This window comes from Mastigoproctus giganteus, chromosome 14, assembly GCF_048544385.1.
Source record: "Mastigoproctus giganteus isolate SK-2022 chromosome 14, ASM4854438v1, whole genome shotgun sequence".
In the NCBI taxonomy this organism is placed as follows: Eukaryota; Metazoa; Arthropoda; class Arachnida; order Uropygi; family Thelyphonidae; genus Mastigoproctus; species Mastigoproctus giganteus.
This window is the reverse complement of record NC_143588.1, coordinates 42,459,438-42,747,795: the sequence shown is the minus strand read 5'-3', so window position 1 is coordinate 42,747,795 and position 288,358 is coordinate 42,459,438. Positions and strand designations below refer to the sequence as shown.

General features: G+C 37.9%; 2 protein-coding genes across 2 annotated transcripts; one reads left to right on the top strand and one right to left on the bottom strand.

The window, feature by feature from the left end:
- The first annotated feature begins 97,025 nt into the window (after positions 1-97,025).
- On the top strand, positions 97,026-125,515 carry LOC150075086 (corticotropin-releasing hormone-binding protein-like). The gene is made up of 8 exons (XM_090388789.1): positions 97,026-97,224; positions 104,742-104,811; positions 105,174-105,331; positions 110,813-111,023; positions 112,149-112,330; positions 112,596-112,704; positions 121,923-122,079; positions 124,772-125,515. The coding sequence occupies exons 1-7, from the start codon at positions 97,165-97,167 to the stop codon at positions 122,069-122,071; spliced, it is 939 nt and encodes a 312-aa protein (XP_090244915.1). The 5' UTR covers positions 97,026-97,164; the 3' UTR covers positions 122,072-122,079; positions 124,772-125,515.
- Positions 125,516-126,805: 1,290 nt separating this feature from the next.
- LOC150075085 (uncharacterized) lies at positions 126,806-283,988 on the bottom strand. The gene is made up of 16 exons (XM_090389179.1): positions 283,676-283,988; positions 233,524-233,649; positions 184,041-184,145; positions 177,889-177,993; positions 177,438-177,527; positions 158,464-175,257; positions 156,922-157,062; positions 153,768-153,911; positions 145,442-150,031; positions 144,003-144,130; positions 140,009-140,255; positions 136,960-137,100; positions 134,600-134,675; positions 132,268-132,314; positions 128,774-129,027; positions 126,806-127,850 (listed from the first exon to the last, which is right to left on the bottom strand). The coding sequence occupies exons 1-16, from the start codon at positions 283,767-283,769 to the stop codon at positions 127,638-127,640; spliced, it is 23,295 nt and encodes a 7,764-aa protein (XP_090245305.1). The 5' UTR covers positions 283,770-283,988; the 3' UTR covers positions 126,806-127,637.
- Between the last annotated feature and the right edge of the window lie 4,370 nt (positions 283,989-288,358).

Here is a 288,358-nt window from a genome sequence, read left to right as displayed (position 1 = left end):
TGGAGACAAGGCACCTACGAGGTGATCTGATTGAGGTGTATAAGGCCTTGAATGGGTTCAGCACGCTGAATTCTGATGGGATCCTTCCACTTGTTCTGATTACGAACCTAAGGGGACGTAAATTCAAATTAAGAAGACAGATGTAGAATAGATGTGCGGAAATTTGCCTTTAGCCAGCGGGTGGTTAATTGCTGGAACAAACTTCCATCTGTCGTTGTGGAAGTTGATAGGTTAAATAAATTTAAGGAGGAACTGGACAGGCATTTGGAGGGAATGGTGTGATTTTTTTTTTTAATTTTTATTTTGGCTGATGCTGCATAAGCTCATACACTTGCTTTCTTGCATCACATGCCACTACTACTACTACAACTACGTTAATGCTCAAACATTTAGGGCTGAAAGCCTCGAACTAGAGAAAACTTGCCCGACACACAAGTTAGTGTGCCAACCGGGCTAGCCGGGTGGGTAAAGTGCCTGCCTAGCAACCCAAAGGTCGCGGGTTCGAATCCCGCCTCGGGCTTGGATCAAAGTACTGCAAAAACCTTGGAAGGTGCATTATGGCCTTCAAAAAGTGCACTGCATGAATTCTATACGTAGTAAGTCAACCGAAGTTAATTACGTGGCGTCTTTTCATTTACATCTCATATTGTGAATGCCTTCACAACGAGCTACCTACATGTTATTTTCGAATAAGTAACGCTTCCCCAATAGAGAAGATCATTGTTACTTATTCTAAGTGGATACCACCACTCAAACGGCTCTTTGAGGGCTATTTGGTCCTTCATCGATGGGTGGATAGGTACCCCGTCTTCCTTAGTTTGAGGCGTTCAACCCTAAATTTTTATTGAGTTTTAAACTATTGTTATTATTATCAATTTATTTCTCTGTTGAAGAGACACCCCTGAGACAGCCATTGGCTAGAAGGGTGACTACTACTATACACCGTTTGGCATCTCTCATATTGTGGAGTTAATTTCACAATATGAGAGACTGGAGTGTCAGCAGTTACACACATCGGTGGGTGGGTACGTACCCGCCCACCGATGAAGGGCCAAATAGCTCTGCAACGGCCGTCTCGGTGGTGGAATTCACTGAAAATAAATAAAAATAGTCTTCTCTATTGCGGAAACTTTAATTATTCGAAGTCTAACGCATCGGCAGTTCGTTGTGAAGGCATTCACATTAATATGAGATGTACATAAAACGATGCCATGTAATTAACTTCGGTTGACTTACTACGTACAGACTTGATGTAATGCAATAACTTGTTTGTCAATTATGTTAATTAAATTTCACATCTGTTTTGATATTTAATTTTGGAAACAACTTACTGATACCTTCAAGAACTTATACGTATTAAACAAAAGCAACAGGATAATATCAACTAAGCTTGGTTCTTGTTCACAATTCGAGTGAATGCATATTTCACATTATATTTTTATAATTTGGGACTCTCCGGAGAGGGGGAACATTCAATTCATGAAGTTTGGCTGCAGCACAAAAAAAAAAAAAAAAAAAAGCTGGCGTACCACTGGCTTGCATGACTAAGTTGTTGTTTCATCGGCGATTGCAACCATCTCTTTTTGTACACGTACTGCCTGAATGTCGCAACGATAATCAGCAAAGGATGAGATGACAATAAGTGTTTTCCTTATGCGATGGAAGAATAGAGTGAGGGTGACATCACAGTGATATTGTGTTTCCGATTTTTGAGAAGATCTACCACAAAAATACATTTTTTTTCTCTTATAATCTGTACATACTTGCATGTATATGTCACATGTATTGCATATACCCTTCTAGGCGATCGGCTATCACGTGGGTGATCCCAATCTATGAAAATAAACTGATTTAATAAATAATAAAAAAAGAAATGCGGTTATAATTAAACAATGTAATATTGAAGGCCAGAAGCCGGAAATAGCTAATCATACAGAGCTGAAATTTAAGATAGTTACACACAATGCGAAGCAGAATGAAGCGAAAAAGATTTAAAAAAAAAAATTTCCGCGAAGTCCGACTAGGGAAAATGGCTATTTAAACTGTGCGATGTTGTCTACCTGGAATCGTAGGACGTGGTAGCGTGAACCATGGCTGGTGCAAGCTACGAGACTAAATTTTCACAAACAGGAAGGATCCTGCAAGATCCTGTTGTCATCATATTTCTTTGTCATCTCACTGAAGGAGGACACTGTTATTAAATCAAATTTAACTTCACATACAAAACAGTTTAAGGACTTGTGTGTGACATATCTAACACAGCGTAACACTACTTTGTGAGGCGCATTATAGCCCTAGCAGCTCGTGCGCCATTAAACCCCTATAACACACACTACTTTGTGATAAGTAAAAAAAATCGTTAAGCGCATCATATATTTTAAGCATTTCATTAACTAGAGACAAAAAACGAAATTATACAAAAATTCGCAGAATTTTTTTTAAAAATTCCAAATTTAACAGCGAAGTATCAAATTTTGCATAAAGACGGAGAAAAACTGTCAGCAGGAGAAGTGATCAAAAAGCCGGAGGGGGAAGTCTTCATCGTAAAATCAGAGAGTTAGCAACTACATTTCGTTTTTTCAATCGTTCGCAATTCAATATCTACATTACTGTAGAATACATTTTAAAGTAAATATAGGTAATTAAGAAATAATTAAAAGCACACAATATGAAATAAAAATTAAAACCACGAAATCTATAAATTCTAGTATGAAAAAGTATACGTGGGAAAGAATAATTCGGTTTTAATTACCATGAAATCAAATTATTATGTAATAGTACCGGAGTTTGTCATTCATATTCTTTTATGTACAGAGTACATTTTTCTGTAAAAGTTTATGTTCACACAGATTTGAATGTTGTGCAGGTTGAAAAACCCAGGATAACTCAAGAGAAAAACCACATCCTTCCGCTTGGGATCAGCTAACTACAGCCTGGACTGAAGGAGACTAGAAATTCTTCAGGTCGTTAATGGAAATTAAACCCAGACCTCTTCAGATGAGTGGTCGACAGTGATGTATCGTTCCACGGTGGATATTCGGTTATGGTAAAGCTTATTTTCACGATTTCAAGAAGGTCCCTCTAGAAACATCCCGTTAAGTAATCCATTCGGTATAATACTTAATAAAAATACAGTCTTTTCTATTGGAGAAGCGTCGCTTATTCGAAGTATAACCGAACAGGCAACTTTGTGAAGGTTCTCACAATATGAGGTGTAATGTAATGATGCCAGTATAATAACTTCGGTTAATATACTGCATATAGACATGATGCATTTACAATTACTTGTCTGTAAATTTAGCCACAGTCTGAGGCTTTAGCCCTGAATTTTTATTAAGTATTAAAATACTAAACACCATGTGGCATCTCTCATAGTGTGGAATTATTTTCCCAACTGGGTTGTCAATCGTTATACCATTAATGTACCTACCCACCGATAAACAGCCAAATAGCTCCGAAACGGCCTTTTTGGCGATATCTACGGAGGCTGAGAATAAGTAAAAGTAGTTCTCTATCGGGGAGACGTTAATTATTCGAAGTTTAAATGAGTGAGTGTGAGTAAATTGGATGAGGTTCCTTTCTTTCGGGCTCCTACTATCCTTCTTTCGCTAACTCTTAAGCTTTTCTCCAACTTTTAGGAACCTGTAGGTTAAAGAGCATTACATCCCTACATATACACCCTGAAATAAATAAATTTTCTGTTTATACTCCGGCACGCCAACCAACTCAGTAGAGTTTACAATAAATCGTCAATACATATATTTATCGTATTTAGTAGTCACGGGCTTGAACCCCGATCCACTCAAGGAACGCGTGCTATGCACTCTCCTCCTGACCACTGAGCTACGTCATGGTCGTCTGGGTGATGTTATCCACTGATGATATAATACTGTAATAGTCTTCTCTATTGAGGAAGCGTTACTTATTCGAAGTGAAGGTTTTCACAATACGAGGTGTAATGTAACGATGCCACGATAATAACTTAAGTTAATTTACTGCGTAATGCAATTGCACTACATGATGCATTTGCATGATGCAAATTACAGGATTCATTTTTTTTTTTTTTTTTTTTTTTTTTTTATGAAAACCCCAAACACGAAAGGTATCAAAACCTATAGTACTTAGTACCGTGCATGGATTGAAGGAGAAGTATGGGGGGAGGGGGATGCGGGAAACTTTGCTCTAGAGACTAAACATGAGTTGTTTCACCTTCAAGCCTCCAATAAGCAAAGTGGTGGTATTTCACCGGTTGATGAAAGTCATCTACCACCTGCCTAATATCTCTAACCCATTCGGTAATAAAATGTTAGAATCTATTGAACTTTAGTTCAATTAAAATTTGTGATTAAAGCACGAAGGTAACGTTAACTGAAACGGAAAACAACGTATTAATAGTCTAAAATAGCATTTCATATTAAAATCTAAAAATAACATCCTAACAGGTTAAAAATAAAGCTACTATATATGTATAGTAGTTGGATGCGTTTTATAAAAATTTTGTATTTATTGTATATCTTATAAATAAAATGCGTTTTCAAAAGGATAACCTCTGGTAAATTTATTTACTCTACATCATGCACTTTGTCATTTTATTTATTATAAATATTAAAGCTGAGACTTAACTGATATTAAATAAGAGAGAGCAAGCTTAGAGTGAAATAGAACTTATCTGAATAAGTTATTTTAAAGTAATTTTGAGGAACATTCATTTCAACTTTAAATACAACGAAATTAATGATTGATGACATAGTCTATTACGGTATCAAATTATAATTATCTCTATAAATTAACTCAAAATCAAGAAAAATCCAATTTGGTGGAATTTCGAGTGGAAGGAGTGCGCTTTTCACACAAAATGACTTATAGTACTTTTTCCGTGTTTGACCCTGCTCTATAGGTCTAAAATATACCATACTGCTTTGGATATTTGCTCGAGAAAATTCTCTGCATGCACACTAAGCAAATGCGATAAAATATGTGCAATGATGCACTTTCACACACTGAAATAACTATACGTCTTCATATTCACACACTTGATCATAGCTCTTAGTCACCTGGAACTCTGAGTGACTGCTCTTGCATTCACTGAGATAAAAATAACAATAATAATAATAAAAAAAAGCTTTTTCTGATGGTACTAATAAAGTAGCTATCAACAGATGAATTATGCATATTATGAAATACGCGTGTCAAATGCGTTCTTTTTTGGGAAGGAGGATGGGAGACAGATATGGTTTTTGATGAAACTTTTGTTTCAACTCAAAGCAAAGTTTAGGCATCCACGTACTTTGGTTTCAATTCTGCATTAACTTGGTAGAAGCGGTGGCTGCCTAGAGACTGGGGCAACAAAAAATTAATACTACAATAATATAAACAGCAAGATGAAAGGCAAAATTATCAGAAAATTTCAGTCTGTAATTTATTTATTCATTCTTATACTTATCGAGCACTCTCATTGAAAAATTTTAACAAACGGAAAGCTGTATTGGGCAACAAAAATAAATTTAAATACACATGTGAATATATTTTTACCAAAGGTTTATCCAGAACATGCTACTATAGTACATTGATTCTCCCATTCCGATACCGCAATTAATTACAAATGGGCTCGGACTTATAATCGGCAATGGTCACTTTAACACAGGGCTCCCCAAATTGTGTGTGTGTGTGGGAGGGGTGTGTTGTTTTTATGAAGTAGTTTTTTTTTAACGAAATATGAACAAATCATCCCACTAATCCAAGTACGAAACGTATTTTATTTAAATCTTTGAAATTAAATGTACTGATTTATAAAAGTACGTATATTAATTTCAAGTTTATGTCAAATCTGTTTATTTGCACTTGTTTTGGAAGGTGGGGGAACAGGTCAAATGCAAGAAATGTTTTAAGGGGGCGCAAGGTATAAAAGTTTGCGAACTTTTGCAGCATCTGAAACGCTTTGAGCTTAATTTTAAAAAGTAAACGTATCAACCGAAACTGCGTTCAGGTCCAATTCGAACTGTGCCTAATGATATGAAATACAAAGCATGATGTCACACCGAAAATTCTATTTAAAAATAATTCCAAAAATGCGAGGGTGGAAAGTTCAGCTAGCAAAGTGCTCTTTTGTATATATTGGCCAGATATATACAAAAGAGGTTTTCGGTTATCTTGTTATTAAAAATAAATTTCCCGTTTATACTCCAAGGATATTCACATCGGCTCAAAACAATTTACAAGATAGAGATACAAATTTACAAGATACAAGATATTACATGGACCGGAATGCGCGGTATATGTAACTATATTTTACGATTATCACTTGGCTATGGACGTTCTAATTCATTTATTTTATTCAAATAACATAAATGCATATATAAATAGATTTTATATTTAGAGTATATTCCACAACAACCACACAAGGTCAGAGAATCAGAGGAGTTAAAACTATGGTAATTTTAGACGGAGGGCGTACGGTTTTTCAACCTGCATAACATGCAAATTGGCCTGTGAACAGACTTCTATAGACAAATATACGAAACAAGCTCTAGTGCCATTAAAAATATATAATAAACAAACAGATGTTTCCTAATTACACTTCTCTGCAATTAGGAAATCGCCGGCATTGTGCAGAATGGTAGATGTTTCCACAAACAGATTTATTAAAATATATGAATATGTTTTCAAAATGACATACACAGCAGTTATTATTATCGTAATTTTCTGACAATTTTTTTTCTGGTTGGCTGCATCATTTGTTACAATTGACAAGTAATACAACTGGATATTAGTCACAGATATCCTGGTACACCTCTCCATGCTCACTTCAGTACTTGCATAAGCTTTAGCAAGGCCATGGACAAAATGATATCAGTGAGGATAAAAAAAAAAATACACGCATACAAACAGATGTAATCACTGATATTTTATATTCGCACGTTTACGATGTACTTATAAATTTTTACAGAGATAAGGTAGGTTAACCTGAAACCCAAACGCGGCTACTTGTCTGTGATGTGATCAGATGGAAGACTGTCTTCTTTTCACACTGCGGCCGAGTTAGTCGGTGTTAGGCACGGGTTTTACTACAAAATGGAAGTTTGCCAAATAGAAAAATTGGCGACCCAACAATAGATTACCAATTTACAGACAGAAATACACCGATACCTTATGGCATCAGTTGGATTGGCACAAAAACAACTCATCTCTTAGGCATACCGACAACCGTATCTGACAGTCAAGAGAGAGGATACAAAAGTACACGCATTTGAGTAACCGTGGTTCAATTCCGCATGGCTACTATATACGGTGATGTTCTTGTATTCTCTCTCTCACCATCTGAACTGTGACCTTACGTGGTCATCCCGGAGTATAAACAGAAAATTAGTTTATTTATTTATATGAAATCATCCCCGTGCCAGAGCAGTGCATTTACCGATTATTCCTTGTTTGGAGAGGTGGCTTCAAATAGTAACGAATTAAAGAGAAATCCTTAAAGGTAATTTCAATCGGAGCTGTAATTAGCCGATCTCAGATGAAAGGAATAAGATTTTCATGAATTATTCTGGGTTTTTCAGTATGCACAACATGCAAACTGACTTGATAATACACCTATATTACCTAACGTAATATAGGTGTGTTGTCAAGGCATATCATGTGATTCTCGGGCAGAATCTGGCATGCCTGTGGCCCTTGGATAACGTACGCGGACCCAAATTCACTCGCTGTGAGATTGGTCCAGGATCAGGGGCTATACGCTTCCCCTTCACCCAAACAATCACAACGTAGAGCGTCAGATCTAGATCTGGTAACAGCGACTTAGGACATATCGCGCTATTATGTATTTTCTGTATATTAACCCCAGGGGCTCACATCTGGTGAGTATGGGCTTGGCACACCCAGGGTCCTGAGCTGGATATCATCATTCTTCTCTCTCTCTCTCTCTCAGGGTAACTCACTTTTTTTTTTTTTTTTTTTTTTTTGGCTGGTGTAGCATAAGCCGCAGGCTTCTTTGCACCATATGGCTAATAATAATAATAATAATAAGTGTTCACGGCCGATTTGCATATTGTTCGAACGGAAACCGCACTTCCTCTGAGATCGGCTAACTACAGCCTCGATTGATGAGGACTTTAGAAACTCCTCCAGTCATTGACAGGAATCGAACCCAGACATTTCCAAATAACAAGTGGTAAAATCATTATGATGTCGCGGAGCTCAGTTTCAAGTTGTGCACACTGAAAAAACTAGAATAACTAACGGAGGGGGAAGGAAGTAGGGATTACTTATATCGGCTAACTAGCGCCCTGATTCAAGTGGTCTTGTTAAGACTTCCACCATGCAGATGGGATTTGAACACAGAGCCTTCTCAAAAAAATCCGATGGAGAAAGGCCATTAAACAATTAAGATATCCCAGTCCCCCTACATTTGTTCCAGCATTTGCTAAGCTAACAAACATGAAAAAACTCAAAGAAACAACTAAGAAAAACGCGAATATCATGATAATTACTTTTAAAGATTTTTGAGAATTAAAAAAACATAAGTAGTGAAAGTTCGTTTATTTATCTCTTGTTTCCGGACACTTGAACTTCGTAACACTGTAATAGTTTTCCATTAATTACATTCCTGGTTTAATGCGCATTAGGGATTTTCAAAAACTAAGTTAATTATCTTATTTCCATTAAATAGTTTTTCCTAGATTAACATTTTTTTTTTTTAAATTGCAACGCTGGTTGCCTGTTAAACTTTTACTGCTGTAAGAGAAAAAAACTATCTTCTATGAATTACGAGCCAGAGGAACTCCCTTCTCTACCCTCCTCCTCTCGGTGATAGCTGCTACCACTCTGTTTCGTACAGTTCACACAAAATATAACCCCCCCCTCCTTTTCAACGGTGAATTGGTAAGTGTGACAGAAAAAAATGAGACGAGGCTAATGTGTCTGTAATTAGTCATGGAGCATGAGCACTGATTTGGGCCACATTATATATGATAGAGCGATTCTCCTCCTTTTCCTGTGCGTTTGTAAAAGACGGTCTTGATATGAAAGCTACAAGTGGATGGTGGGCACAGAAAGGAATGCTGTAATATCTACAATTGTTAGCACATTCTTCTTTCGAGGAAAGTACTTTTTTTACGACGCACTAATCTAGAACAGTTGAGAATGATATGGGAAGGCTTTTGTAGGACAAAGGGCAAAAGTAATTTTTCCTTCAAGAAAAGTGATGGCTATCTTTGAAAGATTTGCAATACGAAGAGATTAATGTACAGGTATTTTCCAAGGAGAAGCTTACAAGCGATGCAACTGTTGTGATAAAGCACTAAGCAGCCAATCATAAACAGCAGTGCTACTTTAAAACAGAACTTGTACAGAAGTGCGTCAGTACATACTTTCCTATATGCATATCTACAAAAGATATTGTTGAATTATTATTATTTTTTTTTTTTTCATTACTATATTTAAATTTGAGTGGCTGAGCAGTCAAACGTGAGAGGGCAGCAGAATCTCCGTTTGAGTGGGCAGTGGTTCAAGCCCGCTTGACTGCTAAATGCGGTTAACGACGACTGTACTCATTGTCCAAATAACTAATTGTAAACTCCTCTGACCTAATGGTCATGTTGGATTATAAACAGAACCTTTTTTTGTTTTTAGGGTATATCTGTCAGGATATCAATACTCTACAAGTAAGTTACAAAAATCAAAATTAGCCATTATTGATTCCTGGTGAAATATTTCTGGACGCGCCACCACGTGTCAAGATAATATGTACAATAGAGTGCAGTTACCGCTTGTTACCGATGGCCATGACAAACCCGAGTAACATTCCGGTGTGTTACTGTTCATATAAACTCGGGCTGGGAGGCACTCAAACACCCTGCATTCAGTTGAGATCTGTCACCATACAGTGGCGGATTTAACATTTTTCGAGCTGTAAACGGAAATATATATATACAATGTATATATTTTTTCCAAGTATATTTAGTATAAAAAATTACGATTATGTTCACCATCCGTAAGAAAATCGTGGCAGATCACAGAGCTCATCTGCCACAATTTAACGATCTTCACTGGAGGCTTTGCATCACTTATATTCTTCTGACTGCAAAAAAATGTCTTTATATTAAATTTAAAGTCTGATAAAAATTTCGCCCGACAAAAATTTTATATCAATTTGCTATGTAACAGAACTTGGAGCTTTCCATTTAGATATTACGTTGAATACTGATTAAACTTGTCTTACAGGGTCTACTATGGCTAATCCTCCACAGGATTATCATTACAGCTACTGCTTCGCATTCCCGTTGTTTCTTAATAAAGCACTAATAAAAAAAGTGTTCAGGGTGAAACACACTTTTATTTTTAACCCGTTTTCAAGGTTGCGGAATATTCATATTCAAATGAAAATAAATCGTTCGCTTGATACTTCTACAATCTTTCAGGACATGTTCACGTCATAGCATTGCAGACAAGGCTTTGCTGACTCACTGTATGCTACTCTATGCAGAGAAAAAGAAGTTCCGTTCTCCAGAATAAACACGGTAGCTTTGTAATTATATAAATACCGTTATAAGAACTGGAAAGATTAAACGATTTCTCAATTTAGAAGTAGGCTCACCTACAACTTAAAGCTGTAAACAGGGTCGCCTTACGTTTGAGGAGCCCAAAGCAGCATGCTAACGGGGGGTTCTAGTGGGTAATATAGTTTATCTCAAACCCAAAATATTACTACTCGTATATTACCTTCCAGTGGGAAATATAATTTATGTTAAAACCCAAATTGCAAGTTAGTGCAGGTAAGGTGATCCTTCCGACTACTAACCATCACTTTCGATGAAGGACTATTTTTTTTAACGTTTCTTCCCCAGAAATTTGGTTTAGAATGAGAGAAAACCAAATTTTTAAAAGAAAAGGATCACGGCAGAATACTGAATAAGAATTTTCAAAATAATTACTTTATTAGTTGTAATAATTTAATAAACTGGTAAGTACGTACAAGTTAATGTAATTGCATCATTTACGTAGCCAACTACTTAAGTAGTTACTAATTGGAATCATTCAAGTATATCTCTTCTTCTCCTATGGGGAAGCGTTACTTATTCGAGGTAGTGCAATATCATTGTTACTCATTGTGAAGGTATTCACAATATGAGATATGTGAAGTATAAACATGCGCACAATTGATATTATAAACAAATACAAGTATTGCGAGCAAACAAATACAAGTACTTAATGCAAAATCAGTGATCCGTATGCACTATAATTTCCCTGCAGTCCAATTCGCTGAAAAAGCCAATTTCAATATAATTTTTTTTTTTTTTTTTTTTTTTTGTAGTTGTTGGGGCATAGGCTTCTGTGGCCATAATGCACCTCCACAGGTTTTTGCAGTACTTTGATCCAAGCCCGAGGTGGGATTCGAACCCGCAACCTTTGGGTTGCAAGGCAGACACTTTACCCAATCGGCTAGCCCGGTCCGCAATTTCAATATAAAATAACCAAGTTGTTAGTCTGTATTGAAGTGCTGACCACAAGTAAGTTTGTTTCGAAAAAAAAAACTTCTTTCTCGAGATGCTACACTTACAGGGAATGTCAAAATAATTCTGACAGCATTGTAAGTACTGTATTAGTAAGCAATTCATGGACACTGCATTTTCTTTAAATGGAAGACCTGAGTGTGCCGCAAGCAGGGGCGGTGCTAGATTAACCGCCAGCACTTGGCACCCTAGGCAAATCATGAAGTCAGCGACCCCAAAGCTCCAAGGGGAGTATAGTATAGGCTGAGGTCAGTACTGCACCCCTCTGAGATCTGCGCCCTAAGCGACTGCTTAGTTGGCCTAATGATAGCACCGGCCCTGGCCGTAAGCTATACCTAACTATGAAATATAGTTCATTAGGGGCCTTTCCAGTCGCAAGTTGCATATCTAATTTTTTTTCGACTGTCTTTTGGGATCTATTTACCCCCCCCTTCCCCCAACTATATTCTCTATATGCATTATGGATGCAATGCACAGAATAACAAACGCCACAATGCTCAGTATTTGTTATTCTGTATAACACAGAATGACTGGAAATATTATTCCAACTATGAATAATAGACTACAAATATGAAATGCTCTCACCCTCTCTCTTTCACAGTTTTAGTAGATATCAATCACTAATATCACTGTTTTTCTTTCTGGATGATTTTTGACCATTCAAGATATATATATGACTTCTCAAATTCACATGAAGCATAGGTCTTGTATCATACTGATCGGTTATGGTCTTCCCAAATACATTTCCCCTTATCTGTTTTCATTTTCTCACTCTTCCTCTCTTGTTATTCGTGTAACCTGTCACACGGATTAATTTCGGCCTGAATCATCATGGAGGAAACATGTAATAGGAAACGATAGTTTCAGAAAAGGTATCTGAATAAACTTTAGTAACTACAATATAAAATAAACGGCACCAGCGAATAACATCAAGAATTGAAGCTTAAAAAATTCCACATATCTCTCACTGAAAACGAATTATGCATAGTGTGCAACGGTATCTATTCTACATTATGGACACTGCTTTCATATTCATTCAGTGCGTTTGTGTTTCATCACAGCAACTTCATACGTGTTGCCCTGTGATTATGTGTGTAATTAGACGATTTGGATCTGACAAAATGAAAGATGAACGTCTGATCTCATTCAGTGAGAATGTGCCTTCAATAATCTGAGCAAATAAACGTCCATCAGGATAACAAGAAAGAATTTAGTATCGAAATAAGAATTATTTTAAAAACAACATACTGTTATTGTTTTGACAATATAAAAGCGCCAGCACTAGGCGTCTTTGCCCTTTAGGCTGGCACAAAATATTAAATATCTCGCTAATTATAAAATGCATCTAGTTATATTTTTGTATTGATTGTCTCTCTCCTCACTTCTTTACAAGGTTGGTTAGTAAGATTGATAATTATACAGTGCTAATACGAACGAGTAAACGCTTACCACTTGTTACTCTGTTGAATCCACGAGTGGTCTGCCATTTTTTAAATGCTCCTAAAACACAAAATAATCGAATCAAAACGCACACAGAAAATATATCTAGAATGAAACATAACATAAACTAATCGTGGGATTCTTGCCAATGCTGTAAAATGGAAATTAAAATTTGAAAAAGTCAACCAAGACACCATACACTTTATCTCACCCACCCTTTATGCTGACATAAAGGTTAATACCAATCGTTTCAAACTTTAAGGACAGAAATAAGTCCACTGCAAACGGTGAAGTAAATAGAGTAATTGCACAGAAGGGAAAAAAAACTCAGGAAATATGGGCGGCCTTTATTTATTTATTTTTTCTTAAAATTTTGAATTACTGTTAAACTTTTTAGGTCAACGAGGGGAGACATGCTGTCTTGGTTCACGTTTCCAAGCTTTATTTCCCATTTGGTCAGCCACAACAAGAATATCACATTTATTTTACTCCACATCCTAATAATTTAATAACAGAATATATATTTAATATATTTAATTAAAGGCCATAATTTAATAACAGAAATTAATGAACTAATGCAAATATGATACTTTTGACACCCACTTTAGAAATATTAAGTTAGGCCAAAAAAAGTTTCTCTAGTAGTTCCGGCAAAATATATAAACTAATATAATGAGAAGAAAAAATGTCGAAATAACTTACTGGATACAAGTATTTTATTAACATGACGAATGTTTATGATATGTATATTGCGATAAGGAAATATCTGACTTATGTAGTACCGGCTTTAGGTATTTTCCCACTCGAGTTGGCACACCTAAATTTTGTTTCCACCTCTTTAAGAAACTGTTTTCTAGAGATTTTGCCCTTTTTTTTTTCTGGGAATCCGAGTAGTGAGTACGGTCCAAGTAGGAAGTGCGATCAGGGATTGTCCATGTAAAATTTGTTTCTATATACATAACAATACACGTTTTTTAAAAATATTTTTCCACTTATTTTTATCTATTAATTTAATTTTTTTTTTTTGTTAACTACTTCTCATATTTATTTATTATGGTTACAAAATGAAACCATATATATGGAATATATGTGTCAGAATATATGGTTACCGTATATTCTGACGTATTTTTTGTTATATGCCTCGAAAACTCGTGTATAATTCACCACATAGTCGAGCCCTTTTTTTGCAATCATATTTTGAATTTCATTAGAGTATTACAGCAGTCTACGTAGGAACCATTGATGTTTACTTTTGCATTCAATTATTTCTGCTTTTTCTTTTAAAGTTTTTTTTTTTTTTTATAAATTGTGATAGAGGCATAGTGTTGAGGGTAAGGTGCTATCGGTGGTTTCCCAGAACTGCTCCATCAGTACTCTCGTGAAGATAACAGAACTGTAAATTAAAATTATTACCATATTTAATACCACTCATATACCACGTGAAATTAATAATATAGTTTATTAAGCTATTCGCCTAAACTACCATAACATTGATTAGTGCAATATGGCCTAAGTCGCCCTTACACCAAAAAACAACGACAGCCTAAACCACCATACATTAAGGTGACGTTTCAGGAATCTTACCGTTACCCATCCATGCTGTTGGGGAAAGAGAAAATAGAAAGAGTTCCCCTATATTAATTTCGCGTGGTATACGAGTGGTATTAAATATAGTAATAATCTTAATGGAAAACAAACACGTAAATTAGAACTGTAAATATACAGTTCTAATTTACCTATATTAGATTACCCACCTATATTAAAACTGTAAATGCCAGAAGCGAGTGCGGCCGACCGGGCTAGCTGGGTGGGTAAAGTGCCTGCCTAGCAACCCAAAGGTCGCGGGTTCGAATCCCGCCTCGGGCTTGGATCAAAGTACTGCAAAAACCTTGGGAGGTGCATTATGACCACAGAAGCCGATGCGCCAACAACTACCAAAAAAAAAGAAGTGTGTGTAATGTGTAGTATAATGTGTTGTTCTTCTGGCTACTTGGCTGCAAGTCCCTAGTGGAACCCACGTTATCCGCCACCACCATGGGAAGGTGAGCCAAGCAGTAGGAATAATGATGTCTGGCTGCCCCCGAAGGTCGCCTGAGCTTCTTGAATGGAGACAAAAAAAAAAAAATTGTTGACAAAAGAGCAGAGGGAAATTGAAAAGAAAGGTGGGTCTGAATGAAGGAAGTTAAGGGTGGGGGCCAGGGAAGATGGTCCACCAAACTAGGCGAAGGCCTAAGGCAAAAAGTGTATGGGGATCGGGGCAACCCCAGAGGATTAAAAATAGATTGGGAAAGAGATATTCCCACATGACCGCCGTTGGACTTTCTCTGGCGATGGGATCCCACACGAACAAGGTGTTCAAACCTGAAAAGTTTTATATCAGTTTTTGCAAGCAGGGAAGGAACAGTTTAAAACTCCATATTGGGGAGTCTTCTAAGGTGAGTATAGATTCTCGTTCCATGATGACTAATCAACTGTTGAGTTTCAGTCATTTAAAGATTCTCCCGTTGGGTAGAACATCTGCAGTCAAAGACTGCTTGGGCGAAATCTGTGAAGGCAGCGTAATTAATGTTGCTCTTCGAGAAGAAGCAGATGTTCATTGTGTCCTTGGGAGCACTTATAGTTTGGTGATGTCTTAACCTGTATTCATCATATTTAGGATACTCATAAATGATGTGATCCCAGCTCTCGTCATTTGAAGAATAAAGCGGGTTTTTCTAAATTTCCAGTGGTATGAGTTTTTGTTTAACTCCTTTTCTCCTTCACCTAGCCAAAGTCAGGTGAAGGAGAAAATTTGGAGAATTTTCCTTGTTACTGCTACTTTAGTGGTATTGTCCCATGCAGTCTGCCAGATTCTATCGAGTTCTTCTATAATTATGATCGTATTTCCTATTTAGGAAAAACGATCATCACTGTGTACTTGGCCAACGTTGGCCAAGGCCAGAGTGATGCTAGCAACTTCAGTTGTGATGTTTACCTTGTGATAGTTTATTACGCTACAAAGTAAACTGTAAAGAAACCGTTAGGCATATGCAGAAGTTCATGAAATCAAAACCTTAGTAATTATGATCGCCGTGAACTTCGATTTTTATAATAAAATTGTTATACTCCTATATTAAGTAACACTCGATGGGAAAGTCGCACTGACAGTGTAAAAGTTATACTTTAACAAAAAAAAAAAAAAATATCAGTCGATTCTTGGGGACGCTGGTATTAGGTAAAAATCACTGCGCTTAGAAAATAAGTTAATGAACTTCAAATCTAATTTTATTACTGTACGACACGATATTTTATTTCAAGTAAATATTGAGAGTAAGACAATGCAAAATCCTACGGTAGCTATCACAACTGTAACGTCTCTTTTTAACAGTTGCTCGGAGTATTTGTCTAAGTACAAATAGCATGTTTGAAGCTCTTGTTAATATTACAAAAGAGACTGCAGAATCTCTCAATGCTAACTTTCTTTAAGGAGCCTACACAAAAACGTAGATGAAAATGGTCTGATGAAGGCTAAGCAGAAGGAATATTCAAACTTTTTTTTTTTTTTTGACTATGGACATTCGCGTTTCCCAGCAGTTTGAATAGCTTGAAAATCATAAATTATAGGGATTTTTCTTCTTCAGATTATAATATTGACCATTCAATTAATGGTCAGTATTATAATGAATTCAGTACTGTCCGTTCAATGAATAGTCAGTACTAAATTACATAAGTCGCTTGTTCGACGTGTATCACAAAATAAGGATATAATTTTTTTTCTAATAATTGTCTCTTGAACTCTTCTAATTCTATGTGCTTGTCATGCAGTATACACAGAAAATATACATTCAGTGATCGCTGAATTACAACCGCCCCATCCGTAATAGACTATGCCGCATAGCTTCATATGCTAAAGCAGTGGTAATTTGCATTTAGAAGTCAAAATGATAAAGTAGCAGTTATGGGGCGAAGTAAAGATTTCACGGAGTTTCAAAATAGCACGATGTGGGAATCACCTCCCGCCGACACAACTGTAGAGGATTATTATTATTTATTATTATTTTTTTTTTTGCCTGGTGCAGCATAAGCCTGAGGCTTATACTGCACCAGGCAAAAAAAAAAAAAAAAAAAAAATTCTGAATTATCCTGAGAGAGAGAGAGAGAGAAAGAGAAGGGAATCACCAAGAAAGAGAAGAATGATGATATCCAGCTCAGGACCCTGGGTGTGCCAAGCCCAAACTCACCAGATGTGGGCTCACCACGAACACCCACCTTTGCATAAACCCCTGGGGGTTTATGCAAAGGTGGATGTTCGTGGTGAGCGAAGAGTGCAGCGCGTTGTACCAGCTGAATGGAAAGTCACTGTGAGACAGTTGACTTCGTAATACAATAGGGGGAACGCAAGAACAACGTCCCAAATGACCATGCGCTGCACTGCACTCTCAGACGACCCAAGAGACACCCTCTCACCTAACCGCTGATCATCGTCGACGGCGAATGCTGTGGTGTCAACAAAATGTTGGTTGGACACTGGAGGACTATAAACAAGTGTGCTGATTGGATGAGTCCAAACAACTTGTATTTGGACCTGAAAATAAGACCAGAGGCACCCGCCATTTGGCAGGTGCACACTATCCAGGCAAGTGGCGGTGGTTGCTTAATGTGAGACATGTTTCGCTGGCAAGAAATAGGACCCCTGATGCGTGCATATGGACCAACGTTTCACTGGTGAGTTATAGATGTGTTGTGTCTTACATAGCGTGGCCCTAAACATTAGTTCAACTCTACCGTGATACTCTGTGATGATACAAATCTCCGCAAAATGGCTAGAAATGAGCGTTGTGCTATGTTTGTGCGGTGCATGTGTTGTTTAGTCGTTTCTGGCCACTTAGCTACCGGGAAGCCATGATCATAAGGAGAGCTGCTTCCTAGTGCCCGTGTATGCCACGAGGAGGCTGGTCACAATTATGCACGTGCTGCCCTACCGAAAATATAGGACCAAAGAGATCCCGAAGTCACAGGTAAACAAGAGGCCAAACCTATGAGTAACTGCACTCCCGTACCACTGGCAGCCCACGGCAGAGGCAACAGCAATTCTACCTCACAGGAATGGAACAAGAATTTAAAAAAATAATAAAATAAAAAAAAATAAACAAAAATAAACTAAAAATAAGATTTTTAAAATTTAAATTTAAAATAAAAGATTAAAATTAAAAGTAATAAAATAATTATAATAATGAAATAATAATGACAAATCGAAATAGGAATGAGGACCAAAGCCAAGAAGAAAAGGAAAAATCGGAGTCAGCTCAGGTGTCAGATTCTTTAGGTGGCTGTTCAGATGTAAAGTCCAGAATATTTGTCTCCACACACTAGATATTGTAATCATTAATGTGTTGAGCTGTTTGGAGTTCCATTATTGGACGATGCAATATTAGTAGTAGCAAGGGTGAAAGATCTTGAGAAAAAGGCTGATGGGCAAACTCTTGAAGGATTTGGAATGAGCGTTGATTATCTATAAAAAGTTTTCTCTACCAGGTATAACAGAATACAGACACGGTTGCCAAGAATATATTAGATCACTGCAGATGGGGTAGGGTAGTTGTTGGCGCATCGGCTTCTGTGGCCATAATACACCTCCCAAGGTTTTTGCAGTACTTTGATCCAAGCCCGAGGCAGGATATGAACCCGCGACTTTTGGGTTGCCAGGCAGGCACTTTACCCACCCGGCTACTGCAGATGGGACAATGATATAATATACGTTCCCAGTCTTCTCTGGAGCCACAACAACAACAAAGTTCTGAACATTACAGTCTAAAATCGTACATCTTTACCTTAATAGAGCCATGCGTAATGATTAAATATTTGGTGTACATATTACAGAAGAATCGGTGTGCTGGTTTTGTTATTATTCGAGTGGTGTCAGTAACAAAGGTAACATCTGGAATGAAGTTTTTTGTAATAATTGCTTTTGTAGAGGTATTCCATCGAATATGCCATAACTTTATTAATTCATTCCTGCAGCGATTTTTCTCTTTGCTTGGTGTTGGTATTTATGTCTGTAGTTATACCCATAAATTCAGAAAGAATGTTTTTTCTTATTTTGTAGCTGAGACCTTTAAAAGCTAAATGCTGGTCTAGAGACAAAACCCCAGCTAGGGCTCAAAGCGCCATTGTTGAGATGGTCTGACAAGTTCGCATAATAGCAAGTAACATGAATTTCTGCATTGTATGGAGTTTGGATTAAATAAGCAGTCATAAGTACTAACACAGCATTTTAGCAAATATGTATTACACTTCAGCTCCCTTTCCTGTCTTGAAATTTGTATTAGTATCCCACTGAATCTTTTAACTTTGGCAACAGGATGATTGACATGAGAAGTAAAGCTTAATTTTTCATCAATAATAAATAAATTTTTTTCTGTTTATACTCCGGCACGACAACCAAGTCAGTAGAGTTTACAATATATCGTCAATACAAATATTGATCGTATTTAGTAGTCACGGGCTTGAACCCCGGTCCACTCAAGGAACGCGTGCTCTGCACTCTCGCTCCTGACCACTGGGCTACGTCAGGCCTAAAGGCCAAGATACTTAGTTTCTGTCGCCACTGGAATCTGTGAGCCATTTATTTTAACTTTTGGTGACCTTGCATAATTTAACTCATCATTGTAAACAATCATATTGGTTTTGGTAGGTGAAACTTTTAGTTTATGAGTACAAGTCCATTCATACAGATCATTAAGAACTATTTGTGCCTGATGTTCTAGTGCAGAGCGGGACCCACCAGAGATGGCGATTATGAGGTTGTCCGTGTAGGCTATGGTATGAATATTATCAGAGTGATGCAAGAGCCAACTGTCTAGCACAATGTTCCAAACAAGGGGGAGGGGTCCCAAGACAGACCCTTGTGGGCACCCTCGAGTAATCATTCGGGGCACAGTCTGATGCTTCGAGACCACAAGAACCTTTCCGTTTTGGAAATAACTTCGGACTAAATGGTAAAGCTGGAGAGAACAGTCTGCCTCACTGGTGAGGTCCAGCGGCAGTTCTTAGAAGATCATGTGCCCCATGCCATGTTGCATTTTTTCCCGGAGAGAAACGGGATCTTTCAAGACGATAATGGGCCGTGTTATCGTGTCCGCACTGTGCATGAGTGGTTCGAAGAACACAATGATATCAAGATATTATCCAACTTGATTAGCTTCCAAATTTTCCTGACTTCAATCCAGTTGAACCCCTGTGGAATGTTTTGGAATGGGAAGTGAGGCGTATGGACACGCAACCATTATCTATTCCGACACTGTGGAAAGTCTTGTAGGCAGCATGGCTGCAGATCCCTACTGGCGTCTTCAAACATCTAGTAGTGTCAATGCCTAGACGAATAGCGGCTGTTATCCATGAGATAACGGTGGCGCAACACGGTATAATTCAGTGATCACTGAATGTACATGCTAACAGATTACACATCTTTAACTCATTAAAGATTAATAAATACCGCAAAGCTTTTTCTACGTAACTTAACTACAAATCTGCTGATTCAAATAGATAAGAATATCACCTGTTAACAAGGGAACCTCTTGCATGGTTTGTCAATTAAATTAAAAATTAAGATATCACTTATTAAGAATGCAATAAGTGAGCTTTTTAACAGGTGATGTTCTTAATTGGCCTGATGTTTAAGAACATCACTTAATCTTAATTTATTTACATCCTTTCCATTCATTCATTTAAATCTGGTGTAAGTTATGAAAAAAGAAGCTCAGTTGTATTTATTGATTTGTATTAAATTTGCGAAACTGGAAGCTCTCTCTGTAAGTGTCGACACCGGATCCACTCCTAAAAGGTGTATTTGAAGACTTAAAAGCAATTTAAAAATACGAAAGTCCTTAAATTGCTTAATACAAAAATTTCATCAGGCTTCCTCATTTCCTTATGTACTCTCCCTCCCAGAAAACGAGGAAAGGTATCTTATATACCACAAATGTTCTTAACATATCTGTAGATATAAAGGGAGCCATATAATCCTTCTTATATTGTTCTCTTAATGCTACCGGAATCCTGATCATTAACATAAGGAAATAAATACCAAAAAAAAAAAAAAAAAAAGGATTAAGCGTCTTTCAGGCGTGTGATTCTCCTACATGAGATCTTCCCTATATCATCCTTACTTAATGGGTTGAGTAATAAAGACATTTTATGACCTTTAATTAGTTCTATTCACTGCTAAGAGTGAAGGAGACGGCATTGGAAGGTTAACTGCCATTTTCAAGTTCAATTAGTATTCTTACTACGGCACTAATTTGCTTATAATAATCTAACTAGATCAGCTGTTAGCTAACCTAGCATGTCACACTTGACCTTGAAATGCTATAGTCTGCGTGGCGCTTACAATAGAACTCTTCGAGCCACACAACCTCAGTTGACCTGAAAGAGGAAGTGGTATGGCAGCATCTAGTTACGGTTTCTTCTAGCCCGAGGAGGGGGGGGAGCGTCAATCCTGAGATAATTTCCGGTATACTTGGGTCTTTTTACTTTGACCTCATCATACAGCGTTCCTATTACCTGGAATGAGGTGGAGTTACCTCAAAAACGGTTCAATAGGGGCGCAACTGAAAAAATTATGATACAACTAAGGTGAGTATTTGAAAATTGGGTAACAGACATTTTAAATAGATGCTATGCTACGATCGTAACCTTCCAACGTTTACATCTCTCTTTTAAAGTACGAAACAGTATCTCCACCTGATAAAAAGCGAACCTTCCTGTAGGACAGGCATTAGTGCAGAATACAGCAAAGCAACATACCATGCTTATCAGTGGTTATTTATTTCATTCGACATCTGCATTGAATTTATTTTGCCGTTACACTTTTAGGTATCAATTACTTTATATGACGGAAGGAAAACTATAAATTATATTTTTATATAACTAACTTTATTTATAATTGTAGGAAATCTATACAATAAAATACAGTAACGTCCACCTTTAACAACGGTTCTGGAGATCGATATAAATAGGAATGCCGTTCCTCTTCGTCAAAAATATCGTACCATGTATACGGCTTAACTGCTTTCTGTTCTAGAATTCTGAAGAGCGTGTCGAAAATTTTCACTCTCAGGCCCTTCATATTTCGCTTTTACCGACCAACGATTAATCCTGTATCCGATGATTTCTGCTTTTTGCAAAAATCGCTTCCTTTTAATAACAGCGAAAAAATAAATGTTTTCTGTTTACGGACTTTGCACACCCAGGGTCCTGAGCTGGATATCATCATGCTTCTATTTCTTGGCGATTCCCTTCTACTTTTGACTCTGTCAGGGTAACTCGGGATTTTTTTTTTTTTTTTGGCGCTCTCTCTCTCAGGGTAACTCGGGATTTTTTTTTTTTTTTTTTTTTTGGCTGGTGCAGCATAAGCCACAGGCTTCCTTGCACCATATAGCTAATAATAATAAATCAGTCCCCCACCTCGCGATTCCAATAACACTAGTTTTCACCCCTCTCCTCCAACAGTAGTGGATCTGAGAGTATGTACTTCTGTTACTGTCTCTAAACGTCAGTGCGCTTTTGCATAACTTCATGTTTGGGAAAGGGATAAGTACAGCACATGCATTTTTACAGCTCGTTAAATTGTCTTCTTGACGTGTTACCTCACGTTTCTTACTCATCCAAGAATCCCCCCATCCCTTTGTGACACATTCATGTGTCACAAAGTCTGAATAAAATTGATTAAGGTAAAGATCAAATGTCTTTTAATTTTAAAAGTGCACTTCATACTTTTTAATGCAGAGGCCAGCAATCTTTCCTTCCATGTGAGCTATTTTCAGATAGTGTTAGTCAGATTTTAAGTACAGTATTTTCAAGAAAGGTTCGCTAGCTGAAAATTCTAAACCTCTTTTCCAGTAATTTGAATTTCTTGTCCCTACTTCTGGAATCAATCATAATAATGAAAACTTAGCCTCCATTAGCCTACTGTCCCCGCTCTGAGCCTACTGGCTTCCTCAATTCGGTCCCCTCTAAGGTGACTGATTGCCAAGCTCTACAGCCCACCAGGGGCATATTCAGGAGGGGGCAAAAGGGGCATATGCTCCCCCAAACAAAAATTTGAAATTAAAGAAAAAGAAGGCAGGAGGCATTCTGAAAAAAAAAAAAAAAAAAAAACACTCAGAACTCTGGTCACCATGCCCCCCCCCCCCTTACGATGACACCCGGGTACACCACTGCAGCCCACATATTCAAAGTCTTTTCTGATATAGGTGCCCTCTTTTGCAGATCTCACCAATCTGGCTGCCTGTCTCTAGACTCTTTCAAGAATCTTGATGTCTTTAACTATCATACTTAGACATAATATTACATGTGCAATCTTAAAATCAGGCCCGCAATGAAATATTCTTGTACCTCTGTGTAAAATAAATTTTGGCTTCCCCTTCCCTTTTCTTGAATTTTGTACCCTACTGATTAAACACATTCAAAACTCAGACAAATCAGATAAATACTTAAAGAAGGTGAATACACATTGCATTATAATTATTATTATTGAAAACAGTTATTACTTAAAAATAACCATTTAACACACACACAAATATAAAACATAAAAATAGTGTAAAACAGCAACAACAAATATTTATTAATTATACAAATAAAAGTAAATCAAATTTATAAGGACAACATTATTTTAACTAAATTTATAGAAAGCTCATTTCTCCTACAGGAACTTTGCTAGCAGGGATAAAGAGGTAATTATCACATTGTACAAGGCATTGTTTAGGTCACACCTTGAGTACTGCATACAGGTCTGCAAGCTTCATTTTATAAAGGATATGGATCTGCTGGAACGGGTGCAGAGAAAGGCAACAAGATTGGTGTAGGGAACAAAATGGTAGTCCTACCAAGAAAGGCTTCAGTTCTGAAAATTGCAGTGTCTGGAGACTAGGCACCCGTGAGATGATTTGATTGAGGTGTTTAAGGTTTTGAATGGATTCAGCAAGCTCAATGCTGACAGCATTCTTCCAGGTGACCTCCTCAGAAAAACTGGACAGCTATCAGTTTTACACATCCACAGCTTCTGGTTTTCATTTATCTGTATCTTCCAGCTTTATTTATTTGTATTTTCTGGTTTTGTTTATTCATATTTTCAGGTTTCAATTATCCACAACTTCCAGTTTCACACATTTCCCACTGTAAGGGGATGGATTACAGTAAATAATACTGATCTAAAATATAATGAAACTGAATTTAAACTTTATTCAAAATAATCATGTACAGCTTATAATTTAAATATTTTTTTGTGCAACTTTTACGAATTTTTTCTAGGTTTATAGAGAAAACATCGTTTACATCCAAACAATTGAGAGGTATATTTAAACACGCAGTCTCAAAGCTATTTCGTCAGATTCAACACAGAAAATATTATGTTGAAGATTAAAGAACTGTACCTAAACAGCAACAACAGTTGCAAAATTTACTGAAACAAACTGAACAAATACTGGATGTCTACATGTTCATTATAAAAAAAACAGACCTGACAACCCATCCAGTACATGGATAGCCTATGTGATACACAATTTCTATTTGTTCAATAAAAATTACAAATAGAAATCTGTCCAGGGGGAACTGAGATGTTAGATGCAGACAGAAAGACCAAAGTGAAGAAGTAGGTGTTTCACATATATGAACACATCAAAAAATTTAATTTACTTTTGTTGTGCTGTAAGAATATTTTTATATTTACACACATTTCATTTTTTAACAATATTAATATGCTAAAATGAATAAAAATGCTGGTTGTTCATACCTTCAGTTTTTTTAAAGTTGCTTTCTGTCTCTAAACAGTTTGGCAGGTAATCCTTAAAAACCTTTATAAATAGAAAAAAAAAAAAAAAACAGCACAATGAGAGTACAAATTTACAACAGTTTGAGAATTATAATACTTAGTAATTGAACCAAACAAAAAGGGGAGTGCAGCAAGTGAGGAGCAAGGCTATCATATAGTCAAAATTGCAACTGTGAGGAAGTTGGCACAGACTCAATGGCTAGTTTGGCATGGCTGTTAAAAATCATGAGTGGGCCATTCAACATTCTGGTGATAGTGTGGCAGCAGAATTTATAGAAATTCTGTGAAGCTTAGATGCAAAGCACCTAAGAAGGCATCCCCTCCATGTTAAATTGTAATAACATCATTATAAGAAGAGGTGGGGTGTTATAAAAACAAGCCATGTGCTTGAGCATTAAAATATCAATACGCAATCCTGTATAGCCTTATATTGCATCCACAGATTCATACGTTACTCTTGAAAACCAATAACTCATGAAGAGTAATTTTCAATACCAATTCAGTGTTAATTATGTGGGGTGGAATCCTCTATGATCAGTTTGTTGGTGGACCATTTATTTTTGAGGATGATCTTACTCAATGAGTAAGATCATCCTCAAAAATAGCTTGTTTAGCTTGTTTATTCATTTCTGTGAAATGAATAGACACAACTGTCAGAAGATGTACCTTTGGCTACACAACAGAACTCATCCTGATTGTTCCCATGCAGTAGTTATTTGCCTCAATGAATGGTTCCGTGGGCAATGGATCAATTGCAGCAGTCTACAAAACTGGCCAACTAGATCACCACACCTAAACCCTTTAGATTTTTGCTTGTGGGGGTGGATAAAGATGTAATATACCACATAAAAAAACAATCATATGATGCATTACTTGATCATATAGTGAATGCTGCAACCCACATAAGAGACAGTCATGCAATTCATAAACGAGAGTGAAATGCAGCAAAGTCAAAAGTGGTGTCTTTGAGAATTTAACTAAATGTGCATATGAATCTATAAATGACTTATCACACATGTTTATGTGTCTATTGTTTTTATTTTACACTACTCATAATTTCTTTATTTTTTTCTAAGTTTCAAACAGCCACAGCTGTCCAATTATTCAGAATTAGACCCATGTTTATAAGCACTTTTAAACTCAAAATAGCTCAGAAATCAGCTCCTGAAGTTATGGTATATCTTTGTGAATCACCCTGTATACTGAAACTCATTTACATAAGGCAAAACGTCCATCTAATATTAAAATTGTAATTTACAAAACATTTCATTGCAAAATAGATTCTGAATTTTCATGAATTCTAAAACCAAGAATTTTTGCAGATTACTGCTAATTACCTTATTCCAAAATTAATAAAACTGTTCTGTTTAAAGAAAATATCTGAACAGAATTATTTAGCTTAGATATCACAATTTATATTAGTTTTCCTTTCAAGTCAATGTTATCTGCTATGAGTACTTTTTTTTTTTTTTTTTTTTTTTTTATAATCCGCCTATAATTAATAATCCCGGCGAGGTTATCTCTGCAACTTGTTAACCCCTGGCATGGTGCCGTGAAGAGTATTGTAGGGTCATGGTACCTGCGTGTACAGGTGAACCGTACAATAAAGATCTTATTTATTTATATAATACATGATAAAAACCTGAGTTATGAAGTGTTTTGTGTTTTTCATATTTAATGTTATTTATATATTAATTAATTTATTTGATTTAATATATACCTTGCTGTTAAAGTGCTTTTGAAAATTCAAATTTGATTTATTATTTTTTAATAATTTTTAAATATGGATTACAAAATTTAAAAAAAAAAAAAACATTGTTTACCCTCTGTCTTATCCAAGCTAACCTCTGTTGATGATTATGATTTATGAAAGCTATGCTGTTGTTCTTATATAGATGAACATGGTTAAACTCATGAGAGAGAGAGAACAAAATATTTCTGTAAAATATTTCTTCTTCTTTGGCTCTGAAAGAAGAAGCACATATTGGGGAACATGTATAAGTGAAGATGTTTGTTTGTTTGTTTGTTATTTGGTTTTCAGGAGCATTAGCAACTAAGGCCATACTGCTCCGGGGATATGCGGTGGTCATTCTCTGACCTTTCGGCATCCTCCGTATTTGGTAGTCACAGGCTCGAACCCCGGTCTAATCAAGAAGTATGTGCTACGCACTGCTGCTCCTACCCATCTGACTATAGTGGTGCCATATAAGTGAAGAAAAAAAAAAGTAAACTGAGTAAGTAGATTTTTTTTATGTGCAGTTTTACACAAATTTTATAGTTATAAAAATATTTGATCAAAAATACTTTTATTTGCACATATGCAATTTTCTAGCTTTTCCAACTCTTGAAACCTTCATTTGTAATTTTCAACAATTCTTAACATCTAAAAAAGTTCAAATTTAGGTATGTATGTATTTATTTATTTATTCCTCTATTACAGTTTATTTTCTCTTTAGCTTTAAGTTTTTCCTTAGGTTTATTCAGTTAACTAATGCCAATGCCACCACTAAAGGAATATCAATTCTCTCATTTATAAATCTGTTTCAGATTTTGCATTTTAGTTTCTGTGTTGCTTACATTTAATCTTACCAACTCAACACAGCCTGTCACAATGTAAACAACTGTGAGTCACCCATCACTTAATTCCCCATGTGTTCTTAACAACGAGGTTTCTGAAAAGAAAATTAAAGAAATTCTCTCCTTTTTTTTCTCAGGTATTAGAAAACTGAACATCCTGACCAGTATATCTAGTTGTCGTATATAAATTTCATATTTTGTTATTACATGACCCTGAAATGACTAAGCAGTGTCAAATACTCAGAGCAGGGTTGCTATTGCTTGGGATGCCTGCATAGCCAGCTATTTAGAGATGCTCCTCATCACTGGTACCACTAAAGGAAGCTTCTCTCCCAGGCACACTCAGGCTGGCACCAGCCCTGATCTCACTCTCACACACATACACACACACAGAGAGAGAGAGAGAGAGAGAGAGAGGGGGGGGAGGTGGTGGTGGTGGTGGAAGCTGTAAACACCTCACTAAAGGAAACTTCTTTCCCAGACACATTCAGGCTGGCACCAGCCCTCATCGCACGCATACACAGAGAGAGAGAGAGAGAGAAAAAAGGAGGTGGTGGTGTAAGCTGTAAACACCTCTTCTGATGCTGATATTCAACATTGTCCTGTCATGTCTCTAGGAATTTTTAGTGAATCAGCTATTCAGGCTACCAGTTATGGTATTCTGCATTATACAGCTTTATTTTGCAGTATGTCTGTATAAGTGTGTTCACAAGCCAATCTAAAACACTGAAACCTTACTTTATTCACCTGTGATCAGTTAACTACAGCCACAAAGAGGCCTTTACAAATCCTCCAGTCTCTAATGGGCTCTAAACCCAAGCCTCTGAAAAAAGCAACAAGTGGTAAAAACTATTATATGCAGCCCTTAAACAACAACATGCGCAAAAAGGATAGGTGGAACAGGACCAGGGTATGTCTGCCAGGGGCAAAGGTTGATGACGTTATAGAGCAGATACCATCTTTTAAGGGCACAAAAGGTGATACTGTTGTACACGTTGGCACTAATGATATTAAGAGAAGGAGACCGGCAGAATTACTTAACGAGTACAGGTCAATGTTGAAAAAAGCCATGAGTTAGGGTTGAATTTGAAAGTGTCTGAAATTCTGACCAGACATGATATGAGGGAGTATATGATGAAAGCCTTGTCGATCAATTCGGCCCTGGAGAGATTGTGCAAGGCTCAAGGGGTAGAATTTTTCTCAGCCTGGTATGTGCTTGTTAACAGGAGAGATTGCTTCTACAGGGATGGGATACACTTAAATAGAAAGGGTGCAAGAATATTTGCTGATGCTATCGAGGCAGTGTTAGGTGGGTTGGAGGTCCGTGTATCCCTCCTGCTAGCTTGGAGGGATACACGGACTAACAGAATAACAGTAGCCGCTGGCAGAGGTGAAAGTAATTTTTGCACTGCTTCTATTGGAATGAGAAGCAGCCTGGAAAACAAGGTGCAGGGGATTTCAGAGACTGCTGGGAGTCATTTCGGAACAAGTAAATACATGGGCTATGTTAGAGTAGCTAAGAATAGGAACAGGTGCATGTATACTTCTGTGTACACAAATGCAAGGAGTTTGGTAAATAAATTTGATGAATTTGAGGTGTTGGTCAAAACATCAAAGGCAGATATTGTTGGGATATCAGAGACATGATGTCACATAGATATAAGGAATGCAGAACTGGAATTTGGGGAGTATAATGTGTACAGGAAGGATAGGAGGGGAGGAGGAGGAGGGGTTATGCTATTAGTTAAGAAACACACAAAATCCAAGGAAGTACAGCCAGCCCTGATCTTACATGGCTGGACAATGCAGTGTCGAGTCAGTTTGGTGTGACATACGCACTGGGAAAGCAAAATTGAGAGTAGGAGTGTGTTATAGGCCTAATGACTCCGATAAGTATAATAAACAACTGTACAGAGAAATAGAGATCACCAGTAAATCAGATTGTCTTATAATGGGGGATTTTAATTTCCCAGATATTGACTGTAGTTTGTGGGTTAGTCGCTTACACACTAGCAAGGCTTTTGTGGATTTATTGGATGATTGTTTTCTACAGCAGCATGTTCAGGAGGCAACTAGAGGGAGTAATACTCTTGATCAGATTATCAGTAGTGATTCTTCATGCATTAAGAATCTGCAGATAAAGGAACCACTAGGTGGCAGTGATCACAGTGTGCTGAATTGGGATTTACTCAAAGAGGTAACTACCATCAGGGGTAAAGGGAAGGGTTTTTGCTTTCGTAAAGGTGACTACGGTGGTCTGAGACAGTTTTTAAATTCTATACAGTGGGACCAACTGATGATGTTATCAACAACAAATGCAAAATGGGAGGTATTCAAAGAATGATCTTGGAAGCTACTAGGTTTTTCATACCAACTAAGAAATATTGTTCAAATTTTAGGCCTGAATGGATGTTAGATGAACTAATGAGACATGTGGCAGAGAAGAAAATATGTATGGGATACATATAAATTAACAGGTGACACAGAAGACTATGATAGATATATGCTGGTCTGTAACCAAGTCACAAAGGAGGTTAGGCAGGCAAAGGCAGATTATGAGAAATCTTTGGAAAGGATGTAAAGAAAAACAGCAGAGTTCTTTACTTATGTAAACTCTAGAAGGAAGGGGATGAATCAGATTGGTCCACTTGATATCAATGGTTCAACTGTTGATGACCCTGCTCAGTTAGCTAACAAATTAAATGAGTATTTTGCACCTACATTCACACATGAGGAGTTATTCAGGGAGGGGAATGCCAGAGGTATATTAAACTCTGGCAGTAAGCTAAATGATTTTGTAATAACTGAGAGCAAGGTGGAGGAGAAATTGTTGAAGACAAACATAAGAAAGGCACCTGGGATGGATGGGATCTATCCAATTATATTAAAGGAGACTGTTTGTTTGTTTGTTGTTTGGTTTTTAGGAGCATTAGCAACTAAGGCCATATTGCTCCGGGATATGCAGTGTTCGTTCCCTGACCTTTCCACATCCTCAGTATTTGGTGGTCACGGGCTCGAATCCTGGTCTAATCAAGAAGCATGTGCTATGCACTGCTGCTCCTGCCCACCCTGCTACAGAGGCACCTAATTAAAGGAGGCAGCAAAGGAAGTAAGCAAACCCTTAGCCATTACCAATGGACTGGAGATGTGGAAATGTGACCCCAATTCACAAAGGAGGATCAAAGGGCGACACAAGTAATTACAGACCTGTTAGTTTAACTTCTGTTCCAGGGAAATTAATGGAGGCACTGGTTAAAGAATCACTGCAGGATCATCTAGACAAGACTTCAGTTATAGCTCGGACACAGCATGGGTTTATTAAGAGGAAGTCTTGTCTGACCAATTTGATTGGATACTATGATGTGGTCACAAAAGAACTGGATGCAAAAAATAATTTTCATATCATATATTTGGATCTTAGAAAGGCTTTTGATACTGTTGCACATAGTAGTAGTAGTAGTAGTGGCATGTGATGCAAGAAAGCAAGTGTATGTGCTTATGCAGCATCAGCCAAAATAAAAAAAAAATAAAATAAATAAAAAATCACACATTCCCTCCAAATGCCTGTCCAGTTCCTCCTTAAATTTATTTAACCTATCAACTTCCACAAAGACAGATGGAAGTTTGTTCCAGCAATTAACCACCCGCTGGCTAAAGGCAAATTTCTGCACATCTATTCTACATCTGTCTTTTCTTAATTTGAATTTATGCCCCCTTAGGTTCATAATCTGAACAAGTGGAAGGATCCCATCAGAATTCAGCATGCTCAACCCATTCAAGGCCTTATACACCTCAATCAGATCACTGCGCAGGTGCCTAATCTCCAGCCACTACAATTTGCAGAACTTAAGCCTCTCTTGGTAAGAGGATCCCTCCATTCCCCTCACCAATCTTGTTGCGCTTCTCTGTACATGCTCAAGCAAATCTACATCCTTCCTAAAATGAGGCCTCCAGACCTGTATGCAGTACTCAAGGCGTGGCCTGACCATTGCCTTATACAGATGGACAATCACCTCCTTTTCCCTGCTAGCAAAATTCCTATAAATCATTGACAAAACCCCATGACCTGCCCTGGCAGCCTCTCTGCACTGCTCAGAAAACTTCATATCTGACTGCACAATTACTCCCAGGTCTTTTTCATTTTCTACCACCTTAAGTGTAGTACCATACAGTTGGTACGTTTCTATTGGGTTACTTCTACCCATATGCAGTACTTTGCATTTGTCAAGGTTAAACTTCAGTTGCCACTTCTTAGCCCATCTGCCCAAATTATCTAGATCCTGGAAGACTGGTGCACAAATTGGAGCAGTGTGGCATTGGAGGCAAACTGCTGCTATCAATAAAGGGATGATTGAGTATTACCTAGATTGTAGCAATATGTTAGCATTATGTAGTGTTAATACTAAGGCAAACCAATTAGCCATTATCATAAGTACATGTAAAACTATATTTTCAGAAGACTTATCTAATTAACCATGAGATCAAACGGTTATTTTATTATTAGCCATACGGTGCAAGGATACCTGAAGCTTAGCTGCATCAGCCAAAAAAATTTCTGAGTTACACTGAGAGAGAGAGAGAGAGAGAGAGAGAGAGAGAGAAAACAAGAGTCAGAAGTAGAAGGGAATCACCAAGAAAGAGAAGAATGATGATATCCAGCTCAACACCCTGGGTGTGCCAAGCAGATATACCCCTATAGGCATATAGAAGTAATAATGCACCAAACGGCACTACACCATTAGTTAGAAAAAAACTGATATAAATCTGCCTGGAATGTAATTATATATTTTTATAACCATTTGCCCTCATGCTTAATTAGGCAGTTATCTAGTACATAAATCTATTAAAATATAGTATATATTAGTATATATATATAATATTTATACTAATATAATAATGGAGGCACTGGGTAAAGAAGCATTGCAGGAACATCTAGACAAGACTTCAGTTATAGCTCGGATGGGTTTGTTAAGGGGAAGTCTTGTCTGACCAATTTGATACGATACTATGATGTGGTCACAAAGGAACTGGATGCAAAGAATAATTTTGATATCATATATTTGAATCTTAGAAAGGCTTTTGATATTGTTGCACATGGAAGACTGCTACACAAATTGGAGCAGTGTGGCATTGGAGGAAATTGCTGCTATGGATAAAGGGATGGTTTTTTTTTTTTTTGCTGATGCAGAAAAAGTCCACTTACTTGCATTATTTAGCCTTAGTAATATTAATACCAACAGTTTAATAAAGATTTGTCAAGTAACAAAAATTAAATTAAAACAGGAGAGAGTGAGTAGTGATAGTCCACAATCAGGATTATACTGCAGTTTTATAAGTTTTTTACACAAACACCCAAACTGACAAAAATTGGCCTTGTAACACTGAAAAATATTAAAATTGTAGTCAATGCAGTACTATATTTCAAAGTGACTTGATGACCTTTACTTTACTACTTTTCTCTAATGAGCTGACTGAGTCAAATCAGTTAAATGACTCATTTTGTCCTCAATACCCCTAACCTAGAGATCTGCAACAAGTAGCTCACAAACTGCATATTGCTCAAAGAGTCATCTCAAGTATTTCCTGAAATAGCTTGGTATCTCCCCAAAGGCATTAACTATCTTGTAAACAAGGAAAAAAACATTTTGAACTTTTCAGTAGAGGAGTGGAAAACTGCAAGGGTTTTATTTTAAATAATAGGTCCCCTTTACAGTGAATTTTTATTTTCTAATTACTTATATTTTATAGTGGCTCACCAGATAATTTGTTATATAATTCAAATACATATACAGATATACTGATTTGCCATAAAAATCATATATTACCCGGCTCCCCACATATTCTGAATTTGAAACATGATTCACAGTCAACAAAAGGTTGAGTATCTCTGTCATATCCAATCACAGTACCTGCCATCATTGTACCAGTTTATTTTAAATGCCAGGGCCCACTCCTTTGCATATGTAGAACCACCTGCCTCTCCAATTTTCAGTTATTTAACCTTTCTTGAGTTATACTGTCAATATATATAGGCGCCTCCGTAGCCAGGTGGGAAGGAGCAGCAGTGTTTAGCACACGCTTCTTGATTAGACTGGGGTTCGAGCCTGTCACCACCAAATACGGAGGATGCAGAAAGGTCAGGGAATGCCACCGCATATTCCCGGAGCAATATGGCCTTAGTTGCCAATGCTCCTAAAAACCAAATAATAACAATAACTGTCAATATATTTGATGGAATTGTTAGGTCAATAAAAGCTACTATGTGCTTATCAACAACAAAAATTACATATCAAGCAACAGATAATGTGGTAACAGGATTATCAGTTTCTTGATTACAAAGAATGTGAGATAAATCATTTGCAACACAAAAAACATTTTATACCACATTTTAAATTTAAATAAAAATAAATTAACAATAGAACACTAAATAATAGATAATTTAAATTAAAATTTAAAGGAGTACACCAAGTGTATTCAAATGCTTAAAATAATTAACTTGCAGGTAGCAATCTTTGATTCCTCTTTGGGGAACTATTACCATTCCTTTACAAATAATAGCTACCTGGCTAATTTTCAGGAACAAGGATCAACTAGACAGTGGCACAACCAAAAATTTTATTGTGTGGAGGCTAGTACACTTCACATTGGTAGCTTTTACAAGTGTCAATATGTGACAATACAATTATATAATATAACAAAAATATTCTTGGGGGACTTTAGCTCCTTCCATCATCTTCCTTTTCTTGATTTCAGATTCTGAAGTCAAGAAAGACTTATTTTTATTATTCTTTTCTCCTTTTCTATTTTATTTTTATTATTCTACATTATTATTATTAGCCATATGGTGCAAGAAAGCCTGAGGCTTATGCTGCACCAGCCAAAAAAAATTTCTGATTTACCCTAGGGGGGGGGGGGAGAGAACAAAACAAGAATCAGAAGGCAATCACCAAGAAAAAGAATGATGATATCCAGATCAGTACTCCGGGTGTACCAAGCCATATTCGTCAGTTGTAAGTCCCTGGGGTTAATTTGAGTTATATAGTTTTATTTATTTATTTATTAAAACAAACATTAATTCTCAAGGATTATCCATTTTTTAAATAAATAATACAGTAATAATTCTCCAAAAGATTGCTAAAGAATATCCAAAATATATTCTTCAAGCCCCAATGTAACTACATTAGCTGTATTGCTCTTATTGTTACTATTATATTTGCTAATTCCAAAATTATCACAAATACACAAGAAAACTCAGGAGATATGATTTGGTTTTTAGTAAGTACAGTCTGTTTTAGGTGAATAAGTGTGTACAACAGAAAATTTCCTGAAGAAGCCTATGTTGTGCACGTGGCTCCATCTGGTAGTGTAAAGTAAAATTAATCCTCCATATGCATGAGATTTTATTTTTGCTGTAATTTCAGTAATATCTGATTAACTTTACCATGTAGTTTTTACATATCCTGTTATACAATAAAATTAAGGGGTCGGAAAGAATATTAATGGTATTAATTGTGAAAAGAATACAAATGTGCAAATTTAATTTGCAGGAACAGCAAAAAGCTTGGAAGTCTAATAATAAACAAGGCACAAACTTTTGCAAGTTCAAGAGCAAAATATTATTATTATTATTAGCCATATGATGCAAGGAAGCCCGTGGCTTTTGCTGCACCAGCCAAAAAAAAAAAAAAAAAAAAAAATTCTGTGTTACCCTGAGTGAGAGAGAGAAGAGAGATAGAGATATTATTAGAATGGAATCACCAAAAAAGAGAAGAATGATGATATCCAGCTCAGGACCTTGGGAATACCAAGCCCATACTCACCAGATGTGAGCCCCTAGAGTTATAATCTAGAAGGCTAAAAATAAATATGCAGATAATTGTTTTATACCTTTCATGTAAACTCTAACTTAATATAAATTAGAATTTAAAAAGCCTTTCATATGATCTGCCCTTTCAGCCAGAATGTTTTCCAAAATTATAATAGTAAGCACACTCTACAATAAATCCGAATTATTTTTATTTATTTTGCTAATAACAATACATGATTCTGGTAAATTTTAATACAATTCTAATCGGGTTATATTTAAATCCTACATTAAAACTTTCACATCACCTGCCATTTTGCCAAAAAGTGAAACTAAAGAGTGTCTATGTCACTTATTTTTAGAGGTTTAGACTTTATCATATGGACTTTTTTTTTTTTTCATATTTCAGCTGAAATTTTTGAATTTGATATTAAAATTTTATTAAGTACAATTTTAATATCAAATTATGTTTTGATTTTACAATTCTTCTTCTTCTTAGGATTTATTCCATTATTACAATGGTTCTCCTCAACCTAACATCGAAAAGTCATTCCTTTATTCTTTTTTTTTTCCATTTCCTTCTATCATCCCAATCTCCATCCACCATCGTCTTTTATTCATAGCTGATCTCACACCCTCTGTCCACGTCTGTCTTGGTCTTCCTCTCTTTTCCTTTCTCCATGGAATCCATTCCATGTCTTCTCTGGGCAATCTGTCATCCTCCATTCTCTTCACATGGCCAAACCACTCCAATCTTTTCACCTCTATTTTATCAATGATGGTTTCTTGGACGTTCTTGGAAATATTTATAATTTACGTAGTAGTAGTAGTGGCATGTGATGCAAGAAAGCAAGTGTATGAGCTTATGCAGCATCAGCCAAAAAAAAAAAAAAAATCACACCATTCCCTCCAAATGCCTGTCCAGTTCCTCCTTAAATTTATTCAACCTATCAACTTCCACAACGACAGATGGAAGTTTGTTCCAGCAATTAACCATCCGCTGGCTAAAGGCAAACTTCCGCACATCTATTCTACATCTATCCTTTCTTAATTTGAATTCATGCCCTCTTAGGTTCGTAATCTGAACAAGTGGAAGGATCCCATCAGAATTCAGCGTGCTCAACCCATTCAAGGCCTTATACACCTCAATCAGATCACCGCACAGGTGCCTAGTCTCCAGCCACTGCAATTTGCAGAACTTAAGCCTCTCAAGAGGATCCCTTCATTCCCCTTACCAATCTTGTTGCCCTTCTCTGTACACGCTCAAGTAAATCTACATCCTTCCTAAAATGAGGCCTCCAGACCTGTACGCAGTACTCAAGGCATGGCCTGACCATTGCCTTATACAGAGGGATAATCACCTCCTTTTCCCTGCTAGAAAAATTCCTATATATCACTGACAAAACCCCATGACCTGCTCTGGCAGCCTGTCTGCATTGCTCAGAAAACTTCATATCTGCCTGCACAATTACTCCCAGGTCTTTTTCATTTTCTACCACCTTAAGTGTGTTACCACACAGTTGGTACGTTTCTCTGGGGTTACTTCTACCCATATGCAGTACTTTGCATTTGTCAAGGTTAAACTTCAGTTGCCACTTCTTAGCCCATCTGCCCATATCCAGATCCTGTTGCAGTAGCACACTGCCATTACTGTCATTAACAGCCCTGCCAACCTTTGTATCATCTGATCATATAATCTAATATATGTATGTATTTTCCTTTTATTAAACTTGTCATAATTTATTCTGTATCTGTTTCGCTCTGTGCAACAATAATTCAATATTAATTATAATTTACATTTTTCTAAGTTTAAATTCTGCCAAATCAACTGCTTTTTTCTCAATGGGAAAGTTGTTCCCCATTGTCAGTTTGGTCTAAAAACATTATCAGTGTACTTTTGAATAAATGTAAACCAATTTTATTTGAAAAAAACCAACATTGCTATATGTTATGGCTTCGTTTAGTTGTATTGAACAGCTATCTAAACAAGGGTAGATATGTGCTGCACTTCTCATGCAAATAATGACAATATAAATAACATTCAAAAGAATATTTTTTAAAAATATATCTGCCATAATGGGGCAGAAATTGGTAATTTCATGAAATAAAAGTTTAAGCAAAACAATATAATGCACAATAACAAATTCATCATCAGGAAATAAAAAAAATGAAATAAATGAAACAGGAATGGATATTTAGGTGCTTAGCTTCATGAATTTGGCCTTTTGTTATCAAAGATCAGGTATCACTAGCACTGAACAACACTGTATGACTGCTGCTATTATTTCCACAAATTAAAGGCAACAATGTAGCTAATAACAAAAACTGTATATTCAAATAAATATTTTAATTTTAAAATATTTAACAAAACAGCAGATACACACCAAACAAATAATTTAATATAGTTTCAAAAGAGAGCCAAAATTGCTTTAAATGTTATTCATCAAATCAGCATGGCCTCCCTTTGCCACAATACAAACTTATAACCTACATAATAAATTAGAATAAACATTTGCAGCACATATCAGATGATCTCAAAAGGATAATATGTAATGCACTCACTGAAATATGCATTTCAGTGAATGCATTACATATTCTCCTTTTGAGATCATCTGAATTGTCAATGGGTGTTTTGTACACTTTTGCTTTAATGAAAGCCCAAAATAAAAAGTCTTAAGAGGTGAGAGTGGGAGAGAATGTGGTAACCAAGACTCATCACCCCCATATACTATACACTGTCCTTTAAATATGCAATGTTGCATTGCTACAATTCTGTGATGTGGGGCAACACTGTGCTGGAGCCAAATATGTCAGGATTTGATGTTTATGGAACTTTTTAACTAATCAAAACACATAATAAGTAATTCATAATATTTCACCCCAGTCAGTGCAACGTCAATAAAAACGAGGTCAACATCTTCCCACATGCCATACCACACATTGACAGACTGTTTCACCTAGTTGTAGTAAGTTGTAGAAATACTTACTACAAAATAGCAAGCTTTTCTACAACAGTATGGGTTTTGATAGATCAGAGCTGAGTAGCAGGAATTGGATCTGTTAATGAAGGTGGCCTTGTCTGTCCACAGGATATTGCTGAGGAAACTTGGATTTTATTTTACCTTGGTTAACAGAAAATTACCAAATGATAGGTGTTGTTGTTGTTGTTTGGTTTTTAGGAGCATTAGCAACTAAGGCCATATTGCTCCGGGAAATGCGGTGGTTATTCCCTGACCTTTCCGCATCCTCCGTATTTGGTGGTGATGGGCTCGAACTCCGGTCTAATCAAGAAGCGTGTGCTACGCACTGCTGCTCCTTCCCACCTGGCTACGGAGTCGCCATGATAGGTGTCATCACCTTGTTGAAAAACTTGTTATAATGACAAATGATACGGGCACAATTTGTTCTTTTGAAAGATCTTCTAAATCCACATACAGAAGCTTCTTAGACACTGCTACTTGGATGTGACAGGAAGAAGGCCACATCTTCTTCATGAACATGTTCCAATTTTTCTGTATACATTTGTATCCTTTTTACGCATCAAATTTCCAGTTAACACATAGAGAGTTACAAGAATTTGTCTAGTTCTCCCTTGAATTTATTCTTCCTTCCACAACTTGAATTTATGTCCCTGCATGTGTGTGTGTGTGTGTGTGTGTGTGTGTGTGTGTGTGTGTGTGTGTGTGTGTGTGTGTGTGTGTGTAGTCTCAGCAAGTGGAAGAATTCCATTAATTTGGTATTCACTGGATCCAGTCAAGACCTCAGTCAGATCTCCTCAAAGGTGTTTGGTCTCCAGATGCTGAAATTTTCAGAACTGAAGCCTTTCTAGGTAAGAGCATCCCCTTTTGTTCCCTTCACCAATCTGGTTGCATTCTCTGCACCTGTTCCAGCAGCTCTACATTCTTCCTAAAGTGCAGCCTCCACACCTGTATACAGTACTCAAGATGTAGCCTAACCATACAAAGGGATAATTACCTCCTTATCCCTGCTAGCAAAGTTTCTGTATATCACTGACAAAACCCCCTGAGCTGTCCTGGCAGCATGTCTGCACTGCTCAGAGAATTTCATGTCTGACTGCACAATTACCACCCGGTCTTTTTCTGCAGGCTCTGAGAATGTCTCTCAGAAAATAATCTTACTGTTACTTTAGCATTTTGGCCACATTTTCCATACAGTAATACCATCTCACATAAATCATTGTTGGAAGACATGCTTTCACACGGCTTACATATGTGCACAAAGTACTTATTATTATAATAAACAACAAGAAGCAGTGGCGGCACAGGGGCATATGCCAAGGGCGGCACTGACAGACTACATCAGTACAGTGTCAAGCTATTTCGACACCTGAGGCTAGCTGACGAAATGGCTCCCCTCGATGATGTCGAATCAAGATGACAGCAGTGAAAATTAATTTTCACATGGCGATTCAAGCCTGCATGATCCTTACATCTGAGTACATACTGCATAGCATCAGAGACCTATTTGCTGTCCAGAATGTAACTTTGAAGGGACCAATCAGGCAATCGCTTCATCAGCGCATGCTCGAATGCATAGTAGTTCGCAATTCACGCATTGTGTATAAACTGAATAAGTTATAGTGTTTTCGTAATTGCTATATAAACAGGTAATCGTGAATATTGTGATTTATAATTTAACTAAAACAATAAAGGCCAAATTAATTTTAGACATGCCACAAAAGAAAAAAAGCAGACATCAGTACCACATAGAATGACTACATAAAGAGGAAATTAGAAAAAAAATATTTCGCTAGTTTACAAAACTGGATTACAATAAGCCACTCCAAACCTGAAAGTGACAAAGAAAACAAACATGATTCAAATGAAGATGAAACAAATGATGATGCCACTGAAATGGAAATCCAAGAAAAAACTCAAACAGTTGAAGTTCTTTTAAAAGAATTAGAAAGTGTGGACAATAACCAACACCAGCTGGCAGAAGAAAATGATGGCAGCAATATTAACATGGAACGTGTAAGTCTGAATTTTAATGATCCGACCACATGGAACTTTAATGCCCACAAAAACAGATATTTTATGGAGCAACACGGTCTCGAACATATGGTCTTAAATACTATATAATATCGGTGTAAATACACTATAGTTAACCCATAGATTTGAGCTACGATTGTAGCGTAGAAGGCATCGTTTTAATTGTATCTCATAATGTGGTTGCCTTCACACAACAAGACAGCTACTATTGAATTACTTCAAATAAATAACGCTTCTCTAGTAGAGAAGACTACTGTTTTATTTTCAGCGTACCACCACCCAGACGATCGTTTCGAAGCTTTTTGGCTTCGTCATCAGTGGGCGGGTAGGTAATACAACAAGCCATCTCAGTTGCGAAGTTATATCCACATTATGAGCGATGCCAGAAGGGTGTGGTGGTAATGTGGCATCTTCTGGCATCTCTCATAATGTGGATATAACTTCGCAACTGAGATGGCTTGTTGTATTACCTACCCGCCCACTGATGACGAAGCCAAAAAGCTTCAAAACGATCGTCTGGGTGGTGGTACGCTGAAAATAAATAACAGTAGTCTTCTCTACTAGAGAAGCGTTATTTATTTGAAGTAATTCAATAGTAGCTATCTTGTTGTGAAGGCAACCACATTATGAAATACAATTAAAACGATGCCTTCTATGCTACAATCGTAGCTCAAATCTATGGGTTAACTATGGTGTATTTACACCGATATTATATAGTTAATTATCAAAACCCATAAGGATTAAGCCTAGGTCTTAAATACGTATCCTATCCGGCGCCTCCGTAGCCAGGTGGGAAGGAGCAGCAGTGCGTAGCACACGCTTCTTGATTAAACCGGGGTTCGAGCCCATCACCACCAAATACGGAGGATGCGGAAAGGTCAGGGAATGACCACCGCATATCTCCGGCGCAATATGGCCTTAGTTGCTAATGCTCCGTAAAACCAAATAACATACAAACAAACGTATCCTATCACTAATAACGGATGTTTCAATAATTCGTGTAAATACAAAAATGAAAGTATTGAAAAAAAAAAGAGAGGAAATGTTTATTTTATTGCAAAAACAAAGATGGAATATATTGTTTTCCGTGCCTCTTATTTGTATCTGGCTCAAATAATGTTCCATTTTGCAACTCAGATGGTTTTAAGGATTGGAAACATCTAACTCCAAACGTTCTTTTTCATGAGAATTCATTATAACACATAAACAATTTCACAAAATGGAAATTATTAGAAAAGGGTCTTCAAAAAGGTGGACTAATTGACCACGCTGCACAAGCAGCACTAAGAAGCGAAATTTCGAAATGGTGTCATATATTGAAATGTATATTGTTCTGTGCTGAAAATAATTTGGCATCTCGTGGACATGCTAGTATTTTTAAACTTGATAAAATGTGTCAGCCAATTTGACTTCGGTATGAAAAATGCTAGGGAATCGCATATTAAACACCACACTAATTATTTATCTCCAGAAATTCAGAATGAATTTATTAATTTGTTAGCAACAAAAGTATGAAGTGAAATAATTTAAAATAACTAAATGCAACAAGGCATAATATGTTAAGAGTAAGAGTTTTATATCAATATATAATATCGGTGTGGATACACTATAGATAACTGTTAAGAAAAAACTACGATAGTAGTGTGGGAGGCATAATTTCCTCTGTATCTCATATTGTGCTCGCCCTTCGCAATGAGTTGCCATGGTATTGCACTATTTCGAATAAGTAATGCTTCACTAATAGAGAAGACTATTGTTACTTATTCTTGGTGGACACCACCATGCTTGTTTGTATAACTGTTTTGTATAACTTGTTTGTTTCAATGCTTGTTTGTATAACTATCTACTTATCCCTATTCAACTTAGAAAAGCAAAAAGTAGAGGGAAAGTTATAGTAGGAATGGAAGAAGAAAAAAAATGGTGTAGATTGTTTGTTTATTTGGTTTTTAGGAGCATTAGCAACTAAGGCCATATTGCTCCGGATATGCGGTGGTCATTCCCTGACCTTTCCGCATCCTCCGTATTTGGTGGTGACGGGCTTGAACCCTGGTCTAATCAAGAAGCGTGTGCTACGCACTGCTGCTCCTTCCCACCTGGCTACGGAGGTGCCAACGGTGTAGAAGAATGAAAGGGACAGTAACTCCTTCTAATCACACCACTCAAAAACTCATCGAATAGGCAATGCTTCCCCAGTAGAGAAAACTGTTGTTACTTATTCTCGGAAACACCGTGAATATCAGGCTCCCCTGGTGACTGTTTCAAGGCTTGTTGACCTTTCATCGGTGGCTGAGCAGGTACCCTGGTATTAAAGACATCACAATCCATTTGTGAAGATAATCACACAATATGAGAGATGCCAGAAGGTATATCTCTTATATAGTAATATTTAAAATAACTAAATACAACAAGGCATAATATGTTAAGAGTAAGAGTTTTATATCTACATAATATCAGTGTGGATACACCATAGATAACTCTTAAGAAAAAACTACGATAGTAGTGTGGAAGGCATCATTTCCTCTGTATCTCATATTGTGCTTGATGACAGGCCAACAGCTTTGATGATAATATCCAGCTCAGGACCCTGGGTGTTCCAAATCCACTGGAAGTGAAATGATGCCGTTTCACTTCCACGAAACAACAGATGATTGCTTGTCCGGATAAAGGAAAACCACTCTCTTCTAAATCTTTAACAGGGTGCTTAAAACAGAAGGTTGACCAGAGCCTATTGTCCGAATGTTTAATACATCTTGGTCTGCCCACTGGGCTACGGATACACAAAGTAGTTGACCAGCTCGACTTCTCAGTATGTGGGACAGGTAGTCGGATAGATTTTACGGGTCCCACTGAGTTGCAGATGGTAATCTCTTTATCTTTTAATTCGGGCATAACAACAGCACTATTGCTTGCTTGAAGGCCATGGGTACAAATGATGTGAACGATCGTAATGCAGTCGTTATATGGAAAATTTTTGTTTCCATAAAACGAAGAAATAAATTCTAAAAAAAATTCGGCAAAGAATAAAATTCTATTTAGTGAATTGTAAAAAAATTCGTTAAAAAGAAAACATTTATCTCTAAATATAAAAATTCGCTATAAAGAAGTTTGTTAAACAGAGGCCTGACTGTATTTATTATACCTAGCTACACCTCTGCCAAGAAGTACTTATTATTATTAGCCATATGGTGCAAGGAAGCTTGAGGCTTTTGCTGCACTGGCCAAAAAAAAAAAAAAAAAATGCCTGAATTACCGTGTGTGTGTGTGTGTGTGCTTGCGTGTAAGAGAGAGAGAGAGAGAGAGAGAGAGAGAGAGAGAGAGAGAGAGAGAGCATTAGCATTAATAGAGGCATATAATGCAAGAAAGCAAGCTTATGCAGCATCAGCCAAAAAAAAAATAAATAAATAAAAAAAAATTCCACTTCACCCCTCTGTTTGAGAGAGAGAGAGAGAGAGAGAGAGAGAGAGAGAGAGAGAGAGAGAGAACAAAAGTCAGAAGTAGAAGGGAATCACCAAGAAAGAGAAGAATGATGATATCTAGCTCAGGACACTGCGTGTGCCAAGTCCATACTCACCAGATGTGAGTTCGTGGAGTTAAACTTGTAATGAATTTTGCTGCACTCTTTGTTCAGTTTATGTTTCTTGGCCAATACTATGATATGTAAATTTCTTGCTTACACCTTGCACCAGTGTGTATTCTGGATTTTGCTGTGTCAATTAAAGAATCAGTTCTTGTACATATTTGTATAAAATTCTGTACTGCAATTTGCCATTCCTAGTGGAATGTAGCAATTCACAGGACATTGAAACCAACAACCCCACATTGTTTGTTGTTTGGTTTTTAGGAGCGTTAGCAACTAAGGCCATATTGCTCCGAACCTCTCATTTAAATAAGATGTTTTGCTCTTTATTTTGTACAGTGGTTTACCCTTGCTTTGAAACTATATTGCCTGCACCATTTAAATTATTACTTGGTGTGGCTTTATTTCCTGTAAACAATGCAGAATGTTGTAAATTATCTGTTTCAATGGCAAATTAAAATTATTTGAATCTGCCATTGTTATTAGTTACACTGTTCTCTTTCATTTCACAAAGGGGGATCGAAGGGTGACACGAGTAATTATAGACCAGTTAGTTTAACTTATGTTCCGGGTAAAATAATGGAGTCACTGGTTAAAGATGCATTGCAGGATCATCTAGACAAGACTGCAGCAATAATTCAGACACAGCATGGGTTTGTTAAGGGAAAGTCTTGTCTGACAAATTTCATAGGATATTATGATGTGGTTACAAAGGAACTGGATGCAAAAAATAATTTTGATATCATATATTTGGATTTCAGGAAAGCTTTTGACACTGTTGGCATGAAAGACTATTGTACAAATTGGAGCAGAATGGTATTAAGGGTAAGTTGCTACAATGGATAAAAGGATGGTTAAGTGGGAGAAGACACAGGGTGGTAAGCAATGGGTGCTGCTCTTCGTGGACTAATGTTATTAGTGGAGTCCCACAGGGTTCGGTGTTGGGTCCACTGTTGTTTTGTATATTTATCAATGCTATTGATGAAGGTATATCAGGCTTAATGTCGAAGTTTGCAGATGATACAAAGGGTGGCAGGGTTGTTAATGACAGTAATGGCAGTGTGCTACTGCAAAAGGATCTAGATAATTTGGGCAGATGGGCTAAGAAGTGGCAACTGAAGTTTAACCTTGACAAATGCAAAGTACTGCATATGGGTAGAAGTAACCCCAGCGAAACGTACCAATTGTGTGATACTACACTTAAGGTGGTAGAAAATGAAAAAGACCTGGGAGTAATTGTGCAGGCAGATATGAAGTTTTCTGAGCAATGTAGACAGTCTGCCAGGGCAGGTCACGGGGTTTTGTCAATGATATATAGGAATTTTGCTAGCAGGGAGGTGATTATCCCTATGTATAAGGCAATGGTCAGGCCACGCCTCGAGTACTGCGTACAGGTCTGGAGGCCTCATTTTAGAAAGGATGTAGATTTGCTTGAGCGTGTACAGAGAAGGGCAACAAGATTGGTGAGGGGAATGAAGGGATTCTCTTACCAAGAGAGGCTTAAGTTCTGCAAATTGCAGTGGCTGGAGACTAGGCACCTGCGCGGTGATCTGATTGAGGTGTATAAGGCCTTGAATGGGTTGAGCACACTGAATTCTGATGGCATCCTTCCACTTCTTCAGATTACGAACCTAAGAGGGCATAACTTCAAATTAAGGAAAGACAGATGTAGAACAGATGTGTGGAAATTTGCCTTTAGCCAGCGGGTGGTTAATTGCTGGAACAAACTTCCATCTGTCGTTTTGGAAGTTGATAGGTTGAATAAATTTGAGGAGGAACTGGACAGGCATTTGGAGGGAATGGTGTGATTTTTTTTTTTTTTTTTTTTTTGGCTGATGCTGCATATGCTCATATACATGCTTTCTTTCACTACTATTTCTGTAAATAATAGCTTTTTTTTTTTTTTTTTTTTGGTAGTTATTGGCGCATCGGCTTCTGTGGCCATAATGCACCTCCCAAGGTTTTTGCAGTACTTTGATCCTTTGATCCAAGCCCAAGGCAGGATTCGAACCCGCGACCTTTGGGTTGCCAGGCAGGCACTTTACCCACCCGGCTAGCCTGGTCGGCATAAATAATAGCATGCAGCCATACAGTGTTGTTAGCATTACATTAGTAGAGGCATACGATGCAATAAAGCAAGCTTATGCAGAATCAGCCAAAAAAAAATCCTCCCATTTCACTCCTCTATTCATTCCAAATGCCTGTCCAGCTCAGCCTTAAATTTATTTAGGCTATTAGCTTCCACAACAAAAGATGGAAGCCTGTTCCACCAATCAACTACCCGCTGGCTAAAGGCAAATTTCCACACATCTATTCTACAATTACCTTTCCTCAATTTGAAACTGTGCCCCCTCAGGTTCTTAGTCTGAGAAAGAGAAAGAATCCCATTGGCATTCAGCTTGCTCAACCCATTCAAGGCCTTTACACCTCAATCAAATCACCTCGCAGGTACCTACTCTCCAGGCACTGCAATTTGCAGAACTTAAGCCTTTCTTGGTTTGTTATTTGGTTTTTAGGAGCATTAGCAACTAAGGCCATATTGCACCGGGGATATTCGGTGGTCTACCCTGACCTTTCCGCATCCTCCGTATTTGGTGGGCACGGGCTCGAACCACAGGCTAATCAAGAAGCGTGTGTATGCACTGCTGCTCCTGCCCACCTGGCTACGGAGGCACCCCTTTCTTGGTAAGAGCACCCCTTTGTTCCCCCTCACCAATATTGTTGCCCTTCTTTGTACTCGTTTTAGCAACTCTACATCCTTCCAAAAATGAGGCCTCCAGGCCTGTAAAAAGTACTCTAGGTGTGGCCTGACCATTGCCTTGTATAATGGGATAATCACCTCCTTGTCCCTGCTAGCAAATTCCTATATATCATTGACAAGACTCCATGACCTGCCCTGGCAGCCCATCTGCACTGCTCAGAAAACTTCATAACTGACTGCACAATTATCCCCAGGTCTTTTCCACTTCCCTGAGTGTAGTACCACACAGTTGGTACGTTTCTTTTCGGTTATTGCTACGCATATGCAGTAGTAGTGGCATGCGATGCAAGAAAGCAAGTGTATGAGCTTATGCTGCATCAGCCAAAAAAAAAAAAAAAAATTACAAAACAATCCCCTCTAAATATTTGTCCAGTTCCTCCTTAAATTTATTTAACCTATCAACTTCCACAACGACAGATGGAAGTTTGTTCCAGCAATTAACCACCCGCTGGCTAAAGGCAAATTTCTGCACATCTATTCTACATCTGTCTTTTCTTAATTTTAATTTATGCCCCCTTAGGTTCATAATCTGAACAAGTGGAAGGATCCCATCAAAATTCAGCATGCTCAACCCATTCAAGGCCTTATACTCCTCAATCAGATAACCGCGCAGGTGCCTAGTCTCCAGCCACTGCAATTTGCAGAACTTAAGCCTCTCTTGGTAAGAGGATCCCTTCATTCCCCTCACCAATCTTGTTGCCCTTCTCTGTACATGCTCAAGCAAATCTACATGCTTCCTAAAACGAGGCGTCCAGACCCGTACACAATACTCAAGGCGTGGTCTGACCATTGCCTTATACAGAGGACAATCATCTCCTTTTCCCTGCTAGCAAAATTCCTCTATATCACTGACAAAACCCCATGACCTGCCCTGGCAGCCTGTCTGCATTGCTCAGAAAACTTCATATCTGACTGCACAATTACTCCCAGGTCTTTTTCATTTTCTACCACCTTAAGTGTAGTACCACACAGTTGGTACTTTTCTCTCGTCTCAGGTTACTTCTACCCATATGCAGTACTTTGCATTTGTCAAGGTTAAACTTCATTTGCCACTTCTCAGCCCATTTTCCCAACTTATCTAGATCCAGTTGGAGTAGCATGCTGTCTTTACTGTTGTTAACAACCCTGCCAACCTTTGTATCATCTGCAAACTTGGACATTAAATCTGATACACTTTCATCAAAATAATTGATAAATATACAAAACAACAATGGGCCCAATACTGAACCCTGGGGAACTCCACTAATAACATTTGTCCACGAAGAGCAGTGTCCAGTGATTACCACTCTTTGTCGTCTCCCACTCAACCATCCCTTTATCTATTGTAACAACTTACTCTTACTGCCATACCTCTCCAATTTGTACAGCAGTCTTCAATGTGCAACAGTATCAAAACCTTTCCTGAGATCCAAGTATATGATATCAAAATTATTTTTGGCATTCAGTTCCTTTGTGACCACATCATAGTATCCAATCAAATTGGTCAGACAAAACTGTTGAATTGTTGAACACAAATTGTTTAACTTTACATAGCTGATATTTGATAAAATAAGGCTAAAATTGAAAAATTAAGCACCAAATTTCCATTCCCATTTCATTTATCTCTCTTTTTTTATTTCCTGATAATGAATTTATTGTTGAGCATTTTTTCTCTTAAACTACTACTTCATGAAATTGCTGCTTTCTTCCCCATTATTTTATTAAAAAGTAATTCTTTTGAATGTTATTTCATTTTTCATTATTTGCAAGAGGAAATGCAACATATAACTGCCCTTGTACAGCTAGCTGTTCAAATGCACATATCAAAAAGTGATCATTATATACAACCATTGTTTTTTCTTCAAATAAAATCAGTTTACATTCATTTAAAAAGTACACCAATGAACTTTTTAAACTAAATTGATGACAGGGGCCAACTTTTTCATTGAGAAAAAAAGCAGCTAATTAGGCAAAATTTAAATTTAAAAATATTAAAATGCAAAAGGTAATGCTTAGTCTTATTTTAATATCAAATTCAAAATTTTCAGCCCAAATATGACAAAAAAGTCCAAACAAATAGCCCAAACCTAAAAATAAGAGGGATAGACCAGGTGCATTTTAACTGAAACACCCTGTTCTAAAAAAGTTCTAAAATGTTTCATTAGATCAAAGCCTTGCAAAGTAAGTGTCATGTCACATAGGTGCACCAAGGGGGAAAATAAAACCTCACAAAGCATTTTATTTTATATTATTGTAATGTCATGCACTGACATACAGTTATATGTAATGTCAGTGTAGAATGGAATGTACAAGATTCCCCCCTCCCCAAAGAAAATTTTTGGGCATGCACTGTTGCATCATGTCTCAAAAAGTGTTGACAAATTTGGCAACCAATCATCATTTTCACTCTGATTTCCTTTAATTACATATATTAATTTGAAGTGATTGATTAAAATACTGTTATTGAGTACTGCACTGAAAATTTACATTTATTTGTTCACATGCTTCACACTTGGGATATGGTGAGCTCTGGGCAAGTTCTCTCTGAAAACTAATAATTGATGTAGATGAATTCAGATGACCATGGTTAAACTATTGTGCTCGAATGCTGAACATCTTCTCCCTCTCTTAATATTTTATACAAGTTTTTCGCTCAAAATTTAAAAAAGAAAAAACATAAATAGCCAAAGAAGGAATTTACATACCACTGCATTTTTTGTCAAATTATGGAACAAAATGATTGGGTTTTGAATAATTAAAGTATCCTAGTTGGAGTATCAAATTATTGGCATGTACATAGTGTTTCAATATCAAAAAAAGCTCATAAAAAATTGCATTATATTACAAAAATTTCTGGAATCTCCAGAATGTTTCATTTCATACTAAAAAGTTCTACCACTTTCAAAAAAATTAAATTAGATCTAAAAAATCTGTTATGTATATCCACTAAGACACTTAATCAGTAAATCAGAAAAAAAAATCTCAAAATTCTAAAGAAAATAATCTTTCAGAGAACTTCACTCACATCATTATTTAAGGACAACAAAAAGTTAGTATAAAAATTGCTACTTGAAAATGGTTTAAGGTTAAACTATTTTCCACTCAGAGTAAAACAGAACTTAAAAGAAGGCACACAAATTTATTGACTTTATTTTTGAAGTTTCTTATAATTTTCTTATTATAATTACACTGTGCAGTAAAACAAAAACTTGCAAGAATAATAGCTTGTGAGATCATCTAGAATATCTGAATAAATTAGATTAAGGTTATACAGAATTTTCCATGAAAATTAGTTAAATAAAAATGAAAGTGAAGAAAACTGGGGGGGAGGGGGGATGAAGACTAAATAAAATTTAAAAAAAAATACTAACTAGTTCAAATTTCTAGAAATTGGAATAAGTTAACAATTTTATGTATCTAGGAATAGTTTTCATGAATATGGAATATTAGATAGAAATATACAATAGAACAAGTAAAGCAGGATGGGTAACAGAATTTCATTTGAGGCAAAGGAGAAATTAGCCAAAAAACAAGAGCTGAATGCTGGATAAGAAACAAAGGGATTTATCAAAATTAGAACCTTAAGAAATGAGAGTTTAAGAAAAATAAATAAACCTTGCTGAAGGAAAGAACTGCAAGATATGGTCTGTCCAAATGAGGAAATAAGAGGAAACAACATAAATAGCCAAACCCACTCAAAAGTAAGTTAAACAAACTTAAAGCAGTATAAGCACATAGAAAGGATGGCAAAAGGAGACTAACTAAACAGATACTTGAAGCAAAAATGAATAGTTAGTTATAGTTATTGTTATTTTTAGGAGCATTAGCAACTAAGGCCATATTGCTCCAGGAATATGCGGTGGTCATTCCCTGACCTTTCCACATCCTCTGTATTTGGTGGTGACGGGCTCGAACCCCGGTCTAATCAAGAAGCGTGTACTACACCCTGCTGCTCCTTCCCACCTGGCTACGGAGGCACCAAAAATGAACAGTACCAGGCCAAAAAGCAGACCAACAGGAATGAGGAAACTTTAGAGGAAAGAGCTTACTCTGACTAAGGCTAAAAGATCTAAGAGAAAATAGGATACTATGGAGGAAAACAATGAAAGGAAGGCTGTTGTCCAGGGACTGATCTCTACTATCACAGTGACCCATACATCCAGTAGATATAAGAGATTTGAATAATAATGATGGTGATGATTCAAAATAAAGAAACCCATGTGTAGTTATGAGAATGATTACACCAATGTTTACAAAGGAAATTTTAAGGATTAATTTTGTTAATGCTATCATTCATATGATTTGTGAATATTGAAACACACTTTGATTCTCTAAAAAACAGATATGCTGCTAATTTCGTATTGTATAAGGTTTGTTTGTTATTTGGTTTTTAGGAGCATTAGCAACTAAGGCCATATTGCTCCGGGATATGCAGTGGTCATTCCCTGACCTTTCCGCATCCTCTGTATTTTGTGGTGATGGGCTCGAACCCCGGTATAATCAAGAAGCGTGTGCTACGCACTGCTGCTCCTTCCCACCTGGCTACGGAGGTGCCTTATTGTATAAGAACTGTCTAAAAGTATCCAGACTGTTACAGTATAGTGACAGTAAGCATATTATGGAGTTGGCAACTTTGTTATTTCGTTTTTAGGAGCATTAGCAACTAAGGCCATACTGCTCCGGGGATATGTGGTGGTCATTCCCTGACCTTTCCGCATCTTCCATATTTGGTGGTCACGGGCTCGAACCCCGGTCTAATCAAGAAGTGTGTGCTACGCACTGCTGCTCCTGCCTACCTGGCAGTTGGCAACTTACTCCCTTCCAAACCAATGTTCTCCTGAGGTTACACACTTAGCCCTTGATTTCCTGCATGAACTTCTGGAAAGCTTATTTCAAAATTGCTGAAAGCTCAGCTATCGTATTACTCTCTAGTAATTGTACATCATCATCATACTGATGTCCATTTAAGTGCTTTTCTTTAAAGTCTAGGAAACAAAAAAAAAGTCATATGGAGCCATATCCACAGGGGTTGCTAGACTTCAGAAATTCTGTGTTTGGCCAAAAATTGTAGATGGATGTGATGATACATTATCATAGTGAAGCAACTGACCTTTTGTAGTTCCGTTTTTCCAGTCCTTTTCATTGAACTACGTCATGAAGGCATCTCAGAACATCAACATAGAACTCTTTATTGTTTGTCCCCCTTGAGAAGTGTATCTATGGTGAACCACACCATCACAGCAATAAATGCTAGTAAAGTAGCTTTCACTTTGCTAGTCACTTGTACTATTTTTCTGGGTTGGGCGAAGGAGTCTCCACTAGGATGCCTACTGTTTGGTTTCAGAATCATACTCATAAACCCACATTTCTTCACCAGTTATCAGACATTTCAAAACTGTCACCATTAATTGCATATTAAATGAAACAGAAATGATTCGCTGAACGTGTCCGTGATATCTTGGGTTTCAGGAAAGCTTTTGATACTGTTGCACCTGGAAGACTGCTGTACAAATTTGAGCAGTGTAGCATTAAAGGAAAGTTGCTAAAATGGATGGAGGGATGGTTGAGTGCGAGACAACAGAGAGTGGTAATAAATGAACATTGCTCTTCGTGAACTAATGTTACTAGCAGAGTCCTCCAGGGTTCGGTGTTGGGTGCATTGTTGTTTTACGTATGTACCAATGATATTGATGAAGGTACATCAGGTTTAATGTAAAGGTTTGCAGATGATACTGAGGTTGGCAGAGTTGTTAATGACAGTAAAGACAGTAATGTGCTACAACAAGATCTAGAAAAGTTAGGCAGATGGGCTGGGAAGTGGCAACTGAAGTTTAACATTGACAAATGCAAAGTACTGCATATGGGTAGCAATAACCCAAGAGAACCATACCAACTGTGTGGTACTACACTCAAGGAAGTGGAGAATGAAAAAGAATTGGGAGTAATTGTGCAGTCAGATATGAAGTTTTCTGAGCAGTGCGGACGAGCTGCCAGACCAGGTCATGGAGTCTTGTTAATGATTAGGAATTTTGCTAGCAGAGACAAGGAGGTGATTGTATAAGGCAATGATCAGGCCACACCTTGAGTACTGCATATAGGTCTGGAAGCCTCATATTAGGAAGGATGTGGAGTTGTTAGAACGAGTACAAAGAAGGGCAACAAGATTGGCGAGAGGAACGAAGGGGTGCTCTTACCAAGAAAGGCTTAAGTTCTGCAAATTGCAGTGCCTGGAGAGTAGGCACCTGCGACGTAATCTGATTGAGCAGGCTCAATGCTGATGGGATCCTTCCAGTGCTGAGATTATGAACCTGAGAGGCACAGATTCAAATTGAGGAAAAACAGTTGCAGAATAGATGTGCGGAAGTTTGCCTTTGGCCAGTGGGTAGTTGATTGCTGAAACAGACTTTCACATAAATAAATTTAAGGTTGAACTAACAAACATTTGGAGTAACTGGAGGGTGAAATGGGAGGGTTATTTTTTTTTTTTTGGCTGATGCTGTATATAAGATTGCTTTCTTGCATCATGTGCAGAGGCGTAGCTAGGTTTCCGGCACCCTTGGCATATTCGTGGCTACGCACCTTTTTTCGATAATTGGTAAAATCATAATAAAGTACAGTCGGACCTCTGTTTACTAATCTTCTTTATAGCAAATTTTTCTATTTAGAGATAAATGTTTTGTTTTTACCGATTTTTTTTAGAATTCGCTAAATAGAATTTTATTCTTTATGGAATTTTTTTATTTTTTCGTTTTATGGAAATGAAAATTTTCCATATAACGACTGTATTACGAGACTTAACTGGGTACACATCGTTCGCACCCACGGCCTTCAAGCAAGCAATAGTGCTGTTGTTACGCTCGAATTAAAAGATAGAGATTACCATCTGCAACTCACCGGGACCCTAAAATCTATCCATCTACCTGTCCCCACATACCAAGAAGTCGAGCTGGTCAACTACTTTCTGTGTATCCATAGCCAATAGTCAGTGGACAGACCAAGGTGTATTAAACATTCGGACATTAGGCTCTGGTCAACCTTCTATTGTAAGCACCCTGTTAGAGATTTAGAAGAGAATGGTTTTCCTTTATCCCGACAAGCATTCATCTGTTGTTTCGTGGAAGTGAAACGGCACCGTTTCAAAGCTATTGGCCTATCATTGAGCACAATATGAGATACAGAGGAAATGATGCCTCCCACACTACTATAGTTTTTTCTTAAGAGTTATCTACGGTGTATCCACACCGATGTTATATAGATATAAAACTCTTAACATATTATGCTTTGTTGCATTTAGTTATTTTCAGTTATTTCACTTCGTACTTTTGTTGCTAACAAATTAATAAATTCATTCTGAATTTCTGGAGATAATTAGTGTGGTGTTTTAATATGCAATTCCAAAGCATTTTTCATACCAAAGTCAAATTGGCTGACAAATTTTATCAAGTTTAAAAATACGCCACAATTTTTTTCCTTCGGTACTGATATTACTAGTCCACGAAATGGCAAATTATTTTCAGCAGAATATTATTTTCAATATATGACGCCATTTCGGAATTTCACTTCTTAGTGCTGCTTGTGCAGCGTCGTCAATTAGTCCACCTTTTTGAATACCCTTTCCTAATAATTTCCAATTTGTGAAATTGTTTGTGTTATTGTAATGAATTCTCGTGAAAAAGAACGTTTTGATTTAGATGTTTCCAATCCTTAAATCCATCTGAGCTGTAAATGGAACATTATTTGTGCCAGATACAAATAAGAGGCACAGGAAAACAACTTATTGCATCTTTGTTTTTACAAAAAAATAACCATTCCTCTCTGTTATTTATTTATTTTTTCAATACCTTCATTTTTGTATTTCCACGAATTATTGAAACACTGGCCATTAGTGACAGGATACGTATTTAAGACAATACGTTCGGGACCGTGTTGCACCACAAGAGATCTGTTTTTGTGGGTATTAAAGTTCCACGTGGTCGGATCATTAAAATTCAGACTTAATGTTCCATGTTAATATTATTGCTGCCATCATTTTCTTCTGCCAACTGTTTTTAGTTATTGTCCACACTTTCTAATTCTTTTAAAATAACTTCAACTGTTTAAGCTTTTTCTTGGACTTCCATTTCAGTGGCATCATCATTTGTTTCATCTTAATTCGAATCACGTTCATTTTCTTTGTCACTTTCAGGTTAAGAGTAGCTTATTGTAAGCCAGTTTTGTAAACTAGCGGAATTTTTGTTTTCTTTCTAATTTCCTCTTTATGCAGCCTTTCTACGTGGTACTGATGTCCACTTTTTTATTTGGTGGCATGTCTAAAATTCATTTGGTGTTTATCGTTTTATTTAAATTATAAATCACAATATCCACAATTATCTGTTTATATAACAATCACAAAAACACTGTAACTTAACTTATTCAGTTTGTACACAATACGTAATTGCGAACTACTATGCATTCGAGCATGCACTGATGAAGCGATCGCCTGATTGGTCCCTTCAAAGTTACATTCTGGACAGCAAATAGATCTATGATGCTATGCAGTATGTACTCAGATGTAAGGATGCATGCAGGCTTGAATCGCCATGTGAAAATTAATTTTCACCCTCCCTGTGCTGTCATCTTGATTCGACATCATCGAGGAGCACCATTTTGTCAGCTAGCCTCGGGTGTCGAAATAGCTTGGCACTGTACTGATGTGGCCTGTCAATGCCACCCTTCTCCTATCAGCTCCAAAGCACCTGCCCCAATGCCAAGGCATTCCTACGCCACTGATCATATGCATAACTAATTCTAATATTCCTCTGTTAACAGCCATGGCATTAATTTTGTGGAAGTGCTCTTCATAATAAAAAGTTTTATAAAATGGAATGAATGACCTGATCCAACAGAATACAAATTTCTTCAGCAATTTCAAGCACAGTTAAACTTCAGCATTTTATATCAAAATTACTATTAAGACAAGATTTCATCATTTTTTGAAGTAGCGGCAGACCATTCAGATAGTGAATTCCTTTTGATAGGTTCCTTACCCTCTGAAACAATGGTGCCAGTCATAAACTTATGTATGGCCCATTGCAGATCCCTATATGCTATTTTAAGAAGATAGTTTTTTTTTTTAACTTTTATTTATACTCTGGCATGACCACTGGGTCAGAAGAAGATACAATTAATCATTTCGACAATGAATACAACTGTTAACCATATTTAGTAATCATGTGAGCATGAAACCATGAACCACTCAAATAAGTCAGGTGCTATGGTTTATCCAATTTTAAAGCAAAATTTAACACATGCACACACGCGTGCAGACAGATGGATGGATGGCGGGAGGGAGGGAGAGGGGGGGGAGAGAGAGAGAGAGAGTGTGTGTGCAGTTGAACATGTGAAATATCATGTCACTGGCTGACAATAATAAAGAATTAATAAAGAAATAACCAGCATACTCCAAATACATTTTGAACAAACCTTATACATCAAAACTTCACGCCATTAAAGAACTTTTGTAACTATGTAAAATCTCCAGAAGGATAGTAAAAATTGGGAGCTCAATTGGTTTGTATCATATGTTAATGATACAAACTTATAAATAACCCTGTAACATGAAAGGCGACTTCAACTTCACGCTGACAACTGTTTAAGCAAGTTTTTTTTCAGGGCTCGGAATAGATACTGGAACATTATTCTGGCTTGTCAAATGCATCAGTGATGTCATGTATATGCTGTTGTTGTATTTTAGGTGCATCAGCTGTTTAGACCATATTGTGCCATTGTGTATTATGTCTATACAGGTGTGTATTCTCCGGCCAATTTGCATGTTGTGTGGGTTGATAAACCTTGAATAACTCGAGGAGACTGCCTACTCTGTCTGACTGGCTAACTAAAGTCCTGACTGAAGAGGCCTTTAGAAATTCCTCCAGCCATCAATTGCACTTGCACCCACACCTCTTTAAACAAGTGATAAGTGGTGAACCTGCTATACTGTCATGGAGGACACTGGGTATATGCATTAAATGTCTTCTACACATATTATTTTAAGAAGCATTCTATTTTGTAAATTCTCTATTTCAAGCCCTAGATTTATCCTATATTTTTTTAAAAACATACCTCAGTTCTTAGCATGGCCAAGTAGGGCCATTAAGAAAGAGGAGTAAGTGGATCAACTGCCCCCATTATTTAGTGGATTCAGATCTGGAGGAGAGTAAGAAATTGGAGGAGAAAACAAGCCCAGTGAAGGGCCACTTTTCTATTCAAAGCATGATGGTGTGCTCATCAGACATCTCTTAACATACCTTCGGCCAAGCCAGCATGATATGAACTATGGAATGGAAGGTTTTATTTCGGTTGTGATGTGTGTACAACAGCTTATACTTTATTGATTTTTCAACAATAAACTAAAATTCAATTTTACTGGACTTATTTTTTTATTGCAGTGTGCAAGTAATGATTTGTTATGTTACTATTCCATTAAAATATGATGAATTTATATTACTTTTAATACTTAGAATTTAAAGTGAACAAGGTTTATTTTGTGGTTTTAACACAAAGTAGTAGGCCTGTGTTTTCAGTAATAGTATTGTAGAGGATAGTTGTGATGCTGCAAATAGGATCTAGCAATATGTTACAAATTAACCCAAAAAAATTTATATTGTATAAGCCAATTAACTTATAGCTTGTTATTTTTAATGGAGAGAAAAACTTTGAAGGATTCAAAAACATGTTCATGCTCAATTAAAGAGGGAAAATTAAGGCAAGATTATGATTTTTTTCTGCTGCCAGAGGAGAAATTAATAACTTTTAAAAAAATTTATAATAATGGTATAAAAAGTTATAATACTATTTTTGATCGATGTAAAGTTCTGCATTAATTGCACACATCTGATCCTCAATGTTGGAAGACTTGAACATGGATCATTTATATAAATATATTTCATTTATTTATATAAGTTATATATGAACAAGAAAAGCAGCAAAGACTTATTTACAATTTAACCCCTCCCTTTTATTGTTTACTTATGTAAACAGTAAAAGGGATGGGTTGAATCACATTGATCCACTACATATGAATGGATTAAATGTTGACGGTCTTGCTCAGGTAGGTGGGAGGCTGAATAGGTATCTGCATCTACATTTACACAAGAGGAATTTTTTAGGGATGGGGATGCTAGAAGTGAGTCAAATTCTGGTTGGGAACTGAATGATTTTGTGATAACTGAGAGGAAAGTGGAGGAGAAATTGTTGAAGCTAAATGCCAAAAGGGCACCTGGAGTGCATAAGATCTATGCAGTTATATTAAAGGAGGCAGCAAAAGAGGTAAGTGAATCTTTAGTCATGATTATGAGAACATCCCTCGATTAGGAGGTCCCTACGGATTAGAGATGTGCAAATGTATCCCCAATTCACAAAGGGGGATCAAAGGTAGACACAAGTAATTACAGACTTGTTTGTGTCCTAGGGAACATAATGGAGTCAGTTAAAGAAGTAATGCAGGACCATCTAGACAGCAATGCAGTTATACTGCAATCATAGCATACACTTGTTAAGGGGTGTAACAAATGCATACCATGCATTTGTTGTCTGACCAATCTCATTAGATACTATGACACTAACAAAGGAATTAGATGCAAAAAAATAACTTTGATATCATATACATAGATTTCAAAAAACGTTTTTGGTACTGTTCCACTAAAAGACTGCTATACAAACTGGAGCAGTGTAGCATTAAGGGCAAATTGCTGCTATGGATAAAGGGATAGTTGAGTGAGAGAAGACAGTGAGTGGTTATCAATGGACACTGCTCTTCACAAACTTATGTTATTAATGGATTCTCGCAGGGTTTGGTGCCGGGTCCATTGTTGTTTTCTGTATTTATTAATGATACTGATGAGAATATCTCAGGTGTAATGTTTAAGTTTGCAGATAATACAAAGGTTGGTAGAGTGATTGATGACTGTAATGATGGTATGCTGCTGCAACAAGGTCTAGAAAAATTAGGCCAATGGGCTGAGAAATGGCAGGTAAAGTTTAACATTGACAAATGCAAGATACTTTGTATAGGGAGCAGTATCCTAGTTAACATACAAGCTGTGTGGTACCGTAGTCAAGGTAGTGGAGAACGAAAAAGACCTGGGGATAATTGTGCAGTCAGATAAGAAGTACTCTGAGCAGTCCAGACAGGCCAACAGGCAAGCCTATGAGATTTCATCAGTGATATATTGGAATTTTGCCAGCAGGATAAGGTTGTGACTATCCTTTTGTATAAGGCAATGGTTAGGCCACATCTTGAATACTGTATACAGCTCTGGAAGCCTTATTTTAGGAAGGACATGGATCCATTGGAATGAGATGAGTGCAGAGAAGAACAACAAGGTTGGTGAGGGGAGAAAAAGGGTGCTCATACCAGGAAAGGCTTCAATTTTGTAAATTGCAGCACTTGGTGACTAAGCACCTGCAAAGAGATCTGATTGGGTGTTTAAGGCATTGAATGGATTAAGTAAGCTTAATGCTGATGGAATGATCAGGTGTTAAGGCCTTGAATGGATTAAGTAAGCTCAATGGCGATGGAATCCTTCCTCTTGCCCAGATTACACACATGGAGGGCATAAATTCAAATTCAAAAAGGTTTGTTGCAAGTCAGATGTGTGGAAATTTGCCTTGACAATTTGTATTTGTGCTCTTAACTATGATAGTTATTAAATGACAGTTTATTCAGAGAGCACGTCTGATTTTGTCTATGATAAAAATTCTCAATTGAAACTGCAGCACAGCTATGGTTAAGTTAGATTCATCATATGTAGTCTTCAGTCATAAATAATTAGTAGTAAACCTCCGCTAACTCAGTGGATGGCCAGAGTATAAACATGACACAAAAAAAAGTGCCTAAGCTGAAATCAATTACAAATTAATGTCTTAATTTATTTCAATAATTTTTATTTATCATGAAGATTTCACTTATATTATCGTTGTTTCTACATTTGACAGAAAATCTACTTTTACAGAATGAGCTTTTTTCTGAAAAATCTTATTTTGAAATATTGTAAAATCCCATTTTTGCAGAATGTAAACATTTTAATAACAATAAATAATAACACTGGTTTACAGTGTATCTGGGGTTTGAGTAAAAGTATGTGGCAGTTATTTATGCATATTTACTGATTATTAAACCAAAGTCCGTTTGTTTCTATCAAGTAAAGATTTTTCACAATTCATTAACAAAATATTACCTAGGTATTATACACGAATGTGTACGTAACTATAGTTTCTGCAATGGTTTACAAGTTTTATACCCTTATATTCGTAATCAGTATCAAATATTTGCCTCAAATACAACAGATTGTGCATGTTTAACCCGTAACTACACACACTGCAAGGTCATACTACAAGGTAGCTGACCTTGTTACACAATGACAATTGACACACAATGAGAGCTCACAATGGTTTTAACTCCCATAAAAACTGTTGTGAGCTCTCATTGTGTGTTAGTTTTCTTTTAGTATGGCAACCAGAAAGTGTATAAACAGTCCTGACATATTTTGTTACATATGTGGTTGTTTTGTTCCTGTAAAGCAGAAGCAAAATATTACTGATTTTGTAAAAAAATCGTATTATGCATACTTTAACATAAAATTAAGTGATCAGGATAAATCGTGGGCACTGCATAAAGTATGCCGTACACGTGTCGAACATCTTAGAAAATGGAGTCAAGGAAAAAAGGTGTGCTTGCTGTTTGCTATTCCTATGGTGTGGCGCTAGCCAGGAAGCCATGCTAAATGTTACTTTTGTGTATGTGACATTAAAGGTTACATATTCAAAAAAATAAAAAGGACATCAAATATTCAGATCTACCTTCAGCCATAACACCGGTTCCGCATGGACCTGATCTGCCTGTAAAACCTCCACTAGAAATTTTGGAGTCCACATCTTCCACCGAAGCAGAAGCTAAAGAGGTTAGTGAAGAGGAATGTTATCAACCAGAAAATATTTTAATGCCACAGCAATTCATGCAAGTTGAACTGAACGATTTAGTAAGGGACTTAGGTCTTCCAAAGTATGCTGCTGAAATTCTGCGATCCAGACTTCAAGCGAAGAACTTACTTGCTCCAAGTACATCATTTTCCTGGTACAGAAATCGTGAAAGGGAGTTTATACAGTATTTTTCACAAGAAGGTCCTCTTGTATATCGCAGTGATATTGTTGATTTAATAAGTGCCTTAGGAGCTCCATCATATGTTCCTAGTGAACGGAGACTATTCATAGACTTTTTTAAGGCTAGTTTAAAGGATATTCTCTTGTATAATGGAGATAAGTATACATCTGTGCCAGTTGCTCATTCAGTCTACTTAAAAGAAACTTATGACAATCTAAAGTTGCTCTGAGAGAAAATTAAATATCAAGATCACGAATGGCAACTATGTGGGGAGATTTAAAAGTGTTATGTATGTTATTGGGGCAACAGGTTGGGTACACTAAAATGCCATGCTTTATTTGTGAATGGGATAGTAGAGCTAAAACGCTGCATTGGACAAAGAAGTAATGGCCTCGAAGGCACAATCTTACACCGGGGCTAAAAAATTATTGTGCACGAAAGTTTGGTGAAGCCAGATAAAATACTTTTACCTCCACTGCATATTAAGTTAGGCATAATGAAGCAATTTGTTAAAGCACTGAATAAGGATGGCAACTGCTTTAAGTACTTTAGCAGTAAATTTCCTGGTTTATCTGATACAAAACTTAAGGAGGGTATCTTCATTGGTCCCCAAATTAGAAAATTGGTTTTAGATGGTCAGTTTGAAACTACTATGACTGATGTTGAAAGGGACGCCTGGATTGGTTTTAAAAGTGTAATGGAAAACTTTCTAGGAAATCATAAATCACAGGATTATGAGAAAATTGTTCAAAATATGCTCAAAAAGCTTTGCAATTTAGGTTGCAATATGTGCATCAAAATTCACTTTTTGCATGCCCATCTTGATTTTTTCCCCGAAAATCTTGCACAGATGAGCGAAGAACAAGGGGAGATTCCATTAGGGCATAAAGGAAATGGAGCAGAGTTACAAGGGAAGGTGGAATACAAGCATGATGGCTGACTACTGCCTGTGTTTAAAGAGAGAGAAACCTGGCACTGTACATAAAAGAAAAAGACGAAGGACTGATTAATGAAAGTTTCAGAATTTCGATTAATACTTGTTAGTATTTATGTATTTTTTGATATATGAAAATGTAATCCTATCAATTTGCCATTACTAAATACAATAGAGTTATATACTTTTGTAAAAAAACAATACTTTATTTCTTAAATTGTGATGTATCTGCATGTGATAGAAAAAAATCTAAGTCATATTTGAAATCACAGCAACATATTTCGGTAGCAGGACCTATTGAATTTCAAACCCCAGTGAACAAACTTAAATTTGTAAACTAGTGTATTTCATAATAACAGTTATTATTTAATAATTATTATTATTAATAATTAATAATAATAAGAGCACTTACAGAGAGCAATCAGTGTTTCCTGAGGTACAGCTTTGTCATTCCCACCTCTACAAACTTTTAAGGTTTTAGGTTTAGGCATCAACAAGGGTAGCTGTAAGTATGTCCACTCTCTGTAGGAATTCTGCAACCTTGATTTCCATGATAAAGCTGCATCTTCCAAGTCAAACATAATATCAAATAGCAATATCATTGGGAATGATGTCTTGACCACCATCATTGTATTATGGAATAATAGAAAGAGGACCTTTTGGAGCAACATGCTGCACTGTACGCTGTTCAATGAGATGACAGTGGGTTTTGAGAAAGTACCTACAGTTATAACAAATACCAAATTTTGATACATTATAAATCAAAAAATTAACAAATTAACATTTACTGATTTTCTTTGTTTACCAGTCTGTAAATGAAGTGACTGGAATCTTTACTGCACTAAGATTTCAAGAAAGAGATTACAAATTACACATCCTGTAGTTTTGTAATTACCTAAATAAATATATCCAGAATAAACTTAGATTACAAACATTCTTTAGAGAAGGCAGCTTCAAGATTCCATGGATATAGTTAGTTAGATTTATTTTAAAATTTATACTTAACAGAAGATGATACACTAATACCAAAATATTTGTTATAATTGTAGAATTATGGATTTTTAAGGTTCATACTAAAAGAGTAATAGAACAAATCTAAAATTGTAAATGAAACAAATAATGTGAGAGAAACCAGGTGATATAGTGTATTTTGAAATAAAAAAAAATAGGGGAAACTGTACCAAAATGTCTATCGGGGTTAATAACTGATGATATAACTAACCAGTTGTCAGTTCTCTGGGAACTAATGAGTTTTTACTTACACACATGGATAACAATGATATTAAATGCACATTAGCCGATGATATAAAATGTTGAGAGTTAGAGCAAAACGCAACCATCTGCAAATACACAAACTCTCATAGAACATAAAGTCCACAATTACATTCAAAGTATACTATTCGCAGACTCTCCAAGTTCATTGCAAAGACTGAAGAATCCCTTGGATGCCTCCCATCCAGTACTCTGTAAAATTCTGTATTTTTTATCTGTTCTCGTAGACCATGGTAGAGACATCCTTTTGCTGGAACAAAAGCACACATCTTAACCATGTATATACCTGTACAATGTATGGGCATGCAGGAACATGTCTCTACAATATATGGACAAATAAGGAATCCCAGAAATAATTTAGCTGACAATGCTACTAAATCAATCAGCATACCCCTGACCAACAAAAAGGAAATACCTTACAAAGACTATACACAGATATTCTGTCACAAATGCTTATGCCAGTGACAAAAAAATGTTTCCAATCATGGTTATCTAGCTTCAGAGCAAACAGACAGAAGGAATCATACTGATTCATTTACAAATTGGACATGCTAATACTATTTGTGACTATCCTTTAAATGGATGAAGCCCCCCCCCCCCCCCCGGGCATGACTGCTCTGTTCGTGCATGAGAATTCCAAATAGTTTTTTCCTCACCTTGGCACAAATCACTGACCTCTGCATCATTCTTAGGTGATAGTATTTGTCATCACAAAAGTGTTTTCCTTTCTAAAAATGATCAACATGTGCAACCATCTCTGAGCTATTATCTTTTAAAAAACTTGTCATAAGCATGTATACAGTGAATCAGAACAACTATTAAATATTCAAAAAAAAAAAAAATCAGCAATGCTGGATATCAGAAATCCCTTGGTACTCCCCAAGCACTCCCACAATAAGAATGCCATGTTTATAATTTTACAGTTACATCAGTAAATCATCTGTAAAATTATAAGCAAACAGCAAACAAATAAGAAATTATAATTAGCTGCTGTAGAATAACAGAATTTACATTACTGTGTATAAACCATCTCAGAAGTTAAGGATTAAGAAATTTTTTTTGCATTTCAACAAATGAAATGAATTGTGATTAATAAAAATGATTGCCAATAGAAACAGCATGGTGTGCAAGTTCAGAAGCTCCAAACATTTAACATTAAATGAACAAACATGGTTATGTATGTGTTTTCCCAAGGTGTATGCATTACATACATTAACTGTCCACTTTATTAGGCACACCTACCCTTTTCATGAAATGAAGCATTCCTTCAGTAGCAGCAACATGTTTATTCCATGCAATATAAAGCAGGTGGTCAGATATTTAGCAATACTGTACATGTGTGATTCAGTACAATAATTGGCATAGTGAAAGATTTCAGTGACTGAATACAGCATGCATTTGGTGCCAGTATGAGTATCTCAGAAGCTGCAACCTACTGGGATTTTATTTATGACTGGTCTTAAGTGTATCAAGATTACCCAATAATCTAATAACACTGATCCATAGCAATCTTTCCTGTTTTAAACAGCTCATTGACAAGGGAAGCTAACAGAAGCTGACAAGACTTGTGCAGGGTAAAAGGCTATTTCTGGCCACCTAATGCTGCCAAAGAAGCATTTCTAATTGAGGTGTATAAGGCCTTGAATGGTTTGAGCAGGCTCAATGCTGATAGGATTCTTCCTCTTGCTCAGATTACGAACTTGAGGGTGCCTAAACTTAAACTGAGGAAAGACAGTTGTAGAAGAGATGTGCAGAAATTTACCTTTAGCCAGCAGGTAGTTGATTGCTGTAACAAACTTCCATCTGTCGTTGTGAAAGTTGATAGCTTAAAATAAATTCAAGGAAGAATTGGACAAACCTTTGGAGTGAATGGATGGGCGAAATGGGAAGGGTGTTTTTTTTTTTTTTTTTTTTGTTTTATTTGGCTGATGCTGTATAAGCTTGCTTTCATGCATCATATGCCTCTACTCAATGCTGGTCACAAGGTTCTGTTAAACAGGGCCCTGAGCCTGGTTCTGTCAAACAGGAGCCCCCATGCACAAATGCTCTAAATAATAATATCACCTGCATCTTTTATGCATTTCTATCAACGAGCCTACTGCCGTATAAATGTCTAGTTACTCACATTATCATCGCTCCAACAGCATTTGCATCCTTCTTAATTAAGAAATTAAGAAGGATGCAAAAAAGTTGCTGGAACGAGTACAGAGAAGGGCAACAAGATTAGTGAATGGAACAAAGGGTTGCTCTTACGAAGAAAGGCTTAAGTTTTGCAAATTACAGTGTCTGGAGACTAGGCAACTGTGAGGTGAACTGATTGAGGTGTATAAAGCCTTGAATGGTTTGAGCATTCTCAATGCTGATGGGATTCTTCCTCTTGCTCAGAATAATCGCCTGAGAGGGCATAAATTCAAATTGAGGCAAGACAGTTGTAGGATAGATATGCGGAAGTTTGCCTTTAGCCAGCGGGTGGTTGATTGCTGGAACAAACTTCCATCTGTCATTGTAGAAGTTGATAGCTTAAATAGATTCAAGGCAGAACTTGATAAACATTTGGAGTGAGTGGATGGGTGAAATAAGGGTTTTTTTTTGTTTTTTTTTGGCTGATAAGCTTGCTTTCTTGCATCATGTACCTTTGCTAATGCTAGAAAAGTTAACTCCATGTTGGACTACTTAGCCAGTACCATTTTGTATTTGTGGTTATCCAGAAGTATACTCAATCTTAATTGTTTTTTTTTAAGAAGCCTAGCTGTTGCCAACTAATGCTGCCTTGATACTGCTATTGTACAAAATGACAACCTTTGCTCTACCAATTTTATCACATTCTGATGAATAAATTTTAAACTCTGTTAATACAGTATTCTCTGTTAAGTGTCAACAGCTAGGCTGCTTAATAAACAATTAAGACGGTTTTGAGTATACTCTGACTAATTTAGTCAATGAATATGTCAAAAACTATTGTAGAGAATATTTGATGTCTATGTTTCTATGAGTTATACTGATTTTGATATACTTATTGACTAAGTTATTGAATCTGCATTGACAACTGAGAATTGATATTCTTTATTCATGTTAATCTGTCATTACTATTTCAAGTTCGTTCCTAACTCAATAATTAACATACTATATAATATAAAATATACTAACTCTAATAACACCTGATGGGAAGGATATGGATATCTAAATGTCAGCTTCCTCCTTGCCAGTAATTTATGTATTATTTGAATCTCCTTGCCACATATGGATAAAAGTTGATGACACTGTAGAGCAGATATCAATCTTTTAAGAACACAAAAGGTGAGATTGTTGTACACGTTACACTTATGATGTTAAGAGTGGGAGATCTGCACTCTTACTTAACAACTACAGGGCAATGTTGAAAAAAAGTCATGAGTTAGGTTAAATTTGAGTGTCTGTAATTCTGTCCAGACATGATAGGAGAGAGCACATAATGAGAGCCTTGTCAATCATGTCAGCCCTGAAGAGACTGTGCAAGGCTCACGGAGTAGAATTTTTATTAACATGGCCTGTTAACACAAGAGACTGCTTCTACAGGGATGAGATACACTTAAATAGAAAGGGTGCAAGAATATTTGCTGATGCTAGCTTGGGGGGAGGATACACAGACTAATAGATTAACAATAGCTGTGGGTAGAGGTGAAAGCGATTCTTGGCACTGCTTCTACTGGAATGAGTAGCAACCTGGAAACCAAGATGCTGAGGATTTCAAGGACTGTTGGGAGTCATCACGGAACATGTAAATACATGGGCTGTGTTAGGGATAACTAAAAGTAAGACCAGGTGCATGTATACTTGTATGTACACCAATGCTGAAAGCACAGTAAATAAATAAATTTGAAGTGCTAGTCAAGACATCAAATGTGTACATTGTTGGGATATTATGTTGTAGACAAGATTGGATTTACCAAAGTGTAGTGGTGGAACTGCTTCAAGGTCACAGGAAAATATGGATCAACAGAATAACTACTGGTTCAGGCTCTCCATGACCTTATTTTTGGGATCCATAAATATATTTTTAAGGCATATGTGCCAAAGCTCCATATTACCTAAACCTAGTATTAGTATGCTAATTACCTAAATCTATTAAGTATATTACCTACATCTAATATTAGTATGCTAATTACCTAAATATAGTATTAGTATACTAATAATAGATTTAGGGAATCTGGGGCCCTGGCAGATATGCCTTAAAAATATATTTGTGGACCCTAAAAATAATGTCATGTAGGCCCTGAACCAGTAGTAATTGTAGTAGAATATACTGCTACCCAACATGAGGAGTGTAGCAAAATTCAATTTGGAACAGGATGGTACCAAAGCATAAAGATAAGATTTTTGTATTAATATTAGTAATATGAGAAACAGAGCAAATAATGCCTACTACAACAACTACCATCGTAGTTTCTTAAGAGTTGTCTATGATGTATCTATACTGATATTATATAATATTAAGAATGTAAAATAGTGAAAGAAAGCAAGTTTATACAGCATCAACAAAAAAAGAAAAAAAAAAAAACAAGGAAAAAAAAACACTTCCTACTACACTGTAAAATCTTGAAATATTGCCAATACTGTTAAGTTTAGGTGGCACGGTTTATGCAATATGAGATGGACAGTTACATAGTCCTTTTCTTCCTTCTTTCCCCATAAAACAGATTGTCAAATAAAACAGAATGCCATTTCAGTATTAAGTGCTATGCTTTTTGCAACAAAAATCGGGTGCCTTATACATGGGAAAAACTTCCATATATTTTTTCTTCCCTACTCACTATAATGAATGCAGCTCAGAAGTAAATTATTAAAAGTGTTGATACAAATGCAGCATACATAGGGCTGCCACACTGGAACTCTACCCACCCCTTTCCTTTTTAATATAGTTAGGAAAATTTCTCAAACCCAGAGATTATTTCTCTGGGCTGAGAAATAAATTTCTTAACCCAGAGAAAATTTCTCTGGTTCAAAAAGTGTGAGAAGGGGAGAGGGAACTATACACAAAATACAAAATTCTTATGTAAATTTACAAAATATGTGTGCATACTCTCTTATGATTTAAACATTTTAATGCTAATTTTGGCCAAATTTAAAAAAATTAAAAATGTATATAAAAATAATATATAAATAGACATATAAATACAAATTATAAATATAAATCTTAGATTAATAAGATTATAAATGTGTACTTTCCTTTCACTATGATAGTGTTCAGTATATTTTGAAAGATGCATTTTATTAAATAATGAAACTAGTTTCATGAGACTTCGGAGAATGTCAAATAAAAGGAAATGTCATCTCAAATAACTATTCTGCTTTTAGCAGTTCTAAAATCTAGTTATCTTACATTATATGAAAATATGATTATTAATACAACAAGTTTAATTAAAATATATGAAACTGATATACTGTATAAGGTTTAAACTTTTCAGATACAGATGCAACTAATTAATGTTGCTCTCAATTTAGGTGGATAATTTATTTTATTTATTTTTTTATATAATGCTTATTCAATATAAAGTACAAATACTGGTTCTTCCAACAGCCACATATAGCAACGACGTAATCTATGTTTCCTTAATAACAACGGTATAAAATGATACGAAATTACAAATATGGGGGGGAAACCATATAGATATTATTACAGAACCTGCAATAGTACCTGCTGCTGTACAAAAATTTAGCACCTAAGCTAATTACAGATTAAGACCTTCTGGGACCTCTGGGCTATGGGGGTGCTCGCCAGCATCTGCTGCGAGGGCAGTGGCCATATGGTCAACCGTGAGAGTGCTGGACTGTGGTTCAAACTCATGACTGCTAAGTACAGTTGACTGTATTTTATTATCAAAATAATTAATTATGAACTCTTCTGACTTAGTGGTCATCCCAGAGAATAAATAAAAACATATATATAACACATGCTGTACATATATATATAAGTATTACAAAAATAAAAATGAAATAGAAGAAAATATAGATGGAGAAGTTATTAACCACAAAATGCCATGCCTAGATGAAGAAAATACGAGAGAAAGAATGTTAAGAACCTAACAAAAAATATATATATATATAATAATCAAGTAAAATTAAAGCTGAATTAACAGGCCAATCATATGTACAAAAGCTGAAAAGGAAATGACTGAAAGTGAGAGGATGGTAAAAAGATAATTAAAATAATTATTAAAAATTAAAAAAATTGGTACATAAATCAGGTATTTCATGGGGGGGCTACACCTGATCATGTACCAAACACTGTGTTTCTATGCAAACCCATGTTGATGGAGAAACTATTAAAATAAAACAGATAAAAAAGTAGATAAAAAAATAAAAAAATTGATTGATCTCCAAAAAGATGAGTAAGGTAGCCCCAGCACAGTGTGTTTAGATTAATAAATTAAGTCGAAAGTATGTAAAAAAGAAAAGTATGTACAAAAGTAACCAGGAAGCGACATAGAAAAAGGAAGTAATGCATGGTAAGGGAGGGAAAAGATATTAAAAATATAGAGGCGAAGATAGTGAGAATAAGAAAAGTGAGAATGTCCGAATCACCCTCGTATTGCACTAATAATTCAACGGACAAAAGAAAGATGAGTAGAAAGACGTAAAGAGAAGGAAAATAGTTTAAAGGATACTAGGCAAGCTGGGTGTGTAAGTACCCAACCTCATAGAGAGGGCCTTGGCTGTGAGAGTGTTAGTAGAAGTGGAAATTAATACCGCTAGCTTGTAGTGTATATTTTGATATAAAATATCGGGAGAAATTAAATACCTGTAGTATTTAGCAGCATCAAATTGGGTAGAATATAATAAAATCAAGAAATGAAAGTACAATTATGCGAATATGATTAAAAAAAATAGAATGTAAACAGAGGGAGAACTATGACAACGACGGTGGAGTTGCTCAGAAGAGAAGAACAATAGGAGCCCTCTGTAGTCAAAGTAAAATAGAGAAAGCAGGATAGATTATAAATAAAATAGAACAAATTAAAAAATGAAAAGAATAACTTAGAGTAAAATAACACGAACATCGTTCAAATAGAAATCATAAGGTGTAATCACTTTCCAAGTAGTGGAAAGACCACCATTCTAATATACAACTGTACAACTATACAAGTATCTAAATTAACCCTAATCAAGTTGCAACATGGTGAATCCGAATTTTTGTTTAATAAAATCAGAGATTTTTTTATAATAAAATTTATGAAATTGATTGGAATGTCATTAATGCGAAACTTGGTATACAGATCATTTAAAGCACCAACGAAAAGTGATTAATTGCTGCTAATATTTGCCAGACGGATAATTAAAAAGTAAATTTTCTGCTCATACTCCGGGACGACCAAACGGTCAGAGGAGTTTACAAGATAGACAGAATACAAGAAACAGAACCGTATTCAGCAGTCACGGGCTTGAACGCCGGTCACTCAAGGCACGTGTACTTATGCACCCGCGCGCCTGACCACTAGGCTACGGCGGCCTTTGTGTGTAGATTATGTTTTTATGAACCTTAATAGAAATGTTAGAATTCCAATTCGTTAAATAAATAATATTAAAATTAAATTTGCTTCTTTTGTCGAATAGTTCTAAATTATTATTATTATTTTATTATTATTATTATTTTTTTTTTCTTCAATTGTTGGCGCATCGGCTTCTGTGGCCATAATACACCTCCCAAGGTTTTTGCATTTTACTCTGACCCAAGCACGAGGCGGAATTCGAACCCGCGACCTTTGGGTTGCCATTCTAAATTATGACGAAGAGGAGGACTGTTTAAAGTAATATTTAAATCAAGAAAATTTGCATGTTGGTTACCAATATTTTCTTTATTAAGAGTGAGTTCAATAGGATATATGGATTTTGCAATATTTTCAAAATGAATATTGAGAATAAGAATGTCATCAACATAGCGGAATGCAAAAAAAATTAAGGTTCGGGTTGTTATGAATATACAGGGTGTCTCAAAAATATTAGTACAAACGTTTAGGGGAGGTAGGTAACATCTAAAGGAATGTGAATCGCATAGGAACCCATAACCGGAAACGTCACGGGAAAGTAGTGGCAGAGGCACAAGACAGTAATTAGTGGCGAACATTTATTTGACATAATATTAACAATGGAGTACGAGACGAATGCATTTCATGATGCTCGAAGGTTCCACCATGAGACGCGATGCATGCGTGACACCGACGCAGCATGGATTGGCGGACACGGTCGAACACACCTGGAGTTTCTTTGACAGTAGCAGCAGCGCGGACGTGTCTCGCCACGAGATCCATTTCCGTCTCCACAGGCGATTCATACACGATAGATTTGAGGGCCCCCCCACAGAAAGAAATCAAGGCTCGATAAATCAGGTAAACGTGGGGGCCAGGCAACGGGTCCACCACGGCCAATCCATTGACGCCCAAAACGCCTGTTCAAATGGTCACGAACACACCTTCCATAATGGGCAGGCGCCCCGTAATGCTTAAACCAAATGTTGTGTCTCACATTTGCTGGAACATCGTCAAGTAACCCTGGTAGAACTTGTTCAAGAAAGATCCGATATTTAGCGTAGTTCATGCGGGATGGTAACAGGTATGGGCCGACTAAGCAGTCACCAACCATACCTGCCCACACATTTATTGCGAAGCGATGTTGTGCCGCATGGGGGCGCACACTGTGTGGGCCTTCTGCTAATCCATACACTAAGTGCATGTTTGCCAGCTCACAGGTCGTATATCGATGCATGCTCTTCGTGCGGCAACTACTGCTTGAATGAGTTAACCAGAAATTTTCCCTCTCGAGAACTGATGAACAGCGCCGTGTACCGACTTACGGTGACGTTTCCGGTTATGGGTTCCTATGCGATTCACATTCCTTTAGATGTTACCTACCTCTCCTAAACGTTTGTACCAATATTTTTGAGATACCCTGTAGAGATCTTCGTAGTAATGAAGAAATAAATTGGATACTATATTAGAAATTTGTGAACCCATGGGAACTCCTATAGATTGTTTATAAGTGTATTTACCATCGTAAATATAATTATTTAAAATACAAAGGTTGATATAGTTATTCCAAATAACCTCATCTGATGGTATAACATTTTTGTATTTAAGAAACAATTGATTAAGTACACTGACAATCAAATTATGTGGTAAGGAAGTAGCCCAGTGGTCAGGAGCGAGAGTGCATATTACGCGTTCCTTGAGTGGACCTGGGTTCAAGCCCGTGACTACTAAATACAATAAATATTTGTATTGACGATTTATTGTAAACTCTACTGACTTGGTTGTCGTGCCGGAGTATAAACAGAAAATTTAAATTGGTGAAGTCATAAGTTTCAATACTAAATATGCTGGAATAGGAATTGGAACTGAAAATTTTAATGATACTATAGGTTATTATTGATGATCCAAGTGGAAGGAATATTAATAAGAATAGCAGTTAACAATTTGAAAAATTGTTTACCTGGTTGATAATAGCCACTTTTTTTGGCACTAGTGATGAATCTAAAGCCAAGTGGATGTTTATGGAATTTGGCTAATTTTTTTTTTTTTTTTTTTTTTTTTTTTGTTAGGTTCTTAACATTCTTTCTCTCGTATTTTCTTCATCTAGGCATGGCATTTTGTGGTTAATAACTTCTCCATCTATATTTTCTTCTATTTCATTTTAATTTTTGTAATACTTATCTATATTCTTGTATCCTGTTTTCCTGCTTAGCGCACACAGGTACACGTACTGTTCTTTTTCTTTTTCTTTCTTTTTCTTTTCTTCTCCCTTACTCTTCTTAGTTTTCATATATTTTATGTGTATATATGTATATACCTACAAACCTGTGGGTATCAGACAGAAGAGCCAAGAACTCCAACAGCGAAATTCAAACATATAATACTTTATATGTTTGATATAATTATGTAATTAAATAATAATTAAAGTTGTAATTAATTAAAACATATAATTATGTTTGATTTGATATAATACATACTATGTTTTATAATACATTATATTATACATACCTGTGGACCAAACGAACTGTAGCGTTAAAACAGACGTTTAAATTACATACACAAATTATTGTATTAATTACTGTATTTCGATTCTTTAGAATAAAAAAAATGTATTTTTATTCATTTATTTTTCATTAAATACTGCCTATACAAATCAATAAACAGGGATGGCATTTCCTAAACACGCGCCTATTGAGTAACTCAGGCAGTTAACCAGGTTAAGCATTGCTACCATTTGAATTTTATCTGGATATTTCCGAAATCTATTAATGCTCATCGTCCGACAGCACATTAGTTTTTTCTGAATTTCTAAATTAATGTCTAGTGGCTAACATTATTTCGTATTTCGTTACTTCCTTATCAAAATAGTTATAAATATTAAAAAAAATGCAAGATTTGTTTACCAAAAATATTCTGAATTTGTACATCTTTACAGTAAAAAGTGTATTATTATTATTATTATTATTATTATTATTATTATTATTATCTATATGGTGCAAGGAAGCCTGAGACTCATACTGTACCAAATACCAGCATACAGCCCTTTCCAGCTCATCCCAAAGCTGTTCAATAGGATTGAGATCCAGGGACCTGAGCGGCCCACTGCAGCAATGAAAAGTCATTGTCATGTTCCTGGAGCCATTCCATAGTGATTCGGGCTTTGTGCACCAGCGCATTATCCTGCTGGAAGTAGTCATCTGACTGAGGATAAACTGTCAACATGAACGGATGCACTTGGTCAGCAACGATGTTTAGGTACGATGTGCAGTAGCGGATTAAGGTCGGTTGAGCCCCCGGGCGCAGAAGAAAATATTGGATCCCTTAAAAAAAAAGAGAGAGACAGGGAAAATAAAAATACATGTTAACCAATTTTTTAAATAAATAAAAAATATTATGTACTATTAATGTTTTATTTCCAATAAAATTTTAATATAATATATGGATAATATAATTAATAATAGCATAATAATAATCACAAAGTTTTGAACTAATAGTTGAACATATTAGTTCAATTAATTTGTTGGGGTTTTGCGTATAAAGTTGGGGTTTTGCGTGGGCCCTTCAGAAGTCGGGGCCCAGGGCGCGCGCCCGATGCGCCCGCCGTTAAATCCGCCTCTGACGATGTGGCATTCAGACATGAATCTATGGATATCAATGGACCCAATGTGTGCCAAGAAAACATTCCCCACACCATAACACTGCCCCCCCCCACCACCATGTACAGTAGTCGTCGGACATGACGGGCTCATGGATTCATGTTGTTTTCGCCAAATTCTGAGCCTTCCATCAAAAGTGTGACTAGTGGTCCGTTGCGATATTTTGTTATACGCACCAAGGTTGTATTCTTACGTGATGTGCGACCATTGTGGCCCGTCTGTTTGCTTGCACAATTCTGGCCATCCTCATCTGACCTCCCTCATCAACAAGCGATTTTCTTCCACAGGAGGGCCGTTGAGGGGATGTTTCCTGTTCGTTGCACCATTCTCGGTACACCTTTGAAACTGTGGTGTGTCAAAAGTTCAGGAGAACTGCTGTTTCAGAGATGCTTTGTCCAGCACGTCTTCGCGCCTCCGTAGCCAGGTGGGCAGGAGCAGCAGTGCGTAGCACACGCTTCTTGATCAGACCGGGGTTCGAGCCCGTGACCACCAAATACGGAGGATGCGGAAAGGTCAGGAAATGACCACCGCATATCCCCGGACAATATGGCCTTAGTTGCTAATGCTCCTAAAAACCAAAATAACAACAACAACCAGCACGTCTTGCACCTACTACCATGCCACGTTCGAAGTCCGTTAGATCACTCCTTTTCCCCATTCTTGCTACGGTTTGTACCCTTAACTGATACTAGAAAGTTTGTTCTGCTGCATTTATATTCACAACCGTGGTCATGTGACTTGCAACTTTGTGGGACAAACCATTTGTATGCACAGCAGGGGTGTATCTAATAAAATGGCAGCACAGTGTAAGGTTACCGTAACTGCGCAAAGCCACCGAGAACACATCTTCGAATTCTATATGCGACATTTTAGGGATGCGGTTGGCCAAGATTTTCTTTTAAAGCGCGACAACGCCAGTGCTTATAAATTGCACTCTTACAACTTACAAGTGGTGAAGGAATATCTTGAAACTGAAAATATAGTGGACATAGTGTTTTTGTCAAGCGGTTCCTGTGGTTCTCCACAAATCCAAGGCCAGTCGGTATGAGTAGTGTGTTATTTGTGTTATTTGACTGGCATCTTAGTTACTGGGAAGCTCGATCACAATGGAAGGAGCATTTCAGCATCCGCCCAACGACACGAGGAGCCGGGCCAGGAAGGTAGAAGAAACGCCTGACGGGCTTTCTCCCCACTTGCAAAGCGAGAGAGACCAAGTTAGAGGAACAGAGCGAGTTGGATAGGAAAGATAAGAAAAGAGATGGAAGTAGCGGTAGGCAGAGCTGAAGGCTACCCTCACTTGAAACTGAAGATATCCAACGACTGCACGTAGCCAACATGATCACTACACTTAAATCCGATCGAACATGTGTGGCAAGCCCTTGAGCGTCACATTGCACTCTTACAGCGGGCTTTTCAGTCACTTGACTAGCTAAGGTCTGCGCTGGTGGAAGAATGGGATTTGTTGCCAGAGAATCTTATAGATACAGTTATATAGAGCATAGTTCACCGCTGTCAGGCCTGTTTAGCCGATGGAGGGGGGGCATACGCCGTACTAATGTCATGTGATTATATTTCTCAGCATCTTGTATCGATTTCTGTAATGTGACCTTTTGTAGGAAAATATAGATAGTGGTTTTACTGTAATACTTCGCTGCACTACAAAGCAGTATTATCTCCAGTATAATAAAATTATTTCGATTGTTGTAGAACAAGTGTCATTTCTTTTAAAATTAGCGAATTATATTCTATGTGTTGACTGATATTTACAAAGTATCTACTTACTTTTCGTATCAAGAAAACTAAGGCTTTAAGGGTTGTTCTTTCCCACATTTATGTTATTTTTTACACGGCCTAATCAGCCGATGGAGGGGGATCATACGGCCTAGTCAGTCGATCGAGGGGGTAAAAAATTGAGAACTTTTGGTTATAAAAATAACATTCCAAATAGGCAAGGCCGGCCCGAACTACGGGCGAGCCGGGCTGTCGCTCGGGGCGCTGACGCTTTGGGTGGGGGCATGCCATTGGGGGTCTCGAAGGTCTGAGAGGGCGCGTATGCTTCGTGAAAGGGGGAAACCATTTAATATGACAATTAAAACATTATAAATATTCTGGTTGTCTTTTTTTGTGTTTACATTTGTATTTTTAACTTTTATCTAGCAAAAATAAAAATATTAACCCAATAAAAACACCTTCTTAAATTTTTTCTATCTGGAAGGGGACGCAGGAATGTCTTCCCGCCCGGGGCGCTCGTATACCTCGGGCCGACCCTGCAAATAGGTATTAAGTATGAACCCCATCTTCTAAAACAAAAAAATATATATATTCACTAAATTATAATTTAAAGTTAAGCGGTAAGAAAAAGTGCGAAACCAGTAAGAAAGGAAGGGTTATTTGAATTTTCATATAAAGTTGATCAATTATAAAGTAATATCTTCGTTGAATCTTGATTTAACAGTGTCATATTTTCTCGCAGTTCACAGTCCCTTTCGTGAAATTTGCATTAACTTAGTTTATTCGATTCCACTCTACTCTGATAAACCAAGTTTATACAGTTTTGCAGGAAAAGGATCGTAAACTATAGGCTAATGTTCTGCGCAGGTAGCACAGTGGTATCATCACCATTTTTTCCACACTGGGTGGAAAAGGCCTGAGTTCGAATCCCGTCGATGACGCAAAGAATTGTAATGGTTTTTTTTCCAGCGTATTAATCTCCGTGGCTGAATTAGTCGGTCTCAGGCGTAGAGAGCAAGGTTTTTTTTTTTTTTTTTTTTTCCCCCAGAAACTGGGGTTTTTTCGTATACCAAAACAAGCAAATCGATCAGAGAACAGACGCAAATACCGATTTATGTAATGAAATACGGGTGACCCTAATATATTATGGGGAGAGGACGCCACCGGTGGTTTCCCACAACTATTATGGGCCAATGGCCATTTGTTTTTAAGTATTATGTTAAATTCATTTAAAACTTTTTGTTTGCGCTTTACTCCCGTAACAGAGTTAAATAATGTTATAAATAAAAGTCTTTGTAGCGAGTATGAGATTTAACTTCAGAAAACACCATTGCAGTTACGATCGCTAAGGAATTCAAATCCATTGTAAAGAGGTTTGAAAATGAATGAATATCATTAAAGTTCTCAGGCTGTCAACGCCAATATGTCCTTAACAGGCAAGAGTTGAATCTTTCGAGTGGTGGAAGACAAATGATCCCGTTCACTCTGCATAGTTTTTATGGATTAATGCCAAATTCTAGCTTAAAAATCAGTTGAGCTCTGTATTTTCTTTTTATTAAGTCCACTATTGCTGTTGTACATGCACTCACCGCCTACTGGAGGTTACTTAAATAAACCAGTGCCTCTGTAAGTCCGGGTATTAATTTTTAAACCATATGATCCGACAAAAGTATCTCCACAGGGCCCTAAAAGTACTGAATCCTATGTTCTTCCACGCACAGGTGGAATTGAGGCTGTTAGTATTAGTTATGTCTAGTTACTACATTATCAAGAAAAAGAAGAGACAAGATAAGTGAAATTATCGTACGATAAATTACATTAACTTCAACACTTTTTTCCACATTGACGTATTGTTGAAGCTATAGCAAGTATTCTTCTATTCCTTTAATTCTTTTTTTTTTCTCATTTCAGTTGATACTAATTGTTTTATTTATTTTTATATTTCTGTTTGCGCAGAGGCAACAAGAATACTTGCTGTAATTTTAACAATAAGTTAACTTGGAAAAAAAAGTATGGAAGTTAATTTAAATTATTATACCTACTGTACTATAATTGTATTGTATTGTAACTATAATTTGTTCATCATGTTAAGGATTTCATAGATACAGTTTTGTCTTGAATATATTGTTTTCTTTATAAATTTAGGTAACGTTTTGTCCATTCATGAATCTACTTGAAGTTAAAGCAATGTGTGGGCTCTTCAGGCTGTACATGTTGCTACGGGAGAACACGAAACACATTTTGTAATCTGCTGTCCATGTTTCCAGCAAGCACAATAGAGCTCTGATGCACTTCAGGTCTTGAAAAATTTTCGTGAGGTAAGAACTACATAAGATAAGAATGCCATTATTGCTGATTTCTAAAAACATCTTGCCTGCTAACAAATGACTATAAACTGGAACTCTGACAATTCGCCTTCTAGTCTGACCCTTCAATTTATTACTTTCAGTAGTTTTATTGTTTTTCTTTCTGTTATTTATTGATATCCCAGAGAAACACTTTGTTAAGGACGCATTTTCATCACTTACATATAATGTTGTTAAGTACTCTGTTTATATTTTAGCATTGGCATTAGCATTAATAGGGATATGATGCAAGAAAGCAAGCTTATATAGCATCAGCCAAAAAAAAAAAAAAAAACCCTCTTCCCATTTCATCCATCCATTCACTCCAAATAAATATTTGTCTAGTTCTCCTTGGAACTTATTTAAGTTGCTGACCTCCACTACAACAGAAATTTATTCCAACTATCAACCACCCTCTGACTAAAGGCGAATTTCCGCACATCTATTCTACAATTGTCTTTCCTCAATTTGAATTTATGCCCCCTTAGGTGAGTAATCTGAGCAAGAGGAAGAATCCCATTAGCATTGAGCTTGCTCAATCCATTCGAGGCCTTATAAACGTCAATTAGATCACCTCGCAGGTGCCTAGTCTTTAGAAGCTGCAATTTGCAGAACTTAAGCCTTTCTTGGTAACACCAACCCTTTTTTTCCACTCGCCAATCTCGTTGCCCTTCTCTGTACTCGTTCCAGAAGCTCTACATCTTTCCTGAAATAAGGCCTCCAGACCTATATACAGTACTCGAGGTGTGGCCTGACCATTGCCATATAGCCCATATGGTTGTTCTGGGTTACATGTGTAAATCTGATTAGATAAATAAGTTAATTGATTTATAAAATAACAACAATAGCTAAATAAACCATCCTAGACATTAATTTAAGATGCATTTCTTATGTTTGCTAGCAAGACTAGGTGAATTTTGTATGTTGCTTAGATTTTAGGAATGTTTCGGTATTTTTCTTTGAGTTTTACCAAAATAGTTTCTAAAAAAAACATGCTATGAATAAAACGAGTTTTTCTCACTTTATTATTGCTTGTTTATCCCAAAGGGGGCGCGCCTCATGGTTTGGCAAACGCCATCATAATGGAAGTTGCGTGATCTTTCATTGCAAATATAGTAATCTATTGGATTATGGCAGTAAGTGTAATGTATAATTCTATTTACAATGGATTTAAACCTTTTAAGTTCTGTTTATCAAAGTTAGAACGCTGCTGTGTTAATCCTTTTGAAAAATATGTTGATCTATACGTTTCTGAGTCGTAAAAAGAAAAGAGTAATTTTATTCTTTTATACCATAAATAAAAAAAGTTAACTTTAAAAGATGACAATAGTTCATGACGCATTTTGCACGGACAAGTCTCTTCTAAATTATTTCACTGAGCGTGAACGGTGTCTTTAACGAGCCGTTATTTTGTTGGAACTATCTCTCGTTGAAATCTGTCCGCGAGAGATGAATCGTAAGGAACGGAAATAGGCTGATAGACAGTTGAAATGTTCCTTAATGATCAAGAGTTGGAACGTTAACTGAACAAATCTCGGTGAATGTTCACAGTGAAAGCTATTAGCTTACAGGAAAAGTGGGTGGACTGCGGTCAGAGAAAAGTCGAAATGTGCGAACTCCAAATGACATTTCAGATTTAGGAAGACTTATAGGAATGCTGAGAACAGATTACTTGTTCAAGCGTATACTGTTTTTAATTCTTAATGTGTAGAAGATACAGCACCAGTATATTTATTTGGATGATATGCGAGGAGATAAACTGTAAAACAATGTACATAAAGAAGAAACATTTCTTTAACTATATTTTACTCAAATAATTCGCTCATGCCTTGAATGTATACTAAACATGGACAATTGGATTACTCTTCAAAGCTATTTTCCGGATATTACAACTACAGTATATACATTATAGTATACAATAAATAAATAAACAATTTTTATTGTATAGGTTACGTGTGTACAATAATGGCCATAACAGCAACAATGTTAGGGGGTTACAAGGGTTGGACTACACAACATAGGACAGTATTAGAGACGCAATATTAATGGACAAGGACATATTTAATTACATGAAGTTACAATCATTAAACATAGCACACCAGGAATTTATTGAAACAGAAAACGTATCACTGTCGTTAGGCTTCATACTTTAAGGTTTCATCAGTCAGTATGGATGCATCGGATTGTTATACTTTCAGAAACATCCAGTATTCTTAAGGTATTCTCGCAGGTGAAGGGTTGAGCAAGTTTCTTCTGCACCTTTTATTAGTGGGTAATTTCAGGAACTCACCATCAATGTTCTGTAACCTGATTAGCATTTGGTTGTACAGGAATCGATCAGATAAGGGAAACCTACTGGAGTTAAGTGATCAGCACAAGTGTGATTCGTAGTTGAGGTTGGGGAATCTGCCAAGCGCAGCTTTCCCAGAGGTTAAGCTGGGAGATGAGTAAAGTCATTATTTTTGCTGTGAAGATGCTACTTTTTTTACTTCGACCGAAGATGGTAGTTTTATTTTTAGCACATTTACCATTTGCATTGTTCTGTTGCCAGTAGGAATTCGGAGCATATATGAGAAGAATCTCACTAATAAATATTCAGCTGTATAGATTAGCTTAACATTAGTCGAGGCAGCAGATGCCCAGGTTTCAACACAAAGCATTAGTAAATATATACAAGACAGAATATATGATGTTGCCAGTTTGCGATCATGGACGTTAATCAGTTCATTTTTTGTTAACCAGCGGAGCGGACCCACTTTGACCTGAGGATGTTGGTCAGGAATGATCAGGATGTTGTTGATTGAAGTTTTCAGGCAAGAGAGATTCTGCTTCTCGTATTAAGTAACCTATCGTTCTGGGACTGAGTCAAAGCTGTGCTAAAATCCAATTAGCAATGTCGAAGTTATTTTCTATATCTAGATCGTGAGTAACTCTGTCAAATTGGTAACAAGGTTCGTTAAAGACGACTTTCTTTTAAAAAAACTGCAATGTGTATCCTTATCCGGGATGAATCGGTCAAAATCGGCGTAGAGAGCATGTTTAGTTGCAGATCTATGGTTGTCATAACTTGGTTGTTGGTGGTAATTATAGGAGATATGTTATATTAGCCTATGGTCGCTAGTGGTATGCGTTTCATTGACCATCCAGTGCTACAGCTTTCTTGTTAAAGCCGGAGTAGTAAGGGTAATATCAAAATTTTTGTCACCTCTGCTAGAAGTAAAGGTGGTCAACTTGTTTGGCTTGTTGATAATATCCAGGACTGCGGAAAGAATAGAATCCTCTATGAGAAGTCCTCTTCTATTAATGTTTGTATTGTGCCAAAGGGATGGGTGTGCATTTGCATCAATTTCCGTAAAAGGTTTGCCTTACCCAAAGAGATCCATAGCACTTTGGCAGTGGCCAATGTAGGACTCTATTCTGTCACTAAACTGAAAATAAGGTAAGTAGTAAGTAATGAGGTAAGTAAGGAGTAGCAACTGGTCATTTTCAATGGTGATGCAGGCAGAGTTTGGGTTACAAAGAGAGGAGATCTTAGTAACCACCAGATCCTGGTTTCTAACAATAATAGTCGGCATTCAGGTAGGACAGGGGACTGGATGACTCTAAATGACAGTGGTTATCTCAAGACCTTTCCTCTGTTGCAATACGGAGGCTGAAGTAATAAAAATCCAGCTTCAGCTCTTGCATAAGTTTGGCCAGCTGGTTGGCAAATGCTATAGATTGTTCCACATATATTTCTGTTATTAACAACTTAGAAGCAGCAGAATTTGGCCTCCTATCCATATGTGGTTTAGCTGCGTAAGCTATCCACTGTTCGTTTATTCACTGTGCACGAGGTATCTTTTACCGAGTGGCCATTAGGCCCTATTAATCTTTTTGCAGTTTACATATTCTTATGGCGTTTCTTTGTTGAGACACTTTAAACAGATGACCAGTTTCAGCACAGTGTCCACAGGCCGGTTCCTTGTAGGAACAACGAGCAGAGATATGCCCGTATCCCAAACAATGAAAACCGGGCACAGAGTCTTTAACGCGATGCGTCGACTGTCCCACGTAGAGTTTCTTTTGGGCTTTAAAATATTCCTAATTCCTGGGATCTAGATTTCATGTTGTTCTTGCAGTATGGATCTTGTAGTGTGTGTGTGTGTGTGTGTGTGTGTGTGTGAGAGAGAGAGAGAGAGAGAGAGAGAGAGAGAGAGAGAGAGAGAGAGAGAGAGAGAGAGAGCTGGTCTAGGGAGGGCGGTGATTATATTAACTCTACTACCTGGAAGGGCCTCGATTTAATAGTAATTGAAATGGCAAAAGGTAAAGTCTTGAATACCTGATGATGCGTTCGTTTCATGCACGCTCTTCGATATTAAAATAAAATATCATTCGTGTAAAATGTAAAACGTAATTAAGGCAAATAAAATCAGAATGTTTGAATACATAGTCATCCAATTATTACATGCTATACACTTCTATACAAAGGCAATTATTTCGCATGAAGCATGGGACTACGTCTAAGATTCACTATTGAACGGGTCAGTGCATTTGTACTATGTTTTGTTCGTAGTGAACTGTTCAAGTCGATAATTGGCATCGTAGTAATTGCATCTGATATTGTGGATACTTTCACAACGAGTAGCCAAGGTATTGGATTGCTTCGAATAAGTAACGCTTCACCAGTGAAGAAGACTAATATTACTTATTCTCGGCAGGTACCACCACCCTGACGGCATCGTTTGAAAAATGGTATGGGATAGAACACGGTGTTTACTGTCCCTATTAGACTTAGGAAATCAAAAAGGTGCAGTAAAGTGATAGTAGGAAGAGAAGAAGAAGAAGAAGAAATGCCATCGAAAGAGGAAAGAGACATTTACTCCTCACACTCACTCATGTTTTAAACCACTCATAAATCTCCCAAATGGGCAAGGCTTCCCCATTAGGGAAGACTGTTGTTACCCATTCGCGGTAACGAGGGCCCCCATCAAGATCCCTCCCACCCAGACGGCGCCGTATCGGAGCTAATTGGCTTCTCGTCGGTGGCAGGTACCCTGTTGCTGCAATAGTAACAACCCAGTTTTGAAGTACAAGTCCACAATATGAGAGATGCTTGATGGTGTGTAATATTATAAACTAAGGCAATTATTGATGTATAAACATCTTTGGCGACACCTACTAAATTTCAGACGGTAGTAAAATCAATTCGTCAAGAGTTTGTGTCGCGGAAATGACGTAATCCGACGTCATTTCCGTTTCATAACAAAGGAAAACGGAGTCGGGAGAGGGGTTCACGCAAAGGATCATGCAAGGTGATCTTGGATGGGTTCAAAGCTGGGGTAAACCAGCTCTGAGCACATCCAAGATCATTGCATTACATGCGCTTTGGCCTTACCAGTTGAAGCGCATGTAATGTAGGCGTTACAGTACTTGTCCGTGTTACTGAAACGGTTGTATACATGTATCAAGAGGCGAATCATAAACGTTTTTCCGCAACCAGCTGGGCCGGTAAAGATTATTTGAATCGGTTCGCTATTGAGAGATAACAGACTCCAAATTACATGTATGAGTAGAATCTTTTGCTTGTCACTGGTCATTCTCATTAAGTCGAAGAAAGTCCTCAAGTTTTCGCGTTTCTTTGAAATTGCGCTGAGGCGGTTGAGCGTGGCGAGCTTTAGATCCTCATCCATCTCACTGTTTGGATGATTGTAAAAGTTTCGAAACAGGTCTTCTTCTCGCAGTAGCGTTACAAGACTGTGCGGGTCATTACAGCATGCTTCGTCACCGTCGTCGTTATCTTGATACATCGTATATTTTTTTTTTCTATGTAAACCCCAAAATCGAGAGGTATTGGAACCTATAGCACTTAGTACCGTGCTTGGGTTGAAGGTTGAGAAGTCGAAAGGAGATATTTGTTGACATTAGACTTGAACTTCTGTAGACTAATTTTCAGGAAATACGTATGAAGGAAGGTTGTTCCAGAAAACGGCAGTTGAATGAATAAATGAGGAAGATGAAAACTTGGTTCTGTGGGTTTGAAGTTGGACAGTAAATGGATGTTGGCTGGTGGCTGCACGTGTTCGGACTGTTTTGAAAGAGAGAGCGGGAATTATAGAAGCCAATTCAGAAGAACAGTGCCCATGGAAGTATCTGTAGAAGAGGCATGCAGCAGAAACAGTACGTCTATGAGAAAGCAAGTGGAGAGACCCTGTTAGAGATGAATCATTAATTAACTTAACTACCCTCTTCTGAATGGAATCAAGAAGTCTGAGAGAGGTTTTGGGGGCACCACCCCAGATGTGGGGACCAATATTCCATGGCAGGGCGAATTTGTGATTTATACAGAGTGAGCAGCTGTTTGGAAGAAAAGTAACGCCGAGAGCGAAAGAGAAAACCAAGTTTTTTAGATGCAGAGGAAGCAATATTTGTAATGTGCTTGTGCGAAGAGAGAATAGAAGTCACCCCAAAAGAGATATATCATTTTGCCTAGAAATCGGAGTGTCACCAAAGATAAGCATAGAAGCAGAAGAATTCTCTTTGCGAGATATAAGACAAGACTGAGTTTTAGAAGGATTGAAATCAACTAAGTTGTGTTTGCCCCACTGGAGAATTACTTGGAGATCGGCATTTAAGGAATTGGTAGCAGATTTTCGAGAAGTTGGAGCTGATTGAGCAGAACAAGGTTTGCTCTGCTCAATCAGCTCCAATGGAAAGTGGAATGCAATGTGCTATCATCGGCAAAACTATGGATAGGATTTCCAGTCAATGGAAGAAGGTCATTAATATACAAGAGGAAAAGAGTGGAGAAAGATCTGAACCTTGGGGGACACACGCATTAGTGGAGAAGTTAGAAGACAGAGAGCCATCTACCATCACTCTCAGTGAGCGATCAGAGAGAAAACTGGATAACCAATTACAAAAAACAGTTGGCAAACCATAAGATGGAAGCTTGTTTAGAAGACCTTTATGCCAAACATGATCGAAAGCCTTTGAGATGTCAAGAGCAACTGATTGTGTTTCACCAAACTTTTCCATTGAATTAGTCCATTAATGGGTAACATAAGCCAGAATATCACCAGTGGATCGACACTGACGGAATCCATACTGGCGATCGTTGATCAGACGGAAGGTTTCTAGGTAGTTTAAGAGTTGGCGGTTAATTGATTTCTCCATTACTTTAGAAAGAGTAGAAATAATTGCAATGGGACGATAATTGGATGGGAGGGATTTGTCACGCTTTTTAGGAACTGGCTGGATATGAGCAAATTTCCAAGCAGAAGGAAAAACATCTTTGGAATAAGAAAGTGAAAAAAGGCGGCAAAGAACAGGAATAAGTTCAGGAGGACAGGTTTTGAGAACAATTGGAGAAATACCATCAGGACCTGGAGCTTTCTTGGCATCAAGATTCATCAAAATCCTTCTGATATCCTTTTGACGGAAGACCACAGGAGGCATTGAATGGAGCGCGTTGGGAATGCTGGGAGTTGTTTTACCAAGATCATTAATACGTGAGTTGGAGAAAAATGGGATGGTAGCAGGTCAGCTTTATCCTTGGCTGAAGTGACAACGTAACCATCTGGTTTTGACAGAGGTGGGAGCAGAGATGGGCAAAAGTTGCGACCAGTAGCTTTGGCAAGAGACCAGAATGCTCGGCTACCATTAGGGCAAAAGTTTTCTACTTTTAGCTGTTCAAAATCTAGTTTGAACTGATTAATAATTTGTCTACAACTGAGCAGGATCATCAACAGTTAACCCATAGTCATCAAGTGGCCTAATGTGATTCAGCCCCTTCCTTCTATTGTTAATACAAGCATAGAAAGTCCTTAGCTTGCGTAACCTCCTTTGTGTATTACAGATTAATTTATATTTATAAGAAAGCTTCTGTGTCACCTGATAATTGATATTTATAAGTGGGCATGCATAATGATCACAGACAGATCTCTAAAAGTCTTAGAGGATTTACGAAATCATGATAGTCGTACGTGCACATGTCTCGTGCGAGAAAATAATGACTACAGTAACTTTGACTATACGAGTACAATGGTTTTCACGAATGAAAGCCTTGATCCCTTCAACCATTTTAAAATAAATGAAGAATGACACGAATAAGAATGGGAAATGAAAACAATTTTTGTACACTGGACGGCCACACCATTAGGTCAAGAAGCAAGTTTTCTACTCTTAGACTGTTCAAACTCTAGTTTGGACTGATTAATAACTGCTTTACAATTGTTGCGAGCTTTGGTGTAGGCAGAAAATGAAACTGAAGAATTAGAAACAAGCCAATTACAGTATGCAACGTTCTTCTCTTGAACAGCCTTAGCACATTTATTGGAAAACCAAGGTCTAGATAAAGGACGAGATTTTAAAGTGGAGTGTGAGATAAATGATTCCATTCCTGCAAGAATAATTTCACTGACACGATCTGAGCAAACGTTGACATCAGAAGTTTTGAAACAGTAATCCGACCAAGGAAAAGAAGAAAAGAAATTTCGCAGGTCATCCCATTTTGCATTCTTGTAATGCCAAACAATACGAGGTTGGGAATAGCCATGAGATAAAGGTTCCATTGGAGAAGAGACAATCACCAAGTTGTGATCTTAGAAGATACTTAGAAGGGTTGTTTGTGAGAAAAAGTTCAAGCTTGTTAGCTGTATGGTTAGGATTGTCCGGTATTCTTGTAGGTAAATGAACAATCTGTGCAAGGTCATTAGTAATTGCAAAAGCCTCGGCATCTCGACCAGCTGGGTCGGTGTGACTAGAAAACGGAAGCCAGCTGGAGTTCTGAACGTTGAAATCACCAAGGAAAATTACCTCACTGTTAGGGAAGTTGGACTGGAGAAAGTAAAGTTGCAAAAAGAGAGGAAGTCAAAGAGCTCCAAGTGATTAGTGGAATTGGGAGAACGGTAGAGACAACAGATGAATTTGACACAATGAAGTAGAGATTTTAAGCCAGAGGAGATTCCAAATTACCAAGTCTCTGACAGGGAATATCAGAACGGACGTATGCACAAGTATCAACTTTGAGGCGAAAGGAATCATACAGCGAATAATTTGGGCAACTGAGATGAGCAGTAGTTGAATCAACCGATAACTGAGATTCTGTCAGAAAAAGTACATGGGGTTTCGCAGACTGCAAGTGGAAATGGACATCGTTCAGATTAGAATTGAGACCACGTATATTTGTGAAATGAATTAGGAAGTGCTTGGGAGGTTTAGATCTTTTCGAAGATAAGCTTACTCTATTAGTTTGACAATTCATGGTGTATTCAATGGTAAGAAAGAGTGGGCGGGACATGCTGTATGAAGTAATGAAATTTTTGGATATGGTGTACACATGGTAAGAATATACCCAGATCCTTCACATAACGTGGCCTCGACAATGCCCCCCGCATACGCACTACCCGGACTCCCTCCAGTCACTATCTGGCAGAGTAGAGGTAACAATATTATACACTAGCTGATCCGGAAGCCTCCTAGAGAGTTACCAATATGTTTGTTCCGGTGTACTAACTAGCGGCCGGCCTGCGAACACCGTTTTAGAGCTGTACCTTCGAAATGTAGGGAAGATTGGATCTCGCCACGATGGTCTTACATATTTCAATCGTTTTGAGAATGTCCAAATCCGATTGATAAAATTTACGGTCTAGTATGAACTCTTCATTGTCGTCATAGATTTTGATATATTTCATCTCTGACAGTATCTCTCTTTTCTCATTGCGAAATGGAATGTGCAGGATTACCATCTCGCGCTCATACTTGTTGAGAGCCTGAGCCAAGTCAGTTTCGATAGCGTATTATGCGTGGATACTGTCGTTTCTTGCAGATCTCATTAGCGCTGCATGTGTAATTTGCGACAAAGGATGACAGAGTAACATGATCCAACATGATAGTATGATTGTAACAATACAAATACAGTACTTGTATTGCTGCAATCATACTATTCAACAAATAGCTACAATCAAATGGGTAATTAAGCTATTGTCCTAACCTCTTCCAAACATTGATTCGGCAGAGTAAGTAACCGACGTGAACATAAATTGCAATGTTCATGATTTCGGTTCTAGCTGTTCGAATTTTAGTAGGTGTGTCAAAGATATTTACACATAAAACATCTTTCGTGCGTATGCCGAGAATAAGTAACATTAGTCTTCTCCACTGGTGAAGCGTTACTTATTCAAAGCAGTGCAATACCTCGGCGACTCATTGTGAAGGTATCCACAATATGAGATACAATTAAAACGATGCCAATTATCGACTTGGACAGTTCACTAAGAACAAAACATGGTGCAAAGGCACAGACCCGTTCAATAGTGAATCTTAAGCTTTGTCTCATGCTTCATGCAAAATAATTGCCTTAGTTTATACTGTTACACACCATCAGGCATCCCTCATATTGTGGACTTATACTTAAAAATTGGGTTGTCACTATTGCAACGCCAGGGTACCTCCTCATCCACACATCCACCGATGAAGAGCCAATAAGTTCTTAAACGTCACCGTCTGGGGGCTTCTTGATGGGGCGCTGGATGCCGCGAATGGGTAATAACTGTCTTCCCTAATGGGGAAGCATTGCCTATTCGGGGGCTTTATGAGTGGTTAAGTTAAAAAATTAAATTTTCTGTTTCTACTCCAGCACGACAACCAAGTCATTAGAGTTTACAATAAATCGTCAATACAAATGTTTATCGTATTTAGTAATCAGCTTGAACCGTGATTACTAAATACGATAAACGTCGTATCTCAAGATAACCAACTTTGTCGGTTATCTCAAGGAACGCATGCTAAGCACTGTTACTCCTGACCACTCGGCTACGTCAGTTCAATGAATGAGTGTGAGGAGAAACTGTCCCTTTCCTCTTTCGACGGCATTTCTTCTTCTTCTTCCTCTCCTACTATCACTTTCCTACCCATTTTTGCTTTCATAAGTCTGATGGGGATAGTATGTGGATAACACAGTGGTGATTTATCTCATACCATTTTTCAAACGGTGCCGTCTGGGTGTGGTATCCGCTAAGAATAAGTAACATTAGTCTTCTCCACTGGTGAAGCGTTACTTATTCGAAGCATATAGTGTTTTGTAGCAGGCGCCACCGGTTTCCCCACATCTGCGCCGTGGTACTTTGTGAAGAAATACAGAATTTCTGTAAAAGCCAGAAAAAGTGTAATGTCTGGTTTGTGTCAGAGTAGCGCTATGTTCTGTTGTTATATCACTGGCTTCTTGCCCATTAGGGGTCCTGCGGCCAAGAAGCCAGTGACATAACAACAGAACATAACGCTACTCTGACACAAACCAATCAGTGCAGTGCAGGCCACTCGTTGTGAAGGTATCCACAAATAAGATATAATTAAAACTGTGCCAATTATCGACTTGGACAGTTCGCTACGAACTAAACATTGTGCAAAGGCACTGACCAGTTCAATAATAATTTCTATACAAAGTCTAGTTCATATAAGCATGGAACTGTAATGATGTCAGCCTTATATATCCCCAAAATGCCTGTTTTTTTACACACAGCCCCAACCCTAACGAATATTTTTACTGTATCGCCAACATTCCATAAAAATGTTTTGACGAGTAAGTGGGGTCTTTCCCTATAGAAACATCAAAGACTTTTGATAGTCCATGCTCTTTCATGAAAAAAACACAAATATGTTATTTAACAGACGTATAAATGAAATGGATACGTACTACTTTTATCTTAGCAATCGATATAACCACTTTTTCCACTAATAAGTTCCTGATGCAGAATATACCATTCATGCAGGATGTTTCATTAGCGTAATTGGACAGAATTCTTGTATAAGTTGTGACTGCTATAAAGGGAGCAATATTTAAAGTGAACCAGATGGCCGAACTTAGACCATCCAACCTCTTGCTTCCTAAAATGCAGAATTATGCAGGAGTTCTTTAATGGAGTTCTGTATTTAAAGGAGTTCTGTATTTAAGATTTTATTCTTAATATCTCTTTCCTCTCCTTGTCACGCAAGTAAATAGATACAACTATGCTAATGATGCTGTATTTGCATTCCATTAAAATGGTGATTGGATTCGATTAAAGTTAGAGCATTCGCCCAAGCTTATGTTCATTTCTTATGTTCATCACATAAGTGATTGAGTTCAGTAATTCTAAAATATCTTGACCAATAACCCTTTTTGTTTTCTTCCTCCATTACCATCCTTCTTATATGTATTCTGTATTCAAGTAAACGTTCAAGTTGTTGCTTTCTCTAAACTGAGCCGTTCAGTTTAATTAAATTAAATGTTTTTTTTATTTAAAAAAATGTATGGAAAAAAGGAATAATAATTGCTGGATTTTTATTGGTCTGATTTTAATGAAGTTTGGAATGGCTCGACAATTTTAACAAGTCCAAATAGAAAATTTCATGAAAAGCTGTCCGCTTGGAAGTTCAGTTATTACATGCGGATGGACGGACGGACAGACGAACGAACATTGTGAAGATAATAGCGCATATATATATATATATATATATATATATATATGCGAACGCGTCTAAAAAAATACTGAGGCGCTTTTCGTTGTTGATATCAAGTTGAACTAGTCATTCTGAAATTACAAATCTTGTACTTTTAGTGCAGGTGTACAGGTGTGTGTGTGTGTGTTGGGGGGGGGGGGATCTTTTGAACTATAAGGTTCCAGGCAAGAATTATGCACTTTGTCAGAAATAAAGCGCATCTTATAAATCTAAAAAAATACAGCAATTAAAATGGTTGAAGATTAATATTTATAATGCTTAAAAAAAGTAAATAAACACATTCGAAATATTTTGTAAGTGACTTGTGTTATTATCAACTTACTAGTATCCAATGAATTTCTTGTTTGGCAGAGCTGCTGGGTTTAATTTATTTGAAAACTACTATTGTACTGAAACTGTAGTAATTTTACTATGATTAGTACATTTATACTAATATTGCACTAGCGACACGGCTGGTTCTCATAGAATTCCCCATTTACATTTTTATTTTATATTTATACATGTATTTCTAGTTCTCTTCCAGTTTTATTTTCCACATTATTTGTCTTTCCTCGTATCTGTTCACATCCATATTTCTCCCTGCACAATTCGTGAAGAGGAAGAAGTATATGTCACCAAAGAATTTTTATCTATCAGAATTTATCATCCGCTTGCATTGCATTTTATACATTTCTTGTATGTTGCTTCCTATGTTTGAGAGCAGTCCTCCTAGGACTTGGACCATTGCCATAATTTTAGATAAATAAGTATCCTTGTTTTTTTATACATAAGTTTTCTCTTCTAATTTTGTTTTATTTTTTGATTGCATCTATATTTATTCGCCTTATTATTTATATATATATATTTAAGTAGTAACTATAAGGGTGATTATTAACCTCCATTGATTATTGATATTGAAATAAGATCGTATTCAAAGAAATGAAAATAATGGTTGCTCTACATTGCTTAAGTAAACCATTCATACATTACTGTTTAAAATAACTTTTAGCTATTGTTCTGTTATGATCTGATTATTCTTTAAGTCTCTATGATTTCCTCTATTTTTTTATATATATTTCTGGGAAGTGTTCCTAACTAACTTTGTTTCAAAAGAAGCGAAAGTGTCTTGGTGTTTTTCAAGTAAGTGTGTGTATATTCATGTGTACTGGAAGGAGAGTATTGGCCTTTGAAACAAGGTGAACTGCAGGAAATAGATTTGTACTACTATGCTATTTTAAGAAAAGCTAACACCTTTCACTGCTGTAACTTAAATGGACTATTCTCTCCAGGAAGTGAACCAGAACGGTGAAGACGGATGAGATGCGAACAAGATTCAGATATATTTTCGTTTCTTCCTCTTCTCCCACCACTTTAGTCTTTTCCAGCCTGACGTGTTTGGAATTCGTTTTCTTTTTCAATATTTTTCAGTAATATTTTTAATACAAAAGACAGTATAAACGATATCTATCTCTATTTAGGTATTGGGGGAAGCGGTTTAAAAATGATAAACATACTTGCGTTGTTATGTAAGAAATTGTATAAAAAATTTAGATCTTCCAACTTTTACAAATCGCAAACAAAAAAATTTAAACAGAGTTCAACGTTTAGTCCTAAAAAAACCAGAAAGCTGGAAAAGATTCAACAATTGAGCATTTTAACCCGAATTATGATGTATATGCTTTGGTGGTTCTGACTGTATATGGCCGACTCTGAGTATAAACAGAAATTTATTTATTATTTATTTTTTGTCATCTTAAATCGCCATGTAGTAATAATTTTATTGATAGAGCAATTTAAAATGCCGTTAATGATTGCATTCGTTGTTAAAATTATTAGTTTTGAATTCTTTGACCTAGTAGTCGTGCTGGAGTATACAAAGAATTTACTTGTGGTTTATCCATATATTAACTGCAGACATATTCACTCCTCCGTATAATACAGGCGCATTTGAAAAGCGAAGCTAGTAAGTGAAACATTTTCGAATTTGGACATTACATTTTAGATTTGAAAAGTACACTCTTTAACTACATGTGATGTGTAAGTTATTTGGTTTATAAACGCAACAATCTCAATACATACTTAACGGAAGATACTTTTGCCACGTTTCGGTTTCGACCAAAGCCTGTCTTCAGGCCCAAAGTGCTGGGCTAAAATAACTATTAGGTGTTTATAAGGACAAAAAAAGGAATTAACTTCCCCCAAGCACGCGCTCATAACCCTAACTGTATTATGTCTGTAATATAATATACAAGGGAGGATTTAAATTAATCGCTGATGCACCTAAAATCCTACAACAACAGTATGTTTGTAGAAGTGTGTGTGTGTGTGTGTGTGTGTGTGTGTTCACAGGCCTATTTACATGTTATGCGGACTGAAAAACAACTCAAGGGGAAACACCGTACACAATCCTGAGATCTGCTAAAAGATCGTTGAGTAAACAATATTATTCAACGACTGGAATCGAACACAGATCCTCCACACGAGTAACAGACGGCGACGTATCGTGCGGACTTGTCTGCTCGGAGGGCATGTTTATTAGGACACTGCTATTGTCCATAAAAGAGAGACTGAAAGCATATATCAAGTACACTAAGTGGACAGAAATTATGAGATACTTATCTAGTAACGGGTAGGCCCACCTTTCGCCCGTATTAGGGCAGTCACGTGGCGAGGCATTGAGTCCACTAGTTCTCGAACGCGCTCCACAGGTATTTCCATCCATGCTTGCTGCACCGTGTCCATAATTCCGTCGCATTCCTGGGTGGAGGATACAAAGCCCGAACGGACCTTTTCGCAGCATCCCAGAGATGCTCCACAGGAATAAAGCCCGGTGAACAGGGAGGCCATTCCATGGTGGTAAAATCTGCGGAATGCTCTTCCAACCATGTTCCAGTAACCATGGCTCTGTGGGGAGATGCATTGTCCTGCTGGAAGAGTCCATTGCCCTGTGGGTATGCGATAACCATGAAGGGATGCAGATGGTCTACAAGGATGGACACGTAACCTGGACCGTTCAGAGATGCGTCTAGACATATCTCTGAACGGTCGTCTAGAGCTCCCAACGTGTGCCAGTTGAACACACTCCAGACCATTACGGACCGTCCACCTGCCTGAACAGTTCCTTGTTGACGCGACAGGTGCATAGCTTCGTGTAGTTTCCACCAGTTACACCCTCCCGTCCGCTCGAAATAACTGGAAACGGGACTCATAGGACCAGGAAACCCGTCATCCATCCAGTCAAGGTCCAGTGCCGATGTTCTTTCGCCCAGTTCAGGCGTACAGTCCTGTGTCGTGGTGTTAGCAGTGGGACTCTGGTGGGTCGTCTGCGCCCATAACCTATTGCAACTAATGATAGCTAGATGGTCTTGGTGGAGACGTTTCTGGCACCCCCCCCTCGTTGAAGTTGGCGGTGATTTGTGACACTGTCACTCTTCGATTGGCTGAAAAATGCGAGATAGACGTCGACGGCCACGTTCATCCACCACCTTTCTCCGCTCACAGCGCTGTCCACGATGAGATGTTATTCCGGAAATGGCGTATTCCCGATACACTCTTGATACTGTCGAACGGGGATAGTGCAATTTCTGTGCCACCTCCGCAATAGAGTGACCCATGCGTCGGGCTCCCACTATCATTCCTCTTTCAAAGTCGGTTAACTCACGACGTTTATCCATACTGACATTGAATTACCGTCTACATGAATGCAGTGATGCAGTGTACCTATATACCTGCCAAGCGGTGGGTTCGTCCACTAGCGAGAGGGTGACAGTGTCGCGTTGCCCAGGAATCAGGTATCCCATGAATTCTGTCCTTTCAGTGTACCCGATATACTAAACACAAGCAAAGCCGTAGCTGGGGTTTTTAAAGTCTGCATAAAATAAAACATAACGCATACGCGTTTTAAATTTTTTTTTACTAAAATCCGAATGAGAAGAAGACGTTCTGGGAAACGGGAGTACTTGTGAATATGTAAACGTGAAATTCTTTTTTTATTCCAATTAAAACGTTTTTTCTCAGCACGTTTTTTTTATCATTAGACCTTACAATCGAAAAACAGCCTTAATTTCCAACCCGATCGCTTTTGGACATATCTTCAAATAAAACTGTTACAAGAATAAGACAGAACAATAACATCACATGATGCATTTGTTAATTTTGAAAGATGATTGTATTATATTATTTGATTGTATATATTTATTGTATTATATACTATTATATATGATTTAGGCCGCCATAACCGAGTGATCAATCGGAAAAGTGCATTAGTACACGTGCTTTGAGTGACCGAGGTTCAAGCCCGTGACTTGCTGAATACTGTGCTGTTTCTTGTATTCTTTCTATCTCCTGAACTCTTCTGACCGTGGTCGTCCCGGAGTACAAACAGAAAAATTACTTTTATTTATTCAGTAACATGTAGGTCGTACTTTGAGGTTTTGTTTCAGGATCTGAAAACAAGGAAACAAGGTCGTATAAACGTGCTTATTGCTGAACGCTTATAGAGTTATGTCTGTTTGAATTTTTAAAAACAGAAGGTATTATATGGAGTTTTCAGTAGAAAAATAAAAATAACCAAGCATATACCTAGTATGAATAAACATTAAGCATGTGCTCGGGTATTCTTATTTATTGTTTTTTACTATTGAACACTCTATAGCCATTTTTTACTATTTGACAGTCCATAGCCAGTTTTTAAAATTCAAACAGCCATTGCTTTGTAACCGTTCACAATCGGACACATGTTTATGTAAACCGTTTTCATTGTTTTCAGTCTTGAATCAATTCTCGAACCTGAAGGCGTAGCCCACATTCTATAAAACATTCTGTGTATGATTTTTTTTTTTTTTTTTTGCACGTGACCATGGAACTAAGGAACTAAGGACAAACAAAGAATGACACATTACGGCGTTTCCTGAATTTTTAATTCTTTTATTTTATTACTTGCCTGTCTATTTAGTATTACATCCCTTCAAATTTCAGTAGGTTTTGGATGGGCATTGCAATTCAGCTCAATAGGTAATCTCCTCTCCTCCCTCTTAGAATAAACCTGCCAATTACGCTCAGCGATCGAAACGGCCCCATAATTCTACCTGCCATTTCCTTTCGATCAAAATAATTCGGTTTGGTATGATGGAATAAATTGCAGGTTTCTAGAAAATGTTTCAATGTGAACAGAAACTAGGTATATTACGGCATTTAATAAATAATCGTCAAACGTTATTATTCGATCGAAGATTACCAGGTTATATTTCGATAACTTCGAATGCAGAATATTCTATTCTATTCTTCTACTTCTGATAACCTCGTCCCAAAAATAATATGAAGCTATTTATCATTGTATTCCACCGTTAAGTCCATAGCTCCGAATTTTTTGCCAGAACAATTGAGTCAAATAAAATGGAAAGTGTTCAACAGTTCATTTTTATGGACACCCTGGTATTAAACCTTTTGGCCAAATAGCTGTGCAGACAGCCATTTTAAAGTAAGTGAAAATTTCAATTGAAAATTCAGACTGATTTCTGAGTTGAGTTGGTTGGTTCATCTCAGGGGGTTCTGCAAGTAATAGCAGAGATTAATTTGGAGACTTGGAAGTTAATACTTTAATCCCGTTTGGAGATTAATATATTAATCCGAAGGCAATTGCCACGTGCCCAATTTTGGACTCTGAACAATAGTGTTCTTACCTGTTCATCATGTGATCGTGTGATATGTGACACTACAAACTTCATAACCTACCTAATTCCAAAAAAGATAGGCAAAGGTTCGAAAGTTAGTGTACAATTTTAGTCATATCAGCAACTTAGGCCATATTTACCCTTATATAATATGTCTGTAAATTGCGTGCTTTCTGTGGTCGACTTGCTATTTGTTGGACGAAAAACCGAGTTTCCGGGAGAAAAAACCATGCTACCTCACCTGAGACCGACTAACTCAGTCACGTTATAAGACCAATAAAAATTCCTTGCGTTAGTGATGGGATTCGAACTCAGGTCTTTTCCGCCTAGTGTGGGGAAAACGGTGATTGTACGATATTTTGTATAGTCATCATTCACGAGGGCAGGTTTTGAAAGCTTTTTCTTAAAACAATTAATACGAACGCACATATGGTATATATGTGTATATGTATGTTTGTCTTTTCCATCCGGTGGTGGGGAAAGGGGAGGACGTGATTACACCAATGTGGTATTATCACTTTTACTAAGCTTTTTCTTAAATAATTAATACGAACTCGCATATGATGTGTGTGATTTACAGACAACAGCAACAAATAATTGTGTGTTGTTTTACCGAGAAAATATTATTTAATATTTATTATAAACTCTCTCCACAAAAGAATACCAAAAGCAAAATAAACATTTTTAGGGAATGAAATAATAAGTTAAGCATCCATCTAGAAATAATTTGTGTCCACAAATTATTTCTAGATGGATGCTTTCTAAAAGTAAAGGGAGCGCCACCAATCGACTTCCATATAAATTAAGATCAGATGGACTGCATTCGCTTGATTTCGTGGAATCGCAACTGCTGCTCCCGCTTCTTCGCTTTCAACAGCCCTGTCTTGCAGCCAAAGCGTGCGGTTCCGTTCCATGTTTGTAAAACATTTGCGGCATTTTTAAATCATATTTTACAGTCGTTTTTAGAGACTGTTAAAAGAAATCATGATCGATTTTATGGTAGTATTGCTTTTAGTGCTTCTTTCTAACTATTCTATGAGCAAGGTAAGAGACAACCTTTTTCCCTTCTGTTCATATGTCAATCGATCTGTCTACACATAAAGCTCTCAGTATAAAGTACTATTCCTGCGCATTAAAAACTTTCTGCTAACAGATTAAAAATTAAAATTGTCACAAAGTCTTAAGAAATGGTTTTTCATACCAGTCCTTTAAATTGCTTTATAATTATTCATACAATGCATATTATTCACACTATCTGCTATTAATCCTAGTATTATATTAGTGCTTTCATATTTCAGTGTTTTATAATAAATCGTTTTTCTGTTGGTAGCTTGTGAGCAGTTTTTAACTGAGCGTTTTGAAGTTGTGCTGCACTTTGCTGTCATAGTTACGACAGCATAACACACAAACAATATTACTAAAACATCTGCACACTCTGTATTATAAGTGCACTGTAATTACAATGTCTTCCTTGTATTATGTACGTATACTGTCGTTCCAAACTGCATACTTGACTGAATATAATAATTAAATGGAAAATTTTCAGCTTCTTTTCTCAACCCTTAAAAAAATTGCACTCTCCAGTGTTAATGTTTTCTTTTCTACCTTAAAACATTTAAGAACTATGGGCTCCTGTTGTCACTGAGTGAATGTATAAAAAACTCTACAAGAGTAAACGCTTCACTTAGGTGATAATTTTTAATGGTGAGGGACGAAGTTGTAATTTCTGCATGATTAAGTTATATCATTGCTAGTTCGTGTTTAACGAATTAATATTCATATGGAAATTGTATTAACAGCAGATGCATAAGCAATTAAAATCAATTTTTTTACTATAGCCATAATTATTACTAATATATATTTGTATCGCGTTTTTTTTTTAAATTCGATTTCTGATGGACTGATTAATTTGTTATATAATGTAATCTTGGTGTTATTAGCCATACAGCTGCATTGGCAGCCAAGTTGAAAGGGTAGTTTGCAGCTATCATTACTATTGAAACCATATTTTTTTTCAAGGGCAAAGTAGTGAAGTCCAGCTAAACTGTTGTAAAATAAATGATATGATATCATGGAAGCGCCTATCTGAAAAGCTACGTGGTTGAGAGATTGTAAAGCCCCAGTGATGGCGCACAGCCAATTATACCGATAAAGGCGACAGGTGAACGCACTCAACTATTAGTAATGGTAATGAAATCACTATTAGATTCAGCAGTTATTTCCTTGTGCTGCAGATGTACAAACAATGTCTCCTCACTTCTTAAGGGAAGAGCCGAAGAAGTGGTAACCGATTATAGATCAGTGAGTTTGACCTTTGTGGTTGACAAAATTATGGCATCCATGATTAAAGATGCAGTACCGGACCAAATAAATAAATCAGTTCAATTTCGACATTATATATCTGGATTTTAGTACGACTTTTGATAGAGTTCCTAATTAGAGGTTATTGAGTAAATTAGAGCAGGTTAGGATAAGAGAGAAGATCTATTAGCGGATATGGGGTTGGTCGAAGGACAAGGGGCAGAAGGTGGTCATAAAGTGTTTTTCAGAATGAAGTGGAGTAGCAAATGGGATCCCTCAGAGATGAGCGCTCGGAACCCTCGGTTCTTATCTTCCTAAATGATATTTATGAGAGAATACAGGGGAAGCTGTCAAAGTTTGCTGGCGACTTAACGGGTGGGAAGGTGGTTAATGATCAGAGCAAGGCCTTGCTGCTTCAGATGGATTTGGACCGAGTAGAGGTATGGGGTGAAAAATTGCAGCTAAAGTTTTATGCTATCAAATGCAAAGTATTGCACTTTTAAATGCAGGAGTGGTTTATAGATTAAGGGAAAGGGAATTAAATGATGTATGGAATGAGAAAGGCTTGGGGAGTGCGATACAGAACGACACGAAGTTCACATATAGTGTAAGCAGGTGGCAAGAAAAGCACATGGAATTCTAATGTTCTGTGATTTATCGGGACTTTTCAAGTAGGAGGCCATTAACCTTTTTTATAAGATAATGCGACCACACCCAGAATTATTGTGTCCAGGTCTGCAGGCGACATATAAAAGACATTGAACTTCGAGAGAAGGTGCAAAGAAGGACGATTGGATTAGTGAAATAAATGTCACACTAGGATCACCCGGAATATTAATTTCGACTACCCAAGTGTATTATGTTCGTGAATTGCGTCTGTTTCGCCCAGAAAAACACACGCAATTCACACACAAGCCGGGCGAAAAAAAACCTTACTATCTACGCCTAAGACCGAGTAACTCAGCCGCGAAGTGAAAAAGGCCCTTAAAAATTCCTTGCGTTATTGACTGGTTCGAAGCCGGGCTTTTTCCACCCGGCGTGGAAAGGACGGTGACGCTGCCACTGTGCTACTGCACAGATTACCGGAAGAGCGCCACAGGTTATCTGGTAAGAAGTGGTCTGCAAAACTCACCAATGAGGCCAGTGGTCCCCAACGCAGTGCCCACGGGAATCATGGCGCCCTCAATACTCTTTTTGGGTGCTCGCGTGAAGATGGCAATGAATAATGAAGGCCGTAATATACGTAGGGAAGGTATATACGATTATAAACTCGCAAGGTACAGCGCTGTCCGTGTGCTAAATCTTCCCGGTAGCAAAAAGGCGAAATCAGATATATATATATCTGATTTCGCCTTTTTTCCTAGTTACAGCCATTTTTTCCATTCGGGCCCATGGTGCTGAAAATGACCACGATGGGCTCGAATACAAGCCTGCAACCACCCCATTATAGACCTCCTCATCTGCTCAAAAGTTCCAGCTGTCTTGGATTTGTTGGCGGAGCATTTCAATATTATCGGAGAGTTATAAAGAGTTATAAAGAGTGCAGAAATTGAAAAAGTAAAGCATTATAATAAAAGATAAACAAAAATAAAATACATTTTAAACGTAAGATAGAAATATATACACATTTCCACAGAGGTGTCTTCCTCTTTTTTTTTTTTTATTGTTTTGTTGTGGTAAGATAACGACATTTTATTGATATTTCACTTATTTCGTCCACGGCGTTTGACTTGGGCGTCGGTCTAAATTATTTTTTACCTATCCGTTTTTTATATCTTTACTTTGTTCTACTCTAAATTTATTCCTTCCTTATTTCTCTTTATTCTCATTATTAATTTTACTTTGCTATGGCATGTACTTTTTGTTAGAAACAGAGACACTATATTGTCATTTTTTCGTATAATTCTGCTGTTTGACACTTGAGGAAACCCCAGGATTGTTCGATATGCAACAATATACTTATGTATATATATTTCCATCTTACGCTTAAATACTTTTACGCTTAAATCTTTACTTTTCTATAACTATACTACTTCCTCTCATCTTTCCCTATTTTCCTTTTTCTCTTCTTCTAAACTTATATTATTCTTTAACAAATATCAATATATTATATACATTATGGTCGTTTGGCGCTTTCTGTCTATCAGTGGCCTTGTTCATAAGTTCCCCTCTATCTTCCTTTTGCTTTCATCCTATGTATTGTACCTGGTATTATAGGCTAATTAGCTAATAAATTAAAATCTAATGAAAAATTTCTGTACCTTGTTTCAAATCCCAATAATTTTCTGATTATTTGTCTGGATGTTTCGACGTGACTATGAATATGTTACGCTTTACTCTATATTTAACTCAGTACTCTTAGAGAATCTAGTCGTTTCAGTACATTGATGTAATTTAGTTATTAGCTCAGTCAACTTTCTGTGATGTGCGCGCCTGATGAAATTGGCTGTAATTTCGAAACTAATATCTAGCATCATGAGGCACGAGAGGGATTGGCAGGGAAATATACGTGTGGGCAATGATTAATGTAATTGGCTATAAATTCGTTATTGAGTTCTGAAATTGCTTTAGTTATCTTGAGCTTTCAGGGCATTAAGGAAGACGATATGCCGGCATTTCTCTCTCTCTCTTTTCCAGTCCGTGTACAGGGTAGTTATTAAGTCCTTTCCCACTTCTAAAAATTTAGAAATTGTATATTGTATCGAATTGTTTTTTGCATATATATGGGAATTGTTTAAATAATAAGAATATTTCTAAATTTGACCACCAGGGTACGTACAAAGTGATTAATTTAGAAATTAAGACAAAAGTAAAATTTTCACCAATCTATACTGACGATCAAATTTTCAAATATCCACCATTATTTTCTAATGTGTTTGTGAGAGTGTTAAGCACCAAAGCAACTAAGGCTACGAGGCGTCGGTATATTGTGTCTGCAAATTACCTGTATTCTATGGTTGATTTGCCTGTTTTCTGAATGAAACACACCAGCTTCACGAAGATAAAACCCATTCAACCCTTGCTTGAGACCGACTAACTCAGTCACATTGTGGAAAAAAGCCCATAAAATATTTTTCGCTTCATTCACGGAATTACAATTCAGGCCTTTTCCACCCAGTGTGGGGAGGATGGCGATTATATCCCCCGTGCTACCCACGAGGTCCATTTTCTATTAAACAGTCACGACGGAGCACTATTTTTCACTACTGGCTTTGAAATTTCTTATGGAACAGCTTGCTGAAGTTAGATAGGGGTATCTTGCGGGACACAGAAGTGTGTGTAATAGCGTGTGTATGTACGCAAAATTTGTCTGTGCAGTGCCTAAGGTTGCCCTCAATATCGTGTATAGGAACAAGACTCTGCTGAGGCCAGTCAAGTAAATGGTGTGGGTTTAGTGCTAGTGGTGTTGGGTTGTGTTCTTACTTTGGAGACTGGTCACTTAACCAGAAAGCAACAATCGCTTAGAATACCTTTATCTGGTACCCGTCCCTGCCTCGCGGAGGCGAGCCAATACGTATTGCTATGACGGGGCGGTCACCCTGTAGCTGAGGCGAAGATGGGAAGGGGAGAAGCTGGTATAATTGCAGAAGAATGGAGAAAGGAGAAAGTGGGAGGATCGGAAGAAGAAAGAGTTAAAGGATGGAGGAGGCAACCATCAGAGAAGACGAAATGGTAGTGACAGGGCAGGTTTAAATTACTTATTATGTTAATATAATAATTAAATATTATTGCGTTATGCTACTTTTGAAGGGCCTCACAGAAGAACTAGGTGCATAAGATAATATTCACATTATACAAATAACAAACACTGAGTGATCACTGAACTATGACCACCCCTATGAAAACTGAATGCAACCCGTTGACCACGATAGGTACGAGAGTGCGCAGTTAGTCGATGGAACAGCTTGCTGAAGTTAGCATAGATAAGGTGTCAGTGGTTCAGCAGGTAGTAAAATTCCGAGCGTGATGGGTAAAAGGAAGGATTTATCGGACTTTGATAAAGGACAGATTGTGGGAGCTCGACGAGCTGGTGCCTCGATTTCCCAAACGGCTGAACTGGTGGGGTGTTCGAGAGCCGCCGTTGTTAAAGTGTACCAGAACTGGCGTCAAAATGGTCAAACAACGACCCGACGACAAAACTGCAATGGTGACGAAAGATTGATGTTAGAGGTGAGCGCCGGGTCCGACTACTCGTACAGGCGCAGCACTGTTGAAGAGTTTACAACCCAATACAACATGTGCCAATCTGGAACAATATCTGGCATGACAATGCGTCGCACGTATGGGCTATACCAGCAGACGATCCCTACGGCATCCTCTCCTAACCAAGGTCCATCGGTGTAAAAGACTCGCCTGGTGCAAAGTGCATGCAAGTTGGACGTTTGAAGACTGGAAGAAGGTGTGCTGGTCGGATGAGTCACGTTATTTACTCCACACCGTGGATGGTCGTGTACGGATTTGGCGTCAACAATATGAGGCTCTTGATCCAGCATGCATGGTATCAAAAGTGCAGGCCGGTGGAGGCGGTTTTGTATAGTGTGGGGCATGTTTCACTGGCAGGAACCTGGACCCTGGTGCATGTGGAACAACGTATCATTGGTCTCCGCTATCGTCAACTGCTTGCTGACTGTGTACACCCCGCTACGTTTCACTTTTTCCCGAATTGCGACGACGTCTTCCAAGATGACAATACGCCGAGCCATCGGGCACTTGATGTGCAGGAATGGGTTGAGGAACACAGTTCTGTCTTCCAGCATATCGATTGGCTTCCGAACTCCACCGATATCAATCCCATAGAGCACTTGTGGGACACTATGGAAGGATATGGAGGCATATCAGGCGTCTGGACACACCAATCACCAATCCATACCTGCATTGCTGACCGCATTACGCACAGCTTGGTTGGCCGTACCTCCCGAACGCTTCCGACATCCTGTTGAATCAATGCCATGTCGGATAGCTACTGTACTGAGGGAAAAGGAGAACCTAAGAAGTATTTAGGTAGGTGATCATAATTCAGTGATCAGTTAATGTATAATGCCATTCTTAAAATGAGGTTTCCAAAACTGTATGCAGCATTCTAGATGTGGTATAATCAACCATTGTTTTATGCAATGAGATAATAACTTTGTTCCTGCTGACAAAGAAATACTTGCATGGCTTCGCCAGAATCTTATGACCTGTCGTAGTAATCTGTCTGCATTGCATTTGACGTTAGATTACAGTAAAGCCCTTGATATCGTTCCACATTAATGATTGCTGTATAAACTAGAGGTAATGTGGAATTAAGGACAAACTATTACTCTGACTAAATGGTTGGTTAAATGATAGGAGACAAAGAGCAGTTGTAATTGGCCACTGTTCTTCATGGACTAATGTTGTGAGTGGGGTTAGTAATGGTTCGCCGTTGGATCCCTTATTGGTAGTATTAGTATTAATCATATATTACAAGGAAGTCAGAGGCTTTTGCGACACTGGCCAAAAAATAATTAATTAAATAAATATATAAAAACAAATAATAAGAATTAATAATAATAAATGTATAAAAATAAAATAACTCATGTGTGTTTCATCATGTAGGTAACTGTCTAGCTGACCTTTGAATTTCCACAAACTGTCAGTTGCCCTCACCACCGAGGTAACTTTTTCCAGCAATTAATTGGGCCTGACGTAGCTCAGTGGTCAGGTGCGTGCATAGCACGCGTTTCTTGAGTGGACCGGGGTTCAAGCCCGTGACTACTAAATACAATGAATATTTGTATTGACCATTTATTGTAAACTTTACTGACTTGGTTGTCGTGCCGGAGTATAACAGAAAATTTATTTTTAACAACCGAAACTAAAAGAAAACTTCCTACAATACAGTCTAAATTTCTTTCTCTAAGTTTAATTTATGACATATAGGTCTCAAAGCATCTATAAAAGTGGAAATTTCTCCTTCGTTTCTTTTACTCTCTCCTCTCAGAACCTTATAGATCTCAAACAAGTTTCCTGGTTGCCAAGCTCTGTAGCCCACATATTGGAAGTCTTTTCTCATACGGGTGCCCTTTTGCTGATCTCACTAAGCAGGTTCCCCTTTGGACCTTTGGACCCTTCTCAAGAAGATAGACGTCTTTCTTTTTTTTTTTTAGGCTGGTGCTGATGTGTAAATTTTTGTTTTCCTTGCACTGTTTTGCCTTTACTAATGCTGATACCAAAGCGCAATATTACTCATTGAAGATATAATGCGATAAATTATCTTTTGTTTTCTTTCTTTCAAGGGCACATGGAATAGAATGTTTGATAGAGAATTGGGGAACGTTATTCGGCTTGAGTCAGATGGCACTGGACGTAAGTAATAATTCACTAAAATAACTAATTTATGTAATTTTTCTTTTAATTTGTATTTTAAATGGACTTACTGAAGAAGCTTCATTTTATGAATTTGACAATGTTGGTTGGGAATGTGCAAATTATATTAATGATAAATACTTTCTTCCACCTACATTTAGACACTACAAGAAACACCACAAAAGACTTAACTCTTCTTTTTTTTTGTCTTTTCCTTTAATGACTAATTTAATAAATTAACATAACTTTAAAAAATACAAAAAAATTGAATCTAATCTGTATTTGGGTATTTTAAAATGTAGCTATGCTAGAGATACACTACTGGTTGCATTTAATTTAAGTTTTTTCCTTATTTTGTTTAGAGTGCATCCATATGAAATCAAAAGAAGGATTATATAAATTTGTATCACAAGGAAGAAATGAACTCTGCGCTCTCTATATTATAAGCGATCCTGTTTATCAATTGGAGCTGGAGTTTCAGACATTTGATATATCGTGTTCCAAAGGAGGTTTGTTAAATGTATGTGTAAAGGCACAAAAGATTAATAGTTTATTTTAGTTTTTGCTATTAACTTAAATGAAATTCTCCGTCTAGTAAGAAATACGTGACTTCATTCTATTACTAAATCGAAAATTTATAAGTGTATATTTATCTTTAAAAATACTTTGAAGCTCTCAATAAAAATGCAAAAATGAAAGTGCTGTTCAATTTTCAACCATCATAGTATATATTCCCTAGGCATACTTGTAAATCAGGTTTAGCTATTTCATAGTTAAAGCGCTTGTGGCATTCCCGCAACTGTATTTGTCACCAGTTCATAAAACTAGGCCTTGCTTTTATTTTTATCCTCTCTATTAAATATGACAGCGTAAAAACTGTTTATTTCCTGATACACAATAACTTCTCACGCTTCGCTTCGCTTCACCGATTTGATCTTATTAACTGCTTTGAGCAAACTGAGTGAACTAATTAAAGGAAATCATGAAGTTTTTGTTTGTATTAGATACAGGAATAGGAGGTGAAGACTCCTTTAACAGTAGAACTTAAGGGTAGAAAGGGAAACTTCTCTTACTAAGGAAGTGAGAGGAAATCACTGTTTTCATATCTTAAATGATTACTTGTTTTGCTATTGTACCATTTCTTAACGAATCGTGGATTCGTGTCATTCGTGAGGACGGTTATATACTCAATAAAGAAGCCATTGTCGAGGCCTTTATAAGCGTCAAAACGGAAACAAGGAAATGCAGACCCTCTCCATTTCACTAGAGGATCCCAGTAACACTTTATTCAATTATCCACCCCACTACCTGAAAGGTGCTGAAAAAATGAACAGTATTCCATTGATACTATTCATTTTCTCCATTGAGAGCTGACGCCTGGGATGTGGTCGCTTTCAGACTTCCATCTTAACACTGCTCTGGATTAATCACTAATCACTCTTTATCCTACAGTTACGGAAACAGTTTTCATGGCTTCAAGACGTTCACAAATCTGTACATTTTCCTCCTATTCAAACAGAAGTCACTGTTAAGTAACAAGGTCCTATATTCGGATTCATTTCTCGTAAAGCACTTATTGGCAATTTTTACAGCCCCTGACCTCACTTTACTCAGACTTAGATGACGAGGAACGCAGATTTTCCTGATAAAATATCTCAGTTTGTTCTTAGGTAGTCTGACAAACCCTAATTTTTATTTTACGTCGCTGATGGGTATCAGTTGAACCACATACCTGTTTCTTGAAATTAAGCTTCTTAGCTTGCTGAAAGGCGAAGTTTTACAAACAACATTCAGTGTTATAGTTCTCTGTAATTCTTTCTATCGAAAGGACATGTAGCAGTTGGGTTATTGAAATTTGTGCAGAAATGAGCAGCAAGCACATGCAACTTATTTCTGTCTGTACTTTTCTCGAGAATTAGACTTATTACCTTACTGCATTATAGATCACGTTTTAGTTGCTCGATATCCTAAAGTAGCTATGCCGTCAACTGGCATTGTATGGTTCTGATTTTCTAGTAATACACAATTATGCCACACATTGTCTGAATAGACTAGTTGTAGGCTACTTAAGTTGAAATAAGATGCGAGGGGCATTTGAAAAATTCGTGGCCTGAGTATGAAGAGTTTATTTGACACGTTACTTTTCAGCTCTTATGGAGTCAACACACTTTTACCACCGATACTGCAATGCGTTTGATTACAGCAGTGAAGAAATTTTTCTCTTGAGCCTCCAGGAAAGCAACCACTGCAACAGTGGTCACTGTCAGTGGGAAAATGGATGTTGGCCAGGTATTTTTTCAAATTAGGATATAGGTGAAAGTCCGAAGGTGGATATGGTGAATGTAGGGGATGCCCAAGATTTAAAAACTGCACTTATGTAGTGCAGCCATGACAACGACAGACTTGTGAGCAGGTGCACTATCCGGGTGGAAGAAAACTCCTTTGGTTTTCACAAAGTTTGCATAATGTGCCCCTATGTCTGTCTATCCTTTTCGAAGCTTATCCATTAGCATCCCACAAAACCGATGCCATCACCTTGCCAGCAGAACGAATAAACTTGGCTTTATTTGGAGGGGAGAAAAGCTGTTATCATGGCTTGTGCCGATCCTTTGTCTCTGGCTAAAGTGATGGACACACGTCTCATCCATATTCATAAACCTTGAAGGAAATTTGCAGGATCTGCCTGAAAATGATACAAATGTTCACTTGACTTGACAACTCTTTTCCTTTTTTGATTTGCTGTCAAAAACTTGAGGACCCATCGTCCTAACATCTTTTTCATAGCTAGTACCTCTGTTATTAAAGTAGTACACTCGTTCAGATGAGTTAATCAAGATGCTGGCAATGTATGGAATGGTCACTAGTCGATCACTCATCACCTGATCATGCACATTGTCAACTTCTGGACTGATGGATATTGTACACTTTCCACAGTGTGGGTCATCTAGGTTCTCCCTCCTTCGTTTAAATTTTTGCCCACTTTTTAACCATGGATTAGGAAGAGCATCCTCCTTTACGTTGAAACTATATCCTCATAAATTTCCTTTGTCGTCAGTCCCATTTTTCCCAAATATTGGATGACTGCATGGTGACTGATTTTGTCCGTCTTTCCTCAATCACACAACTTTGTTTACTTCAGGACCCGTAATTTAAAAAAAAAATGCTATTGAAACTTGGTGGGTTGCTATTTGAAGTGTTATACATTAAGTGTAGAAACTTTTAATACTGTACTACCCTTTCATACTCGTGATACGAACTTTTCGAACCTCTCTCCTCATAAAATGTTATTTGGTACAGCATTTCATGGGATTATTAAAATATGTTTTAATATATTTTTATATGCTCCCTTCTCATGAGGACGATCACAAACACACTGTGGTATTTTTTTTATTTTGATATATTCAAACTTGTTTTCAGGTCTGAATAAAATGCTTTTTTCCATAAAATAAAACAAATTAAGAGGACAGAAATGTGAAGAGTAATGGCTGCATTTGAAATTGCTTTTGCGTGACTAACCTTACCTCTTACCTTAGATTAGGATAGGTTATTGTAGAATTTATACACAATTAAGAAAAAACGAAAAGAATACTTAATGCAGAAATATTGATGTGAGAAGGACGATTCGTTCTTTGGTGGAATAATTATCTTTTAATATGAAATACAGATTATCTTTTAGAACTTTCGTAGTTTGATGTATACTGACCTAAAAAGTATGACTATATCATGTTTGTGGTTCTCCGTGATGGCATGGTAAGTTCTTTATTTGTCACTCAGAGGCGCATCCAAAAATGGGAAGAGGAGGGTCTTACGTTCGACATTGGTAGCTTTTTGCAAGCATAAACACATGACAGTTCAAATTATATAATATGAAATGTTTTTGGGTGGCTTTATCCCCCTAACCTCTTTCCGTGGGTGCGCCCACGGAAAGAGGTTAGGGGGATAAAGTTGTTTTCAGTTGAGGCTGCAATTAACTTTCTCAGTTTGGGGGAAGTAGAGTTCTCTCGTGTTGTTCGGGTGTTTGAGCTCCAAATAGACTATGAACATACACTTTTGCAGACGTAATAGGCTCACTATAACCCATATAAACTGACACGCTTTGACCAAGGAAATAGATGTTCAAAAACTCTCCAAAATATCAACCAACAACCCATCAAATATGTGCAAAAACAATTAATCTCAGTTTATTTTGAACTGCTTTTCGCTCTGTAGACTGCGCACATAACTGAGGAGTCCGTATGAGAGAATATACGATTGTGTGAATATACGATTTGCTATACGATTATTCTAATACTAGAACAATAGAAAATCAAAATCCTGCAGAGAATTTCACAGACTCGTCGTTCACATATATTTGTTATTAGCATATTTTGGACCACATTTGTACACTTTGATTGATTGCTTAGCGTTTTATTGAGAAGGACAAGTAGGAATTGGTAGCTTCATAAGCAATTTGCAGTTAAGGTGACTGCAAAATTATTTCAGAGTAAGACGCGCTTATCAAAATAGATTCTGCTAAGTAATATATTACGAAAATATGAGACATTATATGTCTCTTAAGGAAGGTCAGTTTTCTTAAAATATCCTCCATGTAGTAAAAATTAGAGAACTTAAATTTTCAGGCATTTCATAGATATGTCCAGTAGCACCTCCCGACGAAGTAGCCCCTGTTTGTATACTGAAGTTTATGGCCAAATGAGAAATATCGCTGCAGACTAGCCCTGTTACATCAGAGCACAGTAGAAATAATTTGTAATATGGATTCGTGAAGAGCCATTCATTTCCATCCAGTGGCACTCCTGCCTAGGTTTTCCATGGCTTCTTGTTACCATGCAACCAAGGAGTTACGCAAGTTACAGATTCCAGTGTGCATTAAACCACAAATGTGGTTAGTGCTTTTTGCAGTTGGGTGTGTTATAAAAGTGACAGCGAACTCCTGTATTAAGTTTAGAGAGCCTATTCGAGTTTACTATGAATCTGAGTTTAATTTGAATTTAATAATCAATGTATGCCATTGACACACTGCCCTCTAACGGTAGTTTCAAATTAAGGACGGAAAAACCTGACTATTTGAGAAAGTTTGACCTAGCTGACTTTGTGCTAAAATTGGCTTAGCAACAACCAACCAACTGAGCAACCGGCTGTAAATATTCGCAAACCCTACAGCAGTTATTATCAACCTATGATTTGTGGGACCTCTTGGAACTGCTCGGTATTTTTTAAGAACGGCAACGCGTTTTTAAAATTTTTTAATAACAATCTAGTAGTAAACTATGCAGCAGTATCCTGGCAACGATGGGGCGTGATTAGATTAATTTATACTTAAATTCGAATAGTATAATTTAGGTTTTAAATAATAATTGTAATTTAAAAACTATAATTTTGAATTATAGTTTAAATTAGTCATTTGAATTAATGTATTTTACCGTATTTGAATTAGTGAAGTCATTTGAATTATTGTATTTTAAATTAAATTAAAAAAAAACTGTATTGTAATGTTTAAATTTTTGTATGTTATTCAATTATTTCGTAAACTAGCCACATTATGGAATTCTCGGAAATGTCAGTAAACATATAAGGGTTCTCTGAGCTAATTTCTGTCCCTCTAACTTGAAAGATCTTCTTACAGATCCATATGGATCTGTAAGAAGATCAACTTCTTATGGATCTGAAAGAAGAAAATGTCGAAATGAATCCCGGCTCTACTGGAATAAAGGTCAATGTTCATGCTTTCAAAGAAAACCAACCTACCACAGTTATGGAAGTGCCAACTGTTGGCAGCTTTCTAAAACTTGTAGCCAATCAAGAAGATTGCAGCTTCGCTTCAAGGGTTACATTTATATATGCATTTCTGCACAAATAAAGATGACTTTTTAATCTGCTTTATAAATTAAGATTGTATTATTGCTTCATTACGTTTTACTGTTTCTGTTACTTACACTTTTATTTTTATTGTTATGTATGTGGTCTTCGTTTAATTTTTTTCTTCTCCTGTATGAACTAGGTCATTGATGGTTGGGAACTCAATGGACAGTTTTTCCCTGGTTCTGATGACCACTCCAAACCATTATATGACAGATATTTTGAATTTTGTGGAAAACGGAAGCCAAAAAAGCGGATCGTAACAACACAAAATGTTGGATTATTAGCTTTTCGTATTCCCATAAAAGGACAAGGCTTCTTGCTAAGTATCAGATTTAAAGAAAATCCAAAACGTAGGTTACTGATTTGGATCGAGTTATTTTTTCATTTTAATATTTTTGAACATTTTCTTTAAAAGAAAGCAGACTAGTTTTGAATTACAAAAAGATTTACAAAAGGAAAAGTAAAATAAAGAAAAAACTTTACTTTGGTACATCGTGTACAATATGAACAGAAAAAGCATTTCTCATTGGTTTTCACTGTTCGAGAGACTGATGCCTTTTTTCAGATTATAATAATATCATTCAATTCTTTTTCTAGATCTAACTTCATAAATATTTAAGATTATAAAAGTTACCTTTCTTCAGAAAGGTAACCTTTAAGGAAGTTACCTACTTCCATTAAGAAAACATTTTTTTCTAATTTTGGCTGTATGTATAGTTCATCTGTACGTTCATCACGAACAAACGCATAAACGTAAAGAAATAAAAAAACTTTTTTTAATATTATTACTAAACGTTAGTGAGATACTCACTTTAAAGTGTCTGGAATCATAGGGAAAAATGGATGCGGTGAATGCTACTTTTCAATGCTCTTGTCTTGGAGAATAATATTCCCAGAGACTTTTTGGGACTTCTGCATAAATGAGCGAAGATGGTCGTGGCTGTGTCATCAGTGGCACTTCTCGAAGTTTAACTCCGTGGTTTATCCTCAATGGATGCTGTTTTCCCAAACTTTGCAACAAGTTTGCTAACACAGCTGTCTGTTATTGGCTCGTAGTCCGGATTCAGTCTGTGAAATTCTGTGGCGACCTCTCTCTCTCTCTCTCTCTGACTCCGATTTCCTACGAGAAGAATTATCTGGACTCTTTCTTCCATACTCAAAGGGGCTGCAACGATGAAAATATGTGAATTAGTTATTTTTCCATATGGTTCCAGACTTATGGGACACCCTATATAAAGACTAAACATTTCGATCTGAAATTAGAATTATGCCAATTTGTGAGGAATTCACACTTCATGAATTATTTTTTATGACAAATTGTGAGGCACTTCATACGAATATATTTTTTGTGCTTCGCCAGAATATTCTTGGTAATTCTGAGTTGTTTTACATATTTTAACCTAACACCTCAAACAATCAAAGATTTCTAAAAACATTTTGATATACGAGTATCTAAAAAGTTCACATTATTTTAGCTTGCAATGCCGTGATTCAAGACCATAGTGGAGTATACACATTGAGAAACTATGGAAGGCCCGTCAACTGTACCGTCAGCATTTTATTTCCCGAAAAATTTAGGATTCTGGCAAGCAGCATAGGTTTCCAGACATTATCTTTCCGGAAGAACATGGACATGGAAACTGGACTTATTCCTAAAGTTAGTACATGTTTGTGAACTGAAAGTGAATTAATCTCATTCTTTATTTGAAGATTTGATTTAATCGATCAATGTACTTTTAATGGAATGTGTACCTACTTTTGCAAAGAATCTTATTTTAATTTATAGGACACAATTATCTGCATCATAATATGCATTTTAAAATAATTCAATAAACTGAAATTAACAATTAAATTAAAACCAGATTTCAAATTAAAAATCTGTATTTATTGTAGTATTCAGAAAAGTTGAATTTTATTGACAGTGCAAGAAGCGTGGAATAAACGATTATGTTGAAATCAGAGGAGGAAATGGACTCGATCCTGGACAAATGCTGGAAGCTGAAGATTTCTGTGGCGTTCGTTCTATGCCAAGTATGTTTGTTTTTTTTCTTCTAAGTTTTATTTTTCTAGAGACATTTTGGTGTTCCAAATTTCCTCATAAAACGATGCTTCAAATTTCAATTGTTTGAGCATGGTATATTACTACAACCACCACCATTCTTTATGGATTCCAAAATTAGGTATTCATTGTTCTATACAATGGAGACATTGTATAGAACAATGTCATATTCTATACTCTATAATCCTATAGCGTTCTATACTGTACACGTATCCTCGAGAGTAATTCACAATAGTTTGATTTTCATCGAACGCCTAAGCTTGAATCTTCTCTATACAGTGTTGTAAAATTGTCTTTCTGTTTTTCCCTAAAGAAACGAAAAAAAGATGACGAATCTATAGTGTCCACGGTTGTACTTCCCTTTCTTGTAGGCTCTGTAACGAAACGACAAACAATAGTAGTCTTCGCATAATTGCACAACTACGTTGGTGCAATTTTGATGAGGAACAATTTCAGATTTTCTTTACAAGTGCTTGAAAAGTGGATAGAAGTATATTGCATGTAAAGCCTGATATACAGAAAATGAAACTATTCTTACAGTTTGGATTCCAAAACAAATACCTCCAAACATCTCCCCTATATGCTGCGAAACAATGCCGAAGTCACTATACTTTTTTAAGCTGGAGTGGTTGTTTTTTTTTTGTGTAAGCATCTCTGGCTGCACCTACTAAATTTGGGACGGTATTAAAATCAATTTGTCACGATTTTGCGACGTGGAAATGACGTAATTTGACGCAATTTCCGTTTCATAACAAAAAAGAGTGGGAGAGATGATCGCGCAAAGGACCATGGAAGGTGATTTTGGATGTGCTCAGAGCTGACATAAACCAGCTGGTTGCTGAGAAACGCTTATGATTTGGAGCATACCATTTAGGTGGCTTTAGGCTAACCATTGCCACCCGCGGCAGAAACCTTTTGGTAACCAGAGAAATGGTTATCCTGAGGGCACTGTGCACAGTAGTTCCATCTATCGCAACGGCACCTTACCAGTTGAAGCGTAGGGGTGACAGTATCCGTCTGTATTACTGAATTGTGGTTGTATATTTCCATCAAGAGGCGAATCATAAACTTTATGCAACCAGCTGAGCAGGTCAAGAATATTTGAATCGGTTCGCAATTGGGAGATAACAGATTCCAAATTACAAGAATGAGTAGAATCTTTTGCTTGTCATTGGCCATTCTCATTAAGTTGCAGAAGTCCTCGTTGGTCATTAAGTTTTCGCGTTTCTTTACAATTGCGCTGAGTCGGTTGAGCGTGGCGAGCTTTAGATCCTCATTCATCTCGCTGTTTGGATGATCGTAAAAGTTTCGAAAGGGATCTTCTCGCAGTTGCGTTACAAGGCTATGCAGGTCATTATCGCATGCTTCGTCAGGGTCATTTTGACACATCGTCTTATTCAATCGTTTTCGAATGTCCAAGTCCGATTCATACAATTTACGATCTAGTATGAGCTCTCCATTGTCGTCGTAGATCTTGACATATTTCATCTCTGACAGTATCTCTGTTTCCTCATTGCGAAATGGAATGTGCAGCGTTACCATCTCGCGCTTGTACTCGTTGAAATCCTGAGCCAAGTCACAATTTCGATAGCGTATTATGCGTGGATACTGTCGCTTCTTGTAGATCTCGTTAGCGCCGCATGTGTAATTTGCGACAAAGTATGACAGAGTAACACGATCCAACATGATATTATGATTGTAACAATACAAATACTTGTATTGTTGCAATTATACTATTTAACAAATGGTTACAATCAAATGGGTAATTAGGCTATTGGCCTAACCTCTTCCAAACATTGTCGGTAGAGTAAGCAGCGGGCTTGTGTATCCTATTTATCACTAACGTTGGTTCGGTAGAGTAAGTAGCGGGCGTTAGCATAAATTACATCGTTCATGATTTCGGTTCTAGCTGTTCAAAATTTAGTAGGTGTCGTCAAAGTTGTTTACACATAAAACATGTTTCATAAAAACCTATACGCATAGGTTACACACGCGATTTTTTTTTTTCTGAACGATCCTGTCAGAACTGTCGGTGCATTCATGTGTTCTGCAAGTTTAGTATTATAAATAAAAAATATGAAAATTTCTTATGAGTTTTGAATTCATTGGAACTGATTTTCTTCATGCTTAAACGCCTAAACTTTTCACCTGCATGGAAAATTTTGCATTCAAATCCCATCGGAGACTACAGGAATTTTTATATGCCATTCTCAGGCAGGAAGAGTAGTTTTCTGTCCTTCAGTTATTTTTGATTTCATAGCCCATACAGCTAATACTGAATTTAAGAAGTCTGGGATCTTGGCTCACATATTCTTGAGTTTCTAAAATGATAATCCTGTTAGTGTGAGGTTTGGGCCCCTTGGAACAGCCGCACCACTGCACTTCGGTAGTGTACAGCTATAATATACGAGGGTGGCTGCGATTCTGAGGCAGTAGACTCAAATTCTCACACTGGGAGACCAAGTCTGTACCCTTCAACAGAAAGTAATAGACGTGGTGTTAGCGTATTAACACGTTCACTGCTTCTATACATGTATGCGTCTTTGGATTTTCATCCATTTGAAAGGATAAACATATACATTTAGAACTTTTTCTTCCAAGAGGAGTGAAACCTGATTTTTTGTCAAGCGACCTTCACAGAAGCCGATTAATTCAGTCATAGTGAGTAGAAAGCCCAAAAATGTGTCTGCCCTTTCCATTGCAGACTGACTCAGTCCCGTGGTTTTCTATTCCAGTTTCCCCGAAAAATAATTTTCCTCCCTATTTTATATAAAGATGATATGAATTACTAGGTGTCAGTTTAACTTGTGCACCAAATACCCACCGGGCTTAAACTGTCAAATGCGTTGTCTTTTAGTAAAAAGTTCAACTAGCTTTCAACAGATGGCGCTTGTTATCTGGCTAGTTCCCTGTATTTCTTCAAATCAGAAGAGTATCCCTGTTCAAAGCTCGTTTCTGTGGTACATTTAAAAGTATCTTTAAACACTCTTCAACGTGTCAATGTTTAAGTAAAATAAAACAGCGCAATACGCTGTTTCAAGGGAAATTTTAAGTTGCTGAAAATTTATTATTATAGAAAATTTATTTTTATTGCATTTAAAATGAGTTGGAATTCATTCAAGGTCATTAAGCCACGTTATTAATTCTCTCTAGCTAAATGTGCGCATTGGACATTGCTAAGCATTAAACGCCGCGAAATTTTATCTACTAATTTAGAGAAATAATCAGGACTCAGAATGGACTGCAGTGCACTATAACTCCATTTCGCTGATTGATAATCACGTATTGATAATCATGAATGTACTTGATTATGAAAATATGACATTTTATTAACGAACATTCCGTTTCGTAAAAATTTCCTTTCTACTCCTAGAAATTGAGGGGAAGCAGATGCATAAGGGAAATTGATTAAACTATTGATATGAAATTTGGTGCAAAGGTGCCCAAAAAAAGTTCTGAAAATTTTAAAACGATCGGAGTTGCTGTTCCAATTTTATAGCAATGTTTCTGTATGGGGAAAATTGGAGAGGACCTATGAAATTGGAACAAGGCTCAAGTTCTTCCTAGGATCCAACAACAGACGCTGAAAATCTGGTGTATATTCGGCTTTTCGTTCTTATTAATTCCCGAATATTAGAAACCCTTTACCTTCCCATGTAAAGCCTCAAAACAAACACTGAAAGTTTGGTATCGAACCAACTTTTTTCTTCTCGAGTAATTAACGAACATCCGACACATATTTTCATTTATGTGGATGTCTTAAAGGTGGAAACGAATCGAAATTTGCTAACAAGGACTAACAGAACATACATTGAAAATTTGGTGTCAATCAGATGTTTCTTTGTTGATTAATGTCCGAATATCTGAAACAAAATATCGTGTATTTATTTACGCTGTACAGTATTACCAAAAATATTCTGACGCCCTTTCACGAATATTGTGTACTGTGCCAAAAAAGTACCCTGTTCATGCGTATTGGCTCAGATATACCAATATAAAACTGGTGGATATGCCTGTGCAACAGCATAGTGTTTTGTGGAAGGCGCCACCGGCGGTTTTCCACATCTGCGCCATGATACTTTGTGAAGAATTACAGAATCTGTAAAAGCCAGAAAAAGTGTAGTGGCTCGTTTGTGACAGAGTAGTGCTATGTTCTGTTGTTCTGTCTGTGGCTGCTTGGCCGCAGGGCCCCTAGGAAAACCCCACGTTACTCGCCACCACCACTGGGAGGTGAGCCAGGCTGCCCATTATACTCTGGCTAGCCTCCGCTAAGGTTGCCTGAGCTGCCTGACGGAGACCAAGTAAAAAATAACAAAAACAGAGCTAGCAGAGGGGATATAGCAGAAGGGAGGTTTAAAGGGGAATGAATTTGAGTGGATTGAGAGGGAAGAATTAATACACCCTAGCTTAGGCGAAATAAGGGAAAGGGTGAGGGTTTAAGAGTCATAGGAGACAGGCGCCCCTGTGTAATTGTCATTGGCATAATACTTGTAGATCCCGCACTGTGGTGAGTGCCAGCAATCCCACACCTAGATCGGTGCCAGCAGTATATCCTACCCATTTCGGGTTTGCAATGACTTTTAAATCCCACACTCCGAGGAGTGCCAGCATCCCGCACCTTGGATGGTGCATGCAATAAATCCTACCCAGTTCGGGTTAGCATGGTCCTGTCTGTGTTGTTCTGCGGGATGATGGAAGGTTATTCCACGCCGGTCTGGTTTACTTCTTCGGCCCTGAGTTATGCATCTTAGCTCGCTTAAGTGCAAATGTTTCCTGCACGTAGGTGGTTAATGCCTTATAGGTATCTTCCTCAAGTAGCAGAGTGAATTCTTGATTGCGAGGGTTCCACTGTACTGTGGTGAGAAATTTAAGCCTAATGTTGTCGTAGCTGGGGCACTCGTACATGAGGTGCCCCCAGGACTCCTCTTCGCCGCAGTGGCAGCGTGGACCATTCTCGATTCCCATGGCCGTCAGTTTTTGTTGGAAGGATCCATGCCCGGTGATGATAAAGGTCACATGGAGACCAGGCGAAAACCAGGGTGGAGGTTCTGGGTGAGTTGTACTTATAGATGGAAGGAATCGTTTTGTGATGGCCCCCTTTGTTGTAGTGTCCCAGTCATGTTGCCATATCTCTTGTAGATGTTGGGTTATCCGTTGTCTTTCCTGCCTGGGGCCGTTTGTGATGTCAAGTTGAAGATTAAGCAGTTCAGTTGGAACTCCCTTCCTTATGTGGTAGAAAAGCCCTGTTTTGACCACTTCTAAGTATAGTGGCTGGCATCCAGTTATTACCTGCAGAGCAGGGTGCTGACGGTGCGGCACGCCCTGCAAATTGAAAGGAGCATGAACCTCTGTATTGAATCCAGCTTACGTTTGTTTCTTACAGGAGCAGCTTTCTGCAAACAAGTCATGAATTATAGACTTTTAATGAGGAATGATGGTTGGATTTCACATCAGTAACTTTTCTGTGCGCCAACTGCGACTTATCTGAATCTTTCAAAATTCATTGTTGTGGATGCTATTTAAATATGCATGAGTAAGTCATACTTCAATGGAGAAAAATGTCCGGATCACCTTACATGTTCATTCGTGTTGCACCACCAACCACAGAGGATAATTGCAACATCTCTGTCTCACGCATGTCTTCTGTGGAAAACACGGATCAGGTCCAAGAGGTCACAAGAAAATCCGACAGTACGTAAACCATCCGTAGGGAGCTACATAACCTTGGATTCAGTGGCTGGGCTGCCGCGTATAAGTCGAATATGATGGTCACCAGTGTGAAATGGCACAGGAGCTTAATTGTTGCTATTTGGTTTTTAGGAGAATTAGCAACTAAGGCCATATTGCTCCGAGGATATGTGGCAGTCATTCCCTGACCTTTCCGCGTCCTCCGTATTTTGTGGTCACGGGCTCGAACCCCGGTCTAATCAAGAAGCGTGTGCTACGTACTGCCGCTCCTGCCCACCTGGCTACGGAGGCGCCTGACACAGGAGCGTTCCCAATGTTCATGGACTTCAGTATAGGGGATAGAAGGTGCTATGGAGTGATGAATCTCGTAACGCAGATTTTTAACTTAAATTTTAATGACTTTGGAGAGTGTGGAAGGGCTCCCTGTCGGAGTGTATCGTCTCGAGTGGTGGCAGTGTTCTGATGTGGAAAGTGTTTCAGCTGATTCGGACTTAGTTCGTTGGTAATAGTGGCGAAATCTTAGAGTCCATGATCTCTTTCGACGTTTTGGTTGAATATGTCCACCTACACTGTGTCAGTGCTACGGAAATGGATCCTGTCAGTATCAGCACGACAACGCTCCATGGCATATAGCTAGAGCCATAGGGACTAGTTTGTGCATAATGAAGTCGAAAAGTTACCCTGTCCGGCTCCGAGTCCAGACTTCAACCCTGTGGGACGAAATGGAGTCCTGGATTAAGTTGCATCCAAAACGACTTTCTTTTAAACCGGCCCTGACAGCTGTGTGGTTGGAGGAAAGTGAATTCCGGCCGATACTCTCCGGTTATTATAATGTCCAATTATTGGTTTAAAGAATGTCCAAAACCAGGATTTGGCAGGTCCATGAGAATTGGGGCTGTCATGTAGGCCAAAGGTAGCCCTACTCTGTATTAGGTTTTGAATTAAAAACCCTCTTTTGCAACATCACTGTGTGTCCGAAAAGACTATTTTTAGTCACATAGCGCACATGAGATAACTTAAGATATTTATGGGCCAAAAAAAAAGAAAAAAAAAGATGCTAGAATTCTGTTTGTCCGATTTTAATCATTTTGAAATGGTTCTGCATTTTTTTTTCTTCAAAAAAATCCGATTATAAAATTTCACGAAAATTCATCCTCTGGGAGTAGAATTATTACATGCAGACGAACAGACGGGGAATAAACACATCACACCTTTAAATAAGCTATCAACTACCTGGTTGATTAAATTTTGATAACTCATTCCTATTTCTCGATCCCGTTTAAATTAAGTTTTAATTCCGAGTTTTCAGTTAATATTCAAACGGAACGCGAAGGATAAATCCCAAAATATTTACTGTTATTTACAAGATGTTTAGGGTTAATAATCTCATATATTCTGTCCTTTATTTCTTGGAGATTCTAAAAAATATTGTTTAGTCTGTGGTGCACTTGAAAAATTTTTTTTTTTTTTTTTTTTTTTTAAAGCATGAAAGTGAAAAAAAAATGGAACTTAACATAGGTTTTGCGTTAAATCATACAAGTATAAATGAATAGTCGTTTCATAACTAGAGTCAGCCACATGGAAATAAAGAAAAGAACCCGACGGCTAGAGTCAAGCAAATACCAATAATTTCTACAGCCACAGTCAATCGTAGGGATGTACCTTTAGCACCATGCTACTAATGGACAGTGAATTAAAACTGTCTATTTAGTGAATTAACACGGGCCAATTTAATATAGGGACATGGTAATATCCTAATTTCCGAATCAGCAATTAGGAATATTGTTATGTCCCTAATTCTGAATAACTAGTTGGGCTAAGAAAAGTAAAGCAAATTCATAATTTCTGATAATAAGAAACTATACTTTTCGTTGCTACGTATTTACATGCACGTATTCTAAACAGTCGCAGTGACGTTTGGCCTCATTTTTATTTGCCCCATCAACATTTTTAGGTCACGTTAGGAGTTGGCCGCACAATATTTGTCTACGAGCCCCTCCTACCAGCGCAAGCAATTTATAAATTCGTCCCGGTAAAACCGAAATGACTTTAGCAATACGTGAAAATAGCCGAGGATAACAAACCTCACAATATAGTCTCCATGGTGTTCAAATGAACACATTATGCTTGTAGTTCTAAAAAGGAAATTATGTTATATTTAACATTGTTGTTGTTGTGGGGTTTTGGGAGCATCAGCCACTAGGGCCATATTGTTCCGTGTATACTGTCTGTAAGTTTACGTGTGTTCTGAGGTCGATTTTCTGTACGAAAAACTCGAGTTTTCGGGATGAAAAACCATGATACCCCCTCACCTGAGATCAATCAACTCAACCACGTTGTGAAAATGGCCCGTAAAAATTCCTTACATCGTCGATGGGACTCAAACTCAAGTCTTTTCTACCTAGTGTAGGGAGGACGGTTAGTCTACCAACTATGCTACTCGCCAGGGGATATTTAATATATCCCCAAAGACGGGAGAGAGAGAGAGAGAGAGAGAGAGAGAGAGAGGGGGTTGTTGTTGTTGTTTTGGTTTTTTAGGAGCATTAGCAACTAAGGCCATATTGCTCCGGGATATGCGGTGGTCATTCCCTGACCTTTCCGCATCCTCCATATTTGGTGGTAACGGGCTCGAACCCTAGGAGAGAGAGGGGGGATAGGAGCTTGTATCTGTACACGGTGCATATGAATGCATATTACATTTACCTGTGACTCATCTATAAACTCTTTCTTACAAAAAGAGTCAATGTGCATTTTATCTCCGTGACCAAAACCCACGAGGCTCCACTCAATGAAAAGTCAATGAGAATGGTCTGTTGATGACTACATAAATTTAAAGCTATAAACGAATCAAATGAAATAATCAAGAACTGAGAAAAAACATAACGAAAGTTATAGTTTAATTTTATTTTCTAGAAAGGGATAGATCCAGTTTACAAGCCAGATCTGTCTTTGGAAATTCTCTAATACATAAAATTAATATTGCGAAATGATCCAGACACAAAGGAAGAATTAGCATCTTCCTTTCCACCTCTTTCTCAAATCGGATACGCTAGACCTTATTCCTGATCTTCGTATCCAAAGGATTATAAAAATTCAACTTCAAAATGTCCTTCTAGAGTGGCATATAATGGTTTCGCGACTTGTATCATTTATAGAAGTTTGGGATCTTATCCCTTGAGAGTGGAGCAATTCTTAAAGGCGTTTTCCTTCAAAGATATCCATTTTGTTAATCATTTTTTATACTTGTATTAAGCTGCCATAATTAATAAATAAATACATTCTACATATTTCTGGCGTCCAACATTTCGGGGCCAGACCAGAACAGGAATGCATGAAGGTCGGCCCGCATGAGTTTTCTCGGGAAGTGGGTTGGTGGGAGCAAGAACATTTCTCTACCACTAATGCATTTTTCAAAATAGGATTTAATTTAATACATATTTTAATGAAGAATAAAAATTTTTACTGAATTATAGACGTATTTTTTGTTCTTTTTCATTTTCAGGTGAGCTTGTTGGGGTTGCTTGTGGAAATACTGCTGTCCGTTTGGTATCAAGTGGCAAGTATGAGAATTCTGTTACCATCGGTTTTAACCTTTTAACAGATACCGAAGGGGTGGACGTTATATGTCCCGAATATTTTACTTTACCGTGATTATACAAGTAAGTTCCTTCTCATGTACAGTAGTATAAATGAATTTAATAGTTTCTCATGTTATACCTAACTAGTCAAGTTTAATCAGATATTGAACCACGTCACAGGAATGCATTATTATGGGAGTTTCTATTATTCCTAAGGAAGAAAGTGAGGTAGGTCCAATCGAGGATCTAGGAGCGTCGGTGGTGGGGGGAGAGTAAGTGGGTCAGCTGCCCTGAGCGCAGACATTGTGTAGAGGGCCCAGAATCAGATTCTGATCGTCTACAGGAAAAGACGGTGCAGCCTGGAGAGGCTGGTTTCACTTTGGTCCGTGATAACTCTCGACTCCCCTACAAAGATCACCTTGCCTGTGATATTTTCGATCGGTTTACAAAGTTATCCTTTGCATTGCAGGTATCCCAGTGCAGAATACGCAGACAGCCTTCCGCACTTACTGGTACGACTGGTTGAGCACCCCATAAATGCTTTTTATTTAAAAGAGAATCAAAGACATGAACATCGAAGAGGGAGAGAACTCATTTTGCCCCTTCTCATCGCATTCTACCTAATATAAGTTTTGCTACTTGTGAACAAGCGGCATATCCATTGTTGACTGCAGAACTTCGAGGAACTTGCCTTGGTCAGTCCAATGGAATAAGTAGTATCAAGTTGTATCAAGATGGAAATGATAACAGTTACACTTTAGAATTCAAAAGCGGTGAAACTCATTGAAATTCGTCGTAACCTCTTTAGCATGTATGGCGAATATGAATGAATCCAAATATTTAAAGACGAAGTTCATGATCTGGTCTGGCAAATCGCGTGGTTGCACCAGACAGCATTTCTGGTGTTGCACGGCTAATTCGTGACAACCAGCTTATTAAGATGAAACACATGAGTGAGGAACTTGAGTTACATACTCATCTTTCACCTTAATAATCGGATCAGTTCATCACAGTGCCCATAACGAGATGGGATGCGAACTCTGCGTTGCTGGTTTAGTATGAAACTAAAAGGGATTATTTCCCAGACTGTAAGAATAATTTTTGCATTACTTGCAGTCTGAAATTAGGTAAGCCAAAAAAGTGTCGTCATCCGGATCACAAAAACTGGAGAAATACCGAGCACGCTCTCCGCGGGATAGGCGATTTCGTATTTTGCGATAAACTGTCCAAGGTACAGTTTAATGGGACATCGGTCAAAATGTTTCGTACCGCGATATGTCTGCGAGGCATTTGAAGAGTGTAATCCAGGCCAAACACTCTGAGCTGATCTCAAAGTGGGCTTGTTTAGAACACGAAAACACTGGTCTTCATAGTGCCCGTGCAGCTGTTTACCATCGAAGATCTACTTTTTGAAGTGCTATTATACCCTCCTCACTTGGCTCTAAGTGACTGTAATTTTTTTTTTTTTTTTGGACACTCAAAGAGGCGTTAGGGGAAAAGACCATAAAAGTGCGATCCGAAAAGAGGTTCGTGAGTAGTTCAGTAAACGAACAAAGAAAAACTTCTTTGATGGTATCTATGCATTAGTTTCGATGGAAGACAATACACGTTTTCAAAAAGAGGAGAAGGAGGAGACTGTATTGAAAATGAATGAAGAATTGTTTAACTTTTGCTGTTTTCATTTGAACCACCAATCATGATAAATAAAGTAAAACAAATAAAAAATAAATAAATAAAACTACAATAATTTCAACACTACTTGCAGTTACAAATTGAGAAGCGCCAATTAATGATCTATAACACCATTTATTATAATAATATAAGGATCATATTTTACTTTGTTCAAACCAACGTTTAAAAAATAAAACATTGGAATAATCAAGCCGAAATAAATCTCGCAATCATCGATGGAACGTAAGAAATAAAACTTTATTAAAATGCAATGAAAAATAAAGTACAGTATAACGAAAATTTTTATAGAATAAAAGCTATAATATAAATAGAAAAAAAAAAGAGATAAGAATATACATATAAATAAAAGCGGTAAGAATACAAATAAAGTACAGTATATAATATTATTATTTTCTCTCTGTCCTCTGGCCTCTTGATCTTATGTGGTCGCCCCGGCGTATAAACAGAACATTTATTTATTTTATTTATAAATAATAAAAGCTTAAGAATACAGATAAATTAATAAAAGTGATAATTTACAGATGAATAATAAAAGAGATAAAAACAAATATAAAGAAGCTTTCGGAGCTATGTACCTCTTTAGAGAAAAGTAATGCGTCATGCCATCATTATATTACAGATGATGGAAAACATGTGACACATGCGATATCAACATGGATCGTGCATGGTAATTAGAGAGAGGGGAAGAAAGAAAACATCAGCCGTCAGTCTCTGGGGAAGTAACGATTGGATTCCTGGTTGGAGGCGCTCCATGTAGGCGTGGCGGAATCAAATATTAATCGCAATTGAGAACCCCACATACGCCCTATTATGAAGGTGGTTATCTTGTAATATGATCAACCATGGTCCTTTTCTCGCCTTCTTATTCACCTGTATATTCCGTCGTTTCTATTTTTATCCATATTATAGCTTTTATTCTATAATTTTTTTTGTTGTACTGTACTTTATTTTTCTGTGTATTTAAATGCAGTTTTATTTCTTAATTTTTCATTGGTGGTCGCAAGATTTATTTCAGTACGCTTATTCTCGACGCACAAGGCCATTTTGCTCATTTTGGAATAATCAGTTTATTTTATAACAGGCAGAAGGACGATTCGCTGCTTTACAGCCAATGGGACACCGAAGTTGCAGACCAAGCGACGAGACCAAAGCGATCTGATGCAAATACTTTCCAGAAACCAAGCTTTACTTATTTTTTGTAGTTATGTGTCCTGATGAAGTATTGTAATTTGATACAGCAGCGATGCACAACCTTTTATATTGAAAGGGCCACATTATCGGGCTGCCGAATGATAAAATTTTCAAATATGATAACAGAATTTTTATTTGCGATATGCAATTGAGAAGATATTTTCTTACTCGAGGAAATAATTAAATGAAATAAGCGCAAGCTTATTTAATAATGATCATAAAATATATATTTTTAAAAATAATAAAACGTAACTGGCGAATTGAACTTATAATAATAGAAACTAAATGTTGGCTGGCATACTTGTCAGTCACACGATAGGACTGAAATTTTAAATTGGCTGTGCTGATCTGTTCAACTTTATTAGTGAAAAGTATGTTCGAAAATACCGTACATTTAATTCGAAATAAACTTGCACAAATACCTGGCCTTCTGTGTTGATTAGAAAATTTTTGGTGCTCGAGAGACAAAAATTTACTACAATGAACGCCAGATAGTTCAAGTTAAATCAGATGTCTTGAAGACAGTCGCGAGATCTGCATAAAACGTTATGGCTGACCACGGGTTGTGCATCACTGATAACAACATGTTTTCATACGGAAATGTCTACTTGTTAACTATTAACAACTTGTATTGCAAGGCAAAGTTGTAAAGTTTTATTTATTTTTGTTCCTACTCGTTCGAGTGAAAACATGTCGATGGTTAAACTTTATTAAAAAATAAAATATTTAAATCATTTCGTTTTAATTGACCTAATTATTTGATAATAATTGCAAATAATGCAAAACTATTGTTTGTATCTTCATTCTCCTTTACTTGTGCAGTTCATATTTGAAGAGCAAATTTGCTGTTCAAGGTCAATAAAGAATTCCAGATAAAATGAACTAACACACCACGGCCTGAATTATGTTCTGCTAATTAATCCAAACTTTAGCCCAACTGATTGTCATATGATTTGGAATTTTAGGACCGAACTTTACCAGCCCTTTCTGTTTAAGCAATTTTCTGACGTGACTGGCAAGGAATGCCAATTATCTTCTGTTGTAGACATGGTTAAGTCTAAGGCAAAAGCCCGAAGCAATAAAAGATATAAAACATCATTTTACATGTTGGACATAGCCTCTTTATGAACATAGTTTCGAGTAAACTGGGTCTGTGGGTTTGTTACATTGTGCATCTATCTCATATTGTGAATGCTCTCCGCTCGTATGGCATCTCACATATTGTCGATATATCTCGTCACTGGACACAGTCCTACCTATCCGCCGAAGAGATTCCCATGGTGTGAGTAGTGGCATACACTTTAAATAAATAGCTGTATGCTTCTCCATCGAAGAAGTGTTTTTATTTAGAGTAGTACACTACCAAGACAACACTTGGTGGGGATCCTCCACAATATGAGATCAATGCACTAAAAACTCAGTTTGTTTAACATTAGCAGAAAGAGGCTCTGCCCACATGTACAATTATCCTCCCAATCAATGACGCGAGACTCTTAAATAGGCTTTTTTTTTACTCCGTGGCCGAGTTAGTCGGTCTCAAGCATAGATAGCAAGATTCCCAGGGAAAGACTGGGATTTTTCGTCCAGCAAAGCAGGCAAAATCGACCAGAGAACATGCGAAATTTACAGACACAATACACATGAGTAGCTGAAAGGGACTTTCCAGGTGACCCTACTATAATAGTTAGTTTTAATATGCAATTATCTTCTTCTGGTAAACTGTGATTTTACATAATAATCGTAGTGACAAAGCCATCTACAACCATTCTTTATGAATAATGCTTGCGACTTGTATTTGTATGAACTATATTAATGAGAAAGGGAAATCAAAAATTATTTTTAATTAACCTTTAGATACGTATGCATCTGTAATTGCATGTGATTGAAGGAGTCTTAGGTTAAAAAGAACCTTTATTGAGCACTACAGGTACATGGTAAGGAAGACAGATTGTTAGAAACTATACAAACACGTAAGAAAGTAAGGACAGCGAGTACATTGTACTTCTTTGTGGTCGCCGTTCGTATTAGATGTATTTAATTTCAGAACACATATCTTCTTCGGAGTTATAACAGTGGCACTTATCACGGAGAGAACAGCGATAATTTACACTGGTGACTTATTTTCATTCTATAGTTCTCTTCGTACGCGCGCACATCCTTCAAAAAAAAATTGCTTAATTACACTTAGACATAAGTTGAACAAGAGTCTATACGGGAACACTTGGCCTCATCTCTTGAATACTAACAGTCACTATCTGATGTTTTGTGCCATCCAAAATTGTCCGTTTCGAGTCACATTTGGATGCAGTATTGTCCAATAGATTTAGTTTATTTATTAGTTTACTTCCTCTACTGTTAGAAAGTGACAGACATTTCTTTCTTCATTAATAATCATAGCACTAAATGTCTGAAAAAGACATCACATCTTTAGGGGTTCACTTACATTGCCACGCAAGATTTAGGAGAGAGGTAGTTATACGTTCTCCTTTACTTGTCGAAGCAATCTGAAAAGATTGCTCATTTTCGTGCACTGATATTTCTGCCATTGATATCCGCTACCATTTCTGAAAGATGGACTGTGTCAGCACGAAGCACAGCACAACCTGATGTTGATATGACTTCGTTGTATTTTGGCAATCGATAGCGCATTCAGAGGTGTTTGAGTCATATTACAGGTTTGCCATCAACGCACTTTGAAGTGCTTTGGTACAGACGACCGCACCTGGCGGGAATGAAACAGTTATACTGTGATGACCTCACCACATGTATACCTGACCTTTATAGACGGCATAGTTGGGAACCTGTTTTGACTGAGGGTGAGAGTGGTGGTGTTGGTGAGATTGTTGCTGGCTGTGGTGCTTGGCACGTGGGATCATAACAGGAGGGACAGTATAGCCAGTGGAAAGGCTCCTGTCGAGACTGAGGTCACTCTTCTTGCTTTCTTTCTTGATACTAACATCGCCGGATTCCTGCAAAGGAAGTGAAAAAAAAATTAACATGTAGTTCCGTTTCATAGATTTTAATGAAAAAGTTTGATAGAATACTTAAGAACGTTGTAATATTATAATAGATATTTAATAAAATAAGTAGTTATTAAAATGAATAAAGAATAAAATAATTGAAAACAAATATTGTATAAGAAAACTGGATTTAACAAAATACAGCCTATAGAAAACAAATGATCAATTTTTAAGTCTGTCTAGCATCTTTGTAGAACTTATTTTATGCTGAGCACAAGATGTTATACAAATATACTCATATTAAAGTAGATTACAGGTATTGAATATCTCATATTGGAAGCCTATGACTCCTCAGAAATTAAAATATAAATGTTTTAAAATATTAATTGGGGTTTTCCATTGCCATTTTGTAAAGAGAAAGAAAAAGAAAAACGCAGAATGTCAACGAAGTATTTAATTTGGAATCTCAGCTGTGATTCTGAAGGCCATGAGGCTTGCCTGTGCCATTCTAAATGCTGTGAGGTTTATCACGAAGAAGAATCATCTCTGTCAAGAAACTTTTGCATCGTCTCTGATGGTCTTACACAAAATAGCCGGTGTCTGTGATGCATTGATAGTGTCGTGAATTGGACAAGAAATGGCCCATTGTGATCATTGTGACCAACGTTGGTTCAAAATATTTCGAGCTGCTGGTGTAGACTTCATCTTTGGTGATTGAGAAGCAAAGTGTTTCTCCTGACAACCTTTGGGGACTGGCTGGAATCTAGTTTTTAATGGTGGTACTATAGTTCGCCACAAAAAGGGCATTAACTATCACTATCGGCAGATTAACTGTCATATTTTGTTTTTTAGATATACTAACGAGCAGTTCTAAACTGTTCTAGAATTAGTCAACGTCTTGCTCTTAAACCAAAAAGTTCTTTGAAACTCACCTCGAAACTACTTCCAAATGCGTGTGAAGTCTTCATGGTGGTTCGATCGCCACTGCTTTCGCTCGAAGAATCAACGATTATTGCTTTCCTGTCTAAAGTTCCTGTCATGGGTCCACGAAGTGCGATCCCTCGGAAAATACCAGTTGGATCGTTTTTGTGACTGTTACGACGTCGGAAACGACGACAACAACACAAGGCTCCACACAGTAGTAAGACAACAACAGCTACCGCAGTTGGAAGTGCAATAGCAAGAACTGTTAAAGGAAAAAAATGGAAATATTAAATTTTAAAGAAATCATTATTAGCTTATTACTATTATGAACAATAGTAAAGTGACACCTTTTGGGTGCTACTTAAGCGTATAAATAAGGCTTTTTTTTATCTTATCTAATTCATATTATATTAATTTCCAGAATGAGAATCTACGAGTAGTCTCGTGCACGGTCCAAGTTTTACTGAGTGAAAGAGTCCTAACTTTATTTAAACGATATGTTACAAATACGAACTTGTTTTAATTGAATGAGACACTAAACCCTCTCTTAATGACAGTTTACATAACATTTTTATATTAAAAGAAGTTGATGAATTACTGATTTTTTTTGCTTAAGAATTTTAGTTTTTAATATAAATAATAATTAGCAAAAGTACAAAACTTCATATATAACTGTTACTTATTATACTTTATATTGTGCATTATTATTAATTTATAATACAGGTAAGAATTATCATGTAGTCTTATCTATTGTCAACCCCCTGCTTGCCGAATGTTCGATCCCTACTGGCAAGAGGTGCTGTCAACAGGTTCTTTCTAAGAGAGGATTTCACTCAATCGTCCAGTAGTAGAGTGCTAGGTAGGTTATTCTGGATCTAGTGATTCTTGTTTAGATTATAGTCTCGAAGTGCATGGCCTAACCTCGTTCTCAAATCTTTGAAAGTTGTTTGGCTGGCTAGTTTCTGGAGGGGGGGGGGGTGGTAATTGGCCATTCTTCTGTTTTTTGGAGATTTCTTTCCTGTTTTTTGAGGTCTTGTTCTACTGTCGTTTTAAATAAGTTGACGTATTGTGCGTATTACATTCAATTCCTTGTTTTCTGTTAACATATGTGCCTTCGTACAGTTTTATATAGAACGCTTCCTTGAATTTTCTCCTGTTGTATTGCTGGTCTGTGAAAAGAACTCTGGTATTGTTGAATTTCCATATTTCCCCATTGGAACGCATGTAGGCCGTGTCAGGTTTTCTATTCTTGTATATTGGATTCGTTAACCACATCACAGCTTTCCAACCATCAACAGTAATTTTTTTACCTTATAGCCCATATTAGTAGGGGTTTTTTTAATGGTAAAGATCAATGTCAACAAGCTGTTAAGATTTGTCTCTTGCGTGGACCGTACTCCAGGTATCCATCTCTTTGCAATGCTCTCTCAGAAATCGGCTTATGCTGTCCTTAGTTAACTGTTTGCAGTAGTTCTTGTCTTGTTTGAAATCGTTTTTCGTTTCTGGACGCAATATTCGTCGCCGATCACGGTCTAGCACAGACTATCGATCACAATTCTGCCGCTGATTCTGGTTTATTTTTTGCACACACACCATGACCTGTCAAATGCTACACCCTTTTTCTACCACTCACTAATGTTTTTCGTGGTAGAAAATCTTGCTTCTTCAGTCAGTTGTTATACCTGTAAATAGAGAAAACGGATTAATCTTGTACTTTAATTTGAACGCTGTGATCAAAAAAGTGCAGAAAATACACGCGTTTCGTTTGTCATATGCCCTAAATACCACCAAAGACTAATTTTTTGTCCATTTTCTGTATTTGCTTTTGTTAAAAATATTGCATTTGGGAAGCTTTACAAGAAGCATTCTTTTCTGCCTGCCACGGTTGGAAGCGTTTCTGGAACTCGTTTACTGATATAGATTTTAGTGGCTTCCACATTCTGCTGTTGGGATTTCGTCAAAGACCCTAAACTGTCTCTGTCAGTGGAAATATACAGAAGCCATATCGGAGTAGGGAGGATGTTCCATTTGAAAGATCTGTTTTTTTCGGCAGAAATTGATTCGCCGATAGCACACTGGGTGTCGGCGCGTTATTTGGTGAAGCAATTTCCGAACAATAACGTATTTCAGAAATTGTTATTAGCTCTGTCATGAGTAAATAGACATTATATCAATCCTGATGCAATGTGCTGTACTGATCATTTAGCAGGGCAACCACATGACATTACTAGTGCAGTTTCACTCGGGAAATTTACTACACTTTCTTGTTCTATGCATTACGATTTTAGTAAATGCAGTTCCTTGTGCTGCATAACTTCAAGTGGATTATCCATTGCTTATCTCAGAACATAAAAATTTCTCAGTAGTAATGCGCAGTTCCTTGTTCTGTGGCAGACTCAGTGTGTCTCGGACGATAATTACATCGGACGATTTCAGTAAGAGCACGCAGTTCCTTATATAACCCCAGGGGCTCACATCTGGTGAGTATGGGCTTGGCACACCCAGAGTCCTCAGCTGGATATCATCATTCTTCTCTTTCTTGGTGATTTCCTTCTCTCTCTCTCTTTCTCTCTCTCTCTCTCTCTCTCACACACACACACACACAGAGTAACTCAGAAATTTTTTTTTGGCTGGTGCAGCATTAGCCTCAGGCTTCCTTGCACCATATGGCTAATAATAATAATAATAATAATATTGCGCGCGACTTGGATTATGCATTTCTTCTTGGAGGGTTGCTGTCCGGATGGATTTTGGACATGTTGCCTAATTTTGAATGGCCGTACCTTTCTTTGTACGATTTTGTATCTGTAATACTCTGTATGATATTGTAAATATACGGCAGGTTGCCAGAATTTGACAGGGACCACCTAGTACAATAAATAAAAAAATCCTGATGCAATTCCAGAGTGAGTATTTCCAATTTACGATACTTCTAATTATTATAAAGAAGTAAGTTCAGTGGGTGTAAATATGCCTAATACTGACACACTACAAGGAGCAGATGGAGCTGGAATGATGTTGAACCGAAAGATGGTGAAGAGAATGAGCAAGAAACAAAAGGAGATCGATATTGATTATTGGGAAAATCGAGTGGAAAGCTAATATGAAAAAGCTGAAAAGGATACATATGGTTTTAAATGCAAGTTTGATGGAAGGGTTGAAAGAAGAAAGGAAGTAAATAGAAATAGAAATAACCATTAGTGTTTGTAAGGTTCACTTAGTAATTTTGGAAGGATGATATGTGAAAGCGGTGACCTTTGTTCACAACAAAGCCATCTCTCTCATTACGAAGATTATTGGCAAAGTACATATTTTAAAATGCTCATACTTTAAAAAAATATATAATATATTATCATGCTTCAAGATCCTCTGTTTTTCATAAAGGAAGACCTTAAGTAATTTGAATGTTCATAAACGAATCAACATTTAAATTTCCTCAATTTAAGGATAAATGAGGAAATTGAAATTCTTAGAATGTTAGAAGAAAGCATTGTCAACTTACCTAGGCCATTGATTTCGCATTTCTTTCCAATGTACATTGGGTGACACCTGTTAAAATAAAAGAATATTAATGCCATTGATGGTCAAGTTCGTAAGAATTTACAGAGTATAGTACGAATCATGCTACAATTTTAAATGCATATAATTTTTTTTATGTACGGGTGGGTTGTTCGAAATTTATTAGAGCAGAAGTTATAAATCGTGTTGGTAAATTGTATGTATTCTATTTACTTCAGGCAAAAAGCTCATTTCAATGAATTCAGTTCTTTTTATTAGCCATTAAACCTTATGTATTCTTCCGAATGGAAATGGCTTAGATTAGATTTTTTTTTTTCACCGGTCAAAGTACAGATATACTTTTCTTGGGCAGGTAGACATTTTATGAGATGTTTTTACGCCGTTGCTGAGTTAGGAAAGTCTTGGGGGAAGAAACTTGAAACTTGGATTTTTTCGTTCAGCAACAAACAACCAGACAAATACTTTCTTGGGGGTTGCACAATGTCCAACTAACTAGTCAAGGGTCATGTTTATAAAACCAGGTCAACAGTTCAGACAAAGAAATGAGAGATAGAATCTAATATATAATTAGTGGTTTAATAAATAAATAAACACTGTCTACCAGCATGAAATCTGTGCTGATGATATAGATTAACGTTTAATTCTATCAATATAAAATTTTAATCTGATTGTATAAAATCGGATTAATATATTTTTAAGGTTGGTTGTTTTAGAAAATTATAATTTTATAAATAGATGTAGCTTTACTTTTTTTTGAGACGAAACTGCACTTCTCAAACTACATATACACTGATTGATCACTGAATTGTGACCGCCCCATCTGTAATCAACTATGCCATATAGCTCGCAATACTGCCATGAAAAAACTTACAGGAAGCTCATTGCAGCGGATCTGTGTACAAAACTACAAACATAATGAAGAACGTAATTCAGAAAAGACTTCAAGTGCCCTTGAACTCATAAAAATCTGAAATGAGCGATTTATAGTGTCTTCAAAAGACCTATAGGACTGAGGATATTCCCTTTTGTTCAACAGAATGAATTAATAGTGTAAATGACTATGTCATTTTTCTATGTATGTATAACGTTTTGTAATTTTAATTTTCTTTATATGTATAATATTTTTCAAATTTTCTATGTATGTATGATTTCTGTATCAGAACTATAAAGGATTACGCAAGGTGGTTTTCGTGGTGGGCGTGGATTACGCAAAGTGGAATTTTGTTTCATATTTTGGTGCCCACTAACCGGGCAGGTGGCGGTGGTTGCTTATGGTGGGGCATGTTTTGCTAGGAAGAACTAGGACTCCCTAGTTCTTGTCAGCAAAACAAGCGTATGGACCAATGTTACCCTGGTGAGATATACTGGCCGCTCTTAGGAGACCGTGTGCACCCGGTCACGTTGCATTTTTCCCGGACAGAACGACTTTACATATTTAGTGGAGTCAATGGTCACATATTTAGTGGAGTCAATCCATGGTCCAACACGGTTATTAGGTAGGTGGTCATAACTGAGTGATCACTGGGTGTGTATATATAAATGGTATTTGATATAAACAAAATGAACACAACGACAGAAAAATAAATTCAACACTTTTTAAATGGTAGGTTGATATCATTATTTATATACTGATGGATAAAAGTTAAGGTAAACAAAAAAAAGTTCAGTGAGTTGCAAAAAATAATTGACAAAGATGAATGAAATTTAGTTTGGAAGGACTGTACATTACGTTAACAAAACTGTATGGTGTGTGAACTTAAAGGTAAAGCATCCTGCTTCTGATATATACAAATTACATCATTCATAATTAAAATCAGTATTTGGCAAATGAGATTGTAGACTTAATAGGAAATATGAATAATCCTGACAATCGGATTATTCATACAAAGAGTACAATGTAAATGGCTCGTACATTGTATTCTATTTTGAGAGAATAAATTCTTTTGCTCTGATTATATCATTTCATTCTCATATAGGCCGCCGTAGCCTAGTGGTCAGGCGCGCGGGTGCATAAGTACACGTGCCTTGAGTGACCGGGGTTCAAGCCCGTGACTGCTGAATACGGTGCTGTTTCTTGTATTCTGTCTATCTTGTGAACTCCTCTGATCATTTGGTCGTCCCGGAGTATAAACAGAAAAAATATATTTTTTTTTTTATATCTACTTGTATTTACTTGAATTTTCAGCGGAATTTGCCAGATCTGTTTGGGTATTGCGATTTCTACGTCTTAGAGCGATATCCACGTTTCTAACCAGTGAAAAAGTGTATCTCAATAAACAATAAATTATAAAATTGAACAAAATCAAATACATTACCTGCAAAACACATTTCCGTTATCATCCTCTAAGCAGTCTCCTCTACCATAACACAAAGTACAACTCTTTGTTGCAGCTACAAACAGAAATCAAGAAATCAGTTAAAAAATAGATATTAAAATAATTAATTTAATTCTAAAAAAAATTCAAACAATTTTTGCTCAGAATTCTACAAAAATAGGATATTTTAAGCTTTGGACTGTTTAGTTTTTTTTTTTTTTTTTTCAAGAAAAATAAGTCCACGAGACTTAAGTATACTTTGTAAACTGCGTATATATTTCATAGTCGGTTTAGCTCAAAATGGGATGAAAGTCAATGTTTCAAGGAGCGAGAAACAGGAAGTATTTCCCAAATCAGCTAGCGACAGAAATCGAATACAAGCTTTCCCAAGATGGCGTGGAAGGACAGGGCTGCTGTCTACTGCTCCTGTACAAAATTCGTAAAATTTGTGAATTTTATTGAACTTTTAGAAAATTTATCGATCTTTTTTAAGTATTACAATGTGCTATGATTTTCATAAGGTTATAAGATGAGATTCGTACAGCACTATGAACTTTTCAGGGTTGAAATCTTTTAGGCCAAAGGCCGGTATATGAAATTTTAGACAGCGAAAATTCTGAACTTAATAAATTAAAAGTTCTTTGGAGTTTCCGATAAATAGTACTTTATATCGAAATCGACAGTATCTATTCTTAAAATAAATAATAATTAAGGTAACTAATAATGCTTCTTAAAAACGGTTTATTTCTAAATATATTATTTAAACATCATTAATCTTATGTTATGGCCACCCTAGAACCAACACATTTGCCCATGGATAATAATATGTCCATAAATTGCTTTTGTTATCTAGTTGATTTATCTGTTTATGGAAGAAAAACCAGTTTCCGGGATGGAAACCTTGCTGTCCACGCCTGAGACCGACTAATTCAGTCACAAAGTGAAAAGACTCCATAAAAGTTCTTCGCATCATTGATGGGATTCGAACGCAGGGTTTTCCCACCCGGTGTAGAGAAGACGGTGATTATAACCACCGTGTTGCCTGCAGGGAATTAACCCCTAATACAGCATAGTGTTATTTTCTGTCGAAGGCATATAAAATCCAGGTCAAATAATTACTGAGCAGGCAAACTCAGTATTTAATACTCAAGGTTCCACAAGGTAACAAAGTTACGGCATATGAAGAGTGTGGGACAAAGATTTCAGACCATTTACAACTACAGACAAGTATATAGTTCTTCGAACACTATTTCTCTGAGCTTCATCTTCACATAGCAGTTCAGTATTAATTTCCATTATGCGAATTAACTGAGGGTGTAAGGGAATATATCATGTAAGCTTTAAAGGTCATAGTCTTGCACGCAATGGGGCTGCTGATGAACTTGGATGGCGCCTTTTGCTTTTTAAGGATGTGGCCACTGCATTACTGTCAGATGTATCTAGTTTCCCTGTCAATATAGCGCCAGGATTCACTATTTGAGGCTGATGAAGTTATTGAAATATAACTGCGATTATGATGCCCACTTGATGGAAATGTGCAGTACAACGTGATAAACACGTCTTTGCACGTACTGAGTAACTAATTTTGTATTGAAGAAATCCACTAATTATTGCCGCGTATTCCAAAGAGCAGCGAGTGTCTTCCGATACCTGAAGTTGTGGTTTAATTTAAGACGTTCATCCCAAATGATTCCAAGACTGCGATTCTTGACCTGTTGTTCCATTTTCAGAAATCTGCATGTTATTTTTCATAAATCTCTTTCACCAACAAATTAATTGGTGATGAGAAACAAACTGATGACGCTGTGAAATGAGATAAGTATCCAGGAAGATTCTCACAGTAGAACTGTAATTACGACTTGCTGTTTTTCTGTACCGTGTATGTACAAAAGCCCAGGATTCGAATCCTTCCAAATGGACATTCGAGTTATTAGTCAGGTAATCGGATTACCTTGGCGAGTTACTCAGGTGATCTTGGGCGAGGGTTGCAAGGTTTTTCTCCCAGGAAAATCGTGATTTTCAACCTGAAAAACAGGCAAACTGACAATAGTAAAGTTACTGACATAATATACATCGATGCCTCATAGCCTTGGTATTTCTTTAAAGCAAATAAAAAAACAAAAAAAAAAAAAAACTATTCAAACGCAATTTTCTTTCATTTTACGCAAAAGGTGATCATGTTGGACTGTATCGAAAACCTTGCTGAAATATAAAATTTACTTTGCTTGTATTTCCATTGCAACAGGCCAACACGATTCATTAAATCTCTAAATATTAAACAAACTAATTACAAAAACAGCTGCTGTAAAACTACTATAAGATAAATTCATCATTTATATTAAATATAAATAAACGCTTACCTAAACAAATTCGTCCAGGCTCATTTTTGTTGAATTCTTCGTAGCCCTCATTGCATTCACAAGTATAAGTTCCAGGAAGATTGTGACAAAATGCATTAATAGAACAATCGTTGTATTCATAATTACTACATTCATCGAAATCTGTAAGACAGCGTAAGGTGATTGCAATTAAATAAAGTATTACATCAACATTAAAATATTTATTTACTTCATACTAATGAGTGTATATTCCTGAGCGAAATATAAATTCTATTATCTTATAAAATCTTTCTATTAGACGATTTTCTTTTTTTATAAACAAAATTGAATATATTTAATATACATTTTTATTTTTTTTTTTTTTTCGGAATTTTAAAAAATATTTTCTGTGCTTCTCTAAATACAGTCACCAGGAGGAGCTTCATTACTTTCATTGCGAAATATTGTTGCAGCTATATTCTGCATTTTCCTTGATATATAGAGGTACGGTTTGTAATTTTAGAATAATACATTAACTTTATTTTAAGTTGTCAATCTGAAATAATTCACCGTTATATTCTTTCAATGTTAATTTGAATATGTGTACGTTTGTACATACAGCATTTTGATTGTCTAATGGCATGCGTGAAGTTTAGCATTTTACTTAACAGAAATTTATTTATTTATTCTACCAAATGTCTTTTTTCCTCATACAACGATTTCTAGTTGTGCTTTCGTGATATTATAGATGTTATGTAATTAAAGAATAATGAGATAATTAGTATTTGTGAAAAGATGAAGAAAAATTAAGAATGAATAATGTGCGCCTTGGATGAAGGTAAGTGGGCTATTTTCAATTAGTAAATATGGAGGCTAGATGGTGTGAAATGAAAATATAAAATTAACTGAGAATAGCGCATGCGTAATAGCAGTTTCATAAATAAGTAACGAAACAATAAGGTTTTAATATTGTCATTCATTATCTTATACAGTATAAGATATACACTGCCCTATCATTAATATTTTTGACATATTGACAAAAAACTATATGCATTCACAGCAATATCGGTAATACTTAATGGAATTACAATGTGTAGGACAGTTGGGGGTGGGGGGAAGATGACATAAATAGTTACAGTGCTTTATTATTTATTTATTTATTGATTAACATCAGGTTCACATTTTTCCCCGGACGGCAGAATGTGTCAGGGAGTGAGCATGTCAGAACCATAAGTACATTGAGAGGGCAAGCCCTCCGCAATAGTAAGAGATGGTGTGAATGTATCCGTATAACAATAATACTTTGCAGTAGTACTTAAATAATGACCATTTAATGGATGAAAAAATAAAAAGGTTATTTAAAAACATATACATATATGAGTGCGTACACATCGGCTGTTTTCTACTGAGTAGGTCCTTGAGCATCACTTTGTGCGAAGTTGAAGCACACAATTAGTACTTTGTACTTAGTCCAAGATGCGCGTCCGAATTCACATCGCGCATGAGGAGATGGGCTCGATAGAGAATTATCCGTAAGCTTTGTCTACCATATTCGTTCAACGTCGGCCGGGGTTGGCTGGAGTGGTCGAGCTCGTATGGGAACAACAGGGACTTCAGATAGTGAGGGGTGGCGCACAAAAAATCGATACATAAAATGGCCATATTTCTCCTGTCATAAAATGTAGAAGATTACATGCTGTTAACAGAACAGTTTGAAATAATATGAAATCCCCAGGGCTCACATCTGGTGAGTATGGGCTTAGCAAACCCAGGGTCCTAAGCTGGATATCATCATTCTCTTTCTTGCTTTCTTGGTGATTCCCTTCTACTTCTGACACTCTCTCTCTCTCTCTCTCTCTCTCTCAGGGTAACGCATGATTTTTTTTTTTTTTTTTTTTGGCTGGTGCAGCATAAGCCTCAGGCTTCCTTGCACTATATGACTAATAATAATAATAATAACTCTTTCACTATAAAAATATTATGCACATTCATGCTGTATAAGTATTGGAAGCTAGGTCAGCCCCACTCAAACGAAGATGCTTAGGAGTGAGAAAATATCTCCAAAAGTAAAATTACAGCTGCGAACGATAATTCCACTTAATGAAACATTTTTATGTTGGATATATGGTTTCTTAAATCATATTCCGTTCATTATAACCGCATTGAACATTCTGCATTTTCTACTTTAATATAAATAACTTTCGAATTTGCATAGCCTCGCCCAAAGCAATGCTTGACTCTTTAATATCACATATAATGACGTGTCTTTTGTCATTCGAATTGAACATGCTTATATTCGTTTATTAAAAGAAATTAAATAATCGGGAGGGCTCCTTCACTCAAAAAGTAACAATAGAATGTTGATTTAAGGAACACGTTTTTAAAAAGTTTTTGCGTGATGGCATGTTCGAGGTTATTTTGCAAAATTTAGTTATCCTCTTAACAGGAGTAATGCACTGCTTATTTTAACTACTTAAATAACTTATTTTGATGTGAAAGTAGCTTAGAGTGGAAGGACATAAGTCTAAGGGCACGTTGTGTGTTATCACTGACTCTCCAATAGTTTCTATGGCCTAGGTTAGATTATTTTTGAGGGCAATGAAGATTTAGGTTTATTTTCATGTGTTAGTAAAGAGCTTGAAGAATTTAAGGTAGTCTTTGAGGTTGCTGAGATTCACATTGGTTCGGATATTGATGTTCGTCATCCTTGTTATCCTGGAGTGTCCTTGTTAGTACCTTTACATAATCGGCATATCATAAAATGTTAGTTATATTTTCGATGAAAACGGTACAGTAAAGACAATAAATAATGAGGGTATCTCCGAGGCGATGGTTCCTGAGATAATGCGTTGGTTTGAATTGAGGATTGTGGTTCTCTTAAGGAAAGAGACACTGAGGAATCTTTTTTTTTTCCACAGGTGTCATATTGTTCAAGGAAGTGGGGGGATGTGGATGGTGTCGAAGGTTAGTGTACATAATAGCCATCTCTGCACTGTCTTGAAAAACTTTATTTTGCTGGCTGCTCAAAGATGCCGTTATTTTCTTGAGCAGTTGGCATAAATTAACTTAAATCTGCTTAATAACCACATACCTCTCACACCCTGAGCAAGAGGACTTGCATAGAGTTCACTGTCTCCCACTTTGTAGCTGGAAGCACGGAGGGAACGGACAAGTTCTTGTTCCAGAAAATTCTTGCTGATGTCGTGGCTTACTTGAACAGTGAAGTTGACAATAACACCTTCTTCAGATTGTTGGTCCAGAGTTGGGGGTAGAATACCATTCACTTCAGCGTCTACGAAATTATCACCAACGTTGCTAAACTTGTACGTGTCAGTTATCTGAAATGGTCAAGGAAAATTATAAAAACTTAAATTTTATTTCATACAGACTTTTAACTCTAGACTTACACGGAGATATTGCTACGGCTTGAATTGGCCATAAATTATTTTACTAAAATAATTTTTAAAGGGATGAATTTAGTATATGTTATACAGTGTGTGTGTATGTATATATATATATATTGAAATATGAGAGCATGCTACGAAGTAACGACAATTAACAGGACGAAACTACAAACCAAGTGGTTGGAACGGTTCCGACTATTCAGGTCATTGAACAGCGAATAGCAGACCAGAGACGGACCATCATCTCGAAGAACCTGATAACTCCTGCAATCTTGGAAAAAAATCAAGCAGGATGTCAGCGACCACAAAGAATACGGACATAACCGAAGCGGAACTAGAGGAGTAACAGCAAGTGCAAGAAGTACAAATCAGAGCAGCTGGAGTGGAAACAGACGAAATCGCGATATCCAGATTTAGAAGAAGGGTGGAAGAATACCCCAGCAGAATTCGAGGAAATGGACTCCACAAAGATCCACACCATACCGAAGAAGAGACCCAACAGAATCCTATGACCTGCCACAGACCACCTCAATCGGCAAATAATATCGGATTAACTCAACAACAAAGTAACATAAGATACCATCCACACATCTATTTACAGTGCTGCTGTAGAAGCCCATGATGAACGTAAGAGAAACCAGAGACCAGCAGAAAACAAAACACAAATAAAAGGGACCATTAGCCTGGGAAAGAAGATTACAGCAGAAGACAGAACATCTAAGAGTGAAGATAGGCCAACTGATCCAGTACCAACGGGGTAACAGAAGTAAGAAGCTGATCAGAAAAGTGAAGACCATCCTCAAGAAAGACATCCGGTGAAGAGATTGAAATTATGACAGAGGGAGCGACCTACAAATATCGGGGATGATGCGGGCTCAACAGTTAGAACAATAGGAGATCAAGGCCCACCTGACTGAGAATTACCATCAGAGGCTGAGGAGACTGCTAAAAACAAAGAGGTCGCTGAATGGCGGGAGAGTCAGAGTCATAAACATGTACGCACTAACAGTAGTAAAATACCCCTCATGGATTATAGATTGGACCACCACCGACTTGGAGGTGATTGTGAAATCGAGCAGGATAATGATGACCAAGAGCCGCTAACACCGCATTGAAGTCGGCCATCGAGACTGACCATTGCTCTGAAAGAAGGAGAAGAATGAGGGGTTTGGCAGACCTCATTGAACAATAGAAGAAGGCGATTAAGAACATGAGGGATTATTTACAAAAAAACACAGCGCCAGTCTACCAAGCCATAAAGAAGAAAGACAGACGGAGCATACTCTCAGCTGCAACAAGAAGACCCCACTCACACAGACAGAAGAAACAAAGACAGAAAGATGTGCAAAGAAGGCACTCCATGGCAGACACTGCAGTAACCTCCATCAAGACTTCATAGATAAGATGGCTTCGAACGCATGGCTCTCGTTCGGGGGGGGGCTTCCCCGAGACAGAAGTATTCATATTCTCATCCAAGACCAGGTAATCAACAACAGGAACCACAGGAAATGCATCGATAAGGATTCTGGAGTGACAGATGACATGTGTGGACGATGCCATCTAGCCCCAGAAACAATTCAGCACATCACGGAATGCAATCTGAGTGCACTGAGGCGGAGTACACTCATAGGCACAACCAGATTGCCAGGATAACACATCAGAAGCTAGCGCAAAAATACCATACCAGTTGATCAAAGAAAGTATATCGTATTACAAGTACGAACCCCAGGCCGTAATAGAGACCCCTACTTACAAACTATACTGGGACCTTGCCATAATAACGAACAAGATGAGTCCGCCCAACAGACCAGGCATAACTCTCATTGACAAGAATGAAATGGCTACCTATCTGATCGTCATGGTGGCGTCCAACACCAGCAACTTTCCGAAAACCTACAAGGAAAAAATCAGGAATTACACAGACCTAAATCAGGAAGTCAAAGAAATGTGGTATATGGAACAAGTAAGGACCATCGCGATCGTAGGGTCAACCACCAGCATGGTGGCAAAGAGCCTCTTCCTTGACGAACAGTAATAATAAACGGTCACAACCAACTGCTCCGGGGTTCGAGCCCGTCACCACCAAATACGGAGGATGCGGAAAGGTCAGGGAATGACCACCGCATATTCCGGAGCAATATGGCCTTAGTTGCTAATGCTCCTAAAAACCAAATAACATAACATAACTAACTGCTCCCATGCACATGGTACTAATGTCCGCCACGGTGTGGAAAAAACCTCATAGTAATAAAAAAAGCACAGCCAAATTTTGGGATACTTCTAGAGTTCGATATACATAATTATTTCAGGAACATTAATTGCTTAAAAAAAATCAAATAGTAGAACGCTAATTAGTTTTGAAGACCATGTTTCGTTATGTTCTCCCCAAAGACAAATTCTAAATTTCCTGGGTTTATGTTTTTGTTTCCCATTGCCTTTCGTGCTTGAGTGTACAGTTCTTTAGCAGTGTGCATCCAAGGTAGGTTTCCTCTTTGTGTGTGTGTTAAGGATCTTGAGAATAACTCAGGAGAGAGGCCTCTCCCTCTGTACCTTCGCTTGAGACGGGCTTACTCAAAACGAAGGGATAGAAGCCATGATGTCAAAATTTGTAGACTATGTAGAGATTGGTGTTGTCGATAATGATCAGTACCAAACAGCGAGCCTTCAGGATGACTTAAACAGGTTTCAGGACTGGTCAGAAAAGTGGCAGCTAAGTTTTAATGCAGCAAAATGCAAGGTCTTACATTTGGGTAAAAGCAACACTAAAATAAATTATACACATGGTGGAGTTGAATTAAAAACAGTAGAGGAAGAAAGGAATCTGGGAGTTACGATACGGGCAGATATGAAATTGCCAGAGAGGTCATAATCCCAATTTAAAAGACAATTGTAATACCACATTTGGAATACTGTGTTCAAGTATGGAAATCTTATCACTGAGCTTCTTGAAAGGATCCAAAGACGAGCAACTCGAATGGTGAGGTCGGCAAAAGGGTGACCGTACGAGGAAAGACTCCAATTATATGGACTACAGAGCTTGGCAACCAGGCACCTCAGAGATGACCTGATTGAGGTTTATAAGGCACTGAGAGGATTATCAAAATGAATGAAGGTGGAATTTTCACTGTTGTAAAGAATTCCAGAACTTGGGACATAAATTCAAGTTACAGGGGTTGAAGTATAAATTAGATTGTAGGAATTTTTCTTTTAGCCAGCTAGTCGCTGATTGCTGGAACAAATTGCCTGCGCTGGTAGTTGAGGCAGACATTTAAACAAATTCAAAGGTCAACTGGACAGTTACCTGTATGAGGAGGTGGCTTTTTTTTACTTTTTGCAGTGCAGGAAAAGCCTGTGGCTTTACTCAAACCCGAGTGAAAAAGCCATCAGAAATTTTTTCTGTCTGTGACTAAGCTCGAACCCATATAAGGAGAGACAAGTGACTAAGCCACGATACTGGCACGGAGAAAATGACCGTGTCAGACACTTTGTAGTAAATAGTGTCTCACTTTACTTAATAACATTACAATTTAGGCAATACAGTGATATATTCTATCAATGCAAACCAACTATTTAACTTAAATCAAACGTACTTGGTAAGAAGATGTAGGTAGCGTATTACGGCGTGTTTTATGATTTATGGAGGCTGTACTCTGAGCGCTGTATGTGCTATGCTTTACTTACCCCTTCCTTTGCAATTTTGGAGAAGTGGGTGTATTCAGGAGACAGCCTGTTTGACAGTTCATCGTTATATGACACTTTCGACTTCCCCATTTTCATTACTTTTAATAGCAATACGAAAGTCTTGATTTCTGAAATAAAATTATAAGAAAAGTTTAGCATATCGAAACTGGCATTACATACAGTGCATAAATTATTAAATACCACTTTCTTTCAAAGAGAACAGACTGCATGTTTTATTTAGATTCGTTTCTTCTTCAAACGAATCCTAGGTTAAGTTGTGTGTGTTAAGCACCATAACAACTAAGGCGATAACGTAATGCATGCGTACAACTTCTTAAAGTATTATTTGAGCGCTTATACTGAGTCCTTTATAAATTAATAAATATTCTGTTTGTTTAAAGAAGACTGCATATGGTCAGAAGAGTTCACAAGATAGAGAAAAGAATATTAGTTTATTTCCTGCCTAGAAACAAGACTTTTTTTTCACACCGTGGCTGAGTTATTCGGTCTCAAGCAAAGTTTCTTTTTCTGTACGTTATTCAGGGTTGCCCGCATAAGATGCAAATCGATTCACGTACACATACTTGTACAGACAAAAATATACAAAAATATACTGTTGTTGCTATTGTTATGGAATTTTAGACTCATTGGCTACTTAATATACTGTCTGTGAAATGCGTGTGTTCTGAGGTCGATTTTCTGTTTACCCGAGTTTCCGGGAGAAAAAACCATGCTCTCCTCGCCTGAGACCGACTAACCAGACACACTGTGAAAAAGACTCATAAAAATTCTTCCCATCATCGACGGGATTCGAACTCAGACATATATTAGTGGATTCAATCCGTGCTTGATGGATTCTGCAATGCTTGCTCCAACTCTTCTCCTGCAGTCCGTACAAAAAGAATAAATTGGTGCAAATCGGGATTCTTCTGTAGTCTAATTGCATCGACGAAACGCGACTGGATTCTTTGTTACCAATTTTCAACTGAAACAGTTCATTAATGGATAGGGTGACGGTTGCCGAACTTCCGCTTTCACAATTCTCTGCACACTATTTGAGCAGTCAAAGTCAAAAAATATTTGGATGAACTTATTGAGGCTTTTCCAGCGATTCTCTGAAATGCCTTTCATTTGAGAACAGCTGATCTGGTCAACGAACCGGAGATACCTTAAGGTAGTTTTTTAATATATTTTGAAGCTTAAAAACGAAGGAATGGGATTAATTATTTCATTTAGTTATTCTGATATTCAGTTATTCTCAATATATGCATAATATTCTGCATTTAATCCTTTTATAATGGAGATTTGAGACATTGGAAAATCTGGCTTGATGTGCAACTAAGTTTAGAATGGTAATTTATGATTTTTAGCCTAAAATATGTTATAACTATATTTGTTTACAGCCAGCTAAACGTTATTAGGATTTATCAATTTCTTACCTTTACAGATGATGTCATTTTCTTTCTTTTTGTATCCCGGCCGACATTGGCAGGAATATATACCATTATTTTCTTTACACACTTCGTTACTAGAAAGCAAACATTCTGGATCGCAAGTTGTTTTCTTACGTCCTGGAATTCTAGCAGTGGTTGCTGCTCCACTTACTGTTGGTTCTGTTGCTTTTTTGCTTGAGTCATCATCGTCGTGGGATGAAGTTGGCTGAAACTTTTGACTCACGTCAGGGCTCATTGTCGTGACAGTTGCCGTTTTGCTTATTATAACCTTATCTGGATCCAAACGATCTTTCCCTTTGGCATTAAGGTTATCCGACGGAATGGACGTATCGGAGGTACTGTCTGCTGATTCGGGACGTTTTGCTGGCTGTTCCGTGCCCGCACTTAGGACGCTGGAGTCAGAAACGGTTTCTGTTGAGCTAGAAATCATCGTTCGTATTGCTTGAGTGGGTATCACAAGGGTCCGTGTCACTGTTGATGGAATGGAATTAAAAATTAACGTAGTAGTCGTCACCGTTGTCGTAGTTTCTGACGGAATGATAGTGGTGTGAGCCTGAACTGTTTCCGATGGTTCCGGAAGAATTCCAAGAATAGTTCTGGTTCCAATAATAGTGGACACGAATGTCCTTGGGGGAATCGTGGTGGTGTATACTGAGGGAACGGTGATGCTCGTATCTCTCGTGAAATATACTCTGGAAGTTGTTAAAGCCAGTGTACGTGTAATACTTTCAATACTTGTGACATATCTAGTCGTTACAGCTGGAAGGACTGGGTCTTTTCCTGCACCGCCAATTGGAAAGAAGATGGTTGTAGCTCCTGTTGTTGTCCTACTGATAATCGTTTTTCCATCAGTACTATATGTAGTGTAAGCAGCAGACGGCGTTTGTGATCGTCCAGTAAAAGCTCTTCCTGTAAGGGTCGCACTATTATCCGGTTTTGTAATATCTTCCGTAATGGAATGTCTGTAATCCGAAGAATTTTTGTCGCTTGTAACTGTCGTATCAAGAATACTCTCAGTACTAGAGGAGATTTCTGGTTGTAAACCAGAAGTTGATTCTTCCAATACAGGAATGTCCCCTCGTAATCGGCTTGTAGTTGAACTTGATGTAACTGATGGTGGGTTAATGAGGTCAAAAAAGATAGTTTTAATGCCAGTAATTACAGAGGTTCCAATGCTAGCTTCAATTCCTGGAGTAGACGATTCTTCGATAATGTCTTCAGGCACAAATTCAGCACTACTCTGAACTTCGAAAGGTTCTCCGCTCTGCGATGGACTTGTTTCTTTCGTAGTTTCTGTTGGTAAGATGAATATTGTTTTAGCTCCAGTAATAACATCCGTTTTAATGGAGGCATCAGTTTCTGTTTTCTCTGTAGGTCCTTTTGTTGTTGCATTTATAATTTCTGTAGTGTCAGTATCTGCTAATAATGACTTCGTTTCGTATGTGGGAGAGGTAGTAAGAATGTCTTGGGGATAGATACTTTCTTCGTCGATAAATGAACTAATGATGTCTGAAGATTCAGTTATCGATGATGTTATAGTAGATTTCTTTTGTGTTGCTGGGATGAAGATAGGCATGAGGGTATCACTTGAGGTGGCTTTTATGGAAGTAGTAAGAGAAGGCAAGAGAATAGATGGGATGTATAATGGCTTTTCTAATATGACCGAAGGTTTGGATGATGGAGAACTTGCTTCTGTTTCCTTAGGTAACAAAATGGAAGGAGATACATAGAATGAACCTTCTTCTTCTTCTTCTTCCTTTTCGCTTGTGGACTCCTCTTCTGGTAGCGTCGTAGGACGTTCTGTGGTTTCTTTGGATGATTCTTCAGTTAAATTCTTCGATTTTTTACCCGTTATTATATTAACAATGTCCTTAAGGGCCAATCCGAAGTCTCCTCCAAAAGCTGTATTACCGCCTAATAAGTCTGTAAGTTCGATTACTGTAGCAGGTTTGATTTCTGAGGAAGTGTCACTGTCCTCTTGGCTTACAGGTGTTATCACTGATGCACTTGGGCTGACATGAAGTGACGGAATGAAGACTGCGGATCTGCTGACATCCTCTGTCGAAGACTTAGGAGATGAAATTTGTACAGAAGATTCTATCTGTGGTTCTGTCGTCTCTGAAGTTGTGATTTCACTTTGTGCAGTAGGGAGAAGAACGTCTGTAAAGAAAATTACTGTTGACCCATCTGCAACGCTAGTTGATGTTCCGCTGAGAATGTTTGGAGCACCAGTGTCACTTATACGTCTTCCTTCGGGGCCGATACTCTCATCAGTAGCAGATACACTGGAAGTCTTTTCAACCAGTACACTAGCAGTCGTTTCAACAGATATGGATACTGATGTCGATTCTTTGGGCGTGATGGCTGTCTCAAGAGTTTCGGATGAAATGTATGGTGTACTATCTGAAGTTGTCTCTGTAGATTCCGGCAAAATTTCTTGTGTTTCAGATGTTTCTGGTGGAACATACGTTGTGCTGACTGAAGTTGTCTCTGTGGATTCTTCTGGTAAAGTGAACCTTGTCTGAAGTGTTTCTGATGGAATGTATATCGTACGATCTGAAGTTGTCTCAGCTGCAGAATCCACTGACGTTCCAACACTACTTCCTAGTATTACAACGACACCGGTATCAATAATTGTACTATCAACATCTTCTAGAGAAGTTGTAGGTATGCTGCTTGGGACTTCACTTATGTCTGTTCTAATGCTACTGTCAATGTGTACAGCTGTGGCTATTGATGTTCCTACTTGTACTATAGATGGTTCTTCTGTACTTGTCTGAGTCGCAACAGATGTTTCAATGGCACTTGATACGATTGTTATAACTTCAATAATTTCATCTGTTTTGGTATCCTTTGTGCTTTCTTGACTTGATCGACTAGAAACACCAATGATTGTTTCTCCTGGGAAGGAAGTTTCGAGAATTGATATTTGGGGTGTTGATGTTGAAGCAGTTGGTTCTATAGTCACATACTGAGTAATCACACTTTCACTTGACGTGATCACAGGATGTGTTCCACTGTAGTAAGTGGTATAGAGCGTGAATGTAGTCAGGAAAGTAAGAACGGAATCGCTTGATTTCGTTGTTTGGAGTGGTTTCTCGGTGGATCCTGGAGTGATGGTAGCCGTAATCACCTCTGGTACCACTTGTTCACTTGAAATCACAATCGTTTCGTCGCCACTGAACAATGTTGTGTAGAACGTTAGAGTGGTATATTCTGTAGTTGTGAGGAATATTAAGGAAGGTACCGGTGTAGGAAGCACCGTTGGCGTAGTGCTTGTCTGACGACCAGAGAGCAAAGATGAAGGAACGAATAGTGTGATGAATGATGTTGCTATTTCTTCATGGCTGGCAATTATGGTACTTGTGTCACTGAAAAATGTGGTATAATAAGTAAGTGTTGTAAGCAGTGTGCGTATAGAAGGTACAAGTTCTGGAAGATAACTTGGCACTGTCGTGGTCGTTTCTACTTCTTCGATTTCAGTGGTGGTCTCAGTCATCAGCAGAGTCGTTGTTTCTGCAGTAGTAGTAGGTATGATGGCGATGGTTGAAGTAAGGATAATTTCTTCTGTGGTTGAGGTCGATGGAATGGCACTTTCATCTACTGTTTCAGTTACTATACTAGATACTACCTCTTCTATTGAGGAGAGGACAGTCTGATCACCACTGAAAAGGGTAAGATAATGAGTCTGGGTGCTATAATAGGTATGGGTCGTGTAAAATGGAATCGTTGGAGTAAGCACTGCTTGTGAAGAGGTCGGAATAACAGAAGTCTCCGAAGACTGCAAATCTGTTGCTGGTATGGTAAGCGTTACGATATTAGACACTACTTCGTCAATTGTAGAAACAACAGTATCACTACCTTGGAACAGAGTAACAAAATTAGTATAAGTCGTATAGAAGGTCTGAGTGACTTCAACGAATGATATTTCAGGAGGTGTCGGTGGCAAGGACGATTGTATAAATATGATAGAAGAAGTTGGTGGAGGTGGTGGTAGAGTAGCAGGAGAAGGTGATGGAGATATCGTCCTTGTAATTGTATATGTCTCAGTAAAAGTAAAAATATCACTTTTAACTTCTTCGATTGGAGTTACAAAAGAACTTGTATCCGAAAATAATGTAGCATAGATAGTGACAGTGCTGTAGGAGGTACTCGTGACAATGTGTTCACTAATATCAAGAATAACCTGCGGCTCTTCTGGCAGTACTTCAACTGGTGGAAGGCTTTGTAGCATAGTCACTTCAGGTGTTGGAGTAACTGTTTGGGTGACCGGTACGGTCACTATATTTGATACTACTTGCTCAGAAGCTGATATGAAGGATTCTGTTCCAGAAAAGAAGGTTGTAAAGAACGTATAAGTCGTAAACATAGTTTTTGTATCATAAACAATGGTGTAAGGACTCTCTTCTGGTTCACTGCTGATTTCACTTGGAGAGAATATAATCGTACTCTCGAAAATGAAACTTGGGGAAACAGTTTGTATCCGTGGAGCTTCAACATCAGTAGTAGAGGTGGTGCTGGTAGTGGCAGTGAAGAAGGTAGTGGGAGTAAAGGAACTACTAGCAACAGGAACACCTAAAAGAAAGAAAAATACGCACCTTAGTAATGATATTTTAGAACATGTGGTGGATGTATCATCCACCACATTCTAGTGGTGGATGTATCATCCACCACATTCTAGTGGTGGATGATACATTCTTCCCAACGTAGGGAACCACTAGAGAGCCCTGCTGCCAAGTGGCCAGAGAAACAACAGAACCCAACACAATACTTTACATATACAACATTCCACACACACTTGTGACATTTACAGTGTTCTGTATGCTTCACAAGAGTACTAATGGCGCAATTGTAAGAAACCACTGATGGCGCCTTACCCTAAATATTATGCTGCTGTGTTCTAAGACTAGTTTTGAGAAGGTACTCTCTTGTTCTCGGATTCTAAACTATTGTCATTTATTAGATAACATAAAAATTAAATAACAGAGTATAGGATACCCAACCGCACTAATGGATGGTTAAATGTGCAAGGCGGATAGTAAAATCCTACAGGAGATTACCTGTCAGATATCCGTGTAATGATCTATTCAGATTGCTGGCTTGATGCAGGACTGAAGCATCTGCCATTTCAGTTTGCGAATGATTGGGATAAATGCAAATTATCGCAAAGCTGTTTGTGAAATAGAAGAAAGCAGCCTTTAAGCTCTTGATTGCCCAGAACTCGCAGTCTAATAATGGACGAAGAATGGAACAGCGAGACGAAGATCAATTAGTGGAAAAGCTATGATTAACAGAGGCACAATATAGCTGCTTTCACTAACGACAATTCAAGAAGAATCTTTGAACGCATTATGCTGGATTTAACTACGGAACTGCAATTTATTATCTAGCAGTATTAATCCAAAGAATATAAATTGAGAAAGAGGATCCAAAAGGACCCATGATTTATTGTAAATAAAACCCGATAGAGCCCTTGGGCGAGGAGCCATGGTTCGACCAAAGCAACACTCTCCCTTGGAGGGCGAGTGTTGCATTGGTCTTTCCCTTTTCTTTCTTCGTCTTGCTTAATTAATTTATTTTTGTTTTATATAGGGTTAGTTAGGTCCATGGGAACAGACTAGCACCTTGCCTTACCTATAATCCGATTAACAGCATTAATTCATTTGCTGTATTTGTTTTGTGGTTTACGTTTTCCTAAGCTTAATTTGCTAATGATATAACCACGTTTTCGTTGCCCATAATAAAATACGTGACTCCCACATTATGATTCATCTAGACCCGTTAAATGGTTCATATCAATATCAGGCAGTTTTGAAAACCTTGATCCACAATTCGTTCAGGTTTCATGAATGCCGTTGTGTTGTTGCTTTCCGTTCAAAATAGTCCCGTCGTTCTCCACAGGATTTAAATCTGGTGACTTGACTGGCTAGCTTAAGTCCCCCACCATTCCCTAGTGATGCTAGTGCCAGTTTAAAATAGTAGAGGCCGTATGAAGTCGACAGTGGTTATCCTGGAATATAGGTGTATCTAAATCAGATGTCCCTCAGATATTCAGAAAAGACACAACTTGATCTAGAATATTTGTATAGCAGTATCAGTCATTTTGTTTGGTGTTTCATGGGGACCCACTTCATAAGAATTAAAACATCTCCAAAGCATCATTGATCCACCACCAGCTTGTACGGTATTTGCACACGGTATGGGTGAAACGCTTTCCAATTATTAACGGTAGAGTTATTTTGCCATTTAGCTCATATCAGTAGGGTTTTTATGCACAACTGTTAATATTGATCTTTTTCAGGGGATCCTGTTCCATTTATCCATGTTATGCAATTCTCTTCGCATTGTTCCCTCAGAAATCGCCTGATGAGGTCCTTGGTTAATTGTTTTTCCAATAGTTCTTTTTTTTTGTTTTTCGTTTACTAGATATGATATTTTTTGCCGCTCACGATTACTCAGCCCAGACTTTCGACCACCAAAGACGTCGACGAGTGGTCTATATATCTGCAAGAGTGGAAGATCTGTAGGTTTTGTCCTTGCACAGTTTCATGAAGTCTGTGGATAACCTATTAAATATTTCGATGGAGTTAAATGGAAACATATTGTCCAGGGAGGACATATTGTTTTGCAGCTTAGATCTGTATTAGGGTACGTTGGTCTGGTATCTGTTTGATCTGACGGTCTGGCGATGATATCCTAGATATCAGGTGAGTTCAGTTTTCCAGACAGAAGCTGAGCGAAGATAACAAGGTTCCTAGAAATGATATGATACCTCCAAGGAAGCATATTTAGATTGGTATCTCTCTTCTTGGTGATAGAAAGTTGTGCGGTTTTTTCTTTGTTAATGGAGAACTCAATTGCATGGAGGTAATTTTCCAGTTCATGTAACTGACGGTTGGAGCTCACGGTGGTAGACTGGAGAAACCGGCGCATTTTATAACAATAACAAACTTTAAATAATCGGCGTAAGTGGTAAAGTTAGCATGATTTGCGAGGAAGGGTTCTAAAGATGCGGCGCAGAGAGAACACAACCCTCTTGGAGGAGCCCTTTGGAGCAGAGAATTAGGTGATGATATTTCTGATTTCGGATGCTTAGGGTCCTGGACTGTAGGAGCTTCTTAAGAATAACTGAAAGGTTGCCAGAGATTTTGAAGTAATTGCATAGCATGGCACATAATGCAGGGATGGACAGATTGTCGAAAGTCGCTTCAATGTCGAGGAACATAATATCAAGTTGCTCTTTGTTGCTTAAGGTATGTTCTATTCTGAAAAGTGTGTTTATGAGGTTAGTGTTGGTGGATTGTCCAGGTAGTATACTATGGAGAATTGTGGCCAAATATATAATGGTTGAGAGTAGGGAGTGTGGCTTTTTCCGTGTTTTTGAGGAAGGTGCATCCTACAGCAATTGATCTGTAATCGTTCGGCAATTTTGGGTTAGATTTTTTGGGACGGGAGAAACATATGTGTTCCCAATGGTAGATAAGCTCCTGTTTCAAGGATGGAGTTGTATTCATCAATCAGGAGGTCGATGATATATGCACCACATAATTTAATAATAAAAACAGGGAATCCTTCAGGGCCAGTGGTGGACTTATTGGAAAGACTGTTGATGACCTCAATATGGCATTCCTTTTAAATGGCTGTTTTATCCAGTGATGTTTGGTTTGGCGGTGGATTAACCCGAATAAAGGGGATGAAGCAAGCAGGGGCTTAATTTCGAGCGACTTAGTCCACGCGAAGAAGACATCAGTCGTCATGGGGGACTATTGGTTCTTGTTGGTGTAGTTTCTTTTCACAAGCTCCATTCTGTGCTATTCTCAGTACACTTAGGAAACATCCCCGATGTTTTTTAAAAAGCTGGCAGTGAGCTAGATCTCGTGTCCTTTGCCATTTCTAGTATAGTTTCTGTTTCATGATGAAGGCACGTTTCGCGTCGCTGGTGAACCAGTTCTTAGCCTGGAAGACAGGCAGACTGTTTGGAAGTGCTGTAAGCAAACAATCGTTAATTCTATCTGTATATTCTAGAAATATTTGCCTCTACTGCTTCGTTTTCCTGGCCGATTATAACCTTTGACATTTTTGCGCCATAAAAAAAATAAAAATAATAAACCAAACGAAATCTGCTGCTTCACGCTAGACAGCGTCTTAGTATATTATTTTTACTACAGTTTTCTATATTTTCCATTCTTATACTTTTGTATATATAAATACATGCTTCACATTTTATGCTACATATATTATATTCTTTCTTTATAGTCATATCCACTTTTAGAATTATTATATGATCTCTGAGTCAATACGAAGAACTTACCTTCATCGGTAGCATCGAATGGTAATGTGCCATAGAACGACGTCTGTGATACACCCTCAGGATCGGAGAAGATCACTTTGGTTCCAGCAATTCCTCCTCCAACTGGCGGATAGATAACTGAAGTTGTTCTACCACCATCATAATCTTCAAAAAAAGGGTAATTTTTTAAGAATAATATAATGGTATATGTATATTATGAAATTAATGAATAACTTGCATTTATTCTGAAAATGTGATAAGATTAGGAACGGGAATCAATCAAAATAGAGTGATTATTATTTTTGAATTATCATATATACACTACCCGACAAAATTAACAGAACACGGAGAGAACGTGGTGTGACTTGGCATGACATAAGTATGATTGCCTCCAATGGCTAAACAGGCCTGACAACGGTGAATTGTGCTCAATATAAGGGTGTCTATAAGATTCTATGGCAACAAATCCCATTCTTCTACCAGCTCACCGAGCGTTGGCTTTCGGCGCGCAATGCGACGCCCAAGTTCGTCCCACACAAGTTCGATCGGATTTAAGTCTAAGGATCGTGCTGGCCACGGCAATCGTTAGATATCATCGTTTCAAAATATTCTCCACCACTTGAGCTCTGTGTACAGTGGCGTTGTTGTGCATGAAAAGAAAATCTGGGCCAACCGCATCCCTAAAAATTTGCACATAGAGTTCGAGAATCTGTTCTCGTTAAGCTAACATCCCATCTCTACCTACGACTGCCCAACTTCAAGTCGTTTAACGGCCTGCCATCTCAAAGAATCATCTAAACGATGAAACGGGAATAAAGTGATTTGGTCACAACCCTTGTTTTTATAGGCATGAATAATTTGCATAATTTGATAGGAGTACCTTTGTGCAGTTACGATACCCCTATCAAAAACATATAGAGGGGTGTGGCCGTTGATCATTATTCCGCCCCACATGAGAACAACGCCTCCACCCTTTCTTTGATGTTGGAAGGATGGTACCGCATTTCTCGTTGTCTCCAGATGAAATAATGTCTAGAATCTGTTTGTGCCGACCGGGCCAGTCACGTGGGTAAAGTGCTTACCTGGCAACCCAAAGGTCGCGGGTTCGAATTCCGCCTCGGGCTTGGGTCACAGTATAATGCAAAAACTTTGGGAGGTGCATTGTGGCCACAGAAGCCGATGCGCCAACAACTGACAACAATCCTATCCTTCCTTCTAGAATCTGTTTGTAGACTAAAACCGGACTCATCTGAGAACAGAACTGTACATCATTTGTCATGGCTCAAAGTTGCATGTTCATGGCACCAGTTTCGACAAGCACTGCGGTGGTTTGGGGTTAATGGGATACAAACCATTGACTTTCCTGAGTAGAGTCCACTTGAATTGAGCCTGCTTAATACAGTCCTGTTGGTAATGTTTTCACCTATTGCTGTGGCAGCCTCAAGAGACAATTGATGACAGGACATCATTGGGTTCCGTCTTGCTGTTAGAGCCAGATAGTGGGCTGTTCTGGTTGACGTAGTCCTCGGGTGACCTTGGCCATCTCCTCTTGTAATGGTTCCTGTCTCCCGAAACTGCCTCCATAGTGCCGAGACGACACTGCGTGACACATTAAGCCAACATCCCACCTCTGCCTACGACTGCCCGGCTTCAAGTCGTTTAACGGCCTGCTATCTCAAAGAATCATCTAAACAATGAAATGGGAATGAAGTGATTTGGCCACAACCCTTGTTTTTATAGACATGAATAATTTTCATAATGTGCGCCTCTGTAAGGTGGTAAAAGATAAAAAAGTAACTAAAACTGACTGTATTAGAATTAAATGCAGTTACAAATAAATTAATGCACAAAAATATACCTTTCCTTTCTTAACTGATATATTCTATTTTTCTAAACTGACTAATATCACATAGACCATATCAGTACATGTGCTTGCATAATATGATTCATGGAAAAGGAGTGGGGAAAGAGAGAGAAAAGGCAGATTTCGAGAAATCTGCTATGGGTGTTTATTATTGTTAAGGATGGGTAACCAGATTAAACTCTCCTGGGACACTGTAATAATTGATCATGCTCGTGACTTCCATTTCCAAAATGGCTTCAATATTCCAGTCCTTGGAACCGAGAGAAAGAGAGGGGTGGAGCAAATTACGGTGCATACACAATGATAGACATCTACGTGTTCAGTGAATGGCCAATTGAATATCAGATACGCCAAGATGCCTTGCTGAAATCTCCACATTTTTGTATAGCTTTTAAGATGTTGAAATAATGAGTTAGAGATTGTCATTCCAGAGACTAGATTCATACTTAAAGTCAAGAAAGTCATATCTTTGTGAGATATGATTTTCTTGACTTTGCCGTCGAAGAAAACTTGTATGTTATTTCTGATTTTATTCTTGGTGAAGGTTATTTGTGCAGACTCTAGAAAATATAGGATTTAAGTACTGTGTACGTTTCAGTGACTTTTGAGGTACAGAGAAAAGCTTTAGATTATCATAAGAAGGGAAATCGGAATGAGAACAGAAGAATGATTTCATTGCTGCCGCAAGGGAATGGTGGATGGAACTCTATCGTGAGGCATACCGCTAATAAAGGAGAGCTTGGAATGAACTTCGTCTGGTGTGAGGGTCGGGTGTTGGATTTGCAGGCTAGCTTTGAGGATACAAAGGAGGCCATTCTTGATTTTTTAGTAGCGCTCCAGAGTGTGGAGAAGAGCAGAGATTGCAGTCCGTTTATTCTGTAATACGTTGACTTTATATCGAGAAATGTGATGTCTGATTGGTTGCTCGCATTTGGAGACCAATAGGAGATCGGCCAACTTCATCAGTTTAATTAAAATTTGACGTTTGAAACACGCAAACTCTGTCTTTCTCGCCCTCGCGAGTAGCACAGTTGGTAGGATTGCCATCCTCCCCACACCGGGTGGAAAAGACCTGAGTTCGAATCCTGTCGAGGACGGAAGGAATTTTTATGGATCTTTTTCACAATGTATCTGAGTTAGTCGGTCTCAGGCGAGGGTGGAATTGGTTTTTTCTCCCGGAAAGAGGATTTTTTCGTCCAGCAAACAAAAAATCGACTTCAGAACACATGCAATTTAAATGGTCGCCGATGCTTCTAAAACCCAATAACAACAACAATAATTCTCTCTCTATTGGACTAAAACACTACTTACTGGCTATCACAATATGTGTTGTTGGTCCTCCGAAACCAAATTCAACGCTTGTGGATGGTGGCTGAACAGGTATTATCAGCTGTGGCGTTGGTAAGATGACTGGTCTGCTCACTGTTGTGTATGCTACTGAGTCTGGAAGTCCTATATGATAAACAAACACATTATTTATTTATAAAAAATTCACAGACAGGTAGAGTATAATTCTATTAATTTGAAAGATAATCCATGGTAATACATTGTTAAACTATGACTGAGTTGCATAATCACAGGAAGGTAATATTTGCGGCCCTTCTTATGTAAACCGTCGAGTACTGTGTCTAACACCTTTGGTGGAATGGAAAGCGTGTTAACGGCTGTTGTAATTATACTTAGGGGTAGGAGATAATTAAATTGCAAAATAGTGTATTCTCATATTTATGGAATAAACGTTTGAAAAATTGCATTGAAATTCACCTTATTATCATAAATCGAACTCGTATTTTATGAATAATAATAGTAATAAATACTTTACTAATAAATAAACAACTAATAAATATTCGTGATACACTGGAATCCAAATAAACAGCTAAAAGATTTTTTTTTCTTTCTTGACACTTGACTTATGTACAAGATATATACGAGGATGGTTCAAATTAAATAATAAAAGTTAAATAAAAGAATTCCATGTTAAAGACTATTTTTAAACTTAGTGTCCTTCTCTTGTAATAGGCGTCAGACAGAGACTCGTGTAGCCCTCCCCTGAGGTCGAATTATTCGGCCGTTGGTGAGAAACAAGTTCACAAAAGTTATTGTCTCCACAGGATTCGAACCTAGGCCTTTTCCACACGACTCGTAACGACAGGGAAATCCGTCAGCAGTGCGTCATACTGTAATAAGCTAACGAGCATCTGAATCTTGTATCTCCCAGACATTGATGTTTAATCTCAAAGGTGGTGGCTTCATTAAGGCATTGTCGACAACACCCGTCCACAAAGTACTCGCGCAAGTTAGCGCTAATGAGGATCCGCGTTTTGAAGTAATAAAACATCCTCTTTATTTCTTTGACTTGGTTCCATGTCATTATCATCTCTTTTGGACCATACTGATGACGAGTTCCAAATATTGGTGCATGAAGGAGTCAATAAACAGGAAGGACTCAATACCCAGAGAAGAATTAAATTCTTCCCCGGGTATTCAGACATTAGTTTCGTGATCCATCAGTATTGTGAGCGATGGATATTGTACTGAAAATTAATGAAATTTCTTACCACAGATTTGAATAATGAATTGCTCCTTTAGCCTGTTTGCATTTGAACCACCCTGTATCGTCATTAGAATCGTCAGTAGTTTATTTCTCCAATTTATCATAAATTAAATTATTAATATGGTAAGCAAAATTTCCTTTTAAACAATTCACCAAACATCAGAAATATTGCTTTAAACTGATAAAATAATTACAAAGAATTGATGAATTTTAATTGAATAAATTAGCATGGATACATGCTTTCTCTGCACGTTTTCTCTAACCTGAATTAATAATAGTAATTAGTAAATTGTACTCACCAAATGATTGAGTGACAACTCGAGAATTAGTCTCTTCAATCGTTGTAAACTGCGTTTGATCTCCTACTGTGAATGGGATAGTAAAGGTAGTCGTTGTGAAATAGGTCAGAACCACAGTATGAGAAGGCAATATATTTCCTGTACCTATTTCATAGCTTGGCGTGAGCTGAGAGACTGTCACTGGAGAAGAAGCAGTGAGCAGCACATTTCTATAACTAGTCTCAAGGCCGAATATTACTGGCACAGAGGTGAGTGTAGTATAGGTTTCGTAGATGACTGTGGTTGGTTGCGTAGTGCTTGGAATTGAGGCAAGCTTAGTGGGTTTAAGTTTCCTGCTTATTTTTACTGTGAATGGTCTCTTAGATGGCGGTGCTAATGAGCCAGTCCTGGTGATGACATAAATTGGGCGGCTAGTGATTTCGAATCTGGATGGTAGAACAAACCGTGTATGTGTCCTGCTCACACTTCCAGACTGAGGACGTCTAACGGTTACTTTGAGACGCTTACGTGGCGTTAGAAGTCCACCAGAAGTAGAATTTAATGCAGAATCATCGATTTGTGTAGCAGATATATCGCTGTCTTTGACTGCTTCTTCGTCATCAGAAATGTATTCTGTTACAGTTTCTTCGTCTTCTGGTATTTTTGCTTCTGGCGTTTGGAATGTGGTAGAGGGTAATGAAGGTCTTAGATCTTCCGTGAATATCACTGGAATTGTCTGTTGTGAATCTGAATCGGCAGACTCTTCAACAGCATTCTCTCTGAAGTCAGATTGTGATGATAATTCAGTTTGTTTCTGTACCGTACCTACAGGTCTTCTTGATACCACAGGTCGAACTCGTACTTTAACACCTGGTCTTGGAGTGAATACTCCGCTTCTGAGAGGACCATTTGATCGTTGGAGTACTGATGTAACGACTACAACTGGTCTTTTTACAGATCCTGTTTTTATCTTTGACTGTAATTCAGAAGTTTCAATTGGTATTTCTGGTGTTGCATGTTTTGTTGAAGTGGATATGTCTCCAAATAATTCATTAGCCGAAGTATACGATGGTTCAAGGGCAACTGGATTAATTAGCGGTTTTCTTTGTTTTTCGCTGACAATGTTACTTTCTAATTGATTCTCCTGGGAGAGTTCAGTACTCGGAACTATTATTGAAGTAGAAGTTGGCGCAATAGATATTGTTTGCTCTTCGCTCTGAATAATAACATTCCTGATGCCATCAAAGTGCAGTAGGGTTCTCAAAGCTAATTTAACTTCGGTGGTTGTTCCTCCAACGTTTCTAGATCCCAAATTGATAGTTTGTGTATCCGGACCAATTGTGATAAATCCTTGATGATTGATACTACTAGGGTAAGATTGAGTAAGAAAGCCTTCAACATCAGTGACCACATTGGAAATTGTCTCAGCACTAATTGACTGTCTAGTGTTAATACCATCATAAAATGTATAGAAATAAGTAAATAATGTAAAGTAGGTTTTTGGCAAGGAGGCTAACTCTTTTATATCTTTTGTTTCGGGTTCTTCCTGTTCCTCTTCTTCATTTTCAAGATGTGGCATCATAATTCCAGGTCTTTTGAAAAGAGAAAGAGTTCGTTGATACTGTGGCACTGAAGATGGAACGACATCGTTAATTTCGATGGAAGTAGTAGAAGTGACTGTTTCAGAAGTGCTACTAATAACAGAGATAGGTGTAGTTTGTGTTGAAATATCGATAGGTACATCAGAAACTGTACTTGTTAAAGGAGTTATTGTTGAACCAAATGAATCGATTCCTCTAAATATGTCACTATTAAATATCTGAAGACGGGAAGCTAAATTAACAACGGTGGTTGTTGCACCAAGGGTTCTCGAACCAAGATGTATAACGGAATCGCCTCCTGGTGGCGCTGTGAAGCCTCCGTTGCTCTGAATTACACGAACCAAGTCACTGTTAAGTGTTTCTAAAGAAATCCTTGAAAAAATGGCTTCTCTACTCGTATAAACGACGTCTGTGCCATGGAGAAATGTTGTAAAATACGTAAAGGTAGTAAAATAAGTTAATGGTATTGATTCAGTGGAATAAATAGAGAGTGGAGGGAACGAGGAGTCTTCGCTCTTTTGCAGTATAGGAATTTCGTTAAATTCCTGCAAGTTTTTGGAAGAAGAAACAATAGGAGATGTTCCTGTGATGCTGTCGATTGCATTAATCCTGTCATTTGTTAAATCGGAAGTCTTTATTGGACCTCGAGCTTGTAATTCAGTTGAAGACTCAGCAACTGGTCGCTTTGTAATTACAATTCTACGTCGCTGACCTTGCTGTCGCGGAGAAGTTTGTTCTCCAGGTTTCCGAAGGCGAATTACTTTACGCAGTGGAGATTTTGATGCATCTTCAGTTTCTTCATTTTCTTTATTTTCCTTACCAGTTTTATTAGCATCCTCTTCGTCTTCTTCCTCCTCCTCCTCCTCCTCGTCTTCTCCTTCTCCTTCAGCCTTTGTTCTTTTGTCTTCTCCGTCATCAACTTGTGAGTTTTGAGATGGTAGTAGAACTGTATCTTCTGAGGTAGAAATAGAAAGGGTTCTCGATGCAATTAGACTGTGGACTGAAGTTTCCAAGATAAGATTACTGTTTGTGGCTGTATCACTAGAGGTTATTTCAGTAGCTGTAGATTGTATTTGACCTTCTGAAGATTCACTGGTTGATGAAGTTCCAATACGTGTTCTTCTTACAACTAACGGGCGGCGACCACCTTCTGCCACACCATTACTCGGTTTAAGTTTTCTAATGATCTTACGTCTGTTTGCCGAGATTGCGTTTCCTCCATTATTAATTTGTCTTTCGCGTGTCCTACCTATCTGAACTATAGGGGTAAATCCTCCCTCAAATATAACATCGTTTGGAACATCCGACGTCAATGTTGACGAGGGTAAAATAGTTGATACTTCTGCTTGCTCCGGTGACGAAGGAGTTGTGCTTGATTCACCCGACTGCTCTGGTGACGAAGCAGATGTACTTGATTCACCCGACTGCTCTGTTGATGTTAATCCAGTACCTGTAATGGGTCTTGTTACCTTAACCCTGATCACTCCAGTTGGTAAGTCTCCATTACGAGAATTACCAGGTCGTACGACTCTAAGTCTTCGAGGAGTTTGTCTTGTTGGAACAGTTCTTCTTACTCCATCTGTGTTGGGTGGGTTGACTGATTTTTCTTCATCTTTAGCAGGCGGAAGAGGTGAAATTGAAAAACCTGAAATTACACTATTTAGTTCAGGCGACTGGGAAGGAACACTTTCTGTAGAAGGTGGGGGAGCAGTCTGTGGCAAAAATTGAGGAAGAGGGTTTGCGGTTTCTACATCGTTTGTTGTTGAAATTTTCTCTTCGGATATACCCACTAGAGATGAAGATATGGCTGCAGGAGTCTCGAGAATTTGGTCGGATGACTGAGCAGATGTATCTTCGGCACTACTTGAGATATCAGTGGTAGTGGTGGGCCTTCTAAAGAGAGGCCTACGTCTTCTTAATTGAGGAGGAAGTCTTGTGTTCACTGGACTAATTCTAGTTGCAGTGGCTCTCACTAGTCCTGTGGGTATTCTCAGACGCGTAATATCACGAACTGGACTAAAGTTTCCTAACCTGGTATTTTGTTGGACTTGGTGAAGCCTTCTCATCCCAAACCGGGCTCCAATTCCATATTTCTCATTTATATCTTTTTCTATATCACCCTGAAGGTCATCATGACCACCACTTTCTATTAATTTGCTAGAAATATCAGCATTCCTAATGGTAGCTGGCTGCTCATAGATTTCACTAAGAGATCCCTTAAATATTGTTGTAACTTCTTGATTATTATTTTTTGTCATTTTAGCATTCTCTAATGGTTCTGTGCGAGCGTATGAACTACTTGATTCAGCAAGTCCGTTTATTTCTTCTAATCCTGAACTCAGAAGCATATCGAAGTGGGTATCAATTTCAGTCTCTCTGCTTTTATCGTTCCCAATAGAGGGAATTAAAGGTAGATGAGGAATGTCAGTGTTAAATATCGTTGAGTATTCCGATGCTTGGTTCTGAAGACTGCGTGCAACTTTTGTGTGGAACACGGGCTGTTGATAGAACGGTACGGTAACTGTGGTAACAACTGGCTTTAACTCTCCATTTTCCCCAGTTACATATAAGGTTAATAAGGTTGTTAAGGTAGGGAAAGCAAAGTATGGTTGAGGAATGAATGGAGCTGGAGATGGAACTTGAGGTACTCTTACTGTTGTGGTCTTCACGACTGTAGATTCAGACGTAGATGTTTGCGTCAGGGTACTAAATATCGTACGTCCCCTCAAAAGGATCGGAATAACTGTAGTAGAGACTATGGTCTGAGTGGTAACAAAAGAATTGGACGATGTTAGTAAGCTGAAATCATTACTTTGTCCTCCTACTGGAGGAAAGAAAGGTACTGGGTACTGGGGAAATGCTGCTGTTGGAGTATTGGCTTCTGGAGTGATAGTGCTATACAAAGTGGAAAGTGTTGTCAGGATCTGTATGTCTGTTATGGTGTCTGTCCTAGTGCTGAACCCTATTTTTATAGGAACCAACTTAACTGATGCTAATGATGTCGTTGTAATTACTACTTCGGTAATCGTAGTGAATAAGTTTTCTAAAGCGCCATCTATATCTGGAATTCCTACTTTTGAAAAGACCAGTGTTCTCGTTGTACCATCAGCAACAACTGTGGAGTACTGAGAAGGACGAATAATACTGGTATCCAAAGTTGTTGTAGTAAGGGTTGCGTATGATGTGCGGAAACCATGATAAATTGGTAGGGTTTTAACTGTAGTCACCACGGATGTCACAGTTAAGGCTGGTTTCAAGGAAGTACTGGCATCATGGGAACTTGTTTGGCTTCTTCTGCTAGTGCGGGGATTGTACGAAGGGCGGCGTCTGCTATTTCTTAAGCGTGAAAATGGGTTAGCTGAGTGCGAGCCTCTCGTATCAAATTCATCGTCATCTTCACGGCTTACTGAGTTAAAGGAAGATTTTAATAAGGGACTGCGATTTGCATTTTGAGGACGACGGCGGTGGTTTTTGAAACGATTTGTTGGTCGTTGACGAGAATTTCTGGACTCCGGAGTAGTTGTATCAATATCATCATTTTCTACCTCTTCATCTTCCTTTGATCGCGAAGATCCTCTGTTAGTGGAGCTTCTGCGATCAGCGTAGGTTCGTGACCTTCTAGGATAAGGTCTTCTAGTTGATCTAAGCGGTCTACTGCGATCACGAGATGAAGGATCGACCTTTTCATTATGTTCCTCATAATCGTTAAAATCCTCCTCTTCTGTAGTATTTTCTTTGTAGTCTGAATCAATATCTTTTTGTAATGGTGATGGTGATGGGGACTGATTAATGGAAGAGGTCCTTCCAAATGGGCGACGAGTACGCGAAAGGGCGATAGCTGGTCGGGAAGTAGCTGCTGGTCTGGTCGGAGGCTGAAAACGAGCAGTGTTTTTGAATCTTCTGAAAGGTACTACTTGTGGCGTTGCTGAAGTAACTATTGCTTCGCTAGCTTCAATATCTCCTTCATCTTCATTCCTCAAATCCTCTTCATCATAGTTTTCATTTCCTTCTTTTTCATCAGCTGTCCCTTTTTGACCAACGCCAAGAGGTCTGTTTAGTCTGCCTGGGCGTCGAAGCTGTATTGTGAAAGTTGGTTTGCTTGTTACACGGGACGGAGGAGTAAATGTCGGTCGACCTCTGCTGCTGAATGGTCTTATTCTGATACTTGGTGTTTCTTTCGGCGTCTGTGACGCTGTTGGCTTTGTTGTACTGTGGGTAGATGATTTATCTCCATAATCATTTTCATAGTCATCGTAGTCTTTACCTTCTAGCGCTGCTTTTCCCGACGTTCTGAGTTTCTGTTGAGGACGGTTGGTCTGTTGTGCTCTTTCTGGCCTATTTTTCGTAGAAGATAATAAGCTTGAACTAATAGAATGATCTCTATCATCTGTAGAATCCCCATAGTCGTCATATTCTTCGTCATAGGAGTATTCATCATAGTCTTTTTCATCATGATGTCTCTTTGATCCCCGTGATGATTCTTTTCCTTTTCTTTCCGTTTCTTGTGTTGAGGTGCGAGATCGTGTAGAAAATATTGGCCTTGAAGATGTTTGCGATATACTGATGGAACTTTTGAATTTTTGAGGATCTTCTTCATTGTCATCATCATAATAGTCACTATAATCGTCATAGTCTTCTTCTGCTTTCTGGTGCTTATTCTCATCAAGAGGCTTCGATGTTCTTACTGGGGTAGGAAAATGAATATTTGGAGCTATGCTTGTTAGTTGGCTGTCATCACTAACTTCTTTAGTAATGAATTTTGATGGATCTTGTGTTTGACTTGTGCTTTCTATGCTGCTGTGGCTGAAAATAATTTTCTCTGTATGTTTTGTTGTTAACGTTGGCGTTGGTTTATCACTGATTTCCAAAAAGTTATCTGAATTTAGAGATGGACTTAAGAATTCAGAAACAGGATCAAATGCTGTTTTAATTGATTCGTTACTTGTCGCATAAGATCGACTAGAATGAGTGATGTTTTCAGTGTTATCTAACTTGTTAGCTCGAGCAGTATCTAAATCATCAGCGATTTTGGCCTCAGCAGTCGGTCTTATCTCGATTTCTAACAGTCCAGAGAGGTGAGAATCGTGTAAAAATTGCGAAGTGCTACTTCCTGATTCCACATAAGGTACGTTTAAGGATGTGCTGAGTAATTGAGATTCCTGGGTGGTTGTAAGGTCATTATTTAAGCTTGTGCTTTCCTTGCTTGTGAGGATTTCAATGGACCTTTCATTTGCTGGGAAATTAATTTGTGGTATAATGTTTGATGTACTTCGCGCTACATGTGCATAAAATCCGTTGATAAAGGTACCATAGATTTCCACCGTATGCATCGTCACGTATCCGTCATTGACTTCTGTGGACGTTACCGATGACACTAAACCTGTATTGAGAGTGCTAGTGGTCGATGTTGTCGTGGGCTCAATAACACTAGAAGTACTGCGTGCTACGTGTGCATAATAACCATTGATATAAGTTCCATAAATTTCTTTTATGTGTAAAGTAGTTGTTCCATAGTTTATTTCAGTGTGGATGTCAGAAGATACAAGGCCTTCTGCAGATGATGGCGGTATGGTTGAGGAAGGAGTATATGGCAGAACTGTGGTCGTTCGGCGTGCAATATGAGCGTAAAATCCCCCTATATGTGTTCCGAAAATTTCTGATATGTGGAGTGTTGTTGTGCCATCGTTAACTTCTGTGTTTACTTCAGAAGACACCACACCGGTTTTTTGTGCATTTTGGGTTGTCTTTTCTTTTTGTTGCAAATTTTGTGTTGGTTTTGGGGGTTCAGTTGAGGTGATTGGGGGTAATACACGAGTTGCAGATTTAGCAATGTGTGCATAAACGTTACCGATATATGTACCATAAACTTCATTCAGATGTAGCGTTGTTGTTCCTTCTTTTATTTCAGTTCTGATTACGCTTGAGGACACAAGGCCAGTTTTTTGGGAATCATTGCTTGTGTGTGTAGATTGCACTGTTTTTTTCGGTAAGACTTTAGTCTGGGTGGTGGTTCTGGCTACTTGTGCATATAGTTGTCCGATATATGTTCCGTGCACTTCAGTTATGTAATAGGTATCGGTATTATCGTTGTGGACAGTGTTCACAATAGAGGACACCAGACCAACTAGGCGAGAAGCAGAAGTAGAGGTTGCAACAGGTACTGATGTAGATGGAGAAATAGTTGTAGAAGTGGTTCGGGCTATCTGAGCATAAATACCTCCAATATAAGTGCCATATACATTCGTTACGAATTGCGTAGTTATGCCATTCGCAATTATATCCGAAGTCAACGAAGACACGAATCCCGTTCTGTATGATATACTTGGGCTTTTTATTTTTCTTGATTCAGCTATTTCTTGACTGACACTGACTTCTACATGAGGTTTAAAACTAGAAATTCCGTAGTCAGGAGTTGCCTGAGCATAGAAATGATCGTGTATATCTGTATGCTGCAAATATGGTCCAAGTGTTCTTGCTGTTGGCTGTAGAATATTGGAATGGGTGGAAGCTACATGTGCATAGAAACCATTGAGGAACGTTCCATACAGTTCTGTTGTCCACGCTGTAGTCCTTCCATCTCTTACATCCAGTCTTGTCTGTGTTGATATCAGTCCTGTTGTGTATGCATTTTCACTTTTTGTTGGAGTGGGTTTCTGTATTGAAGATATAGTTTGAGCTACGTGGGCATACACATCATTTACGAACGTTCCAATTATGTTTGTTGTATACAGCGTTGTCGATCCATCGTGAATTGCCGTATTTACAAAAGATGTAACTAAACCAACCTTGTTTCCCACAGAGGCAGATGGAACTGCTTTATTATTTTGCGTTGCCGGTGTAGGGTTAATTTGTGATATATGAGCGGTTCTGTCAATCTCATTTGCCGAATCTGAATAAACGCGCACAGCACTTTGCACAATTTGGGCGTATGCCCCATTTATAAATGTTCCATAGACCTCTGTTGCATAAACAGTTGTTACTCCGTTGTTAATGGCCTTCGCCTCCATTGACTTTATCAGTCCTGTTGGATAGGGATCCTTTGTTGTGCCCGCAGCTGCAAAAGCCAAAGCATCTGCTTCATCGATAGAACGGGGAACTAACCCGCCATTACCTTTGACATAAGGATAAACTAAATCGTCGTTTGTAATTGCTGAAAGATCGCTGTAGCTTTCTTCTTCATTCAGGTCTACTGGATTATTTTCTTCTTCTCGGACATGGAATAACTTCCTTCTGACTGGAAATATGTGGAAGTCTTCACTTTTTTGATTAGCGGTTGAGGCTGAACGACGGCGTCTTTCTTCAGCAATCGGTTTTGGTTCCTCTGTTACTGGAATTGGCGTTGTAGTCTCGTCTGTTACTGTCTTATCAGTTGTAAGTTGAGTGGTTTGCGATATTTCAGTGGTATTCTGAGGTGTTAGTCGGAGTGGTCTTACTCTTCTGAATGGAAGGCTGTTAGAATTTGCTGTATTCCGCCTTTGAGAGAACAGTCTGCTCGTGTTCCTCCTGAGAGGGGCTGCCAAAGACCGAGCTGTTGGCCTTCTTGTAGTTGTAGTGGTAACAGTACTTGACCTGCCTGCAGCGCCTGCGTGAAAAGTTGTTGGTCTTGGCCGATATGTCGGTCTGTTTCTTCGTTTTGGGAATATTGATGTTTTTGTAGTAGGGAATTCTGTAGTAGTTGGAGGTTCTGTTTGAGGAACAGTCGATGTCGTTGTTGCGTTTGTTACATTAGTATTAATGACATCTTTGTTGATAGAAGTCGTCGAAGGTATCATGGACTGTTTGATAATTTCTGTTTCTGAAAGTTCTGTGCTGTTCAAAATGTCCTTTATTACTTTTGTAACCTTCGGGCTTTCCAGTTGTTCAGAGGGAATGTTTGAAGAAGGCACAGTTGAAATTACAGGTGTGGCAACAACTTGTGTTACAGTTTTGTACCCAGTAGCGATAACAGGTTCTCCATCAACGATCTTAGTGATAAAGTAGGTGTAGGTGGCGTGTTCTGTTTTGGATTCCTTCAAAGTTGTTGCTGTTGGTGTTAGTTTTGATGATGAAACAGATGCATTTTGGCTTTGACTACTAGAAAGTGTTTGTTGATTTGTGGTTACCACAGTAGAAAATATTTCTTCCTTTGATGTGACTGAAGATTTACCATCTGCATTCAGAAGTGTGGTAAAATAAGTGAATGTCGTGAAGTAGGTCACTGGGGTGGGAACTATACTTGATTCATGCACTTCTCCCTCTGCTGCTACTAGATCCGATAATCCACCTCCTTGTTTTGTTACCTGCCTTTTACTGCTTATCTGAATTTTTGGTCCGCTTAGGCCAGTGATCGATTCTTGTCTTTTGCTTGCTTCTTGTATCTTCAGTCTACTAGCAGCCGAACTAGCAATTGCCGCTAAATCCAAACTTCCGGTTGTTATACTTGATACCACTTGAATCCGAGAAGAAACTGTGGTAGCACCATCTTGTAGCAATGTTGTGAAATACGTGTAAGTGGTATAATGAGTTACAGGCAAAGCTTGTCCATTTAATAATTCTTGTAAATTTAATACTGTTGGTAATGAACCTTGTAATGGTGGTGTTCCGCTAGGTAGCTCTGCAGTAGAGCCAATTTCAGGCTGTATCGTGGTACTCAGTTTTGTTTTAACATCATTATTGTTAGATATAAGGGGAAAACTTTCTGCGAGAGTAGTTGTGGGAATAATTATGGGTTCATTTGAAGTCTTCTGACTCGTGCTTTCAACTGCAGTGTTTTTATTATCGTGTATACTTTTCTCCAATGAATGTGTGATAAACCTGGTTACAACCTCTTCTCTGCTGGAAGTGATCGGTTTTTCTCCATCAAAATAAGTCGTATAATATGTATATGTGGTGTAAGATGTTTGAATTTCAGCAGTTTGTGATGGTCTTGCAATTGTATTAAGCGTGACTCGATTTCCAACTACTGCTGATGTACTTTCACCCGTTCCTCCAGCAACTATATCAGTTAATGTTTGGAATACTGTACTTATAGATGAGGTACCTTCCTTGAATAGAGTAATATATGATGTCAGTGTCGTCAAATATGTGGTTAATCTTCTAGTGATGGTCGGTGTTTCTGAGCTTTGAATGCTTTCTGTTTCTGTTACTACATTCGTCACTGTGCTTTCGCGACTTGAAAGTACAGTACTGCCATCTGAAAGTAAAGTTGCGAGATAAGTATACGTTGTATAAAATGTCTTTACCACAGGTGTTGGTGTGATCTTTATAGATGTAGATGGAGTAATTTTAATGTCTTTGCTGCTTGTTACCACATTAGATACCGTCTCTCTTCTCGTACTCACAGTAGTGCTTCCATCTTTTAGAAGAGTGGTGTAAAATGTGTAAGTTGTGTAATATGTGACCCGCTTTGGTGGTATAGCCTGAGCACTTTCAGATTTTGAGTCCGAACTAGAACCACCAACTACGCTAGAAATTATTTCTTCCCTACTGGAAACCGAAGTTGAATCTCCTTTCAGATAGGTTGTGTAGTAGGTGAAGGTGGTATAAATAGTTGTTGGTTTTGGACTAACTTCTAGAGTCGCAGTTGGAGGTATGGTAGGAGTAGGCGATTTGAGGCTCCCGTATACGATGTTAGATACCGTCTGCAATCTTGTATTTACAGTGGTAGTTCCATCCTTAAGTAGAGTGGTGTAGTATGTGTATGTTGTGTAATAGGTGACAGGACGAGAGGAGGAAACTGAAGGCTTGGTGTCTGAAGCATCAAGGAAAGAAGCGGAAAGAAAAGATGATGAGGAGAGATGAAAAGATGACACCAGTTCTGGAGATGAGACACTTACAGATGAACTCAATAATGAACTAGTAGGTAAATAAATCGAAGATTCTGAGCCGCTGCTTAATTCTGTTTTTGTAATCTCCTCAGAGGTAACTGGAGAAATATTCTCTGCTTGACTGTTTCCATTCGGTCTTTCAACCTGTGAAACAACCTGTTCTCTCGTAGCAATACTCGTGCTCCCTTCCTTAATAACCGTTGTTAAATACGTCAGAGTAGTGTAGTAAGTAGTAGGATATGTTGAAATACTGTATGTTTGACTAGGAAGCTGTGGCGTTTCTGTTGGATGATACACTTGGGTTTTAATCTCTTCTCTGCTGGATGTCACTAGAGTGTCTCCTTGAAGAAGAGTTGTGTAGTATGTATAAGTAGTATAATAAGTAGTTGGAGTGTTTCTTGTTCTAGACGCTTGGATATCTACTGGAAGTGATCCACTTCCTTGCAGACTGTTGATAACTGGAGCATTTGTCTTAGATATTTGAGCCAATCGATGCTCTTCACTATTGGAATATACCTGTGATACTGTTTCTTCTCTGCTTGAAATAACATTGCTACCATCTCTTAAATATGTGGTGAAATATGTGTATGTGGTATAATATGTAACAGGGTAGGAAATAGAAGGAAGGAGATCTTCTACTTCAGGTACTGTTGATTTCTTGATTGTTTTATGTTCAGCTCTTTCTGGATTCAAAACCTTTGCGGAACGCAACTTATTATCGATGTGTGAGGACATTTCATCTTCCTTTTTTCCTATACTGCTTTCTGAGTTCAGGATAAAGACTTTGTTCGTAGTCGTGCTTGCGTATTCTGACATTTTTGGTTGGAGTGATTGTAGAGGTAAGACGAATCCATCAGTTATGATATGTGGCGAAGGCGTTGGCAAATTTTCGACTACATTTGTATAATTTTGAATTAAAGATGTTGGAAGATTTTCAACTATTTTGGTATAATTTTGAATTGAAGAAATGTCGGATAACGAAGAAGGTAAAATGAAACCCATGGTTATGAGGCTTTCTCTGGAATCTCCTGATTTAGTATTTTCTCGTATAGATGGTTTATTTATTTTTTCAAGAAGACTGGATCCGTTTGATGTTAAACTGTGAGAAATAATCTGTTGATTCTCTTTAGGCAGAATAAAACCAGCTGTTATAAGTGTGCCTTCAGAACTGCTGGAATTATTTTTTTCTTCTGAAGGCGCTGAGGAGTTATTTGGAACTTGTCCCGGCAAAATAAAACCTGCAGTGAGCAATATTTTTTCCACTGATTGCGTGCTGTCTTTTACTGGCTTTGAAATTTCTTTCTTCTCATCAGGTAAAATGAAACCATCAGTGATTAGAGTTTGTTCAGACAGAGGAGTTGTAAGTTCTTTATTTTCTTTTGAAGTCTCGTTAGGGAAAGTAAAGCCTGCCGTAATAATTTGTAAAGATTTTTCAGAGTCTCTATTCTCAGTTGTGTATAAGACTTCACTCTTAATTGGGACAGCTAGAACTGGACTTTCAGTAAGCGAGGTTCTGGCTGTTTCTTTATCATTACCATCGCTACTATGAGAACCCCTTTCAGATACACTGGAAATTTGTCCGGGTTGAATAAAGCTTGATTTTATTAGAGTTTCTTTTAAATTATTATTTCCTTCAATATTAAGATCTGTGTTTGCCGTATCAGAGACTGAGGGGGGAACTGGCAAGAAAAAGCCTGCGGTGAGGATGTTTACTTTTGAAGTTGGTGTGATTTCATGAGGAGTATATATGGTTTCACCTTCCGACGTTGGTGATTCTTTCTCTGCTGTTAAAAGCTTTTCATATCCTGGAAAAATGAATCCATCTGTCAAAACACTATCATGAGAATTTGGTTTATCGCTGATAGGAACACTACTAGAAATTAAATCCGTAGTTAGTGTACTAATAACAACTAGCTTGGAGACAGGAGTTGGACGAATGTCTTCTTTCAGCAGGATAGAAACTGAGCTCATTAACTCATCTGCTTCAAATTTAGCTGATGAAATTGGTTTCACATATGCCTTTTCTCCAATCCCAGGTAATATAAAACCTTCGGTAATGACACCATTTCCTCGATTGGTTGAAGTAGAGAAGAAATCTTGTACGTTTTTTCCGGTGTCCGGGAGTATAAAACCTTCAGTAATGACTCCATCTCTCGATGAATATGAGGTGGGCTCATCCAGATTTTTTATCGAGAGATTTTCAATTGCTATAATTTCGCTGATTGTATCTGGAAATGAAGAGGAGATATAATTGGAAATAACAGTGCTGCTTTCTTCAGTAATATCTTCATCTTTATATGGCATTGTGACACTAGAAGTGATTAACTCCGGTGTGAGTGGAGGGGTCGATGCGATCTGTTCATAAGGTAAAATGAATCCACTTGTTATTAAACCAGTTGGTCTAGCAGACAAGGAGATTTCGTTTTCTTCATTTGACATCACAAAATCTTTTTCATTGCCATTAAATTGGCTTGGATCGGCTTTTCTCTCTTCTTCATCCGCATAAATAACTCCTGCTGTGGGAACAGTTGTATAGATTTGGCCTCTACTGCTCTCAGAAGGAGAAACACCACTAAACAGTTCAAAAGGGAACATTTCCGAACCCTGGTTTTGTTCTGAGTGTACAGTTGTTGATTTTAATTCATCTGAAGCAGTTATAGCATTATTGATGATGGCTGGTGTAAGCGTATCCTGCCTTTCCACTGAAGAAACATAAACAATGCCGTCTGTTTCTGTTTTCTGAATATCAGGTAGAAAAAATGCCGACGTTATTATTTCTGCACTGTTAGACTGTTTTAGTTCTTCCATGGGAAAGCTGGATAAAGTATTTTGTAGTGCATATATATCTATACTTGAATCAAAGATTGAAGATTCCATCAGTTTGTGTGTTGTCATAATACCATCAAACTGCTCAAAGTCCCTTTCTATAGATTGGAGTCCTGGAACACGATCTTGCAGTCCCGAGTCTGCTGGAGATGTTGTTTGAGAAATGGTATAAAATATACTTGATGTGCTCTGAACAATGTGGGCATAAGTTCCACTTATGTAAGTTCCGTATACTAGAGTAGTCCACCACGTTGTCATGCCGTTTTCCACTTCGGTGCCAGTGATTGAAGTAACTAGTCCAGTTGGCAAAGGAAGAGCCGGGTCGATAGTTTTTGATGTGTCCATTAAATTTTTGGATGCGTTTTCGTTAACTTCGGGAGGTTCAATTTGTAGATTTTCTTCTTTAGGTGTATAGGGTTGGGATGATATCGATTTTCTAGTTCCTTGGAATATTGTTGGAGATTTACCCTTTTTAAATTCTTTCTCTTCTTCCGTAAAATACATAGTTGAGTAAAGAGTTGGATAAGTCTCAGTGACATAAATTGACGTTTCATCATCTACTCTTCCAATTCGTGATCTGTCGTCAGATGTTTGTTTTGTCATTACTGTGGATGTGAACATTGTCTTTTGCATATCTACCGAATCTGTCACGGTAGATGTGGACATTGACATTTGAGATACATATTCACGGGTCTGCGTACCGAATTCAGGCTTTTGGAAATTTGATTTCGTGCTGTCCACTGTTCTTCCTCCAAGACCATGTTGAATTGCCGACCGATCATTTGACAATAAGTTGGAAAGTGTATTTTTTAGTGGAAAAATCGCATTTGGTTGAGTGGATGAAGGCATGAAAATAAATTTAGTTCCAGATATTTCAGTAGTGAATTCAACAAATCCGAAAAGTGTAACTGTTTCTGTGTGAGTTCTGAATAATTTCTCAGTTTCTAAGGTACTCTGATCTGATGGTTGGGAAGATGCTCTGGTGACGTAAATTGCCTGCTCTTCAGTATTTTCTTCCAGTACTTCGTCATAGATAGGGCCATAAAGACCAATAGTCTTTGTTAATCGTGTATCACTTATTTTATTCTCAGTCTGTGTATTTTCAGTTTGATCATATTCTTCGTTAACCGCTGTTTGCAGAATCTGACTAGGAAGAAAAAATCTGTCTGTAATAATGGTTTCTCCATTTTCGGAAGGAATTTTTCTACCTGTGACTGAAAAATTATACATTCTTCCAGAACGTGAGGGACTATGTTTATCTCTTGTTTCTGTGACAGTTCCTTTAGTGTTTTCTGTTAAAATGACCACAGATGGCACAGTAGTTGGTTGAATATATCTTGTAATCGCAATCGGTCTTCTTGATGTAGTTATAGTGACTTTCATTGTGCTAATTTCTTCCTGACTATTTTCAGCTCTTTTAACACCTTGAATGCTCAGTTTATCAGGGCCTTCAATGAACATCCCGTTCATCAAATTTCCTTTTATCTGACCTCTTCCGAAGAACAAAGAAGGTTCATTCTCCGACTCTCTTCTAGTAAGTGACCGTGTTTCTTCTGATGGAAGTATAACATTAATGCCTTCTGAAACATCGAGAATAACTTTCTTTTGTGAGGCTATTTGTCTTACTCCCGATCCTGTTCTACCTGAATGTCCTGACTTTTCAGCTTGGCCAACTATGTTGTTAAATATCAGTGGCTGGGCCGTAGGTTGAATATGCTGTATTGACTCAGTTGCCTGGACTAGAGAGACATCTTGTGACAGTTGTCTGTTACCAAAGAAAAACATATACGTCTTTTCTTCTGCCACGGGTCCGCTAACATAATTACCTGTAAATATGGTGTAAGTTGTATCTCCATAACTACCTTGGTGTACAAAAGCTCCTTGAGTTCCTGTTACGGTTATGACACTCTCTTTATGATGTCGAGGATAAAACGTGCCTAAGCTATTTTGGTTTACTTTCACTTCAATCGTACTCGTCGTTTTACTACTTTCGTCTGGTAAAAAAGAACCAGAAATATGTACTACTGGTTGTTGTCGGTATGCTGAGTTTCCAGAAGGGTGTATGCTGTACGCTGAATTTCGGTGAATATTGCTGGATGTCTGAGTTAAAAGTTCCCTGAAGCCTTCGACTTTCTTATACGGGTGATTGATATATACAGGTCGTTTGTTTGCTTCTTCTACTGTAATGGAAGACTGATCTGCGTTCTGAGGACTTGTTGTCCTCCTTGTTACAGCAGAACTAAGGGAAGATGCTAGCTCATTAACTGCAGTCTGATATATCTTTCCTGACACAACCGAACCAAAACTCTGTGCCCCACTGCTCACTCTGTACGGATCTGTATGCGTGGTTTCGATTTGATTCACGGAGAAAGATGGATAAATGACACTGGAGTAACTTTGTAAAATTTGAGCGTAGGTGCCTTCGACAAATGCTCTCTGGATGAGAGTCGTATGTAAGGTAGTCCTTTCTCCATCTATTTCTGTTGCTGTAATAGTAGACATTACTCCTGTCGGTCGTAATACAGCTATAGGCTGTGGGTTCCTTTCTTGATCTTTAAATCTTTCTCCTTTTCTCTTAACATCTGGTAAAGAAATTAGAAATATAATTTAGAAATATTTTGATTTAAAATACAGCAGATTCTTAACTTAAAAAGTTTTATCTATCAAACCTGTGCAGACGTAATAAAATATAACATTTTAAATATTAAAATTTCAGCATGAATCCTCTAGGAGAATCGAATCACCACGTATAAGATTAGCCTCATTGCATCGAAGAACAATTAAAGAAGAAATTGTCAATATTCTTATATTATGGGGTTACAACTTTGGCCTAAATATATAAGGATGATACACCACAACCGGAAAACAATAGAGGTCTTGTCAAGCACTTGTACAAACTCAACCTAGAAACAAAATGCAACCGACCATGCACGAATTGCTCGACACAAATGTCAAAATATTGTCAACTACGTGAAATCACCCACATTTAATTTCAGTATGCTAAATGACAAGACGGAAACTTCAGAAAACCAACAACTGCATCATGCAAAAATAACTGTTTTCACATGGGAAAATTCTCCAAAGGTTTTTTTAAACTTCGAGAAAAATGCGGATATCTAAGTTTGAAAAATGCGCACTTTTGGATATCTTTGTAATGAAATCTCTCACGGCTGATTGATCTAGCGTAAAATTAAATTTTCCTCGCTGTTGGAAGAGGTCTTTCCTTTTGTGGAGAGTGAAATAAATCGATATATTATAACCGATGAAATTATTGCTTTGTGTTCACAGGACATAGTTCTTCTGTAGTCCTTCTGTACATAGCTTCTTGCAGATAGGATAGTTTTCGAGACTTCAGAGTCATTAGAATTTATTGAACGGGATTAAGGTCGCTTCAGATTGAATATTCATTTATTGGGATCATATACATATAACAAAAGCACAAGGGTGCCGTAGCGTAACAAATAGAATTGCAAAAATGTGGACAAATTTAATGAATAAATGAGACACTATACCAAGAATGGAACAACGAAATCACCTTTCAAACATTTATCCCGGCGTAGTATCGATTTCAACATTACTGTGTCGTATAAATACTTGTCAAGGTTCTGCAACCATGAAGTAACCTCCATTTGCTGTGTTGTATTGGCCTCAAAATGTCGACTCGTGAGATGTTTCTTTAAATAATCAAAAAAAGATGGACACTCGAGAGTGCAAGGTTGTGTTTCTCCAGTGGTGTAAGATGTTGCGTTGTCATACTACAAGAAAACGCCTCATCTGATGGTTCCTCAGTTTTTGAGGTGGCTGCAAATAGCGATGCTGCTAATTTCGTCACTCCTTCGTATGCAATCGACTAGAAGTATACATATTAACTGCCGATGATGCATACTTCCACGTCATCGACTCAGCTGTGGAGTGAGGGTTCACATGTAATCATCAGTGTGGAACAGAAACTCCCTTCAGTTCGTACCCTGTCAAATGTGGAAAGAACATCCTCAAAGTACATCCCATTCTCGTTTTCTTGTACTGATTTGTTTTTTCACAATATTATAAACAGGATTAAAATACAAATTCAAGTTCTTTCCAAGTTTGGTACGGAACCACAGCTGTATCATGGTACCGATGCGCTAAATGTTCTCTCAGTACCAGATGAAGTTAGAAAAGAATTAGGGAATTGCTGAAGCGACCAGACCGTTGCTCGTTTTCAACATTTGTTCTGCTCACATTATATCCAGTGAGTTGTCCATGCGTTGCACCATCTGCTCACTTGTTTCATGAGAACATGCTAGTACCACATGAATCAGTGATTTCGCAATGAATTTCGCTGGTGATGCTCGAACCTATTAATTTATTTTATTAGTATTTCATATGAAATAGTAATATAGGGTTAGGGTTATATCTGTAAATTGCGTGTGTACTATGTGCGGTTTTCCTGTTCTACTGGAGACGAAAAAACCCGGTGGAAAAGAAAGAGACCGACTAACTCAACCAAACTCAAAAAGGTCCATAAAAGTTCCTCGCATCATTAACTGGATTCGAACCACGATTCTTTTTCAATTGCTTGGGGAGGACGGTGATTACAACCACTGTGATACTCGCGAGGAATATTTTGTTCCCCTAATGAATTTAACAGGCATCATATTATTTAATAACATTATAAATCGCATAAAATATAACTATTACAGTTGTAATATGAGAAATATTTAGAACATGCTACTCTATCTTTCATTTCAATGGGCGTTATGTTACTGATTACATTACGTACATGCTTGTCTCCTTTTCCTGTCCTTAGCCTCCTTTAGTTTCCTTTTCTTGCTGTCTTGACAAACGTGAGTGCTGATAAGGTCGACTTCACCTAAAAAAATAAGAAAACTTTTCAGTAGGATAATATGAAAATATATTATTTAGAAAAAGAGATAGAAATCATTACACTTTGATTTTTCGTTGTTATTTTGTATTCACAGCCTTACACATTATATCCAGTGAGTTATCCAATATTTATCTTTCATATGCCATCAGTACTTGAAACTTCCTCACCATCTACAAATTATACAATTGAGGAAACCTCCACAACTATACGTCCCACCATGAAGACGGTGACATCAAAATGGCGAATTCCAAACAACCGTGATTATAGTCTGCATATTTTAAGGAATGATTTATATGATGTAATCTTACAAATGTTGACATATATAAATTTGTTTCTTGTTACTGACCTTCATCTGATCCATCCTTACAGTGTCGAATACCGTCCTTCACATGGCGCATTTCTATGCAGCGAGGTTGCCCACAGAGACAGCGGTGCATGTTTGGCAAGCATTCTGAAACAAGTCACAAAATATCAAATAATTGAAGGCCCATATTAAAATCAACAGGAGCGTGCAATTTTAAAATTTATAATTAGATAATATGCACTATTCTCAAACGTATTCTGCAATATTGAATTGCATGTGACCAGTCCTATTGCAAATTAAGAGAAACTACAAAATGTCAAGAGAGTACTAGCAGCCAATGAGTCCCAGTGCAAAGTCTGCAGAGTTTTAAAGTGGTTTGATTGTCAATCATGTCAATGATAAATTTTTCAATGCATGATACCGCCCACACTGCTTCCTCTCCTTTACCCCCATTATTTACTTGGTACTTGGCCTTCCTCTTCCATACATCTATAAAAAGAAGATCCATACATCGGCTCTGTCGATCCATGTAATCTCGGTGATGTTCTATGGGATTCATATCTGGCGAATTTGACGATCAAGGTGGCACCTGGAAGTCACTTTTGAGTTCGGCGAACCATTCTCAAACAATACCGAAAACGTGGCAGGACGCATTATTCTGCTTTGAGAAGACAGTCGCCATGATGGGATGTACCTGATTAGCCGTAATGGATAAAAACTGCCTTTTTAGGGCCACCCAAGAACGAACTCATCTGCCCAAGTGTAATATGCCTGTAAATTGCTTCTGTTTTCTTGTCGATTTTTCTGGACGAAAACAAATCGAGTTTCCAGAAGGAAATTCGATTTTTTTTCGAGGCGTGGGTACCAAGGTATCCACGCCTTCGAATAACTCAGCCAGGGATTGAAAAAAGTCCATAAAACTTCCTCGTGTCGTTGACGAGATTCGAACCAGACAGAGCCATTTCCACCTGGTGTGGGGAGGACGGTGATTGTAACCACCGTGCTACCGCGAGGACAGCCATAATGGATCTGTTAGCTTTATGCAACATTTATCGTATTATTATATGCTGTATGTATTACGTGGTGAATTGTACTGTATTTTGGAATATATTAATCTTTAATTTTTCCAAAGGATATCTCCACCATCTTCTTTGTAATAAAATTATAGTGTTCCAACCCAGAGAAAATGTTCGTTAAACTAGTAGCCTAAGAACTGCAACTTTATGAAAAAAATAAAACTTTTAATAAGGTAAAGGCCACAGTAACCACTAGCCAGCCAGGTACCACCAACTACTCTTAATCTCTGGTGAAGTTTGAAATGCTCTAAATGACCTGACTTTTTTTCTTTCGTTCCTATTAGCAATTTCGTACTTCTTGGAAACACCCTATGCTACTGAATTGTTGTTTCTCTTAACCCTCGTTCTTTTATCTTGATACACAATAATAACCTGACCGTGAAGAGAAAATAGGCAAGTGTGTCATTAAATGTAACGGTTGTATGCAATAGTTTCATGATTGTTAAGCTACAGTAAGTAAATTTTTATAACAGCTGTCAAATACGAAATAAATGAGTAGCTCTACTATTTTTACTTTCAAAAAAATTCTGAGAAAAACAAATTACAGTAAAGCCGTCGCTGATCAGATAACCACAAACGCGGACAGTGTATTGGCCAAAAAAAAAAATGGATTTCCGTTATCTTTCAGTAATTCAGTAGCTGTTTTTCTTTTAGGCTTTGTTAATTCAGAAGCTGCGTGCTTCTATTATCATTATTCATATATCTGTGCCTATCAACAGGAAATCAAAAGGTAACGGGGGATTCGGTGGAAAATATGAGTCCCCCCCCCCTTGTCTTTATACGTGTTTGCGTGTGCCCACATGTAGATGCGAAGTTTGAAAAGCGAAAAGACCTCATAAGGGTAACTAATGGTGAAACACTGTATTGTAATGGAGGTCTAAGGCATTTGCATAGTGCCCATGATAATATGGCTGTGTGTAAAGGAATATATAAGGTCGTTGTATTGGGGGCTCAAAACACAGTCACTGAAATGCGAATATGGCTTTCGTATTTATTATGGAGTGATGGATGCATCTAGATTACGCTGCATTCTGATCTCTCGTACATATTGCACACTGACACCCATGAGAAATGATCGCGAACATCTTTTCTGGAGTCCCAACAAGCCTTTGTTTGATACCTGCTTGTGGGGACTGCTTGTAGAATATGAAAAGTCACTGCTCACCCCCTCATTGAAAACAAGTGACCAAAATCAGTTCTTCCAAGAACTTCAGGTTTCCGCGTGCTCTGTTCCCTATCTTACTGCTGAATCTGTTTATTATGGATCTGCATGGAGCTTGTCTTCCTATATTTATTAGCCACATCTTATAGTCGGTGGTGGTGGTGGTTGATGAAATATATTCTCAAAACTTGCTTCCACGCTTTGCAATTACGGTCCGCTCATTCGACGATGCCATAGCTTCTACAGTAGTGTCTCACAGTCCCATTAATTGTGGCATTCTGTCTGTGGACAACCGAATAAATACACATTAAATTACCATTCCAATACATCTTGGATACAAACCTAACACAGAATTTCTGTATTACTTCGTGCACATTCAATAATTTCAATGAGATTCACCGTGGGCTTAGATTCTAGAAAAGTAATTCTAAAACAATTTTCCACAGCACGCTGAATGCTGCAATCTTGATTGTTTCTTTGTTTGTTATTTGGGTTTTAGGAGCATTAGCAACTAAGGCCATATTGCTCCGTGATATGCGGTGGTCATTCCCTGACCTTTCCGCATCCTCCATATTTGGTGGTCACGGGGTCGAACCCCGGTCTAATCAAGAAGCATGTGCTACGCACTGCTGCTCCTGTCCACCTGGCTACGGAGGCGTCAAGCATCTTGAAGACATGTTACAATGTCAAGAGACCATTCATGTGTGTTGTGTCCATAAATTTCGTGTGATCTTTACATGGTTTGTTTTGCCGGACGAAAAACTGGGATTTTTGTGAGAAAAACCTTATCATTCTCGCATGAGATCGACTAACTCAGCCACGGAGTTAAAAAAGCCCATCAAATTTCCTCGAATCATTCATAGGATTGGAACTCTGACCTCTGACAGCCGGTGTGGGAAGAACAGTGATTGTAGACACTGTGAACCCAGTGAGAACATCCCTGCTGACAGCATAGCTTCATCTTGGAACAATTTTGACCAGTTTCTCGAAGCAGGCAGTAAGAATCTGTGTTCGTTCTTCCTGTTTTCAGTTCAGCTGAGGAAAACAAAGTCCGACAACTCGCAAGGGGGGGGCTAGAATCTAGACCATAATTCGATGCAACACCTTTGGAATGAACTAGAACGCCAGATGAGAGCCCAGACCCTGGACTCTAGGTCTCAGGCGAGTTGATGGACTTCGTTTTCCTCAAACCAAATTTTATGGGATGATCCATTATCGTCCTGGAAATTGGAGAACCCATTTCCTTAAACTGCAAATTGTCTGAAATTTCAGTGTGTTATTCGGCATTGATGGGTTTGTCACTAAAACCAAATTAATGGCTGAACAGTAAAAAGCAAATTAATGCTATCATCCGATCTTCTCCTCCTCCGAACTTTAATTTGAGCAAAATGTTAGTGCTGTAGGTAACATTCCATAGGCATTCTCCAAACCAGTACTCGACTGTCTGATTTGCAGATTTGAGTTTCTGATATGAAGACAGTGGAGCGTCTTATATGGGCACTATATGGTTTCTGAGCATTGATTTTTATAACTGCTTTGCAGTGGAAGCCCATGCTGAAGCGGACTGTGTTCGCATTTACTGACGTCCTGTGAACATTTTAAACACCGTCGTAACGTTTTCACTGCTTTCTTCAGGACACGGCGATTCCTATTAGTCAGTTTTTCCTTTTTGCCTGTCCGACCTATTGCACATACCTACAGCCCTTGTTCTTCCATCTTTTCACTAAATTGACTATCGTTTCTCTCTCATTGGGAAATTTAACCGTGTGGCTGTCGCACGCAGTGACAAATTCTGATGTGACATCTAATGATTAATCGTCTTGGAAAACCTGTTTTTACTTTGCATACATTGGAAGAAGTGTTCGAATAATTTTGGCAAGGGGGTAATACTGTATACAGACACCGGAGAGAAAATGAATCACCAGTCTAATTTTTCAATTAATAATGTGCAATCTTTCCCCTTATCACCTCACGAATTCTCATTGGTAGAGATTCGACTAGACTCCTTGAATAGTTTATATCAATATTAGGTCATTTTTAAAACAATTGAGTCCTTAAATTCATTTAGGTTTCATGAATCCTGTTGTATTTTCACTTTCCATTCAAGATATTCAATGTGTTATCTATAGGATTTGAATCTGAAGACTTGGCTGGCCAAGCCTACAGACTCAAATGGCCTATGAATCGGACAGTTGATAGATGACAACTGTCCGATTCACAGGAGTATTGAAATCGTCAGTATCCCTCAGATACTCAACAAAAGGCACGACCTGATCATCCAAAATATTTGTATAGCCAGCATGATTCATGCTGATTGATATTTAAAGTAAGGAACCTAGCCCATAATAGTTAATACATTTCCAAAGCATCAGCAGCAGAACTGTGTTCAAAATTTTAAATCGTTTATTAGATGCAATATTTTTCGCTGTTCACGATCACTTAGCATAGACTTTCGACTACAATTCTGCTCTGTAAGCAAACAAACGCAGAACATAAACGTGTCCAATCTGTTGTTGTTATATGCCCCATCACAGGTGACTAATTTTTGGTCTGTTGTTTATATATCGCATTAAATTACAAATATTATTTGTAATATAAATTACAAAATATTATTTGAATAAGGCCATATCTTTTTCGATACAAGATGTTAGAAAATATGGTTACATGACATCAATACGGTGACATAGGATCCCTTTCCAACGGCTGAACAGGCCTGACAACGGTGAACCATGCTCGATATAAGGATGTCTGTACGATTCTGTGGCAACAAGTCCCATCCTTCCACCAGCGCATACCTTAGTTCACCAAGTAACCGAAATCGTCAGTGTCCCTCAGATGCTCAAGGGCGTCCCACACATGTTCGATCGAATGGACATCATCAGTTTCAAGATATTCCTCCGCCTCTTCAGCTCTGTGTGCAGTGCCATTGTCCTGCATGAAAAGAATATCTGGGCCAACCGCACCCATAAAAAGTTACATGTAGGGTTCGAGAATCTGTTCTCGGTACTTCTGCGCAGTTGCGATACTCCTATCAAACACATGAAGGGGTACGGCCGTTGATCATTATTTCGTCTCACACCAGAAGACCCCTGCACCGTAAGTGTCCATTTTTCTGGTGTTGGAGGGATGGTACCGCATTCCTCTTTGTCTCCAGATGAAATAACGTCTTGAATGCCTTTGTAGACTAAAATGGGACTCATCAGAGAACAGAACTGTACCCCATTTGTCAGGGTTTCAAGTCACATGTTCATGGCAGCAGTTTCAATAACTCTGCGATGGTTTGGAGTTAATGGGATACAAACCACTGGTTTCCCAGCATAGAGCCCACTTGAACTGAGTCTTCTTAAAACAGACCGGTTCGAAATGCTTTCAACTGTGGCCGCAGCAACCTCAAGAGACAGTTGATGGCAGGACATTGTAAGGTTCCGTCTCTGTTAGTGCCAGATAGCGGTTTGTCCTGGTTGACGTAGCGCTCGGGCGATCTTGGCCAGCTGTTCTTGAAATGGTTCCTGCGTGACACATTAAGCCAACGTGCCACCTCCACTTGCGACTGCCCGGCTTCAAGTTGTCCAGTAGCCCGCCATCTCAAAAAATCATCTAAACGAAGATGACTTGCCATCCTAATTACTGGAGATATGGCTATTTCACTGAGCAAGCCAAAAATCGAGAATGAACTGATGTGGTTGCAACTCGTGTTTTTATGGGTATGAATAATTTGCCGCTCTCTAAGGTGGTAGGTCGATTTCTATTGGATACTCTGAATTTGCATGCTTGGATGCCTGTTATGTCAAATATTCGCCTTCGGCGGCACTGTTCACATTAAAATATTCACGATAAACATATTGTTCTGTTAATTCGAGCAGTTTATAAACTGGGTAGTGCCATCTAATATTTTGTTACTTTGAAAAGTAATTGCACAAAGTGCCCTATAACAGTACATTTTCATGGAGACTCACCTTCATCTGATCCGTCGGGACAGTCCTGCCAGCCATCTCTGACCCGTTTTTGAGGTAAACATATGTATCCCGATCTGCACTGAAATTCATTTGACGGACAGGCAGCTGAAAAACGTAGTGTTTCTTTCAAAACATTGATTAAAAGAGGTTATTCTTTTTTTAAATTAAAATTGATTTATTGATTTGTAGAGGTTGTTAAGAAATTGTACATAAATTCTACACCAATAACACATTTCGCTAATATACGTATAAATATCAATAATTGAATTCTTTTAATTTTATTCTTCAGGCTCTTTTGGATAAAAGGGCAGTGGTATCATTGAAAACTTTAAAACGACACAAATGATAAGCGATTAACACATCCAGAACATTTTTATCGACCAAGTTATTTTTAATCCTTTTTTTTTTCAATCTGAAAGAAATTGTTAAAACTCGAATAATGGTTAATGGAAGAGCGAGTCTAAAGCGCAGCACAAGATAGCATGACTCAGACAGGAATGAATAAAAGCCCTTGTGAGTCATGAATTCATTGCCTGTGGCAGGTATTCCAGTGTCACTTTTGTAGTCAGTGCTTTTCTTGACCTATATTTCCTATAATTTTCAAATTTTGTCAAGAATCGCCAAAGAATTTTTATCTGTCTGTTGGGTCATTTATTTATTTTTGGATATTCATTTGGCTTGCGTGCAGTATTCATTTGATTTTCACCAAAGGTCTGGTATCGAGGATATGACAGTGCAAGAACTGTTAGTGAGTAATGACCACAATGTCATAATATGGATAATGTCCAAAGAAATTTCGGTGTTCAGTGGTGCGGCCTTCAGTTTCTAGAGCAGGTTTGCTATAGCAGATTGATGTATTACTTTGGCTTTGATGACTGGAGAGACAACTATATGCTGTGAAATGCGAATGCATTATGGGAAGTATCTAACGGATTTATCCAGGAAGAGAACACATTCATTACAGTGGAGAAGTACGTCAAAAGAAAGACGCCAAAATGAATGAAAGGGCTAATTGAGAAAAAGAAAAAAAGCATGGGACTATCATAGATCATTGCGACACAACGATTCGTATAGCTTCATATTCATATTCAATTGTTGATTAAAAAAGCTAAGACTATGGACAAGGAGTTCTCGTATGTGAATACAAGAAATAAGAGAGTAAATCAGATAAGCCACTTATAAAATGAAAGTGCTGGATTCTTAGAAAACACAGACAAAGGGGAAGCTGAGTAAGTCCTTTTGCTACCATCTTTACAATTAAAAGCGCCTTTGAATGATAAGGAAATAGCTCGCTCGAATCCCAGAAGCCAATAGGAACAAGCCCCTGCTCCTCTTCACACCATCTGCCAAGCTCTACTGTGCTACGTGTTGGGGGCAAAGTCCCATGCGTCTTTAAACAAGAGAGCATCGATACATCTCCACAGAGAACGCAGTTTTACTTATTTATATGCATTGTATTCATCTAGTTCAAATAAAGACTCTCTCTCTCTCTCTCTCTCTCTGTCTCTCTCTCAAGGATATAATGATCTCTGAAATGTGTTTATCAGAAAAGCTACTGAAAAAGGATAAGATTCCAGGGATGAACGATATACGTGTCCTTGTTTATAATCCGACACGACCACCTCGTCAGAGGAGATTTCAATAAATTATGAATACAATCATTAATCAGTGAGGTGGGCTTGAAGCAGGGTTCATTCAGAAAGCGTGTGTTACTGCACTCTCCCTCTTGACCACTCGGCTACATCAGGCCATTATCTAGTTATATCAATGAGAGAGAGTCTTTTATTGCACCACCTTCAATTGTAAGCAGTTACATGATTGGATAGTATTGCAATGTTCCTTCACGGCCAAAAAGCCAGGGACTGCTGGTATATAGGCTGGTATATCAAGGTATAAAGCCGTTAGTCATAATAATGAGGCAATAATTAGATTTCAGGATGATCGTCCCCCTTCCTCCCCAGAATCAGAGAATTTTGAATGTTCCTACAGTTCATAAAGGAGGATTTAAAAATGCGATGGGAAAGTGTAGGCCTGTGATTTTGACCTAGCGACATAAGTCAGAGTTACAGGTCGGCTTAATCATGGAGTCTGCATTTAAGGTCACTATACAATACTAACTCAATAATGATAGAATCCAGAAGGGATCACAGCATGGGTTCCTGAAGAAGTCTTGCCTGACTAGTATGATTAATTATTATGGTGAGGTCATAAAATAGTGGGATGAAAAAATATATTGAAATATATACCTAGGTTTCGTAAAACTTTTGATACAGTTCCCCACGAGAACTTATTATATAAACTGGAACAAGCTTGGATTACAGTACAGGAAACGGATCAGCTGTTGGCCAAAAGACAGGAGACAAAGGATAGTTATAAATGAGCATTCTTCAAAGTGGACAAAAGCAGCAGGTTAAGTCCCACAAGTATCGGTATCCGTTCTTGTCACTGATCTTCATTAATGACATTGATAAGGGAGTACAGGGAAAGCTTTCAAAGTTTTCGATGATGATTATAAGGTTGGGAGAGTGTTTAACGATTACAACCAGTCCTATGTTGCTTCAAAATTATTTTAGCTGGGAACAAATATGGCTTCTGAAAAATGGCAGCCGAGGTTTTCTACTGGGTTAGCCTACTACCAATGCTGAAGTACTCCATACATTTAGTGGTGACCTTTGCTGAAATTCACGCGACCGCTAAATATGGTTAATTGTAATATTAATTGGCGAGTGGCTAGTTGTAAACTCCTCTGAGATTGTAGATGTGGTTGTGTAGGAGCATGAAAAACGCATCTAGGTTGCACTAAGTGTATAGGCACAATATATTGATGCCTCATGGCCATTGTGGCCTTTGCGCCTACCTTAAAGAACCGAATCCAAGACAGATTTGCCAGTTGAATGTAACATTTTGTATTTACCCTTAACCTTGCGACAACATACATCGAGAAAGGCGTTTCCTCTTAGACGCATCTATAGGCAACCACCTACTCGTCTTTCACTAGCCCGGACTGAATCACGATACTTTAAATTAAAACGGAATCATTGCTGAAAGAATCTACTTGAAGAAAGATAAGGAAAAAAAAAAAGACCACCTTGACCTGAATTCCATCTCAGTCAATATCACGTGATCGAGTATAACTGTATTTTCTTAATATCAGTGAAATTTGTCTTTCATAGTCCAAGTTGATCTCTATATCTTATCATATTGTTATACCTTTTTACTGTAAGAAGACTTTGGTCGGCTAAAATCGATATTTCATCCTCTTTTCGTATGATTAGATGTGATTTTTGCAAGAGTAAATTCATATTGCCCAACTAAATTCTTTTTCTTTCTTTTATCAAATCTGAAATGCGTACTTTTATGCGCGATGGTGGTCACTCATATAATTGTACAGTTTTTTTTATTGTGTTAAAACAGGAAATCAAAAAAAAGTTATCAAGTCGCAGGATTACTAATTAATGAATTAATAATATTGTAGCGTTTCAAAGAATACAGTAAATGCTACAATTATTTCTGGAATACTAGGCCAGGAAATTTTCGTTTTTTCTATTGAAAAATAATATTAATTTAAGATATCATTATTGATGTCAACGCCACTGATATCATTGCTGATATGGATGTTACCATTGGTCTGCATTTTGATTTCTGTGCATGAGATTGCATTTTGATTTCTGTGCGCGAGATCTGCCAGCAATTGAACGTGCCTTAACGCTCTTTTATACAGCAACATTCTATTATGCAAATTTCCCTTATGTAATTCGATGTTGAAATATTTCATTATTACGTTCTGGTTAATATAAGAACATATAGGGAATTTAGCACTGGAATGAAAGTATCATCTTTCTAGGTTTGATTTATTTTAAAGAGTTTCTTTTTTTTTACCAGCGGGAGAAAAATTAATTCAGTCAATTTCCATAATTGTGAAATAATGGTGCTACATAAATATTTATTTGACACGGTATTTTATTGTTTTATTCATATTTCAAACTTGACACTATAGTTACAGCAAGATTTTTTAACTTCAAGTGACAGAGAGATACTAATACGATTACAGGGCTATTATTTCTGAACACTGTGGCAGTGCATGTGAAAGCACGCAGCGAAACAACCTGCCCCATTTTTGATTCACTTAAGCAACTTGAATTTAATATGTTACCAACCTATCAAGATGTGATGCAATACTACCTCTTAGTTCCTCTTAGCATAAAGACAAAGGAGGAGGCAAAAGACCCATCAGAGACAGTTGCTCGAGATATAAAGTGTGCGTGAAAACCTCGATATCTATAGTCGGTCATGATCGAGGTTTTAAAAGGAGAGGGTAGTTCGAAAGTTAGTATTAGTAGTGGCAAATGATGCAAGAAAAGCTTATATAGCATCATCCAATAGAGTGTCTTGTTGTTCCTTCAATTTATTCAAGCTAGCCGCTTCTACGACAACAGATGGAAGTTTGTTCCAGCAATAAACCACACGTTGGCTAAAGGCAAACTTCTGCACATCTGTTTTGTAACCATCCTTTCTCAATTTATGCCTCCATGTGTGTAGTCTGAGCAAGAGAAAGAATCCTATCAGCATTAAGCTTTTTCAATCCATTTAAAGCCTTAAACATCTCGATCAGACCACCTCGCAGAAATGAAACGTTCATGATAAGAACACCCCTTTGTTCCTCTTACGAATCTCGTTGCCCTTCTCTGTATCTATTCCAGCAACTCTACATCCTTCCCCAAAATGAAGCCGCCAAACGTGTATGCAGTACTCAAGATGTGACCTGACCATTGCCTTAATTGTCATGGTCAGTTCACATCTTAATGGGATAATCACCACCTTATGTCTGCTGTTAAAATTTATATATATATCATTGACAAAACCCGATGAGCTGTCCTGGCAGCTTTTCTTCTCTGCTCAGAAAACTTCACTTTTTCATTTTATACTGTCCTGAGTGTAGAACCACACAGTTCATACGTTTTATTGGGAGGACTGCTACTCATATGCAGTACGATAAATATTTGTATTGACGATTTATTGTAAACTCTACTGACTTGGTTGTCGTGCCGGAGTATAAACAGAAAATTTATTTATTTACTTTGCTTTTGTCAACGTTAAACTTCAGTTGCCATTTCTCGGTCCATCCGCTTACTTTTTTTAGATTGTGTTTCTACTACAACAAGATCTAGAAAAATTAGCATCACAAGAATATAAAATTGGACAATCCGCAAGATTCCTATTCTTCTTTTCCTTGGTTAGATTACAGTTTTAAATCTTTTGATGTCAATATTTTTGCTCAGATCGTGTCAATGAAAATCTTCTTTATGGGAATGAAATCCTTTATTCCATACTACTCTGTAAAATCTCGTCCTTTATCTAAACCTTCGTTTTCCAATAAATGTACTAAGGCTGTACAAGATAAGAACGATGCATATTGCAATTGGCTTGCATCCAAATCTCCGGGTTCATTTTCTGCCAACATCAAACCTCGCAACAATTGAAGTTTAACACTGACAAATGCAAGGTACTGCATATGGGTGGCAGTAATCCTAGGTTAACGTACAAATGTTTGGTATTATGCCCAGGATAGTGGAAAATGAAAAAGACTTGGGGGTAAGACTTGTTATTGTGCAGTCTGATATGTAGTTCTCTGAGCAATGCAGACAGAGCTGCCATGACAGCTCATGGAGTTTTGTGAATAATATAGAGGAACCTTGCTAGAAGAGATAAGGAGGTGGTTATCCCATTGTACAAGGCAATGGTTAGGCCGCATCTTGAATGCTGCATACAGGTCAGGTGGCCTCATTTTAGGATGGTAGATCTCTGGAAGGGAACCAAAGGGTACTCTTACCAAGAAAGGCAATCTGCGCAAGTAGTACAGTGAAAATAACAGTGTTATATTAAAAAATTCCAAACAGCCCAAATCGAGCTATCTGCAGCAAAACATACAACAGCATTACTTCCGACCAACAATGGACAGTAATGCAACAAATACAACTGATGGTCACAACATGCCGTTTGAAAATAGTTCTAAGAAGACAGTTGAACGAAGAGCATGGAGAATGAAATCAACACCTATCAACAGTAACGTTACTTCCAAGCAAGACAAGACCTTCTTCACCCAAGCAGCTCATAATCGTGATGCAGTTATTGGCTCTAATCCGAACACATTGGGTATCAAAACAGTGCAGCGTAGAGGAAGGAGGGCAAGGCCTACCAGCATTTTTATAAGTCGACTATGCCCGGAAACAACAGTAGAACAAATCGAAAACCTTCTGAAGCAGCTCAACATACCCGGTACCCCCATAAAGGTCCATACCAGGCATCCATCCTATTCCTCTTTCCGGATTAAGATCAAAAGTCCCAATATAGAAAGATATCTAAACACAGATATGTGGCCCGCAGGTCTCTTGGTAATGCCATCGTTTGGCAATCATAATGAACAGCCAGCGGTACAAGCGATCCCGAGACCAAGGACGGACAGTGTGCCTCTCTCTGCATAGCTAGGCAGCGAACCAGACTGCCCCTTCCAACTTACAATCATGCAGATCAATGCACAACACTCTAGATGCGTTGCTGATGAGATCAGGCTCATTGCAACAGAAAATTTATTTGATATAATATGCATTCAGGAACCTTATGTCTCCAAGCACATTTATGGGCAATCTTCCAAAGTTATGGGATATCCCATGACTACAAGAATCATCCAGTCCTCTGCAACAAATCCTAAATCTGCCATCGTCATATTCAACAACAAGCTGGATATCACTGTTATCTCTGGCTTATGTAATCAAAATTCCACCTGTATTTTAGTTTCTACATCAACTTTCTCGTTCTACTTACTCTCACTATATTGTCCACCCTCAGCAGATATTAATTTATCACAAAGATATCTAGAACAGGTGTTTGCTATTTTAAATCCCACATATTTAATAATTACAACTGATTCAAACGCAAAATCTTTCTTATGGTTCAGCAGTGTCTTGGACAACAGAGGTAGGATTTTGGAGGAATTTTTATTCACCTACAATTTAAATCTGCACAACTTACCCAACCAACCGCATACCTTCTCAAACGTCCACGGAGAATCAAACATTGATTTAACCATTTCAACGTCCGCCATGTCGTCGAGGATCTCTGATTGGACCATACATACTGACTACACAAACAGTGACCACCGAGCAATCACTTTTAAGGTATCTCTCCTTCCAAATTCTACAGGTCCCCCTCCTTCTCCTCCTCCAAAAGATCTCAGAAGATTTTCTATCAAAACCATCAAATGGCCTTTATTTATGTCTTCAATTCACCAGGATTTTAACGTTGACACTCGCCGGTCTTTGAACCAGTTCAATTCCTCAGAATATGCATTCTATGTACAGGCTGCCTTACTTCGTGCTACAGAACGCTCCGCTAAGAAGAAAATTAGCAAGCATACTACAGTTCCATGGTGGACAGCTGAACTTTCCACTCTGCGCAAAAAAGTACACAAAGCACGCAGAGACTTTCAACGGAGAAGGTACTGGCCTGAACCAGAAGTCACCAGACTAAAAAATATCTATAAAGGCCAGCGGAATGAATACGTAAATACAATTGCAAAACAAAAACTTGCTTCCTGGCAACACTTAGTTCACTCCACAGGAAATTCTGATCCCTGGGGTCTATTATATAAAATTAGCAAAAACAAGTATCACTCTCATGAAGTGTACAACACTGTAGTGAACAACAACACAGAAACCACTAACTGGAATGATTCAGTTAACGCCATCCTGGATCGCTTGCTTCCCCTGGACGATCTCACCACAGAAACTCCAGAACAAATATCTATCAGGAATAGTAACTCAACCTACCACTCCTCATATGCAACAGATCTCTTCACTCTTCCCGAGCCAAAGCTGGCCCTAAGCAAAATAAATATCCATAAATGTCCGGGTTTAGATCTTGTGGAAAATGCTGTAATTATCAAATTTGCTGAAATCTTTCCAGAAATACTTCTAACTATGTACAACAAATGTCTTACTGAGGGGATATTTCCAAATCTCTGGAAGGTAGCTCTGATCAAAATTATTCACAAGCCGGACAAAAATAAATCTGATCCCAAAGCATACAGACCCATCTCTCTTTTGGCAAACCTTGGCAAACTATTTGAAAGACTGTTAGCACCCAGAGTAGCAGATTTAATTGAAGGCCAAAACTTAATGTCTCCATCCCAATTTGGCTTCAAGAAGGGAAAATCCTGTGAAGACGCCTTGGTCTCTTTAGTTAACCACATATCAGCTTCGAGGGCAAAATATGAAATGGCCATATTCATTGACTTCGAGGGAGCTTTCGATTCCCTCTGGTGGGAGAGCGCTCTCAATCGTCTTACCAAAGCCAAGTGCTCTCAGCAACTATTCCAAGTTATTAGAAGCTACTTCCAAAATAGACTCATCCAAGTAATCTCAAAACAGCAATCTCTCTCAAGGACCATCTCAAGAGGATGCCCCCAGGGATCAGTTCTGGGGCCCCTCTTCTGGAACATAGTTCTGGACAGCTGGCTCACGCAAAAACCTGACAATATCTCTGCCTTCGCCTACGCCGATGATTTGGTTCTTCTAATTCCAGGTCGATCACGTCTGCAACTAGAACAATCAGCCAATATAACTCTTTCTCAGCTAATCAAGTGGTCAAGTATACATAAACTGCGAATATCTGCCACAAAAACAAAACTGATGATTTTTAAAGGCAAGTTAGATTATAGAAGACCTCCAAATGTAAAGATAGACGGAAAGCGAATCCCTTTTGTTCCTGAATTAAAACATCTTGGCGTAATTTTAGACGACAGGTTAACCTTCTCCTCTCATATTAATCACCTCGCCTCGAAGATTAAGAAGTTCACTGCAGCAGTTATCCGAATTTCCAAATCGGACTGGGGACTAAACAGGAAGACTCTCTTACTATATTATACAGCAGTATTCGTACCAATAACAACATATGCTTCGGGAGTCTGGTTCCATAGAGCCGTTAATGTTAAACTCCGTTCCAAGCTCATCTCCATTCAACGGATTATGCTGCTTGCCATGCTCCGGGCCTGCAGGACAGTGTCCTCTGCTGCTCTGCAGGTCCTTGCTGGAGTCTTACCACTAGACCTGCATGTAATTTTCAAAGGACTATGCTATCGTCTAAAGCACGGAGTTCCCGGTGAGATTCTCGGCATCTCATGCAACTTAACTGCTAACATCAAAGACGAGAAACGGAGAATCTGGAATGAACTTATCAGTGTGTGGCAATCACGATGGGATTCCAGTACTACTGGTCAAGTCACCCACTCTTTTGTTCCTGCAGTTACCTTCCCTCTCAACAAGAGCGTCCGCCAATGGTTTTCTCCTAGCCTAACAACATCGTATATACTTACTGGGCACGGCTCCATCAACTCCAAACTATTTAAATTTGCCTTGTCTGACACCAATCTCTGCTTGTGTGGTGCTGAGGAAACCTGGACGCACATTCTGTATCGCTGCAACCTGTACCACGATGACAGAAATACATTACAAGCTGCTGTCAGCAACTTCTCTGAAGGAAATGAAGTGGCGCTGACTGAAAATTCTCAATCGTTCTCAGCTCTACAACAGTTCTGCTCTGCTGTTTTCACTAAAAGAAAGCAACTCTTCTCAAGTTTATCAACATATCAACAACAAGGAACCAACCCAACACCTGCAATGTCTATAGCCTCTTGAAACTGATATCGCCTGCCATCTATTCTCTTTTTTTTTTTTTTTTTTATTAGCTGGTACCCCAGTTTGGGCAGCTGTGGATACAGGATTAGCTAGCATCCATTGGTATATAGCACTACCTTCAGTGGGTGCGGTTTTCGTTCTTCCTAGGATAGGAAAAGACTGCTGTCTTGTGGTTCCTGGGACACAAGTAATACTTCTGATTAATTACGTGATGTGATTTGCTCTGTGAACATGATACATGTTCATCACACCTATAACATTGTAATTAACACGATTATATGTATATATCATTGTATGTATCATTATATATTGTATCATATATATATCATTGTATATATATCTATGCATGTACATAGCGGATTTGCCAGTTTCTGGCTAGGGGCCGCTTGCTGTTCTTTGTTAATAAAGAAAGAAGTAGTACAGTGAGTCACCGTTCTCCCCACACCGTGTGGAAAAGGCCCGGGTTCGAATCCCGTCAATGACGCGAAGAACGTTTATGGGCTTTTTTTCACTCTGTGGCTGAGTTAGTCCTGTCTCAATCGTTTAACGAAAGGTTTCTTTCATTTTCCCTCTTGCTCAGACTATACACATAAGGGGGACATAAAATTCAAATTGAGGAAGGATGGTTTCAGCATAGATGTGCGGAGGTTTGCCTTCAGCCAGCAGATGGTTGATTGTTGCAACAAACCTCCTGTTGTTATGGTAACGGGTAGCTTCATTTTCTACATTCCCATTTAGACTTTTTTCCTGAAAACTTGGGTGTGTTCTCCGATGAACACGGTGAAAAGTTTTCTCAAATAGAAAAAAGGGAAAGTGAAGTCCAAATATGTTGTCAGACTACTGTTCGAATCTCCAAACACCAGTGTACGATTATAAAAGCAAGAAACGACAAAACAAGTGTTTTTTTTATCAGATAAACTGCCTGAAAAAGTATTACTTTCATTTTCATCCCAATTACGAATTGTTCTAATTGCTGCATTATATACTTATACACACACATGAAAATTCATGACGATGTTCTTCCCCTTCCACCAACGCGTGTGCGCGCGCACATACACGGAAATTCCTGGCAACGCCCATGCTTTGTGTATTGTTTCAATTATCCAACTTATTACCGGATATATTGTTTGTTGCTTATGTCATTTCTTAGAAACAGAAGTAAAAAGAATAATTGCGATTGTCCATCATGTTTTATTGTCATTTCTAAAGAGTTAATCCACAGTTTATGTTATGAGACAATCATGCAAAATCAGCAGTGATGAAATAAAAGGCAGAAATAGGGGCTTTCGAACAGACAGCCATTGTCATATATTCATTTTCTTAAGTTTGCATACCTGTAATTCTTATCTGGCGTCACTATGTGCAGGAATGTTGGGCGTTTAGAACAATACCGTGATAGCCAGAGAGCAGTACTGAACAAGATGGAGTACAGCAAGGAACAGCGTATATTAATAAGTGAAAACAAATCGACAGCTCGGATCAATTCAGGTGATGCGTGAACTTAGTAGCATCAATTAAGACAGGAGTTGAAGTTGTTTAATGTAATTTTAACCCGTTGTGTATTGAATCCTGTGGTTAGTCGAATTTGGTTCACAGACGAGACGCACAAATTTCGTTCACAGATGAGACTCAGTAAATCCACTACATCGGATATTTTACAGGTGGAATAAGTGCAATTTGTAAGGACAGGATCATTAAACTTTCTTGATAGCACAATGACCAATTATGAAAAAAAGGATCTCTAGTTATTATTGCAACTGGAATTCCTTTTGGGGGCTTTTTCTTTCATTTTTTTCAAGAAGCAGAATGAATTTAGAGATGATATCGTTTCACTTAGATGGAGCATGTTACCGTAATGCAAATAAGTGCTCAATTCCATCGTGAACCGCACGGTGGTTTAATTAATGTAGAATCGGATATGGATAGTCTTATTCATCCAGTCTTAATGTTTGTAATCATTAAACTGATCATTCAAATAACCACCATATGGTTCAAACAGACACCAGCTGCTACTGTAGGAAACTTCTGATACAGTCACCTGATTATATATACAGTATTTGTTTTTATATAAATAAACGCTTCAGAGTTTTCTGCATCATATGTTCAACATTGTGTACTTATTTCTATAGAAATAAAAACTGCTAACATGGTTATTTCTTTTTTCAAACCCATCATTTAAACAGTAAAGCGAAACACCCCTATTTAAACAGCAAAGAGTACCCTATATTTAAATAGTTAATAAAAGAAACAAATTTGTTATAAAAAGTTTCAATGAGAGACGTTAAATGAGAAAGAGATGTACAGGTAGAGAAATGGATAGGAAAAGTAAGTTAATTCTGCCAATGAAGCAAGATTCGTGATTGTTTCCTGCACCTGTACATCTCGCTAGACAGGGGAGAAAACCTCCCATACTTGTCCGAATTGGGCCAAGGATAGCAAGAAAGGAATGTGCTATTCCTCACTTCTTCACTGCAATGCATACTTACAATAGTGGGCATGTCTTCCTGCCTCGTTCCATCTAACTGTATTAGGTAGATGGAAGTACCAGGCGTTATGGAAAACTTTAGCTATCTTGCCGATTACTACCATTGTGAAACTCTGAGTGGAAAATTAGTTATTATGACTTCTTGTAGCAAAAATCTGCACTTTACTATTTCAATGTTCATACTTAATATCGTGAGTTTGATTTTGCGTCTTTTATCCCACCAGAAAAGACTGACGCTCTCATATAGTTTCATATTCTTTAATAGTTTCATAAAATAAATCAGAGGAATTTACGCAACGGAGATTACATATTGCCATCTTGTGATGGCAATACGTAATCCATGTGGTATCACATCGATTCGATCAAGCGGCTTTCGTAATTCTTAATAATTTAATCCTAGTTAATGTTATAAACCTCTGTTCCCAGTGATGAGTTGCTCAGCGATATATCATTCACCATTCTATGTGGTCAAAATCCACTGGATAGTGTTTATTTATTTTTTTTATTTTATTTTGTGCCAAGCGATCATGAGGTGTTAGTACACTGTGTCTATAAATTGCATATATTCTATAGTCAGTGTGTCTGTTTTTCGGGATGAAAAACTTGAATTCTCAGCTCCAAAATTAGCCCCCATTTTGTCGGAACTCGAACCCAAGCCTTTTCCACATCGTGTGGAAGGACAGCAACTATATCTAAACTGCTAGCCAAGAAGAAGGACACTGTGGTTGAGTAGATTTATGTGCATCGATGAGTTTGGAATCATATATAACGTGGTTGTCTCGTAGAAAAAAAAAAAAAACGAATAAATTATCTGGAAACAACCCTAGATCATGTATCAGAAACGTTTAAGATAAACAGCTGTTGAAGAAGAAACTCCTGACGTTTTCAGATTTTTCTATCCTTTAGAAATATTTTAGGATTTGTTTTACCCGAAAATGTGAAGGAAATAAGTGAATTCTAATTTAAATTTATATCGTGATTGAATAAATCAATATTTTATTGTTATTATATTTATAATCCATAAAAATAGTTTTTACAACCATAATCAGTATCGTAAATGTTAACAGTTGCACAGTAATTATGCACAGTAATTCTTCATTCTGTGCGATTTTTGCACGATAATCATCATCATCAGCCATTTTCAATCCACTGCAGGATGAAGGCCTCTCCAGCAACTTTCCAGTTCCTTCTGTTTTGAGCACTGGCCATCCATTTACTACCCACAAACTCATGAATTTCATCTATCTATCTCCGCCTTTGTCTTCCAGGTTTTTTTCTAGCTCCTCTTGGGTACCATTCTGTTATTTTCTTAGTCCATCTGTCTTCATGTCATCGAGCTATGTGTCCTGCCCAAGACCATTTTAGTTCTTTAGTTTTGATAAGAATGTCCTTTACTTGAGTTTGTTGCCTAATCTATGTGTTTCTCTTCTTATCTAACAGTCTGATTCCCAATATGATTCGTTCCATTCTTCGCTGTGTAGTTCTCAGTTTCTCTTCCATTCTTTTGGTGAGTGCCCAAGTTTCACTTCCATGTCATGGTGGGGAGTATACATTGGTTCATTATTTTACGTTTCAGACAAACTGGGATATTGCTCTTCAGTATGTGACTGTATTTCCTGAATGCTATCCATCCAAACTTTATTCTTCTCTTGACTTCCAGCCATTTATCATTATTACAGCTAATAACTTGTCCCAGATAAGTATATGACTCCACCTTTTCAATTACTGCTCCTTCAATCATTATTTCCCTTTCTGTGGCATACTTGTTCATCATTACTTTTGTTTTAGCCATATTCATCTTTAGTCCAAAATCCTTACTAGCTGTGCATAACTGATTAAGATTTTCCTCTAATTCTTTGGGATCATGGCTTATGACCACAATGTCATCTGTAAATGGTTTAGGTACTCTCCGTTCACATTGACTCCTTTCTGCGACCAGTCTAATCTTCTGAAAGCTTCCTCAAGGGCAGCAGTAAACAGCTTCGAAGATATTGTGTCTCCTTGTCGAACTCCTTTCCTCAATTTTAAATTTCCTACTGTCTTTGTCTAGTCTAATAAAGGAGATAGCACTCTCATATATTTTCTTCAAAATCATAATATATGGGGTATCTATGCCTTGTCTTTCCAGTGCCCGAAACATTGCCTTATGCTGTATGGAGTCAAATTCCTTTTCATAATCCACAAATGCCAGGCATAATGGTGTTTTATATTCATTTGCTTTCTCCATTAGCTGTGATATTACGTGAAGGTGATCCATAGGTGAGAATCCTGTCCTAAAGTCAGCTTGCTCTTTCGGTTGATTCTCATTAAATATTCTTTCTAATCTGTTAGTAATGACCCTTGTGAACAACTTGTAGGTGTGGGATAACAAGCTAATTGGTCTATAATTTCCAATTTCTGATTTATCTCCTTTCTTATGCAGCAAAACTATGATTGCATTATTCCACTGCTTAGGCGTCACACCTTTTCTAATGCACTTTGTGAAGAGCCTTGCCAGTTTTTGTGTTGTCTCTTCCTCGCAATTTAACAACTCTACAGTAACTTCACCTTCCCCCGGGGCTTTCTGATTCTTCATTTTCTCCAATGCATGTTCTACCTCATCAGGAAGAATATTGGGTATGTCGTATGTGTTGCTACTTTGCAATCCATCTTCCCCACTGCTGGCATCATTCCCTTGCTCCTTGTATAATTCTCTATAGTAGTCTTCTGCTATTTGAATTATGCCTTCTCTGCTGTTTATAAGTACATCATCGCTATTCGTCAGTTTCAGTATCATTTGTCTTTCTGTATTACTGCTCATGGCTGCTGATTTAAATCCTTTGTTTTCCCTTAATGATTTTTCTACTTTTCTTGTGTTAAATCTTCTTATGTCCTCTCTAAGTCTCTTTCTAATGGCTTTGCATAACTCAGTATACTCAATTTTCTCTCTGTCAGTGTTTTTCTTGCTTTTCATTTGTCGTCTTCGGTTCATCATGACAAGTGTTTCTTGACTAATTTTTTCTTCTTTGGATTTCTTTTTCCCTATAGGTTTCTTGGGTTTTATCAGTTTCAAAAAAGTTGTAATATTCCTCGTCAATATCTTGGTCCTCAGCAGTATGCAGAAGCTCAAACTTGTTCTTAAGTTCCAGTACATACTGCTTTTTCTCCTCTTCTGTTATCTCAAAGACCTTTGTATTATTTACTCGAGTCAGTTTTTTCCTTTCCTTTCCTACATCTATATCAAGTAGATACTTGATAGCACCATAATACGTAATTTAGTTTTTCAAATAGGCAAAATCAGAATGTACCCAGTAATTACGCACTTTTTGGTACAACTGATTTTGTTAAACAACAAACTTAATTTAGTTTACCGTTTTTATTTGCTACACTTAATATTTTTATTTACTATATAAGATAAACTATAACGTTATATATAAGTAAATATATATAATTAAGGAGACACTCTTTGTGCCACGTTAAATAGATTTTATTGAAATTTGTGTCCAATACAAGCTCAATATCTACTCTAGATTTTTAGCAGGTGACGTTTCAGGATTCTTACGGAATCCTGTCTTCAGACCAAAAGGGATTATCAGTAAAAGGGAATAATTTAACAAAGGTGGTGGTAGTGATTGACATAATTTTTCATAATAAACATAATTTTTACATAATTAGAAAATTTTTACAATTGTTTTATACTGCATCGAACTTTAACTAACACAATGGTGCATTTTTTTGGAGTACAGATAAGTTACAACATATGGCCACGAGATACTATAGTTTAATTTATAATAAAAACATAATGTGCCGAATATGCCAAGCTCTGAGTTGGTTGGCAGTGGTTTTTCCTTTTTTTTCCCCCTCAGGTTTAGAATTTATGGAAGTGTTTCTTCTATATTTAACTCTCAAGTCCCTCCAGTTATGTCAACTTTTAGCGACTAAGACCATATAGATCCATATATATTGTCTGCAAACTGCGTGTGTTCTGTGGTCCATTTTCTGTTTGCTGGATGAAAAATCCAGGCTACCTCGCCCGAAACCGACTAACTTGGCCATGTTGTGAAAAAGTCCATAAAAATTCCTCACGTCATCGACAGTCTTTTCAATCTTGTGTGGGGAGGACGGCGATTCTACCAACTGGGCTGAATAATTTTTGTGGTTAGGTTTATTGATTAGTAAGGCTCAGTAAGTTAGGTTTTTACTGAGTTAGGCTTATTATAAGGGTTATAATCTTTATAAAAGATAAAGGTGCATGCGATACTGTTATTTTTTTCCCTTTGTCTTGTGAGTGGTGATATCATGAGATTTCGTTTAAAGATCCTGAGGATTTACGGGTTTCTACAAAGTCCAAAAATGTGCTCTTTTCAGAAAATGTTTATGCTTTATTTGGACTATGTTGTTTTGATGATATTGGTTGTTATTCCCGTTCTACTTCTTTTTAGAATATCCTTCGTGGCTCATAAATACGGGTACATAATCCGCAGTTATGTATGCACTTTGAACTTTGAGAGTTCTATTTAAAATATCAGTTAACGTACAGTTTAATTAGTTTCATTAAGTTAATAACGTTGTTAAGTTTAGTATTGGTTGCATCCTGACATTGCAAATGCATTATTTTACCTACTTCTTGAGCCAGACAATGGGATTTACCATTACAGTTAAGACCGGGTAAACTGGAAAGGCAGCTAAACTCCCTTTACCATAAAGAAAGATGGAGGGCTAGAGGTGTTCCCAAGAATTGTGCTCCGGGTAAACTCCCTTTCCGCCCTACATAGCACTAAGGTACGGAATCGGATAACCTTCTAAAGCGACTACACTCTAATACATCTTTATACCTTTTATATGACTACGGATAGGTCCATTGAAGAATTTAGCTCAATATTGCTTTTTAGAATGGACGCGTGAGTCTGTCGTAGTTAATTAGAAGAACGATCAGTAGTATTACATGTTTTAAAACACGGCTGCATTCAACTCTTTCTTTAGCTGAATGAGAGCGTGGGCTGAGATTCCGTTAGACGTTGGACTACACCTGAATGTTTATTTTGTAGAACGTGACTTAAACGAAACAGAGACCAAAGTTAAAGTGACGTCACCATCTAGCTTGTAATGTTCTTGGAAAGCAGCGGTTCTTTAAATATTATGTCCGGCGAGGAACCCTGACCTGATATTTCTTTTATATATCATAAACAAACCAACACTATGAAACTATCATAACTTTTAATGACGTAACTTTGCTCATTAAGAATGTTGCACTGCGTGGAAAGCATGTATTATTATGATCAATTGTGCTGTTCCTGGGTTTAAATTTATGGATCTTGAAATAAATGTACTATACGTAATATGCAGTAAATTTAAAGCGCTTTTTGTAGTAGATCTATACGCACTAGCAATGATTACAGTTAGAGGACTAGATGTTGTTTTTTAAGGGGAGTTTTCAAGTTCCTGATCCTCCCTCCCTAGCGGACCAGTAACTTAGGGAGAGGAGTGATAGTCATATATTATTTAAACTGTAAAGAAAATCCACCAGTTTTGTTGCTCTATCAATGTGTCAGAAGAATTAATCAGAGTAATTTTTGCGTATTTTTTTTTACGTTTCAACAAAATTTGTATAGGTTAGGGATGACAAAAAGTAAAGAAAATCCACCAGTTTTGTTGCTCTATCAATGTGTCAGAAGAGTGAATCAGAGTAATTTTTGCGTATTTTTTGTTACGTTTCAACAAAATTTGTGTAGGTTAGGGATGACAAAAAGACATATTTTATAAACATACACGACCTTCACGATTCATAACCTTCTGATCCACATTAAAAGAAATAATATAAAAACTAAAAGCGTGTTTACAAAAACATGCTGTTTAAAAATAATTAGATGAGATGTTCATATGCATATAAGAATATTAATTTTGGCAGTTAATTCGATAAAGAACAAAGTAATAGATTAGTAACATTGAAATATCATAGACTCTTATAAATCCATCATCTTCGCGGACATTGCACATGCCGGATTTTTGAAGATTGAGAAATCCCCTGAGATTTCTCCCATCTCTGCGAGTGGGCTTTGTATCGGGGCCATAGATTTTGAGGTGTGTGGGTTATGTGCTATGTAGTGTGTTGTACCTTTTGTTCATCCGGTCAATTAGCTGCCGGGCCCCTAGTGGGACCCGACGTTACCACACCTTGCCTCGGGGACGCTGACAGGGTGTACCATTATTTCTAAAGTACTCTGGCAGGTCCTGCCACCTACTTTCCTAGGATTTCAGTGGCTAGGACCTAATTAAATGTAGGAAAACTATGAAATCAGAATAGACGCCAGGTAGGATACTTAGTCGCAGTTTAGAGGGGCTATAAGGGGACAATCGCTGAAAGATGATAAGTTTTCTCATAGATCGGGCATAAATTTTGATGTTTGGAAGTAGAGGGTCGACAGGGAAGATGATCCCGGTTTGGCAGTGGGGCATGCCCATGCCCCACAAAAAAAAAAAAAAAAAAGAGAGAGCGGAGGATTGGAGAAGCTCTTTTCCCTCCCCAGGAAAAGAAAAAAAAAAAGGTTCCGCTCAAGGGATCGCCCATTGGGCAACCGAGCAGAAGCTCAGCTCTAAACAATTCAGTGCAGTGGTCGAAGTTACCAGATGTATCTGGGGTGGCTGTTTTCTTGAAAACAGTCCAGTCTGGATTGGTGGTATAACCCTGGAAAGTAGTAGATACCCCTCTAGCAAGGTTAAATAGAAGGCCGCAACGCGCAACCTCCATAATTCCTCATGCCCTTCAGGGCCTGGTGGAGAGCTACCCCCAGGGCCTGAAGGGCTTGAGTGCTGACCGTGCAGCAAGCACGGGAAGTGGTCAGCAGAATTATTCTTTGAATTGTGTCTAGTTTTCGTTGATTGACAATTGTGTTGGCTTTCCTGAACCACATAGGGGCAGCATAGGTGATGACAGGTAGAAAAACAGTTTTTTAGAAGAGTCTGAGGGTTCTTCTCTTAAGTCCCCAGTCCTTTCTGGTAATTGTTGCGATCATTGCAGAGTAGTTTTTGATTTTTCTGTAAAAATACTGTAGATGAGGTTTGAAGGACAGATTTGAGTCCAGTTGTAGACCTAAGTATTTCAGTTGTGTATTCATACGGATTGTAGTGTTTCCCATCTTCATTTGTGGAGTTCGATTTGGGTGAAGATGTCCTTTCAAGAGAATGGAGCTGGTCTTGGTTGCTGATATTTGCAGGTTATGATGAGCAGCCCATGTCTGTAGGGGGTTTCAGGGCGCTGTTTCCGGCAGTTTCCAGGTTTGTTCTGCTGTTTGCAGCTAGCATAAGGACGAGATCGTCTGCGTAGGCTAGAGAATTAACGTACCCCAGGTCTTGCTGAAGAAACTCATAGAGTACCATGTTCCAAAACATGGGACCCAATATAGATTCTTGGGGACAGCCTCTATGAACTTTACTTCAGAATAGGGTGCTGCCATTGTGATATGCCTGTGTTAGAGGTATTGGAGAATAACTTTGTATAAATTTGCAGGAAGTTTTGCAAGTCGGAGCCTTCCCAGGACGCTCGGCCACCAAAGGGTGTTGAACGCCCCGGCGAAGTCTATTGAAATGACCAGAAAGTACTTCTGGGTACAGGCGTTCGCAGTTTTTATTATCTTCTGAAGGGCGTCAATTGTGCATTGACCTATAATTGTGTGTTTTTGTCGATAATTTCTTATGGAGCTGGTGCATGGGGCTTTAGAGCTAATAAAGTTGCTGTAGTAAAGCAACTGTTACAAGCACAGAGGGCTGCCCTCCTGACCATGTCAAGAGCTTGTTGAACTACCTCCACCATGGCTCTTCAGGTTTTGCTTGGGAAACTACCTGTCCATTTTGAAGTTCAGTACCGCTACCTTAAGTATCACCTTTTGAAGAAAATACCATTGACCTATGATAACATCCAATTAGATCTAAGTGCTCCCATTAAGACTGAGAAGACAAGATTAAGGCAAATTTTTATTGCAAAATGGCAGCAGGAGTGGTCTTCATCTGATATTGGTGCAGTCACAAGGGACTTTCTGCCTGTAGCAAGTGAAATTAAAAAGGAGGAGTTAAAGTGGTTTTCGCCGGGCTTATATGGTATGTTTATATTAACTGGCCACGGAAGTATAAATAGTAAACTTCACAAACTGGGACGTTCACCGACAACATCTTGTTTGTGTGGCCAGGAAGAAACTGTTAACCATATTCTTCATCAATGTCATTATTATAACGATCTTCGACGTGATCTACTTAGTATAGTTCCTAACTTGGACTCCAGCAACAATAAAATTCTGGTTGAGTCTCAGACAGCTTTTAATGCTATGAATGTGTTTGCTTCTCGTGCATTTAAAAGAAGAACCGAAATTAGGTCCTAGTTTTACTGTTCCTGCGATTTCTTGGATCCTTTATTGGATTAGGAAAGAAGTATCTCTCATTTTTGATTGAATTCTATATTTGCAACTGATTAGTATCATTAAGTGCTACACTATACTTTCCTGGATTTTATAATAGACTTGTTCTTGATGTGGAACTGTTTTCAGCAGAATAGGTATTTACTGTACAGTATAAGGAATTTTGCTCTACTCATCGAGATACTATTTGGCCTTTAGCGTTTCATAGTTTTTGGAATTAATATTTCTTTGTGAGTGAATAGCACTGTGCCATTTCATATTACAGACTTTTCCTAGTAACTCTGTTATTAACTATCTTGGATGATTATCTTAGACTTTTTTGGGCTCTCTTAGAGCTTGTATTTAGGCAAGAACTTTTTAAAACATAATTTTGAACCCTGCCTAATGTGATCTCATCTAGGATTTGGACATGTATATTACTTTTGCGTTAACCCTGAAACATTTTATTTATTGGGCCAGGTTATGGCATTACCCTGGCATTACATTGGACGAATCTGTACATAGTGTATATTCTGCTGTGTTCCTGAAGAAGAGGATATTGTACATATTGCACATAGTGTCTTTCTGTGGAGCTTTTCAGAATTCGTGGAATTTGCTTTCACTGTGTTTTTTGTTAGAAGATCAATTATTTCTTCAACAACTGAAGACGTTCTGCCTACAAGGGGTTAGGCAAACTGTAAATTAAGATGTTTTGCTGATCCTAGTTCCTAGGATGGGATTTTCCATGAGATAGGTCTCCATGGTTAGAGAAGTTAGTCCACTTCTCCACTTCTTCCTACTTTATTCTTGCTTTACTTCTTCTTACTTCTAACTATTGGAGAGTCCCTCTGTTGATTCTCCTCTATTCTATCCATTTACCTCCCCAGATCCCAAACTTCTCCCTCTGTATTCCTCTTTTTCCACTTCATTCTCTTTTTCGGGCACTCTCAGGTGTTATGCCCTGGGCTTGCCCAGCAGGAGATAATTGATCCTGGCCGCCTCCACGTGGCGGGGATGGGGGAGTGAGACGTAGTGACCAGGTGTTACTGCTTCTTACCTGCTAAGAGCCAGGCACCGGCCGATAACATAACAACAGAACACATCATAACTCTTACACATCCAACACACTACATACAATTGGCCGGTTTTGGCATAAGCTTCAACACAAGAAGTACAATAGCGGCTTATGGGGGAAACCCTGGGATCCGCCACAACGACACATGAATATCCCTGAATGACCTTTTGTAAAGACATATTGGTTGCTGGAATGGAGGTTGACAGCCTGATAATGAGATTCGATGCGTTACTTGAGTAGTTTTTCAAAAATTTTGCTGGTAGCTGAGAGAAGGGCACTGGGACGATAGGAGTCCGGTAACTCTTGTTGTTTGTAGGGATTCTTCAGCAGCAGACGGACATTAGCAGTTCGCCAATTTAGTGGAACCAACCAACTCTGAGGCAATGGTTGAAGAGGTTTAGGAGCAGATTGGGAGTGTATTCGATTACGTTTTTCAGAATTTCGGGTTCCAGGCGATCTGGACCTGGTGTCTTTATTTTTGATCTGTAGTGCAATTTGGTGACGTTCCTGCTCTGTGAAGGAATCCTCTGTTGTTTGACTGGTAAGTTTCTTTGTTTTTTGCAAACTGTTTTTTTGCATATTAAATTTTGATCTTGTGTTGTCGGGGCAACAGCTTGTCGAAAGACAGTTTAATATATTATTTATGGATTCCTTCCAGCTTGTCGTGATTTGTCCTTGAGGTGTCTTGGTGGAGTGGATCACTTCCCCTCTGGGGAGTTTATTAGTGACGATTTTGAACCCTACTCCCCAAGTTTCCTCGTTACCCATGGTGCAGACCAGTTGCTCCTAGGAGATTTTCTTCGTCTGCCTGATCATCGCAGTATACTGGTTCCATTTTTCCCTGTATGCTTGTTTAAGAGTTTCTACTTCAGGTTCTGGCCATGTCCGTCGGTCTTTTGTAAAGCTTTTCTTTTTTCGCATTTATCTCCTGTCGGAGCTCATGTAGTTCCTGGCACCACCAAGGGACCACTCTGTGTATTGGTTTCCTCTTTGGAGTGCAAGCTTCAACTGCCTTAGTGATTAGAGCGATGACTGCACGTTGGTGGTTGTCTGCGTTTTGGGTCTGTAGGTCCTGTTCTTCAGCCGTAAAGTTGACTTTGAAGCGTGGCCAGTCCGCTTTAGCAATGGAGAAACTCTGAAGTTTCAACCTTGGAGGCATCCTTCGGTCAGGGACCTGGTCATCTGGAATGATATTGCACGGTGGTCCGAGGTTGACCAGCCGTCATTCACTGTCCATTTCGAGATGTGACCTGAAAGTGATCGAGTTGACAGGGTGACATCTATTGTGGATTCCCCGAGTGTGTTGGAAAACGTGGGCAGGTTGTTAGGGCGATTTAATATACGGAATGGACTGTTTACAAGAAACGCTTCCAACTGTTGCCCGGTGTTAGTTCTTTTGAGGTCTTCTGTGTGGGCGCCTCCGTAGCCAGGTGGGAAGGAGCAGCAGTGCATACCACACGCTTCTTGATTAGACCGGGGTTCGAGCCCGTCACCACCAAATATGGAGGATGCGGAAAGGTCAGGGAATGACCACCGCATATTCCGGAGCAATATGGCCTTAGTTGCTAATGCTCCTAAAAACCAAACAACAACAACAACAACAACAGTCTTCAGTGTGACTGTGCTTGCTAGGCGAGCGGCAATTGACATTTGCGCCAATCAATATTCTAGCGTTTGGAAGTTCCATGGTAAGTTCTTGCAGGTAGGTGATTACTGGGAGGATATCCTCGCTCGGTCTACAGTACAAGGAAACCGCATAGAATTCTCCCACAGGGCTCATGATGATGTGACTCATACTCTTTACTGATGAGAGTAGATTCAGTCTCAGCAGCGATTCTGCACATCAGCTAATCTGGCAAGAGTTTGGCACACGGTATCACCCCGCAAACATCACTGAAAGGGATCGATATGGCGGTCGTGGTATTCTCGTTTGGGGAGGCGTTATCTTGGATGGACGTACACAACTCCAGATAATGGAAGGCAGTACGCAACTGGTGCACGCTACTGTACTGAGGTAATCCTTCCCCATGTACATCTGTTCTGAGGTGCAATTGGCCTCGAGTTCGTGTTTATGGATGATAACGCCACATTGCACTGCAGCTGTGATTTGCTTTTGGAAAGTGAGTACATTGTTCGTATGGATTGGCCTGCCCGTTCCGTCGATCTAAATTCCATCTAAGACATATGGGACGCTCTGGGAAGACGCCTAGCGGTACTTCCGCACCCACCAGAAAATGTTAACGAACTGAAGATTGCGCTGACAGAGGAAGGGACGATGTTACCGCAAGAACTTATCAACAACATTGTTCTAAGTATGGACAGGCGGTGCTTGTTTGTTATTTGGTTTTTAGGAGCATTAGCAACTAAGGCCATATTGCTCCGGGATATGCGGTGGTCATTCCCTGATCTTTCCGCATCCTCCGTATTTGGTGGTCACGGGGCTCGAACCCCGGTCTAATCAAGAAGCGTGTGCTACGCACTGCTGCTCCTTCCCACCTGGCTACGGAGGCGCCACAGGCGGTGCAAAGCCTGCATCGACATTAGGGGTGGCCATATCTCCTATTGAGTACCACCTGTTCCCTCTGTTCCATCTTTGGCAGTGACATCTGCATCATGGCAGCCAATGCTCTGTTGCCATTTTTGAATAAAGTCCCTCTGTACCGTTTTGTTTCCGTTGTTGTGTCGGTGTTGTTTCCTTCATCATTTCTGTACTTCACGAGGTTCCTTTGGTATGCTTTTCCCATATCCAGGCCACTCCTATGAGAAGCTACAGGTGAAAACCTGACTGGTCGTTAAATTTTGCACACCAGTATAGTATGATCAGAGACATTTCAATTTTACTGGTGTTAATTTAGGGAGAGCTTTCATACTAAAACAAGACAGTTTATGTACGCTGTGCTCTACAGGCCATACCCGCAGAATACATAGTAACGCCATCTATAACCTTGTGTAGGTTTTAATGGCGGATAGTTAGCCCGTGTGATTGTTTTTCTTGTTGGTTTTTAGGAGTATCAGCAACTTAGATCATATTGAGTCATCGTGTATTTTGTCTGAAGAAGCGTGTGTTCATGGGCCGATTTGCATATTATATGGGCTGAAAAGTCCGGAATCACTCACTGGTAAAAATCTACCCATCTGCCTGAAATTGGCTAACTTCAGTCTACATTGAAGAGGTCTTTAAAAATTGCTCCAGATTGTGATGGGTTTCAAACCAAGGTCTATCCAAATTAGTGACGAGTGGTGAACCACTATACTATCATGGAAGACAACGCGAGGTGATAATGGTGGCTTCTTTTCGCATGCTGTGACTAGTATTGATACTTAAATGTGCCCGGCATGCGGTGATGGAATTTTGGTGGCAGATGGAACAACCAGTGACATTTTTCACCGTATTGTAGCCGTATACTGAGTGGATGGTTTGAAATGTGCCATAGGCTTCAGGTGGTGTAAGACGTTCACACAGGGAGAGCGATCTGCTCAAAACCTGCCACATCCAGGTCAAGCACATAAAGCTATTAATGAAACAACTGGATCTAATGATAGTCTGGTTTCCTCTTGTTGTCACAATCAATGCCCATCGGCGAAACGGTGGAAAAGTTACGGCAGACCATAAAGGTAAAGTGGCCGGGAAGCTTAACGCTTGATTCTACGACAACGCAAAACCTCACATAGCCCTTGACATCAAACTCAGTTTCAGTTGCGCAGATGAGAGTGCTGCAACACCGGCCAAAGCACTGACCTGTCGTCCTGAGACTACTACATTTTCGGTTCCTTGAAGATGCTCAAAATTTGACCAAACTCTTGTTTTTTTATATTTATATTATATTTTTATTTAGCCTATATAAAAAAAATAAACTGTCACTGGTGAAGTGAAGATGGCTGTGCCATGGAGGCGTGGCTTCGATATTCAAACTAGTTATACCGCAGATAGAATGTCTGTTAAAATGGAATGTTCATTAAACGAAGGTCGGTTATTCGAAACCATGCTGTAGTCGGCAACACGTGCAGTCTTTTTTAAAGTCAACTTGACAATATTGATTAATAGTTTATCACTAATGATATCTCTCACTAAGGAAAATAAATTTCATATTTAATAGCTTATATTAATAAGCTATTAAAGCCCTTCCTTTCCCTAGAGGTCCCCCCCCCCATCGACACAGCGATAAAACAACAAATCAAAAATAAGCTGGTATATAGACGAAGAAGGATTTATGAAACATTTGTCTAGTCTAACAACGAAATGGAAGAAATTGTAGTCTGTAACAAAAAAAAGTTGGTACATCTTTTCATTTTCACGCCGTATGTGAACAGACCTTCAGCGCAGCCCATAAATATATCGAGCAGGAAGGGAGTGGCTTAAAATTCGAGGTCATTCCTCAAGAAATCTACTTCCTCCTGTTCACCTTGTTTTCTGCCTTGGGTGATGGATGCTTTGTGTCATTGCGAACACTCGCCAATAAATGTGCAGAATAGTCGAGGTCACAAACAACAAGTTCGAACTACCACTTTTTACTCGAATTAAACAACTAACAGTCAGAATAAAACATTTTGGAGAAAATACAGTATTCCAGTCTTGCTTTCAAAAATTCCTTTCTTTCTTCCACAGAGATCGAAGATCTCTGTGGATACAGATCATGCATTAGATGTTTAATTGGGTCAGGTAAAGCGATTTGCTTCTGCATCGTAACCAAATTTCTATATGTTGATGTACGTTTTTGCATATTTTACGCATTAACAGTATCCTAAGGCAGTCAATGAAAAACTGTTGTGTGCTTAAAATACCGTGCCCATTTATTGATTCTTTAAGTGTGTTGTTTTTGTAATTTTCGAAAACGGGTACAAAACTGCACGTGCTTTGAATAACCGCGGTTCAAGCCGACCAACTACTAAATAAGCTAATATATTTCTATCTCTCTATCTTGTGAACACCTTGAACCCCTTATGCGGTCCTCGTGGAATATAAAAGGAAAATTTTATATATAGTATTCTCTATGATTATACACAATACTTGATAAATTAAAAACATTATGATTATTACTATATTTAATACCACCACTCATATATCACGTGAAATTAATAATATAGTTTATTAAGCTATTCGCCTAAACTACTAAACATGAAGGTGACGTTTCAGGCATCTTACCGATACCCGTCATCAGACCATACTGCATTCAGATTTTTGTATTTTAATTAAATGAAATCATCTCGTGTGCCACCTATGGCTGGAGTGCCTTAATTTGTCGACCCTTTGTGTCGGATGTTTCTCGAAGAACTGCAGATTTATTCAGGAAGTATCGTGTCTTAATCTCATTTTTATCTTGATCTCAAAGTTGTGGCTGAATTTTTTTTTTTTTTTTTTTTTTTTTTGACTTTCCCAATGATCGTTTAAGCCGAATAAGTTCAGCCTATGCCTGATTAAAGCCGGCCTCTTTCAAAATCGGCCATGTGGTAGGCCATGGCATACCACCACATTATCTGATGCCACAAAGACCACAACAAAACCAGCTCTTAAAAACTGCTGTTTAAAGGAAGACCTGCAACTAGGTGGAAGGATGGGATCAATGAACTTTTGGGCGTGACATTTTGCGATGTCGCTTGTAGAGCACATGATCGATGCAGTTGGAGGAATTTGTTGGTGGCCACACGAGCTTCTCAGGGAACTACGTGACTGGAAGAAGAAGAATGTCTGCCGTAGATCCTCATTATTTGTTATTTTTATTTATTATTACCAGTATTAATATTAATAAGAACAAATGATGCACATAAGCGGACTTTTCTGAATCAGCCAAAAATTAAACTGAAATGATTAATAATAATATAAATAAAATAAAACCGAATATTAATACTATTCCCATTCTCACCAGATAAATATCGGATACTACGATGTGGATACTACGATGTGGTCACAAATGAACTGAATGCCAAAAATAATTTCGATATCATATACTTGGATTTCAGGAAAGCTTTTGATACTATCGACATGGAAGACTACTGTACAAATTGGAGAGGTGTGGCATTAAGGGCAAGTTGCTACAATGGATAAAAGGGTGGTTGAGTGGAAGAAGACAGAGGGTGGTAATCAATGGACGCTGCTCTTCATGGATGCAAAGCACTGCATATGGGTAGAAGTAACCCCAGAGAAACGTACCAACCGTGTGGTACTACACTCAGGGTGGTAGAGAATGAAAAAGACCTGGAGGGTAATTGTGCAGGAAGATATGAAGTTTCCTGAGCAGTGCAAACGGGCTGCCAGAGCAGGTCATGGGGTACTGTCAATGATATACAGGAATTTTGCTAGCAGGGATAAGAAGGTGATTATCCCCTTGTATAAGGCAATGGCCAGGCCACGCCTTGAGTGCTGCGTACAGGTCTGGAGCCCTCATTTTAGGAAGGATGTAGAGTTTCTTGAGCGTGTACAGAGAAGGGCAACAAGATTGGTGAGGAGAACGAAAGGATTGTCTTACGAAGAAAGGCTTAAGTCTGCAAATTGCAGCGTCTGCGAGGTGATCTGATTGAGGTGTATAAGGCCTTGAATGGGTTGAGCAGGCTCAATTTTGATGGGATTCTTCCTCTTGCTCAGATTATGAACCTGAGGAGGCATAAATTCAAATTGAGGAAAGACAGTTGTAGAATAGACGTGCGGAAGTTTGTCTTTAGCCAGCGGGTAGTTAATTACTGGAACAAACTTCCATCTGTCGTTGTGGAAGTTGACAGGTTAAATAAATTCAAGGAGGAATTGGACAAAATTTTAGAGGGAATCGATGTATGAAATGTTTCTTTTTAGCCAGACTCACTACCTCTGCCACTTAGGCGTCAACTTATTCCAGTTTTCGACAACCCGCTGCCCATAAGTGAATTTCCTGAGATACGATCTTCTGTTATCGCCTGAGATTTTTAACATTTGCGTCCCCTTGTTTTTATTATTTATTATTTGTCTCCTATTAATTTTTTTGCTTTGGTGATTTTAGTAGTTAACCGGTTCCGAGAAAGTGACTTACAAAGTGATTTCTTACTTATTTTCAAATACATTTATCTTAATATAATTTGAAAACGACTCTAGGTGATGATTATCCATGGATTAATTTTTGAAATTAACCACTCCTATACTATGTCTATAATAATACGAAATTATTTTATTAATTACTAAGTGCTTTGAGCTAATTCTTAAACTTACTACAAAGATGACGTTTCATGATCCTTTCTGGATCCCATCATCAGACCGTACAGGACTATTAAAAATCATGTATGGTCTGAGCCACCACTTTATTTTTAAACGTATTGCATTTTATTTTCTAATTTAAACAGCATAAAAAAAGAACCAACAACTTCTATTTGATCTACATTTCCCTTGATTTTAAAAGTTCTCGAATTAATATTTAAAAAACAACTACAGAAGCTTGTTGATAGCATATTTCATACATTGCAAGCAAGATTATTTAATCATTCTCTCATTATTAATTATTTATAATTGATTTCAAGATTAGCTGATATAGACACCCTTTATGTTTTTAATTAGTCTCTTCAATCCATTTATTCTTTTTTTGCAGAAGTGTATAACGGTTTTTCATTGAACTCTATCATAACATTGATTGTTATTGAAATAATAGTCCAACCAAATAGACACACACGCACGCACATAAAGAAAGAGAGAGAGAGTGAAAAACGGAGAGAAAGAGATTATTTATTGTGTCATGAATTACTGGGTTTAAAGAACTTTTACTTCAGGTTCAGCCCTGTAGTTTGACCGGACCTCACCCGTAGCAGAAAAACAATAAAACCAAACACCTTGAAAGTCACCTTGGAAAAGGGTGACTGCCTCTTTTGGTGGGCGAGACGGGTCTCTTGCATGAAGATGAAACGATTTGAATAAGCTATTTTCAAAATGGTTTGCATAACGAGAAAATTAATTTTCGACAAAAAATTCTAACTTTACACTTTGTGATTTAACTGTTTATATTTGTAACTGATTTAGAAATTTGTTAAATTTTCTAAAAGTCTGAAACTTGTTTAGAAAATGGCAGTTAAATTTTATAGTTTTAACATAAAACAGTAGATCGTTTTACTGTTCTGTGCGAGTAAGGACTATAATGGTGTGGAGAGTGATGATCGACCCCAGGGACGGATTTCCGATTGGACACTGTAGGCATAGAGCCTAGGGCCTACCAAGGAAGGGAAAAATTAAGAAAAAAAAACAAACAACAGTTCACTCTTTTCACTGTGACTAACGAAAATCGACTCTAGGAGCTCCAATTCAATACGTATACGCTATCTAGTGACTGTTCTCGAAACTAGAAGAATCGAAGTAGTCGCTCCGTTAATTGAGGTAGTTTATAATTTATAATAGTTGAAAAGTGGGTAAAACATTTTACCCCCCTTTAGCACATTTTGGAATAAAAGTGCCTAGGGCCTTCAAACACCAAAATCCAGCCCTGATCGACCCAATCTACCTTAACAGTTAAGGATTTTTTTTGTAGTTTCTCGTGCTTCTTATCATTAAATATGTCGACGCTAGATGAATAAAGATGAATGTTAATTTATCACGAAAACATTCTCATGATAAATCAGTAAATCACTGTTGTAAGCGATATTGTTCGTACACAAGCAAATTGAAGGATAGAATAGTTGGGCTAAGGCTAAGATGCACTTCATGATTTATACGTATTTTGCATTTGTTCTGAATGGGTTGTTAAATACTGGAACTTCTAATTGATAAACGGCTTCCACTTGATACCAGCTAAGTGAACAACAACTGGGGGGGGGGGGGGGGGGAAGAAGTAAACCTACAACACGTTCTTTCGGTCATCGACCGTAAGAATTTTTCTAAAACTTTCGAGGCCACGTGAAGCAGAATCCTGAATCCACGAAAGACATGCAATACAGGCCTATTATATTGATATTATGGACAATTTTGCTACTGAATCCCTCGGGTAATAGAGAGTTATTTAAAGTTCCGCGCATCATAAATGAGGCGTATAGAGGTGTTTCCATGGCCGTAAGGGATCTGAGGCTGAATTCTAGAGCCAGAATCCAACCACTCAAGTTTCGGCGAATTGCCAGTAGATGGTAGGAGAATATATATATCCAAGAATGTGTTGATAGTTTCAGCCTCTTGAATATTTTCTGCTGTATGAACATAGGCTGTAAAATGGAAGATTTGAAGCCCGATCAGCCTTTTGTTGTACGCCATTTTGTTTCACGTGGTATGAGCGCTACATAAAATTTTGAGAGAAATATCAGGTTTCAGGAGAAAAGTGTTACCATTCCACCACCAATCCGCGAATTAAATGATTACCTTTTGCAAATGCTTTTTGTTTAAACTGCGGTAGTCTGACAATATTTTGAAACTAAAAACTTTGCTACTCGATTATACGCAATATTTGTTATCGGCAAATATAATATAATATGCCAGTTAACCTTTAGCCTTAAAGATAGCCAAAACACAAATGGGAAGGCTCTCTTCCAATTTATAATGGTAATTAATATTTTACTCAACTTCTCCTTCGATTCGGTGAGCTCACTTTGTGACAAAGATCCTGCTGATACAAATAGGAACTGGCTTCGGAGAGTAGTTCGCAGAGTATAATTGTCCATAATATCAATGTTAGAATAGGTTTTCCAAGGGAGTTAAAGTATCTACCATATGCTACCACTTGCCCTTCGTTTGGAGAAAATTCTAATCCATCTGGAGGAAATTCTAATCCATCTGGTTAGCAATTTCAGACGGAATATTAATAATGATAATTATTATTGTAATGGTCCGTGGGCGTTACCCAAATCCCTTTGTGTATTGTTATAACTACTTCCACCTTAGACGGTGGAAGTAGCCCCTCACCCATGAAGTATTCCGTGGTTTTTTCAGACCGCATGATACGCAAATCGTCCTGAGAACACGCCTATATACAGCTGTGAAGCTACCACAGACACTGAAAACTGTTAGTGGTCCTAACAAATTAAAGCCAAACTAGATTCATAACGCAGCTGTACGGTTACGGTTGGAAAAAAGAGATACAATGATTGGAATAAATTGCTCGATGTAAGACACACTTGTCTTGGTTCAGAACTACAGCTAAAGTTCCGGTGCAAACTGTGTGGAATTTCCTGGTACAGTCGAAATTCTCAAATGATCTTTTCCATCCAGTGAGGGAAGGACAGCGATTCTATCAACTGTGCTATCCGGGAGGTCATGTTTCTCGGATTTGAATCTTCAATGACCATCATTTTCTCAATGTCCGGGATTTTCCACCCAGTGTGGGGAAGATGGTGATTATAAACAGACTGTACAGAAGGAACAGAAGCACGGAGAGCTATACGCTTAGTTAGAAAGCGCATAAAATCGAAGGCAGTGCATCCAGTTGAGGTCCTCGTAGGTAGCACAGTTGCAGTTGGTATAATCGCTGTTCTCTCCACACCGGGTGGAAGAGACGGTTCGAATCCCGTCAATAACGCAAGGAATTTTTATGGGTGTTTTTCGCAACGTGGCAGCGTTCGTCGGTCTCAGTGAGGGTAGCATGGTTTTTCATCCCAGAAACTCGGGATGTTCGTCCAGCGAACAGAAAATCGACCACAGAACACACAAAATAAATGCAACTTATAGACATATTGTATGCGATGCAATATGGCGTAAGTTGCCGATGCGCCTAAAACCCTACAACCAGCCAACCCACCATCAAGTTGACATGGGTGGCCAGTGCAATGCTGAATTATCAAGACTCTTCATGAATTATCATGACAATTAGCATGACGCTTCTGGATTTATTGGGTGAATGCTTTTAAACTAGTATGCTAGAGAGAAATCAGTACTCTTAATCTGATTATCAGCAGTGACCCCTTCATGCATTAAAAATCTGCAGCTAAAAGACCCATTGGTGGCAGTGATCACAGTGTATTGATGTGGAATTCACTCAAAGATGTAACTACTGGCATAGGGAAGGGCTTTTTGGCAACAGGTGAATTCTAAATGGGAAGCATTCAGCGTAGTAATCATAGAAATTACTAGGGCTTCGTATACCGACTAAAAGGTATTGTTCAGTAATTAGACCTAAATGATGTCAGATGAACTGATGATACTCGTGACAGAGAAAAGAATTACATAGGATGCATGTAAACTATCAGGTGATACCAAAGCCTATAGTGGATATAAACTAGTCTTCAATCAGGTCACAAAGGAGGTTCGGCAAGCTAAAGCAGATTATGAGAAGCCTTTGGTAAAGAATGCAAAGAAAAGCAGCAAAGACTTCTTTTATTTATGTAAACGTTAAAAGGAAGGGAATGAATCTCATTGGTCCGCTATATGAATAGTTTAACCGTTGATGATTCTTCTCAGTTTTCTGACAAACTGATATTTTGCATCTACATGGATTGATAGATGGGATCTATCCAATTAAGAGAAGCAGCAAAAGATGTAAGAAACCTTTAGTATTATTTATGAGAGCATCCTTGGATTTAGAAGAAGTCCCTATGGACTGGAGATGTGCAAATGTATTCTCCAATTCACAAAGAGAGTTCAGAGTGACATTAAAGAAAAGTTACTGTTATGGATAAAGGGATGTTTGGCTGGGAAAGACAAAGAGTGGCTATCCATGACACTGCTCTTCTTGAAGTACTGTTGTTTATGGAATTTATGGAATTTCCTCCTATAAGAGCCAATCATAAAATTTCATGATAATCCAGCTACTTACAGTTATTAAATGCAGACGAACAGAAGAATAATAATTACCAAATTTTCTATTGGTCCACTTTCAATTGAATTCTAGATGGCTCAAAAAATCTTTTTAAAAGAGCCAAGTGTAAAATTTCATGAAAATCCTTCTCTTGGGGTCGAGTAATTACAAGAGGACGGACAAAAATGATAATTTCTGTATTTCTCTTGTTCCAATCTTAATGATATTTAGCATGCGGACGAATATAATGAAGACAATAGGGGATTAATAATTCTGCTTACAAAAGCAGCTAATCAAAGCAAACTAAAAACGAGAAGGTTTAATCTACTGACTGTTCCTCTAAAACTTTTCTACAAAATGACCGTGGCTGAATGATTCGCTTAAATCGCATTCAATTACGAGTTACTGTCTCTTAAATATTGCAATAGTATGCTAGACGGAAGAGAGCAACCAGCTCTCATTAATTAAACACTTGAGCAAAAACCAGATAAGATGGCTAGGCCAACATCACCTGCCTGCTGATCACTCATGGCCTTGCTTTACAAAAATTCAGCACTGGACATAGGAGAAGCAGACCCAAAATGCAATTTTGGCCGCATATTGAACAGCTCGAGTCTGAATAGTCCCTTATGGTCCCTTTTTCTGCCTGTTTAACGCTGGTCACAACCTTACTCCACTTAATCAGTGGAATATCTGGAGGCGTGTGTGATATTAAACCTCGGCAGTGACCGTGGCTCTCTATTGTTAACTGTTCATGATCCATTATTCAGTTGGTACGCCAACTGCTTGGGGCAGCTCTCTACTTTATTGTGATGTCATCGTCACAGGGCGTTTACTTTCAACGAAACAAATGCTAATCTCCAAACCTTAAGAACAGGTCAGTTAAAAGTGCTTTTAACTGGACCGAACTGCTGTGTATATTCGTAAAGTAGCCAGACCAGCACACCTGAGAATGAGAAAGTCAAACTACGAGCAGGCAGAGATAAAAATTTTAATTATCTTTGCAGTACCGGCAATGAAGGGAACCTTACTGAGACAACAAGAGTTTATTCGATGGAAATCCGGAATGCAAACGTTTAAGTAGCCATATTTTACTTCATTTTGACTTAAACAAAGATATAAAACAAAATTCCCAAAATATCAGACTTCTTTTAGTTGACTATGTAGGGTGAATCACCTATTAAGCAGCAAAAAATTAACAGAGCTATTTATTGGGAGCTCCGGGGTATATTCTTACTTTAAATTTTATACCAAAGGAATATGCCCCGGAGACATTTTAGACAGCCATTTTAGTTAATGTAATAAGGATATAATTAAAAATTCTAAATGGCACAAGGGCTTTCACTTCTGAGAGGTTTTATACAAATGAGAAACTTTTATTCCAAAAATCTTTTTCTTATCTCGTACCATTATCGAGTTATAGCGTTTTAAATGTCGTATTCTTCGTAATTTTCATCCTTGAGAATAATGATCAATAATAATGATCTTAAATGGAAGGGACATGCTCTAATTTGCTAGAGGGGAAATTGTTTTCTTTACTACTTTCGAGGCTGTCTCTTGACTGGTGTGCCTTATCACCTGCGCTTATCCTGAAAGGGAGGCTGGTGTGTGTGATCTTCCCGCTGTATGAGGCCCCTTTTTTGTCTGCATCATTGCTAGGAATTCAATCTAAGACTTTTGATCCGTCTAGTTCAGCATCTCTTCTACTGGTTTGTGACATGGGCTTCTCCAGTCACCAGATGTAATTCATAGACTGTGGATAGGATAGTTAGATCAAAATTTGCAGGTGGTGAACCTCAGTTTTAAATTGATGAGTTTGTGGTATTGCAGCTCTAATGGTTGACTTCCTGTTATTATTGCTTTACTAGGCGAAAGGTCCTTAGGATAAGTCTAGTTCTTTCTTTACTTCACCTAGTCATGAGCAGGTTAAAATCTCCCGCCACGAAAGTAGGAATCTTTGGTGTGAGGAGTGCAGCTGCCCCACATGAGGAACTCTGTTCTTTTTTGTTCATAATGGTCGGCAGAAACGCATACTAGATTTGTTTGTAGGTTCAGGCATTGGTAATTAAAAGTCGCGCATATTACTTCAGATTGAGTTCGTTGTATTTTCGTTGACTGATAGTGGTTCAATTAGAATATAACAACTCCTCCTCTTCCCTTCCAACTATTTCTCATTTCCATTGAAATAAAAAGAGATGTCTGGACAAGGACGTCAGGTTGTTTATCTTTTGTGAACCATGACTAGACTTGGCGCATTATATCACATTCGACTAGTAGAAGTAGCCTTTATAATGCATAGATTTTATTGATAAAACCCCTGGCATTCTGTGTAAAGATTTTGATCAGTTGAATAATCTCCTTTCCTGTTTCTTCCTAGGATAGCTGCGATATATAGAAATCATTTCGAGGATTTAGTATCAAACAACGTTAACTACAAAATCATTTTGTAAAACATCAACGTCAACTACAAAATCATTTTGTAGTTGATGTTTTTGTAATTAACCAAAAAAAAAAAAAAGTCATTTGTCATTTACCGGAAATGTACTTACAGGCTTTTACAGCCTAAGCTAACTTGTAAAGGTATCGCCTTATTTAGGATTACAAGTGGCCAAGAGGTTTCGTTCAAAACTATGCCAGTTTATCCGAGTGGTTAGCGATTGTGAGTGCATATAGGACGGGTGCTTAGACTATAGCTCCAGTTTGGGTTGTTGGCCCCTTGCATCCTCACCGGACACGGCTTGACGTCTAGGCTCTTTCAGCTGGACTTAGTCCTTTTAGATTTGCTCGTGTGGCGGAGACCCGCAACTTGTGTCGTACTATTTATGTGGACCTAAGGGTTCAGCTTGAGCGAGGAACTCGCTCTGTATGAGGATACAGTGTCTAAACTCCTTGATTGCCGGGAGATTTTTTGACCAGCTCTGCTGGTTTATAAGATATGTTTATGGACGTAGAAGCCGAATTTGGTAGTAGAAACTGACCTCTTTATGGTGGGGACGGCAACTCATGATGAGGGTGTGATGGCCGTCCCCACCGCGAGGCCAATGGTCGCTGCTGGTTTGATTTAATGTTACAGTTTATATTTTAGGTTGACCCTTGGGGTTTATATTGTATTTGACTTTATACTAACCAACTGCCAGTAGTTGAGTTATACAACGAGAATATAAGTTGCATATAGGTGGAAGGCTAGAGGGCAGTCGATCAAGTTCACTTTAAATGTAAATGTTCCTTGTATACTTCTCTCAGTGAGTTTTGAGTTGTAGTTCACATGGTCAGGTGGGGAGAAGAGCAATGTGTGGATATAATCACCTCCTCCCCTACACCGGGTGGAAAAGGCTTGGGTTCGAATCCCATCAATGATGTGAGGCTACTTTTGTGGACTTTTTTTCACTCCCTGTCATATTTGGTTGATCTCAGTTTAGGTCCCCGAAGACGTGGGTCTTTTCCAGCAAAGGTTGGCTGGTTGGTTCTTGCAGGGGTTTTAGGGGCTTCACCAACTCAGGCCATATTGCGAAATTATGTCGGTTTAATATGTCGGTAAATTGCGTTATTCACAGAAAACTCTGATCTGTGGTGCATTTGCTGTTTGCTGGACGAAAGACACAAGTTTCTGGGAGGGGTAAAAAACCATGTTACCCTCGCTTGAAGCTGACTAAGTCAGCCACATTGTGAAAAAGGCCCATAAAAATTCCTCGCATCATTGACGGGATTCGAACTCAGATCCTTTACACTCGGTGTAGGAAGGACGGTGACTATACCAACTGTACTACCCGCAAAGACCGTCCAGTAAAAACAAGCAAACCGACCAGGGAAAACACGCAATTTATGGACACAATACACATGGGCAGACATGATAGATAGATCTTGGGTAGTCCTAATGTGATAGTCGTTTTTTTTTTTTTTGTTCCTTGTATTTCACACTAAATTCACAGAAACAATAGATTGCTGTCGCATAACCTCTTCTTGGCGCTTAAAACATACAGAAACATTCGAATACGAATAGAAACATTCTGATCTGCACGTTACTACTTCTGCAAAGGTTCTTTTGTGTATATTTATAGGACTCATATTATTCTGCTTAGCAACTCCCCCTACTTCATGCCAACTTTGTTTTGTTGAAAACTGATGATACGGATTGCTGAACTGCCCTTCTCGTCCTCCTTTCTGATGGAGGTTAATCCAGCAGCATTTGTAAACGTTGCTAAGGTTGGCCAGTTCTAGGAACTGTCTACTCTGTAAGGTGGAGATGATATGATCTGTGGTAATGATCGGTGAGTTTCATTGTATGTCGGCAATGTTTTAACTGGTGAGAAGGACACACACACATTCACTGTTCTTAAAATGATCATGTTAGTTTGCATCTCTTTGTTATCGCCATCATATGATGACAAAGAGATTGGTTTGAGGGACATTGTCCACTTTCTGTATTTTCTACAAGTTTCCCCACCCTCTCCAGTATATCACAGACCTACAATATAACTGGCCAATCAATGCCACAAACCAATCTTCACCACTCGAAGGGAGTATTAACATCGTTTCCCTCCCCGGAAACTCGAGGTTTTCTTCCAGAAAAATAGGCAATTAGACCAGAGAACACAAGCAATTTATGTACGTAAATATTCATGGGCAGATATCTCCTGGATGGCCCTAATCTGATAGATTTTGTCTTTTCTCATCCGTTCTGGCCATCCGGAAGTATAAACAGAAACCTCATTCACTCATGTATGTGGTAAGCGGTGATTGTCACCTGTGTATCACTGACGTCCTCTAGAACAGTCGCGTGACCTTGACATTGCTGTATCACGGTATACATGTTTACTAACAACCGAGCAGCTGTGCTCAGATACAGTATCGTCTATCTATGGGCCTCAAAATTGAAAATGACAATTTCTTTGGACCTCTGAGAGTTTCTGATGATTCCTTATTCTGTGCTGGCACGAGCCACCAAAGATTACTGGCATAATCGAAGGCTACTACAGTTACCAACGCTGCGAACTGGTCGCCAACACAAAACGAATATCATTCATCGATATTCTTTTTGTGTTGGCGAATGATACATCCACTTGTATCATTCATTAATTTTTAGAATTACCAACTGCTACCAGTTAATACAATGCTTCTCAGCAATTAGGAGTAAATGCCATATGTTTGCAACTTTGTTTCCAAAAACTAGACTGTATTCACAAGAATCTAACGGACAGTCATGTTTTTTGTATGAAAATCAAATCATTACAGTTGAACTGTTGGATGTAGCAGATTTTTAACTCGTATGAACAGCTATTGTCCAGATTATATTGTGTCATCATCCTTGTGGATGATACGATTACCAGAAATGATTGCTTCGCAGTCCTGACTGATACTGTCCGTTCAATGATTTATTCTTTCTCACTAAATGAGAAAGTAGAGTGATTACCGATTGCTGTGTTTCCAGTACGTGCTGAAAAACGCCTGGGTTCGACTTTTGCAAGGTCAGAGGAATTTTTTGTGGTCTTTTTTTACACCGTGGCCGAAGTAGTCTGTCATGGACCAGCGTTGAATGGTACATCTCGCCGAAAACTTCGTTTTGTTTTGTTTTTTTTATCAAACAAAACAGGCACCCACGATAAACGCCAGCACGTATATTGCCAGCCCATGTCCTTATTTACTTTGGCGCAGAAGCAAAACAACAGCGACATCATCAGTTATTTTCTAAGTCCCTCAGCAGTTGTATCCTGACCAACTTTAGAACGAAAATCGACAATATTGCAAATGAATGGATTCTATAGTAATTCTTACTGCTTGTTGAGCATATTCAATGAATTCACGCTTTCTGTAGCCTAAATAGAAATATCTTATATTGCGGTCTAGACAGTTTCATTATATTTCATTATGTTTGCTTCAGATTAGTATTGTAGGACAAACATGATAAAAGATCCACGTTTTATTATTATTCTTTTTACCCTCCATTATGTCCTTGTTTATCTGGAACAAGAAACGAGAGATAACACAATTCTTCAGAACTAGAAATGAGCATAGCTACATAGAGTAGTCAAACTTGCACTGAGGACTTCTTTCTTGGGTCACTGTCAAGAGGTGGGCCATTCAACTTATCTGCTGTGAGAGACAGTCGTGACCAGCCTATTTAACATCTCTTTTGGAACTTCCTTTACAGCATTTTGCCTGAGGTGTGTCTGAAACATCCAAGAAACTGGCATATTGTTTTTGATTCAGCTTTACTTTTCCGTATAGTAAGTGTTGCTGACTGTTTTAATAATAGTGTGTATGTTTAGGGTCTATCGGCACCAGGGGTTCCCCCATCTCCACTGTTTTAATAATAGTGAAATTTAAATATTAATATCAATTTTTTCATAAATCAGTGCCCTCTTGGGTAGCACAGTTGTTGGAATCTCCGTCCTCCCCACACCAGGTGGAAAAGACCCGAGTTCGAGTCCCGTTGATGACGTGAAAAAGGCCTATAAAAAAATTCCTGGCGTCATGGAAGATTCGAATTCAGGTCTTTTCCATCCGGTGGGGGAAGACGGCGATTCTACTAACATTCCCCACTGATGGAAAGGATACACTGTCAGACCGTGCATCCTGTTCATTTGGACAAGCAGCTCTGTTCTAAATTACCTTGAAAAAGAAAACAGCTGACCTTTGCTTTGGTTACGCACTTCCCTCGTGAAGGTGGATCAACATGAACAAACCTATTAGTCACTCTCCATAACGTACAAAAGGCACTCACAACAGAACTCAACTTGACACTGTGTTTCTGGATATCCCAAGAACGTTACGTAACCATTTTGGTATAAAGACAGAGAAAAACTATTCTTTGTATCGTACATAGCAAAAACATTTCTGTTGAGAATCTCGATATAAAATAAGTTCTCACCTTTAAAAAGAAACAAGATTACATGGAAATATCCGTACGCTATACACATGATTGTCGTGATGTAAAAATATCATGATCAGTGCAGAACTAGTCGTTTAATTTTTTCGATTTTAGAAATTAAACCCAGCATATGTCTGCTGTGAAAAAAAAAGTTCAGAATTCAATTCCTGTTAGTCGCTAAAGGAAGCTTTTTTGTTTCTACGTAGTTTCGTTTCGCCTCTTCTGATTAATCATGTTAACCTATTCGGTCTCAAGCGGGGTTTTCCCAGCGAGCAGTTGCAGACAACTTGACCTTTCAAGCATGCAGTTTACAGACTTCTACACCTGTTCAAAAGAGTGCATCCGGCTGCTGTACGTCTCGAAATCATGGTAGTAACAAGATTCCATTATACACATTTCTCGGAATATTTACTTTTAAAACGTTCTTGAAGAGTTAGAGTATTTTTCTGGATTAATACCAAGGCGATTAGACGATGAAGTTCCAGTGCATAATTTATGTAAATTCGTGTGTTCTTAGGCCGGTTTCTGGATGAAAAATCTCAAGAATACCGACACTTCATTCAGAGTAAATCAGTACACTTAAAAAGGCATCGATAATTCTTTTTATCTTGTATTTTGTATCTGGATAATACAAAGTATCCATTGGACTTTAAAACTTAACTTTTTATTGGTTGTGCAACATATATCAGTCACTGAAAGACTACAATGTTTGTTGAATGTTCGTGTTCCGAAACGAATGAGAAATTCGCCATGTTTAGGTAATGGTTGCTTTAAACACGAAACAGAATTATTTATAAAAGAGAAAATACGGTTTAATATATTATAAAATAATTACATTAATATATTTGAAGAGTCATTAAAGAGTATTGCAATAAAATAAACCAGGAGACTAAGACCTAGTCATAGTTGACTGAAATTCTTTCTGCTCGAATCATATTTTGATCAATAAAATCTTTTTTGGCATTTTCTTTCTCAAGAAAAATTACCTTTCGATATTTCGAAATTTTTTCATATTCGGTTGATCGCTTAGTATAAATTTAACCAGTGAGTTTTTGAATGAGTCAGTAACTTGTTATTCATTACATCTTCGAAAGAACAAATGTCTCCAAATTATGAAATTCGACGAACTAGTAATGAAACTAGCATCGCATCCGTGGACATGGTCAATGAAAATTGCAATTTTTTAGTCCAGCAAATAGGCAAACTGACCACAGAACATTTGCAGTTTATAGACATAATACATACTGCTGGTTGGTTGGTTGATATGCTGTTTAATGGTAAAGGGCTACTAAGGCCATATTGCGCAATATGGTCTAAGTCGCTGGCACCTAAAAGATCAAGAACAATCGATTTTATGGATTTATATTCCCTCTTTTATCAATTCATATGATTTCTTATTCACTTGTTATTGTTTTAGTTTGTGTCGGATCTATTTTCTCCATTGAAGCAGAAGGTACTTCATTGATGGAAGATACTAATATGACTCTCAAGCAGGGTTCCCTCTAAGCTACGCCTCTGCATGGCCCCGCATTAAACTTTTTGATCACGCACTAGATTGCACCCCAATGTGCCAGAATTCCTTCTCAACAAAGTTCACATATTTCTATTACTGGAATTCAAATTATGCTTTGTATCTGTTAGGAGTTTTGCATTTAGTGTTCAGCTTTCCCCAATCCGTGTTTGAAGTTGCACGTGTGCACTTTAAAAGCCAGTACTCGGCTTTTAATAAAAGAGTAATCGTTGTTGGAGTAATTGATGTCCAAATTTCAAACGCATATAGAAGTGTGGAAAAATGTGCCGCGGTTCAGAAGCTTCTGGAGGTGGTAGTTGAAGAGTACTTTGGGATCAAACTCCACTCCCGAGTCAGTGTGTTTCGTACAATTGGGACAGGAACATCCAGCTTGGGCTGGATGACATGTGTTTTTAAAGGGAGAATCATGCGCTTGATTTTTCTGGATTTATTTTAAGGCCAAACTGATTAGAAAGTAGGTATGCTGCTAATTCATGGAGTAATTCATTTACTGTGGTAGTGTTAATCGCCAAATATCGCGTATAGAATATACAATATATTAATATTGGCCAGATGGGAGTGAGAATCTTAGGTCATCGGCATTTTAGACTTATTTGAGAAATTTATTTTAAAACTGCAGCAGCAGATATAATAAATATTTTATTACTATAATAATATAATATAATATATACAAAGATTATAAAGTTCATACTTCCTTTACCTAGTTTGGTTATTACTCCGAGTGTAATTATCCACTTAACTTATTACCATTAATGTTGCTCTTTTTATAGACTTCGATATCAACCTCCATTTTCTGTTTCTACTTCCTATTTGCAGCTGCTCTCAATTTCACACCACACCTGTAAATAAGACTGGGGGACAGTTTTTACATTTCCTGCGGCATGGCAGTATCAGGCGGCACAGTTCTGTATGTGGAGCAAAAGCACTTGGATACTATGACTGAAAGCTTTGAAAATTATTAAGGATATTAGAACAGACCAGTTCCGTTGGTACTGAGTGAATGTAGCGCTCATGTGCTAAACACGTGTAGAAATTTTTAATATGATGGCAAACTCAGTATACTGAATGTATTAAAACAGAGAAGGATTCAAAGCAAAGTCTTTATTTTAAAATCTAGCTAGTAAGTAGCATAAAAGATATGACAAAACAATCATCTCATCGATAGTACATTATCTGCAAGATTTGAGAATCGTCGAGGAAGTCTTCGTACCACCTCCGAGAAGATCCCAACAAGGGCTAACATATTTCCGAGTTAAGGAAAGAAACACACACATAATGAGAGTTCCCCTTCTTGGGGGAGGTGGGATTAAATAGCCTACCCACCATTACTTTTCTGAAATCACCAACGTCTCCAGTCTTATGTAATTAAAATCACGAAGCATGCAATGAAATTGCTGAGCGAATGGTTTCCCATAGCTTGCTACGTTAAAAAATTTCATTTATTTATCACTAAGAATAATACATGGATAACGATGCTTTTGAAGAAGTTGGCATATGATACAAGAAAGAAATCTTATAAAGCATCACACCCCCAAGAAAACCCAACATCACATGTCTGTCCATCCACTCCAATAGCTTATCTAGTTCTTCCTTGAATTCCACAACAACAGATGAAAGATTCTTCCAAGAATCAACTAGCCGATGTCAAACTTCCGCACATCTATCTTCCAGCCATCCTTCTTCAATTTGAATTTATGTGTATAGTCTGAGCAAGAGGAGAGAGTGCCATCGGAATTTAGCTTTCTCAATCCATTCAAAGCCTTAAACACGTCAAGCTGATCACCTCTCAGGTGCTTAGTCTCCGAACTCTGCAATTTTCAGAACTGAAGCCTTTCTTGGTAAGACTATCATCTAGATCTACTGCAGCAGATCTACAGTACATCGTTTCTAAAATGAGGCCTCTAGACCTGTATGCTCAAGATATGCGGCCTAACCATTGCTTAGTACAATGGGATAAAAGTAAAGTGCAGCCATTATCAACCCACTGCAGGATGGAAGCCTCCTCAACAATTCATGCTGAGGGAAATGGACCATAATCTGCCATGCTGGTCCAGTGCGGGTTGGCAGATCGACCGTATTCAGCAGTCAGGGGCTTGAACCCCGGTCTACTCAAAGAGCGTGTGCTACTGCACGCCCGCTCCTGACCACTTGGCTACGGAGGCCATCTTACCACAATGGGATAATCGCCTTCTTATCCCTGCTAACAAAGTTCCTGTATAACATTGACAAAATCCGATGAGCCGTCCTGGCAGCCTATCTGTACTGCTGAGAGAACTTCATATCTGGCTGCACAATACCCAGGTCTTTTTCATTTTCCACTGCCTTGAGTGTAGTACCACAAAGTTGGCACGTTAATCTGGGATTGCTGCTGCAGTATCTTGAATTTGTCAATGTTAAACTTCAACTGCCAATTCTCAGACCATCTGCCTAATTTTTCTAAATTTTGTTGCAGTACTCTTCCTTGATTATTGTCAGTAACCTCTTTTGTATCATCTTAAAACTTAGACATTATGCCTGATCAATATCATTAATAAATATAGAAAACAATGGGCCCAGCACTGAACCCGGAAATTCCACTAAAAACATTACCATTCCTTTATCCATAGCAATATTTTGCCCTTAATGCCACGCTGCTCCAATTTGCACAGCAGTCTTTTATGTACAACAGTACTGCTTAAGTAGTGTTTTGCATCCAGTTCCGTTGTTACTGCATCATAGCATCCAGTGAGATTGGTTAGACAAGATCGCCCCTTAACAAATCACTGCTGTGACTGCAGTGTAATTGCATTTCTATCTAGATGGTTCTGCATTACTTCTTTAACCAGTGACTCCATTATTTTCCCTGCAACAGAAGTTCAGCTAACAGGTCTGTGATTACTCTTGTTGCCCTTTTATCCCCCTTTATGAATTGGGGATACATTCGCACATCTCCAGTCCATAGGGACCTCCCTTGAATCCAAGGATGCTCTCAAAATTGTGGCCAAGGGCTTGCTTACCTCCTTTGCAGTCTCCCTTAATTATAAGAATTGTCGTAGCGTGTAATTTTCAACTACATAAGGAGGAAGGGTGTACCAAAGAGCAGAGGTAGAGAGAATAATTAAAAATTGATTCCCTTTCAGTTTTTAAAGTAAATCTGTCTTAGTGGTTTTGTCCTTCGAGTATGCTTCGTGACGTATCTGAAATGGATAATTTTAATTACTGACATTAGACCTCTTTGTCACAATAAATAACTTTAATGATCAAAACTCACGGTTAGTTCACAAATCTTGTTATTGAATTATTTTAAGTCACATTAATTGCAAAAAAACGTTGAAATTTCGAGTCCTTATTCATACTCAAGTTAATTCTGTTTCGCGAATTCCATGAACCTTGTTTGTGTTCTTTTTTCTTACAGTCAGGAGGATAAGGACTAAAAAATTCAGGTCGACTGTATGTTAAGAGAACTGGTTTGACGACAGATAGTTGATCAGCCTACATCCAGTCTGCCTACGGCCAGGTGGTCGACTTCTGTGGCCAGAAACCTCTCGCTTACGGAACTGTACTCGCGACCACAGAGTATGACAGGAAAGCCCCAATTCTGTGGGAGCAGTTCTGCCCACTGGGGAAATTGTAGGAATTGTGGGATAACACTGACATATATTTTTTAAAATTCCACGCTGTTTATTACAGGAAATAAGACCAAGTTCCGGAATGCTAGTTCATTTTATTCCCGTTATATCTGAAGTCCTTGTTATAATGAAGAAATGCTGTTCATTCCAGGAGTTTGTTATTGCCATGTTTCTTGTAGCGGTTAATGTGATAACAGCTTTTAGCTTTTATGCGTGATTTTACAATGTCATACGTGAGATATTCGAGTCAATTCATGATAGTTACTGTTAGAGAGTATAATATGTGTGTGTGTGTGTGTTTAGCAAAATAGCAAGTAAAAATCCATATTTATCATTTTATTGGCTTTGTAATTGCAAATAAAGCAAGTGAGTAATTTGATTTTCAGAAAGATAATTACTGAATTTGAAGTGTGGATGAATAATTGTTGGTTGATTAGTTCTTGACCGCACGTATTACTTACTCACTCATTTCATACTATAGTTTATCAGCAGAAGAGCAGACATGAATGTGTCCAAGCACATAACGATATTCATATCCAAAGCATGAACACCTGGCCAGTTCCTCCAGGCCTCATTTATACACAAGCAACCAGTGATCGAAAGTAAAAAGACGTACATACAATGTATCATTCTCCACCATAAAAATAATCCAGATCTCAGAGAAATTCATGTGGATAGTCCTCAGGTAAAATTATTAGAATTTTGAAAACAAATACCCTGACTGCTCGATTTTTAGACTAACCTGAGGCACTGAAATATAGATGTTACATATTAATGATTCATTTTTCTGGTGCTATATGGTCCTTTCCATGGCATTGCTCTCGTGTGGTGTGGGACTGGTAAGATTTGGTGATTGTGGGGAACATTGAAGAAGGGAAGTCTCTATTATGTTCTACGAACCAGTCGATATGATGGGCTGCGCCTGGTGTTCAGTGATATTAAAATTCTCTGAGCGTTCAGGAATTGGTCCGCGGAAATGAAGAGGTTCGTTAACCTCCCCCTTCTCCAAACAAGGCATGAACCAGACCATCACATATTCTTCAACAACCTGTAGTGTCGATTTACAACGGATTCTAATAATTCTAAAAATCCTAAAAAATATAAAGTATATATTTTATGTTTGTTTCACTCTGGTGGTCACGATATACCACCAGAAGGAGGAGAGGCTGTTCAAGAAACTAGAACGGGTTCAGTTACAAGTGTGGTTGAAATAAAAACAGAAAAAGTTAAACTATTTATGCAAACAAGAAGTAAGAACCCTCATTATTCTTCATATAGTCTTCTCTTAGGAGAAGCAGCAATCTTTTGTGACGCAGAGGGAATGAAGTAACGTACTTCCAGCAGGTTTCTTTAAAATTTGGAGCCGGACTTGCGCTGCTTTTTTTATTGTTATTTTTCTTTTTTTAAGGCTTCAATTTCATATTAGTATGAACCTTCAGCAACTCAAATAGCAAGGTGTAGGGTGTCACTTAAATATATAAAATGAAACAAATGATTTTAAAGTAAAGAAAGAATTGGTATAGACTTGACTTTAATGGATAAAATGACACTCCTTAATGGATATATGAAATATTACAGACTAGTTCAGATCGTGTTTGTAATTTTAATTGATCCAGACATCAGTACTAAATGTCTGGTACATTCGAACAGCTAAGAAAACAAAAATTAAGTAGATTTTGTCTCTCTAAGGATACAGTGGAACCGTTTAATAGTTTAGTACGGGCTAAACGAGACCATTGTTTTAAGATGAACTTAAATTATTGATCATTTTTAACAGCTACATGTAAAGGGAGATTACAGTTGGTTTCGCTGCCGAAACTTGCCAATCACCTCTCACTGAGTCTAAAAGGAAGAAACTTAACTGATTGGTGTTAAAATTTACTTGGCCACTCAATCTTGGAGTAAGCTAAATCACTGAAAAATTTGCTAGCTCATTTTTGAGCGTGATTTTCGTTAAAATTGCCATGGTTATTTATATATGAATAAATACAGTAAGTGAAATAGGCGATTAAGGCATTTCAGTTAACGTATAAATTAGTGATTAAAATCTCAAGTATTTCTAACGGAAGGTTGCTTGCGTACTTGCGTTAAATGTTGTTTTATTATCTTGATGGCCTTGTTAGCAGAAGGACGGCCGTTGCATTTATACTTGGAGAGAAAGAAAACAGGTGGGATAGATATTAATGTCAATTATTGCGACATAAGACTAAAAGGATACGGATATGAATTTTAGGAATGCAATTGTCACGTAATATGATATGTATAAGACTTCTTTGATTGAAGTATTGAGTCCACCTCTCCTTTTAAATATTAATACAATTAGCATTACAAGTTGAATAATCACTATTTATTCCACAGCATCTATTTATTTTGCTGAATCATACAGAAGGTTTAGAATACTGTTCATTTATACAGACTTTGTACAGAATTTATACAGACTATGTGCATACTCTCAAGGACAACTTGCCTGTTCGTGGGCAGTAAAAATCCGAAATAATTCGAGGGAGAAAATCTTTGTACTCTGGAACTACCTAATTGAGACTGAATGAAAAATCCGTCAGTAATTCCTCAGGCCTGAACACAGACCATTCCAAACAGATGCCAACTGACTAAGTGATATTCCGTGAGATTTTAATGACAGATGAGATTTTAATGACACACCCATTTCGAACAGAACTATACGACGGGAGTTGAAGAAGCTGGGATTTATTATTCGTGTGCCTATATGAAAGCTATTTCATTCGACTGGTGGCACCACTCCAGTCGAAAAAGTCGACTGGAGTGGTGCCACCAAAGCCAAGACTAGACTGTGAAACAATGGATAAAGATGGATAAAGATCATGTGGTCTGACGAGTCTTGATTTGCACCTTTTTGTACCAGTGGTAGGACTAAATCGTGAATCTTATGAAGCCTGTCCTCTGGCCATCTCGTGTACACTTCAAGTATGATATGGAGTATGTTCGGCTGATACCGACTGGGTTCACTCATACCATTAGAAGGTTGTGTTACCTCCAGTGAATATCTTTCTGTTGTATTGGACCAACTTCACCCTGCAGTGGTTCAATTTTTACATGGACTGTGATGGGTTCTTTCGAAACGACAGCGCATATACCCACCGTGCAAAAATTGATTCTGAATGATTCCAGGATCACTACCAAGATTTCCAACATCTAATAGAAAATTTTCCAAGATTTCCAAAATAACGTGATGCAACTTCTAATCAGAATTATCAGAATATTTGATGAAATAAAATGCTTGTAGTATGCTTAGTGCTCTCGCTCTCTCTCTCTCTCTCTCTCTCTCTCTCTGTTGAACTGCAAATAGCTTCAGACAAACAAAGATACCACAAGAAAAATTGTCACAGATACTCATATTGGTATTGTGTGTAGGATGCTTTAAAATTATGAAAGTTTGCACAAAAATTTCCCAGAGGATATGTTGTAGGGTCCAAAATAAAATAAAAATAGTCATATAATACGGTAAAAAATATGTCTGATTCTACTTCTACCTTTCAAAATATGTCTAATTCTTATTTTACCTTTCAAAACTCCATAGTCACTTTTTTTTTTTATTCAAACAGCCCTAGCTCTATAATCGTTAAAAATAGGACACACTTATTTTTTTCTCATTTTGTTCCCTAGAATACGTCCCAGAATTTTATTTCTGTACAGATGACTTGGCAGAAATGTTTCACAAGTTCTTTGGACTATGGCAGTCATTTTACCACATATTATTAAGCATAACATGAGGCTCACGTTTAATTTTCACTTCTTGTGAATCCATAAATTAGGAGCCCCTAGTGATAGCTTATTAAATAATTCATTAAAACTATGCCTAAACTATTTAAATTCACTGCTGCAATCTAAAGTATCCAGTTCACGATAACGAGCATCGTATGACCGATATATGAAGAGTAACTACACCACCGGACACGAATTCGTGACTGTGGCTTTGAGCAACGTATGTTGCTCAAAGCCACATACGTTGAAAAATTAATTGATCAAATGATCAAACTTGGCTTTTAACAAAGTAGCGACTTCAACCCTTCCACCCCATTAAGGCAGTATAAACGAATAATTCACGAGAAGTAACGTCATCCAATCGAAAATGGTGAACTTAACAGAACAGTGTTGCGCTTCGCTATTTTTTAAAACAATTACTAATCCAGCGACTTAAATTATTTAATTAAATGCTTACCTTCATCGGACCCGTCGGCACAATCAAGTTTGCCATCCTTCACCTGAGTTAGAGGTATACATTGTGCAGGCGCATTTTTGCACTGAAATTCTGAAGCGAAGTCACACGTATTGCTGATAGTAAATACTGAAAAGAAAGAAGAAATCATTAGTAGACGGATTGGCAGAAAACATATATGAATAACTGATTTAACGCAATTCACCTTATGAAAAAATAAATGAATTGTTATTTTAAGAACTCATATTTTATTGAATGTTATTAAAAATTAACTCTAGAGGCGCACTTCTGTTAGTGTTATGACTACCTCTAATAATTATCTGAAAGTCTCTCAGCTTTATTTAGTGCCAGTTAAGAATCCACTTGGCCATTTGTCCCAATATCTGGAATAAGGATAGTTGGACTCATATTTTTGAATAAACTGTCATCGGAGGTGGCAGTTTGTTCAAAAATGACAAAGTATTATATTGAGTTCATTGCCTTGCTGGAGAAAAATGAACACCTGGCTCGAACAGGACAGGGCAATCTGCCATACTGCACGCTCAACCACTTTGGGAATTTTTTGGTAATCGAATCATATCACAAAGACTTTGGCTACTTAGGGCTTATGGTTTAACATTCCCTGACTTATTTTTATGATGAAAAGAAGGAATTTATGGATTGCTAACAACGCCGGACACTTCCATCATTGCTCATAAAGTTTTTTTCCTAAATTATTTTATAATAAACTGTAAAGCCATTGATCGTTTTTGGGTTTAGTTTTAAGATGTATACCCTGTATTATAAAAATATAAATAATCAACAGTATTGGATAACGATAGACCTTTCTTGGGTTAAAACAGTCCTGTAGTGCAGTGTGAATTAGATTAACAAGAACTATTCTCATGGAAACTGCTTGTCAATCTTTTGAATATTTTAAAATTAAGTCCTTGGTTTGGACAATTTTTGGCACATCAATTATCCAAGCACGAAGATAGCTAAGGCGATGAGTCGTTGGTATCTAATTTTATAGATACCACATAATCGCTGGAAATTGGAAATACCCCTACATTTTGACATAACTTAAGATAGTCTTCTCAATTTGCAAACACAAAAAAGATCATAAAGATGAGACACGCATCAATAATTACAGTTCTCTTTTTTATTCACTTTTTCGGTAAGTTCACTTGAAAGCAAGAACTTCCCTTAGTGAATCTTCGTTTCAGGACAACGAAATTACATTAACAAATATATTTTTCTCTGACCCGCTTATTTCGGGTACAATGAATGGCGCTCACTGACGACAGAATGTTTGTTTGACCGGTCTCGTGGCACGTTTAAAGAGGACGAGCTAGCATCTGGACCCCAATTGTTATGTTTTAACAATGGGGCCTCAGGGGATAAAATAGAAAACAATAACATGAGAAAGTGTTCTCTGTCACGACTGAGATTATTCCGTTGTTTTAACGCTTGAAAGGACATTTCACTGCTACGGAAGCGAGTACATCATATTGTTCATCTCTCGGTAGAACTGACCTTCGTCCTGGACTTCAGGCCATAAAGGCTTAAAGGCCTTCATGGCCTGAAGTCCTCCCCCATTCACATTTTTAATTGAAAGGGTTGAGATCAATACACTATTTTTGAGAGATAAAAAAAAGAAAAAGAAGTTTATAATTAACCGTTCTGATTGGGAGCTGGAGAAGTTTCCTTCAACATTCGAATCTCTTCTTGACATGTTGCTCGTCTCTCAATTAATTAGATTCTTTTGAACAAATTGGAGGTGAATTAGAGCGATTCTGAAGATAACTACCAATTATGGGATCAGTATTTCATGGTTGACAGGTCAAAATCCTGCACCGTATGTATTGTGTCCGTAAGTTACGTATTTTCGTTGGTTGATTTGCTTGTTTGCTGTACGAAAATCCCGAGTTTCTGGGAGAAAAACCATCCTGCTGTCTTTTGAGATCGACTCACCTTTGAGAAGGTCTACCCTGGTCCTGTTCCAGCTATCATTTTTGCACAATATATTTCCCGTTTCCTTAACAATAGTCACCGACAATAACTACTTCCTGTAGGACCAACACTTCTGCCTTGGGAATTGGATGGTCCCATTTTAATTCCTTCAAGGGTATCCACTCTGTTCTTCAAGCTATTACAAACACCCATCATCTAATTTCGTCACACTCTTTCCACCTAACACACGGGACACGATGCATCCCCTTGGCCGCATCGTGTCCCGTTCCAGGTATCCACAAACATCACCAAACGTCACATTTTGTAAGGCTAACCAATGAATAAACTAACCAATGAATTTTAATGAAATATAAAATTTCATTAAAATTCATTCAAAGTTCGTTTAATTAAAATTGAAGAAATAGAAATTTGAAAGTTATTTCTGATGATTTGTCCGTCCGTCTGCATGTAATAACTAAACTCCCAATGGATGGATTTTCATGAAATTTTATATTTCTCTCTGTTAAAACGTTTTGTTGAGCTGCTTGTGGAGGAACCTGTCAGTGAGGGCAAGTATATATATATTTTTATTTATATTGTGGTGCTCACAATGAACAGCTCTGAACATGCCCTTGAGAATGTAAATTTATACCGCGGAAGCAGCATATCCTTGGTATACATCGTATCCTTATACAGTAACAAGAGTTAAAACGAAAACTCGTTTCATTCAGTACGTTGAGATTGCCCTAGCGGATAGCATTACAATTATCGTTATCCATGCAGGTTGGATTCGAATCCGTTAATAATTTGCGAAATTTTTATGAGCTTTTTTTTACAGTGGCTGAGGGTAGCATGGCTTTCCTACTCCGAAACTCGGGTTTTGCGTCCAATGACAAGAAAACCGACCACAAGAACACTTGTCGGTTTTGAAGAACAAGTTATATAGACAAGAAAAGAGGGTGAGTGAGTCATAAAGCTTGTGGCAATATTTACTTGCTATTATGAACAAAGAAAAACGATCATTAGCATTAGTGAGGAGAGTTTTTCTGCACATCTCGTTTTCGTTAGCTCGCTCACTGGAAATCGTTGACTTAACCCGACATCTAGAAATTTATTCATTGAAGTAAACATAACAAATAGGAGACTGCATGATATAATGGGATCCTTGCAATATATATCAAATTAGAGATAACTTTCAGCCTTAGGGATGACCTTACCCCCCTTTTTTGTTCTTTTTGTCATAACCTTGGCTGCCTCCACAACGTTAAGCAAGTCTAATAGGAACACAAGACTACATGGAAACCCGTTTCTTCCTGACACCGTTAAAATTTCTTTTGTACACGGAAGAGTTCTGTCATCTAAACAAGAAGCTACTTCCACGGCAAACTTCCTGTCTTGTTCGTCATAGCAGAAACCCACCCCCGGAATAAATACAGTACAGTATAGTGTAGTTTACAAGAATGATTTATCCCTGAATATACTCATGATCGCACATCAACAAAACTATGTTTATGCTCTATAATTATTTTAATTTTAATGGTAATTTTAATTTATGTACAAAACTCTTTCTCTCCTCCTCCTCACAGTCAGCACAGTTGTTGCGATCTCTAACCATTCACCATGTGGAAAAGGTCTTACGTGTCCCATCTAATGTGAGTCATTTTTATCGCTTTTACGCACTGTTCTATGACTATTAACAAGTTTTAGTCGATCTTGAGACACACAGCGATCATCTGGATCCACAGCGAGGAAGAGGGGAGTTGCATTATACCCCTCAGAAACTGGATTTCATGATCCACAATGAGGACGAGTTTCTGGATCCTCAGTGAGGAAGAAGGGGTTGCATTATCCCCTCAGAAACTGGCTTTCATGATCCACAGTGAGGAGGAAGGCAGTTGCATTATCCCCCCTCGGAAACTCTGGTTTTTCTGGATCCACCAAACAGACAACCCGACCTTAGAATACATGTAATTTACTCTGATACAATGCTGTACTAACATCTCATGAGCTTCTTTGGTTGCCTTGCTAGGAAAGCAACTTTCCTCTGAAATTTCTTACTTTTAATTGTACTATTTATGCGTCATATGAAAACCTTATTCTCCTCCGAAAGTTTTAGAGAAAATTATTCATGTCATAAAACTCACTGAATTTGATTGGTTGCTGTCTGGGAAGGGGATCACATTTGGGCTCATAAAAATAAAATAAATATTCTATTTATATTCTCAGATAAAGTACAAGAACATAATCATAATCCCGAAAGTGTATTTGTCCGCGCTTCACGTGATCGTTTAGCTCAAAAAGAATTACTATTAATATATTATTATGAAAGTATTATTTAGCATATATTCTAACAGATATTGAACAAGAAATTAAATATAACTAGCCTTATGCATGTATATTTAAATACAATTAGTTTACTAATCTTGCCAATTCACCGTTAAGTGCCCGTTAAAAGTGTTTGTTAAATATAAAGGTCCTAAGTGCAAGAAACAGCTGATAATCTTTAACTAGATATGCTAGACTTCGTCCAAGCTGTCGTCAGCTGCATAGTTAAAAAGTGGAATGTTGATTCGGCATTCGAGCTCATCCCAAAGATGTTTCACTGGATTTAAGTAGGGATTCTGCTAGCGAGAACATTTCTTTCGTCTTTCACCTTAATATTGATGCCTACAAGTCTCCATTTATAGCTCAAACAATTATCATGTTCGTACACGCTAAAACCATTGCCTTAGAAACAATACGATATGCGATTAGTTACTTCAAAATTGTCCAGACTGTTGGACATCACCTTGAAAGTTCTAGTACAGTACTAGAACTTTCAAGGTGATCAAGATGATATAGTAAAATCGAAAATTCCAGTCCGAACTACTCTTTTTATTCTATGTTCTTTATATTGATATCAAATGATTGGGAGGGCAATGCAGACGGGAACTTTGTCCTGTTTTGTTAATGTAATGTGTGTTATGTGCCAAAATAGCTAAGGCTCTGAGGCATCAGTATATTGAATCTGTGAATTGCATGTATTCTGTGGTCAATTTGCCTGTTTTCCCGAAAAAAACCCCGAGTTTCCTTGAGAAATAACCGTCTTACCCTCTCCTGAGACCGATTAATTTTGCCATGTTGTGAAAAATACCCATAAAAATTTCTCGCGTCTCTGACGGGATTCGAAATTAGGTCTTTTTCACTCGGTATTGGAAGGACGCATCTGTGCTACCGCGAGGGCACCTTGTAATCTTCTAACCACTGCTCGATAATACTGCCATGTAAGGTGTAGCATTGTCATTTTAGAAGCATAGCCAGGGAAGGAAAAATATTTTTTCCCCCTTCAAATAAAATCGGTTACGTTCGTTTCAGAAGTACACCGATGACGTTTTTAGATTAAACCAAATGTAAGAATAACTTTTCCATTGAGACAAACGCGATTGATTACGCAGAATTCAAATTCAGAAATCGTAAAATCTAAACAGTGATACTTTGTTCAATATTAACATCAAATTCAAAACTTTCAGTCCAAATCTCTAAAAAAAGTCCCCACGAAAAATAGCCTAAATCTAAAATTAAACGAGATGTACAGCCAATACCTTTTAATTGAAACACCTGCATATGTGACATTTTTCAGAGTCCAGATAGGTATGAAGTGCTTTTATTGATATTACTTAGCCTTTATTTCTAAGAAGTCTCAACTATCAACTTGGTGAGTGAAACAAATTTAGTTTTGTTCCCTCCATCCTCTTTCAAACTTTTCATTCTGTACATCAAATTAGGGTTTCATATACTGTATTTTATCTTGTTCCAGCAGCAATGTCAGATTTTACTGCATATAATGTGACTGTTTGCAATTATGGTACTTTAAATAATTAACAGTTAATGAATCTCTGAAATCTTTTGTTCTACTTTAATGCTGGCTCAGAATACACCGGAATACATACTGAGGTCAGGTTCCCACAGATATACGACACCTATGAAGAATATTACCTACATTTTGCACGCCGTTGCCGTTATGGCGATGTAAATGATATGTGAACTGATTCTTACTGAACGTTGCGTTGGAGGTGTTTATCCAAACATTGTATACTACACTATAATTGCAGTAATGCGGTTTGGGTTTGTTCACAAAAGAAGGGCAGAGAAGAAGTTTCTCCTTTTAAAATATAAGAAGACGAATTACTGCAATTAGGAATATTTTACTTTGAAAGAATAACCGTGTGCGTAGGGGCACTCTTGTAAATAAGTCGTTTCATGTTCTTAAAAGGCATCACTTCCTGAATTATTCTTATTTATTCTCTGAAATTTTGAAGCCTCATTTCTTTTGTTTTCTTTTATCTATCACAGTTAAACGCATTTTATAAAAAATTGAAAAGTTATTATGTTTATAAAATAATTACCGTTATTGAAGATTGTTTCTTAATATGGAACTCCAGGAGATTTCCAAGTTAATGAGTTTTGTGCAGATACAGGTGGTGGTTTCAATGAATACAGCAATTGCTGTATTCATTCAAACTTGAGTAATATTGATTCTTATCAGTTATTCTATGTTTTGATATTTAGTCTCGGCTCGAAAAGTTTGTTACGCCCTTCAGTAATCGAGTATCTTTTCAGATTAGAAGATTCCAAACCTTATAACGTGGTACATGAGTAGTTATCTAATTTTTTTGGTCGAATACTAATGTTCATAACTTGCTTTAATGAAGGTTTTTTAAAAACTACCATTAAATCATTTTGAAATTATTCTGCTATAATAATCCCTACAAAAAGATGTCTGAGGATGCTAAATCTGGAGACCTAGGTGTCAAAGTTCTTCTGATATTATTCGATATCCAAAAAAAGTCTTGGAACACTTCAGTGGTTGAACGTGCCGTGGTAACGAAAGAGACATCTGCTGTTCCCCATCCTTTTGGAGCCAGATACCTCTTTCGCTTTCTTCTGGCAATGCAAGTTTTCATTATGATGCCTTGATAAACATCAGAGGTACAGTTTGTGCAAAAAAATATTAGTCCAACTGCCCTTCTTCGAGATATGCCACACAAACACAGATTTTTTGGACATGAAGGGTGTTATGCAAGAAATGTGCCGATTTTCAGGGTTCCATACTGAGGTGAAACCAGGTTTCGTTAGTAAAATACATTCACTGAGAATTTTAAACTTTAAAATCGCTGGTTTAAACTTTTAAACCAGCGATAGAATCATAATCTTTTAACGTTATCCTGAAATTGAAACTCAGCATACTTTGGATTCGGTATGGAAAAGTTTTAGGTGTTTTCTTAAAGCGAAATGAGTTGAACCAAGTGATATTCCCTTTTGAATGCTAAGTTTCCATAGAGATTCCTTTTAGAGCTTGCAAAATTGTTTGTGTGATGTCGTCTAAAGCAGACCTCCCTAAACTTTGTGATACGCGACCACCTCCTCTTCCTCCATGAATAAAACTAATGATTACATCGAAGTTAAAAACTGGGCAATAAATAGATATCCCAATAACTTTGATAGCTATTATTTTATTGTGTTTTTAGAGGAAGAAGGGGAGTGATTTGGGAGTTACGGTATGGTCGGACATTAAGTTCTCCGATCAGTGCAGATAGGCAACAGTGAAAGCCTATTGCGTCCTATCAATGATTTATGGAACATTTGCTTGTAGAGATAGGGGAATCGGAAGACTGCATTTGGAAATGCTGTGTCTAAGTTTGGAGACCACACCTAAAGAAGACATCGAGCTTCTCGGAAGGTTCAAAGCCATTTTGCCTGGCGTGAGGAACGACATCGAAATGGGCATACAGAGTTTGGCAACCAATCACATTATAGCAGGGGCACCCCATCGAAGTTGATAAGACTGGTGTAGACTTTTAGGCTGGTGTAGCAAAAGCCTGCAGATTCCTTGCACTCTATGGGCTGATATTCATATCAGCTGAAACCTTGTTTTTTGATAGAATTGGAGGTCATCTGTGAAAGATTAAGTATTTTGCTGAAGTATGTTTTCAGAGTTAAAACAAAACACGCCTTGTTTATCAATAATGAAAACAACACGGTCCCAGAACCGATTCCTGTCTGAGGGATACACCTTTGAAAAGATATTCCGACGATGCCGCTTCCGTTTCCTTACTCAGCGATCGTTTCTTCAGATAATCTTTCAAGCAAAAAAACATTGAAACCTGTAATCCATAACAATTTAATAGTTTAGTTGGTAATACCGTTCAGTGGGCGGTGTGTGTCAGTGTGTCAGAGTGGGCGTCAAGCTGACAACTCCTGTCAACGAAGTGGACTGTGTACTCCCAATGCATTGCCAAGTTGGATATGCATAGTTGATGTATCCGCTGACTGTAATTGAAAAGTTTTACATACGTTGCATAATAAAATTTGTTATACAGTCAGTGAAAGCAACTAGCCTGTAAGACTCAGTTCAATTTTTGACACTTTTGTATTTTAATTTTAAAACACGGTAATCCATAAATTTTATTAAGTGATTTTTTCAGATACATGAAGAAATCACCTAATAAAATTTATGGTGGCTATTTTGAGAATCTCTGTCTACCACCAGTACGGCACAACCTCGCGCTCATCCCTGAAGGAAAAACTCGACATATATTTCTTGTTTGGCAACTCTCAACAACTGCCACTACATGAGACATCCTACGCCTTTTGATAGCTCTCCAAATCTTGGATAACGGTGGAAGGAACTCCCAAAAGTTTCTTCTGATAAAAAGAAAATTGATCTACCTCTTTTATTATATTTGGTTATGTTCACTATCGTTTGACTTCATCTCTTTTCAGTAACATAATTTCTGTTCATAATTCTGAGATTATGTTGATTTTTAGCTGTGGTGTGAATATTTGAATTAAAATGAAGATTGATTCCCATAAGCCAAATTTCTGGATCCAATACAACTTCAGATGTCTCTGCAATTCAAACAAACTGCGTCTGTTTCTAGGGCTCATTTGCGCAACGAGAACCTTTCATCCGAAGTCTGAATAACTCTTTCAAATGTGTTGAAGAAGTCCACGAAAATTCTCTGGCATTGACAGCCCATGCATTTTTTGATGGTATGGAAGAGCAACGATCGCAGTGATTATTCTAACCGATTCTTAATTTAGAGGACGCAAAAGTTAGAAACTATACCTTAAGCATAAATATCTATGGATGGACTGTCTGGTTTCCTGTCATCAGCCTAACGGCCATCTGGGATTGCGCTGCATTACAAATAAATAGCGTTATAGTTTTCTTAGGAAAAGTTCTGTTGATTTGCACTGCTGGTGTAATTCGTTGCGAAAGCCCCACTTCGTAACAGATCAGCATCATTTAAAAAAGTTGTAAATTTCTATTTTCTCTTTTTGAAAATTTTCCTTAATAGTAGCTTATTCTAAAAGTGGGACACAAGTCTAGTGGATTTATGAATTTCACGTAGAGCTGTTTGAATTTATTTTTTGAAAAATACAATGATCATGAATTACGGTACTAGTGTTATTTGTATCTGTGGCGATTATATCTCTGAGCACTAAGTTAAGAAGAATGGTTTCAAATTCTGACTCTTTTAATTGTCTGTTTTCTCTTAGAATTTCGTTTTCTACTTCTACTAGAAGTAGAAGACTGGGGGCTAAACAGAAAAATACTCTCGCTCTATTTCAAGGGGATCTTCATCCCGGCGATCACCTATGGGTCGCCGGTCTGGTATTGTAAAACCAAAATGGCCGTAAATAGAAGAATCTGAGACACAATTCAGAGAAACATGATCTTGACCATCACGCGCGCCTGCAGCACGGTGAGCACGCATGTACTTCGTCTTAGCGGGGCTCCCCCTAGACCTCGAGGTGCTCCGTTGGGGACTCATATCAAACGTCTTCACGCCAAAGGAATACCAGCGAACATTGAAGGCGTCAACCTGGACTTGGCAAGTCCAGGTTGAAAAACAGCAGCAGAGTTGAAAAACAGCGTCTTGAGGCTCACCTGGTGCGGGTGTGGCAGAACAGGTAGTCTGCCTCATGCAAAGGTGAGGTGACCCGATTTATACCGCTTGTCAATAAACCTATCCAAGAGCCCCCTCGTGGTTCAACCCAGGGCGAAACATGACATTCCTCCTAACAGTCCATGGCGCAATAAAAGCAAAACTAAGTGTACTGGGTATTATAAACGACCCCAGCTGCCACTGCGGGGGGGCAGGAGACCTGGAAACATATAATGCACGATTGTGAAAAACATGAGGACTTCAGATGACACCTTATTACAAGAATAAAATATATTCCAATAAATCATGAGCACTACCTATTGGACACGGAAGAGGATTACAAAGCCTTCAGCCGTTTTGCCCAGGACCTCTTCACAAGAAGAAGGCTTGAGGCAACCATCCTAAACAATTAGAAGAAATAAAACGAGGCTGTGCGACAACCCCGACCTTTTTCAAGTTGCCCAGCAGGATATAAATACCGATTTAAACTCTGAACAGAAAAAGACAAAAGACAAATAATGTCAGGAGACAAACCTCGATAATGACAAATTAAGAATATGACTAGTAACACAAGGACCCCAATAGGAAAATAACCAACGTCGAGCATGATCCCTGATCCTAAATTGAAAATGCAGACGTCCTCTGCCACGCCTGACAACAAACACCGGAAAGGACACTTCATCCACTTCGCCGATCTGATCGGGCGACTTGCCCTGCCAACTTTCTTCCTCTATCCCGGCGGTGGGGGGGGGGGGGGACGGTTAATTTTAGTTATGAATTGGAAATAGTGAAGATAACTTCTTTTTTTTTTTTTTTATGAAATTACCTTCCCTCCTGCCTTCCAATTATTGTGGGTATGGTTGGGGGGGAGGGTAAGTTTTTAGATTGGTCCAAAGGCATATTAGGTTTATATCCGCACACTTGCTGAAAACAGAAAAAATTCCAAATTCCATAGTTTCGAACAATAGAAATTTCTTCAGTAGATGGAAAGTCTTTTCAAACTTAACCATGGAACTCATGTGTGACCAAAGAGTTCGGAAGCAGAAACACCACCTCCAATGGATTTTAGATAACATTACTGCGTGCATATTTAGTAGGCAGTCAAACAGAAAGACACTGACTTTAATTGAAGTATGTTCCACCAATATTATAAACATTTCAGAGATAATAATTGGCCTTAAGGCATGTGTTTCGAATTAAAGAAGTAAGATCAAGGAATCGATCCAAAATTCATTTGTTAATTCCTAACGGTTCTCGATTATCGGTAGAATCTTTTGCAGTCGTTCTTCTTGTTCATTAGTCGCTCAGGAAGTGGATCAATCAGACTACTCTTTATATATTCTATCAACGAGCAGGCCATTTTTGTAAATATTTTTCTCCACCGACGTCGTGATACACACTGCCAATTACAGAAGGAAAATGCAGAACAAATATCAGGAATAATCTTCTAAGTGGCCTTTAACCGGGTCGCATGTCCGCACGGGAAAAGCGAGGAGGGGAGGAGGGGATAGAGTAGCAACTGTAGGCAAGTTTCCGTAGGTCGAAACTTGTCCTCTTCTCCGTATCGCTCGAGGCACATGTACGTGCTACCTCGAAAACCAATCGTTGCAACATTGGAAGAGCAGGGGAACGTCCCCAGGTACTGGTACCACTACTCATGTAACCTATTTTCTCAACAACACCTTGTATTAACCCCATTTTATTGTACGCCTTTCTGTACCAAAGCTCGACACTTAATTTTCGAAGCAGTTCTCTCATTTTCGCTCTCGGTAGGATTTATTCTTACAGAGAGTATAAAATTCTCTTAGATTTACAATAAAGCAGTGTCATTTTGTGGTTCAGCACGTAAATTGGACGTATCATTGGTTTTAAACGCTTTTAAAAACTGATAATGATATAGATTTATCCTCTTAGTACACTGATACAATTGTTACCATTTTATCGGATTTTCCCTCTACCAATGCAGCATTCAGATACTCTATGATCGATGGTCTTTTCAATGTCTCAAAGCGATTTTCTGGTGCCTGTAAGCTTCCATATTTTTAAGGCCTGATTACGTAGCATTGTCTCGACGTAGTAGTGTCTTAAAACGAAGCCTTTCAAGCATTATGAATGTATTGAGGCGCTCTCAGTAAAATTATTCTTTTTAATTCATTTTATTATTATTAATCTTTGAGATAGTTTAATTACTTAACGTCCACGTTCCAAAATATTAGAAAAAGAAGACTATTTTTCCATGCGTAGTCTTTCAAAATCAAAAGGGGCCTCGTAAGGCCCTATATTTTGCACTTTTTATTTAATACAGCACTGTAATTCATTGGGCCGTTGAGTACTTTTAATACACAAAGTAAAAATACAAGTTGATGGCGGGTTAAAGTTGCTCAGTTTCTGAAATGATGGTTCGTATTTTAGTATATCATACTAAGTATAATTTAGACCAAGTAATTTCTGCTGAACGTTTGTGAACTTGGCAGTGACTGAAACCTGTTAATATTTAAGATTTACTGCTGTCGTAGTAAATGGATTTGTAATTTTCATTACGTTCTGATAGGCTTGCGTACAAGCTAATAATGAAACTGGAATTATCTTTTGAACTTTTTATACGAGTTAAAGGATTACGGATTTTTTTGTATTCTAACTTCTGAATTAAGAAAGGACGTTGGAGAAAGTTGACACTTTATAGTAGAGATTTTTTTAACACTCATAAAGTTGTGCTAATTAAAGTTTCTTTAAATAATTTCGTTTAAGTTTCTAATATCGGGTTTTATTTTAAGCAAGTTACGAACAAGTATTTATTTTTTGTTTTCTATTCATTTCGAAATAAAAAGATATGTGGCTTATGTTATCAGTGAAATATTCAGCCGCTTATACAATTTATGAAATGTTTCTATTAACTGTTTTGAATTGCAGTTAATTCAATTTACAACGTCATTAAAAATCCTATTTCTTTTTTTAATTTGTTTCTCCAAACAATTCAGATACAAAAGGCTACTGGTGGAAACCTTAACTCTTGATGTAAAAGGCCAATTAAAGCATTCTATATCCATCTTAGGGAAAAAATCGTAACAAACCTGCTGTTCAAGGTAATATAAACAAAACTTAAGTAGACTAATTCTCCGTTATCTTTATTTTATCTTTGTAAATTGGTGTGCTTAGGGGAAGAGTAAAAGTCACAGAATCTAACCTTGCTGATATTTTTAGACAAAGGCCAACGTACTTTGATATTTCAACACTTAAAGTAGGTTGCTTATAGATAGTAAGGTATTTTATTAGTCATTTCAATTGTGGGAATTTGAAATTGGGGGGGGGGAGGCGAAGAGGCAGTAATGGCTGCTTGTTGAATGGTACGCTTCTTGGTATCACGGATAGTTGCATTATTTAGTGTCTGTTTCTTGCAAATTGTGTAATTATATGTATGATCCATAAATTACATGTCCTCAGGAGAAGCTCTTCTGTAGTAATTTTGAACATTAAGTCGAACTGGACATTTAGTTGGTGAATAGCTGATGCGTTGTGTTGTAATGGCGACCACTGCTGAAACTAAAATGGTCCATATACCATAGGCTTCGTCTACTCCAGCTTGAATCTCTCCATGGTGTTCCTGGCAATTGAATAACGATTGGTGAGTGTCAGATTTTTATTGAATTCTGACCTGTTATTGTATGCAATTAATCAACACCAAGTAGGCTAAGAACCGAACCTCTTTCACAGCTAGGGATTTACGAAGTTTTCTCCAGCTCCTAGTTTTTGTGTATGCTAATAAATTCTGAGAAAAATGCATGCGCTGGTGTTGATCGCGTCTGCATCAGAATTGCATCGTCTGGCAAAGCCTAATTTGTTAAAAATATTAGGTCTAGAGCCGGATAAATGTATTAAGGGCGCACCCTTCCAATAGTTCCATATGCCGCTCTCAACACTTTTTCAAAGAGTTCTGTCTACACTAAAACTAAAATATACATGCCTTGTATGTATAGCATTCATCCATTCGCTCTTCTTAGAGAACATTGCCATTTCTTATCTTGTGACACAATAACAAACTTGACAAGTGCTCACAAGTACGTCTGTTAGTTCAATATGGAGGAGCTTTTTTATCATGTGGGAACCTTAATATATATCATTATCATCTCAGACAACTGTTGTACTGCCTAGTCTCTCAACTGGAATGTGATTGTGTTGCAAGTGAGTCAGTACTTTCGGTATGCACTACTGTGATAAAAATTTTAAATTAAGAATGAAGCTACAGTCCCGGACAGCTACTATAGTCTTATAAATAACAACATATAATAACAACTCTACTGGACCAGCTGAGAAATCAACGTTATGATATTAACAGCACTCATTGCGAGTCAGGGGACCGTCAACCCACGGGAACCGCCATTGTCATCTCGCAGCTTATCTGAAATTTTAATTTATAGAAAATGCTACATAATACTGCTATTTGAAATTTTAGCTGACAGTACCGGCTAGTAGTATTCGGGGGGAAAAAAATCGAGACTGTATGTGGGGAGGGTTTTTTTTCGTACTAGCAGTTGATATTGGCACTGAAACGACGGAGGTGTGTATGATGTTGCCACCTAACTTATGTACCAGTTCTGCAAAGCGGAAATTCTTTTTCAGCATGGACAAACTCTAAAGCTTATTGCCTCCTTTATTCTAAGTGGTAGATGACTCAACCTATTCAATACCACCACTTTGATTATTGGAGGCTTAAAGTGGCGAAACCCATGTTTAATCTCGAGAGCAAAATTACCGTCATCCCCCCCCCATCTTCTTCATACATAGTACTAAATACCATAGGCTTTGATACCTTTTGTGTTTGGATTTTCATTAAAAAAACTGAATTAAATCCCTTTTGAAAACCAAGCCGTTAAAAACTCCAAATCAAATTTAAATTTGATAATAAGCTAAGATAGATGTAAAATTTAATCTAAAAACTTAAATATCATTTAAATAAAATAATCGTTATTAGCAAACTAAGGCATTAGAATAAATAAATGAAACATATCGGAAAATATTAAAATTAAACAATTAAATGAAGATAAGTTATGGGGGAAAACATAGGTGAGCATTCTAAAACCACATTTTGTCTATTCGCTTACTTCGAAGTTTACTTATGGCTTTTTTTATTATCTTCAATAACCACTTCCTGAAAAACATTACGTATGATACGCTACAACTCGTGTATTTGAAATTATTTAATCTGATATGTTAACACGTATCACTGCATTCGAGTCTTATTGACCTATTTAAAGTTGGAAAGTTCCCATATTAATGAGTTGGAATTAACCTATAAAACAAGACGTATTGGTCTGTATATTAAATCGAAACGTTTAACTAAATGATGTCACTACGTTTGTTTGATGTAATTTAATTTTGATTTATTGTTGTTTTCCATTTTCTCTCCACGTAGCATTCTCAAATGTTCGCTTCTGACTCTGTTGAGGGCAGTTGACAAGTGTAATACTCTTTCCATTGCTCCATAACAGTCCCTAAAAACTTGGTATCTGACCTGAAGCTACGAAAATGACCGCTATGTCTTGTAAGAAGTAATATAATCATATTGATATATCCTGGTGGGGATTTGTTCCATAACCAATGACCGGTTTGGAACAAGGAAGTTAAAATGATTAAATGCCCCAAAGAAATGTGCTTCTCTGTAATGCAGGTGCAATTGCGGTCAAATAAAACAATCTATATCAAACTCTTTATACTCTACATGGTGTACTCAGTGAGCTTTATGGTAATAGCGCACAGAATATATACAAATATCGGAAATACATATTATCATTCATTTTTTAAATTGATAAGGTGTATTAAAAATAAAGGATAAATTCATCTTCATTTTATGTGAATGAGGCTGTTATAGGTTTTCATCAGATGAACAAATCATTTGAGTCATCCCTGTTATTAGCATTAAATAAAGAGTATACCCTGTTTGACAGTCAATAGATATCCCTGACTGGCTGATCTGTTCAGGGGTTCCACAAAAATGAGAACTTTGGAATTTTGTGAGCTGGCTGTTAGCCCACTGAGAAAATTCCTTATGGTTGAATGATACTTGCTCGATGGGGTTTACCCAGATCCACTGCTTAGAGAGTCGTTGGTAGGCTGGACACTGGAAAACACATCAGGTGCTCCAAGTACTTTTGTCATATCCTGGTAGGACGTGTCAAAATGGCTACACAATCCTATCTAAACCAAACAGTACGAAAAACACAGTCAAGGCCATCCACCAACTTTCGCCAAACAATGAACGCTGTTGAGCTTTAAATTATGGTCAGAACCGGCCGTTGAATTCTACGCAATTGCAACGTGACATCTCTATTGCCATGAAGTACCATGTATCATCTCATATGAAATCATTCTTGCCACACAATCGAAAATTATCGTATAACGTTTAGTTACGGAGCTTAAGAACTTTGTCGGCTTACCAATGGGTGAAAAGTTCTCTTCACGGACGAGTCCAGGTTCAGTTTTCAACTTGTTTCTATAAATTCTTATTTCATTCGAATATGGAGCCAACAACATTTTTTGTTTTTCGCAAGAATTATATTCGTGAGGATCACTGAGAATTTAGAAGTATAAAGTTCAGATATCCTGAGTCCAGTAGCGCAATTTAAGAAAGATTTTCATGGATAAGTGTTTTTCTTCCTAGGCATGACTGATTGACAGCGTGCTAAATGAGGAGAAAAATGAGAATCGATGGCATCTGTTGCTCATCTTGTTCTTCTACCCTTACTCCATTTCAGCATGGAGTAAACAGACTGGGAAGATGGTCAGTTGGATATCTACAGTTGAAGAATGCCTTCAACGAAGAGTATTTGGGAATTTTCCGGATAACGTGATCAGCTAATGTGATGTCACAGAAGTTTGAAACGGGTCTAGTGGGGGGGGGGGGGAAGCTAGACGTGTTTAAAACTTTCAGGTGACCCAAAACGTGATTTTAACTTAATGATTCCCATGTGATTTACTGCTGATTGCTGTAAATTGCGCGTATTCTGTTGTCAGTTTGCTCGTTCTGTTGAATGAAAAGTCCAACTTTCTGGGAAGGGGGGTTGGAGGGCGTGCTACCTTCATCCAAAACCGACAGACTTGGCTGCGGTGTGAAAAAAGGCAGTCAACAAAAATTCTTCCTGTTTTTTCCACACTGTGTGGAAACACATCGATCGTAACCACTGCGCCAGAGACAGTGTCCTGCGATGGCTGGACCCCGTCCATCATCAGGCCCTACGTATTGCTACTGGAGCATATCGCACATCTCCTGTCCAGAGCTTATACGTCGAAGCAAACGAACCACCGTTATCACTTCGACGTAAGCAGTTGTCTGTAAAGTATGCTTTAAAATTGAAATCCCTGCCAGACCATCCTACGTGGCCCTTCGTTTTTGAGCCACGATGGGAAAATTTATACAATACCCGTAAGACTGCCAATCGTCCTTTTGGTATTCGTTTCCAAGAGCTACTCAAAGAACTTAATATCAAGGTAGACAAGGTTGCCCAAACATCAAAGCAACCCTTTCCACCCTGGCATGCTCGTGTCCCGGCATGCGACTTGTCGCTTAGAAACTGGGGAAAGTTGGACACGCCATCATGTGTCTACCTGCAGCTTCATTCAGCTCACCGAACTGAATATTCCGACTTCGCGCCAGTCTACACAGACGGTTCGAAGTCGGAATCATATGTGGGATCTGCTGCTGTCTTCACAGACAGCACTATATCAGAGCAAATTCCCTCTGATTGCAGCATATTTACTGCAGAGCTGCACGCTGTAGAGTTAGCCTTGGATCATATTAGTAAATGCCAATACCAACGGTTCATTTTATATTCCGACTCTCTTAGCATGTTACAGGCTTTAATATCTGTGAGGTATAATCCTCATCCAGTTCTGTCTAGCATTCAGCAGAAGATTCACGTTCTCCATGAACGCGAATATGACATCCGCTTCTGCTGGATTCCCAGCCACATTGGGATTAGGGGAAATGATTTGGCTGACGCCGCAGCCAAATCAGCAATTCCCAATAATAACCGTTGCCTGTTAGTCCCCTATACAGACTACAGGCAAACAGTACATCAAAAGGTACATTCCCAATGGCAGGATTCGTGGGATAGACAGACTGCGAATAAATTACATCGTATAAAGCCTGTTATTGAACCGTGGCAGTCTTGTCTGCGCAGGAATCGTAAGGAGGAAGTTGTTCTTGCCCGGACCCGCATAGGACATAGTCATTTGACACATTCTTTTCTGCTGAGGGCTGATGACCCTCCTATGTGTGCGTCTTGTGGCACAATTATATCAATTAGACACCTTTTAATCGACTGTCCAGATTTTAGCAATATCCGTTCTAGCATTTTTAATCATCTGACTGAGCCGTATACACTCAGTCAGATTTTATCCGACAACGACAACGTGTCTGCTGTTTTTAGCTATTTCAAATTAATAAAAGTTTTTAATTGTATATAAAAATTTACGTTATTGTTACGTATTTATTGGTTTACTTTTTATATCTTTGTTATTATACATATGGACATGGTGGCCTAACTACTTAGGTCACTGAATTTTTTAACCTTTTATGTATGACCGGTATTTGGCGCATTATAGCCTCAGTTGCTGATGCGCCAATAAAACACAAACAAACAAACAAACAAACGTAACCACTGCTATGGCAAGACTCTGATTGGATATGGGACCGATCATTTTCAGATATTAGTAATCAGTACCATAATTATCAATATGCGCATTTCCAGTCGGATTTAAATAAAAATGCTGCTACGTAATGTACTCAAGTTTATCCTTTGGTCATTATGAAACACTTTCAGCATAACCAATAGAAAATTTAATAATTAAACGTATCCTATTTTTGTTTAGAACGCAAGCATAATACACTGATTTATTCTCGCTCTTACCGGTGTGTTTCAAAAAAAGCGAATGTAACTGACCTTTTAAAAAATTGGCAACAAATTGAGTTTAAGTAAGTCACTGGCGTTGAAATTCTTTATTTTTTGTTTGTTTGAGAGAGGTTGGTGCTGTTATGTAAGTAGGCTCACGTCAATAAGAGAGACAACAGCAACGTTAAAATAATCTAAATCGTTTCGTAATAGGTCAGATATTGAGAGTGCGGTTCCAACAAAATGTAATTTTCAAGGCACTTGGTTCCGAAGCCTGAATGTATTTTACTTTTGTGACAATGGCGAACAAAGCACGTTTCCTTTAAGTTGTAATTGGAGCAACCTGATGTTTATTATCCCACGTCCATTGTGAGATTTTAGTGTGTATTTTCCTGATACGCACACAAAAAAACAAGCATACTGTCACATTAAGTCGCGGAGATCACGTTAGGTAATAATGAATTCGCTTCTAGATGAAGTATGCCAAAATTTAAATGCTGCTCTTTTCTTACTGCAGAAAAGAACCAGAACGTTATCACATTCTCTTATTCATACTTTCTTAAAAAAAAAAAAAAAAGAACATGCAGTTATTTGAGGTTGAGAAAACATAGACCAATTAACATACCGATAAAAATTGCATGAGGTTTTGGAGTGTACAAGTAAAATGTTTGTTGTTTGTTCGGTTAGTATTATTTGTAACTTCTGTGAAGGATAATCAGAGCATAACGAGCTATATATCGATTTTGAGAATATTTAGTTAGGATATATAATTGGAAAGAACATATGACATCAAGGAATGGTCTTGTTAAAGGTACGCTCTAGCAATTAAAAAACCCATTGCAGAAGATTTTAGAAATATAGACGAAACCATCGTATTAAAAATCTTAATTTGCTGGTCTAATGTTTATTTGTTTCATTCTAATCATGCAAGGAAATCCCACAGTAATTTTCATTTTTTTCTGTTTTCATTGCTTATTGGTAGATTTAATGTCTTATCTTTTACAGTTGTTGCGTACCATAACAACTGTAAAAGATAAGACAACAACGTTCAGTGAAATAAGGTTTTTTATTGCAGAACCCCGTGAAGATGAATGTGCAAGAAAGCCTGATGGTGGTGGTGGTAACATTGCCAAAGAAAGAAAGAAATGCAATGAAATTAGAGAAGTTTGAAAGAAATTTTCATAAGCCAGGTCCTACAGACAAGACGATACGCAAAGTGTTCAATAAATTCAAAAGAATAGCATGTTTTGATGGTAATTCATCATTAAATTCAGTTCTTTGGAATTTATTTAACAATTCACGTATTGTATTGTCTTGTCATCAGGATCTGGCTTATGAAAATTTCTTTCAAAATTCTCTCTAATTTCATTGCATTTCTTTCTTTTATAGGCAATGCTACCATCATCATCATCATCACGCGTTCTTGCACATTCATCTTCATGGAATTCTGCAATCAAGAAAACCCTTATTTCACTAAAATTTAGAGAATTTTTAAACAATACCCTGAATTAATGCTATATTGATAAATAAATAGGATCTTTATTGTAAGGTACGCAGGTACCACAACTCTACAATACCCTTCACGGCACCATGCCAGGGATAAAAGATGAAATTCGTTACTGATGAGAATGGGATCCGAACCCAAGCGAGCAGAGAGTCCAATGGATTAGCAGTCCATCCACTTAACCACTCGGCCACCTCATGGATATATGTACAAGTTATGACATGAACTGCCACAGAACCCTACCCTTCTAAGTACACGGTCGAAGTAAGATATCCTTTAGGCACTTCCGATCACAACTTGGTGATTGTCTCTTCTCCAATGGAACCTTTCTCTCATGGCTATTCCCAACCACGTGTTGTTTGGCATTACAAGAATGCAAAATGGGATGACCTGCGAGACTTTTCTTCTTTTCCTTGGTCGGATTACTGTTTCAAAACTTCTGATGTCAACGTTTGCTCAGATCGTGTCGGTGAAATTATTCTTGCAGGAATGGAATCCCTTATCTCACACTCCACTTTAAAATCTCGTCCTTTATCTAAACCTTGGTTTTCCAATAAATGTGCTAAGGCTGTCCAAGAGAAGAATGTTGCATATCGTAATTGGCTTGTTTCTAATTCTTCAGTTTCATTTCCTGCCTACACCAAAGCTCGCAACAGTTGTAAAGCAGTTATCAATCAGTCCAAACTAGAGTTTGAACAGGCTAAGAGTAGAAAACTTGCTTCTTGCCTTAATGGTAGCCGAGAATTCTGGTCTCTTGCCAAAGCTATTGGCCGAAACTTTTGCCCATCTTTGCTCCCACCTCTGTCCAAACCAGATGGTTCTGTTGTCACTTCAGCCAAGGATAAAGCTGACCTGCTAGCATCCCATTTTTCTTCCAGCTCATGTATTAATGATCTTGGTAAAACACCTCCCACCATTCCCAACACGCTCCATTCAATGCCTGCTGTGGTCTTCCGTCAAAAGGATATCAGAAGGATTTTGATGAATCTTGATGCTAAGAAAGCTCCAGGTCCTGATGGTATTTCTCCACTTGTTCTCAAAACCTGTGCTCCTGAACTTACTCCTATTCTTTGCCGCCTTTTTTCACTTTCTTATTCCAAAGGTGTTTTTCCTTCTGCTTGGAAATTTGCTCATATCCAGCCAGTTCCTAAAACGGGTGACAAATCCCTCTCATCCAATTTTCGTCCCATTGCAATTACTTCTACTCTTTCTAAAGTAAAGGAGAAATCAATTAACCACCAACTCTTAAACTACGTAGAAACCTTCCGTCTGATCAACGATCACCAGTATGGATTCCGTCAGTGTCGATCCACTGGAGATATTCTGGCTTATGTTACCCAGTTATGGACTATTCAATGGAAAGGTTCGGTGAAACACAAGTAGTTGCTCTTGACATCTCAAAGGCTTTTGATCGTGTTTGGCATAAAGGTCTTCTAAACAAGCTTCCATCTTATGGTTTGCCAACTGTTTTTAGTAATTGGTTATCCAGTTTTCTATCTGATCGCTCACTGAGGGTGATGGTAGATGGCTCTGTCTTCTAACTTCTCCACTAATGCCGGTGTCCCCCAAGGTTCAGTTCTTTTCCTCTTGTATATCAATGACCTTCTTCCATTGACTGGAAATTCTATCCATACTTTTGCCGATGATAGCACATTGCTTTCCATTTTGAGAAACCTTGTCCTGCTCAATCAGCTTCAACTTCTCGAAAATCTGCTACCAATTCCTTAAATACCGATCTTCAGGTAAATCTCCAGTGGGGCAAAGACAACTTAGTTGATTTCAACCCTTCTAAAACTCAGTCTTGTCTTATATCTCGCAAAAAGGATTCTTCTGCTCCTATGCTTATCTTTAGTGACACTCCGATTTCTAGGCAAAATGATATATCTCTTTTGGGGATTACCCTGACTTCTAATCTCTCTTGGCACTAGCACATTACAAATATTGCTTCCTCTGCATCTAAAAAACTTGGTTTTCTCTTTCGCTCTCGGCGTTACTTTTCTTCCAAACAGCTGTTCTCTCACTCTGTATAAATCGCAAATCCGCCCTGCCATGGAATATTGTTCCCACATCTGGGGTGGTGCCCCCAAAACCTCTCTCAGGCTTCTTGATTCCATTCAGAAGAGGGCAGTTAGGTTAATTAATGATTCATCTCTAACAGAGTCTCTCCACTCGCTTTCTCATAGACGCACTGTTTCTGCTGCATACCTCTTTTACAGATACTTCCATGGGCACTGTTCTTCTGAATTGGCTTCTATAATTCCTGCTCTCTCTTTCAAAACAGTCCGAACACGTGCCTCCACTAGTCAAGATCCATTTACTGTCCAACGTCAAACTCACAGAACGAACTTTTAATCTTCCTCGTTTATTCATTCAACTGCCGTTTTCTGGAACAACCTTCCTTCATACGTATTTCCTGAAAATTAGTCTACAGAAGTTCAAGTCCAATGTCAACAAATATCTTCTTTCGTCTTCTTAACCTCAAACCCAAGCACGGTACTAGGTACTATAGGTTCTAATACCTCTCGTGTTTGGGGTTCACATAAAAAAAAAAAAAAAAAAAAAAAAAGAGCTGTACTTTCAGACACACTTCTTAAGTTTTTAAATCGGAACTAAGTTGCCATGTTCTGCACCGACGGATGCCTTCCTTTCCACCTATGAACTGCCAAAATATGTACAACAATGACATCTGAGGGTGGCGCCGTATTACTAATTTGTGTAATGCAAAAGTGCGGACAGCTTTTGCTAGTTTCCTGACTGACAAAACTGTCTATCTACTTTCTTGGCAGTTCTATTAATTTTGAAATCTTTTTAATTGGAGTGGAATGGCTTCTCGGAATATGGGAGTATTCTTTACAATATTTGTCAGTTGAGTGATATTCTTAATGTCCACTAATTTCTTTATATTTTAAATCAAGTAATTAAGATGAAACGCCATACGCATTTCAGGGTCAAAATGTGCCTTGAGTTACTAATATCCGATGGACCACAAGCAAGTATACAGTTTTTTCCAAGAGGAGGAAGTAAGGTTTTTCACCGTGAATTATTCGGTCCTTTTCAGCCCACACAAGAGCAAATCGACTCGTTAACATGCGTTTAATAATAGTACAATGTTGTTGTAGGTGTACCAGCGACTTAGACAGTATTGTACCGTTGTGCATTCTGTCTGTGCAAGTGTGTGCGCTCACGGGCCGATTTGCTATTGTGCGGGCTAAAAAACCTGGATTAGCTTGTGGTGGGAACCGTATCCCCCTTTCCGCCTGTGATCGGTTCACTACACCCTCATTGAAGAAGCCTTTTAGAAATTCCTCCAGTCTGTGATGGGACTTGAATCCAGACCTCTTCAAACGAGTAATAAGTGGCGAAATCGCTGTGTCCTGCAAGTTGTTGCTTGTTCTGGTTACTCATCCAAGAAGCGCATGAAAATTGCAGCTCTGTATAGTGCAACAGGCTCTTTGTATTCAGGTCTGGCAGGATAGGTGGTCAGAATCCACAAAATGGGAAATAACGAGGAAATTTCTGCCTAATGTCGGAAGATTATACCCAAAAGTACCGTCATGGTTTCACCCTGGACTGTACACAATGTATCTTTTAACAGGTCATAGGGCCCTGAATGCTAAATTAAACAGTTTTAAATTAGTGAACGATCCCCGCTGTATCTGTGGGGAAGTGGAAACATGGTCTCACATAATGTACAACTGTGAAAACTATGAGGATCTTCTCTGCCTCCTGACGACAAAATTGACTTACTTCCCTCACGAAAGGGAATCAAACTTGGACTCGCAAGAGGAGTATAAGGAGTTGACAAAATTCGCCCAGGGACTGTTCACCCGAAGGAGGACACTTATTGCTATCTACAGGGATCAAGAACAGACACCACTACAAAACTAATCCTTGGACCCAACCAAACTGACTCTCACCCAGATACAAGACTTTCCTTTGGGACTGAACTAGCATAATAAAGCACTCACAGGACCCGACCCAAGGTAGCGAAGAAACCCGCTCAAGATTAATACCACGGACATGACAAACCACAGATGGACTCCAAACACCAGACTGCAAGGATGGGATTTATCCCACGAATGACCTTTTAATTGGTCTGATCCCTGCTGGGATCAGACTGGGACAACCGGACAGATCACACCTCTGCTGCCAAATGCTGTTTGGCGATCTGAATAGGATGCTCTAACCCTATTCACTTTTAATTACCAAACTCCTAACAGGGGGAGGAGATTTTTTCTTTTTTTTCCTCCCCTGCCGTCCTTCCTAGCCACGCTCCCTTGGGTGGCCCTTTGCCTCCACTCCCCGGGCGGGAGGGGAGGGTGAGGTGACTTCTGGTTCCCCCCCTCGCCGCTCCTCTCTTCCCTCTGGTGGGGTATGGGCCTGCTCCACTGATTTGGGGGTAATCTTCTCTATGGACCCCTTATCTCTGTCTTTTCCCCCCAGCCTTCAGTCTCCCCACCCCTCTCTGTAACTTACAATTACTAGTGCCTGAACCATTGTTAAATTGCTTGAGCTCTACACCCAAAAACTTAATAACATCTATTCGCATAAATAATACTCCTTTTGGCTGACCCCTATCTATCACGGTTTTTTTTTAAATTAGGTCCTAGCCCCTGAAATCTCAGGAAATTAGGTGACAGGACCTGCCAGAGTTAATAACTATAATAGTGGTGTACCTGGTCTGCCTCCACGAGGCGGAGTGTGGACAACGTTGGGTCCCATTAGGGGCCCAGCGGCTAAATGACTAGAGAGAGTACACGACACTACACATGTACAAAATCCATACACCTTTAAACTTCTGGCATTGACAGTGTTCTGTTTCACACCCACAATGTATACTACGCGGAGATGGGGAAAACCCCTGGTGCCGTTTGACACTAAACACACTCTACTAGCTCTTTGTATTGCTTCTAAAACTACATTTGCAATGTTCTCTTATAATGAGAACAGAGCTAATGTTATATAACTTGTAATTATCGGTTATTTAGCTCTTCCTGTACTTGAATTTTATGCCATGAGTCATATCAGTTTCTCATAACTGGAATAACCTCATCTAGTATAGACTCCAATCTACCTATCAAAAACTTTGGTCATCCAACTTCAGATGTGTTATTGACAACTAATTCAAAATTCTCTTAAAAGAGAAAATGCTTATTTGTAAACCACTCTCTGATTATTCTTTTGGAAATATTTGCATTTGAGTCTAGAATTGCTGACTATCCAGGTTTGACTCGGAATCGTCGGGTTTAAGCATGGCGTGTTCAGTTCCGGGTTTTGCTGTTATTTTCTCCGAGTCGTGGAATGGTAAAGAAAACAAAATTCCATTCCATTCGAAGTACCTCGCTGGTTGACAACATGGCTACTGCAAACTTCATAGCAAATAACAGATCGTATTTCAATTAAATCTAATCCATTGGTTACAAGACTGGTTTATCCATATAAATAAAAACAACAATTATTCAAAGATTCTGAAAAGCGTTCTTCTTTGCAATTATGTCAACTAAGCCTTTTCGTCATCACAAGACGACGATATACTGTTTGATATTGAGGAGAGGTGGGTGGAGTAACATCTTTGTCTGATCTCCAGGTGTGTTAAAACAAGTGGATTTTTCTTTTATTTCCTTTAGTCGATTTATAAAAATGCAGTAGATGAATTACACATGTTTTACCACGCGGTCTTGTCAACCTCTTTTAAAGCAAACGTCTCGCCATCTTAGCCACTTAGAAACATCCATTTTGATAAACAAGTTAAGCAGCTAATACAAACTGTGCCCATAACATCTTCATGGGACCAATAAATATACTGAGTATTTTAACGTGCCTAAAATAGCTGATTTGACGTTTTTAAACACATTAATGATTCTGCCCAATAAAGCGGGTCTCATGTGTCTCCAGTCTGATGCACTTGAAGAATTTATGCCTGTTTACTATTTTCTGTCAGATATTTACTAAAGGGATGCCAACGACTTTTCAACTGTCTAAATTTAAATTACACAACACCATGGGTGTAAATTTATGGATTTCTGCTAATGTTTCTACAAAACAATAGGATATGTTGGTTTATCTGTATGTGCGAGGAAGGATATCTGTGGTTTCGAGTGAGTTTGTGAGTGATTACATATTCAGTGATTTTATCATCATCATCATTCTACGTAAGGGAGTGTTCTGTATGATTACCACTTTCTTTACAGTTTACTGTGCAGTGAAATGTCGCAATGTAAACTTATAAAATAAAACAAAAAGAGTGATTAAAATGAATTTAAAAAAATAGATAGCGTTTTTCATTTAATGCAGAATTTACTCCATTACGCGAGATGTGAAAAAAGACGCGAATAAAAGGATCGACTTAAACGGCAAATATATGATTAAGAACGAACTTTCACAGTAAAAAATAGGTGTCGATTTATACGCCGTAATATACGTTAAACTTTAACCTGAAAATTTATTTCGGCTTCACACGTAAACTAAGGCTATGAGGCGTAATATATTGTGTCCCTTATTGCGTGTATTCTTCGGTCGGATTGCTTGCTGAAGGAAAAACGCTAGTTTTCAGAAGACAACCATTCAACCCCTTCCTGGGATCGCTAACCCAACCACAAAGCCCATAAAATTCCTCTCGTCACTAACGAGATTGAAACTCCAACCTTTTCCACATTGTGCGGGAGGACGGTGATTATAACCCCCGGGGTTACCAGCGAGAGTAACACACGAAGCATTTTAGGTGGAAAGATTGGTTAAATAAATTTCCTCTTTATACTCCAGGACTACCACATATTGCAACAGTAGCAGCTACCAAAATCTGAGTGATTAGATAGATATCAGATCATAGATGATCTCAGAGGTTAGGCAAACATCATCTGTGGACTGTGACTGGACTATATGAAGGCCAAAATACAGTTGATGTACTATAAATAATTCATAAAGAAACTTTATAGGCATATTAATATACGATATACCTCTTCGTCTTTTGTTGGTATGCGTATGTAGATGAATACTGAAGTTGAGTTTTTTTCAAGTCAAGTTCCCTCACCACCTATTAAATTCACGTGCGAAAGAATAATACTATTAAATGATACACAATAGTTATATGTATTGTACGCATCGTGTGGGGTTAGGGTAAGTTGTTGGATAATAGCCATCACCATTAAAGCAGAGACCTAAAAGGGTGATCATTCCTTATATTTTTCCACACTGTTTTGTTTAGCCATAATAAAGATATTTAGAGAAGTCAACACAACATGGACACTAATTAGAGTTTCTATTGAGGCCAATCATTTCTCTTCAAAATACCAAGACTTATCCTTAGTAAAACCTGTTATCGTGTGATAATTAATAACAAACTTACAGAAAAGGTTCAAAGGAAGACAACCGAAAACACTGAACATCGTATTTTTCTTTCCTTTCCATTCGTTCATCCTTTCCTTCTCTTTCCGTCCATCAGATTCCCAGAATGAATCATCTGTTTATAACGATATATGTTTATTATCTGTATAACGTAAACATTTGGGGTTTATTCCTTTTCTCTTGATTTGTATGATACCCTGGTCGAAATCACGTTCTGTTAAAGATAATGGAAATGTTCAGTGATCTTGAAATAATATCGCTGTATGTTGTTTTGCAATTTATGTCATAGATGACAGAGATAGATGAACCAAATTAATTGCAACAATATGTCCTATTCTTTCTTTTCTGCCACCCAAGTTTCTCTTTCCGCATGGACCCACCCAGCAGGTGTTGGAGCCCATGTTGATACGAATTAAACTTATTTGTTTTCCTTATTCCTAGCTTATCAAAGAAGCCTTAAGGGCGTTCAGTACCAGGAGGATCTGATGTAAGATAAAAAACGTACCTGCTCTCATTTCGTTTATTATTATTATTACGATCAATTTATTTCTCATTCGAGACACTCCGAAACACCCAGAGGCCAGGAAATGTGATTTCAGACATCAGAACGACTTAACACATTAGCAAGGATATTATAATGTTAATGTGCTCAATTCTGTAAAAATTATTTACATATATTTTTGTGCACGACAGTTTCATAGCAGTCATTAAAATGGTTATTTTATTAATTATTCGATTTTCTTCCCCAGTTGAAAAGAATATTAAATTATCATTACTCGAATGAAGGATACAATAACATTGCTATTTTATTTTTGTTTTTTTTTTAAAATGTGAAAAAAATCATGAGAAAAACCTCAATAACATCAAATTTGAATTTATTTTTTGAATTCTCGAAATGAATTATCGGAAGCATTTCTTAGCGAAGACCTTCTCCTTGATCCAGTTCTGATGAACCGTGACCCACTAGGAACACATTGACCTCTGACAACATTGAATTCCACGAGTCAGGGGTATTTCCGAGCAATCACTTGTTTTCAGCGTCACATTGTCAGATGACATACAGCTGACCTCATCCTCTACGGTGGTTTTGATTTTGCTCTAAGGCAACGTAGACCATGAGCAACAACGTAGACTATAAATTGCGTGTATTTCATTTGCCTACTTGCTGAATGAAAAATCCAGCAAGTAGGTAAACTTGTAGGTAAGCATTATATTCAGATTAAACCTCAGATCACAATAATTCGAGTATTCAAACATAACGTGAACTAAACTCATCCTGTCCGCAACGGTCACTTTCCACAAAAAGTATTTCAACATTTCCTTTGGTCCATGACCTATTAAAGTTACCACATCACCCTTCAATGCACACCATTGCATCATGGTGTGCGTTGGCCTCCAAAGCATCATGGCGTTAGAAAAAGCCCATAAAAAGTTCCTCCCGTCTTGATGGGAATCGAACCCATACATTTTCCAAGCGGCGTAGAAGAGCAATCATCACCACTGTGCTATCCGCGGGGTCATCATGGAACTATTGACCCACTAATACCTAGCTGACCCCTGATGAGACCTGTCACCTAACTGAATGAATAAATAAATTTTTCTCTCGTTCTGATTTACAGCTACACTTTCGAAACGTTTTCTTAATTGGCTTTAATATCGGAATTCCACAAACAGGGCGTTATTTGCTTGATTTTTTTTTTTTTTTTTTTTGTTTGGCCTCTTTAGGTAAACCGCGACACTACCTCCTCTACTGTTGTACATCGTTAAAACTTCTGACCTCCGCCTTACAATATTTCTCACGGAAAACAGGAACACTTCCTTGTCTCCGAAGGCGACAACGTGTTCAGCAAGGCAACAAAAAATTACCGGAAATATTGGCTCGCATCGTTGCTTAAAGTATCAGTTATTAATTGTCATTTAAAATAAGGACGTAGCCTAATTACTGCCGATCTTTGGTATTTTTATGAAATATCGGGATTCCCCAAAGAAGGGAAATTTTAAGCCATTGAGCCCTTCCAAAAACTTATTGTTCTTTAAGAATTTATTGTAGTTACACACAGAGCGTACTTCGGATTGAGCATGGGATGAGGTTGTCAAACCTGCCTAGCAGTACATTAGGATGCGTAAATGCCATATTGATATCCTTCTAAGGATGCCTATTTGGCAAGGCCGAATTTATCGAGATGCAGTGGACCAAAAGAACGAGAGGCCGAAGGTTGCGTTGGGCCCAAGAACAATTACTGTTTGTCCAGTAACTTTATTTTTAGGGTCGCTAAAATATGTTCGCTAGGATTCGAAATTGACTATACCCGGCATTGCCTTTTGGACATGCAATCGTGAATCTTGTGCGAAAGACATTACGTGGAATTTAAGCAAACTTCACCAATAAAGCTGAAGTTTATACGAGCATGCAGAAGTTATAATTTATTGAATTTGAATAGTCCACACTACAAAAGGAATTTCTGATTAACTGGATAATCCTTTCCAAAATGAATCATCTGAATTATTAATACACTTTTGTTTTAACGAAACTCCAAAATGAAAATATTAAGTATAGAAGAACGTGGTAGCCAAGATACTTCCCCCCTCATATTCCATACACTGGTATTTAAATATGTGTTGTACTATTACAGTTTCGTGCAGTGAGGTGCCATCTTGCTGGACCCAAAGATGTTGTCGGACTCCTATGTTTATATAATTCGTAATATTTCGCCCCACTGAGCGTGAAGTCAAGATAAACAGTGCCAACAACTTCATCACCATGCCACACAACACAGTGACCAGCCATCTCACCTGAGGAGTATTCTGCAACAGTATGAGTTTGACTGATAGGAACCCAGTAGCAGGAATTGTGCCTGTTGGCGAAGCCATTGAGAGTGAAGCTAGTTGAGGAAACCGGGATTTTCTTCCATCTTAGTTAACAAAAAATTACAAAACTTCAAGCGTTTTGTATCATCACCTTCATGCAAATCTTGTTGTAAAAACAATGATAGGGACGCAGTTTATTCTTTCTAAGCTCTTCCAAATCTGCGTGTGTTTGATCCCATATGTGGAAGAAACTTTCCGGGCACTGCTAGTTGGATATGATAGGAAGAAAGCTACAGCATCTTCATGAACATGTTTCTGTACAGATTTGTATCCTTTTTTTAATGCATCATGCTGACAGTTAGCACAAAGCTATTGATAACCCGCATAACTGTTGTATGATACTTGTGGCCTCTGAGGATATCTCTTGGAAAATGACCTTGTTGATGTTCTAGCATTTCGGCCGCATCTCCACATAGTAATACCATCCCGCATAAATCGTTTCTGGAAAACATGCTTTCAAGCGATTTCACAAATATGCTTGCGAATGAAGACCAAGAAGTTATACTTCTAATGACCTTTGCTCCAGTCTTCATTCAGCTTATATATCTCGACCATCACTGAGCTGCTGCTGCGCGCCAGTGCTTGTTCTGGATTTTGCTGATCCATTTGAGGGGTGAATTCGTGTCCATATTCGATAAAATTCTGTACTACAAGGTATTTGTCATTCCCACTGAACTGGTGAGAAGGTAATTAATGGGACGTTGGAACCGACAACCCCCCCCTCCATATTTAAATTATGTGATAGATCTTTTTGTACTGTGATTTGCATTTGCTTTCGAAACTGTGCTCCCTTTCTATCATTTAAATTATTGTTTGATGTGCCATTCTTTTCTATCAACAACTTAGAACGTTGTGTTCGTTTTTTCAAAGGTCAAGAAATACACCTCGGGGCATTTTAATTTAAACATCATTTATGTATACGTATATTCTTCATTTTTTGAGACTGTTACCAAAACAGCTAAGTATGGTTTGTTGATGGATTTCGGCAAGGTTCTCGACACTTAAATTAATTGTATAGTGCCCTCATGGGTAGCACCACCGTCCTCCCATACTGGATGGAAAAGACCTGAGTTCGAATGCCGTCGATGACTGAAGGAATTTTTGTGTCCTTTTCACTCCGTGGTCGAGTTAATCGGTCTGATCTTTATGCAGTAAATGTATTATACAATTGTTATTGGATTTTAGGAGCATCGGCAACTAAGGCCATGTTGCTCCGTGTATGTTGTCTGTAAATTGTGTGCACCGATGCCCCTAAAATTCAATAACAACAATTATATAGTACATTTAATCAATAAGGCTAAATAAACTAACTTTTGAGAGAGAGAGAGAGAGAGAGAGAGAGAGAGAGAGAGAGAGAGAGAGAGAGAGAGAGATTAAATATGAATTGCGAAATGTATGGGTGCCTCTGGTCTTCCTTACGTGTGCAATATATTTTCCTTTTATGTAGTAAATTTGATCCTGTTATGTCTGTTGTTAATGGAGTTAACGAAGTTGTCAAGCTATCTTTTCCTTAAACATCATTATTAGGAAATGATCATTGCTGTATTGGAGTTGGGTTGTATTTAGTGGTACTAGCCTAAGGCGTTTCATTTATAGATTTCTCAATGAATAGAAGAAGCAGCAGGGGATATAGGAAGATTCCTTATACTGATTGCTGTGTTTTGTCTGTGGACTTTGTGCATAATCTAAAAAAATTAATTTCCTGTTGCTAAGTTTTAATATCACGATGTGTGGTTTTGTGTCGCTCTTTTGAAGACCGGTATTTTGATCTGTGCGTCTCTTCGTTTGTCTTTTAATACCTCGATGTCTTTATCTGTAAAGATTCTACGTACGTACCTGTCATGCACTTTTCCTGTAACCTTAATTCTTTGATGCTTTCTACGAAAGCCTCGTAATGGTGATGTGGGAGGTCTAGCCGCTTCACCCATGTATGTTGTTTGTTGATTATGCCAGTTCCAAAAAGTTATTGTAATCCAAATATGATTGCTGTCACACTTTAAAGAACTTAAACGACATGGTATTTTCAGCGAAACCAAAGTGTATAATTGCCCAATTCATTATAAATATTTATGTACAGTAATCTGTTACAAATAAGTGGGTAATTTGCGCCTTTTATTTTAAAATGCAGAATTTCAAGCGCATAAAAAATAATATATAAAAATAAGTAATGTATAAATAGAATACGAGTATTTGTTTTCAAGTTTAGAGAGCAAAAATGGTCCTTCCTTTCCTGCTATGTCACTTCTACTCTCCGATGAATGCATAAGGAAACTTTTGTGAATCCTGGAAATCTTTTATAAACCCCATCTTCTGAAATATTTTACTTGTTGTTTTGTAGTCGTCCCTGTTTTGTTTTGTTCTGTTCTTCCTTAGTTTCAGGGATTACCCAGCTCTGAAAGTTTTCGCTTGTGCTACTTGTCCTCAGGACGTTGACTGGATTCTTCGTCTATAAATCTTTCGGTACGATGCACTTGTTTCTGTAATCGGCTGTGAATTGCAATCTGAACATGTATTGCCTTTATTTCTGTATATGAAGATTTATCAGTAAAGAGATATGTTGTGGGATTAAGTTTTATATTTTTTAATGTTCATCAGGATAGTCGTACTGTAAACTGCCAAACTTTTACACTTTTCATACATATGAAAATATCCAAGTTCGATTCCATTGTACACTGAATTAGATTTTCTTTCGGGATTATAGGAACCTTTCATGTGCGACCGAACCTAGGTTAGAGTTTTTTTACCAATTATTCGAGTTTCGTATGTTGGAATACCACTGATATGAAGCTGTCCCTGGCCTCAGTATATGCATTGCTGTTTTGTTACCCGTTTCGAAAGGTCCGGGTTAGAATCAAAGCAGAGACACTATTGAAGCCTTTTCCAATGGGCCTTAGTCCATCAAAGGCGTACCAAGGCCCATTGGAAAAGGCCTCAGAGTCCTTGCGGCTGGCATTGTGGCTTTGACTGCTGTTCTCCCATACCGTATGGAAAAGACCTGGGTTCGTTTCCGTTGCGATGGGAGGAATATTTGTGGGCTACCTTCACACCCTAATCAAGTTAATCGGTTTCACACTTTTGTATGATTTTAGCAGACTTTTTTTTTTTATTATTGCACAAACAGGTAAGCCGACCATAAAATGCCCACAGTATACTGATGCCTCATAACTATAGTTGCCATAACCGTAATCGAACCCAGTCTATCTTATAGATATCACCGAATTCTCGACTGGTATACAACAGTTGTATTACTACTACAAATTGAAGACTTTTGGGTGAAGAGTTTGGGGAAATTGTACAAATTTTTTGCAGCTATTTTGCTCTCAATTTGAAACCACCTTTTAATTATTTTTTTTGCTTGCATTCACAGTAATTTCAAATCAATAAATATAAAATACGATGATATTGACGCCTTATTGTCTGTTGTGTCATCGGAACGTTAATTTAAGATATTTTTAGGTCAACCTTAGGAAGTACTCAAGAGCTATCTCTTTTACCATCGACTGATCCATTTAAATATCACAACCTTAATATTTAAGCATGTTACTAAACGCAATAATTATACACAGATATTCATCGTAGCTGTAAGTAAAGGTATTGTAAGATTTGTCTGAATCCTTGTCTAACTGCATAACTTTACTCGTAGATCGACTCCATGTCTGGTCACAGTAATCCAGCGCAAGCATTGCTAACATTTAAAATGTTTTTATTACAACTTTTTTATCGAGCAAATTGACCGAGTTTTTCATAGTAAGAAGGTTTCCGGGAAATCTCAGTTATAATCTCCACAAATTGCACATCAGTTCAAAAAGAATTAATTAAATCTCTGAATTCATCTGCTAAATATATAGTATTCTGAAAGAATTTTACAATCCTCCGGATTTGTTCTGCCAGAATTTCTTTTGCTGATCTTATATGTAAACGAATATTGTCTTGAATATTTTCGTGCTTTATATTTTATCCCACTGTTAGGTCTTTCACTTGACCTCCATTTATCTCTCCTCGGCCTTGTCCACTGGCGGGTCTACAAAAGGTGAATTTTGTATTTTAATTAATTTATAACTGATGTGCAATTTCGTATTTGTTTTATTTTTTATAATAGGCTATACATTATTTAGAAATTTTCAGTTTTTCATTATTTTCTTCTTTGGACTTTCAAATTGCTTCTGTGTACCTGTCAAATCTCTGGATTTACGATGGAGACTTTGTCTTTTTTGATGTTTTTCATCCCTTGTCCGTTTGATGTAATGTGTGCGTTTTGCAACTGATTACGACGTTCTTCAGTAAGATGCCAAAGCAATGCGACTTAATATTTAAGAAGACATATACACAAGATTTTACATGTAATATAAAAACTACAAAACTTTGTTCTGTTTACTTTCCTTAGTGTGTACGCGCGCGTGTAGACCCGATTTTTTAATTTCAGGTGGAGTAAAACACGATATAATCAGACATTTGCAAACAAGTAACTTCAATGTGTGGATATTCTTTAGTGTTTTAAAGTGAAGATAATAGTATCATATCATGGTGAATCCAAATAGAAATCCACAAAAAAAAAATCCCAAATACACTAACGTTTGAATGCATTGTGCATTGGTAAACATATGTTGTCGGTAAAATTTGAGGTCAAATCCATTCTGGATATATAAAAAAAACTGTTCCTCCTGCTTTTATTCTGATAAACATTACAAAATCTTGGTTATACGTCATGTTTAATGACTAAGTGCAACAACTAATAATCAAATTAAAAAAAAAAAAGAACAATAGTAGCAAATGCTTGCATGAAACTTTTGTTACTGACAGTATATCTCAGTGACAGCCTCTATTCAAAGTTTAGTTTTTCAAATTAATTATTTTATCCGTCAATTAAATCGCCTGAACTGTTATATTTGTAGTCAATGTAGCTTGGACAGCTTGTCATTTCTGCTTTCATTTTACTTCGAGATATCCAGTTGATAAAATGCCCCTCCTAACCCCTTTTTAACACCGGAATATAAACAATGCTCAGACGCAGTGAGGTAGAACAGATCTGTATCGCCCCACTTACGACACTAGAACCACAGGAACTTGTGCATGACGACTTATCAGGTCGGGGGTGACGGTGGGAATCTCACACTCTCCACTAGACTGGAGATACTACTGACAACTTTGGTTTTCCTTGACCGGCATAGCTTGAAAGTAGGGACTTTCACATGCGCCGTTTAAGTGAAGGTGGAGTGGTTTCCGTCCAAATGCTCACGTCCTCGTGGAACCGTGCACCGTTCGGAGTTTTTCCTCCTTCCCTTCGTAATAAATTCAGATTGTTGCTCCTTAAGAATGCCAACTTTTGAAGATCATGAAGTAAATTTAAATGAACAGTTTACTTTGTTTTTAAAAACTGTTAAATATGCACTATTCGAAAAGTTCAAATTTCAAAAATCTTAAAACTTGCAGTTTTCTGCAACTCTTATGCTTTTAGCGTTTAAGTGTAGTTGTAACTAAAGTAGTTCTAATGGCCACGACAGTGTCTATGGTGGGTGCTCTTCCACATCGGTTAGAAAATGCCTAGAGTTCGATTCCCTTTAAATTGGAAGAACCTTTGTGGCTTCTTTTTCACGCTGGCCCAGTTAATCGGTCTTGTGCTAGAATTGAGTAATTAAAGTAAAATTTTATAATCCCGTATGGGAATGAGCTAAACTAAACGACGTTAATACCGTGAAAGATTAAGTTGTCTCATTGAAAATATTGCAGTGAAATTGAATACACCTCAACATAAGCACTTAGAATAGTTTGGCGAGGTTAATATAGTCAGTGCTTTAATTATATCCTTAGTTATCTCCTTTACACCGCAGTCCTCCCTCCCCAGAAGAGTAATCTAATCATTTGATTAGTACGTTCTGTACTGATCAAACTCTATATAGATGATTTTAGTAACAAAATTGATTGTCAACAGCTTAAGCGTTTGGTGATTTGGATATTAGAATATTGAGTCTAATATGGTGAAGAAACGATATTCGAAATGTGTGTATCACAATGTACCCTTACATCAAGCCTGACAACAATTCTGAACAAAACAACAACAAAAAAGAAAAGAAAACTTACACTTTTAACCTTCTCTGTCTCGGAATTTATGCAACAAAAGATAACTCAACTCTAAATTGGTACTACACCCAAACCAGTAATATCTTTGTGACTTCACTGAGGCTATTAAATCAACAACCATTCATTTTTATTGTATACTGTAGAAGACGTACTCAATATTAGATAATATATTATTTTAAGCTGTGTAGCAAGTTTGGGCATTTCTGTTTCTCTTCTCGTGTGCACATTATTTTTGAGTATGATACTGCACTGTCCTTCCACGCCACCCTTCGTGGAAGCTTAGTCGATACTATTTATCGCCATCTATCACTCTTTTGGAGGGGTCTGGGTTTGATTCTCTCGTCCACGACCGGACGAACTAAGTCCCCTTCAATCAAGGCGATATCAGGAAGAGAGAATATGGTTTCTCCTTAACCATATTTTGCTATTCACTGATAAACTTTATACTCTGAATAACGAGTGGAATTATAACAGGTCCATTGGCTGAATTTGTATATTTGACATTGCTTAGCCTTGAACTCTTCTGCTATTTGAACAATAATTTTCAGTTTCTTAATATAAGATTGCACCACATGCAATTTAGAGCATATTATGTCTAAACCTGCACTAGTTTCTGAAGGTTCATAGCAAAGGGTATTGTTCAGATAGCCTACCAGCCCATTTTAAGGGTCCAAGAGGAAATAAAAGTTGAGATAATGCTTATTATGACGGAAGTCTTAGTCATTTCAAATAACTCCAACTTAGTTTTTTGTCTAACGACAGAACTACAAAGCCACTCTCCAGGAGTGCTTGTTGAAGACAAAATAGGAGTTCAGTTCTCCAGGGAAAAAAGAAATTGAAAAGGAATTTTCAACTCCTCCTCCGCTTTAATTAGAGTACTCGTAATGTGACATATTTTCCTAAGAGAAACGCAATAGAAATGTTGTCACAAGGAGTGGCTGAGAAGAGGCGTGAAGTCAATTTTTTTTTTTGTGTGTAAAATCTTAGATAAGGTCTTAAATAGCATATCATAATAATGAATAGAATGCTTCATGTCAAGGCGGCCTTCGTTATGCTGTAGCAACTCCCAAACTTCAAGGTCTCTTAGTTAATCCAGTGTAAGACAGGTTGTAGTACTTTGCTTGCATGTTTTGCGGGATTTTTAATATTTTCTTTTTGTTTTGTTAAAGAATTTAGTACGCTATGCATATAAACTCTTCTAATTCTAATAATTCCGTTTCTCTTTTCTCTGAACTGTGTTCACAAAGTCGTACTTCATTGGAGCCAGTGCAGGCAAACTTGGCAAGACTTCCACCTATTTCTTAGAGGAAACGGTCAAGGACTATATTTGTATTGCGTTAGGTAGTTTTAGAGTATCTCTGAGGAATCTAAGACCACGAGATATATCACTTGCTTATTTTAAGAAGTTAAAATTCATTGGTTCGCATGCTTCTTTTAAGAGGTTAAAACCTTGAATTTCCTGGGGGGGGGATAATGACTCACCTTAGATCGCTAACTCAGTCACAATGAGAAAAGACGATTAAAATTTTTCCAGTCGAGACATGTTCGATGAGTTTGAAAAATAACGGAATGTAGTTCAAACTTCCTCCAACATATGGTGATACAGAGATGTCCAGTAGGTTGGAATCAAGAAGATGCTGATCATGCTTTTCAACAAACATGGAGTGATTCACAAGCAATTTGTGCCTGAAGGGGAGAGACTCAATGCTGAATTCTACGTACAGGTACTTCAAAGACTATTGAATTGCATTTCCTGGGGGAGGGCGCAATTTAGAGAAAATGGCAGCTGGTTCTTTTTGTACAACAATGCTCCCCACTTGTTGTGAAGAAATTTCTGACGAAACATGGGACTGCACAGATTAACCATCCACCGTACTCTTCCGTTCTATCACCAACGGACTTCTTCCTCGTTCCCAAGGTTAAAACTGCCCTCAATGGAAAGAAATTTCAGGATGTTGAGGACGTAAACAGTCCTGCTGATGAACTGAATGGGTACTTCGCATCTACCTTTGCAGATGAAAGCATCGCCATGGCGAGGAGAAAATTATGCTGGTTAGTTGATCCTAGCCACTGTTACATCAACGATATGAATATTGCAGAGGATTGCTATCTCTAATATTGCTGTAGAAAAACGTTTAAATCTTAAGTCACGGCCCATACGATATGTGACATATACGCAGTTATTTTGAAAGAAGTGGCGAGGAAATGCAAACATTGAAGTTAATTATGAGAGATTCATTACATTAAAGGGGAAATCATTCACTTGAATACCAACAAGCCATAAACGTAGCCCTAAGAAAGAAATGAACTGAATACTGGTCATTCTGACTTCAGAGGTAAGGAAAAATCATAAATACGATGCTTAATAATACAGTAGCATCATTTTGTTTAATTAATCTGATAAACTATTATCAGTGTCAATGATGACTTGGGTGTAGGAAATGATTTTGACATTATTTATTTGGACGTTAGGAAATGTTTGATTTGGTTCCAGACTAGAGATTGCTGTATATACTGGGATTATGGTCAAGATCCTTCGATGGATTACGGGATGGCGCAGAATTCTGATTCATGGTTACCCTTCAGAATAGGTTAGGATTACAAATGAGGACTTGCACAGATCGGTATTGGATTAACTGATGATTTTGATTTTCTTAAAGGATATTAACTTAGAGATTCAGGCCGCGATATCAGATTTTCAGATGAAGGGAAGATTGGGTGAGTGGCTAATGGCCCGCGTTAAGCACGCCGCTCCTTCAGAATTACTTAAATAGGCTTCTGGGATGGCCAGTTAATCGCAACTTGTTTTAACTTTGCAAAATTCGACTTTTACATTGAGAAATAGCAATCAAAAAATCGCTTATGTACTCTTGAAGGTGCTCATTGAAAATGGTAGAGGAAGAAAATGATTTAGGGATTATGATACAGGTAGACATGAAATACTTATGCATCGCGGACAGATGGTAAGGAGGGCCTATGGTGTCCAGTCTCTGATTTATGGAACAATTGCTTACAGAAAATGGGAGGATATAAAGCAGCTTTGAGAACGTGGTGAGATTGAAGAAAGGTGGCCCGTACTAAATGAGACTTCGACTTTGAAAATGTGGTCTACACAACTTGTTACTAGATACCTGAGAAGAGATCTGGCTGAAACCTATACGGACAATATAATGTGTGAGAGCTTGGACCAAGAGGCATGAATTCAGACTAAGAGGGAAGAGATGTGGAGTGGATTGTAGGAAGTTTTGTTTTAACCAGCGAGTACTTAATCATTAGTAGCTTCCATCTGTATTTGTGGCCGACAGTGTGGGAAAATTCAAAAGCCAACTTAGATCGTTACGTACGGATGAGGAGGATAAAAACCATCTTTTTGTTTGTAGGATTTTTTTTTCGTTGATGCAGCAGAAGCCTGGTTTCCTTGCACCATAGGCCTAAATGAGTACTAATAGTAATAGCAATTTAATTAAAACAAATTATAATTATATTATTTAATAATTAAATTAATGAAAATCAAAGGTGCAATTCTGATATTTGACAATAGGCACCCACCATCCTAGTTACGCCTTTAGTCCACACGACTAGGTCGATGGAGGACAACCTAGTGTGTCATCATTAAAAATTAGAGTAGAGCATTATTATACCACCTAATGTTTTGATTAAGATATTTATTTTAACGTAACAGTACAACATTAAATTGTTCACCTTAATAAAAGAGCAAAGAAATAAACTACAGTCCAATAAATAATGATACAAAAAGGTAAAGGTTAATATGCTATCCTATTTTAGAGAATATACAACGCAGCAAATATAATGGATGAGTACAGCTGAGAGAATAAGAAGAAAGGAAGGCCGAGAAGGGGAGGATTTGACTGTTCGTCTCTCCTAGAGGAGAACAGACAAACATTGTTGGAAGTCGGACTAAAAGGAATCGAAAACTTGAAGAATATGTGTCAAGAAAGTTATATGAAAAATAAATACGTGGAAGCGTTAAATCTGGAGACAGACCAAGGCATGCATTGTGTTATAAGACACATTGGGATTTCAGAAAAACAAGTACTCATAACGGTCTCCTTGTTTCACCAGAAGAACCTTCATAGATAGCTCCTTCATTTAATTTTTTAATGCGTCCTCAATCAATCGGTGCCCTCGCGGGGTAGTCCAGTGATTACAATCACCGTCCTCTCAGAACGGGTGGAAAAGGTCCGAGTTCGAATCCCACCGATAACGCAAGGAATTTTTGTTTTTCCCACAAAATTGCTGGATTTGTTGATCTTAGGCGAAAGTTGCATGTCTTTTCTTTCGGAGACTCAGGTTTTTTTTTTATCCAAACGCGGATTTTCCGAACAAATCGGAGTATAGACACAGTGGTCATTACTTGATTCTAAACACATACTTTACCAAATAGACAAGTAACTTACTTCAACCATTCAGTACGAAAGTCTTGCAGAACCTCCTTGAAGGCTTCTTAGAACTTTTATCTTTTAATTTTGATTGATTGAGTTTAACTGGTTTTTTGATTGATTGAATTTAATTTCTTTATTTTTAATTCTTTAATTGTATCTCTAATTTGACTGCCTATTCATTGATTTGTTTATGTCTATCGCTTTTGGCCTTTTCCAGTTTGTCAGCTTTCTCCAATAAGTCCTTGATTTGCTCATTGCGTTTTCAGTGTTTTATGGTTTATTCTTCTTAGTGCCTACTTCGCCCTTTATTTTTAGATTCTAGGCCTCCACGAATTAATTTGTCATTTATTTATTCGCGCGAGATCCCCCCCCCATGTCCCCTGTATCATACCGCTGGGCTTTTCTCTCACACTCTGTTATTAATTTACCTATCATTTTGTATGTGTGCGCACGATTTTGTCTTACTTTTAACGAACTCTGCCCTCTGTCTGTCATGTGATCTTTGGCATTAATCATTACTTCACAGAGATGAGATATTCCAGTACATGTTGGAGGATAGTGCATATTCATTATCCGCACCATAACATGATATTCTGTATTTCCATTGCAAACTTTCATTTAGTTGTACCAATTATTTTGGATTTCTGTGATTATATCTTAACTTTTGCCCAACAGGTTCTTTCTTCTGCACGGTTCGTATTTAGATCGAAGAGCCTTTGATTCAAAGCTTATTGGCTCTTTAATGGGAGCCTTAAGCTCCCATTAAAGGGGATCACCCTCCTGGCACTTTGCCGTCCCGTGATGGTTTCCTTATGGGAATAAACTGATAATAATAATATATAGCAATTTTTCAAATGGATTTTATTTTTGATTTTCTTAAATCTGTTGATGAGGACACTTGATTTCATTTTGTTTATTGTAACCTTGTAACCGCAACTAATAATAATTATTATAAAGAGAAACCTTCTGCTTTTTATGGGTTTTTTCCCGCTGATGGGTACTGGGACCAAGTGCATGGTCCCAGTACTGTTGGTCGAGGAATTCTCTTACTATCCTGCAGGTGGTTTTTACTATTCAGGATTGCGACTTTCTGGAGTTCCTTCTAAGTGTTCTCTGGGAGGCCTCCTCTTGCTACTAGGTTCTTATGGAGGCTCTTTGGCCGGTGGTTAACAGAGTGATTAGGATGGTCATTACTTGTTCCATACGCCACATATCTTTGACTTCCTGTCTTGCGGTGTGGGTACTTCCTGATCTTTACCTCGTATGTTTTCTGGAGGTTGCTGGTTATCGATGAGGGTTATGTTTAGTCTGTTGGGCGAGATCATCTTATTATATATATCTTTTATTATTTTTTTTTTATTTGTTTTATTTTATTTGTGAAATGATTGATGAATAAGTGTTGCTATTTTGGTCTACCGACTTCCTCACTTCTGGAGAAATATCCTAAATAATAATTATGTTTATATTCAGTACTGAAGGAGGAAAATTCATCGACAATAATGATGAGAAAAAAAAATAAGCGCTCTTTATTTAAAGAAAGAAAAAGAACGACAAAAATATAAATAAATAAATATGAGAATGATGCATTAAATGACTTAGAAAAATAAAGGGCATTCAGCTGAGAAACATTGTAGCATTTTAACGACGTGCGCCTGCAAAAATAAGAGCTGCTACAAAAACTAGTCCGTAAATGGCTGTTGGTTGGGGCACTAGGTCATTGATGAGTGGAAATTTTCAACAGCGAGTAAGTTTGTATCGTAAGGTCTATCTGTTAGTAGCAATGACCTCCTGATAGCTTTAGGATACGATGAGGGGGCCCACAATAAACACTGTGAAATGCTAATTTTATACGTTGTCGTTAACCTATATACGCTTCTTCTTACTCACAGCAATTTAAAACACTTTCAATAAATACGATTTTTAGATTATCAATTTCTGTACCTGATGTGGGTGTTGGAGGATGCCTGATAGAATTAAATATACAGATAGGGTTAGCAAAGTGAGAAGGTATTGCGTAAAGTAAAAGAAAATTATAGCACGATAAAGGCTATAATGAAAAGAAAGAAATTTGAATTCTTCATGTACTGAGAATAGAGAGTTTAAAGGTACAGTTGGAGGGAGCGTGGTGGGTAAGAGACCTTGGAGGAAGAAGAGCTGGAACGTTGGATGATGATAGAAGCTGATGGATACTGCTTCTGGCTGAAGGAGAAAGCTAGGCTCAGGGAGATTCCATTGAGTTCTGACTTCTGCCATGGATTTGCCATGTATGGAGAACTTATAATGATAATTGTGAAGGTAAAGAAAACAGCCATTCATCCGCGAATTTTTCATTCTAAGTTGAACCTTCTAAACCTGGCAGTCTAGCTAGTTTTAGGATGGATAAATCTGGCAGACTATACGCAAATCGACAAATGTATTTTTTCCTTAGCTTTCAAGAAACACATTGGAGATGATTGTGCAGGGCACAGATTTCACCTCGGAACCATAACAGTTTTTTACCAAGCAATGACCACATCACGAAATATGCGAGGTCATGGGATTATCTACTGCTATTCGTGAACAGGATTGCTGACTCATTGATAATTAGCGATCGATAATTCAAAGTGTCTGGCTCTAGCGATTCGTATAGGAAACAGTGATGTAACTTATTCACTAAACACCAAAAAACTATTGGATTTTGTATTTATAAACAGCAGTGATGCTGAAGTTTCATCCACTTCTGTTTGCTTATATGTCCCCCAAAAGAAAAGCAAGTGGCCTAGAGGATTTTGGTAGTTCGAAACGCAAACAGCGATCGTTATCTATTGTCAACATTAAGGGCTATTTACAAATTACGTAAAGCGATTTTGCCACTCCCTGTTTTCGCCCAATTACAGAGTGGGAAAGCCACTCTGATACGGCATAAAAATAGATACGTTAAGGATACACAAATAGACACATATGGAAAACAGCCGAAAGTCCAGGTTAAAGTGTCCAAGTACAGGTTTTAAATCATTTAGTCCATTTCAGAGTCAATTTGTGGTTTGGTAGATTTGGCCATGGCGAACCTACCAAACCGCAACCCAAAAGCACACCACAGTAAAAGAACAGAATATACCAGCTTTGGCGCGTAGCTAAATCGACATCTTTTTATCTCACAGTATAAAGAACTGCTTTCCGCAGACGCTGAATAAGGAAGTTCTTACGACTTCTTTGAAGTCTTCAAGAATCTACGTCTTAGAGTCTTTAGGAAACAGGTACTCTGCTGAGAAAAGCCTGTATCACAAGGAGCTGCCAAGAACAGAACTGCCAGCTACTAGCACAAGGAGCTGGAGCTCGATAGGTATCACGAACCAGCTCAAGGAGCTGCCTGTGACAATCACAACAATAATGATAATACACCATGAGTTTCCAGAGGATGGCAAGTGGAAAGCTCGAGTCGTGTTGAATTTCAGTCATATGTCGGTCCGCTGACATTGAATTGCCTCCAAAACGGTTATAGAATCTGCCGACTAATTTCTCACAGGTATCAATCGAGATATTGGATGACTCAGCCATCTATTTCATTTGATTTCTGTTTCACTGGATTAGAAAGGGAAACCAGCATACATAGCAAAAGGCCTCGATGTCATTGAGCTCAGCACTCAGTGAACTTAATGACATCGAGCTGAGCAAATGACATTGAGAGTAATTTTGTTATTGATAATGGCTACACATTTACCAAAAAACCCTCTCTTCTTTCGTGTATATTATGGTATAAGTGGTGGACATAATCCTTGAGGGTGGATTTCTTCGGAGCCAAGTTTTAGGAACATATATGTTAGAATTGTTAACATCTAAAGCAGACTTGAAGATAGACATTCTTAACTGTACTCCTACAGTTATAATACTATATGCCGATGGCTTTTGTGTGACGCTAAAGACAGTGAGTAGAGATGGAAGAAAGCGTCTAGTTCCATTGGTTGGAGGTCACTTTGAGTTAAGAGTGGATCGGTCAATAATAAGCTTGATTACGGCACTTGGGGACCAAGATCGAGGATCCAATGCAAACTGGTGCTTTTGGCGGTTGGGTAGACGTAATACAGAATAAACCACATGAATTAGCATAAAATTAACATTTATTGAAAGACTAGCAACTTCCTTTCAGCTTTATATAAACACTAACTCTGTAGACTGCATATTCTTTACAGCTTAGTCAATTAAAATTGCAGAGAGGAAATGATTATAAATTTATTTTCTGTTTCTTTAAAGTAATGAGCACTAATATAAATAAAAATGCACGTATCTCTCTGGCAACTGTCACAGACTTAGTTGGAAATGGCGCTGTAATTGTACCATTAAAATAAACTTTTCCCTTCCGCGTGTATTTCTAAATTCATACATGCGCGCGCGCATACATCATTTAACAGAATTTTTATCATCTGCATTCGGGAAGTCCAAGAAAAAAAAAAGCAGAAGCACTTGTCGGCCCGAAGGCAATCGGCCTACATAACAGGGCTTGCAGCTACGTGACCTCCAGAAGGGCCAGATCACAGTGACCTATATGGCTTGCATAACAGGTTTTATGCGGAAAGACTTGGATCGCTCAGAGTCGCGGTGAAAATGGCGAACTACCTTTTGCCCGAAGAACGTAGGTTTCGACAGAATATTACGATGAAGTTCTTTGGAGGTAGAAATCTATGTGTGCATGTCGACCTTCGTAATTCAAATCCGTTTCAGTTAGGTGTAAAGAGTTATTTCTCGCGGTGGATTGGAGTAAATGGAAAATAACACGGAAGTGTAATAACAGCCTTGAGCCCACGAACGTACAGCAACTACGGTGCCCAGAGAAGAAATAGGTTTGTGTAGCTTGTTACTTCACGTGCAGGCCCATAAACATGTGCATTGCGTGATGGCTTTTGTTTTTTGTACCGTTGCTGTTGTCTTTGTTATTAAGACAAGAGTGTCAGTAAAGAAATGGAAAGTTAAAGAGTTATTGGACCTAACATTGGCCGAAGGAAAATACATCGCATTCTTTTCTTAATGACCGCTCATACACGCAAAGTCAGTATGACAACGTTGTCTGGGAGTTAGATCTTTCGATATGGTTTTTAGATGTTAATTAATAAAAAAAAAAACAACGCTGTTTATCACCTGGAAACTCCTTAAAAATACCAATATTGGCCGCTCAATAATGATAAAAATTAATATAATAAACGTGGCTTTGCCTTTGTACCATAATTCACTAGTGTTACTTACATTTGTTCGAATGTGGCAAACCTAGTTTCGCAGAACTTGTTCTTAAACGTGTTGATGCATAAGCGATTCCAATTTAAGATTGGAGCTGCTCATGCGTCATGTTTGATGTATGAAAATAAAGAATAAAAAAGTGAAATGTAGTCACAAAATGAAAAAGTTAAAAGAAATGTTATGAAATGTTATTTGCGTTGAGAAAGGGAGGAATAAACTCTAAAGTTGCTATGGGAGGCCATCGTACTTTTTCGCGTCTTTTGATTCTTTTATTCTCAAGATGGTTTCAATTTTTAAGATAGTAAATCCGATAAGGTTTGGTAAAAATATCAATATTGCCCATGGACTTCATTGGTATCATATTCTGATTTTTTAAAGGTAAAGTAAGCAGCAGCCATTATCAATCCATTGTAGGATGGAAGAATCCTCAACAATTCATGTTGAGGAGGCTTCCATCCAGAAATGGACCGTAATTTGCCACGCTGGTCCAGTGTGGGTTGGCAGATCGACCGTATTTAGCAGTAATGGGCTTGAACCCCGGTTTACTCAAAGAGCGTGTGCTATTGCCACTTCTTACTTAAATATCAGTAAATAAAACCGTCAGTAGAGATAGATATACATATGTATATCGCGTGGATGTGTCGCTGACTCTATAGATTTTGGCACTTTTTTTGATTTATCAATTGAGATTATTTAGCTTGTTCGCATGAGTGGGAAGGGGGAGAGTGAGAAAAATAAACGAAAAAAAATATGGTACGAGTATGTTGAATCCAGTTTAGTGCAGTGAAACATTTTAGAGATAACGCCCAGCTTCTGATATTTCTTGTCTAAAAACCTGAACAGTAACGAAACCTTACGCAGAAATTCATAGCAAGTACAAGATCGGATGATAAAATAATTCTCTTGCTGTTAATTGTAAAAGAATGCTAATGTTGCCTGTGTTTTTCCGTGTTAGTTTTGTGTTCTTCTGACATTAACACACTTTTTTCTAACTAAATATGAGAACGATAATTAGTTTGCTCAAATTGAGCATTCACAACTAGGTCAATAGAAAAACCTTGTACAGTATTAGTAAAAAAATTACTACTGACAGTGATGTTTTAAAGCATAAACTGCGTCTTACCAGTTCAAATCATTATTAGTAGCTCTTGTGGCACGCGTGACTAAAATTGTAATTTCACTCTTGATTTATCAAGTAACTAAATTGCTCGTATCTTCCCTAAAGAAAAATCCTTGCTGCTAGCACAGTGGCTATGACAGCTGTTTTTCCACATCTTGTAGAAAAGACCTGGGTTCCATTTCATCTCCAGCCTAAGTTCTGGAATACTTCCCTTTCGGGATGAAAAACCAGACTTTCCGTACCATAAAACGTCTAGATAACTTCTCACAATATACATAAAAAGAAATTCGAGGGGCGCACTGCCATAAATAGGTGACGTAGCTACAAGGGTGCCCCTCCTTGGGATACCAAGACTTTGCAATAATGAATTTATTCTCTCTCTCTGGGATTTATATTTGTAGTTGCAATTAAGTCTTTATCTCGATGCGTACCATCAATAGATTGATTGGATTTAAGATCAGCTCAGTATTTCTTAAGCAACTATCCGTTAGCTGTTATTTAAACTGCTTGATATTCCCTAGAAACCAGTCCCCTGTATAATCTTTTTCCATGAAATCGTAGTGTAAATCACTTATGCCAGTGGTTCTGAAACACAGTCAAGAAGGATATCCTGCGGAATCACTGTGTACTATAAAAACAAACAGTCTCGAATAAAGAAAAGAACTAAACTTGTTATTAATAGAAAAGGGGTCGCGAGGTTTGTTCACTCAAAAAAGGGATTGCTGGAATTAGAAGTTTGAGAAACGATCGTTTTAATTTGTGCTAATTCTTGGAGTTTCTTAGATTATGATAATTGACTGATGGATTCCAAACGTAATTCGAACTTCATCTTTCAATATACAAGTCCCACTGACGTGTGCACTTCAGTATCTAATTATTTACGAGAAAGCTAAATTCTTTCGGCCATAGACGGCTCAGTAAAATTAATATATATGCAGTTCCTTTTTGTAAAATAACTAAAGAATAAAAGTTGGGACCACCTTGAATTCTTCGTTTGTTCTTATAATGGGCAACCTTTACTTATTACATTTTTTAATCCTCCCTTTCTTGATAATATGGGAATAAGATGATAAAGCAAAAGGTTGGTTGGATTGGATATTTTACTGGCGCATCAGCTTCTATGGCCATAATGCGCCAAAAGCAAAAGGAAGACAAACCAGCGAGTAATAAGATTCGATTAGTGCAGTATATTTTGAAGTAAATGAGATTATTCTCTTCGGAATTATCGAAATTCTATATTCTAAGCTAATATACTTCGTAGGTATATTAGCTTAGAATATAATGAAGAAGGGTCCCTGACATACCTGTAAAGCCTGAAACTTGTTGGGTTAGCGGGAGAACCAATGAGGCAAAAGCTTTCATTTTCGAAAAAGTAAAGAAAATAATCACCCTTTGATTGAAATTCAAGTAGCACTCTGATAGGCTTATGTTACGATTTTTCTCCTTTAATAAACATAACATTTCTACATTAGCCTGTTAAAATAAGGACTTTTATCCTATATGATTAATATTTATTCATTCTTGATACAACTCTCTTTTTTGCCTCACCCTTAGCGAATTATTATTTAATTTATACCCCTCGTAGTGATCGCTGTCATCTGGGTTTTTCTGTTAATAACACACCATACACTTGACGACGATTACTCTGACGTGGCACCCAGTTAGCGCTGGAACTTGTTAGGATGGTATGAGAACACCAACGTGTTTCGGCCCTTACTAGTATTAAAACATGCGATAAGAAGAAACAAAAACGGCGAGGTGAAAGCTGAAGCTTCCTTTTCGTTGAAGTAACGTGTGATCGTATTAAGGTGGGATGATTGGTGTATTTTTGAGGTTAGCAGCAGAGAGAGAAATTGTTATGGTCAAAATTTTATGGTACGTGAAGCTTTTGCATGTTTTTAATTTGTAATTTTGAGCAGATTTGTAGTAGTTGATTTCTGTAATATTTTTCTCTTTGATCACACATGGACGCAAGTTTGTTCTGTTCTTAAAACAGTTGGAACCTTTTGAAAACTCCATACTGATTGAAAGACCATGTCGGTGGCATCTCTTGTTACATTTTATATATAACTTTATAAAATAGACTGAAGATTTAAGGACAGACAGAAAATGATTTGTTCATTATAGCCCTTATGAAGATCACGAAAAGATGTTAGAAATTGAATTAGCTAGACGATATAAGAAACAGATCATACGCATTACTTTTTTATTAAATTCTCCTGGTGCCTGAAGAGAACTCAAAAATAAGAAGGGTAAGAATATTTTTGTTGCTTGTAGTAAAAGCAGATTCGGTTCGACTTTACAAAATGAATCGACGTGATTTTGCTTTTAATTTGTAATTAGTTCATGCGAATGATAATGTTTCTCATAAAATAAACCCTGGTACGATGTTCAAATCAACAAACTATCAGGTTGTGTGTCCAAACAGAAAACGTGTCCAATTTTATCGAATAATAAATTTGGGATTGCATATTTCATTGGCAGCTTTCTGTCATGTAGTGAGAACTGAGTTATTCAAAAGCTAAAGGGAAAAAAATCATCCAGAAATCGGGTATACTTCAAGAAAAAATTCTTGCCGTATGTTTTCCGTTAATTTCTAAATTATTTCAGTGACTTTAAAGCTACTTAAAGGATGCCCCTAATGATATTTCGTTTTAAAAATTTTACTGTATCGGAAAATTCCTCTAAAGTTCAAATATTCTTCTTCTTAAACAGCTGTTGGACCAACAGTTAAAGACATGTCCGTTGGAACCGTACGTGTAGTCTATCTTTCAACAAAATAAAAGAATATAAACCAGCTTGAAAACTTACTTAATTTTTCCATAAGAAAGGGAAAGAGAAAAGAGGGCACCGTTATCCTTATACGCCGGAACTTCACTCACCTGAGTGTATACAGAGTAATCCAATAAGCACCGTACCGAAGTCTGGCCTCTTGGATGTCCACATTAGCTCATCGAAGATACAGTCCACGCCCATTCCAGAACCACCAGTTTATCCATACACACAAAACGAGGCACTTAGCACAAGACAAACATTCATGCTTCGCACAATGGGCAAACTCAATCACCAGGTCGACGGGCCAGTGGTGCAGGGAGGTTAATCTCTGCGAATCAGCCGAAAAGTGGGTATCGTGAACGGACCTGCATCTTTTCCCTCCTTACTCCAGATGAATGCTGTCGCCCGAGTGCGGCTTTGCAACGGCACGTTAACCACCCCTGATTACGTACGCAAAACCAGAATCCCGTTATTCGCTGTTCTGAATGGCCAGCAGTAGCAGAATGGTGTTCTGACATCACAAGTTGCGGTGCAAGTTTACCTGCCATTTCGGGTGAGTGACTCGAGTCACATGACCCGCCTTGCAAGTAGCTGATCGGGGTTCGTCATGCATCGAGTCGCTTCATGTGGGGCTATCTGACGGTCGTGATAATCTTCAAGAACAAACCAACGAATTTGAAAAAGAACGCGCGCTCTCTCTCCCTCCCCCTCCTTTATAACAGATTTTTCAGCTCCCCTAGCGTGTGTTACTTAGAGACGCATCTCACCTTATTCATGTTACGATCTTGCCACATTTCGCTAACGTTGGCAGTAAATCACGGGACCCACGTTGTGAACCAAGGCTATTCAACTTCACATACTTCACCGTGTGCGACTGACCTTCTTCAACAAAATAAATTGGAAGGTTGAGGGAGTTAAAAATTAGGCCCACGAATTAAGACACTTACTGCAGTTGCTGAAAAAAAATTACGGAAGTGGTGAACTAGGGTCAAGTACGGCCGTGAGACAATCAGTGTCGCGCAGGTTTTGTACTCCTACTCAGATGATAGTCTACTCCATTAATGTCAATCTGGCAAATTATCATTGATGTCTGTATAATGTTTATAACGTAGCGGACTCATTCAGTTATTCTGTGCTGTTTCCGAAGCAGCTTTTCTTAAGTAGTTGGTTGATGCAAGACAAGTGCCCAAACGACATTAGTTTAGAAAGCGAACAGCTCTGGGAAAACCAGAAGTTGGTGAACGGTATGGAGGGAATGTATTTAACTGAAAGTACTAAGCACCAAATGGTACTTAGTATGAGTCAGCGTTATCCTGTTTGTCCACTCTACGTTTAATTGTAATTAGCATTTGAACAACTAATTAGGAAATATCGGCTGTTTATATCAACACTTCAATAAATTATTAATTTGCGTATTCCTGTTTTTGGGCCTATTTCTTTCTTACTTGTGCAAGAACAAGATTAAAAATTGAATATGAGCCGGATTATTAATAATGGCATATATAATTTCCGTGGGCACCGGATGAGCTTGCTTCATATACTTTAATTGTCATGTGGTCTATATTTTTCGATCACAGATTTAGTCACTTTTCTAACCAATTTCTAAATGATTATTATCTTATGAAGATTAAGCAAAAGACGCTGTATCCTCATCAGTAGACTTGTAAATCAAATTTGGATAACGAGAAGGCAATATTTTAGTCCAGTCTTCCTTTACCATAGCAGTCAGTTCCTCTACTGATTATGGAAATGTTGGCCTGGCCCGAAACCAAATTCCCATTCATTCCAGAAGCGATCAACGGTTTTAAGTTGGGCTCTGGACAGGCCAGCGAAGTTTTTGTGTCCGTATGTGTTTAAATCAAGTTATTTCAGACTGTGCAGTAAGACATGGTGTTACTGAAACGGTCTTCTCCATACCCTTTCTACAGTGTAAGAAGAGCGAAACTGTCCAGAATATTAATTTACCGCACCACGTCATTCATTGTTCCACGAATAATGAATGACGTGGTCCAAGCCTAACTCACGAGAAACAATCCCAGATGGCGACAGTACCTTTTCGACACTTCACAGAGACAACCAACTCTGATAAATAACGTTCTCTATGTATCTACCAGACCATAACACAGCCATTCATCGTCTCAGGGACCAATTTCTCTGTTGACGCTGTGCTTTGCGTGCTGTGATGTTTGGTTTGTACAGCACACAAACCAAACATCATGAATGTACAATAATATGCGACTAATTCAGCTTTGAACAAAATATGGATAATTTAAATATTGGCAGGCCGAATAATATTGATTAAACGTAATAGATCGATAGCAGAGTAACAAAAATGACAACTATGCGAAGGTTAATTGATTCATACAATGAAATAAACGGACTCAACTACAGCATAGGTACTTTGTGGATTTCGTGTGTTTTACAGATGAATTTACCCTGTTGTTCTTTTTTGAAAGGTCCTTCTGTTTCCGTTTAAGATTGGATAACTATAGCATTGATTGAAGAGATCTTCAGAAATGGCATTGATCTATGATGAGACTTGAATCCAGTCTCTTCAAACGAGCGGTAAGAGGTGAAACCACGATACTGTCAAGAAAGACAATATGTGTGAAAATACTGGGGGCTGTTTGTCAGTTTACGGAGAAATAATTTCACAGTTGAAATCTCAAAGACAAATTCATGCTCATTACTTTACTAATACACTGCTCGACAAAATTAAGAGAGCACGTAAAAAACGTGGTATAACTAGTGCAGCTTGGAATGAAGCAGGATGAAACATATGGTGTCGTACCACAACTATGAAATGATGAGACAGAGAGAATCTTCGGACATTCGTGCATTTATAACGGTTGTAAGAATTACCAAAAAGGTCATATTACAGAAGTCGATACAAGATGCTTGAATATGGTCACATGATCTCAGTATTGCGTATGATCTCCTCCAACGGCTAAGCAAGCCTGACAGCGGTGAACCATGCTCGATATTAGTGTATCTATAAGAATCTGTGGCAACAAATCCCGTTCTTCACCAGCGCAGACCTTAGCTCACCAAGTGACCGAGGAGTTGGCTGTCGGCATGCAATGCGACGCCCAAGGGCGTAGCTCACATGTTCGATCGAATTTAAGTCTGGTGATCGTACTGGCCATGGCAGTTGTTGGACACCTTCAGTTTCAAGATATGCATTCACCACTTCAGCTCTATGTGCAGCGGCGTTGTCCTGCATGAAAAGAAAATCTGGGCCTACCACATCCCTAAAAAGTCGCACATACTGTTCAAGGATCTGTTATCGATACTCTGCACAGTATCCTCATGTTTTTAATAGGTATCCCTATCAAAAACATGAACAGAGGTGCGGCCGTTGATCATTATTCTTCCCCACACGAGAACACGGCCTCCACCGTAACTGTTCCTTTCTATGGTGTTGAAGGGATGGTACCGCATTCCTCGTTGTCTCCAGAAGAAATAACGTCTAGAATTTGTAGGCTAAAACAGGACTCATCAGAGAACAGAACTGTACTCCATTTGTCAGGGCTCCAAGTCGCATGTTCGTGGCACGTGTTTCGATGAGCTCTCCGGTGGTTTGGGGTTAATGCTTCCATGCGTAGAGTCCACTTGAATTGAGCCTTTTTAAGGCAGCCCGATTGGAAACGTTTCACCTGTGGTCGCAGAAACCTCGAGAGACAGTTGATGACAGGACATTGTAGGGTTCTGTCTTGCTGTTAGAGGCACATAGCGGTCTGTTCTGGTTGACGTAGCCCTCGGGCAAACTTGGCTACCTCGTAATGGTTCTTGTCTCCTGAAACTGCTTCTATAATAGTGCCGAGACGACACTACGTGACACATCAAGTCAACGTGCCACTGCCTCCTGCGACTGCCCTATTTCAAGTCGTCCAACAACCCACCATCTCGAAGAATCATCTAAACGACGATGACTGGTCATCCTGAGTACTGTAGATGCGGCTATCCCACTGAGCAAACCAAAAACGAGAATGAAGTGATTTGGTCGCAACCCATGTTTTTGTTAGGCATGATAATTTGCGTAAGGTGGTAGATCGATTTCTATTGGAAACTCGGAATTTGCATGCCAGGATGCCTATTATATCACATATTCGCCTTCGGCGACACTGTTCACAAAGAAATTATGGAAGAACATGTTGTTTTTTGTTCTGTTATTGTTAAAGGCCACCGTAGCCGAGTGGTCAGGCCGTGGTTGCACAAGTACACCCACTTTGAGCGACCGTGGTTAGAGCTGGCCTGATTACTAAATACGGTGCTGTTTTGTGTATTCTCTTTATCTTGTAAACTGCTCTAACTGGTCGTCCCGAAGTATACACAAAAAATTTGATTTTTTTTTACTTTTCGGTAAATTGTGTGTGTATATATATATATTGTTTAACTTACGTGTTGTCCAGTCTGTGTATATGTGATCTCTAAAAGGTAACGTTCAGTTGTTTCTCAAGTAGATCTATTTTACTTTTTTATTTTTTACCTTTGTTTTTTAAACGGGGACAAATACTGCATCCTCAGCAACCTGGTGACAACGGTCCATAAAAATTCCTCGTGTCATTGAAGTGAGGCCTTTTCCACCCTGTGTTGGGAGAACGGTGATAATACCAACTGTGCTACGCACGAGAGCAGTTGAAAAGTGCAACAGAACCACTCATGTCTAACCTGACACAATTCAGAACGCATATGATTATGATTTATATTTCTGAAGAATGCAAATAAATAATGATAGATTGCTACTGGTACGATTATGGCAGGCTAGCTGCAAGCTCAGGGTGACCAGA

Bases quoted from the DNA above. Each gene is read 5' to 3' on its own strand.
- LOC150075086 (XM_090388789.1), top strand. From the start codon at position 97,165: ATGATCGATTTTATGGTAGTATTGCTTTTAGTGCTTCTTTCTAACTAT. The intron at 97,225-104,741 runs GTAAGAGACAAC...CTTTCTTTCAAG, and splicing joins CTAACTATTCTATGAGCAAG to GGCACATGGAATAGAATGTT. The intron at 111,024-112,148 runs GTAGGTTACTGA...ACATTATTTTAG, and splicing joins ATTTAAAGAAAATCCAAAAC to CTTGCAATGCCGTGATTCAA.
- LOC150075085 (XM_090389179.1), bottom strand. From the start codon at position 283,769: ATGGGCGTGGACTGTATCTTCGATGAGCTAATGTGGACATCCAAGAGG. The intron at 150,032-153,767 runs GTAAGTTCTTCG...TCTTTCTTTTAG, and splicing joins ATTCGATGCTACCGATGAAG to GTGTTCCTGTTGCTAGTAGT. The intron at 144,131-145,441 runs GTAAGAAATTGA...ATTTTATTTCAG, and splicing joins AAATGACATCATCTGTAAAG to AAATCAAGACTTTCGTATTG.